Below are 202,851 nucleotides of genomic sequence, written 5' to 3' on the forward strand. Positions count from 1 at the left end.
ATTTAATAGAGGCTTATTTAATATTTAATAGCTGAGCATGGTACTAGATTTTTCAGAAAACAAACTTAACTTTTCCCCTCTCTATAAAAATATATTTACCGTTTCAATTGACATTCACATGACAGCATGAATTTTATTAACCAAGATTTAAAAATTTGTAATATTTAATTTAATATTACTTTTGATTACTTTAAATAAGGAAAATTTAAATGTTTTACAAATGCAGTAAATAATGTTATTAGTGGCAAGCATAAAATAATAATAGTACTGTATATATCTTTGAAGATGATAAATATAAGACAGATTTTTCATTTGTTACTGATGAAAAGATTACTAAGCATTATCAAAAAGCTTTTAGTATTCTTACTCAAATTAATAGCAAAATAAACTTCTTTGTTTTAATTTTTCAATTACAGTTAAATTTTATTATACATTATATGTAAATATTATAGAAAACCATTACTCCTTTAAAATTCAAGTGAAAACTGTCAGTTCTGAATTTAAAAAATGTATATATCCAACTCATAACTTAAGAAGAAATGTTCAGTACTAGTGGATTTTACATTGCAAAAAAATATATTAGGTTTGATGTATATATTTTTAAATGCTCTTATAAACAAACTGTACTTTTTATGTTCTAAGAGATGCATTTATTAGTTATTACTCAGCCTTACATGTAAATATGATAAATTTATAATGCAATATAAAGGAATTTCTAATTTCATTATTCATCCAAGATTCCTGTACAGAAAATACAACTCAGAATACAGGCACTTCATTCATAGAATAATCTGAAAAAAAAAAAAAAAATATATATATATATATATATTAAAAGCCAAATTTGAAATAAAAGGCAGTTTTTAAACATAAAACATAAAATCTCATTATTACAAATCACCTAAAACTGTACACATGCACATGCATTTAATATCTTGAATTATTTAAATTATCATTGCTTAACTGATTATTTAACTGTAATTTTATTACTACTATAAAAACTAAAAACAGGACATTTATGTGTTATGTTGGTTTATAGAATGACAAATGTATATTATGGGTTGTTAAAGATTTTGATAAAAGATGTCCAGATGTTTTAAAATTATTGTTTTCTTAATTGCTACAACTCTTGGCTACAAATTTCCATGTACATATACCATTGACTCTTTCTTCAGCAGATAGTACCTAGTAACTTGCAAAACAAGTTAATAAATTTTATAAAGTATTGTTAACAGAAATAATATTACAGGCTTTTTTCTCTTAGCCATTCATCAATTATATTATACTCATAAATAACATTTTCAAATAAAAATTTGTAACTATGGTTGATTAAATAAATACCTGATCAGATTTCACATAGTTCGCATAAAAGTCATTTTTTGATAAAGTAACCCCATTCCTGCTAAAAATTTAGTAAATGACATTTTATGAGTATTCATGCAAAATATTTCACCTATATATACTTTGCACATTGCCTTATATTATATCCATATTTTTATTGCATTTCTGCGATTTCTTTAATTTAGTAAAAATGAATAAATATTTATTATTATTTTTTTTAAATCCTTGTATTTCAATGCTTCAAAATTTTAACTTCAATGTCTCAAAATAAAATATAAACTGTAATGCTCGAGATGCTAACTTCCACTTCAGCATCAAATAAAAGTTAGCCATTGCGTAGCATTAAGAGAAACAGTGCATTTCGAAACAAAATCTTACACAGGTCTTTTTCTTCAAGATGTATACACACATAAATTATTGCTAAAATATTAATTTTACCATAATATTGTAAATTTATCATTTCTTTATGTTTGTGCTATGAGATTTATACAAAATATCTGCTTCTGAAAAATGTACTTTTACAAAAACCTTACAAATGTACAAAGTATCTCTGGTAATCTGTGTACTTAGATTTGCATGAAATATGTTAGAAAAATACTAAAAAACTTAAATCCATATTTTGCTGGTGATAGTTTTCATATACATACTGTATATACACCACCACCTAAGTAAATCTGATTGGTCAATTATTAATTAATACATAGCAATTGAAAAATTATAATTTTATGCTATCGCAGTCTCTATGGAAGAAAACTATCAAGCAGCGTGAAAATATTTCCCCATACAAGAAAATACACATACATAACAAAAACTGCCGCAGAACAATGCAAAATGTAACAAAATTACACTTACATTTACTTTTTGTACATAATTCCTTACTTATTGCTTTTATAATTTAACCCAGGTGCAGAGCTGATATAAACAATGTGGCTGCACCAGGTGGCAAATTTTTAGAATTTAGAGATTTTATGCATCAGAATTTAGGGGTGGTAAATTGTTTTGAATTAAGTCAGCAGAATGCAAGATTTATAGATATTGTGTGGAACAGCAAAAGTGCTTTATACCAGCCTCACCCAGGACATGCAAATACTTTTAACCACAGGTAAAAAACGGGGATAAATAAAAGGGCTAGTTCATTCCTTTGTTCAACTCCTTGGTAGTGCGAACCTAATAGGAGAAGTTAAATGATGCCATTGTGCTGCACCTGTTCTGATTTTATGCATTTAAAACTGTAGTTTCATTGAGCTACGAGGCGATTTTTTGGATGTCACATATCCCAAATTAACTTTTATCATATATATTTATTTTCTAACTATGTAAATACTAAAAATAATTTGTATATACAGTCAAAAGTCGTTAAACTGGACTTGTTGGAACTTCGTCGATTCCGGATTACAGATCATCAGTTTAAATCTGGTAAGATGGCATGCAGAAATTACAAAATTAAAAATATGAAACCGTAATTTATGAAATAAAGAGCAATTATGATTTAAAAAGCATCAAAATAAAAAAAAAAAAAAAAAAAAAAAAAAAAAAAAAAAAAAAAAAAGCTTAATATTTATTTGTTTACTTTATTAAACATTTCTTTCAATGTGCGCATGCGTAAAGCATACATTACGCATAGTCGAAATTACAAAATTGCAACCAGAAAACTATTTGATGTGTATTCGTGATATTTATAATGACGAGGAATTTGATTTAAATCATATCAAAGATGGAGTACATAGCGATGAAATCATAGAGATGAAATACTACATTTAGTCAGGAATTACAAGCCGAATAAAATAAAAACATCTGCCCTGGAGATAAGGATAGTGCTGACAGATCAACTTCCAGTTCATTGCGCGCCGCTTCGTTTCCTTCCCCCCCCCCCCACAGAGCAGCGTGAAATGGATAAACAGATTTCGGAATGGTTAAGAAACAAAGGATATGCCTTTATCCATTTTTTGCAGCAATTCCACTTTTTGTTTAATGGACTTCGAAACATACTTTCGCTTTGTAGATCCTTTACATATTAGTAAATATATATCGGAAATTCTATTTGACATAATCAAAAGTTCAAGCTTACTTTTACAAAATTGCTCTAACAGTCTGCAAAAAATAATAAGCCAGATCCAATTCGAAGATTAAGGAAGAACGCAATCAGCAACATTAACCGAATTAGATAATTTTAGCTTAGATTATACTATTATAGATATAATAGTTAGCTTAGATTATACCATCCGTTATACATTAAACGCGCATGCGTAAACGTATTATGTGCATGCGCACAAGCAAATTCGCAGCCGTAAAGGTCTTACACACATGCGTAAACACGACGTGTGCACAGAAAGTTTGTAGCTTTGAGGTTCGGATTATGGGTGTATATATCCGGTATACATTGGCGACCGAAGTTTGTCGCCAAATCAAAAAATCGCCAGAAGTACCAATACTAAAGCTGGGGTTTTCATCCGCAGAGAACCCGTTGGCGCGTCGGGAAAGAACCCGTTGGCGCCGTTGCATTTTTACTCGCCAAGCTCGCTGTTCATTGACGATGAGCCGATCCGTAAACATGATATTTTGTAAACGTGATTTTTAGTGCATGTAAATTCAAATTAGCAGACAAAACAATATATTAAGCATATGGTAGTAAAAATTCACAGATAATAAGCATGTAGATGTAAAACTAACCGGTTAAACGTGATATACGAAAATAAATGTGTATTAAATTCAAGTTAGCACAGAAAAGAATATATTAAGCATAAGACAATATATAAGGATTTATAACGGAAATAAAATTATTTAAAATTTTATTAATTAAATATTATTTAAAAATATAAATTAGTATTAATATACTGAAATTAACCGGTTAAGCGTGATATACGAAAAAAATTTGTCGTAAATTCCAGTTAACACAGAAAACAATATATTCCTTACACCAGCAGTGGTTTGCTAATTTTGATGACCATGGTGATGCATCAAACTATTCTGACATCTTAGATAATCAATATTTTTTATTTCAATTTAATCATCTATTTATGTCACACCTGCCATCCTCTGAAAGGTTATTGTTAGAAAAGCATTAACAATATGTTATGTTGTTAAAATTTTACTCCATAAAAATTGATTTATTCTCATAATTTTAGATGACAATAACCAATAATAAAAATAAAAGCATTACTTAATTATTTAAAATGCACATGCACATTTTTTCGGTCTACGAAATCAAATTATTTTAGACTTTGGAAACCTCATGGTTCTTAGAGCTGTTAATAATTAAGAATACAACGTGAACAGCCGTGTTACAAATTAGCAATTACCTCTCCTTTCATCCCGAACCGAGAACCGGCATCTATCTACGAAAATATTTCTATCTATTCGTTGTTAAAAATTCAGAAAAAATAATAATAAATAAGAGAAGAATAATATAAATCTGCAAATGCGAACAACGACAGTGTTAATTCAACAAAATAAACGCAAGAGAATGGTTGCAAACTTCGAACAAGCGAATAGGATAAACCCGATGGGTTACCAAGTTTAAACTATTATCGCCATTGTTGGCGATGTTTACATTTACCGGGTTCTCTGCGGAAGTGCTTCCCTAAAGCTGTTCCAAAAATGCCTCTGTTGTTTCATTAATAACAGTAGAACAAATCGAAAAGTCTTGTCTTTCCTTCTTTCTTTACATTCCAGTCTTAAAAGAAAATGAAATTAACGTAGGGATTCTTTTCATGTGATTGAGCAACAGTTATAGCTATTCTGGGAATAACTAAGTAAATCCAAATGCATAGTTTGGGAAGACATTATATGTGGGTACATCTGGACAAAACCTTAAACTGTTATGTTCGTCCAATGGCAAACTTTATCAATAATTAACAGGCGCTATATCGCATTTGGGCAATAGTTCTACGATTTCTAATGGGAACGTATTCGTTAAAAAAGAATTCAACTTTTTAACACTATGAAATAAAATATCTTACTTTAACTTTCTTTAGGTTTGTCTATTCCTCTATATTCTTTAATATGAGACAAAACCCAGCAAGGTGTAAACAATATACCACCAACTATTAATAGGCCATGGACCCATGTTTCCATTATAGATAACTGCTCTCTAGGGCCTCCATAATATCCATAATAACTTCTCCTTGGTGTGACGCTGAAACGTACAGCTGACTGTAAGTTTCTTAACACAGGAAACATTATTATTTTAAGAAATCAACGAGTAAATTCTTGAAGCGCTTTAATAAAGGTGACCTTCGTTCTTTACAGTTACAGTCAATCTAAATTATCAAATGTGCTTGAAAATCCCTCACAAAATTTATTATGTAATATTTAAATTAATATTGCGAAAGAGAAAATTTTTCTGTTCAAATTATTCTTCAGTAGCAGAAATATAAATAATTTAATAATGAGCAATGTCTGTTACAAAGAAATAATGGGAAGAATTCGATGGAAAGTTAAGCTGGCAATGCTTCGATAACTTTTGGTTTATCCAGGCCATCCGGAGTTTGACTGAATGTGGCACTGCATAGGTTTATGTCTGAAAAGAAAATTGTATTTAATAAATTAGTTAACCAGGTTTTTCGAAACGGGTGTGTAAGCTATCATAATCGTAGGAAAGTAAGTATTCCGCTGACTTTTACCTAATTACTTCCCCTTCCTTGTCAAAACTGGTTTATGTACGAGAATTTGTAGTTTAATAATATTAATTTCGTGAAGTGTTTAGGTATTATTATCTGCCTAGAAATTTGATCTGTTAAGAATGTGAATATTCTGACCATAATTTAATAAAATCAGAAATAAAACTATTATAATTATATTTACTACGTAATTTTTTTTTTTTTTTTTTTTTTTAAATATGGACATAATTGCTGTAAACTTAGAAAATTACGTTTGCATACTTGCAGAAAGTTAAATATAGTGAATCGAATTTTAAGCAAATATTCTAATATACAGTGTTGGTTATTTATTAACCGATGCGAAGAAATAAACTCTTTTGGTTACCTAGTTATGTATAATATAAAATCGAACACAGTAATTTAGAGGATTTAGGATTAAGTACTTAAGTAGCATGCTTAATTGCTATGACTAAATCTCACTGTTTAATGAGTAACTGACTTTTCTGTCAGCAACTCATATTTATCAAAGAGCACGATTCAGTTTTGATAGTTTATGGTGGTTTATAATTAATTTTTGATTTTTTCTTCTGCTTTGGGAAGGTGCGTTCATTTCTTAATTGGCAGCCATTAGTGTGAGGTAAAACTGTAATACAAGATATGTTTCCAAAGTTCTAGAAATTTATTTTTTTTTATTTCATCAATATTACAATGCATTTTTTCAACATAATTCTCATTTAATTGAATACACTTATTCAAATGAAAAACTTAATTTTTTTAAGCCATCAGAGACTGTTTTTGGTATCTCATCAATCCACCTATTTATAAGCATGGTTAAACTCTCAAACTGGACATTCTGTAAAGGTTTTTCCAAATCTAGGAGCAGAATACTCCTCACAAATATTAAACATTTTCTTAAGTTTTGACACCCTCTTTCCACCAAAAGAAAATAATTGCTCTTCCCATTTTCCATAGTTTCAAAAACAGTGTGATAAAAATGCACCTGTATTCAAACAACTGGCTCAGACTAAATAGTATTACACGGGATAGCCTCATAAACATATCAAGACTTGTTTCTGGCTGATTAGCTTTACCTATAGCTTCTAGGAATTGAGCTTTAGTTCAATACCCGACATATTATCTTCTCCTTTGAAAAAAGCACTGCTAAAGAATTCTCAGCTATGTAATCGTAATTCAAAAGGATTTTATTCATATATACAAATAGTATCAGTTTTCAGAAGTTCAGGGAACTGGATCAGTTCCTTTTCATAATCATTTCCCCACATTTTTGTCTGTTGTTTCAGCTCCTGAAATAAATATTAGTAGGTGCTCCAGAATGTTTCTTGGTTTAATCTATGCTTTCAGTTGTTTTTATTTTGACAGAGTAGCAATTATAATTTTCACAATAACCTATTAAGTTCCAAACCAGAATATTTCAGAGGGCTGTATAGTCTGCACAGTGGTGTCATCTGAAATAAATCTATGAAACTGATCAAATTTGTGATTTTTTTTTTTTTTAATGCAAGTTATGGTGCTGGTGACTCCTTGTGAAAATTTTAGCCTTTTTCTCAATATTAATAAAGGCAGCCAGCCCTTCATTATATCCATGTTTACGTACACACAAGATTCATTATATCCAATTTTACATACGTTTACAGTGCCATTCAACACATATGCTGAAATTGGCTCTTGATCTGACTACTGTAATGAAACACCAATTTTTTCCAGCCTCTGAATAATTAAATCCGTAACCAGAGCTGTTGTCTGCAAGGCTTACATGGTTGACAGATGTTCCAATAACTTGTTCTATCCAATTAGAATTAATGTCATTATCAGCAGCCAACTTATTATCAGATGTTTGTTTTCCTAGATGGTGAATGTAACAGTTATTATTGCTAGCAGTTGTAAAAATACGGCAAAAAAAATTCACCTTCATATTATTCCTTTTTATGATAATAGTTAACTGCAGAATTCTTCCGGGGTTTTTTCATCTTTCTTTGTAAGTACATAGGTAAGTTGAAAAATAAGTTTCCCCTGTCGACTGTGGTCAGAGTTGTGTATGAAAGTCAAAAAATAGAATGAGACATTAAAGATATGACATACCTTTATTTTTCCACATAGGTACCAAGTACATTGAGACATTTGTCATATCGCTTGATAAGCTTCAAAAAGCCCTCCAGGAAAAAATCAGGGTTTTGCATATGCAAGAAGCATTGAACGGCTTGTTTCACTTCCGCTATGAATCCGCATTCATCCGCTATGAATGGGAACGTGGAGTATCAAGAACAGAAATTCATAACCGCCTCGTGGAAGTCTATGGGCCAGGTGTGATGTCGAAGCAGATGGTGTCGCACATTCAGTGATGGACGTCAGCAAGTGGAGGACATACCGAGAGCTGGACGGACGCGCACGGCCACTACATATGCAAATGTCAGGAAGGTGGATGACATGATTAGAGCGAACCGGCGTATCACCATCGATGAAGTAGCAGAAGAACTTGGAATCTCACATGAGCGAGCTCAAAACATCATCCACGACATTCTTCGATACAGAAAAGTGTCAGCACGATGGGTGCCCCGACAATTGACCTCGATACACAAGGAACAACGCATGGGGGTCGGCCTGGAACATCTCGTGCGTTACCATAAAGATGGCAATGACTTTCTGTTTCGGATTGTGACGGGGGATGAAACGTGTGTCCACCATTTCACGCCAGAATCGAAAGCCGCATCTATGGAGTGAAAACATCCGTCATCACCTGTCCGAAAGAAGTTCAAGACAACTCCCTCTGCAGGTAGAGTGCTCCTCACAGTTTTCTGGGGCGCCCAAGGAGTTTTGTTGCTGGACTTTTTGGAGGTTGGAACCATCAATGCTACGCGCTAATATGACACCCTGTCGAAATTAAAAGAGGCGATTCGGAAAAAGCGGCCTGGCCTTCTCACATCTGGCGTTGGATGACAATGCCAGACCACATTCGGCAACGCAAAACCGTATTGCAACTCTTGGTTGCGAGCGCCTACACCATCCGCCATACAGTCCTGATCTCGCACCAAGTGACTTCCATCTGTTTCCGGCTTTGAAGAAAAATCTCGGGGGAAGGCGCTTTGGAAGCAATACTGAAGTGAAACAAGCCGTTCAACGCTTCTTCCATATGCAAAGCCCTGATTTTTTCCTGGAGGGCTTTTTGAAGCTTATCAAGCGATATGACAAATGTCTCAATGTACTTGGTACCTATGTGGAAAAATAAAGGTATGTCATATCTTTAATGTCTCATTCTATTTTTTGACTTTCATACACAACTCTGACCACAGTCGACAGGGTAAACTTATTTTTCAATTTACCCTCGTACATATGTAAAATCATTAGAATTTTTGATGCAGAAAACATGAAAAATGCACAATGACTATAGTGGCGTCCAACACTGGCACCCGAACTAAGATGGTGGACAATAATTCATCACCATTAGGATTTTTGGCGATTGGGTTCCCTAATCTCCAGTCGCCTTTTAAAAGGGGGAATGTTTTCTCTCATCTTCCAGCATAGTATAATGGTATCACATTGCATGTCTATTCGAGAGGTCCAGGTTCGAGTCCCATCAAGGGCACTGCGTATTTTTCACATCTCTTTCTTAAAACAACCTAATGACTCTACACATAAACCAGATATTAATGGATGTATACACATGCTGGGAGATGCATTTACACCTCCCTGTAATCATAAATTACAATAAATGCAATTTTTTTAGCCCAAAGGGGCAATTTCATCAGAAGGGCTGTTAATTTCATTTTGGCATTTTGCGTTGATTCACTATAAAAGGATAATGACTTCTTGAATTGTTGCCACCAAATATTAGAGCTCAGTACTGGAAATTCTAAAGATATGCTCTTTTAAATATTTTGTGGTATTGCTGAATTGAATTTTATGGTTTAAATGCAAAGAACAAGATTTTTAATAAATAAAGGTAACGTACGAAATTAAAAAAAATCTGAAAGCTTTCAGGTTTTATTTATTTATTTATTTGTCCAAAGGGACAATTTTCCCAGAAGGACTATTAATTTCATTTTGGCATTTTGCGTTGTTTCACTTTTAAAATTGTTGCCACCAAATATTATCGCCCTGTGTTATATTAAAAGAAATTAAATAATGAAGAATCTGCATAAATGTATGTATGTTTCTTGCATTGTGCAACAACAGTACTTAGAGCCATCAAATTTTGAATAACTTAATCCTCCTGTGAATATGGGCATCTGGAAGCCCAAATTTGGAATTTGTTTTTTATCAGTTTCATATTTTGTAAAACTTTAACGAGTTTTTGATTAAAAAATCAAGGATTTTAAAGCGAGCAATGGCAACGTTGTACAGAAAAAGCATTTTGTTCTCCATCGCGTGAGACTGTGTATCAGAAATTCTAAAGATATGCTCATTTAAAAATTATTTTGTGATATTGCTCTTGAACTGTATTTTATGGTTTAAGTGCAAAGAATATATGATGTTTAATTAATAACGGTAGCAACAAAATATTAAAAAAATGGGAAAACCTTTCAGATTTTTAATCCTAAGAGGCAATTTGCACAGAAGGACTATTAATTTCGTTTTGGCATTCTGTGTCGATTCACGATAAGCGTTGTTTCACTTTTCAAATTGTCGCCACCAAATATTATCGCCCTGTACGGTCAAAAGTCATTAATCTGGACTCGTCGGGACTTCGGCGATTCCGGATTATTGATCATCAGTTTAAATCTGGTAAGATGGCATGCAGAAATTATAAAATTAAAAATATGAAACCGTAATTTATGAAATAAAGAACAATTATGATTTAAAGGGTATCAAAATTTACAAAAAAAAGCTTAATTTTTATTTGTTTACTTTATTAAACATTTCTTTCAATGTAAGTTGTTTAAGTTGCTTCGTTTTATGTGATAATACTTTCTCTTTAATTCTATAAACAGACATAATTTCTTGTTCAGTTACAAAGTTCCGCTGTTCAAGTCCTATAATTGCTGTGTCGAGAATACCGACTAATTCGTCAACCAAAATTTTTTCGTATTCAATAAATAACCTCTGTGTAACTTTCTTCGCTATCGGAAGCGAATTATAATGACCAGGAATTTGATTTAAATTATATCAAAGACGGAGTACATCGAGATGAAATACTATTTTTAGTAAGGAATTATAAGCCAAATAAAATAAAAACATCTGCCCTGAAGATAAGGATAGTGCTGACAGATCAACTTCCAATTCATCGCGTGCCGCGGCGTCCCCCCTCCCCAAAAAAATGGATAAAGGATATGCCTTTATCCATTTTTTGCAGCAATTCCACTTTTTGTTTGATGGACATCGGAACATACTTTTGCTTTGTAGATCCTTTGGGAGCTCCAGCATCGGAAATTCTATTTGACATAACCGAAAGTTAAAGCTTACTTTTATAAAATTGCTCTAACAGTCTGCAAAAAATAATAAGCCGGACCCAATCCGAAGATTGATGAACAACGCAATCTGCAACATTAACTGAAATAGATAATTAGATAATTTTAGCTTATACCATCCGTTATACATTAAACGCGCATGCACACACGCATATGCGCAGCCGTAAAGGTCTTATGCGCATGTGTCAAAGCGACGTATGCGCAGAAAGTTTAAAATTTGAGTAACATAATCCTCCATTTGATCAACATAATCCTAATTTGAATATGAAATTTGTTTTATTATCGATTTGATATTTTGTAATGAATTTTTGAATAGCAATCTAAATGATTTCAAAGCAAGCAATGGCAACATTGTAAGGAGGAAAAAAAAAAAAAAAAAAAAAAATTGACATTTTTTTCTCCAGTGCACGAGACTCTGTATTGGAAATTCTAAAGATATGCTCATTTTAAAATTGTTCTCGATATTGCTGTTGAACTGAATTTTATGGTTTGAGTACGTAGAACATGATATTTGATAAATAAAGGTAACACACCAAACATTTAAAAAACATCCTTTGGCTGTAATTTAAAATTTGAAACATTTCAGAATTTGTCGCAGTAGTTTTATGACCAGCAAACTTTAAAACGAAATTTATTAATAGTTTTTGAGCATTTAAACCTTCTACATCTGCATGTAAAGATATTAAGAGTTCTCACTTAAACAGGTTTAGAGTAAATCTAAAATTACATGAGAAGCAGTTTAATAATCATCAGTAATATGAATTTGTAAAAGTAAGTCACATAAATATATAAAAAAAGTTTCTGCCTTAAAATTGCTTGGCAATAAATTCTTGCAAATATGTATCAGGATTACATAATGAATAAATTTTAAAGCTTCGTTAGAGAAATCGTACACGATCTTTTTTGACTGTTTACTGAATGAAGTTATGTGATAGTTTGTTCTGAAATGTTTGAAACTGAGTATTATTCTGTGATTAAATTTTAATCCCAAAGAAATAAAAATTACGCTTGGATCACATATATGCTGATTCGTCTTCTTTCTATTTATTCTACAATGGGTAAAATAATTTCGCATGAGCCGAGAATCCGTAGATGACTTTTGTGAAGGTCGACGACCATTGAAGGCATCAGAAAATATTGCTTAAGTTTTTTTTATTATTTATTTTACTGAAATATTAACATGCAAGTTCTGATGAAAATGTGGCTTCATTTCTTATTAACTTTTAAGACATTCCTTTCCTGTACAAAATCTATGACAAGCGAAGACCTAGGGTGAATTAGAAAGGATGACGTGGTACAGAGTTCATCATCAAAATTTTAGATTTGTATCTGGTAAAAAAATCATTAAAATAAATTCAAAAAAAGGGAAAACTTAAGTAAGTCCAGTTGGGAAGTGGGGATAAAGTTTCTGGTTAACATTTTCTTAATGCTTAAAAGTAAATTTCATTAAAAGCAGTGCATGTAGCTGAGAAAGAGACACTATAGTTGGCTCTTTTGGATGAGGCATGTCATGATGTATAGCGGATTGTAATGAAACACTGATTTTTTTCTACCCTCTGAATAATCAAATCCTAATTGTAAATCATAATATGGCACGTCTACTAAGACCTTTAATTTTTCGGAGCTGAACAGTGCAGATAATCATCATGCCTTGGGGACCTTCAAAACACATTTTCTCTTGGAGCTTTGAAAATGAGCCTACACTAGTCACATAAATGTAGATAGATACACAGATATAAGCATGGAGAGTATATATTATTTGGTAGAATTAAGTAGGTGTATGTCTTCTGCTCTACAAGCTAGTAAATGCAATACTGTGCACTAAGGACCCTGGGGATTTACCTACCTCTGAAATTCATATCAACCATATTCATGAATTTGAAAAGAGGTACTTTTATGCTCCATCGTTACTTTTTATTATTGGCCTGTATTTTTCTTTTCAAGTTTAGACCATGTCTTGTTAGCACTTGATATTAATTTGTTGAAATTTACAACATTTGTCTGCTGCAATGCTCATTAATGCCAGTGCAGTATCATATTTTTATAAGTGTTATCTAACGAACTGATATGCAGTTTTATAGAATGCAGTTCAGCACATTCCTTTTGCTATATTATGAAACAGAAAAGATCTGGCTGTGCAATGTTATTTTTGTATGAAGTCCAGATATAACACTACTCTATCCTATTTAATTATTATTATATTAACACTTGATATTAATTTGCTAAAATTTGCAACATTTGTTGTAGTTCTTATTAATGGCTAGTGCAATAATATATTTTTTAAAGTATTTTCTAATGATCTGATATGCAATATTGTAGAATGTGGTTCAGCACATTCCTTGCGCTATATTATGAAACAGAAAAGATCTGGTTGTGCAGTGTTATTTTAGTATGAAGACAAGATATAATACTGCCCTATCCTATTCAATTATTATTATTCCCTTCCCCATACACACAATTTGATTATTCACACTTGATTTCGCTAAGAATTGGGAGGACATTTGCTGTTGCATTTGAAAATAAACGTATTAAAATGATATTGAAAATACTTTATTTCTTTTCTGCATATATTTAAAGCATACATTGAAAGAATGAAAGTGAGTAAAGTGTCAATTTCATTGAAAAAGGACTTCTGCCATTAATTAATTAGAATAATAGTTGAAGAAAAAATGTTATCATATTATATATTTTATGGTCATCTTGATCTCTGCTTAGGATGTAAATGTATGAAACAGAAAGGCAATTTTCAGGACTTAATTTGGTACTTTTCCGTTTTGCCGGCGCAAACGCTAAAGCCGCCAATAATAGTACAATTGATGCCAAAAGGAATACCTTTGCTGGTAACCTTTTACCCTTCATTTTCAAAATAAGTCACAGCCATTTCTTATCAGATTGATTGTTTCTTTCAATACTGGCATACGATTATATAGAATTTTTACTAGTTAAATTTTATGCCCTAAGACCATTCACGGTGATTACCGTATTTGACGGCATATAAGATGCGCCCTTATTTAGAAGGCCACACACAAGGAAAAAAAAGTTTCAATAGTCCGTGCGATAGCGCGGTACCACAATAACTTAAAATGTGGTTTCTTTTAGTTCTCACATTTCATAAAAGCCAAATAAACAATCATTGAATGCAATTACCAAACATATTTTTACTAAGGAAAATTAACAAACGGCAAGCTATTCTGAACATGATATGTAAATTTCAATAATGAATAAATGAATGAACGGCAAGCAATCAAACATAATACAAAACAAAACAGAAGCAACAAAAAACACAGATTCAAGGAAAACGTTGCCTATCATGAAATTAGACTTTAATCACTTTCAAAACCATAAAAATCCTTTTCACTATCATCATCATCGAAAAGCCAACCTGTGGACCGAAATGCCTTACTGCTGTTTCCATGCACTTTGGTGTAGTTTAACACTCTTAGTTTATACTGAATTGTATAGCTTAATCTCTTGCTTCCTGTAGTCATAGTTTCCAGGGTATTTTTTTTAAACAAATAGTTTTAAGCACCGATACCATGTAGAAAAAGTTATGCGTGTCTAGACCTTTATCCGGGCTAAAAATAGCATTCAATATTGAAAGTTAACTTGTATCCTTCACGTATAAGACGCAGGTAACTTTTTTTTAGACCAAATTTAGGAAAAAAAGTACGTCTTGTATGCCGTCAAATACTGTAATTAAGATGCGATCACACCACTCACCCGAAGGCAAAAATATAGAAAAGGCAATATCAAGGGTTAAATTCATCAAATCTAATGAGAATGCAGTAGCGAAGTAAAGCAATGGGGTTTTACATAATTTCTGAGTAAGCTATTCAAATGAATTGGAATAATTCTTGCATTTAAACTTGTATTTCATAAGATTTAATTTAAGATTTAACTTGAAATTAATGTAGATAATTACTGAGAGAATTAGATTTTTGTAGCGTAGTTAATGCCAGATAAGATCACTTGGGGTCACGTGATACAAACCGGCAAATCAGGATGTTGAACCATGAAAGCATAGTAAATTCTTAAATTAATGTCTTTTTACAAATTTATTGGCTTTTTACAAAATTTTAAACCATATTAAAATGTTTATGCCTTCAAAATAAAAAATTCTTAGAACTAACATTTGTTAGCATTTTTTATGTGTATGCTGTCACCAACACAGTCTGCTTGGCCAGATTTGCGCTGGCAAAATGGAAAAGTACCTTAATTTTTTTAAGAATCAAAGCGAGTGATGTAGTAATGAAGGATTAAGTGCAGAATTGCTCACCTCTATGGCCCGTATGGATGTGTACATGGACAAAAGGAGTGCACAGTGCCAAGTTTGTGCCATTCTCTGATAAGTGAAAATAGGTCGATGAATACATGGATACAGAGTTTGTGCAATTCTTTAACTTATTGCAATGTCAAGTTTGTGCAATGCTCTGATTTTTTTAAGTGAAAATAGATCAATGTGTAAATTGATACCGAGTTTATGCAATTTTTTGACTAGTTATTTTCAAGTTGGCGATTTTGAGAAACGTGCAAAGCAGTGGGTGATTCTGCACTTTCCCCGTAATGAAAATACATCTAGAGAAGGATATCAGAAATGCTACTTGCATTGACTCATAGATAAAATCAAACTCTTTTAGCTTTTTAAAATAACATCAAAAATTCAAAATGCATTATACTAAAACTATAAAATGTAGTTTTGTTTAAAATATGCATTTACTTTTTCTTTTTATACTAAAATATCTGTTTCCAAAAATTAATTGTTGACCTTATAAATTAATATCTCATTTTCTGACTTAAAAAATCCTGTCATAAAACTAGGCATGTATTATTCTATCAGATAAAATTTTAAATTATTATTAAAATTTTTATAAAATTATTTTGTTTTATTATTTGCTTTAAAACATTTTTTTCAATGTTTATTATATAGTCTCAAATTAACTTTTATTATTTCACATGCAGTTTCCTTCCACTCATTTTGTATTACTAATTTCATTTATAGTTTCAAAGAAACATTTTATTCCCAAATTTTACACTTCATTTTTTGCCAAAACATGCTCAATATGCACACTGAAAAATAATTCTGTATTTTAGGAAAATAAAAGCAATGTGAGTTGAATATTAAGAATCATGCATGTGGTTTATTATTGGCAGAATATGGAATTTTGTTTAGGTCACACTTTATTCTTTATTAAAAAAATTATTCTAGAATTGCCAGTGTATTTATACTGGTGTATTACACCATCTATAAAATTTAAATTATGGTTTCAAAGAATAACATATGCCATAACTCTTCTTTTGCCACATTCTGTTGTTGGAACTAAACTCCATTTCTAAAGTTCTTTGTATGTTTGCCAGAATAAAAACTGATCATCTTAATTAAATATCTGTAATGCTGAGCTGTCAGTAAATATTTCATTACAGTATTCATAATCCTTATTTCTTATTGATTTTGAGAATGAAAGCTTATTTTTTCTATTTTCGTCCCTCAGAAATTGTATTTTTTCCCTCCTTTTTCCCAGAATATTATGCCCAACATATTAGACTATTATTTTAAAAGGGTTAGGATAGCAAATTTACATGATTTATAAAGTTCTGTTGTACATTAAAATCACCCATTGCTCAATTTTAATATTTTTGAAAAGGCTGCATTTTTCTGCAGAATAGTTGTATTCTTCTAAAACATACTTTTAGTAAATTTTTTAATAGATTTTTTTTCCCAGTTCCAAATTAAGAGACAGGTCATGAATCAGTATGCTATATAGTTTTTTGAATTTTTTTATTATTTCTAAATTTTGTTAAGAGTTTCAGTGTTTTAAGCAGAACTGAAAATGCAAGAGTCCAAATAATGACTTAGCACCCAGAAGTGGTTATAACATATTATATGTATTACTTTGATAATTCGGTAATAATAAGATAGATAATAGGACTGCCCTTAAAATTGAAAGATTTTTCATTGTTCCTGTACTGGTCTGGTATCAAAGAAGTTGTTTGATTATCTGCATCATCATGAAATTTCAGCAGCTTATTGGTGATTTTCTGAGTTGATGAAAAGCATTTGTTTGGCTAGCTTTATGGCTTATAGGTGTAGTTCTGCTTATAAATAACAATAAAAAGAAGCATTTTAGGAGCAGAAAATTATATAGTCAGTATTTTTACAACCAGTGGATACTATTTACCAAAATGATTGTTAAATATAAAATGGGTAAATCTGCTTTTACTCAAACATGTGCATGTGTTGGTTATTTACTTGTATTATTGTATACATACTTAAAATTTGCCTAAATGGGAGTCCTAACAAAAATTGGAATCAAGGGTGCAGGTAACCAGACAGTTCCTCAAAGCAGTGTACCAGATTAACAGGGGCGTAGCTAGGGTTTCCAGCACCTGGAGACAATTGAAGAATTTGCGCCCCTTTCTGTGTGCCAAGAATGGAAAACATTTCATTAGAAAATTTCATAGCATCAATTTGGCACCCCTTGGATGCTGCGCCCGGGGACAGATGTCCACCCCTTGCCCCACCCTAGCTACGCCACTGCAGATTAGTACTGAAGTAATAACAAATCTATTAATTCAAATTAAAATAGCTGTATTGGCATCTCTAATGTATAACGATATGTCATTAAGCTCGATGGGACTTGTTTAACTGGTAAAATTTTGATTTTTCTTATTTTTTTTAATCTTAAAAACATCTATAGCTTAAATCTTTTAATTTTTTATAATTGTTACATTATAATAGGCCAGTGGTCGGCAAACACATTACTCAAAAGAGTGAAAGATCAGCAGTATAGCAGTTAAGATTTCTTTTGAAAGCCAAATTATTTTTGAAAATTGGTAATTTTTCTCCAGTTTTTCTATATCAGCATAAAGGCATTCAAATTCGGAGCTCTATAATTCTTTGTTTTTTAATTCCAGTAATTGCATTTCAAAAGAATACACTGAAGAACCAAAACATTATGACCAGCTACTCAGTAATGCATTGCACAACCTTTGGCCTGCAAAACAGCTGCATCTCATCTTGAGATGGATGTCTCAAGTTCTTGGTAGATCCCTGGGGACAGGCTGTACCAAATGTCTAAGTAGCAGTGACGCAAAGTCGAGATATTCTGACATGGTGGTGTTTGAGTTTTGAACTCCAAACCGAAAGGACTTTCAGCTCGCCGCATATATAGAGTGCCGCTATGCTGCACTGACACATATATAAAGTGCCACCATACATTTACAAACATCCATGCCTTCTCCAAGAGTCGAACCCGGGCCCTTCGGCACATCAGTCAGGGATTCTAACTACTATACCGGTTGGGTGGCGCAGAAGACAAGTACTGACATGTGTTGACCAAATACCATACCGTCTATTGCAACGATAATTTAGTTCAAATTTGAAATTAGTATGCAGATAACATCTGTAAGTGTATATATATTTTTCTGAGAGATCCTGTATGTAAGTACTTATGCATTTAATTTATGATGTTGTTATTTTCATCTTGTGGTTTCTCAACATTGTCTGTAGGTTAGTTTAACCCTCAGCTTTTTGGATCTGCTCATGAAGAGCTGTATTAAACAGCTTCTATTAACTAAATTTTTATATTTACTTATTTTAGTCTTTGTTTTCATAAGCTTCCATTCATTAAGATGATATTTTCATTATTAAAGAAAATAAAATTTTAAATTATAATTTAATATATATCAAATGACAAAATATTTCATGATTGGATAAAGAAGGTCATGCCACTCAGAGGCTAAAAATGACAACTGTAATTTTAAAAAATATTTTTAAATTAGAGAAGTGTGTTATTTCCTTTTTATGTTGAAAGCAAGTAATTTAAAAGAGAAATTTTAGAGTTTATGCAAAATGTATTTAAAAATTTGTTGTCAAAAATAATGCATATAAAAATGATATATACAAAACATTCATATAAAAAATGAACCTTTTCATTTTTTGTGGAAAAAAGAGCCTGAGAATGAGTGTAAAATAACTGTGCTTCAATATGATGTAAATTAATTTGTGGGGATTTTATACTATGTATAAGTGAGTCTTGTTAAGTATATTTTTACATGATTTTTAGTATACTAAAAAAATAGTGCATATTGTCTATAAAAAAGTAGTCATTGCACTCTCACTTATCTTTTTTTTTTTTTTTTTTTTTTTTTAATTTAGATTACTTTTGTATTACATTAAAAATGCTATGTCTAAAAGATACATTTCAGTTACTATTTTAAGGTGCCTTTTATTATTTCAGATGTCAAATGTAACCTTAAAATTTAGCAGCCAGTTGGCTGAATCTGATCCTCAGAAAAATCCTGTGCTCATCATTGGACGGAAACAATTACTTACCCATTTGAAATATTGTGATATTAAGTACAAACTACATCCAAGAGTTACCGAAGAGGTAAAGTATGTCACTTATTCAGTTGTTCAAGTACTGATGAAAGATTTTTCTTAGTCCTTGTAAGCAGAATAAAATATTTTTGACATGATCAGTGTTCATGATATGTATATTCATCTGAAAATAATTTTTAGAAAAAAGTTGCTTAGGTTTGCATTTTAAAAAATATAATAAATTATACCAAAACTTTGTTTATAAATTTTTCTTCCATTAAATTTCATAATTCTTGTACTTTTTTACTATAATTTTCAACCAAAATGGGGTGGGATTTAAGTAAGAAAAAGATTATGGTGTTATGTTAAAATTTTAAAGATTTTTGTAAATATCTTTTCCATTATAGAACAATGCTCACCAAACATTTTTCTGTGGTATAATATATATGGGCTAGTGTTGCTTATTGGCTAGGCTGGTGACAGAGATGGTTTGACTGCTTCATGTGGCTGAATTTAGGAGCAGAAAATTTTTATAATTTAGAGATGCACCTAACATCCAAAATTTAGGGATGGCAAAATTATTAGAATTTATGAAGACAGTGGGCAATAGAATTTAGGAGTGACAAAATTTTTAGAATTTAGGGACATGCTGGGAAGCTAAATTAAAAGTATAGGATCTACAGTGATTACAAGATTACATAGTGGGGGCAGGGGGGGGGCAAAATACCTACTGCCACTCTTGCTTATTGGCCTTAGTTAAACTTGATTAAACTCTCATCTGTTATAACAGTAGTGTTCCAAAGTAAATGTTGTCAATAAAAAGTTTTAAAAGCGTATTGTTTTATTTCACTCTTTGTTTATTGAAATAAACCAATCTAAAAGGTGTATTTCTTTAAGAAATTTTACCACAATCAAAATGAGATGTATGTTTCTCATTTAAGTATGTCTTTACTAGAAGTACCAAGTTGATGCATATATCTTTCTAGAGAAAGTTGTTTGGTGTGTATTGTCCTTTTATAGAAAAGATTAGATTTTTTTTGGTATTTTTCCAGTAAGCTTCTATGAGGTATTTTGATGAGTTTTTCAATTGTAAACAGTTGTTGGCTGCCAGTTTATAGATGGCAAAAAGTTTAATAGTTTGGCCAAAGCAATCAATGGCAAAAATGCATGCACCGTGTGGGAGTTGGGGGAAGAGATAATCACCTGACATGCTTGTGCCAAAAAGCATGGTAGGTGTGTAATAGAAAAGTACCAATTTTTTTAATATTTACGTTTTAATCAGGTGCAGATCTTTTATGTGCATTTATCTCAAGGTATTGGCAAGGGATCAAAAGTTCCTAACTTAATCAGGGTTCAGAATTCAAACAACAAAAATCAGCGTTAATTTACAAAATTTTCACAGGACTAGTTTCGATGGTTTTACCGAACCATCATCTTCAGCTGCAAAACCGCAAATGAACAAGATAGGAAATAATGTTTAGATAAGATAAGAAAGCCTGGACAAGAATAAGCAAGTGGCGCCATCTGTTGGCGAAACCAGAACTAAAACATAATTTCTCTAAAAGCCGAAGGCAAATTTGGATTGGAATTAGGATCGTTAACTAGAACAGAAAGATTTTTATGAATGTGAAATGCCTCTAGAAAATCCAGTTCTCCAATAGAAGATGTTTTTTGAATAATTTTGGCAGCAGAAAAATTGAAAGTGTGATTTTCGGACCAACAATGTTCAGCAACAGAAGACTTCTGTGTTTCCTTTTTTCTAACATATGCCTCATGTTCTTTGACGCGAAATTTTAAGGCTCTCTTAGTTTGGCCAATGTAAATTAAACCGCACTGGCAAGGAATCCTATAAATACCCCAGGAATTCATATCCGGAATGGGGTCTTTGAGTATAGAAGTTGGAATTTTATTGATGGGAGAGTAAACAACCCGAAAGTTAAATTTCTGCAAAATATGTGCAACTTTATAGCTAATTGATGGAAAGAAGGGAATGACAACAGAATTTTTATAATCTCCTAAAATAAGAGTGTGGCTTTTAGTGTGTCGAGATGAGAATTTTTTAACTGCTTGATTAATAATGTTGGGTGAAAAGCCCCTGTCAATAGCTATTGCTTTTAAATAATTTAGTTCTTCATCAAGGGCTAGTTTGGAGGAGCAAACTTGAAGAGCACGGAAAACATAGGAATAAAATGAAGCTAACTTTTGTTTAGTCGGATGACATGATTTAAAGTGTGGTGGAAGGCAAACCGATGAAGGTTTACGGTAAACTGTAGTACTGAAGTTGGATGTGTTACGTGTGACCAGAATCTCGAGAAACGGAAGAGAATTGCAAGTCTCAAGTTCAAAAGTGAACTGAATAGCAGGATCAATAGGATTTTTCTGCTATTTTGTGTGTACTTTATTATTGCTCAGTTAATTTAGTTTGATTTTCTGCATTGTTTATCATGCCTTCATCCGTTAATCGTTTCACTAAATTACGCCTGAAACGGCAAAAATTCCTGAATCATCTTGACTTTTTACTTAAATGTAAATGTAAAAAATTGATCCCCAATTTTATTCAAATCAAATCTAATCAAAAACCTTCGAGTCGCGTTTCAAGAATTCTGTTAAATTGCAAACTTGCCTTACTTCGGTCCGTGATAAGGGATACACGTCAACAATTGTCCAAAATTGAACATGAACTCTATAAGCTTCATCTGGAACTCGCTAAAACATATCCAAAATTCACTGCCCTTGAACAAAAGTCTTGGTCTAGAACGGAGAATGCAGTTAACCGTCATAAAAACAGCCTTGCAGTTAAATTCGAAAAACTTCTTTTACAGTCTTCCAGTCCAAGTAGTTCAAAAAATCTTCCCATTGTAAACATCAAGCCAATAGTTAATATTTCTAATGTTAGTCTTTCAGAAGAACAAGAGAGAATTCTAAAATATAATTTTAACTTCTCACAAACCTGTAAACCCTCGATTCCAAAGATTTTGGCTCCTATCGAAAAAGCTTTCAAGTTCAGTAAAGTTTCAGATTCACAGAAAGAAATGATTAGGCATCTTATCGCTCATAATGTGAAATTCAATAATAAACCTTTGAAACCAAATCTAACTGCGAGAGAAAGAGCTACAATGCGCGAGATTCATTCTAACCCGGATATTGTCATTTCAAAGGCCGACAAAGGTGGCCAGATAGTCGTCATGGATAAGAACACTTACATCGATGGTGTCACTAAACTCTTAAACGAAGGACCATATAATCCGATCCCTAAAGATCCTTCACCTTCGGACTTATCCAAAATAAAAACTGCGATGAAATCTTCGCAAATCATTTCAAGCAACTTAAAACATTCGCTTATCCCATCTGTTGCGAATTGTGCCAGATTATATGCTCTTCCCAAAATTCATAAAAGTGGTATTCCTTTCCGCCCTATTGTATCAAATTTAGGTACTGCCTCGTATCCATTAGCTAAATATTTAGTTTCTAGATTTTCCACTCTATTAGACAATAACATTTACACCATAAAAAATTCAATAGAGTTTGTAAAAAAGGTTAAAAAAATTTCTCCTCGTAATTTACTCATGGTTTCTTTTGATGTAAAATCATTATTCACCAATGTCCCAGTGGAGGGTGCATTAAGATGTCTAGAAACCAGACTTCGCGAATTTCATTTCTCTTGCATCGAAATTGATGAGCTAATTTCTCTCACTCAACTCTGTTTGAAACAAACACATTTTGTTTTCCAAAATAAATATTACAAGCAAACTGAGGGATTAGCCATGGGAAGCCCCCTCAGTCCCATCCTGGCTGATATCTACATGCATTATTATGAATCAAAATTGTTTGAAACTTTAAACTTCCCGGCATGGTTCCGCTACGTAGACGATACTTTTACCCTGTTTGAAGGTAATAAAGATGATTTAAATAGAGTTCTTTCAACAATGAATTCTATTGATCCTGCTATTCAGTTCACTTTTGAACTTGAGACTTGCAATTCTCTTCCGTTTCTCGAGATTCTGGTCACACGTAACACATCCAACTTCAGTACTACAGTTTACCGTAAACCTTCATCGGTTTGCCTTCCACCACACTTTAAATCATGTCATCCGACTAAACAAAAGTTAGCTTCATTTTATTCCTATGTTTTCCGTGCTCTTCAAGTTTGCTCCTCCAAACTAGCCCTTGATGAAGAACTAAATTATTTAAAAGCAATAGCTATTGACAGGGGCTTTTCACCCAACATTATTAATCAAGCAGTTAAAAAATTCTCATCTCGACACACTAAAAGCCACACTCTTATTTTAGGAGATTATAAAAATTCTGTTGTCATTCCCTTCTTTCCATCAATTAGCTATAAAGTTGCACATATTTTGCAGAAATTTAACTTTCGGGTTGTTTACTCTCCCATCAATAAAATTCCAACTTCTATACTCAAAGACCCCATTCCGGATATGAATTCCTGGGGTATTTATAGGATTCCTTGCCAGTGCGGTTTAATTTACATTGGCCAAACTAAGAGAGCCTTAAAATTTCGCGTCAAAGAACATGAGGCATATGTTAGAAAAAAGGAAACACAGAAGTCTTCTGTTGCTGAACATTGTTGGTCCGAAAATCACACTTTCAATTTTTCTGCTGCCAAAATTATTCAAAAAACATCTTCTATTGGAGAACTGGATTTTCTAGAGGCATTTCACATTCATAAAAATCTTTCTGTTCTAGTTAACGATCCTAATTCCAATCCAAATTTGCCTTCGGCTTTTAGAGAAATTATGTTTTAGTTCTGGTTTCGCCAACAGATGGCGCCACTTGCTTATTCTTGTCCAGGCTTTCTTATCTTATCTAAACATTATTTCCTATCTTGTTCATTTGCGGTTTTGCAGCTGAAGATGATGGTTCGGTAAAACCATCGAAACTAGTCCTGTGAAAATTTTGTAAATTAACGCTGATTTTTGTTGTTTGAATTCTGAATTAATATTTATTCGGCGTGTTATTGTGTCTTAATTAATCAGGGTTGTAAACATAGGTGATAAAAAGCAGTAGCCTAGAATGGATTTTTGGAGGACATCAGTTAAGTTACTTGTGCAGATGACAATTAAATAAATGTACATTTTGCTTCAAATTATTAATATGCTTAAATTTTAAGAAGCCCCCACCTATATTGATTGCTTTGGCCATTCAAAATGCTACAGCTGGCCTGAACTTGTTATTGTGTGAGGTTAGCAACTAGTCTTTTCTTCAGATACCTAGATTGTTCAATGGAAGATTTATAATACATTCAGATCCATAGAAATCTGTTCAACAGGGTTAGAAGAACGGCTAAGTGTGAAAACTGAGAAGTTGGTCATAAATGCAGTTTTGTCATTCATTAAACTGGCAGCCAACTGAATAATATGGTACATGAATTTATTGCTACATTTAATGAGGATGCCATGCTGACCCGATCAATACAAAAGTTAGTGTTGCTAGCTACCTTATCAATAAGTCCAGCTTCAAATCTCAGAAAAGGCTGGTGTGTTTATGGATATATATTTTTTTTGTGTGTGGTGTTTGTGGACATTTAAAATACCATCGAGCCTAAAAGTCACCTGAGGATATTGATGGTTGGGGAAGAGGATTAGTAAACCCTTGGAATCCATCTCCCAAAGTGATATTAAAATTAGAACAGAGCTATGCAAGCTCTTATTGTCACCTGTAAGATGCTGAAGGCCCTGACTGACAACCTTTTCCTCTTTGCAATAATAAAGTTCCTAGATCTGATCTGAAATCGGAATTAAGATTGAGTAGAAACAACAACAAAATTTCTTTGTAAGTACTTTTCGATACCATCGCTCTAAAAATTATATTGAATATACAGATGTCAGTACAGCATTTAATATTTCCCAATGCATTTATTCTAATAAGTAACTTTTCAATTAAAAAAAAAGATCTTTGTACTGATATTTTTTATTATTTTGCTGTTTGAATTAATTTATTCCAAAATCATCATGGATAATTTTTATATCACATTATTATATTATTATTTAACAGCTTTATATGAAAGTGGTTAAACTAATTTTTTTTTAAACGTAAATTATTTAACTTTGAAAATAAAAACGTAAGCTCACAATATACATTTTGTAATCTATATGATATTTTGAAACTGTTCAGAAATTTCTATGTAGTCACCTGAGGATATTGATGGTTGGGGAAGAGGATTACTTTAAAACTTTAGGAGGAAAAATACCGCAAATTCAAACACAAGGTTCAAAATTTAAAAATGTCTGTTGAAATGCTTTAAACAATCATCTATGTAATAAAGCAGAAACGTGGTGCTTTCTGAATGGGATAACTAGTATATCTTTTATAATTATCCAATTGATTTGTATAGTAGGTGTTATGTCGTTATAGCAAAAACAATTTTACTTTACACCTGACTGCCACTGGCTCCGACATAGCAATGTGAATACTCTACATCTAAAATTTTCAACACCATTCCAGAATTTTAAATGTTTATTTAATAGAATTCTATTCATATATTTGCAAGTTATACACTATAAACACAATAACAAAAATTTAAACTTATCTGCACCAGCATGAATAAGCCTGGCATAATATTCTGAACTCAACGCAACTTTAGGAGGAAAAATACCACAAATTCAAACACAAGGTTTCATCCTTTCCAACGCAGCTAATTTTCTAAATATATTTTACTAATATCCGCAGCGGGACAGCGGATTCTATTTCATTCACCCAAAACTCAAATGTTATAACGCAATAGTATCGCAAAAGACGCAAAAAAACCTCGACTCAAAATCAAAATTAAAATCTATAGAATATCATCCGCTGTTGCCATTCCAGCACTGCCAAGTTTTTCTTCCTGCAGCTGTTGCCAGACTTATCCTCGCTGTATGTGAGAGGTACAACATCCTCCCATCCTGATTTTCTCAAAATCAGACATTGCACAAAATTTTCTAACATTACAAATAAAACAAAACAGTACTATGTATTAGTTTAGAAAACACATAAAAGAAACTCGGTTAACATACAATATATATGACAGATCATACTAAAATGAGATCAATAAAGAATAAACTTCTAATTAAAGTCATTGCTAAACAAAAGAGGATATAAGTCCAAAGCGTTTATATTGTACATTATGTCTAAGAGCATGTCCTTGGTTTTAAGAGAGTCTACCGTATCTAGATCTGTTTTCATTTGCCAGAGTTAGCACAGGATCACTCGTAGTTGAAACTTCTAGTGGGTATAGTTTTTTGATTGTTCTTACCAAATATTAACTGCTTGTTCTTACCTGTACCACTCTGGGCCCCCATCTCTACTACTGAATATTTTTACAATTTTGCCCATTGGCCACATTACACGTTTTTTATTGTCTAGTTCTATGAGGACTACGTCCCCCACCTTTATGTTTTGACATGAAGCGTTTGCGTTCTGCACCAGTTGAGCCAGATATTCCTTGTGGAAGCGACTTCTCAGTTCTTGTCTCAACGTATTGCAGTAATTTACACGCACATTCAGTTTCTAGGAATCGATGTAATCCAGATCTGGTACCCCCACTTGTTTTATGTCTTGCAAAAACAGGGAAGGTGTCAGAGGTACGAGCTCTTCCGAATCATCATAGATGTATGTTAAAGGATGGTTGTTTAATGTGGATTCATCATCACACAGGGCAGTCAGTAACTCCTCGAAATTCACCGACGATCCCCCTAGAATTCGCACGAGAAGAGTCTTGGTGGAACGAACTAAGCGCTCCCACCATCCCCCCACCACCACACAGCCATAGGGGGGATGAATTTCCATTTTATTGGAAGACACTCGTTTTCTGTGATTTTTCTCCAATCCAGGCATCTCAGAGCATTGTCTGCTCTGGTAAAATTGGTTCTGTTATCTGAATACACTATCGCAGGACGGCCTCGTCTGGCAATGAACAGTCTCAGAGCCTGTAGAAACGTTTCGGTACTCAGAGAGGTGACAGGCTCCAGGTGAATTGCCCGGTATACGGCGCAGGTGAACAAGACGATCCAAGCTTTACTCTTTGGTCTCGGAAGTAAAGGTCCACAAAGATCGACTCCAGTTGTTTCAAAGACTGCCAAATCTCTTATTCTGTCAAGAGGTAACTGGATCGGAGGGGTAGATAAAGCCTTAGTGGTAAATCTCCTACATACTACACATCAACTTACGCAAGATCTTATATTATGCTTAGACAGTATTGCTCTCTTAACTTAGCAGCTAATATCTGCACTCCCACATGACAGTTCTTTTCATGATACTCTCTTATGAGGCATTCAGTTAAAAAATGCTTGGATGGAAGCAACAGGGGATAAAGAAAGCAGAATTCATCATCACGTTCAATGATTTTAGTTTTAACTCTGAGGACTCCGTCGTTGTCTCTCACTACCAATAATCCATGGATGGAATCTCCTTTCTCTTGAAAGTACTTACTTTGCTCTAAACTCCACAAAAATGTTTCGGCGTTAGTTTTTTCTTGTACTGTTAAGGTATCCGAAGAATACGAGGGCTTCTTTAGGAGTTTATTAGTAAAGCGTAGAATCCAGCAGAATACTCTTAACTATTTTAGAAAAACTCGAAAAACGTTTGTACCACTCAGAATCTTCTAATTTTATACTCAAATTTGACAATCACTCTCTTCTTAATTTCTGCTGCAACAGAATTTTCGTCTGCAGTAAACTCAAAGCCTGGCCATTCTTTCGGAGAGCTTTTCAGAAATTCGGGGCCCTCCCACCAATTGCATTGCCGCAAATGTTCAGGCGTACAGCCAAGAGATGCCACATCTGCTGGATTCAATTTCCCAGGGATATGTCTCCAACATTCCTGCTTCGAGAGTTTCCGAACCCCCTTTACTCTATTATTCACAAATACTCCCCAGTTTTCCTCTCGTTGTATCCAGCTAAGAGCCACAGTAGCATCTGTCCAGTAATATATTGGGACATCGACTAAGCACAGGGTTTCAACAGTATACCTTGCCAAGCATGCACCTAGAACACAGGCTAGCAACTCCAAACGCAGAATAGTTTTTTTCTTTAAGGGCGATACATGTGATTTTGCTATGACGAATTTCACGAAAACCTCGTCTTCTTCCTTACTTCGTAAGTAAATGACAGTTGCATAAGCGGCTTGACTGGCATCACAAAAGACGTGTAGAGTCCATGAATCCTTAATTCCATGATCCATGCGGAGGTAATTTAAGGCTGGAAAGACTAGGCAACCTTTCGTACCATCTCTCAAATCTTGTTTGAAGTTCATCTGGTAATGGCTTATCCCAGGTCGATTTTGTTGCCCAAGCCTCTTGAAGAATTAATTTCGCAGGTAATATGACGGGCACAAAGAAACCTAGAGGGTCAAAAACAGCATGGATTAGAGACAATAGTCTCCTTTTTGATAAGTCTCTTTTAACGATTTCTCTTTGGACAGATATTGTAAGGCTGTCATCTCGTCGGTCCCACTGCAAGCCTGTGGAGACTGGATTACTATCTTCAGCTGCTAGCTCTTGACCACCATATTGATTAAAAGTCCACATTCGAAGATCCATTTTGGCTTCTGCCATAATAGTAATCGACTGGCTCATAAAAACCTTTAGCTCTTTGTTATCGTCGACTCACGTGACACAATTGTCAACATAAAATGATTTGGCAAGTTTATTCGCAACAGCTTTGAATTCAGGTGAAACGTGGGACAAATGAAATGAAATCACAGCTGCCAATAAATAGGGGCTACTAGTTAACCCAAAAACAACCCTCTTGTGACAAAACACTTCAATTCTATTATTTACCCACCACAAAAACTTTAAGTAATTTTGATCCTCACGCTCTACCTCAATCTGTAAAAAGGCCCACCTGATATCGGATGTTACACCAATTGCCTTTTCCCTAAACCGCATTAGAATGGCTGAGATTTCTTCTACAAAGTTTGGACCTTTTATCAAGCAATCATTTAGTGAAAGCGAACCAACGACTTTGCTCGACGCATCAAATACAGGCCTAATCTTGGTAGTGAGGCTACCTAATTTTATTACTGGATAGTGTGGTAAATAATGCCCTCTGCCATTCTTTACTGATTTTGGGACAATTTCTATGACATCTTCCGCTAGCCAATTGTTAAATACTGTACTATACTCATCAAATTTATTTAATTTTCTCAATTTTCTCTAGTAGCAAAGAGCCTCTTTTCTGCAATATGCCAGTTAGAGGGAATATAGAGCCCAAGGTAAACTCATGCAATATCTACCATCTCCGGTTCTGCGAAGGCCCCTAAGAAACTGCTCTTTCGCTGCTTGATCTTCTGCGACCCCGAAAATGCTTTGCGCATCATCTGCAATGCCGATAGTTTCTAATTTCCACATAAAGGAAGGTTCTCTGACTTGAATAAGAGGATTAGTTACTAGCATAGATAGGGTACCCTCAAAACTTTGGATAATCGTTCCTTTCGATTCCCCACACAGCGTCCATCCCAGTTTAGTATTTATGGCTCTCAAACCACCCTCAAGCTGAATTACTTCACCAGTAAGTATTTGCCCATAAATATCACTCCCTATGAGGATTTCTATTTCCAGGTGACCCTCGCCGACATCTGAAATCCAAATTCTGTGTCTTTTTAATTCCTTCAATAACGGTCCTTTAGGTATGCCTCCACAAATGGTATTTTGATCCAGAAAACTAAATTGGTACACTTTGTTTTTCCCAACCGGGCTTAGACCTATAGAATATCTCTTGTGAATTTTTGACTCAGTCCTTGTTCCGCCAAATAACGCATGAGTTAAAGTCTCCAAGGAAGTGCTTTTCAGATTTAAAGCTTCAACTGTGGATTGTAAAATGTAAGATCGTTGGGATCCACAATCCAAGAGGCACCTGACCACCTTCTTTACAGTGCCTACAACTATTTCAACCATTAACGTCATAAGAGTGACTTCATTTATACATAAGGGAGAGGACATTGTACTTTGTACCATTACTGACTCGTTTCGTATTTCTTTATTGTCAGCATTGTTTTCTGATACCTCCGGGCATAAAATTATAGGGTGAGATCGCCTACACAAATAGCATTGAATAAACTGTGGACATTTCTTCGCAAAATGCCCTGGTTTAAGACAGCGGAGGCAGCATTTTAATTCTCTTAATTTGTCTAATCTTTCCTTTAAGCTCATCGATCGAGCTGTAAAACATTCTTTGCTTTCGTGAAATTTTCCGCAAAAAACACATTTTTGTGCTTTGACAGAAACTAGACTTGCTGCACTAGCGATTGGTTTTTTGGTCTTAACCTTTACAATTTTAGAATGTTCATTGCGCAAAGTAGAAGAAATTTCAAATCCAGATCTGGCTAGTTTAACTCTCTGCTCTCCTTCGACCTCTTTACGCAAAAATTCCAGGAGATTTGTGATATGTGATCCTTCTTTACTGAACAAAACGCTTCTCTGCCATACTCGAAGCATCTCAGCAGACAGACAAGACTCGACCATGGGATATAACCAGGAAACATTAGAATCCAGGGCTAAGCCTAAAGACTCTAGAGATCTGAGATGGGATTCGATTTTGTCAAACAGTGACACTAGCGGCAACCGATCCTTTCCTTGTGAGCGTACATTTTGGATAATTAATTTTAACAATTCCCTCACATATATTTCAGTTAAAATTTCCTTGTTTCCAAAACGCTCCTCAAACGCAGAAATGGCTTTCGGGTAATTTTCAGCTGTTAAAGGATAACTATCTATCAACTCACTAGCCCGAGTTCCGAGTAACATTGATTGAGCTAAATAATGGAATTTGTCAATGTCATTAAGCTCCTTATCCTCATGGATCCTTTTAAATTGACCCCAAAATGTAAGGTAACTTAATAATTGTCCATCGAATTTTTTAATTTGAATTTTCGGCAACTTGTACCGTTTTCCATCAGAAGCACTTATGTAACTATCCGTGTTAGAACTCGTATTGACACTACGGTCAACTGCATTATCTAGATTCTCTTTCACCCGACGATTAAGCGTGATAAACTCATCTGAATATTCTTCTGTTCCCAGATCATCTTTAGCGACTTTTCCCTTAATCATTGAATCTAGTATTTCTGAATCACAAGATCTCAACTCAGCAATTATCATCTGCAACTTCAAAATTTTGTCTTTCAATATATCTCTATCCGCTTGAACATCTTTACAAAGTTCGGTTTTTAGAATCTTAGCTGTCCTAGTAAAGGCACTGCATGTCGTTGTACGCCTTTTCTTCAACATATCAACATCCATTTTATCTTTAAATGCAGACCCACTTAAAACTCAAAATCTGTAATTTAATCATCAATCCGACAAATCCTCAAAAAATGTCTTTACTCAGCAATTCCAAAAATATAACTCAATATAATAAAAATGAATACAATATGTCATAACATTCATAATACAGCAAAACAAAATTATTTTGAATATCACAGTAGAAGATTTAACGCATAACCTTTTCTACGTTTACACTGCAGATGATTTAACGCATAGCATTTTGACTGAAGATTGAAACTAATTCAAATACAAATACGAAATTCAACATTGCAGACGGTAAAACGCATTACGTTTCCAAATAACACTTAAATTAATATTTACTACTACAATAATATAATATAGCAGACACAATACTTTCTTAACTATATTAATATAATAATCCCAACACATTCGAATCAGGATCGCAATCCTGACTGGCTCGCCAATTTGTTATGTCGTGGAGCAAAAACAATTTTACTTTACACCTGACTGCCACTGGCTCCAACATAGCAATGTGAATACTCTACATCTAAAATTTTCAACACCATTCCAGAATTTTAAATGTTTATTTAATAGAATTCTATTCAGATATTTGCAAGTTATATACAATAAACACAATAACAAAAATTTAAACTTATCTGCAGCAGCGTGAATAAGGCTGGCATAATATTCTGAACTCGACGCAACTTTAGGAGGAAAAGTACCGCAAATTCAAACACAAGGTTTCATCCTTTCCAACGCAGCTAATTTTCTAAATATATTTTACTAATATTCGCAGCGGGACAGCGGATTCCATTTCATTCACCCAAAACTCAAATGTTCTAACGCAATAGTATTGCAAAAGATGCAAAAAACTTCGACTCAAAATCAAAATTAAAGTCTATAGAATATCATCCACTGTTGCCATTCCAGCACTGTTAAGTTTTTCTTCCTGCAGCTGTTGCCAGACTTATCCTTGCTGTATGTGAGAGGTACAACAGTAGGTATAAATTGGTTTTGTATATGCATGGCTGCAGCTACTATATTAATACAGAATGGGATCATTTTGGCAGATATATTGTAGTTACTGCATCCAATATTAATATAATAGTACATATGTAATATTTTAAAGCTGTTTAGAAAGTTTAAGATAGTATTTGTCAGCTTAAAACTTTAAAGAATCTCCTGAATGACGGTTAACAGCCATACTTCTAAGGCAGAAGCTTATTGGATAGAGTAACTATAGTAGATGTAAATAAAGACAGCATCCTTAAAATTGGGAAAAATTTCTTTTAAATTAGGATTTATTTTGAATAAAACCTTATATGATCTATGGTGTCAAAAAAACTCTTGTCTGTTTTTAATATCATTTTATAATTTTGCTTCTATACAGTGAAAATTATGGTATTTATATCGAAATATGTGAAATTAAATTGTTTCTATTTTATTATTAAACCTTTTACTCTGCACAAAACTTAGCTTAACATTATATAGAGAGTTCAAGTAACAGAAAACTGGCACTCATTTTATGTAGTGTATGTTTGTAATAATGTTTCTGTTATGTGAAATGAGCAATTCGCTTTGCATATATGTTCTTAGTTTTATCTTTTGTTATTAACTACTGAATTTTCTTATTCTATTTTTATGTTTACGAAGCAGTTTTATTTAACAGGAAGTATAGTTTTTTAAATTGCATCTTAATGAATAAAGGAAAAAAAAAATTACAAATGTGTAATACATGCTACTTAAAAGTTGGTTCTGGTTATTATATATTGTATTTTTGCAGGTGTATAAACAAGCTATAGAAAGTTTACGACCTTCATCTACTGACACATGGCCATTATACTTAAATCATGCTTCTCTTGCATGTCTTCCAAATTCTTGCTCAAGGCATAATACACCATCTCAGGCTCATGCTCTTACCAAACTTGTGAAAGGTTTTTCATCAGGCAGCGATGAATACATTGTGGTAATAACCTACACTTGTTCTGTATTTTAGATGTTATTTACAGTAAATGCTTTTGTTTGGGGAGAAAATTTGTTTTGTATAAATTTTGGGAAACACAAAATTTTAATATTTTGTTTGTTGAATGAAGGGTTCTGTGATGATGAACTTTATTTTTTTTCCATCATATAAAGTTTATCATTGTAATAGATGTTCAGTGTGCTTCCCAAATGGGAATTCTGTCCATGAAAATGTGCTTGATTTATTAATAACACAACAATGTGACCATTCTAGATGCTCAGTGTAGCAACCGTCACAATCAAACTCTCTCTAAAAATAATCATCAACATCACAGGCAGCACGAAACTGTCTTTCTTAAAAATTATCGATAAAGCCATCTGACAGAGTGACTCTAACCACTGAAGACCATCCATATAGTTAAATAAGCAATATTTCCTGTCTCAAAGGATAATTTTTATAAAAGATGCAGGATGATCTCTGTATAAGCATGACTTCAAGTAGTCTTATAACCAAAATTTACAGACTCTGGAAACTTGGGTGGCTGCTCATGCTAAAAGTAACAACTTATTGCCCAAATATCGAAGAAGTGAATTTTGATGTACCCATGGGCCTGTTAAAAGGGATAAATTTACTATTTACAGTTTAACTTATTTGAAAATATATGTTTTCAGATTTTTTTAAAGTTATTTTTATTTTGAAGGAAACTTGCTTAATATTTGTGAAGATTAAGTGCCAGAAATGGGCAGTTTAAATTTTGAAGTATATCTGTATCTTTTTCATGAAACTGAGATGCATATCAGAATTTTTCCAAACAATATATGTCTGTTATTATTAAATTTATATCAATCACATAATATTTTTTACTTCTCATATATGTACAGTGAAATACGTTTAATGCGAAAACGCTTAAAAAGAATTATCGGTTAACACAAAATAATACAGCGATTCCTACAAACTATTGTATATTTTCATGCATTTTGTTTCTCTTAACGCGAAATAAAAATCGCTTAATATGAAAAGATATCCTTTCTGGACATGAACAAAATACGGAAAACACCGGCCTTGCAGGCGAGATTCAAGATGTGTGTGAAATGAAAGAGAGGTGGTTTCACATGTTTCATAGAAAGAAAGCTAACTTAGCTTTGAAATACCGTAGGAATAGCCTGCGATACGAGCCAGTTTTGTTTATCTAAGCTATTTTCCCCTTCCACCCCTACGAACGCCACACATACATCTCATTTCTCATCAGTTGCCTCTAGAATTCGATGAAGAATACATAGCAGTCTGAGTAAAAATCTGTGAGTTTAGTTCATATGCTGTACTCTGTATGTCTCTGTCTCTTCATATATGGCGTCAAAAGAAATGGAGAAGGAGGATATTGAAACTCAGCCGACGCTTAATGAAATGTTTGAGAAAGTCTTTGTATGTAAAGTTCTAGACTGTCCTACTGTATTATCAGAAGAATTTGTTACAATAGTTGGTGATAATATGTGTCCAGCCCTAATTATGGCAGACAAAGACATTTTGGAGTTCGTTGAATTCTAAAAATGCAGATTCTGACGACGAAAATAAAATGAATAATGTAGCTCCTGTTCGCACATTCACCCGAAATGAGGAAAATCATGAAAATTATGTGCAGTTATTTAGATGCACATTCTAAGGGTGAAATGAATAAGAAAATTGACAACATTGAATAATTTGTTAGCAATTTGACTAATTTTCATCAAGTTCTTGTGGATATTTTTTTCATTGGTTTTTATTAAATACATGCATATATGCATATCTATGTAAATAAAATGTACTCTAATAAACTTAATTTTGTTAAATATATATATATATATATTCCTTAACATTCTTTAACACAAAAAAATATTTCAATCCCCTCAGTTTCGTGTTAAACGTTTTTCGCTGTATATTGGAATCAGCTACGTGCATACTTAGCAGATTGTCATTAACAGTTTTAACAAACCTTCTGAAGAAAAAAGCCAAAATACCGGTGTTCAGCGACTTTGCCACTTGGTAGCTGGTGAGCCTTTTTAAATTATCGCATTAACTATGAAACAGAGAGAAATCAAGGTGGATACCTTTAAAGTAACGAATATTAAAAAATGGCCTCCGAACCACTATACTGGTAAGCGTTGCTGACTGCTGTGCTGAAGGGTCCGGGTTCAAATCCCGGAGAAGGCTTGGATGTTTGTAAATGTATATTGTCCATGTGGCATGAGAGCACTCTAAATATGCGGCGAGACAAAAGTCCTCTCGAGAGGTTGATGGTAGGGAAAGAGGGGTAGGAGACATTCGGACCCGTCCCCTCATGATGTTCTCAATCAAAATTGGTAACAGAACTGAGCTTAAATCGCACTGTCACCTGTAAGAAGCTCAAGGCTGTTGCTAACAATAGGCGTAAACTTGCACTTCTTGCCGTGAGGAATTTCGTGGGCTTGGGCTGACTATAGATCAGACAAGTGAGCATTAGCAACAACAACATATTTAAAAACGTGTACTTTTTAAGAATATCCTAATTCTGGTATATTTCCTTATTACTATAATTACAACTACAAAATAACTAATTATATTAATAGTTCTGTTATAAATGTGTTTATTTAGATAGAGGTTTCTATTTAGATTATTAGACATTTATTTAGGTCTATTTTAGAAAGAGTTCAATGTGAATAATGAAATCAGTTTGAATTAAATCTAATGATGCTGACACCCGAAAGAAAATATATAAGAAAGACAACACCCATAATTTTTCTTTATGATTTCAGTCCACAAGCTGCAAAATCTGTTTCTCACAAATACTAACAAATCCAGCTACGTAAATTTCAACATAAGGAATTTAAGCATAGTTTTGAATTCATTTAACTAAATTTTTTTAATTCCCATGAGAAAGATTTTTTTGCATCAAAAGACAAAAATGTGTTTTTATATATATATATATATATAGCTCAGAAGGAAGGACTATTAATTTTGTTTTGCCATTTTACATCGAAAACTTTAAATGTCCGTTTCATTTTTCAAATTGTTGCCACTAAATATTATCATCCTGTATTATATTTAAAGATATTAAAAAATGAAGAATCTGCGTAAATGTATGTATGTTTTTCACATTGTGATAAAACAACGGTACTTAGAGCCATCAAATTTTGAATAACGTAATCCTCCACCGAATATGGGCATCAAGAAGCTCTAACTTGGAATTTGTTTTATTATCAATTTCATATCTTGTAGCACTTTAAAAAATTTTTCATTAACTCGATTTCAAAGCGAGCAGTGGCAACACTGTATGGGGGTGGAATTATCTCCAGTGCGTGACACTGTGTATTGGAAATTCTAAAGTTATGCTTATTTAAAAATTATTTTGCGATATTGCTGTTGAATTGAATTTTATGGTTTCAGTGCAAAGAACATGATATTTAATAAATAAAAGTAACACACAAAATGTTTAAAAAATGACCCTTTGGGCATAATGTAAAATCTGAAAGCTTCAGATTTTTTTTTAACATACACACACACACATATATATATATATACTTCTTTTTTCTTCTTCTTTTAAAGAACTTTTTCTGCATACTGTACACTGTCTTCTTGACTTTCCATCGAAATATGAACAAAAACCTACTGCAGGCATATAGAGCTTCGTGGAACATCATTCAGAAATATAAAATGAGCTTCAACTACCATATAGTGTCATTTAAAACTTAACATTTGAATTTGAAATCACACTGCTGTGATTATGGGCCACAAGACTCGGAAAGGATGGTCAAGTACTATATATCATACCATAGGGAAAATCATGTGATACCGTATATATGAACACTGTCTTGAAAAGGTTAAAATTACTATTAACATATTGCTAATCACTCTTTCTGTGTGATTTATCAAACAATTTTTTTACTATTTTTAGCCCAAAGGAAGCATTAACCCAGAAGGGCTCGAAACGGCATTATGTTTTGGTTCACTATAAACGGTGAATCACTTTTTAAATTGTTGCTGCCAAATACTATTGCCTTATATTATATTTAACTAAATTAAATCATGAAGAATCCGCATGAATTTATATATGTTTCTCGCATTGTGAAAACACAACGGTACCTAGAGCAATTAAATTTTGAATAATGTAATTCTCCACCCAAACATGCGCATCTGGAAGCCGAATATTGAATTTATCATCTGTCTCATATTTTGTAAAATTTTAATGAATTTTTGATTAACAAAATCATTTTATCTGTAAGCAGTGGCAACACTGTATGGAAAAAAACATTTTTATCTGCAGTATGAGACTGTCTGTCCGAAATTCTAAAGATATCCTATGTTTAAATATTTTGTGATATTGCTGTTGAATTGAATTTTATGTCGTTTAAGTGAAAAGAACATGCTATTTAATAAATAAAAGTAACACAGAAAATGTTTTTAAAAAGAGGCCCCCTTGGGCATAATATAAAGTCTGAAAGTTTTCAGTTTCTTTCTCTCTCTATTTATTTATTTATTTATTTATTTTTTAAGATCATCTATTTTTTTTCCCATACTACATCAGATATACCAAACCAAATTTTTGGTTCCCTTGAAGTTCTTTAAAGCAGGGTTCTCTATAGCAAAAAACTGAGTATGTAAAAACGCGTACTCTTAGTATGTACTCTTGCCCCGAGTACATAAAAATATATGCAAACATAACATATGCATTACCAAAGAAACATTATTGTAATCTATTTGAATACAAAATCCCTAGCATTGCCCCTTTTCCAAGGACTGCATGTCCTAGACAGGAACACATACTTAAAACTAAAGTATCGATGCAATAATTAACATTGCAATGCAAATAACAAACAACATAAACAATAATTGCAATAAGTAATTTAAAACAAATCAAATACTAAATCAATAAATGAGTGCACAGGTTTAGAAACAAATGGACCATGGTCTTACACTATTTACATTATATACACTACGTACTGTAATCATAGTAATGAGATAGCCTGTAGTAAGGAGAGAATATTTTTTGTCAAATCGGACTCCACAACCACACCTTATCACCTTTGTTGAATCGATGTCCTGTAGCTCTCATGTCATATCAGGTCTTCATCTTTTCTGCCACCAAGTTGACTCGCTCTCGTACAAAACAAAATTGTGCATCACTTCTGATCATGCTTAGAGTTCTTGTATGCACTCTCATGCAATGAAAGCTCATCCAGAGGTTGACCAAACAAGAGATCACAAAGCAAACAAAGTTCATGACCAAAAAACATTGGAGATGGGGAACAGCCGGAAGTCTTGTGGATAGCATTTCGATAAGCCATTAAAAATAGAGGTAACTTCTTGTCCCAGTCCTGTTGGTTTCTGGAAACCACCAACGAGAGGTTATTAAGGATGGTTTGATTAAACCTCTACGCCATTTTGTCTGACTGGGTATATAAAGGTGTCGTTTGGGTTTTGTCAGTGTTGAGTATGTTGCATTGTTCTTTAATTACAGCTGATGCAAAATTTCTTCCTTGATCAGAATGTAACTGAAGAGTCACTCCGAACCTGGAAATCCAATGCTGTCTCATTACCTCTGATACTGTGACAGCCTCTTGATAGGAAAGGATAGCATTCAGGGAGGAACGAGCAGGCATGGTTAAAAATTTAAAACCATCAGAATTGCTCCCTGCTGTCGCTATGCACTTCTTTAAGTTGTCAATTTCTTTGGCAACAGCAAAACTGCTTTCATCTTTTCTTTAACAGATTCTTGACCAGCTTCCATCTTTCTTGAAACAGCAACTGCCTTAATTGTTCCCCTCGCTCTTGTCACTGCCGTTCAACCCTACTCCTGACACCAAAGAGTGTTGTGTGCATATGTGTTCGTAATAGATTGAGTGCATAAGTCCGATAATTGGTTACAAAAATTTCATTTTTATCAAAGGAATATTTCAGAACTCTGGAGTTTTCCACAAAAATAGTCATACAGGTGTTCACAGTATCACACAGTGCAATGCAAAGTGTATCAAAAGAGAAAGCTAATCCGATATCACGTTGAACTCTCAACAGTAATACTAGTAGCTAACTAAACAACAGGGAGCAAATGCTCTCTCTTCGGCCTTAAGTAGTTTTCAACCGGCCGCGAGATATTTCTAGTACTTTCTGCTTCTCAGAATTATCAGAAAGCAATAATACTGTGGGATTATGGTTACAGCTAACATAGCGGTCTATTACAGTTATTCAGTTTCAATACATATTACCAAGATACCCATTTACTCAATGTTAAATGCATGTACCCTGTATTCTTACTTTTCTGGCATAGCTTTCTCTTAAAATTTGTCTTCTGCTACATTACACAGAAAAATACAATTTTAGTTACAATTCTACTTAAATTATCTATTTAAATACAAAATCCATAAAAATATATATAATCTTTAACATAAACATATAAATATTTAAATGTTTATATTACGTACTGTAATCATAGTAATTACTGGTCTTGACTGACTGTTGGAAAATAGAAATATATGTATACATTGTATATGCTTTCTATTTTTCAATGGTCATTCAAGACGAGTAAGTTCATAAATAATGTTGAATTTTGCAAGGATATCTGTGAAGCACTAGTATTGATATCCACTGTCTAATCCTGTTATAGAATGCAAGTTTAGTGTGAAACTTTTGCTCCACAAAAAGCTGTAAAATGTCCAGTTCTTCATAATTGCAAAGTCAATAGAAACATATTGTTGGTCTTAGTCTGTGTGGAAGATTTCTCAAAGAACCAGTTAACTTAAATTTCTAATCGTCACTTAAGTCCTACAATAGCCATTAGTTCTTTGCTATATAAGGTATTTCTCTCACTTTCCTAGTATGCCTTCATGGTGTAATGGTTCTGCATGCTGGGCCAGTATTCCAGAGGTCCATGGTACGATTCCCGGCAAAGGCAGTTGCTATTTTTCATCTTTCCTGCTTCCAAAAATGTACCTAATGTCTCTACAACTACATCCTCATTATTTGAGCTAATGTAATGGTTATTAAGTTCTAGTTTCTGTTTACCTTTTAAGGTAATAGTTTCATCAAGATTACTTTGTCATAATATTGATCGTAAATTTATTATGCTCTATATTGAATTGTATTGTTATACAGAAAATACCATGCTTTTAGTTAATAATTATATGCATAAATTTAGTTTCACTGGAATTCTTGATCTGTTTCTGTCTGTTGTTTCCTAAGATTGTTTTATATTTGCATAATTTAGTTTGAACTGTGTAATCACATTTGGATGTATGATAAAAACTTTGATAACACATATTGCTGTTAAGAACTGGAGAATCAGTTCTTGGTTTGAAGATTCAGTTCTTGGTTAAAACTGAAAAATTGGTGTCACAGTGAATAAAAAGTGAAATGAGTATAAAATTAATTAGTGTAAAACAAAATTTATAGCAGTAACTAGTAGAGTACAATAATCCCCTTTCACTGCAAATAAATTCTTATGCTTTTCGAGGGCATTTCTCGGTTTACGTATCTCTGTATTATCATCTCTAATGATAGCAGTATTAAACTTGAAATTGATGATAGATTATTTAGAGCTAATAGATGTCATGGCTTAAAGAATGTGTTATGTCTAAATTCAAAAATAAATCTTTGTGCAACTCTCATTAGACCTATCATATTGCATGGTAGTGAATACTGGCCATTAACAAAAACAGATAAAGAAAGACTTTAATCTTTGAAAGAAAAATACATGGCCCTGTTAGAAAAAATAATAGATGGAGAATTTAGTTTAACCATGAAATGTATACAAGATACAAACAACCTAATATTGTCCGAGTTATCAAATCATATCAGTAATCAGTCGTAATCAGGTGGCTTGGGCATATTTTCAGATGTGACAGCTTAAACCTTGTTAAAAAAGGTAACTTTTGCAAGTGTATTAGGAAAAAACTGTGATCTTTGGAGATTTTGATGGATAGTCTACTTGGAAGCAGATCTCAAGACTTTAAAAATCAATTGTTGGTGGACTGTAGCAACTAATCAGATAGATTGGAGGAAGCTTATTGAAATGGCCTTGGTCTGTAATAGACTGTAGTACAATCGAAGAAGAATACATTGAAAACTTAAGTTTTTTTAAGAAATTTTGCAATAAGAATTTTTTTAAATCCTAAAATCTCATTTTGGATTGCTATTGTTTTCTTTCATTTCTTTAATTCGAACAGAAATATATGAAGCTAATATATGATATTATTGGTACTTTTCCGTTTCGCCGACGCAAACCTCGCCATTTCCCTTTCTCCGGCGCAAGTCTCACCAAGCAGACTTTATTGCCAACAACACACAGTATACACATAAAAAAATGTTAACAAATGTTAATTCTAAGAATTTTTTTTTTTTTTTTTTTTTTTTTTTTTTTTTTTTTTTTTATTTATTTTGGAGGCATAAATATTTTAATATCATTTAAAAATTTTTTCAAATGGGTCTTTTGTGTCCTTTCGCCACATAAATTCGGCGAGGTAACTTTCCAGATGATGACGTGCCGTTCTTCTGTGTTTCTTATTCCGCCATTTTGTGCTACCCATAGTCTTTCCATTTTTTGCGTGTGCGTTCCAGTTTCCGGATTTACAAAATTGTATTTATGGTTCACTTTGAAATCTTCGAAACTTTCCTCTTCCAGTTTTTCATTGCAATATGATTTCCATGAATCAGAATATATTGTAGTTCCTTTTTCGATGTTTTCATTTATTGCCTCTAATATAATAGTCATGGATCGGTTTGGCATCTTCACAAGGAAACATTCGTTTGTTTCACGACAAACTCCACCAAAGATCCACTGTTGTGATAAAATCCGTCCCACGTTGTTTTTGCGCTTTCATCCATTTCAACGATCGTACCAGGTCCTCCTATTTTGCGTTGATGACATTTAAGTAAAGAATCCACACAAACCTCTTCCAATCCACAACTGTTCCGTGATTGATTTCCAACTGCTTTTCACACCATTTAACTTAAGTTAATTCTTCACTCCAACCATAAATAAATCTTACACACTTCAAGAAACTCAGTCTTGATGAGTCAAACCATGTGCCTTTACGTATACTTCTTTTACTGCAGCAAGTTGAAAGGTTGCAACGCCATCAAATTTCGTCTCCGAAATATAATTTCATTTTATGATTATTTTCACAAATAGCAATGTTAGGCAACAACAACAAAAAAAAAAAAAAAAAAAAAACCCACTTTTTTGCGTGAAAGAATCTGACAGATTCTTCCTCTGTCCTGGGCAAATCCCAAATTTTCTTTGGTTCATCATCCATTTTTCACATACTTGTAAAAAGACACTAATTTAAGAATTTACTATGCTTTCATGGTATAAGCTTTTGGTTCGCCGGTTAATATCACGTAATCCCAAACGATCTCATCTCAGATAAACTACACTACAAAAATCTGGTTCTCTCAGGAATTATCTACATTAATTTCAAGTTAAATCTTAGTATGGAATATGAGTTTAAATGCAAGAATTATTTCAATATTATAATTTAAAAAATTCTATGTAACTGTATGCCAATATTGAAAAAAACGATCAATCTGATAAGAAATCTCAGCGACTTGTTTTGAAAAAGTGCCGTGAAAGGTTATCAGCGAAGATATTCGGTTTGGCATTGGTTGTACCATTCTCAGCGACTTTATTGCTTGCACCGGCCAAACGGAAAAGTACCATATAGCTATTTTTGACTGTTTGATCGAGGGAACATTTTGGTTATATGAACAGCCAAATGGGTTGGCATGTGCCATTTTATTTGTGATTATCATATCCAAAATGTTCATATGTAAGTAATATGAAGTTTTGTTGCTATACTCAATGAATAAAAATAATAGAGTAAAAACATTGTGATGTTTCAGATTCTAGGTATTAAGACATTGATATGCTGCAACTAATTTGAAAATTAACAAAGTTTCTGAACGTAATTATGTAAGAATATAATGTTTAAGCTTATTAAATATAATAAAATGTATAGACATAACATCTCTCTTTAGTCCCCCCCCCCTTTTTTTTTTTTTTACAATGCACAAATGTAATGTTACATCTTGATGAAAAAGTGTTTTCCTTCATTTAAACATGCTTATTTTACAGTAAAAAGCTGTACTGTAAAAACTGCTTCATAGCTGCAGGCAGTTAGAATTTTCTGTTTTAAATAGTTTTGGTTGTCAGTATTTAGAATTTATTTCTGTACAAAATGAAAAATTATGGATTTGAGTAAAAAGTTATCAGAGGTTTGCAAATTATTTGGGTTGCTTAGAATATTTTTTATTTATATTTGTATAATTGTTTTTGCTCAGTCCTTATGCTTCTATTTTATTATTATTGCAATGTTTTCTCTTATCTGCAGATTGTTTGTGAGTACAAAGATGCTTTTGCCTCTGCTTGTGCTGTAGCACGTGCCTTCCCCCTTTATAACAGAAAAGCTAAATATTCTGGAAGTGGTCACACAGTAACTGTTGAGTTTGTTCTTCTCAATGCTGATGGTCATAAAACTACTGCACTAAGAGATTCTGATGTTGAGTGCTTGACGGTTGCTGCTGAGGGGATACGATTAGCCGCCAAAATAGTGGATATGCCATGCAGTGAGATGAATACTGATGCTTTTCTTCAAGTAATATGTTTTGAATAATGTATATTATATATGAAAAAAGATTTTATACAATACATATTATTTAAATGTTTTGGTGTTTTAAAAAATTTTATCTCTTTAAACCTTTTTAAGTATTTCTGTTCTATTCTAATGAAATATTTTTTTTATTTAAAGTAACATACTTTTTTGAGAATTCAAAATTAATATAGTTAACTTTCATGCATGTTGAAATCTTTAATGAATCTAAACACCTTAAGAGAAGTTTTTTTAAATTTCAGCCAAAAAAAATCTGTAATAGTTTAAGCACTTCTTAAATCAGTGAAATTTAAAGAATTTACTTTAAGGCAATATATATTTAAAAAATAATTTATGAAAATAAAATACACAGAAATATAAGAAGTATTATTTGCCCTTTAAATAGGCTTTTTTCAAATTTTTACAAAATTTGTACACATAAATAATCTGAGTGAAATTATATGTGAAATCATATTTTTTTCTATATAATGTAACATGAAAATCTAAATAGATGATGATCTGCCAGAATGATAAGAATAGAGGGGCAAGTTTATTTTTTAACATTGAGTAAATGGTTATCTCACTAAACTGGCGATATCTCCACAAGTTGGCAATGGCTTTGCAACTAATTTTTGTCACCAAATTTGGCGAAAAGTTTCCAAATTCAGCGACCATTTGGCAACACTTTGGTCCAGTCCCTGTATCACTGTAATAGGCATTGCAATTGAATAACTATAATAAATTTCATCTGCAACTGTAACTGTATCTATCCATCCCTCATATGCTTTCCAGTAATTTAAAGAAATACTAGACATTCCTCGGCAGCTTTGTGAAAACTGTATAGACCAGAGAGAGCATCTGCTGTCAGTTTTAGTTGTTGGTTCGGAGTGACTCTGGAGTATTGAGATATCCTTAATACCTCTGCCTTTTAGATGCGCTTTACATTATGTTGTGTTTAACATTCTTGGTAATTTGAAGTGTAACTACTGACTGTGTTTTGAAAAGTTACAGAACTGGGAAGTGTGCCATTGGATAAAATAAATCTTATCAAACTGTCATCGGTTCTGTGTGCATTCAGTCTATTGCAAACCTGTGCACATGCAAAAATATACATGTTAGTATGAGTAGTACACTCGTTTCAAGTAACATATCTTTATATTTCTAGGTGGAAGTTAATAATTCGCTTCAATTTGCTTTACTGAGAGCATCAGTCCTAGTTCCCCCTCCACAATGCCTTGTATTGTGGCCAGCATGGGAAAAGAATTTCATTTGGTTTCCTGAATTTCCAGCACTTTCAGTGCAAATATGGTGTAGAGACCATTAGTAGTTTTTCAGAGCAGAAAACATATTTGGCATAAGTTGAATAGTTAGAACATTTAGACAAAATTCTGATACCTGTGATGTAGCAAGGTCTGGTTGCCTAGTAACAAAGTTCGCCTTATGCCTTTTGTGGCCAGAAAGCCCTCATGTGAATACTCCATTAAGGATGACTGGCAAGAGGCACATGACCGATTCAACCAAACTATGAGTGGAAGATTGAGCTCATCTGGGATCTTTTTGGAACAAGATACATAAAAGTCAGTTGTATACTCATCAGGATTCAAGCATGGATTTTATTGTAACTGTCTGAATATATTAAGTGTACTATGAAGGCATGCTCGGAGGAATGTGTAATTCCTTATTGAATGTAAGCTATTTCCCTGGTATGATTGCTTAGCATATTAATTTGTTTCCTACATTTCTATATTTAATTTAATTATAAATTTATAATAATGCATAAATACTAATAATATTATCATTAAAAATTATTTGAAATGCCATAAAATTCATATATTGTGAGTGATGTTCATGTGAACAGATAGAATGTTGAGAAATGTAAAATCTTGGTAGAATAAGTGGGAGGATATTTTTACACCAGAACAGCCTTTGAAATCATCATAAGATTTTATTCATCATTAGATGATCTGTTAAAGTCAAAGAGTTTCTATTACTTAGTAACTTTTTGCTTTTGCTAAAGTCAGACATTTTACAATCACTGCTATTATTTTCAGAATCATGTATATTTAATGCATAAAAAATAATAATAATTGTGTAAATATTATTAAACAAAACTGAAAAACTGTAATTTGCTTTTAAATATATATTGATAAAAGTTCAATAATTTTCACCTAAAATTTCATCTAAATAAAATATTCAGGAAATATAGTACACATCATTAAACCTCCCCTTTTTTGAAGCACTAAAACTTTTTGTTAGTTGTTTTGATTAACTTTTGCCATCTGCTACTAAGTGTTTTCAGAGCTGTGGAGTCGGCAGGAAAAATTATTGACTCTGACTCCTGGAATTTTAAGGATTACGACTCTGACTCGAACTTTGACTCCGTTATAAATATATATGTAAATATATACACATATGCAGCTTATTTTTTTAATATAAAAGAAGTAACAGATGCTACAAAAAATTGATACCACAGCAAATTATTTATATTAATTAGCATTTATTATGGAAAACTGGCATTATTTATTTCTAAGAAGCAGTATTCTTTGTTGGAGGACCATAGATCCGATTTTATAAACTTCATAGCTAGAAGAGTCTTTCTATACTGGCTTGAGTAGGAGGAAGAGATGTTACTGTTAGAGCTACTTCTTTTAACTCTTGAGGATAGATTTTTAGAAGTTTTAAAAGAAGTGTCTTGCAAAAGCAATCATATTTCTCTATTTCTTCAAAGGCCATGTAGAAATCTTGTTTGTATTTTTTCATTTTTATATCTAAAGGCTCTTGATTCGTTATTTTCATTCGCTTTACCTTAGCCTTTTTCAATATTATCCAAAAATATTTCTCAAAATCTAATTCATTACTGGAAGAGGATGATAGAGACACAGTTGCAATGTCTGCAGTTTGATTGTCCTGATTTGAATACTTCAATTGTTCTAAAAATAATTTCATTCTTACTGAAAATTCATAGATGGCTTTCTTTGCCTTCTTAATTTGTTCATTATCCAATAAAAGTCTGTGTTTTGGATCTACATATATTGAACCCAGCTAGATCTCGTTGTCTAGAAAACTAGTTTCTCTTTTGTTTATTGAAGAAATGATTCTTTCTGCAATAAACCCTCCATTTCAGAAAGAACAAACATCACATTCTTCCATCCTCACCTTCTGTTAATTCATCAGAATGTAGCTTTTTTGTGGCTATATATGGTCTAGAAAAAAAGTTTCCAATTTTGAAAGATCATTCCACAGTCTTTCTGTTGTGAAACATTAGGGTTATCTACATCTTCTAAAAAAGTTCTTAATTCTAACAACCTCTATATAATCAAATATGTACTTCTCCATCACGTTGCTTCATCAATAATTGCTCCTTTCCTTGCTCGCTTCCTAAGAGTAGCATCAATTTTGGGAGTTCTGCTATTCCTACTTACCTAAATTTATCAGTGAGATTTGTAACTAAATGAATCAGTTTAATCACTAATGGCAAATATCACATCCATCCTCCTCCCTTATATTTATTTATTAATATGTCAATAAAATAGAAAATAACTGTTTATTAATGTATGTAATCCATAAATAAAAATAAATCAGTGTGTTATTAACTTTTTTAATGAATGAAATGAAATTAATTTAATGAAATGAAATTAATTTCATTTCAAGTTCAAACTGTCCAACAAAAACTGGAGTTGGAGTCGACCTGTTCTTAGCGACTCCAGCTCAGACTACTTTTACCCAAAATCCTTTTAACCTTTTTAATTGGAATCCATGACCTGACTCCAAGTCTACAGCCCTGCTTATAATTACAAATTAATAATGTGAAAAACTTGTTTATTTTGACTATTCATACTTTTCAACAATGTTCTTTTTCACTTCTTTTAGTTTCATTGTGAGAATGTATACAGAATGCAGTTGCTTTCAGTTCACAAAAAACATTCTTGATACTTGAACGGTTGTTTATTTCAAATGATTTGCTGGAATTCTTAATATTTTTTGACTTTAAATTCTTAATATTTTTGGAGGGATTCATTAGACAAGGAAGTTTTTATTGTTTATGTTCTAGGTTCTTTCTCCTCCTCCACCTCATAATTTTAAAGTCTTTCAGCTTTGGCAGGGAATGGCATATTTCTATAATTATATATAAAGTGTTCGTTTGTCTAATTGCTTAAACTATTATATTGAACTATTATAACTTAAATTATTATAATTTTAAGTGATTTCTCTCTCTTTGCTTGTTATTTTTATCATTAATATAGTAAATGGATCAAATTAGTAAGTTTTTTACACTTGCATACTATTCCGTCAACTATGAAGAGTTGGCTACCATCAAACCATGAAAATTGACAGAGTTCACCAAAGTTGCACAAAACATTCCTGTGTAATTCTGAGTTGCACTTTTATCTGCTATTTTTACAATAAAACATTCATCATTTTCTTGGCTCAGTCCATCAAATAGCCACTGCTGCGTAATTATTTAGCCTTGCTTTGTTTTGGAACTCCGTAAAAGGGCTTTTATCAGTTTCTAGCTCTGTTCAGAGCAATATGACTACAAACTTTCCACGGGTAACTGTTCTGATCTCCTACTGTTTTATCAGCCATATTCGGTTGTTCTTTTCCTAGTTCAACAACTTTTAATTCTCTAGATCAGCTGTAAATGAACTCAAGTGCAGGTGCTACACCCCTTGAACTCATTGTTAAAAATGCAAGGAGGGGAAATACAGCAATAGCAGTCAGTTTATATCATTGTTCATAAAAACAAGAGGTTGCTTACTGAGAATCAGTGGAGGTTACATCAGATGAAAGTGCAGATGTTATGAATATGTTGTGATATCACTCTTATCCATAAGTGGTGCTGAATCATGATGCTTAGATAATGGTTTCATGGATAATGCATAAATACCAAATTTTATTATTCATTCAATAAAAATTCTTTGAGTTTGCAAACATATACAAATATAAAGTTTACAAAATTTTTAATATCACTGCAAATGCTAATGGAAGAAATTAATTTTTTTTTTCATTTCAGGAAATTCATAAAGTTGGTGATGCTTTGGGTATTAAACCAGAAGTAATACGAGGACAAGATTTAGCCAAAAGGGGCTTTGGTGGTAATAAATTTCATTATATGTTTAAAAAAAATTGATGATTAAATTACAAGGTTTGTAAAATAATCTATGTCCAGTTATTTTTTAATTAGATTCATCTGTACTTTAACATGAAAAAAATAATAAATGAGTATTTTAATATCTATATAAGAGATTATAATCAGTGTTAGTTTTATTTAATCTGTTAAATGATATTTTGATTCTCTAGGGAATGAGAAAACATAAATCTTCATAATAATTCTTTGCTTATATAGTAACTACTGTCTAAAGCTTCACATTATGAAATATACACTCTTTTTCAAAATAAAGGAAGCATTGTTAAGGAAGTGACTGTTGAATTGAAATTAAATGTGTAAAGTGCATACACAGGTAATGAAATGAATAAAAATTCTAGGCCAGTAACACCCATCAGTGGCTAGCAATAGCACATTGAATGTTCAAATCAGTAACTGGTTAAACCCCTTGGCAGTGATGCATGGTTGTAAACATTGAGGTAAAGAGTGATGATGATTCCTAATCTCATCCTGTACACTTTGCAAGGCTTTCCTCGAATGATGCTCTACATCTGTGATACTGTGGGGTGCCCTAATTTGGTGGCCTACTATATCCCATACATCTTAGACTGTTGAAATTTCTGGTGATCTTGCTGGCCAAGGAAGAGTATCAAAAAGCTCAGAGACACTCCAGAAATATATGAGTCCTATGGATCTAGCATTATCCTGCTGGAAAATGGCTTCAGGATGGCATGCCATCTAACAGCAACTGGATGTCATCAACATATCATTGAGCTTTTAAAGTTGTATGCAAGATGACTGGGGTTTACCTGCTGTAGTAAGAGATAAAACCCCACACCATCACACTAGAGGTAGTGGCTGTGTGCCTGTATAAAACAAAGGCTGATTGGAACTGCTGGCCCTGGCACATCCACACATGGACCTGATGGTCATATGCTCCAAGACTGAAGCAAGTTTCATTATTGAACACTATGCAGTGTTACTCTCCTGGCAGCCATGATGATTGGCTATGATGCCACCCCAGATGACTGTCAATGTTGTGGGGTTGAAGGTAGATGATACAACACTTTGAAGACAGCGTGTACCACTGGTGGCTCACAACGCATGGTTTATCTGGCAGCATGGACCACCAGTGCCTCACACATGAATGGTTTATCTGGTGATGTGTACCACTGGTGGCTGTCACATGAATGGTGTATCTGGCAGCATGTACCACCAGTGGCTCACATGTGAATAGTTCATCTGGTGGTGTGTACCACTGCTGTCTCACATCAGCTATAGTTTTATAACACAGTTTTGTTAGATGAAAAAAACTTCATGTATATATTTATGTATGTAATATATTTAACTACTATATCATATTACACTACTTTGCTAAACCCATAAATAATGACTATTACTTTGCTAGACCCATAATAATCAAAAAGTTTATTGGCATAATAATAAGTATGCCAATAAACTTTTTGATTTCTCCTATCGTAACAGGCATCCAAGATTGTTTTTGTTTTCTGGTGGTGAATAAACAACTATTTTCAACACCAACGTTGGATTGTTCAGCATATCTATTTGTTTCATTCACTATTACTTCTAGAACATTGTATGACAAAAATAACTGGTACAATGAAAAAGGATCATCACAATTTACATTTTCATGTAAAAATTCCTTATCTTCCATATACTGACATATCACACTCCTTCATCCTGTGACCTGCTGCCATTCTGTCTCCTCATCACTTTCTTCCGAATCAGCTTCAAAAAACTCTGATGTCATAGTATATTTATCAGATGTCCTAAACGAGTCACTTTCCTCCAAATCATAAGTGTCATTGTTACTCTCCTCTGAAGAAGATGAAAGCATCATCTGCCTTGGTCTTTGTCTGTGGAACAGAATCGTAGATTCATCTCATGAGTCATCTATTATTGTAAAATCCATTTCCTCCATTTTCTAGGGGCTGAAAATTGTAATATATTACAAATTTTACCGTGTATGTCTTATAATTCTGCTTACCATAAGAAATCAACTTCTAATTTTTTTAAATTTCAAATTCTTGTATGCAAAATGAAAAACAAAGGTACACGCCAACAGCAGTTCACTATCTATTAGTAATCCGTAAAGAGTGAAGAATTATTCATGAACACTCAACTTTGTATTTACGAAACCAATTAAGTGCAAATGCTTACCAAACATAGAATAACAGGAAAAAGAAACTCCTCTTGTAAAGAATACTGCATATACTAAACATGTAGTAACACTGCGCTTTTGTGTCTGAAGTTTTGCTACACAACATTGTGTGCAAGGTGCCAGCAGGTAAAACATAGTATGATTTTTACTGCCGTCCGATGGCCCAATATAGCAAAATCTGCGCCATTGTTAGTGTGTTAAAAGACCCTTTGTGCACAACCCCACCTCAGCTAAGGGCGTTAGACAGTGGAAGGTGCATGGGTGGTATGGAAGAGGCTGTAGAACATTGGATAGTGGACAGTGATGCCATTTAGAGAAGTTCAAGCTTGTTACACAATCAACTGATCTTCCCTCACATTTGTGCACCTTTTCCTTCCAGAATCTTGATTTTGACAATGAGTAATTTGCAGCAACCATTGTTGCAACTACAGCCATGTACATCCAGTGCAGGTGGTGACTATTTTGTTTGGTATGACCAGCCCACTTCATACGTTCCTACTTTGCGAATGTGGTTGATGTCATTTAGTTGTCTACAGTCAAAAGTCGTTAATCCGGACTCGTCGGGACTTCAGCGATTCCGGATTATCGATTTTTCCGGATTGTAGATCATCAGTTTAAATCTAAGATGGCATGCAGAAATTATAAAATTAAAAATATGAAACCATAATTTATGAAATAAAGAACAATTATGATCTAAAGGGTATCAAAATTTACAAAAAAAAAAAAAAAAAAAAAAAGCTTAATATTTATTTGTTTACTTTATTAAGCATTTCTTTCAATGTAAGTTGTTTAAGTTGCTTCATTTTTTATGTGATAATACATTCTCTTTAATTCTATAAACAGACATAATTTCTTGTTCAGTTACAAAGTTCCGCTATTCAAGTCCTAGAATTGCTGTGTCGAGAATACCGACTAAATTTGTCAATCGAAATTTTTCCGTTTTCAATAACCTCTGTTATTTTCTTCGCTATCGGAAGCGAATTATAATGACGAGGAATTTGATTTAAATCATATCAAAGACGGAAATACTACATTTAGTAAGGAATTATAAGCCAAATAAAATAAAAACATCTGCCCTGAAGATAAGGATAGTGCTGACAGATCAACTTCCAATTCATTGTGCACCGCAGCATTAAAGATAAACAAAGTTTAGATAAACAAAGGATATGCCTTTATCCATTTTTTGCAGCAATTCCACTTTTTGTTTAATGGACTTCTAAAAATACTTTCGCTTTGTAGATCCTTTACATATTAGTAAATATATATCAGAAATTCTATTTGACATAAGTGAAAGTTCAAGCTTACTTTTATAAAATTGCTCTAACAGTCTGCAAAAAATAATAAGCTGAATCCAATTCGAAGATTAAGGAACAACACAATCTGCAACATTAACTGAATTAGATAATTTTAGCTTAGCTTTTATCGTCTGTTGTACATTAAACACGCATTCGTAAACGTATTTTGCGCATGCGCACACGCTTATTCGCAGCCGTAAAGGTCTTACGCACATGTGCAGAAAGTTTGTAGCTTTGAGGTCCGGATTATAGATCATTCCGGATTATGGGTGTCCGAATTAACGACTTTTGACTGTATATAAAGTCTTTGGCAACATCATAATGACATTATTGTTTATGTCTCCAGAGGACTGCAATGTTGACAAGGAAAGATAAATCATCCACAGTTGTTACCTGTTTTATGTGATGCTAGTTGTACAGTAGAAACGAATGCTATGACCAAAGTTAGCACTCATTGGCCTTGAAATTTAATCATTTGCATACTTGGTATGAGGGAACTTGTATACAAAATTTCAAGATGATTGGATTATTTTTTAAGGGTGCTCCATTCCCTCCTCTAAAAGGGTATGTTATTAGATAAACTATAATTCAGAAGAAAATGTGCTAATATTTTATTTTCACTCTTTTATTTAGATTTTAAAATGAACACGTTTTACTTAATTCGTGACTTCAGTTTTTGTGGTATTATCTCCCTGTCATATAAAAATTTTCATTTATATTTATAGCAATTTTTAAGTAATATCTTATTTTTTAAAAACAGTTATTTCATAAAATTGTATTTATCTTAAATTTAATCTTAAAGTTTAATGTTTCTATTACAAAATATTGTATGAAGAAATTATTAGTTGATCAGTTGTGGTAATTTTTTCCCTGTTTTGGTTTTCCTTTATAGCATTTAAAATTTTATGATTTTTAATAAAAATTTCTAAAAAAGGTCATAGTAAAAGAAAATGACTGTTATTATTGTATTCAGTTATAAGAAATTTACCAGTAACAATGAAAATATAGTAAATGTACTTCTGAAGGGGAAAAAAAATTGAATTTTCTACATATTAATAGTCAACATTGAATATTATTTTAATTTATTATATTTTGGTTCATTTCTATTAATTTTTTTCATTACTATTATGTATGCTAGGCATCTATTCAGTGGGTCAAGCAGCTGAACATCCTCCAGCCCTTGCTATTTTAAGTCATACTGATCCTGATGCAGAAGAAACTATAGCTTGGGTTGGGAAGGGAATTGTGTATGACACAGGTGGATTATGCATTAAATCAAAGGTACTAAGATTCATATTTTAACTTTCATTATCGTTAAGGTTTGTGTTTTGCAGCATATTCTTAGTATTCTTAATAATGGTTCTTTGAATAAATGAACCCTAAATCAATATATCTGTATATAGCTTTAATTCCATAATATTTAATTATTTAAGATTCAGAGCGCTGAATTATTTTGCTAAAGCTAAGTTATTTTGTAAAATGTTTTTACCATGAAATGCTGACTATTTAGTTACATATATTGTTCCTCTAGTGTTTTTCATTTTGCATTTAGAAGGAGAAAAGCCTTTCAAACTGAAAATCAGATTGTAATTAGTGGTCACTAAAAATATATTTGATCTTTTATATAAATTGAACAGCTATATTAAACAACTTTTATATTTCTGATTGTCATGTTTTATATCTTGGATGCTGAGCAACTGTAGGGTGTAAAATGCACCTGATAGCAAACCAAAGTGCATTTCCAGCTAAATGCATTAATAAAAAGCTGAAACACAATTCTGTTAATAAAAAGTGTGCTTGAAAAGATAGTTAAAAATTAGAAATAAGTACTCAATATGTTACTTGTACTGAAAAATATATTATGTAAAGACATATAGAGGAAAATACTTCTTTTAATAAACTAATTTATAATGTATTATTGTTATATATTGTTTATTATAAAGATTTTAATAGCATATTATTCTGTGATTTGTACAAAATTCTGTTTAAAGTACAATACAAAGTCGTTTTATTTCTGGATTAATAGAATTCTGTTTTATAAGTATTAGGGTTTCCTTTGTTACATGAAAGATTAATTTCTCACTCTTAAATTCCCCCCCCCCCCATTTATGCTGCACTTTATCGGCACATTTCAGCTTTCTCATTAGTTTAAAGTTCCAAGATCATATAGTCACAAGCAATTGCACTGAAAGGAACCAGTTTTAGAAAATAATTCCTGAAAACATTTTTAACATCCAAGCTTTCAGCTTGAAATTTCTCGAGTTCTTAGTTTGAAAATTGAAGGACTTGCAGCAAGAAGGGCCCAGCTCCACTTTGGTAGATTTTCTGTTCATGGGTCTTTTTTGTTTAAAAAAAAAAAAAAAAAAAATCATTCTTTGCATTGGATAAAAATCCATTGGAGTAGCCATAAAAAATCATTTTTACTAGCTCTTTTAATGAGGAAAAATGTTTGGAACATAAGTTAAAAAATAAATTTTAAATTTTTTTTTTTAACTTTCCAAAAATTTCAAAATGTGGAGCTTGGCACTTCTTGTTCCAAGCCTTTCAATTCTTTTCATATCAGTTATTGATCAACATATATTTATGCTATTTAAATTTTTCCTGTTCACTTTTTATTTAATGCTCATTGTAGTAGCGATCATTTCTTTTAATAAATTATTACTGTTTGGCTAACTTTATAAACTTTGTTGTGCATTTTATTTTTTACATTGAATTCAAAATATCATGTTTTACTATTTGTTATTAAATGTATTATTATATTACTTGTGTAGAACATAATGGAATCTTTTATGCTACTTTAAGACTTCTATGGCTGGTATGAAAAGAGATTGTGGTGGAGCAGCTGCTATACTTGGAGCATTTTATGTTGCTGTGAAACTGGTAAGTGTAATTAATTTATAGGCCAATGTTAAGTTTCAAAACTAAACAGATACAGAATTTGTAGCTCTTGTTGAGAACATAATACATTTAAATGCCCTTTTTATATTATGTGGTTTCAGTAATGGAAACTGGGATTTATATATTGTTCATTTTTATTTTATTTATATGTCAATTTTTGAGGAAAGTCGCATATAAAATTTGCTTTGTATGTTGAAATTTTAACTCGGGAGCACGTGTGCTGAGTTATAGTAGCAGCACACACACACTGGGGCCAAAAGACCTGGTTTATGTTTTTGTAAGAAAAAATTGTAAAACTTCAGAAAAAGTGTTATAAATATGCCAATAATAAATTTTATGATCAAACTTAAAAAATATGCACGTTAAATATTTTTGATTTCTCCAAATGGTTTTATGAAATAAAATTTATTAAAGGAATAGAAAATTGTAGTGTATATTAGCATAGGGAAAAAATAGTGTACCTTTATTCTGTATTGATTCTTTAATAGCAATATAGACACAAAGAAAAAATGTAGCCACAAACGTTAGCAGCACATTAAGCAACGTGTTGTTGTGTGTTTGAAATACAAATATTTTTCACATTTGACACAGCACATACTTGTTTCCTCTGCTTTTTCGCTGGACAACACTGCATCTTCTTTCTTTTTTTTAACAATTTTTTCCCCATTAAAGCAATTTATGTCATTCTCACTCTCGTTTTCAGAATCTGTATCAGTTTCAGAATTTGTATCATGTGAACTAATGATTCATGATCACTTCAGACCTTCTGTTCTTCAACTGATTCTTCACCAGTTGATATATCTAAGAACTTTTCCAACATTTCTTCCTTATAAGATAAATTATGCAATATATTTGTTGCTTTCTATGTTATCACAAATCGACTATGTAATAGTAATACGAATAGACTCTGGGTCTAAAAGACTGTATCCGATCAAAATCAAGGTTCCTAATTTAGACCCCAGCGAAAAACTCTGGAAACATAAAGAGGTCGACCTCAGATACAGTTACACAGGACCTGAACAACTTGCCTGAAATAGGCATACTTTGAGAAAGGTTTGTTTAATCACCTGTGTCCGTTGGACCTAGTGCAGGCACTTGCAGGTTAAAGTAAGTGTCAGTATATAGCATTTTTGCATATTCAAAATGCTTTCTGAAAGTATATGATGTACCTTTAAAAGTATGTGTAATTTGCATTATACTTCATATCTGTCTGTTGTGTTTGAAAAAGTCATCAATAAAGCTTTCAGTACTTCCTGAAATTCTGTACTAAATCTCTTTCCCTTCAGCTGCATTTCTGCATTTTTATTTTAGTTTAGAGGGAGAAATTCCTAGGAGTTAAATCTGATGTATAGAAAAGATGAGGGCAGGTCTGTTACTGAATGCTACAACTGCTACATAGCAAATTCAGTTACTGCTAGTTTAGGTATCATCCATCTCATGTTCAGTTCATTTAATTAAATTCAGAGATCTGTAATTTGTCAGTTATCACAGGTCATCTTCCTGCGATTTTCTAATGTTATCAATCATTTTGCTAGTCAGGGGAAGTCTAGAATTAATTCTATATGACTTTTAGCTGTTATTTTAAACCTTTAATAACTAACCATCTAATTAAACTTTGTCATCAAAGCTTGCTAAAGCATTTTTTGAGTTTCTATATTACTATCACCAAGTTTGCAAAATGATTTAACACACATTCAATTTTTCCGTGTTTTTTATTTGTATATGTGGTAAAATTGCAAAATATACTAAACGTGGTATTAAAAAGTACTTCCATCACCCCTTCTGAAAATGAGTTTACTGAGATGAACATTACTTTGACAATCTAATTTAGAAAGCATGTATTCAATCATCTATCTGTGTAAATATAGTGCTTGTCAAATTTTTCTCACATTTTCAAGAATGTTTAGGTTACATCTCGTATTTTATGCATTCAGTGATATTTTATGTATTATTATTAGTATTGTATGAAAATTATTTTTGTTTTCAGATATTTGTGGGAAACATTTATAAGTAATGGAATTTATTAAAATTAAATTGAAAAATTCATTTTAACATGCAATAAGCTTGGAAGCAAAAATAAATGCTAAAGTATTTTAAGTTGCTGAATTGTTAAAGAGTAAAATTATTCTTGTAATATTTTATTTTTTAATCCTATGCAACATAATGAATGTATACTGTGTATATTCCAGCCAAAGATTGTGATGGTCTAATGATTTAGCAGGTCTTATATTGTACAGTTATATTATATTAAGTTTATTTAACCTTTTCTTTATAATTATTAATTTAATATTGTGAAATTAATAGCATAGATTATGATGCTAAGTCATTTTATTTTTCTTTTAAGGGTTTCCAAGAAAATCTTCATGCCATTTTTTGTCTTGCAGAAAATGCTGTTGGCCCGAAAGCTGTGAGACCAGATGATATTATTACAATGTATTCAGGAAGGTAGGTTTTAATATGTATAATTCTTGAATAATATTTTTATATTTCATTTGTTATTATCTTTTAGTTATATTTTGTGAAATATTTATGTGTTTCTCCTATATTTAGGACAGTGGAAATCAATAACACTGATGCAGAAGGCCGTCTTGTTTTAGGAGATGGTGTAAGTTTAATTTTTAGATGTATGGTTATATAATGCAATAGCATATGCTCTTGAATAATTCAGAATTCAAAGATTTTGAACATTTAATGTGTGTTAGGTATATGCTTGATTTCTGAATTATCTTTATATCATCCTTCTTTTTAATAAGTGCTACAACAGAATATGTTTTTTCTCTGAAAATATTGTATGTTTATTTATTTGATGTTATATATGCTAGTGATTACTTAAGATAAAAGTATTCTTCAAATATACTGAGAGAAAATGGTCATATTAATAAAAGAAAGTTGAAATGCTAATTTTATGCATTTTAAGAGCATAAGATTCCCTTTCTGAATAATATTTTGAATAAAATGTTCAGTTCTTAGAGGAAATGTGGAAGATGTGGTCTGATAGACCATAATGCTCTTTACATTTAAATAATAGTATATATATTAAATTATATATGTTGTATTATTTGCATTTAAGTAACTGTGTATGTGTAAATTAATGAAACTACAGAGAGGAAGAGGTTTAAATCAAAATAGATTTTGGACTTTCAGATTAACTTGTATACAAAGTAAAAAAAAAAAAAAAACCTTCTGTAAAATTTTGTTCAGTATAATCAGAAACTTGATGTAGTAGCTGAGAGAAAATTTAATTTCAGCAGTGATAGTGTGTAAAATGTAGGATGTTACTCTAATATAGCTGGAAATATTCAATAGAGAGTTCTTTGTCAGCTGTTTGATTTAGAAGGGTATTCAGAAAACAAATTCAGAATCTCTCTGTAAAAGTTAGTTTAGCATAATCATTTCATATACTAACACATTTATACCAGCATATATCACTAGTGCTTGGATACCAACATCATAAAAAGATTTCAGAATGTACTAGACCTTAAGTTAATTACTTGCTTCATTTCATTATCACTGCTTAAATAATGGCTTCCAGAAAGTTCCCTTAAAATTCAAATAACTGAAAATTATTTAGAGTGAGGTGCAGACTGTAAGGAGTTTGTGATAGTAATTGCTGCTCAAGAACTTAAGGTGAAGGTATGGTAGATTGTATGTATGCATAAGTTGTCCTAAACAAAAAAAAACCACCTTTAGTAATTAAATAAAAAGGACTCTTCCCCACATCTCTACTATGAGCATGTTATATTTATCTTGAGTACTTGACAGTAATTGATGATGACACTTTTACTGGTGAAGTCACAGAATAAAAATTTCATGTAAATGATAATTGTATCCTCAAAAGTGTTGACTATGACTTAGCTTGTAAACATACATGATCAAAATTGTTAGGAAGGTAGCGAGTTCAAATACTTCTATTTTTCGCTGCACATTTTAAAAGTGTGAAATGAATCAGATTGAGAAAACATTCCAAACCTACAACACATTAACCCTTTCCGGCACACTACCTTTTAAAGTCAGAATTTTTATTTAAAAAAAAAAAAGTAGGCAGTCTAATTAGACCTAGAGGAGTACACAAGTAAAATTTTGTGACACTTATTGTTTTAATTCTGTGGGTGTGCCCAAAGTGGCACACTGATTGAATAGAGCTTCGAAAAGAATGCTGAAACGAGCATTGTTGTCAATGACCTGACCGATGAGATGCAGAGAAACAAAGAATACAGACGGAGCCTAGTCTGGGCACACCTAGGGTTCGCCGTTTGATTTTAGGCAAGATTTTGAGGTAAAAATTTTAAAAAACTAATATAGAATAATGAGATTACCATACAGCCAAAAAAATAACAGAAATTTCTTTTCAAACAATTCCTTTTATACCCTAAAAAAATCTGGAAGATTTCTTTGAAAAACGAGGGTCTTGAAAAAACTAAACATGGCTAAAATATATGGACTTTTATGTTGAGCTGCCATCTACTATAAATAAAGAAGGTTCAGAGTAACCTATAAATCCTTTTTCGTTCAATATTTCGGTGCATACAGAAGGAAATTTTTAGGTGTGTTGCAAAGGGTTAAAAGAAGAATATGATATGAAAGGGCAGTCTTTGCTGGTAGACAGCAGACTGATGTAAATTAAACTGCTGGAACTATAAATGTTTATGAAAGGGTGTATTCACATTTCCCACAAAAAGCTACATTTGTTCCACAAATTGTTGACAGGTTATATGTCAATTTTCAAGGATCAGGCATTCCACGTGCTAATGTACATAGAAACTGTAGTACTCTCTGAGCCATCTTGACTGGGATTATCTGGCATTGGCATATGATGGAGTTATCACTAACAACATGCGAGGCTAGAAGAAACTTCTCTGAAAAACTAGCTAGTTCATAGCCCAAATATTTGTTGTAGCTAGGTAGGAGAGACCTTTTGAAACTGAAGTGAAAATGTTTTACTTGAAACTTTGTTCCTCGTATGATTTCTCCAAAGAACTGGTTTTGTCATAAGTCAGCCAATCAAAGAGCCCCAAAACAAAAATTCTGGGAAATGTTTTTCGACATGCTGTTGAGGGTAGCAGATGCGATATTGGTTTAAGTAAATTGCATTTGCAAACTTGAACGCTATTTTATCTTACTTTTGTTGCTTCCTGCCATTAGTACACCATATAGTATCTTTATATCGAACTAATATGTATTGTTATTTCTCTGTATGCTCATAAAGTATGTTTAGTTTGAATAGAACCTTCTTATTATATTGTAAAGCATCTACTGGCTATCTTTAAAGAAGAAGAGGTCATAGAAGGCATTATAAGGAAAGTGCCTGTATATACTTAGGGGGAAAATTATATATATATTCCTTATAGTCTGTTTTACTTATACAAACTAACCTAGAGTGAATTACCTGTGTTTCAGCTTTAGTTGTTTAATTTGGTTGGCATGTGATTCTATACGAGATTCTTTTCTGGGGAAGTTGAATGATTTAAATTTTATGACTTTTCTGTTGACTCGAGTTTTAGGAAGCTGCAAGGGAAATCTTAGCAGTCTATTTAGACCGAGTATCAAAAAATATATAATGAAATTCATTTCTGTAGATAATTGGTTTCAAAATATTTAGTATGAAAAGACACGAGAAAAAGGATTTTACCATCTTAAGTATACTTTTTATGTGCAGCAGACATATTAAGAATTCTATCAGAAAGGCTCATTCAGCAGTGAAATGCGTGTCTTAATATTGAAAACACTTTTTGCCCACTATAGTTATCCACTGTCTTTATTATACTCCCTGTAATGTATTTATTTTACCATCTTAGATGAAAATTCTGTCTTACATTATTATTAAGTTGATTCAGCTAAAATTAAAATTTTAAATTTGTTTTACAGGTTGCATATGCTGAAAAGGATTTAAATGCTACCACCATATTAGATATGGCTACCCTTACAGGTGCTCAGGGAACTGCTACAGGTAGATACCATGCTGCTCTTCTCACAAACAGTGAAGAATGGGAAAAAGCTGCTGTGAAAGCAGGACAAATTTCTGGAGATCTGGTCCATCCTGTACCATATACACCTGAAATTCATTTTAATGAATTCGCAAGCAACATTGCTGATATGAAGAATTCAGTTGCAGTAAGCTTTGATTCTGTATACATATATAATTAATATGAAACTTTTACTGAATTTTTTTACAAATAGTCCTTTTAATTTTTTTTTTTTTTTTAAATGTTATTTGAACATTTCTGAACCTAAAATGAAATAATCTGGGGAACAGATATGTATAAAACAAATGAAACATTTATTATAATTAACATAATACAATGTGAAATAAAGGAAAGTGGTCAGCCACTGATGTGCGAATCACAGCAAGCCAGTACTGATCTTTCTGGGACAAGAGCAGTACCACTGTAACAACATGAAAAAAAATTGGTTTAAAATCAAGATACTGTTGACCTTTTTTTTTTTTTTTTTTTTTTTTAATTATCATAGCACTGTGCATTATGAACTTCTGCTTACTGGCCAAATTATTAAAGAAATGTGGAGTGTTTTACATAAAACAATTTTATAATAAACAATTTGAATTCCTCACAGTACTCTTGTTGTTAATGAATATTTGGTCAAAAAATCAGGAAATATGATTCTGCAAACTGTTTTCACATATGATACAGTGTAACTGTTTGGTTAAAATTTCCACAAGTCCATCAACTTTAAAACATTTGTTGGAGGATTGGGAAAAAAAAGTGTAGCACGAGTACACTGTAATCAGAGAAAATTATTTTCAAGTAGGTGTGATAAACATTAACCAAAAATTTTAAATCTTGTGTTTTAGGAAATCATTTTTAATACAGTCAAAAGTCTTTAATCCGGACGTCCATAATCCAGAATGATCTATAATCCGGACCTCAAAGCTACAAACTTTCTGCGCATGCGTAAACGCATTATGCGTTTATGCATGCGCATATGCATTTACGAATGCGCATAATACCTTTACGCATGCACGTTTAATGTATAACAAATGGTATAAGCTAAAATTATCTAATTATCTATTTCAGTTAATGTTGCAGATTGCATTGTTCCTCAATCTTCCAATTGGGTCTGGCGTATTATTTTTTGCAGACTGTTAGAGCAAGTTTATAAAAAGTAAGCTTGAACTTTCTATCATGTCAAAAAGAATTTCCGATTCTGGAGCTGCTAAAGGATCTACAAAGCAAAAGCATGTTTCGATATCCATCAAACAAAAAGTGGAATTGCTGCAAAAAATGAAAAGGCATATCCTTTGTTTCTCTAATCATTCTGAAATTTGTTTATCAATTTCACACTGCTCTGGGGGGGGGGCGTCGCGGCGTGCAATGAACTGGAAGTTGATCTGTCAACACTATCCTTATCTTCAGAGCAGATGTTTTTATTTTATTCGGCTTATAATTCCTTAATAAATGCAGTATTTCATCTCTATGTACTCAGTCTTTGATATGATTTAAATCAAATTCCTCGTCATTATAAATATCACGAATACACATCAAATAGTTTTCTGGTTGCAATTTTCTAATTTCGACTATGTGTAATGTATGCCTTACGCATGCGCGCGTTGAAAGAAATGTTGAATAAAGTAAACAAATAAATATTAAGCTTTTTTGTAAATTTTGATATCCTTTAGATCATAATTGCTCTTTATTTCATAAATTACAGTTTCATATTTTTAATTTTATAATTTCTGCATGCCGTCTTACCAGATTTAAACTGATGATCTATAATCCGGAATCGCCGAAGTCCCAATGAGTCCGGATTAAAGACTTTTGACTGTATTTCTTTATTATAATATGTATTGTTTATGCATAATTTAATTTTATTCTTATCGACATGTGATTCTAAATTATTCATTTTTTTTAATTTTAGGATCGCTCCAATGCTCAGCCATCATGCGCAGGATTGTTCGTTGGAGCTCAGATTGGTTTCGATTATGAAGGCTATTGGATTCATGTAGATATGGCAAGTCCTGTACATTGTGTAAGTTTTAATGCCTTTTTTTCTTATCTCTATAATTTTGCTCAATAAGCTTTGACTGAGTGTTTTGTTATGCAAGCCATTCATTTTTCGACATTAGAAAAGAATTGTGAGCCATTTTAACTCTTTGAAGACAGATTTTTATTTTTCTGCCTTGGAACATATAAATATCTTTAGTCTTGAAAGAATTAATGAAATTGCCTTTTTAACCTTTCAATGTACATATAATTATTAAAATATACCTTTGTTGAAGCTAAAATTATTTGGAATTAAAATATTTAAATGCACAATTTTTTTTAGTGTTTATATATATTTTCATCTAAAAGTGTAATAACCGAAACTAATAATTAAATGTTTATATTTTTGTGGTAGTTTTCTTCAGTGTTTCAAGTATGCTTGCAGTATTTTCATGTGTAATAAATTTAAGATCTATGTGGTTAATTAAAGTTACAAATTCTGTACACTTCAGATTTATTCCCCCCCTAACAGTCAGTCATATCTAGAATATATAGTTTGATAAAGTGAAACAATTTCAGGTTCAACATGAAGGGCAATGATTTTTAGTTACAGTAATATACCATTCTGAATTCATCCTCTTTATCCATCAAATTAATTTATTCAGGAAGATTTAAATTTAAATAACTAAAAGCTACTGACGCCAGTTTCCTGAAGAATGTAATTTGGTTTTTGGCTTAATCTCAAGGCATTATGGACATAAGAACTGATACGAGGGCTATCCAGAAAGTAGATTACGTTTTGGAATAAAAAAATAAACAAAGTATAGGAAACAAATTTTATTATATACAGATGAAAGCCACACTCAAATACTACTTTTCTACATAGTCACCATACAAATTAAGGCATTTATCGTAGCGATGTACGAGCTTGGAAATTCCTTCGTCGAAAAATTCGGCCGCCTGCGCCTTCAACCACTTCGTTACCTCTTCTTGCAGCTGTGCGTCGTCATCAAAACGCTGCATAGCCAGCCACTTCTTCATTGCTGGGAATAGGTGGAAGTCGCTCGGTGCCAGGTCGGGACTGTACGGCGGATGAGGAAACAACTCCCACTTAAAAGATTCAAGAACTTTACGAGTGACATTTGCCATGTGGGGCCGGGCGTTGTCGTGAATCAACAAGATCTTAGAGCTCAACATTCCTCTGCGCTTGTTTTGAATTGCTCTTCTGAGTTTTTGGAGAGTTTGGCAATACCTTTGAGAGTTTATTGTAGTGCCTCTTTCCAGGAAGTCCACCAAAATTACACCTTTTCTGTCCCAAAAAACAGTCGCCATCATCTTCCTTGCCGACATTGTTTGCATGCATTTCTTGGGTTTTTGGGGAGAACTTGTGTGCCCCCACTGCATTGATTGCAATTTCGTTTCACAGTTCACATGTTTCACCCATGTTTCGTCACCAGTAACGATGCGATCGAGTAAAGAGTCACCATCCTTATGGTAAGCGTCCAAAAAGTTCAACGCTGCAGCCATTCGCTGATTTTTGTGGTCCTCTGTCAAGATTTTTGGAATCCATCTTGCTCAAAACTTGTGGTAACCAAGCTTTTCGCTGATGATTTCGTGCAACAAACTTCGCGAAATTTGTGGAAAACTCAAAGAAAGTTCCGTTATTGTGAAATTTCGATTTTCACGGACTTTAGCATCGACTTTTTCGAGAAGTTCGGCGGTCACTATGCTGGGTCTCCCACTTCGATCTTCGTCGTGAACATTGGTTCGGCCATTTTGAAATCTTATGACCCACTGACGCACTCCACCTTCAGTGATAATGTTGTCCCCATACACTTCACGAAGCTGCCGATAGATTTCTATCGGTTTACAGTTTTTTGCAGTCAGAAACCTTATTACTGAGCGCAGCTCGCGGGATTTTCAATTAACGCAGACATTTCAAACCGTCACAGTATCTGAACGGAGCACAGCACGAACCTCTCACTAGCACGGCTAGATGCAGACTGAGCTGCGCAACGCTCTGACCCCAAGATGGCCGCGCTAGCCCCACCCCTAGCGGACACAGACGGAAACGTAATCTACTTCCTGGATGGCCCTCGTATATACTTCAAATAAACTTTTAAGGCAAATTAAGTAAAAGAAAGTTATTATATACTAGTTACATTTTTAACATTGTAATGGCTTGATAAAATAATACAATTGATTGTAAGTAAAATCTGGCAATATTTTCAAACAGCTGGAAAGCAGTTGAATTTTTTTTTTTTTTTAAGTACTTCAATACTTTGTTTTTATTGATACTAAAGATGTGTGGGAAAGATATCAAAAGCAATTAATTTTTTAGGGGAAGAAGAAACTTCATATAAAGGAACTAAAAAAAATTGTGTGTGTGTAAATCAGTTGGCACCTTCTTGCTCATAGTAACCTTTTACACTTTTGTTCATTATGCAGTTTCATTTATGCTCCACTTCCATCACTTTTCAAAAAAAGGAAAAAACCTTAATATTTTGAAAGATATTGCGAGGTTTGAATCCCTTGAACAGACTGGCTGCATGGACAGTTTCGTGGCTTTCCCCGTGTGTAACGTGTATATGAGCCAGTTTCGTTTAAAAGTTTAAAGCATCCCTCCCCTTTGGCATATAGTTCTTGAGGCCTTGCAGTAATTACATTAACCAAACCTAACCTGAAAAATATTACTGGTTCTCATGGTTATTCATCTATCTTGACATGAAGAAACTTTCTAGATTTGAACTTCTTCCAAAATCTTCAAATTAAGGACATTTAATTTTCTGCCATTAATGTCATTTATTATCAAACTCAATCCTCTCCTATCTAAATGCTTAAAACAGTTCATTTTTCTGCTTACTGTGTACAAAATAAAGCTCAGCTGTAAAAGGCAGAAAACCTTACAGAAATAAAAAAGACTGAAGATACCTTTAATTCAAAATAAGTGGCATACTATCAAGTGCAGGATTCATGCGCAGGATTGTTCGTTGGAAAGCAGAAAGAAGTTGTTTAAGCAGAAAAAAGTGAAATTGTTTGCCATAGCTTTTCTACCGGTTGGATAAAAACATAACTTTCAAGTTACTGCTTTTAATAATTTGCCTCTCTCAATTTGGATTTCTCAAAAGCTTCCAAAATTTATCAAATCTTATGAACACAGTTTCTACTCCATTTTTGTTAATGGTTTAAAAAAAAAAAAAAAAAAAAAAAAAAAAAAAAAAAAATATTCTACACCCCCACCTCTCTTTTGACCAAGCACTCTTAACTTCCACATGAAATACAATTTTTACAGTATTCACCGTAAGAACAGCAACTGATTAATTTCCATTCATATTTGTGTTAATCTTTGCATTGAACTTCATTTATTAACTATTAAACAGCATAAATTATCTAATATTTTAATGGCAATTATATCACCGAGTAAAAAAGGTTATGAAATGTACACTGCCCAAAAAAGGGGGGACAGTTCTATATCTCCTGCTCTACTGGACCGATTGATGAAATTCAGATTGCGTTTTCCATGTCTCAGAAGTGTGACTTAGGATATATATTAGATCTATATATAGCTTTGTTCTAACATAGGTATTTTGACACAAAATCGGATTTTAATTGAAATAATATACTAATTTGTTTTCAATATTTCGATTCTAAGACTTAATTTTTGATGAAAAATTTGTGGAGAAGTTAAAAAATTTGTCTTGGCAAATTTTTTTCAGTTTGTGCCAAGAATAATTCACTCACTTGGCGAACTTCTTAATTTATAGCAACCTATTTACTTTTTCTTCATTGTTCAGGAGTGGGAAAAAAGTCATCTTTCATACTTTCAAATAATCATAACAAAGTGCATAAACCACACTTTTGTTATTATATTATCACTTATGATAAATATGCCAAATTTCAAAACATGCCAAAATGTTAATTCACATATGTCTCAGGAAATTTTGAATAAAAAACTATATTTTTGCAAGTGTTGCTTAGAACTACTACTTTAAGATGATGGCAAAACTTTTATAAGTTATAATTCAAAAATTTTTTGAAAAATTTACAGAAATTATTTTAAAATACAAATTTTAAAAATAAATCACAAAAATAGGCGAATTTTATTTGGAATGAACATAAATTTCAAAATATGAAAGGAAGAATCAGATAAGTTTAATAAAGAAATATTAATAAATATATATCAAATTCAATTAAACATTGAGGAGCTAAAATTTTGCAAGCTAATTTTTTAAAATCTACTCGCATGATTTTTACAAAACTTGGCATTCTGGCATAATTTGAGTCGTAGAATCGAAACATGGAAAAAAATTGGCATGTCATTTCAGAAAAAGTCTGATTTTGTGTCAAAATATCTATATTAGAATAATGCTATATATAAATCTAATAAACATCTTAAGTTGCACTTTCGAGATATAAAAAACACAATTTGAATTTCGTAAATCAGCCCAGTAGAACAGAAGATATAAGACTGTCCCCTAGTACCTTTTTTTTTTTTGCACAGTATACATTTTAAATTATGCGATTTAATCAGTTTTTATTCTGAAGAATTTGAAAGAAATTAGAACACTTAAAGATTTTAACATTTAAGGGATTCATAAATGGTAGTTGCAGAAAGTTACAGCGGAAAAATCTTTAAATTTTAAAAATTTTCAGAAATTCTAAGTATATTGCAATTTTAGGCCATTGCATTTGCTTAGTTAATTAAAAAAATTTTTAATAAGTGATTAAGAACTATTTGCATTTTTATTAAAAAAAAAAAAAAGTCTACTTTGATAACATTTTCACCTTGCTGTAAAATACATGGTTTATAAAAACATAAGAAATCAATTTAGAAAAGCAAGAGACTATAGGTTTAACTATTTTATTCTGCAATATTTGAAGGAAATAATTTGCTAAAAGTGGATGTTTATTTACCCTTTTTAAAACTAATTAGATTTAACTGAATAATTTAAAGTGTACCAAGGGTTGTGTTTGTAAATCTTGGTGAAAATTTCCATTACAAATGAGTTTTGTTTTATATCCAAGACATTATTTCTCATACATAATATAATTTTTATTTGCCTAGTGCAGTGTTTCTTAACCTTTCTAGCCAGTCGCACCCCATTGAATCTGAAAAGATATCTCCGCACCACATTGAAAAATGTGTTATCTTTTTAGTCTAGAAAAATACATTTTTTGCAAAACTTATTGTTTATTGAAAAACGTACATTTTATATAAATACAAAACAATATTTTTATTAATGACTAGTCTGTTTAGACTAGAAGAGAAACACGCTAATGTGACAATCAAAATCGTAAAAACAACCTTGTATTTAGCGTAGGTATAATGTATACAAGGTTGTTTTATGCTAAATACAAGGTTGTTTTTACAATTTTGATAGTCTGTTGTTTGTTCATTATTATACTGGCGAAGTGAGGTTCCTTTTTTGAAAGACATACGCACAAGTCATCACTTGCACTTAAGCGATTTCTCGCTTTTGTTTTTATATACAAAAGCGATGAAAATCCCATTTCGCACAAGTAGGTGGTAGCAAAGGGTAAGAGTAACTGCAGTGCTCTGTTTGCCAACTCTAGATAACGTTTTAACTGTGAACACCAGAATTGTTGCAATTCTAATTGTTCGAATTCCATTTGAACATGTCCACTTGCTCGCATTTCAACAAGTTGATCTTTTTTCAGATCACTATCATCCATTAAATTTAAGTCAAATAGAAATGGATCCAGTATCCATCTCAGAGTTTTGGTAACATTTCCGATAGAAAAATATCTATTGAATGATTCACTCAATCGTCTATGTCAGGTATAATTGTATTTTCATTTTTCGCAATAACAGAATCAAGCAAGGGAAAGTTTGCGAAATTCCCCTTTTCTACTCAACGTATCCAAATTTCTAATTTTGCAATAAATGAAGATAATTTTTCATTAGATATGCTTCCTCTCGTATTCACCTCCAGTGGCTCACAAAATAGAAATTCTTCTATCACCTCTTTTTCCTTCACAATACCTAACAAATATCAAAAGTTGGCTACAATTATCAACATCAGTTGACTCATCCAGTTGCATGCTTATTTTTAGTGGACTGATTTTTATGTCTTCAATTACTTGCAATAAAATATCTTCACTGAGATCTTGTATTCGCGATCGTATCATTCGATAATGGAAGCTTCCGAATCTAAAACTGTTTTAGCAATAATTAAAGCAGAAGGTTTAATCAACTCTTCAGCGATCGTGTGAGGTTTCTTTCTTTTTTTCACACAAATATGCCACTTGATATGACGCTTCTAATAAAGGTTTTTGAATTGCTGGTCCGCACAATTTTAGGATAGTTCCACTGGTATGAAACCGAGCCTTCTTTGACTTCAAGCCGTATATGCTATGTGCTTTTTCGCCACCATGCAGATTGTTGAAATGCCCTAATAACTTTGATGGTTTGAGATTGCTGTTTGAAAATTTCTTGGAACGCAAGATGCATTGTGGTCATTGCGTGCCATCTTTTTCGGTTGTGCAGATAAATCCATAACAAACATACTTATCGTTCCATTGTAGTTTTTTTTTTTTTTTTTTTTTTTTTTTCATAGTGGGGTTAACTATAATCAATTTAATTATTTAGAAATAATGTAATATATATAATGTTCTTACGTTTGTAATATCACTGAATCCTATTTGGCTTGAATGGCAATTAAGAATGTATTAGTCTCAAGAGGTTTCTGGACAAGTCAGAATACGGAAGTCACAGACACAATAGTTGACTGAACTTAACTCAACCTAACATAGGTGCAGTAGATGCAGATACAAATCTGTGAATCCGTAGATTCCATTGGAGTAGCACGTATTGAACTCAGCACATGCGCAAGCTGGGATTAACGTTCTACGGTTGTATTTCCACAAAGTTTTTTTTCTTTTCTCCGTCACCTAGCTGCCTGCTCGCATTTGTTTATAGCGTAGTGTATATGCCCATCGGCACTGGCTCTTTCCTGTGTCTTCTGCCGATAAGTAAGCTAGGTGCTACCAAATTTTATGAGCTTTAATATTGAGGACACTATTGCAAATTTCAAATATTTTATTATAAGATATTAATAAATGATATTTAATAATTTTTATGGATAGGTAGGGGCTTTTTCCACACCCCCAAAAATACATTCCCGCACCCCTAAAGTACCACTGGCCTATTGTATCGTACTTGCATGTTTAGTATTACCTGAAAACTTAAATTCTATGAAATTTTAGAATATTTCAAGAACTTTTTTATTTATCTCAAGTGCAGTCTTAATTTAATATTTATTTTTTCACATAATATATCTTTATTATTATTATTATGTAATTTGCTAGCTATTCTTAAAAAGTATTGTCCCAAATAAAGCCAGCCCCTTTTCAATTTAGAAAGCTCCTCAAAAACCAATGCTAGGCATGTAGCTTAAAATACATTTCTTATTTCAGTTCATTTCCTAATATAAACATATATTTAATTTAGGTTGAATTGCCATAATTTTTAATTTACAACAAGCATTTTCCAATCTGAATTTTACATTCAAAAACTTACACAGAAACATCAGTACTCCCAGTCACATTGTATTGCAGTAGTCCAACAAATTTATTGAGCATTATTTGAATTAACTGTATAGTGGGAATGTCATCAATTATTTCTGTTAAAGTATAATTTTTAAAAAAAATTTTATAGCTAGCAAAAACTTTCTAAAAGTTGCGGCATTGTTATTTTAATAGGGTGATAGAGCTACAGGCTATGGAGTTGCTTTGCTGACTACTCTGTTTGGCCATGCTTCTGATAATTCTCTTCTGCAAATGCTTTCACCTCACATGGAAGCAGAAGGAAATGGAATGGAAAGTGCAAGTAAAAAAATAAGACTAGAGTGATAAATCTTCTGTATTTGTCAAGCTATGCAAAATATATAAATCATCGAACTACTCCACAATATGCAAAATCTCATTCAGGAACTCTAATTTCAATTAAACTTTTTACCTCAAAGAAATAGTTCTTTCATTGCTGTCTCATTTCTTTTACATATAACAAAGTCTGCATTTATTAAAAATTTGAAAATCTTAAAAACTATTGCATATTTAGTAGTGTGTAAACAAGAAAAACTAATATACTGGGTTGGAGAAAACTGAATATGTATTTTTTAAAAAATTCCACCATGAAATAAACTAGATTTGTATCCAAGCTGTCAACTTTTGAAATGATATTCAGAAAGGCAGAATATTTCCTTTGCTGGTAAGATTTGTTTTATATCATTAACATAAAAATAGACATTCTCAATATTTTTGACTCAAAATGTACAATTTTGAGATAAATGTGTGTAGAAGCATTTTGAAATTGTTGGATTTTAAGATTTAACTAGTATCTTAAAAAAATTATATAATGACTCAATATTAAAAACTTAGCAGTATTCAGATTAATACTAATTTTGAATTTTTTTAAATACACTGTCTCCCAAATAAATTTAACAGTATTGAATAAATATATGTCACTGAGGATCCAGCTTCTGTAAGCATTGCTTATAGATTGAAAATACAAATGTTTAAATGAAATTTGATCTTTTTTCATAACAAGCACATTCAAAGATCCTTTTAAATAAAGTGTTGCAGAGAAAATGAGTTTTTAAAAGCATGTTGAATCAGAATATACAGATTTATAACTTCAGATTTCAAAAAGCTCTTAATTCTGCAACTTTAAACAATCCATTATAGGTTATGAAATTTTTTACTGTAACTGCCATATTACCTTAAAAACAAGATTAGAAAACTTATGTGTGCAATTATGTTCCATTCATGCTAGAACTCATGACAAAGGTTTTAAATAAAATCTGTTAGGAAGAAATAATAAAATTATATATCATAAACATCAATTTGCTTCTACTAAATTTCCAATCTATAAAAAGAGTAAAAAGATGTAAAGTAAGAAACATTCCTTGTTGAACATTCCTTATATTTATTAAAAGATTATTTATTGGGCATATAAATTTAAGCTTTATCTTAATCCATTGATTAATATCTTATTTCTACAACTAATACCTAACCTGCTGATGAAAAATTAGATATGAATATGTATTATCTTTTGCTCCATACACTGTATCTGTACTTGTTACAGTTTGATCATGCTGAATTTTTATGTTGAAACCCAAAAGAATTTAATGTAGTGATAATTACTAATTATTAATATAGCAGTAATTACTGTTGGGAACTGTGCAAGTTAATCTTTAGGAGTAAAATTATAAGAAAAGTAGTACATGTGTTTTGTTTGAAGTTAGGAATTCTATTGGCGAGTGACTTTGGAAAAATTTGAAGCTAACTAAATTCTTTAAAAAAAATTTTCTTTCTGGCTTTACCATCAAATATTTCTATAATTCACATTTATAGCTTATGAAAAATGAAATCAAAATCTAAAGCAAATCCCAAATCTTCTTCAGCTCACATGATGAACAGATGTACCTCTGATGACAATGTAATAAATGTGATAAAACTAAATGTGTTGAATAATATATAGCATGAACATCTATACTAGTCAGTCCCTTTATTATGTGTTGATAATCTAACAGCTGTTCAGAATGTTCATAAGATTTTAGAACCATAGCATTCCCCTTTACAGCTAGTATAAGTAGTGCTGTATTTTATAAAGAAATACACCCCCACATTCAACAGATGTTCATTTTAAATTTTCAGCCTATAAGTAAATATGCTACCTATAATTTAACTGTTTCATCTTCAAAAATAAAATGAATTTTATTATAATATATGAAGAGTATTCATAATAAAACTATTTATGAAGTTGATTCATTCTTATAAACTGTAGCAATGACAGACAACTGATTTAAAATTATTTCTGAAAAATTTGTATCCCCTCCAAATCTCAATTTAAGTCAGTACTATAATATGAATGCGAATGTTTCATGTTTATGTACAAAAGCTTGTAATATTTAAGTATAAACCGCTTTATTTCAGAAAGCTAACACTTTGTTTGCAGAATAGAAACAATAGAGTTAAAAAGAAATACATATATAAATGGTAACAAAAAATATCTTCATTATGATACTGTAAATACAAAAGGCCCAGCCTTAACTTCTCATTCCTGTTCCATAATTTGCTCCTCCTACTTTATCCACGTGATCACGCAAGAACTCTTCTGTTAGCTCATCTGGACTTTCAAGTTGAAGTTCTACTGCAAAATTCTATTAAAAAGTATTGAAAACTATTAGGTAAAAATTTTATTGAAAACTATTAGGTAAAAATTTTAGAATTTATGCTTATATACATTAAATGAAATTAAAACACCTAGAACCGTTTGTTGAAAAAGATTGCAAATTTGTATATATGAAAGTCAGTGATATATGCAAGTGATAAAAATTACAAATGGGTAGTAAATTCTATATTTTCTATAGCTGATATAAACATGTGATTCAGTAGATACATGTGGTAACATCACATGTATCTAAAATAAATTAATTTTACAAATCAAATCAAATATTGCTTTAAAAGTGAATTATATCATGAAAAATACTCATAATTTATATTTGAAAGCAATACATAGTTTTACAGACTTTGGAAAAAGGGAACAATCAGTTTACATGAAGCCGATTCGTCAATTAGACAGGTAAGACTGTGTATTCATTGCCAGTTAAAAGGTGTTCATATTGGATATAGGCTATAAGGAGATGGTTGTTGAATATCATTATCTTTTCATTAAGTGCCAAACCCTAGTTACTTCTACAGCCACTTTATCAACTGTTAAGCAGAGGGTGATTCTATCATTACTTAACTCACCTTCCGACAAATTTTTAATTGCCTTGTGGCAATAAGCTTGTACACGCATTTTCCAATTTGCCGTTTATCGCTGACTGCAAATGAATATCCATTGTTTAAAATACCATCTTTGAATAAATCAATATGAAATGGTGTCTTCTTTGGCAACAAATCCCACATTTGCTTTAACTTACATGATGAACAGTTATGCATATGATGACAATGTGATAGACAAGATAAAGTTAAATGTGTCGAATAATATATAGTTTTGAACAGCTGTACTAGCCAGTCCGCTTTAGTTGATAATTTAACAGCTGTTCAGTAGGTTCATAAAATTTTAAATCTATAGCATTCCTTTTTATAGCTAGTCTTAAGCTGTGCATATTTTATAAAGAAATGCACACCTACATTCAACAGACATCTCATAAGAATGCTTATATGATATTATAATATTATGCTGTATCCCCAGATTTATGATCAATGGAAAATATCTAGATTCTAGATCATCAGATGAAATCTACGAGTTCTATCAGAACCTCTTTAAGTGACGTATCTCTTCTACAGCTTGAGCAAGTGTACTGAACAATAACCTAAGATACTATATAATATTTTTATATTTAAGTTACATGGAGGGTAAGAAAATGCATCACAAGCTGCTTTATACTGATCAATTTACATTTTTAATGTGTAATAAATTTATTATGCTCTGAAATGTTTTCAAATTATTTATTGGCTAAACTAATGATTCATTATATTTCAAGTAAACTGCACTACTCTTTAATTGGTGTTGCAATGTCAGTTTTACATTTTAAAATGCATGAAATTGAAATACAACTGAATTCCAAACATCTGGAGTTGCGGTTATTCAGATTTCTCATTTTGTCCAAGTCAATGTTAACTTAACATATTCATATGATTTCAATTTATTGACCAAGTAATATAAAAAGATAAAACTACTTTAAAAAAATGAAACCAATTTAGATGAATGTGTGATGTGAAAATTGACTTGTAATATTGGACAGCCATGGAGCAACTTGTAAATATTAATGCAAAAATACTTATATTCTGTATACAGGATGTTTTAACACTTTGGCGGGTGGTGGGATGTCAGGCGTCCCACCTTTATCAGTTTTTATCTCCCAGATGAAAGCTGCAAAATTCAATTTAAAATACATACAATTACGCCTTTCAGTTCTCTAAATCTATAACAAGATGGTAGCACTAGTATTCATTCATGGAAACAAAGTAAAATAAAATAAAAATTCTTTGCAGGTCTAATTTTGAAGCAGTTTTTTTATTTCTAATGCAATTTAAATCATCTGAACAACTTTTGGTATGAATATTTAGAATGAATATTTTTATGCGAAAGTTTCCTTTTCTAATAAAAATTATTATTTGAATTCATATATATTAATTAAGAATGGTTGGAATTAAAAGGTGGGACCAAATACGTCCCTCCGCACATGTAGGAATTGCTGCTACTAGATGGCAGCCCCGTTCAAATATTTTAAAATTCAAATATCATGTTGATAATGCAAATTAATATTTTTTAATAAATTGCAATAATGTTAAAACGTGAAAAATATTTATTATTTTTTCCAAATGAGATGAAAATATAACTAACATGAAATGTCATTGAATACTGAATGGATATGCGAGTGTGATTCACCATAGAAAAAAATACTAAGCAGAGGAAAGAGGTGAAATGTAAATAATACATATAAATATCTTCCTTTTCAAATCTGTAACAAATAAAGTACTGGAATGAAAATCTTCTGTTTCAAATCTATTACAAAATCATTAAACAATATCTAAAAAGTCAAACAGAGGAATTTTTTTTAAAATTTGCAAATATGATCAATATTTTCTAGATAATTATTTCAAACACTTTTTTTTTATCTTGTATTTTCATTTTGTTGCTAAAACTAGCACTTTAGATAAGCATGTTAGGAGAATTTACACTGAGGCAAAGATGCCATTTTACTGCTCTAGATGTGCGGTGGGACAAGTGGTATCCCACCACATCATGAATTACCTTAAAAGTGTACCTTTGTTTTTGCAGGAAATAACATTGAATTAGGAGCTAATGTGTAAAGTTATTTTTTTTTTTATGCACCGAACCTCAAAGGGTTAAAGGATTGAAATATTTCATGAATGTGTGGCTGTAGATACCATAAACATCATAAGAACTAGTAACATGATAGAATTTTAATTTTCTTAAGATTTATTATAATACAGTATTTACAGAAGCAATTATTTGTTAAGGATTCTTTAAAAGAGCACCTTTTGCTTTGTAATGACTTTTCACAGTTCCTCTAGAATATTTGGTTTCTCTGGCATGAAGATCATTTGTTCAGTAACAAGAAATTTTACCATACCCCATTTGGGGTCTCAGCCCATAGTTTAAGAAACTTTGTTCTAAACTATAGCTAGTTTTCGAGAATGAACCTGGGAATTCTTCATTGATGAAGAAATTTTCCTGCCTAATATTACAATTGTCACTGCATTGGTCTCTTTCTCTGTGTGGATTTCATTCCAAAACCTTCCGTGATGACAAATGGAAAATTAATGTAATTCTACCTTTAAATGACTGATAGATTAAGCTTGAGATTTCCTTTAGTTAGAATAGTATTCACCAAAATTTAGAGAATTCCTTTAGGTAAACTTGTACATGCAAATTAATAGAATTTCAAAATGTCATATGTTGCAGTTTTATAGTGGAAAACCTATATTGTCATCTCTAAATTTATTACCAGAAGTACCCAGTGATCTATTTATAGATCACCTATTATCTGAATTGATATTAACAGTAAGTGAATAAAACTTCATAATTGCTTTTATGACATATGAAATGTAATTTTAAAATATTTTTCAAAAATTCTCATTTAAAAATAATTTGGTCATTAATGGGTTTATGTGACCTATTCAGAGGATTAAAAGGAAACGATACACTCATTGTATAGACTTGACATATATAGAAGTAAGAATGGTAGTCGAAATGAATTTGGTGGCATAATCAAAGATTTTTAATAAATCAATCATGCAATCCTAACAATAATTTTGGGAACTTTTTCTAGATAATGAACATAACCTTAATGAAAAACAGTGAGATACTTCAGGTGCTTTATCCATAGCTAAACTTTTAATAACCAATGCTATCAAAAGAATCTTAAAATTACTTATTATCTTAAGGTGATACTACAGTGATTTTGCAAGGAAAACAATCATATTATTAAATTCTTTAAAACTATTTCAAATTTTTGTGTTATCCCGAATGTAAACAAAAACTTGTAAATATACTTAAATGAAATACCTATTTCAACTTTAAGTACAGAATTTTTAAATTGTATATTGAATATTTTAAGTCTGTAAACTAAATTTCAGAGTATTAAAACTGCTTTTGCTTTTCTGTATTATGATAGAATTTTATAATTAGGTTCTAAATTTGCCCTTCCAACTAGGTCACACTGTAGATTTACTGTAGCCAGTTCATAGGGTAACCCTATAATGACATCTGTATTTATTCATGGGATCTTTATATTCACCTTTTCACCAACTGAAAAATCCATATATGATTGGCAATTATCTGAAAAACCCATTTTAAAATATTTTAATTTTATAATATTTCGGTTTTGCTAATAGAACAATAAAAAAATTAATAGTCTATGAAGAGTTATGTACCTGTATAACTTGTTTTACATCAGCTTTGTCAACAGAAACTTTAGCCCTTTTCAATGTACCAACTTTGGGACCAATCCATGTGAGAAGGACAAATTTTTTCCTTTTGCTCATTTCATCTCCAGCAAGAACACGAACAAATGCGAATGCACGATCTTCATCTGAAATACATCAGAAATCTTGTTTTAATGAGATGCGACTACATTTTTATATGCAGGAAAGTATTCATGTTCTAAATAGATTTATTTAAATGTGGTATATATTTGAATTATTAAATGGCAAAACTGCATACTGTAAAATAAGAAGTATATTCCAGCATCTATAATTTCAAACTACATTTTTTAATTTTTAAATATTTTTGCCATATAACTCTCATCCTTTTCTTTACGAAGAAACCTGAATATAAATGTGCAATGTTCTTATCTTTTAGAAGTCAGTCATTGAAGATTTTTCTCAGGCTTTCGAACGATAGTATATTGATTTGATAAGCAATAAAGGGAAGAATATGTGGGGGAGAGCAAATGCTTGAAGGAGTAAATAATTCTGCAAAGAGGATGCGTTGTATTCAATGCAGATGTGTATAAGAATGTTATTCTAGATTTTGAGATAATGGAGACATAATTTGGAGCAAGAATGCACTTCCGACCCAAATAAATTCACGGAATTATGAATCAGATGTTTTCTCTTTCTGTAGTCATCTGAAGCAGTGATTTTGAAGTGAACATCGAAGGCTTTGGTAACTCGCATTTCCTTTATTTGAGATACAGTTTGTCTAGTGTTCCTCTTTAGTAGTAAATATGGCTCCAGCTAAACTAAATGAACACAGAACTGGTTTCAAATGTAAAGTTATTCAATTTGTGAAAGAACATGGAAATTGTGCTGCAGCAAGTGTTTGGTGCTGTTAAAAGCTTCGTACGCGTGTGGAAGAAAATAATTAATATGCCAAAGAAAAAATGTGCTTTATGTAAAGAAGTAACGCAATGGCTTATCCCAGAAGGTATTACGAACTGGATCCTAGAAAATCGCAAGAATGGATTAATTGTAATAAGAAACGGTATGCATTTATTTACCGTAAAATGGTCAAAAAGAAATAAAATTGAAAATTTTAAAGCAACTTTGAGTTGATGTAATTGATTTATGGCATGGAATAATTTAATTCTATTAGAGAAAGCGAAAGTTTCCTAAAGATTTGGACAACAAATTGACAAATTTCCAGAAGCATGCTATCTACTTATGAAGGCAAAAAAATTGTTTACTGTCACAGATTGGCAATATAGATGAAATCCTGTAATGTGTGATATGATAGGAAATAAAATGGTTCACATAAAATCAACAGAAAAATTTACTTCACAGTAGTGCTTTCGTGCTTAGTGGACGGTACAAAATTAAAACCCATAGTTATTTTTAAAAGGAAGAGATGCCAATTTGTAATTTTCCAAATGGTGTTTTCATTCTTTCTTCACGAGAATGGTTGGATGGACGAAAACGGTGTGAAATTGTGAATAAACAGTGTTTGGTGAAAGCGTTTTGTTGCCGTTAAAAGAACCCAGAAAATCTTTTTTAGTTTAGGACATGTTCAGATTGTATTTAAAGGATAATTTGCAGAAATTATTGAAAGAGTAATAAAGATATGGCAGTTATCCCAGGCGGATTAACGCCGTTAGTTCAATCTTTAGATGTGTGTATCAAAAAACCATTCAAAGAAAATTTTAAAGTACAGTGGAATATATGGATGTTAGAAGGTGAAAAAACATTTATATAAAAGGAGGCCAAATGCTTCATATGCCAGTCTAGAAATAGTGCGTGAGTGGATAATAAAAGCAAAATTAAACCCAACATAATCCAAAAGTCATTAAAAAATATAGTATATCTAACAAACAAGATAGAACGGAGGATAATTATTTATGAATTAGAATAATAACGATGGTGAAGACTAAATCTGATGATGTGTCTGAAGATGTAACAGAAGACAAATATGAAAACTTCATGTTATCAGATAATGAAAATTTTTTAATTCGTAAGGTATGTAATTTTAAATACACAGCATTTAGGTACATATAGAAATTTAATTTTTATATTATTATTTTTTTAATTTTAAATCTATTGTTTTTATATCCGACGTACTACGTGCACCCCTAAAATTTGATCTGATTTTTTTTTTTTTTTTAAATTGCGCTGGAATATACTGTTTATAAGAATAAGTGAGTCGAAAGCTTTCTCCCAGCTTCATCGACATCATTAAAATTGCAAAGAATGGCAAAATAAGATCTAAATGTGAATATTTGACACATCTGTTGGATTAAACTTGTGATTTCAAATGAAATTCAATCAATTATGAAAATATTTGATATTGTACATTGAATATTTACTTTAACGGTTAGTGTATCGCATGTTTCTTTAAAGTTGGCTATGTTTTCAATATATTTTTTAAAGCTTTAAATATGCAAGGAATAAAATCAGCATAATAATTCATACATTTGAAATTTTAATTATTCTTTATTTACTTTAAAATTTGTCAACTCTTAGACGATGATGCTAAGTTGTTTTTGGTGACATTCTGAACAGATATTTATCCAATTCTCCCACTTTTTTAAAATTCATTTAAAACTGCCTTGCATTTTCTTCTCATTGAAATAAACTTCCAAAAACTTTAATTGCATCACTTATCGATATTCATGGCTCTTTATGTACTAAAAACTACCAGCGAAAAAAAAAATCACTTGCCATGATGTACTGCGAATTGTCGAATTTTCAATTAAATTATCTTTGAACATTCGACTTTATGAGTATTTATCATACAGAATGTAATGCTTAAACTTCTGGAATATTTTTGTTAATTTTTTCATATTTTTCCCTTAGTATGAATGAGCTCAGAGATGACTACTGGTGTTCAATCAATATCAGGAAATTTTTAAAATAGATTTTTGACTGATAAATCCTACATAATGAAGTCATTGTAATGTGGCATCTTTATCCCAAATGCTTTACATTAAAGGGAGAACAAATTGCATATTTATTTTACATATATCTTTTAAGGTTTAAAAGATTAAGCCTACTAAAATTTTGTCACACACAGTTTTTCAATGTCTTAGGAATCTCTAAATTAATTTTAAGCTCGCTAAATTCCTCGTACGGGGAAAGGAATTTAGCTTTTACAAATTTTAATTTTTCTCTTTCAAGCAGTTGCAGGGTAGTTATCGAAGAGCAATAGAAAGCATTCCTTTGATGTTATTTTATAGATTAAATTATTTGATTATGGCAAAATATCCTAGATGTATTTGCCGAGGATTTAAATTTCCAAGGAAAAGTGACTCATATTCACATGGGTTTCCTTATGTGAATAAACGCCCATGCAGACAGCTCACTCACTGAGATTTAAACCCAAGTCGATTTGTCAATGATCATTGATTTTTTTTTTTTTTTTTCCCATCAGTTGTTGTATCATTGATGTTACTGCAAATGTTGCATCAGTTTTAAGATACTACAATTTATTTCTGCGTTTCTTTGTATTGCAAATTTTGGCCCCAAACATTTGAAGGTTATTTGCGGCAAACCAATGTTTGAAGTGACTATTAAAAAGTACGTTAAAAAACTGCATGCATGTAATGACAATATAGTTTAGGCTGTATAAAATTGAATATAAAAGCAGATTACAATTTATAGTAAAAACCAATATCTTAAAAAATGGAACATTTTATGATGAGATTGTTTCCCTATTAAGTTTACTAAATTCAATTTAAAACAAAATGCTTTAGGCGAAAATATTTAAAACTATGGCATTCCATTAAAATATGACAAACTATCAAACTTCATCGCAGTTGACGCAAAGTAGATTTATCTTGCCTTTCAAAAGATGCTCGAGTCAGGCGACAGTGACCAGTTGTCAAATGAGTTGAGAGAACTTCCCTTCTATTTAGCATAGACGGCCAGCACTCGGTAGTGAGTTTAACACTTCTCAGCTTATTGTTTACTTGGTCATCCCAATGCATCTGTCATTTATTGAGAATTTTATGTTTGATGAAAGTCCTGATTCTGTGGGTAGGATCTGAAACTTAGACATTGTAAAAGCAGCCTCAGCTATAATATCTGGCAGTTCATTCCCTTTTTTTGCCAGGGATCCAGGAGTAGAGAATCTGGTATCCCCGACATTTTAGCGTGGGATTATAAACTTCAGAATTCCGGTAATGATGGGATGAGAACTATAAGTAGGATCTTTCAGTGACGTTAAGGCACTCAAAGAATCTGTGTAGATAATGAAATTCCTGCAACGTTGTTTCGTGAGGAAGATTAAAGCCTGATAAACAAAAATGAAAACCGAGCAGCTGAGTGTAACCGAAACCCAACAATTGATTTTTCCACTACAAAAAGCTGTACCAACATTACCTCAGGATTTTGATCCATCTTTATAGAGAGGGATATAATTTCTATAGTTATGCCTATATTCTGCAAAGATCTGGTCGTAAATTATATCGTTAGTTATACTTATCTCAATGTTTGAATGTATCCAGAAGCTGAATTTTCCAGTCCTTTTTAAAGAAATTCTTCAGTTTTTTAAATGTAAACGGATGGAATTTTAGGTCTGAGACATGATTTTAAAACAGTGCTTTAAACAAAGATGATCTATTCTTAAACGCAGGGTAGTCTTGTTGCATTTCATATTCAGGCTTTCCACTAGAGATGTTTTAAAAGCACCAATACACATTCGTACCAATGTTCTGTGGCTTTAGCCACTTGACTATTATTGAAGGGCTTAAGATGCGGATTTTTTAATTAAGCACAAAACACGCGAATTAAGATTCATTATTTTGAACAGGAATAACTCAAGATAACTTTCGGATCGATTAATTTTAGATACCACATTCCACACTTTATCATCAGATTAAACTTTGTAGATTAAAGTATTAAGTGTCATTATCATCAGATTCAAAGTGTTCACTTTGTGCTCCAATACGTCGACCCAGCGTTCCTGTACTACCGATAGATTACGGCCTCTAAGGCTGCGTTCAGACAGCGACGTAAATGTCACCGAGGCATAGTCGCAAGGAATAAAATGAGAGAATTCCGTTCATACCTGCGACACAGGGTCTATACCGCACTTACTTAGAGAAGCTAAATTTGCGCATGCGTGGACTGTTTACAGCTTTCCCTCTCTGTTTACCCATTCAGCTTTCGCGCATTCGTTGTGATTGGTCAATGCCTATCCCAAGTCGGCATAAAGTTGAAAACTTTGAACTTTATGCCAAGACCAGGTTCACAACCAGGTTTTGTGATGTAGCACAGACTGGCTGCCTGGCAGCACAGGTCGGCTTAAACCATTTATGCCCTTTAAACCGTCATCCGAAAGCAGCTTAAGTCGTTTTGCGCAAGCAAGTCCTATGGGGATTCCCACTAGATTTCATCAAATATAATTATCCTGGAGATGAAGGATAGATCACCGTCGGCACGATCACAGAGATCTTGGCACACTGCGAGACGATGTTCGTTCTGCTCAAAGGTCAACAGATGGAGGAAAAACTCGACAGCAAAATTCTATATGTGCAATCTCGACGTTAGGATTGTTATTGGCATCCTAAATGAATCCGTTTAAGATACCAAGAATGTATACAGTATCACTGATCCTCCTTCGACGAACCGCATGAAAGAATTCTTGATTTCATTCCGCATTTTTGAGGGTTATACACATGGAAAGTCTTGATAGTTTATTATCTTCAATAAACGCTCTTTAAATTGCCTCGAGACACTGTATATGCCATTCGAAACATTGTATAAGATTTATTGCCTCCTTGTTTACTGGCTTTCCTCTCAGATTTAGTGCTTTAAGCTTGCCAAGTGGCCGATTTACTCTATTTTAAGAGTTTAAATAACGCATTGGTCAGTTCTATCTATAATGTGCCCATAGTGTAATCGCATAACTACGTGTACATGTGATCATAAAAATATCACGGTAATATCTTCCTATGTTAACACAGTAATATCTTTTCGCAAACAGCTTTATGAAGATCGACGGTCACTATAAACGTGTGCGCAATTCCATATTGCAATTTTACAGCTCGCTACAGAGCTATCCGGGAATATTTTCACACAGTCGTGCATGTAGATACTGCTATAACAAGCATATGCGCTTATATTCTGTAATCAAAATTTCAGTATGAATCTAATGATATATAAATCAGCTTCTAAGATTCACTATAATTCAGATCGTCAGTAAGTTTAAACTCTTTATGTCCCAAAGTACTTTATTTTTTTTAAAAAGAGTTTGTAACGTTTTTATTATATTTCTTTATGCATGAGAAACATCTCGCATTAAACTTACAAAAATGTTATAAGTTTTTCATTGCTTTTTTTAAAATTTAAACTTGGGGCTTAAAAGTCGAGTTGGGGCACAATTGAGCGATTTTATTGATGGGACTTAAGTCCCGTCAGGAAATAAAGGGATAAGGAATTTCAGTTACGGAAGCTGAAGTTTATAATGCATTTTTCTGTAATTTTTCTGGAAAATGTATTCATATTTTCAATATGATATTGTATTTGTTACACATAAAAAATTACCAGCAATTATCTCGTAAATTTTAAACCGCATAGTAATACCACGCAAACCCCATAGTTTCTCTATTCAAATTGTTCCAACAAAAAACTTCAGTTAATGAACTCGGTGATTGCAATTAAGTGTCTAACTTCAAATTCTCATCTGTATTTCGGTCATATTACATGGAATCGAAATTTTTCAGCAGAAAGATTGCTGAAGTAACGATTTATATTGTGCTTCTTCATTGGTCGAACCATTTAAACTATGCTAACATTACCTGAAATCGGCATATTTTTTATTAGAATAACTTCCTTCACACTCACTAACCTGACTTTCACCTTTTAGCCTAAAAATTGTGTTTTATCTTTTTCCTTCTAGAATTCTTTTCACATTCTAAAACTTGTTAATCAAGAAGTTAACAAGTTTTAAAAATGACAAATTTTTTTTTGATTGAAATTCAAATTTAGTATGTCATTTCTGCTCATTGATACTTACATGACCAACTAGCAAAATTATTTTGTAATTAATAAAGGAACGTTACAAAGCAGTTAATAAAGAAATATTCAAGACAAGATCCAACCTACACTATTGAGATTGGGCATTTAATTAAATTTCTTGTTTTGAACTTTGTTTCGCTGCATCACGTAACTATGTTATTTTTAATTCGTCTTTCACATTATAATGTGCGTACTATACAACGAAATAAAGAAAATATTAAAAACTTACTTAAACCTTTTTCCTTTTACCTACATGTTGGCTCATTTACAGAAATTATGTCTAATTCATTCTAAATTTAATTCAGAAAATTGTCTTGGAAATTTATAATGATGCATCTCTATTTTTTACGAAATGAAATTTAAAAAATATTCTGGCAGAAAAATATGTTATAGAATTATTATTTGATGCATCATTAATTATTAAACAAATGCTAAGACATTGACCATCAGGTTATTAGGCAACGAGCTCTCCAATAATTTTTAACACAATCTAAATCATTTAGTGCAAAACACTCGTCCAAATAAGCAGCAGTCACGCCTTCTCCGGAGTCACACTAATTCACAGGAATGTGACAGGCTCACATTCGTGTGCATTAGTTAAAAGAAACAAATAGGCACTAAAGTAATCTTGCCCAGTTTAAACTTGGCCACTGCAGCAGCACAGGATACCGAGTATCACAAAGCACATTCCAGGACTTAACACCAACAGCGTGGGAAGTCGCACAATGAAAAGATTGCTTGAAAATTCTCTTTATTTATAATTTAGCAAAGTGAAGCGGAAGGTCTGAAAAAACTTGGGAGTTATCAGTTCCCCGTTTTTTCCAAAAGGTCCGTCATCTCCTTTTCATAGAGACCACAATGTGATGTCACCCACTCCTTTTATCTTTTAAGAGTTCCCTGCAACTCTGTATACGAAAACCCCCATTCTCTTGGTTGCTTGTCAAAGCATGAAGAGCAGAGATAGCATCTGAAAAAAATTACAACCTTCCCAAGAGGGGAAAGACGAACAGCAAGTTGTTGTAGAGCTATATAAGTAGCTTCGAATTCTCCATCCAATGGAGTTGTAAATGAGCCAACATGTATGTAAAAGGAAAAAGGTCACTAAAATCACAAGCACCGGGCACTCTGACCAAAATCCAAAAGAGACCCATCAGTGTACATGTGAAGCCACTCCTGAGAAAGAAAACGAATATTTATAGTTTCTAAGGCAATAGTAGGAAGTGCAATAGGACTAAGGTCACGTTTTTTCACATTTAGAACCAAGTGCAATCTGACATCGAGTACGATGTATTCCAATCGACTTACACATGATGATCATAGGGCACATCATTAATAACGTTGTAATGAGAGTTTTCACGAACGCATCGGATGAAACCCCTCTAAATCTTTAAAAGTGTTATCACTGCCGTATTCATGCCAGAAAGAATTATTTAGTCTGTTAAAAAGAATAGCTGCATTCTTTTGAAATGAATTCGTCGTTGGCTGTTGGTCACAAAGTAATTGCATTAAAACCACAGGAATAGTGATTATTTTATGTTGTCAATATAAATTTTTAAATTGTCTCTTAAATTATGGCAACTAGAATAATTTTCGCGCCTTTTTAAAGAAATGCAAAACGAAATTTTGAAGTTAATTAAGCAGTTGTCTTATAATATTACAATTATCATAAGAATGAAATAAAAAGGAAGTTTAAGTTGAATGAACCAGCTTAATATTTTAAAAAGACCTATATAAATTGCTTAGGAATTTCATGCTTAATAGTTAAATATTTTAAATTTTAATTTCTAAAACATGGTTACAGGAATAAATGATTAAGTAATAAATGATGCCCGATTAATAAATTATTAACGCACTGTTAATAATATTCATACATTAATTCCCAACTCTCTGAATGCGTGATCATGAATAAGGCGTTTACCCGTTATCCTGAATATACGTGGGGAACGTTGTTATCACCGAGTTCGAATCCCTAAGAAGGAATAGATGTTTGTAAATGTATAGTGTCCGTGCGGCATGGGGGCAATCTTAATATGCGGAGAGCAGAAAATCATCGAGAAGTTGGTGGTAGGGGAAGAGAAGTGGGAAACCTACGGACCCATCCCCCTTGCAGTACTCTACATCAAAATTGGGGGCGGAACTATGCTAAGTCACACTGTCACCTGTAAGGTGCTCAAGGCTGTTGCCATCATAGGCGTAACTGCCACGAGGAAATTCGTGGGCTTAAGCTGACTATTGGTCAGACAAGTGAGATTAGCAGCAACAACGTTCTTATCTCATCGGCAGACACTGGGATCTCAAATGTGACCAGTTTTGCAAGAAGTAAAGTTTATTTTTTTACCCTTTTATGAATTTTATACTCTTGGTCAGACAAAGGGGTTTTAGAGACTTTAGGTTATTTCGAAAGCAGGAGCGATGTGAAAAATGAGCAATACCTTTGCCGGGACTCGAACCTCTCGAATACATGCCGAATGTGCTGACCATGACACCACGAAGGCAGGAGAATTACCTTATAGGGAAAGTTTCCACAATCCTAACGGCTGCTTACCCTCAACCACCAACCGACGCTATTGATAGAAACTTAAATATTGATTTGAGATTAGAATTTCTCCCTTTTGAGATTTCTTCTCAGTTTGCCTTTTACACAAAGTTATTGAAAAATATTTGGCAAAAATGCACAGGCAAGTAGAAGGGGCCGAAATAAGCAGACTTTATAATCCCGGCCCAAACAGCGCGTCGAAGTGGTACAGGGTGCTGTTGAACAGCAGGTAAAAGCATTCTGTTGACGTACATTGTCATTCCTCATTCGGATTTTGAGCAGTGTGCATCAATACACATGTGCAGGGCTTATCGGCATGAATTTTATCTGTTTGACTGAAACTTAAAATGAAGCAGCTACTCAGAAAAAGTACAAAGAATGGTTCTCGAATATCTCCCTTGAGTAGTGCTCCATTTCCGTTCGCAGCTCTATAAATAAAAAAAAAAATGCATGTCTGGTTAGCTGCGTGTTCAATGTAGCGATGCATACCGCTAAAAATGAAAGAAATGGCACCGCGAATGAAAATTTATGCCACTACAATGCTTTCTTTTCACTGAATAGAGAGTATACTATTTGAGCTCACATATTCCCTTATGAAATCGGTTTATTTCCCCCTCTCTACATGCCATTAGATTAGTATAAGATTAAATCGGCCTATATATATTACAATTTCTTTCTTCTAAATTCCCAGTTACTACTGGGTTTTTATATTTCTTGAGAACATAATATAAGCAAAACTGCTGACCAAGAAAGGAAAAGGAAATTGAAACGTTTAACCAATGAGAGATGCATTTATTCAATTTAATTGTATCATTCGTATCCTTTAGGAGAATTTACTTTAAATAAAAAGGAAATCACATCACTTTTAATTTAGTTCATAAAAATTCAGTTCAAATCTACTTCTGTTAATAAAAGTCAAATACGTTTTTACCCAAGTATTAAGAATACTATATTAAAATATTGTATGGGCAGGGATAGAACTTTTGAAATACAGACTGTCCAAACAAATACAGATACGTGACGACCCCAATAATGAATGCTTTTTTGTAATCAACTCCTGATTGCTTTCCTAATTATTTGCAACTTAGTAACTCAATATAACTGCTGCTAAAATAATTAATTTCCACTACTGAAATTCCAAAAGAAAATCTAATAACATGACCTCGTGAGATGGTCACATTATTAAATTAGCGTCTTTTTGTGTTATGGTGTTCTAGATGTCGCGTCAATGGGGAGCAGCGTAGAGGTTCATAATCTTTGATAAAGTAGACAACTTCCATATTATGGCGATGAGTTAACTGAAAACAATTTACACATTAAATACTCAATAAATTCATTTTCTCGAATAATTATTCCAGTTAATCTAAAATATCACTTTTCTGCATTTATAATGAAGCTTCTTTCATAGCTACTTTTAACAGAGTAACAAAAATATAAAAAATACAATATATACATATATATAGAGAGAGAGAGAGTGTGTGTTACTTGTAGTTTGGTGTAACAGGAAAAAGAGAAATTAAAAATTAATTGTACATCATACCCGTGAATTTTTGACGTAGCTCGTCTATATCTACACCAGAGCAGTCGTGAATAATCTGTTCTCCTTTATACCTGAAGAGAGCCCTAGAAAAAAACAAGCAAAATTAGGGCAAATGCAGCATAATTAAAATACAATAAACATTTAAGTGTAGCTTTGCAGAGGAAAAGATTTCTTCCATGCGAATATATTTTAGATAAATCAAGGATATCATGAAATGTGCACAACACATATGCCATTTTCTGGCTCATTTAGCACATAGAACTTTAATTCTAGATATTTTAAAAGCTTAAAAACTGATACTGTTCGCTTACATTCATGCATAGCGGAATATTGATGCTTCGCAAGATAATAAATGCTCTTGGCATAAAATGATAAAAACATCAATTCTTTTTTCACTAATAATTTATATTTTGTTTTGTGTATAACAATCCGTAGATAGTCAGAAAAACAAAACAAAAATAGAAAGCGAAGCAGCAATCTATTTCGAATGAGCAATCATTACATTACCTAAGCCTAGTTATTTCCTAATTTCAAAAAGGCACGAGCTCCTATTTTAGGAGGACCAGTCTGCACATTTTCATAAATGTTTTATTCTCATAGAAACACGGAAAGGGGGCATTAAAGCCTCCTGAAAGAAAGCAATGCTAACGGCCGTAGACTGGTTTGGTTAACTGATTAGCGCAAAATAATTTGAGGGCTTTGTCTGCCTAAGGGAAGGGATGCCTTTGTGAAAGGCTTTCTAAGGAAAATTGTCTTATATCCAACATTGCACATCTGCAACACCACGAAAACTAAATATGTAGCCAGCCCGTTCGCCTACGTTCGAACCCGGCACGAGCTATCAGTATTCGGTAGTCTTTAACCGGTCGTCTCATGCTGGGGTGACTTATACCAGCTTAAGCGGCCCCCTATTTCATAACTTATCGGAGCTGACTCATCTTCATATAATTACTTCAACATATTTCACCGTTTTGATTTACGTTAGCTTATTATTTATGCAGATTTAAACATGCCAGACGATAGGTCTCGAGAAAAAGCAGTTGAAATTCAAGATTTTGTAACACGTTTACCAAGTAGAATTTACGAATTCAGTTTATAAAATAGCTTGGTTAAATGCGGAAGGGAAATTCATTTCATTAAGCTTGAAAATAAATCTACTGGGTCATTTTGTTAGACTTGTTTAATTATGTTAAAAGCGAGAGTTATCTATCTAAGGGGAGGGAAGTACATTTTTAAAGGAATATGGTTCGTATTCACCTTACAACTGTAGAAAAGTCAAACACTTTCATGCAGCCACCTCTTTCGCTGGCTTTCTAACCAGGATCGAATTACCTGGGCTCAGCGGTTTTAACCACTGGAGGCATTTTGTCGTAAACTTGTGAAGAAACGTATCAATCAAGAAAGCCTGGCTTAGTAAGAAAGGTGGCGAAAATTATTTTAATGACGACTTTTGAGCTTACATAATTAAAGATGGATGACATTTACTAACTTGATTAGTATTCTCTCCTCAAAGACTTTTATCTACGTTAAAAGTAAAAAAAACGGCATCCCATAGCCAACAATCGGATGAGAGTAGAATAGCATCTTGAAGTGCTACTTGTCTTAATTATTGAGCGATTTTTTTTTATTTTAGACACAATGTAATTAGCATGGACTGAAATAATTTTACCGCTTAATAAGACAATCAATTAGTCCTTCCCCCATAAGTCAGCATAACCGGGATTATATCCTTAGGTTTCGAACCTAGGAAAAGTCGTTCAAGGAGCATCGAGTAGCCGCTTGACAGCTTGCCATTTTTTTTATGTAAAACTTTTTCTATAATGCTGCTCCTCAGTACATGAAAGAAAGGATTTCTTTGTCGTTTTTAGGCTAATCTTGCCGTCATCATATATATAAGTAATCGTAATAGGAACATCTGTTGGATTTGTGTTTTGTAAATAAGGAAAATCTTTTTAAAGGGATTTTACAAACCCATCTATGATATTGGACATCTTGTAATACCGCTTTAGCATCTCTCAAATCCTGCCTAGATGCGAGCTAATGAGAGCTGTTGTAGAATGCTCGCTTGCCACGCGACCATATGAAATACTAATCCAAACTTGTAATTATCATCAACGTCAATTTAACTTCTTTCGGTGGTTCAGGTTTATGTAACAGACGATAAATGGCTCGATCTAAAGCACAACAAACTAATTTATTTACAAGTTACTGAAATACAGTATAATATTTTTTGCCGCTAATTGTTAGGGCCGGCGACTCTCTTTCAAAACATTATAACTCATAGTTAAGCACATCTCGTAGAGTTTCAAATTCTAATCCTACCTTAAAGAGACAAGCGAGGTAGAGCGGCGGCTATACGAGTTTCGTAACAAATGCTGAACATAACTATTTAACGATGAGTAAATACGCCTTGCATCAGAATAAAGCAGTTCTTAGGACAAGCTCCAAATGCAAGAATCATAGGCCTAAGGCTCCCATTTTCAGAAAGCGTCAGAAATTGATCTCATAAAGGGACATGTAAATAAAGGCATATTTCATTTTGAATTATTAATGCTTAATTTTCATGCCACAATAACCGTACTGATCGCCCCTAAAGGGCTAAAAGTTCTGCTCTCGGTATACTGAAAGCGCCTTTCATGTGCGCACTTTAAAAATACCTAACCATTAACTGCATGATATTTTCTACTGTATTTTTTCAAAATGAAATTAAATAAAGAAAATTTTAGTTTCAAAAACCAATTAAAAAACCAATCATGTGCCCAGAATTCCATATCCATTAACTATCGGACTTCTGCCGGCGAGATAATGAATGTGGATAATAACTTCTTGTTACTGTCGTGTTAGTATTAGTGAAAATACATACATTATATATATATCCTTCGAAATTAAATTTCAAAATTATTTTATATACCTGTCCAAGTTACTTTTAAGACTTAGTTGTAGTGCATATACGAAAATGTTCTCCTTTCTGTAGTGCTTTTTTCGAAACCTTTAAATTTACTCATTTTTGTAGATATGACTCAGAAGCGAAGATTCAGTCATTAAGTTCGGAATTTTGATAGTGGTCGCGCATCGCAATGAAGCAGTTTACTTAAAAACATCGCCAGTAAAGTTTTATTGACAAAAGGATAACTTCTGCAGAATTTTCATTGATATAGGATGCTCAATAAACTGCAAAGGCTACCAAAAATTGTTTATTGAAAGAAGGAGAGGATTTAAACAATTTTGATTGGATTATTTATGTATAGAAAAAAACGCACTAGGACAATCAGTATTTCGTCTTTTCTGCAGGTAAAAGACTACTACAGGTAAAAGATCGAAGTAAACCAAAAAAAAAAGAGAAAAATCTGAAATATTTCAGATTTTAATGATTGCCAGAAGGATTTTTTCAGTTTTTTCCTTGTTCTCGCTGAGCTCGCGGTCTACCAGTCTTCTCTAGCAGTCACTCCTGTTAACCCTCCTTTTGTTTCCTTTCTTTTTAGCTTTACTATTAAGCATCGTTTTCGTTGCACTTACGTCATATAAATTCAACAGCAAAATCACAAAAACTTTAAAAGCTGCATATGTTTAGAATTCTCAATGCAGTGTTATATAATGGCATACATTTTTATATTTTTTCTTTCAGTTTTTTTCAATTCATATTAATGGTCAGTTTTCTTAGCGAGATGGCTCACGGTTTGGTTTATGCAATTACGGTAAGGCCTCGAGGGCTATCTGCATAAGGAGGATGCTTTCTTGGAGAACTTTATAAGGAAAATTGGCTCGTATACACGTTATACATGGGGAAAACCACGAAAACGCCCATGCAGCCAGCCCATTCGTGGGATTCGAACCTCGGATCGAAATACCAGTGTTCAGCGACTTTAGCGCTCGGCCGCTGTTGAGTGCATGATGGCTCAAAACCTTTTTTTTTTTTTTCCTTAGTCTTTTTATTAACGTTTTGCGTGTTAACTTCATTAAATATCACACTATTTGCATTTACGCCACATAAAATTCAGTTCTACAACAAAATTAGTAAAAAATTAAGAACATACTGGCTTTAGAATTTCTGATAGAGAGTCTTCCACGCTAGAAATAAAAATTTGTTATTTCGTGTACTGTTGCCACAGCTCGCTTTCGAATCGCTGAGGTTTTTAATGAAAAATTTATTAAAGTTGTACAACATATGACACATAAAATTAAAAATTCGAAATTCAGGCTTCCGGGTCCACATGTTCGGGTGGAGGACTGCGTAATTAAAAACTGGATGTCTCTAGTTACCGTCTTTTTTTCACTGTGTGAGGAACATACAAATATGCAGATTCTTCATTATTTAACCCCTTTCGAAATAATACGGGGCGATAATATTTGGTGGCAGCAATTTGAAAAGTGATACAGACGTTTATAATAGACGAGCAAAATCCCATTTCGAGACTAATCAACCATTCGGGCTAACGCCTTTTTGGGTTAATAACTACATAAAATTTCAAGAGAATTTCAGCATCTGATATTATAAGCAAATGCGAAATGAAACTTCGTCGAGGCTAAGAGTTTAATTTTTCATAGGTAAAACTGTGATAACACGAGTTTAGGGAATGTAGACGAGCAACAGTGAATTATCCTTATGCACGACAGTTTAGATTAAAATTTTTGGTTACTAGGTCGTACAATATTACATAACATATCAATCAATTTCATTTTCGAAACATAAATATACCTCAAGTTTCGTACACCAATCAATGAGCGACCGGAAGAGACCGTTGAACACTATAGTTTTTCGATCAAAATTCAAATTTCGGCAAACAGGCCTTTCTCCAAGGGACGATGTCGTGGTTTTCCCTTGAGTAACTTAAATAGAGCTAGTTTCCATTAGAATTCTACAAAAGCAGCCTTTCTCTGAAGCAAATAGTCCTAGTACGCTTTGCCTTTGTAATTTAATAAACCAGTCGAACGCTTATTTCCAATTATGCGACCAGATAAAAGCATGATTTGATACAAAGCTTTTCTGCAGAACTACTACAAATATTTGCAGAATATGTATAATTTCATCAACATTGAAACTAACATAAATTGTTTCCAAAATCGGCCGAAGAATTTACTAAATAGAATGCCGATTCCAGTAGCAACAATCAAGATTTACACTCTGCTGCGCAAATCGAAACCCATCACCCCATCTCTCTTTACAATAGAATCGGCGAACTGTGAAATATTAACTCATCCGCGAAGTTGTTGATTTACGCCATCACCCCATTCAATTCAGTTTCACTGCAGAAGTGGTTTAATTTTTCAGGCATTTCGAAATCCTAAAAGAGCCGTTAGTCAATAAAAAGAAGGCAATGGTTTTGTGATTATTCTTCAAATTAATCTTAAATGTATGAAGGGTGAAGTGTTTGAGAAAAGGTTAACGTCCGGTGACGCCCTAAAATGAATTTAATACTGAAATTGTACCAAATGTATTTGATTTGTGCATTAACCTTCTTAAGTCTTACAAGCTCGAACGTCAAGTTTTACTCAATGACTTTTTATTATTATTATTATTATTTGCCCAGAAATACCCGTATCTTTATACCGCTTTTTTCAGTTTTCAGTAAAGCTAATGAACTTGCATCTCAAAATGAAACAGAATCAGGCAGGTAGAGAGAACCGAAATAAGCAGATTTTATAATGGAATGTATATACGAAAATGCGTTGAAGTGAACAGGGCGCTATAGAGGCGCTAGATAATATCGTTTTGTAGGCTAAAACGTCATTCTCCATGCAGTACTATCGCAATGCTGTCCGGCTTATGACGGACAGCATTGCGGAGGACGGAAACTGAGCACTATTCGAAGGAGATATTCCTGAATCGTTCTCTGTATTTGCTTTAAGTAACTGTTCCGCCTTGCCCGCAGCTCCATAACTAAAATACAAGTCGGCGTGTAACACCGCATACCGTTCGAAAACCGCACGGGAAATGAAGATTTACGCGAGCAAAGAGCACAACAGCGCCCTATATCATCTCAGCACACCGTTAGCTCACACACATTCCGTTACAAAATCTGCTTATTTTAATCCTCTTCTAACAGCCTTTGTATTTTGGACAGATATTTATGAATCCCCTTGCATCAAAACATCATCCGATTAAGCGCTTAACTTAATCTAAAATAATGATATTGAATATGTTTCTAGTTCAGATTTACAAATATGAATTTCAAGGAAAAATATACCGTATAATATTTATTACGTAACATTCTGTTCGGATATTTTTCCATTTCTGGCATACCCCTCTCTCCCTAAAATGTCAATCCTAGACCATGTAATTTGTAACGAAATTATTTTCCCGATAAAATTATTATTTTAGTCATCATTCATAAATAAAGTAATGTAATATATGTGGCTTTCAAGTGTTTTTGAATTTATAAGATAAATGAAAACACTTTAGTAAAATAAATATATACTTAAATTAACACAAATACGTTACTTGGCCCCAGCACACCCCCAAAATATATATATACACAGAATTAATCGTTGCATCTTAAGAATTCTAAATTTTCGTCTATGCTGTATGAAGAAGGCCTTGTTGGAAAAATATAGACTGCTTTCATTTATTGGCAGACGATTAGTTAAATATTATATTTTGTTTCTATGTAAGTTTTGTATAATTATGAGCAACCTATAAATAAAATTATCTTAATAGTTACGTTCAAACATTTGTACATAACAGTTAAAGATTAATTTTAACTATTAATTAAAATTGTAAGAGTTTTAGAATATTCATTCTTTCGTAGTTGATCAGTTTTAACGATATGTTACCTCAAGGAAAGGCAAGTAATTAAATCACTCGAGCAAACAATTTGTAATTTGCAGTGAGTGACAGAGTATGAAGAAGAAAGAAAGGTTTCCCCAAAACTTCAAAACGATGCTTATTTATTGTTGACAAAGAATAAAATAAAATGTATTTAATAGCTAGTCTTTGGCATACGTATGCCTAGCAAAGTTATGCTTATCAGCTTATCGAATACTTAATTTTAGAGATACTGAGAATCGGTCAAACACAATTTGGACGTCTTATATATTCTGTAAAATATAAATATTCTTTAATACAGTGTCATATCCAGTAACGAATAATCTGCAATTACTACGTTTGTCCCCGCATAAAAAATTTGCGTTCGAAACCAATTTTAGATATTTTTCCAAATTCTTACTTTACTTTCTAGTAAGTGTAGCATATGACTGATTTTAGGCATCGCAAGTAGAGTATGTCTATAAAATCATCAATCATTGCTGAAGTTTAGTTCCTCAGACAAAAAATTTGCGCACTTAAGAACACTTCGTGACAGGAAAATTAAATGTAAATCGTACTCACGAATAGACACATGACCCTGAAAAGTAGCAACAAATGCAGACAGCAAAGTATGCGCACCAATGAGCACTTGTAACAAAAGCAATTGCTCACTGGTGCGCATAACTATCTTTAAAGTTAGGCTAGATGACCACCACCGAGCATTTAACATGCAGCATGTGAAATAGATTTTGAAACACTGATTAATTGTTGTGAATGGTTTCTGGTTTATTAGGAGCACTATTCATCAGAATCTAAATATTAAGTCTATTGATCACGAATTCTCGTCTGCCGTCCCCCGTCCCAAAATTTTCCGAAAAATGCGAGATTTAAAGTTGTAACTTCAGTGGTATAGATGAAAGATTAGGATTTCATGACTGAACAACAGTATAACAGTGGTTTAAACAGCCTAGGACTATTCATTACAGTATGAAGTGGCAAAAGACTTCTTCGCAAATTAACAGATTTCTGTCAAGATCATATGAACGGCCAATCTGTCGGCAAAATGCTAGTTAATAAAACCCGCTCTTCTGAAAAATCTGTTACTGAAAATTTGCCTTCTGATCGAAAGCAAATTCAAGTAGGCCTTTAAAGGGTCTAAATTTTAGATTCAGATTTTAAAAACAAGGCATGATTTATAAGAGGTATTTATATTTTGCAGATCCCAGAAGTTTTATGCTTTTGTTTCGTTATTAAGTTACTTAGCCAATTCGAGATTTTCTTCCTTTGCTGTATGAATAAGATGAGAAGGGGAAAATTTCTAATTTTTATCTTTAAAGGGAGCAGATAATTTTTTTCTTTCGCGAATTCCAAATTTGGATTGGAATAAATTCTAGAAAATAAGTTTTAAAATATTAAAATTAAACGGATGCATCAAATTTTTAACATATATCAAATTTTAAGGGTAAAAAAATCTGATGTGTACACCACATGACTTCCTTGTACGGAATATTAAATTATACGCATTTTTTCTTGCATTTCATTTAAACTTATTGGATTCAATTAAATCTACTTCGCCGACAGCACATAAACCACAATAGAATAAATGCATTCTTTAAAATTCACTCTAGTATTTGCTTACCATAGCGACACTCTGGCGCTAGATTCACTTAACAGTATTAATAATTATATAACCAGTTAACTTATATAATAATTATATAACGGTAACTAAGTTAACTGTTATATAATCCAATAATTATATAAGAGTTAACTTATATATTTCGTTCATATTATAACTCATAATGCTCAAAATTTATATCATTTAAAGAATAGAATCATCTAATCGTTACCACATGTTCTATTCAAATACTATAATAAAGCTAGAATGATCTATAAAAGAAATTAAGCAAACAAAACAGAACAGAAACAGTTTTTCACAGACGATTGAGTATTTCTCATTTAATTAATTCAGTTCTCACTTCGCGAGAAGGCAAAAATACATAAAAACTCAAAATATCTATATTAAAAATTACGAAGTAAATCTCAAACACTCAAAGTAAATCTCAACCAGAAAGAATTAAGCATGATTTAATTGGCAATAATAAATGAATGCGTTATCTTTGTTGTTGCGAAGCTAAGTTTCTCTAGATTGGCAACAAATCCACCAGTCTCCTGTTTCAAATGTAAACATCAATGGCCGCAATAAAAAAAAAAAAAAAAAAAAAAAGGCTTAGCGGCACTTAAACAACTTTAAAATTGTTGATAATTCTAAAAATATTGCACAGATTTACTAAAGGCATGAAAACCTTAACCAGAAGATAAAATCAACATAATACAATCATTTTTAAAGCAAAAAATGTTCAATTTACAAACATATAAGGGTAAAGAAACTGAGATCACTGAGCCGGGTAACAGAGTGGATATATATATAAATATATTTATATACGTTTGGTGCGGCCGATTACGACCAAAATACGAGGTGCACATTTACATGTTATAGCAGTCCTATATACAAAATTTCAACGTTCTGAGGCTACTCGTTTTTGAGTTATGCGAGATACATACGTTCGTACAGACGCCACGAAAAATTCTCTTCAGAATTAATTTTAAAGCAGTTTTATAATTTTTTTTGGAGGAAACGAGTCTTTTATTCTGTTCTTACGTACAGATATCACGCAAAAACATCGTTAAATTGCATTCGATAGCGGTCAAAATGCATATTTTCGTTCAAATATTCTGCTTGAAACTTTTCGCGATTACAATACTTCCTTTTTACTTCGTACAAGGAAGTAAAAAGACAAGTTTTTGCCATTAAATCTGTGAACTGTGTGTAAAGAAATTTTTTCCCAACTCTACCAGTTGTCAATTTAAAAAATATCACCCAATAGCACCAATCACTTATTGGTTTATTATTGGGCTTATTGGTTTATTAATTGAATAAATGGCTGTACACGGCAGAAATACGTAAGTCTCAGTACAACATGTTATCAACGGTAACAAGCAAATAAAAAGAGGCGGTTTATGAAATGGGGTTTATGTGGCGTATAAGGTTGGAAGCACTCCAAGGTTCTACTCGAAGGGAAAGATTGACTAAAGCTGCATTTATACTATGGTAGTATCGTATGATGTAAGTACTAATGTTATACACGTATCGCAAAGTGGTGTGAGCACTTTTACCGTTGCTAGGCAATGACACGATGCTAAGCAATTTAAGGTACTGCGAGAGTGGCATAGAAGATCACGCATTTAAATTTAGGCTTTTTTTATACCAACAAAGGATGATGAACCGAGATCTCTATGTTGGTTCATCATAACGATGTTTTCTTCAGATCAGGACAAATGTTTTCACATAGATCACTTTTGCACCACTTTTAAAGGAGGAAACTTTTGGTACATTACTTTGATTTTACATAAACTACGAAAACATTGTTCTGCAAATTCTGGAACAGTTAAATGTTTAGATTTCAGTTTTAACTGCAGATAATGCTCAAAGTAAACAAGCTGAATTCTAGTTCTTGCAGAAGGTAAATAGTGCTGGAAATTTCCAAAAATATTTGAACCAATTTGGCTGCATTTTTGTAACACTGGGAGTTTTTACTTCTTTGCACGAAGTAAAAAAGTTATGGTAATAGAGAAAAAATTCCGGGTATATATTTCAAAGGATATATTCATTTTAACCGTTCCTGAAACACAATTTGGACGATTTTCTTGCCTGACGTCTGTAAGCCTGGATAGAATAAAAAAACTATTTTCCCAAAACGGGATCGTAAACCGGATTTAAAATGGACTTTCGTTACGAGTGTAGGTACGTACATACTTACGCACGTATGTATCTCTCATAACTAAAAACGACTAACCGTAGAACGTTGAAATTGTATACATGTAACTGAACTGCTATCACAACTATTTTGTGCCTCTTCCCTTTCGTATTTGAATCTGCAGTTCCGAACGTGTATATTATACCTACCTCTTTACCCGGCTTAAAAAAACTTACTCAGCCTTTATTTTTGCGATCGTTGGTCGTAGTCATATACTTCAAGTTACAGAAGCGTTTTAAATGGCGAAAATTTCCATTTTTGTCAATGTCAAATTAAAAAAAAAAAAAATTTAATTTTCGACAAATAACGAAATGGAACTTTTAATGAAGTCTCAAGGTTCCTATACTTATTTTGGAAGAGTTTTATACTCATTAGGAAAAAAATAAAATTATAAGATGCTTGACTCCTGTACAACAAAAATTGAACCAGATATTTAATTTCAAAATTTGAAGCTTTTGATGTAATTTTCAACTTGCCTTGAAGGATCCGTTAATTGAGTTATACTCGTAATAATTCGAGAAAATAAAATTAAATGAAATACAGGAAAAAAACGTGTAAAATTTAATAGGTCATACAAGTAAGTCATGTAGTGTCCGCACCAAATTTGTTGTTTAATTCTGGCATTTAGGCAGTAAATTTTAAGCGTATTTCTGAGTAATTTTTGGTCATGTATTTTAGATATAAATGCTTATTTCGCGAATAAAACTGTAGATCTTGTGACAATGAATCCACGCTTTAATTGTGGTAACAGCTCGACCAGAAATCAGGATATCGGTAAAAATTCTCCTGACAGGCTTGGCGATAATTTTTATCACCAAGTTGGTGACATTTGACGATTTCTTGCCAACTTTGCAACTTTTTGAAAGCTTTGGGAAAACACATTCTTAAAGTTAGAGAATGATTCTTTCCGAAGCTTTCCAGAAGCCAGAGTAACTTCATACAAATAGCCAACGAAATGTCAGCTGTTAGGTCGGACGGATTTAGAAAAAGATTGCGATTCAAAACTACCACCATATCTCTAGAGAGGGCTTTCGGCTTGCCAGTATTTTAAGCGCCGCATGCAGAACAGATACTATACACTTAGAAACATCCAAGCCGCCTCGAGGTTCGAAGCCGGGCCTACGTTGCAATAGCCAACATCACTAAACATGGCACCGAACAAGAAGGCGTTTACGATATTTCTTGTATGAGTGTTTCTCATACCTGCGTACTCCGAGTTTTTTCATAACCATTTATTTTGCTGTAGGATTTAACTAATTTGTCAAATACGTCTTCCTACTCATTTACAGGCAGTAGTTTTCAAACCATGGGTAGCGACCCTATTTGGAGTCACAAAAAGTTAGTGGGGTCGCAATGTGCATAGAAATACTAAAATGTCTGAATTGGCGGTATATAACTAAGATCGACGCTCTCATTTGAGTTGTGAAAATTTTGTTGGTGTAATCTGAATCCACTGATCTAGAGTGATTATTTAAATTGACATTCACAAAACCACAACGAGATGATAACGCTAGAAGTTAAAAGTCTAGCCAAGATTAATGATTACCTGACTGGTTCTGGCTTAACGTAAATACCTGAAGCTCTTATTAGTGTGAACACTATGTGATGTTTAAAAAATGCTCCTATGACAACCGAAATGTTTGAGCCCACTAGTGGCCATGCGCCAAAAGTCGTTGAATACTGTCAACTCGACCGCCGCTCAAAACCCTGCGAATGGGCTTACTGCACGGGGTTCGCGGTTTTTATCGTGTGCAGCGTGGATACGAACCAATTTCTCTTGGAACGTCCTCCACAATGCATCCCTTCCCTTAGGCAGATAGTTCTCGTGTGTTTTGTTATATTCCAATAAATCCAAATCTGAGATACTTAAGCTACGAGGTGCTTAGGTTAGATCAGACGATTTAAGAATTACATTTGAGAGCTATCTGCCATTAAAGGCATGGGATATTTTAGAGGAAAAGTGGTTCATATTTTACATCACATTAAGGAAAACTATAGAAAATTAATCAGCCAACCACTTTAGGGGATGAGAATCAAATCAGAGAAGAAATGAATACACTAGCATGCAGCCAACTGGCAAATATTTCTAGTTTAGCGAACTTTCCGTATGATTATTAGATTGATTCTGAAGTAATAGAACAAGGGGCTTAATAAGGTACTTATAGCGTTTGACAGCTTATGAATAACTTGCCCAAATCTTCAAGCATACAAATTGTAATAAAATCACAAAAGAGTTATTTAATGTCGTTTAAGAGCCTATGAACCTGTAATTATTCTAATTTATTAACGGATCTCTCAAGGGAAGTTGACATCAAATAGCATACTCCATTTTGAAATGAAATATGTCGTTCAATTTTTGCTGGAGTTGAAACTTTGATTTTGATTTTTCATAATGAGTAGAAAATGTTTCTAAATATGAGTATAGGAACCGGGGGAGGATGTATAAAATGTCAGACTTCATAATTTTTTCATAATTAATTTTTTTAATTGAAAATGCCGAAAATAGAATATGTGTATCATTTAAAATACTTTTATAATTAGAAATATATCTAAGGTCAACCATGGACTTTAGTAGATTAGACACATATTATCAAAAATTAAACATTCTTTATCATTCCATCGCGTAGTAATTGCTGTGAGAATTCATTTCAAAATTTGTGACAAAAGCCATTTTGCTTTTGAAAATAAAGCTTATAAAAAATAGTGAGAAATTTGCACAAATCCGTTAAAATTACCTCAATCTGCTGAGCATTGAGCTTGATATTTCGCGAAACTTGGTAGATATAATTCGATTTCGCATCTTCTGAGTGTCAAAAAGTTTTCTATAGAGATTGCATAGTTAAAAGAATAAATTAGAAATAAATGACTGTCCAAATATTTTATTTTCATCACTGAAATATCGATATCTATCGATATATTGCTACAATTACTGCTATGGCGCATCTAGCCGTCGGGGCGAACGCAATTTTTTATTCTCAACTTAACACGGAAGTAGCACAAAAACCAATTTAAAAAAGCTCTGCAATATTCTTTAATTACAAGCAAAGTTCAGAACCATTTAAAAAGAAAAGATTTATTGCTCAAAAAGAAGTTGCAAGAAGAATTAGAAATTATGTTACTTGCAAGAAACGGATGTATCTTTCCGGTTCTACATAGACCCAACGGAAATAAGAAGAAAGCTTTTTTTCGCTAGAATTTTCTGTTCCGAACGTTCACTCTGCACAAAGAAAAAAAAAAAAAAAAAAAAAACAGTTCTATATCTCTCGTTCTACTGGGCCGATTGACGAAATTCAAATTGCGATCTTCATGTGTCGAAAGCGTGCCTTAATAAAAGATATATTAGATTCATATATGTAGTATTGTTCTAATATTGATTTTGACACAAAATCGGACTTTTTCTGAAATAACATACCAATTTTTTACGTATTTTTGATTTTCATATATATTCATTATATCTTTCTATTAAACTTACTTGATTCCTTCTTCCAAATTTAGGCTGAATCCAAATATAATTCGCATATTTTTTATGATTTATTTTTAAAATTTATATTTTAAATTATTTTTTATAAATTTTTCGAAAACATTTTGTATTATAACATGTAATCTAACATCACCTTAACGTAGATGTATTTCTAGGCATACCTGCGAAACAGTTTTTTTTTTTATTATTCAAAATTTCCTACGATACACATGAATTTACGTTTTGAAATTTAGTGTATTTATTATAAGCGATAATAACGAAAATGTGACTTACGAACTTTGTTAAAATTATTTGAAAGTATGAACGATGACTTTTTTCCCGCTCGTGTACAAAGGAAATAGTTTGCTATAAATTAAGAAGTTCGCCAAGTATTATTGGCGTAAACTGATAAAAATGCGCCAAGATAAAGTTTTGAATTTCCCCCTAAATTTCGCACCAAATTTTACAAAATTTAATATTTAGGCGTAGATTGAGTCTTAGAATCAAAATATGGAAAAAATTGGCATGTCATTTCAAAAAAGTCAGATTTTGTGTCAAAATACGTACAGTAGAACAATGTATATATGAATCAAATGCATATATATCCTAAAACCGCGCTTTCGAGATATAAAAAACGCAATTTGAATTTTGTCAATCAGCCCAGTAAAAAGGGAGATATGGAACAGTCCTTTTTTTTGCGCAGTGTACTTTTTTTTGCGTTCGTACACAATAAAAGAGAGGGAAAAGCAGATTACCATAAATTAAGAATTTTGGCAAAGTGAATTATTCTTGGCGCAAACTGAAAAAAGTGCGACAAGATAAATTTTTAAATTTCTAGGAAAGTTATTCATCAAATTTGACAAAATTTAAGATTTAAGCATAATTTGAGTCGTAGAATAGAAATGTGGGAAAAAAATCATTATGCTATTTCAGGTTGGTTTATTTGATTAAGGGAAATCAAACTTGAGGTCTATCAGCTTATGGAGAGGGATGCCTGCGTGGAGGACTTTCTGAGGGATATTAGCTCGTATACAGAGACTGTTCGCACATTTTTTAGACGATTTTGGTAAGTGGTAATAAAGAATCGTTTGCTGCAAAAGAAGTAATTGCAATTGTACTATGTTTTTAAAAGTCAAAATTATCATTTGTGGCTTGAAAGTTTTGTTTTTATTCAAAATGGCGAATTTAGCAAAGCAGTGGTTCGAAGGCTACATTTACGCTCTTTCCGAAGAGAACTATGCATACTCCGTTATTCAGAAACGATGCGAGAGTCATGGTTTTGTGATATCTAAAGCGTCGATAGGTAATATCATCAACAAGAGAGGAAAAAAACGTCAAGTTGGATCCTCAAGTGAGACAAAAATTCCAAACACGTATCCAAGTAAAAAACGGACATCTTCGACTATTGCAAAGGTACGTTGTTTAATGTTAAAAGAAAATCATCTAGTCAAAGGACAGTTGCAAAATCATTAAAATGCTCGGTGTCCACTGTAAGCAAAATGATAAACGTTGATTTAAATCTTAAGAAAGCGAAAAAACGCAATGTGCATCGTCTTCTTCCAAAGCATATCGCTCAACGCAGGACACGCTGCAGAATTCTATAAAAACGGACATCTTCGACTATTGCAAAGGTACGTTGTTTAATGTTAAAAGAAAATCCCCCTAGTCAAAGGACAGTTGCAAAATCATTAAAATGCTCGGTGTCCACTGTAAACAAAATGATAAACGTTGATTTAAATCTTAAGAAAGCGAAAAAACGCAATGCACATCTTCTTCTTCCAAAGCATATCGCTCAACGCAGGACACGCTGCAGAATTCTATATGCAAAACACTTATCCAAGAAAAATGGAACACAATTGTTACAATAGATGAAGCATGGGTGTATTTAAATGATTGTAACGAAAAAGAGCCATTTATTATCATAAAAGGGGGAGAAAATTAAGTACATGGTTCAAAGAATCGAAAGAAAGTTTTTCTAAGGGATTCATGATCGTTGCCGGTTTTTCTTATAATGGCAAGTTAAAAATAAACAGAGTGCAAAAAAATGTCAGGTATCAGGAACATATTTTATTGCCAATTTTTCTGAATGAAATACCATCGCTTTACCTTCAGTGCCATCAATCTGGGAGACTCCATCAGGATAAAGCTAGCAGTCACACATCAAAATCCACTGTAAATTTCCTAAAAGAAATGGAACAAAAAACTGGTATCAAGGCCATACTCTTCACCGATATCCCTATTAAATCTCCCGATGTGTCACCTATGGATTTTTGTGCTTTCGGACTTTTAAAAACTGCATTATCCAAACGTTGTCGCAAAACCCTAACAGGACTCTGGAAAGCTGTTCGGGAGGAATGGAATAGAATACCTCTTCTGCCACTTCAAAAGGCATTATTATCCTAGAAATTGCGGTGTCGAAAGATAGTTCAGAATAAGGGATGTCAAATAGAACATTTAAAACACAAGAATTTTATGTAATTTAGTTTTGTGAATACAATATACATCGTCTAAAAAATGTGTGAACAGCCTCTGTACACGTTACACATGGGAAAAACATCGAAAACGCCATGCAGCCAGCCCGTTTGCGGGATTCGAGCCTCGGACCGAACTACCAGTGTTTAGAGATTTAACCGCTTGGCCGCTGGGTAGGCTGTGTTATTTCAGAGAAAGTCCGATTTTGTTTCAAAATACCTATGTTAGAATAATATTATATACAAATGTAATATATCCCAAGCCGGGATTTTGCGACATGACAAACGCAAATTAAATTTCTTCAGTCCGCCCGGAAAAACGGGAGACTCCCCCTTTTTTGGGGCAGAGTTTACATATTAAGAAGCGTGTGATACTTTCGAATGTTACTAGCCTCAGTTAAACAATTACTATTTTTCGAAGAGTTAAAAATTAATCGACCGTTCTATGAGTCGGTAAAATATACCTCTTCACTTCTTATTTTTGATTTAATTAAAAGATAGTGACTATGGGGTAAGTAACTAATATTTATTATCTTTATATCACAAGGTCGTCTGTTGCCATGTTCAATCTTGTTCAGTTAACTGCTTTAGTTTTGATATAATTACGTTTTTAACTTCTCGGTAATTATTAACCAACAGGCTCTAGAACTTTTATCCCTCTACGTATTCCTTTAACTATATATTGGTGAAATTTGCAAGAAAAGTTAAACACTTATTATTTCAGGTTAGCAAAAGAACTATTGCCAAACTAGATATCAAATTTCTGATCTACATGATCCACAGGATAGAAATGATTTTTAAAAATTTGAATGAAAATTTTTGAGGGACGGAATATCCGATAGCGGTGATTTACGTGATATTGATATATATGTATTATGCGATTTTTAATAAACGTAATAATAACTCAGTAAATGATACTACAGAAAAAAAAAAAGGTCCCAAAATTAAATATTTGAATGAGAGGGCTGTAAAATTCTATTTGAACAAAGAAAAACGTTACAGAAGGATTATTCTGTAGACTGCATTTTTGCAGTTTACAGGTAAAAAAAAAGATTTCTAAGGATTATATATGTATTATCATTGCTTTATGTATATTAGCATAATTTTGAAGAATTCAGAAACAAAACAGGATTTATTTTCTAGCAACTCGCAATGAACTTCAAAGCAAAATACTATGTTTTCACCAAATTACTCAGTAAAGGATAATATTGCACACGGAAACCAGAACGAATTGCCAGTGAAAGAAAAGGGTAAAAAATGTATGTATCTAACGAAGATAGAAAAGACATGTACATAAATAACGGTGTACCGTACGTAAGGAGTTTTACGACAGCTTTAAGTTAGGTCGCATCTAAATTTCCACATGTAGTGTTTCAGTCGTAAGTCAGTCTTCAAAAATACTCAATCTAGTTTTAAAAACAAATTTATGGGAATATCAAAACAATATAAGCTAACATCTCATCACTAGCATTCAAGCTGCATCGATACAAATCGAAAGAGTTCTATTTTACACTGTACTACTTACATTCTAAATCAATGTGGTTGTACTATTTTTCGAGTTGCCACTGAATGATAGAGAAAATGTTTATTCGAACCGGAGCAGTATGCTTAGACAAAATATCATATGCTTGCAATACTGTGATAAAATGTGCAATTGCATCGAGGAAAACGTATAAGAATGATTTGGAATATTTTAAGTACATAAAATTGTTTGAAATATACAAGTTATTTTGCATTAGAAATTTCGCTTCTTATCAAATTCTATATTTTTCGCTGACTTTTTACTCTATTTGCTTACAAATGTGAAATTTAAATTTAAAAATCTTAGAACACGGCACAATACAAAAGAAAGGTGAATAACTGTGACAGTGAACTTCGTTATAGCTTTGAAGTTTAGTCAGAGTAGTTTTGAAGGAAAAAAAATCTGATGTGTACACCACATGACTTCCTTGTACGGAATATTAAATTATACGCATTTTTTGAATTTCATTTAAATTGATTGGATTGAATAAAATCTACTTCGTCGACAGCGCATAAACCACAGTAGAATAAATGCACTCTTAAAAATTCACTATATTTGTTTATTATAACGACATTAGACTTAGACTCTATAATTGACCGAACTATTGCGAAGAGCAATGTTGCCGGTTCCAAAATTAAAGCCCAAGGGCACTTGACATAAATAAATCCGGACGTGGAGAAAATCTCAGATGAGAAAACGGAAATAAGGGGAAGAAGAGAAGTGCCGAAAGGAGCAAGACAATCCAATCGGACAAATTCGCAAAAGGTGACGAGCGATCATAGCTTTCAAGGAGACAATGGAAATCAATGACAACAATACGAGAAGATACACTACAGCAATAGTTCCAATGACAAATTCAAATATAATTAAACAACATCAATCAGTAGTGCTAAATACCACACAATACAAAACAACTATACAACACAATTTAAATACAATTATTCAACGAAGCAACAGAAGAACTTCAATCAAAATCAGATGCATTGGAAGTGTAAATAGCTAACAATTGAGGATCTAAGTGAAAAAGTTGTCGTCTCCTCCCATGAAGGTGTGGGCTGCAAGTGGTCTGACGCTTCTATCTTCGAAGAGAATTTCATAATTAAAAACTTGGGAGTAATTAACAAAGTCACATTGCACAGCTTTGTTGAAGAATTTTTCATTAGATCTTCTGATGTAATCTGGAATCGTCTCAAGGTTTAAGTCTCTGTGTAAAAGTTTATTGCGGATAAGATAGTGAGAATCAGTAATAATGCGCAGAAATTTGTTTTGCACTACTTGTAATTGATGCAGTTGAGTTTGAGTGACCGTGTTCCAAGCAGGAGCAGCATAGCAAAGTATCGGTCGAATGCAAGTGGTATATATATGTTTTTTGGTACGCAAGCTAAGATTTGAATATTTTCCAATGACCGGGAGAAATCTGCATATTATGCCCATGGCTTTGCTCTTGACACTATTAATGTGATTAGACCATGTGAGCCTTTGGTTCAAAATAATTAAAGAAAAAAAAAAAAAAAAAAAAAAAACAGTTTTTCACAGACGATTTAGTATTTCTCATTCAATTAATTCAGTTCTCACTTCGCGACAAGGCAAAAATACATAAAAAGTCAAAATATCTGTATTAAAAATTACGAAGTAAATCTTAAACACTTATTTCCTCGAAAACATTCCAGTTTTTCCAGTTATTTCCTCGAAAACATTAAGCATGATTTAATTCGCAATAATAAATGAAGGCGTTATTTTTGTTGTTGCGAGGCTTAGTCTCTCTAGATTGGCAACAAATCTACAATTCTGCTGTTTCAAATGTAAACAAATATGTCCGCCATGTTATTTAAAACTTAACCGCACTTAAACAGCTTTTAAATTGTTGATAATTGTACAAATATTGCTTCCAGAATTACGAAAGGCATAAAAACCTTAACCGGAAGATAAAAACAACATAATTCAATCATTTTTAAAGCAAAAAATGTACAATTTACAAACATATAAGAGTAAAGAAACTGAGATCACTGAGCCGGGTAACAGAGTGGATATATATATAAATATATTTATATACGTTTGGTGCGGCGGATTGCAACCAAAATACGAGGTGCACATCTACATGTTATAGCAGTCCTATATACAAAATTTCAACGTTCTGAGGCTACTCGTTTTCGAGTTATGCGAGATACGTACGTACATACGTTCGTACCTACATACGTTCGTACAGACGCCAAGAAAAATTCTCTTCAGAATTAATTTTAAAGCAGTTTTTTTAGTTTTTTTGGAGGAAAAGAGTCTTTTATTCTGTCCTTACGTATAGATATCACGCAAAAACATCGGTAAATTGCATTCGAAAGCGGTCAAAGTGGATATTTTCGTTGAAATATGCTGCCTGAAGCTTTTCGCGATTACAATACTTCCTTTTTACTTCGTACAAGGAAGTAAAAAAGGATCTGAAAGCTTTCAGATTTTACATTACGCCCAAAGAGGCGTTTTTTTAACGTTTTGCGTGTTACCTTTATTTATTAAATGTCATGTTCTTTGCACTTAAACCATAAAATTCAATTCCACAGCAATATCGTAAAATAACTTTAAAATGAGCATATCTTTAAAATTTCCGATACACAGTCTCGCACGTTGCGGATAATTTTTTCATACAGTAATCCATACATGAGTAATGATGATACAGAAATAAATACTTTTTACGGCAGCATGAAAATGAAAGATAACGAAAAATACCAAAGATGCATTCTTCGGTTAATGTACAAGATTAGAGATCACACCTTTGCCAAAAATCGGAAGTCACGGCAATACAATAGCTTTTCTCGTGGCTTGCTAATGTACTTTTTTGCACCTTAATAAATTGCATATCGCTTGAAAAAACCTACAAAAGTTTAAACCTCCCCCTTCCCATATAGTGAAAAAATATATTCGTAGCTTTTTTTTTAATGTTAACTACTTGCATGGCCAGCCTTATAAAATAGGTACGAAAAATCTGATGTGGATATCGCACGACTTCTTTGTACAGCCTATTAAATTCTACATACTTTTTTGCTGCACTTTATTTAACCTTATATCCTCGAACTTTTCTAACTTAATTAGCCGGTCCTTCAAGGTAAGTTGCAAATGACATTAAAACTGCAAATTTTGGAATTAAATATCCCGGTAAAATTTTTATCGTATGGGAGTCAAACATCTTGTATAATTTTTTCATAACAAAAATGAAACTTTCCCAAATATTAAGAGTTGGATTTCGTTATTTATCGAAAATTAATTTTAAAATCTGAGATTGACAATGCATGAATACTTTTGTCATTTAAAAAACATCTGTAATTCGAAGTATGTAACTACGACCAACGATTGCAAAAATAAAGTCTTGGTAAGGAGGGGTATGTGTGTGTGTGTATATATAATTATAAGAATAACGGGAATACTCTTATAACGTGATATATATGTATACACGCATATATCACGTTTGATATTGCGGATTTCAATAAAAAAGGGAGATGAACAGTTAGATGTTATAGTAGTTCTATATGCAAAATTTCAACGTTCTACGGCAGATCGTTTTTGAGTTACTTAAGATAAGTGCGCTTATAAAGACATCACGAAAAATCTATTTCGAATCCATTTAAAAAATCCTTTATTTTACCTGCGCGTAGAGACATCAAACAAACAAAAAAATTGCCAAAATGGATACGGGAATGGTCAAAATGGATATTTTCGCTGAAATGTGATACGCAAAATTTTTCGCGATTACAATGTTTTCTTTACTTCATATAAAGAAGTAAACGAAAAATACATGATTTTAATGAATCCTCCTATTCTCTTACTAATAATAGACGAACTGCGTTAATTGCATTTAGATTGCTCATTTTTTATTCCATAACAGATAGATTAAATCTGAAACAAAATTAAATCCATGATGCCTTACCGAATAGTAACAAACCTGCGCGTGTAAGACAAAAATATTTTATTTCGGGTAGTAGCAATATTTCTTTTAAGTCGATGAAACTTTTAAAAGCAAATATCTTACGCTTTTAGTGAGTGGCAACACATTTCTTTCAAATCGCCGAGTTTTCTGACTAAATTTGAACCATTAATATCTTAAGTTTTTCCAGCAGCAACACATGGCTTTTAAATTGAGTTAAAAAAATGATTAAATTTGAAGAAAATACGAAATAAAAACAAATCTGAAATTTAAAATTCGGGCAACGAGGTGAGCTTGATCGAGCAAAAGCCTAGGTGTTTTAAAAAACTTTTGAACTTTTGCGAAATTTTGGGAAGTGGTATTTTAAAAGAATATAGGTAAAAATAGTAGTTACCTAGTACTAACTTCATATATTTTGCAATATTCCAGTTCCACTAAATGTTTTCATTTCATTCAGCAATTTCCTTTTGATTCATTTTGCACTGTTTTGTACGAGTATAATCTTCAACTTTCATTCTTTCTCTTGGAAATAACCTCAATGGACGATCGCAGAAAGAACTAAATAAACCAAACGATCCAACACACGCATCTTTAAATAAATAGTTACGAATTTTGAAATATATATAAATAATAGTGTTTTGTGTAATTTAACATGAAATGCTGAAAGAGATACAGTTCTGCCGGAAAAATAAGATTACAGGGGCCGGTTTTTCTAAGTCTCTAACATGGGACGTCAAGCGGCAATAGTTTTTTTGGTCATTAATTTTTGTCTCGAAATCGCCAAAAGTCGCCACACTTAGTTCATTTGGCGACATTTTGGTCCGATCCCTATATAACTGTAGTTGATTCCTGTGTGTAAATATAAGCGTATCCGACCCTTGTGTGTTAAGCTGTATATGCCTTCCAGTAATTTCGAGAAATGAAAGGTACTAGAGGTTTTTCTGCTGCCGGGGGAAAACTGAATAAGACCGAGGACAGCATCAGCTCTCAGTTTTTAGTTCAGAGTTGGATCTGTGCGAGCTTCGCTATTTACATGCGCTTTGCATTGCGTTCTGTTTAACGTTGTTAGTAGTTTGGAGAAGTAATTATTGATTGTGCTCTGGCCTATTGAGAAGAACTGTTCGAATACTTTTGTGGGAAGTTCTAGAACTGTAAAGTGTTTCATTTGGGAAAATAAATTCAATCCATTACGAACCCGTGCGCACGCAACAATATAATTTGATTCCAGTTGTGTACATTCTTGCTTAACCTTGGCCTGGAAACATGACCAGAGAATTCGCATGAGGAACCCATACTTCATATGCATGAGATTTGACAACTGAAACGGCAGACCTGACCTTTAAAAAGCGAGGAACGTTTGTAATCTTGATACCTTAGTCACATATTATCAGTTGCTTGTTTTTCTACTGCAAAACATTCGCCGTTATATTACAATATTTATGTTTCTAGACTTAGGAAGAACCTTTTTATTCCTAGATATGTCTAAAAACATAAAGCGTTATTTTGTTTGCTCTTCGTCCTAGGAAATATCTATTGTAGACCAACAGTTACCGTCTTCTGTTTAAATAGTATCTGATTATAAGCCATGAAGTTTCCGATGCCTAAGTAAACTTCCTTTTAAGAAATCAAATGGAAAACCATAAAAATATTAAACTTTCAGCATTGATAAATCTAGTTTTTAACTTGGAACGTCCGAAATTTGATCAAAACCTTACATATGAATGCATTTTCATTTGAACGTTCATGCTTTTATTAAAAGATTTTTCAAGATTATGATCCGTAGGTAATTTATACAGAAAAAGCGCAGAGAAAAAAAGTGTGTGCCGTGGACGCACTCAGCAGATCAGTGTTTGTGCTTACGAAGTGTTTAGTGTTGCCATACTTTTTTAATATTCGCTGCACTGTTTATAATTTGAATGTAAACTGATAAAGATATCCGGAGTTGCTCCACATATCTTCACCCGTAAAAGCCGTTACTGCTTAGAATTGTAAACGCAATTTTTGGTTAAATTTTTTGCTCTTTTCGCATGTTTATTAACCTCTTCGTCGTCCGTAACGCGTCTAGCACGTTCAAGTGAAACTTCCTCAGGGCGGCCGTAACGCACTACAAGCGTTCTTCTACATTTTAAAACGCTTTCTAAATGTTTACGTGTTTGAGTTTTTATTTTTGTTTGTTCTAATACCTCCTAGAGGGCAGCCCTAATCAGGCATTCTATTTCTAATTGAATTTGCCCCAGGTTTTATGAATATTCGCGCCATTTTACATAAGATACAAGACCGTGAGAGATTGTTTCAACGTCTACTCAGCAGAAAAAGAGAAAAAAAAAATGAGGTTGTGAGTTGGAAATACAAGAATGATATACGTTTGATGAGTACAGTCCCCAATAACTCAATGACTGATGTTAGAACACGGAAAAGAACTGTAAAAAACCAATAATTGTAAAAGATTACAACAAAAATTGGGAGGAGTGGACCGTCTGGAACAGATGGTCCCAAATTATCCTGCAGTTAGAAGTAAGAGATATTATTTTTCCATTATGCTTTATTTCCTTATAATTTTACTGATGTACAGAGAAAACAACATTACACGCTACGAAAAACAGACGGCGCTGGGGAGAAACTTTCACGGACAAGAGAGGACCGCGAAAGGGTTAACAAAGTTTATACAAACTATTAACGCACAAAAATACTCAGTACTTGAAAATATAAAAATGTTAAATTATTTTTTTTGTTTTAAATCTGAGAATGACAAAGATTTGTAAAGCAATTTAAAATGGTGAAACAGGTAAACTTATTTTAATATATTTAAAATTGTGATTTTTAAGATTCCTCCTATAAATTCCATAGGAGTCATAAGTCTTTTGCATTCTGTGAACTATTTTGATACTTTTTCTATTCTGATTATTTTAATTTTAAGATGGTAAGGGATGAATGAGATTTAAAGAAAGTGATCTGAAACTCAAATTGCATGCGGGCCGAATGAGTGCTTTTTTAATTCTGATTATCTGAATACAAATTATATCTGCTATAACTTTAGAGAAGTTAATATTTCGATTTTATAAGTTTAATAGATGAAAAACTGAATAAGACCGTGTTCAGCATCAGCTCTCAGTTTTTAAGTTCAGACTTAGATTTCCGTAAGAGCTTCGTTATTTAATGCACTTTGCATTGCGTTCTGTTTAATGTTGTTAGTGATTTTAAAAGTGGTAACTATTGATTGTGTACTCGTTATAAAAGGTAAAACACAAAATGTTTGACTCTCGTGCTAGAAAAGTTGACAGAGATATTTGATATTAAAGTCGGGAATCGTATTCAGAAGCAGTAGATAAATTGAGGATAAAAATAGTTGCATTTGTACTCAATTAAAGTAAAATATTTACAAAAATATTTGTGATGTTTAGATATTACGCGACGAGCATTTCTATGCAGATTATGGTAAACATTGATCAATATATTTTTTTTTCAAAGTGGAGATCTTATTCTAACAATCCTGCAGAGTTCTTCTAGAAAACAGTACCAGGTAGCCAACTATTTGCATTAAATAAAAAAGAAAACTTTGTATTTTAATGAATTTTTTCCTCTTACCAGATTACGATTCTTAAATAATGAGAGGTCTGGAAGTTCTTCATAATAATATTAATACAATATTATTTTTAGACTTATAAATTACTCGTGTGAAAATTCTTTCGACATACCAATGTAACAAAATTATAAAGACATTAGTAAATCACAAAAGAATATTACTCAATGGAATTAAACAGAGAAAATAATCAACCTCGAACTTTATGTTTAATTAACCGACCCTCTAATGCAAATTGAATATAGCATCAAATACCGAAAATTTCGAAATCAAATATGTCGGGCAATTTTTGTCGCACGCAAGTCAAACTGTTTCATTTTGCATAACAAATATCGTTTTTAAATATGAACACAAGGAACGGAGAAATGTGGCTCCGAAAATATTTTCTCCCTTCCCCACATAGTCCATGCGTGTTACTGATTGCTCACAAATCCTGCTCAGTCACTGGCTCTGAATAAAGCGACTCTGCCACAAACTTTCACTGAAGTTCTCTAGCACACTTTTATGGGAAGTTTCTGCACTATGATATGTGTATAATGATATATCATATTTTGATAGTCAGGGATAGAGCTTCGTCCAAGAAACACTTTTAGCATGACCTGTGGCCACTTACGGAAAACGATCTTACCTTTTACAGAATGGCAACAGAAGCTGGATATGAAAATGCTTTATTTCGAGTAGTGTTGTCTGAGCACGCTTTTAAATAGCTAAGTTCGCTGCTCAAAATGTCATTAAATTTGTGAAAAATGTGGAATAAATCAAAAATTAATTCGAAATTAAAAATTCTGCTTTCGAGGTCCACAAGTTCGGATGAAGGACTGCGTGTTGGAAATCTGATCGCAGTAGATACTTCCGATGTTTTCAAGAATTAGCTTCTGAAAAAATAAAAAATTTCATTTACGTGTAAATACTTCGAAAAATAGGATTTCAATTATATTTTTTCCTCCTTTTGAATATTTTTAAAATTCATCCTTGTTTTTATTAAGTATATAATAATGAAAATGTAGTAGAAATATTAAATAATTTAGTCCATATCTGTATGTGTTTTAGAACATTAAATAAAAGGATTTATCGAACAATGCAAATTGAGAATGCGCAGTTTAAAGGACGTAAACTGGTTATCAGAAAAAATTTAAAATGGTTATTAAAGCCTTTCTAATTTTTAAATATTTTTCTTACTGAATTTCAATGTAATTTTTAATTAAAGAGTAATACTTGTTCCAGCACGATTTTTAATGATACTACTGTCGGGAACTTGATCACTTTCATCGTGCCACCTCCTTCTGCTCATGTATGTCGCAAATAATTTCCGTTTCTGAAGAGGCATAACAAAATTGACCGATAACACAGAAATATTTGCTGAGCTGTTGGGGGGAGGGGGAAGAAAGAAAATCTGAAAGGATTTAGATTTTAACGTTGCACTAGAGGATTTGTTGAGGTTTTTATGTTCTCGCTGAGTATCGAAGGTTACCAACTGCTCTTGGACTGACTCACTCCTGCAAATATAGTTTGTCTTTTTTATTTTTAAACATCGCTTTCTTCTCGTTACGCCACACAAAATTCAAGAGCAAAATCACAAATGTTTAAAAATGGGATATGTTTAGAATTCTCTCAATTGTTAGGAATTGCCATGCTTTTTTTTAAACTTTATATTATTTCTTTAAAAGCTATAGCTGCTCGAGTGGCCAACCGCTTAAAAGAGTTATTATAAAAAAGGAAAAATATGCAATGATTTTAATCAGTCCAGCTTGTGTCATTTCATAAAAATATTTGATAATTTTAATTAGGGCCAGAAACATACACATAGATTCTTCGTTACTTAATAATTGAGATGACAGAAACTGCTAAATAATCTTTTGATTTATAAAATTCCAAAGTCTTTATAAAAACTCATAAAAATGTTATTTTTTGTTTCGAAAATACCTAAAATTAGCATCTTAGCTTTTTTCTATCTAGTTTACGAATGAAAATTCGGTAAAGTTTTGCAAATTCTAATCATTTAAAATTGCTCATCAGAAACTTTCATTGAAAAGTTATTTCAAAGAATATAAGATATATATAAAAAAAAGATTAATAGATATTACAGATGTAGAAAAGTGGCCTATGTTCAACTGTTCTGCACGCATAAAATTCAAAAAAAGAATGACAAATACAACTGTAAATGCTTATAATTGCCACAGTCATCCACGTCAACATGTAGCTGCTTTATGAGCACGTAGGAAGAAATTGTGATTTACAGTTCTCGGTAGGAAATGGGTTTGCCGCTTTTCCGTTCCTGTAAATGAAAAAATTTTCTTTTCTCCTTTTAGTAATAATCATGCACGAACATTTTCAAATTAGAATCAGGACCGTTGAAGTATTTCAAATGCAATGCTCTAAAATAGCATGCATTTATATTTCTAAAATTAGTTTTACCATTACATGGACTTTTATTTAATTTCTGCATATAATAAAAGAAAGAGTGTCTTTCGTTCGTGCTGCGCGTAAGCTAATAGACCCAGAGCTACGAAATTTGGTATATAGGTGCATTTAGACAACAGCCAGTGCACCTCGAAGCGATTTTTTCAAAATTCGAATCAGATTTTTTTTAATTTTATCTTTTCGATTTTATTGCATCATTTTCAATAGTTTCACTCTTTTAGAAATGTGGTTTTGGCAATAGGTTTTCATTCAATTCATTACTGGACTGCTGACGGCTGAAAGTCAGCACTGTTGCCACTGGGAAAAATGACGGCGATTAATTCTGTGCAGTTTTTAAATTTAATGTTTCTCTTGGATACTCGACGTTTGTTGAGAGAAGGCAACGGGAAGTTGATTAATTTATTAGGATAATTAATATTTGTATTAAGGGATATTGCTTATTTAATTGTAATTTTGTTATATATAATACACTTTTTTATGAAGTTGTGTTGCAGGGTAAAATTCGGAGCAGTTTTTAAATTTAACGTTTGGTGTTCTCTTCAGGCATTTTCCCGGTATATTCAAAAAGCCAGACGAAGGCTGTCAGCGTTACATAAGAAAAACTGTAAAAAAAAAACGCTGTTGAAACAAATTGTAGAAGCAGTAATATCAGTTGCAAAATTCAACGTTGGTATAAACTCTTATGGGTGTTAAGTTTCGAAATTTACTATTCAACACACTTATACATAAGTGTTAAAGGATCAACAAAAGTAATTTTGTGCGATATTTTTCTTTGCATTTGAATTAAATAGGTTAAACAAATTACAGGAAATTTCATACTTTAATAGAAATCAATAATATGTTTTGAGGTTTGATCTCTGGCAATTGGTAGGCTTGAATATAACAGGAATCTCATTTGGCTTTAAAATTTAAAGTATTCCACCCTCCCCCAGCATTTTTAAAAAATAAAATTCCGCTTCTGAAAATTTTAAAAATATTCGCGTAATTTTAACTTTTTTCCAAGCTTTCAGAGAAAGAGCTCCTCTAAATTTTAAAATGAATTCGTCCCGTAGTGATTGTTTCGTCTTACTAACTGAGACAAACCCTCGTAAAAAACTACCTACAAATTTTGTCAACCCAAACCTTTTCCTTGAAACTGTTGAACATTTAGCCAGCCTATAACACAAGAATCGAGCTCCCTGGCGATAAAAGCCGCTGAACACTGATAGTTCGGTTCGGGGTTCGAGTTCCGGCGAGCGAGCTAACTGCATGGACGTTTTCAAGTTTTGCCATTGTATAACGTGGATACGAGCCAGTTTTCCTTAAAAAGACCTCCACGGGGCATCCCTCCCTTTCCGTGTAGTGCCTAAGGGTGGAGCACGTAAAAAAAAGAATCGATCAGATACAGCGAAGCAAATACGAACTGACATTCAGTCTATGATTTCGATGAGTCAGCTGCACATTCACTTTTCCTGATTGCTTAACGACGATAGGAGTACCAGAGACGGTAAGAAAGGTTAGATTCAAGTTACAGAAAAGTAGAAATTTATCAGATATTGATTAGAAAGTTGAAGTGAAAGAAATTAGTAGAAATTTATTAGATACTGATTAATAATTACTGTGTATTCTTTTTAAAATATAGGTTTCCTTTAATGAAACAATATTGCAATAGTTGCCTGTATTTTATCCATGACTTTCGTTTGTTATGCTCTTAGTGTAACTGCGTCCTTCGGAGATGAAATATCGGTAAGCATTTACTGTGTGTAAATGCATCCAAGTTTTAAGACACTGGACCTAAAAATAAGTAGCATATGATAAAATAAATAAACCCAATTCCAGTGTTATTTTATCAGTTTTAGCGATATTATTTCTTTCTATGAAGTAAAAGTAGCACTATGTTCGCGAAAAATGTCAGGCATCATATTTCAACGGAAATTATTTGGTTTTGCGTTACGTCTGCACGTACGGACAGAAGAAAGGGCTCCTTTTTTTTTTCAAAACGCATTGGAAAATGGATTTAAAATGGTTTTCAAAAGGATTTTTTTGTGATGTCTGTACGTATGTATATCGGTATTTCGCATATAACCCAAAAAACGATTAGCCGCAGTACGTTGAAATTTTGCGTGTGGAATTGCAATGCCATCTTAGTTGTACAACTTTTTTATTGAAATCGGCGGAACGTGTGTATATGTATATATATACCCACTCCCGTATCCGACTTAAAAGTTACCCGGCCTTTATTTTCGCAATCGTTGGTCATAGCTATATACTTCCACTAACACAAGTGTTTTAAATGACTAAATTTTAATGCGGTCTCCCAGGTTCTAACGCTTATATCTGGGAAAGTTTTATACACACTATGATAAAATAAGAAGTTTGACGCCCGTACAATAAAAAATTGACCGGTATATTTAATTTCAAAATTTGCAACTTTTAATGTCATTTTCAACTTGCCTGGAGGGATGGGTTAATTAAGTTAGAATAAGTCGAAAAAATAAGTTTAAATGAAGTGTGACAAAAAATGTGTGTAATTTAATAGGCTGTACAAGGAAGTCATGTGGTGTCCGCACCAGATTTTTTAAAATTTTAGTACAGGTATACAGTCACACAAAAAGCAAAGCAATTGAAAAAAAAAAAGACTTGTATGACATTTAGTTTTGAAAGTTCACATAGACATAATGGATTTGTTTTCTTACGGAAAATTGCTAGCGAGGCTATGCGGGTAAGGGTAGATATACACTGCCCTCCAAAAGTTAAGGAACAGCATGTTTCTTGAGTCGAATTTAAGAATGAAGCAACATAAAAACGAGAAATTAACAGGACATGTCCACTAAAATTGTTAACAGGACATGTTAACTAAAATTGTTCTTTAATGAATGCGATATAGTAGAATGTTTGTAAAGTTCAACACAAACAGGAATTACAACAAAAAATTGCACTCTTTGCAGAGAAATCGAGTCTCGGAAAAACAGCATATCACAATGTTTTGAGGAAAAATGGGGTTGTAGCATTACGAAAATGGATACTATTAACGAAAGTGTCCACCACTAATTGCAATACATTGGCGGCAACGACGTTCCATGCTGTCACTTAAGTTGTCGGTTGGTGAAATGGAAAGCAACGCCTAGACTGAGTAATCCTTGCTCAAGCTCATCTAACGACCTTGGAGAAGGGCTTAAAGCAGCAACTTGTCTCCCATGGTAGTCCCAAAGATGCTCTAACGGATTCGTGTCTGGGGATTGAGTTAGCAATTTTATTCACTCCATACTGTGACTCAAAATTTTCTACGGCAACCCGAGCTCGTTGATCGGGTTGAGATAGCGCATTATCGTCCATCAGGAGAAATTCAGGACCAAAGCAGCGACATATGGGCGGACATATTGATCAAGTATCTCGTCTCGATATCTCACACTGGCCAAAGTTCCTCTACGGAATATATGCAGGTCAATGTGACCACCGAGAGAGATCCCAGCCCAAACATTATTCCACCACCTCTGTAACTGTGTCTTTCCACAATATGGAATTGGTTGTATCTGGTGCGTTGTTCCTCCGGATCAGCGAACTACCTGAATCACTCTCCAATATGAACCTGGTTTCGTCTGTGAAGAGAATAGACGCCCATTGTTCACTGGTCCAGGAAACGTTCTCTTGACCAACATAAACGGGCACATCTGTGTCCTCGGGTCAAGAGGACGCAAACAACTGGTCGTCTTGCGTACGGACCTGTACTGTGCAGGCGTCTGCGCACTGTCGTAGCTGAGATTCTTGTTCGCGTTGCCACTAAATGATCTGCTATGAGCTGAAGCAGAGTAATGTTACTTCTCCTTCAGGCCGAAAGAGCTAAATAACGGTCTCCCGCAGGTGTTGTAACTCTAGGTCTGCCTGGAACATGTCTTCTAGATACAAAATTCTAAAATTCAGACTGATTCCATCGTCGGTGGCCCACACGAGAGACACTGAGAAGTCTAGCAGCATCGGCTTGCGACATCCCCATCCCGATCACCCGCCACCTCAACGAATCGGGCAAGCGACTTCTCCTGGACATGATAGACTACTCGATTATTGTCCACGAAACTGTAATAACTGAAAATCAATACTCGTGAATAAAAATTACAATTTTGCATTTTTTCTCCAACTCCTATATAAGTATTCATTTCTACAAAATAAAAGTGGTAGCTATTGTTTTTGTATATATATTATCCTCTATTTCATTACTGTCATGTGAACTGGGAATTAAAACGTTACTGACATTTTGCTAATGCTGGAGCTTTGAAAAACATGCTGTTCCTTAAATTTTGGAGGGCAGTGTACTTTCGTGGACGATTTATTAAGAGAATTTCGTTTATTTCGAAAAAGCGCATTATGGTTATTTGCCTCATGACAAATGCTTCTGTGAACTTTCGAAATAAAAAGGTCTCTTAAATATGAGATACAAGAAGCTATTAATTTAAATGCAGCCAGCCTGTTCAACTGCCGGCAACTGACCAAAAAGAAAAAGCCTGAAAGGTTTCGGTTTTTAGCGGTCGCCTAAGAGGGTTTCGTTAAGGTTTTATACGTTTTCACTGAGCTCGCAGTCTACCAGCCAGCTGATGCATTCACTCCTGCCAAGCCCCTCTTTTTTCTTCGCCTTTTTAGCATCATTATTACGCATCGTTTTCTTCGCACTTAGGTCACATAGAGCTTGACAAAAATCGAGATTTTTTTTTAAACCTGCATAGTGGTATATGTTTAGAATTTCCTGTGGAGTATGAAGTGTTGGCATACATTTTAATACATTTTTCAGTCTTTTTCAGTTTATCATATCCAGTTTCTTTAGTAAGATTGCTAATGAAAATTGTCTTTTATTAACCTTTTGTCAACTTTCTTAAATGTCCCGTTCTTCGCACTTACGGCGCATAAAATTCAACAGCAAAATCAGAAAATTTTTAAAAGCAGTATATCTTCGGAATTCCCGATAGAGTTTTACAAGTTGCCATATATATTTTTATATACGTATATTATTTTAAAAAATAAAAAAAACAACCGCCGCCTAAAATAGTTATAGTCAAAAAGAAAAAGTATATAATGATTTTAATGAATCCAGCAGTGTAACTTCATAGAAATATTGGATATTTCTAATTAGATATCTCCTGATTTTAATAAATGCTTATTTAAATTAATGGCATTAAAAAGTATAAAAAATATTCTTAAGAATCTTGCTTTTAATCGCTTAGTTCATTACTCAGTAATTTTACATATAAATTTTGAATGTATCTTATCTTAGGCCTTACTGAAAGATAACATGCTGCATAAATCTGCTACATAAATTTGCTTAACCACGAATCTAAGTGGAATCGCCCTGTTCAGTTGTAAAAAGTATCCTCTGCTGTTCGGTTGTGAGAAGACCATGGTATGATCATCAAAAAATACTTCATTTCTTGCTGTTCTGTAGGAAGTCCGCCACAAATTGGTTATTTTTCAAGATACAAGAGAAAAAAATAGGGATAGCAGTTACAAAAACTGAATAAGCGAATAAAAAAAATATGTGTCACACACTGTAAAAAAAATCTGTAAGGTTACTAAGAAAACTCATGGAAACTGGGATGCCATGGGTTATTTGAGTAACAGAAACAGGTGTTTTCTTTGTAACATTAGCTCGTATGATGAAGAGAAACCAGAGCATCTTTGTAACATTACAAGAGTTTTGCCTGTAATGGTTACAGATCTTTTTCTTGTAATATCACAGCATATAGTTATGTAAGTAGAACATATTTTTCTCATGTAAAATCCCAAACGATATATCTGTAATGGTTACAGATTATTTGCGTGTAATATTACAGCAAATAATTATGTAAAAAGAACATGTTTTTCTCCTGTAAAATCCCAAACGATATATCTGTAATGGTTACAGATTATTTGCATGTAATACGAGGGCTATCCAGAAAGTAGATTACGTTTTGGAATAAAAAAATAAACAAAGTATAGGAAAAAAATTTTATTATATACAGATGAAAGCCACACTCAAATACTACTTTTCTACATAGTCACCATACAAATTAAGGCATTTATCGTAGCGATGTACGAGCTTGGAAATTCCTTCGTCGAAAAATTCGGCCGCCTGCGCCTTCAACCACTTCGTTACCTCTTCTTGCCTTCCATCTTGCACAAAACTTGTGGTAACCAAGCTTTTCGCTGATGATTTCGTGCAACAAACTTCGCGAAATTTGTGGAAAACTCAAAGAAAGTTCCGTTATTGTGAAATTTCGATTTTCACGGACTTTAGCATCGACTTTTTCGAGAAGTTCGGCGGTCACTATGCTGGGTCTCCCACTTCGATCTTCGCCGTGAACATTGGTTCGGCCATTTTGAAATCTTATGACCCACTGACGCACTCCACCTTCAGTGATAATGTTGTCCCCATACACTTCACGAAGCTGCCGATAGATTTCTATCGGTTTACAGTTTTTTGCAGTCAGAAACCTTATTACTGAGCGCACCTCGCAGCTCGCGGGATTTTCAATTAACGCAGACATTTCAAACCGTCACAGTATCTGAACGGAGCACAGCACGAACCTCTCACTAGCACGGCTAGATGCAGACTGAGCTGCGCAACGCTCTGACCCCAAGATGGCCGCGCTAGCCCCGCCCCTAGCGGACACAGACGGAAACGTAATCTACTTCCTGGATGGCCCTCGTATTACAGCAAATAATTATGTAAAAAGAACATGCTTTTCTCATGTAAAATCTCAACAGATATATCTGTAACCGTTACAGGTTATTTGCTTGTATTATTATAGCAAGTTATTATGTGAGTAGAAGATACTTTTCTTACGTAAAATTCCAATAGTTGTATCTGTAAAGGTTTCAGATTATTTCTTTCTAATATCCCACTAAGTAATTATGTGCGTAGAATATATTTTTCATAGATAATAATACTAAAGGATATGTCTATAAAAGTAATAGATTTTTTTGTCTAAAATGATGCTTATTATAATAAAATATATTGAAATCAAGATGTTTTGAGTAAAACAATATCTGCATGTGTATATCATTATACAGATATATGCAAGTGAAGCATAATAGTTTGGCTTTTTAAATTAGTCAATTTGACCTCAGAATAGCATTAATTTAAAAGATGCGCTTTCAACAGCAATATTCTTTTTTTCAAAAAGTAACATTAGTCTGTTGCAGAGTATTTTTGTTTTATGAAGAGAAACTTATGTCTGATATTATTGAAAGGCCTTTCATATTATCATTTTGATTAATTTAAAAGTTCAAATTGATATGCTACTCCTTATATTTGCCCTGTAAAATAGCTGAAAAAAATAGTATGTTTTATTTGCATGTTTTAGTGTCAGTTAATAAGATATGTTCTAGAACTTTCTTTTCAGTAAAATTAGCTAAAATAGACACATGTTGCTTTAGATTTAACTTATATGAGTAAACGTGTTGCATGTTGATATGATCATATTATTACAGTAAAAGACATTTTGTGAAATATTTCTATGAAGAACTCAGAACAGCTGTTCTTCATATTTCAAAAATATATTATCTCCTTCTAAAAAATGACATTTTCAGTAAATTAAAGAATTCAACATAGCAATGAACTTCATTTTGTTACTACAAGGAATTCAAAATTTTGTTCATACGCTCTAATTAGAATGTCTAATTTTTTTTTATTCTTATCTGCACTCAGTGCTTGTCAACAGTCTGCTATTGATTGAAATAATGCATAACTTTTTTACTTACCTTCAAATAATTTCCTTTGAATTAACAGATAGAAGTCTTTCATTAAAAACCTAATGTCATGCTTTTTGAATAAGCATAAAACTTTGCCAACTGACCTTAATTTTTAAAGCCTTGTTTCCTTTAAAATTCTTAATACAATTATGCCTTTAAGAAATTTATTTCTAAAATTAATACTTCAGTTTAGCTTAAAATTTAATGCATTTTAATTTTACCTATAATTTTTTACGAACATAATATGTAATAAATCTAAGCTTAATATTTACCATTTCGAAAGTGATACTAAAAAAGTATTCCTAGTTATTATAAATTTCGAGATTCGCATACAAAATTGTGAAATAAACATGTGACAACAGAAAACAAACTTTATGCTCTCTATATTACAGTATGTTAATTAAGAAGTTTATTGAATTTATAATTTTATTGTGAAACACTATGAAGCAAATAATATGCTAATTAAAATAAATAAGTAAAAATAATTTATTACTTAATTCATAAACTTTACATAAAAAAAGAATTAAAAAATAACATAATATAATTTAATAAACATTTCATAAAAATTCGTTTCGACTGCTTGGAAAAAATGAATGGTTTTTCCCCTCTTTGTAAACCATGTCTCCTAAATAAAGAAAAACATTTCTTTTAAAATCATAATCATGCTCTTAAAAAGCTTATAAAAATTATTTTAATAGATGTTTTAAACATGTGCTTATATAACACTTTTAATCATATTTCTTTATAATATCTTAATTAAGAACAGCTTAAATTCTTTAAAAAAATGGATTACAGTGAACCGTCTCATTACGACAAGCTACCTCAGTCAATCACTTTTTAAATTTAACCAGAATTCCTCATAAAATAACTAATCAGTAAACATAACTTCTCTAGGATGCCCACTATAATTTAAAGATCAAAATTTTCAGGAATCACGTATAGCTAGCTTAGAGAAGGTTCATTGTACAAAAACAGCCAATATTCAAATATTTTCATAAATGAAGCCAACATAGTTATTAAATATAATATACAGTATACTTATATTCAGAATTCAGAACTTGAATAAATTTCTCGAACTGTTTTAGCATTCGAAAAATATATTTATTACGTTAAATTTCTAAAACAATATTACATATTCGTCCAAAGGAATCACTGGGACTCGGACAACATTTTCCCACTAGCTTTCTTTTAGCACAGGATTCTGAATATGTTTTAATCATTTAGGTAATGTTTGTCTTCCTTAAGACGCTCACAAAACAAGTTACCCTAAATGTTTTGTCCGCATAGTGGTCATTTTCATCTTACTAACTGATTTGCTAGTGGATTTTAGGTGCATGGCCTATCATTGATGAAACAATAATAGTGAACAGCTTCAAGAAAATGGGGATATCTAATGCTCTTGATGCCATATTCCCACTTATTTTTACTAATTTTATCTTCCGAAAATTAAGAGGGAAAAATTAAACGAATAATTTAATTTCCAAACACAGTCACAGTACGAATATAACAAATGAAAAGTAATCATGGATAAACTACTACTATCACAATATTATTTATTTAAAAGAAACCTCTATTTCAATAAGAATACACATACTTGCAACATCTAATAAGTTATCTCATTTCTTCTTTATAATTTGAACTTCTGTCATTCTCATTGTTGTTCTTGCAAATCCTTAGGCCTCAGATCATACATAAATAATTAGAGAAGGTTGTGGTCCGATGCTTGCTAGGGTGAACATTCAGCTGATATGGCAAAATTGCACAGTGAATGGCAGTTGGTATTTGCTTTCACTATCATAGATCATTGTTTGTATTAGGCTGACATAATATTCAACAGTTAGAAGAGAAAGATTCAACGGGGCCTTAAGTGTGCAAAAGTTTGCCTTTGTTAGTATGACGAAAACAATTATTATGTTGATAAATCCATTTTAAAATCTTGGGATATTCATTCTCTGAATGCATTAAAAGGGGGAAAATTATGTAAATATTTTTTTACTTTTCAGAATCTGGTTCTAAAGCTGGGTGGGGTGGAATATGCAACGCAATACGGTAATTCTGAAGATCATTGCTCGTGGCAGTACAAACTAAACGGTGATAACTTGCATGCTGTAGAAGAAGACACAAATTTCAGTTCCAGATGCATTAAATGCTTTGAGGTCTAGGAAGTAGCAGTGGACAATACTAAGAGTGAAATTCAAGGTATAAGGAAGTAGGAATGAAAATTACTTCTATCAGATAACTTAAATGGTTATGTTACTAAGCGTTCTTATTGGCATGTAGGTTTCTTTTAAATAATAATACTATGATAGTTACCAGTAGTTCATTCATGAATATTTTTGATTGGTTATGATCTTATTGTAATCACATCCTTCAAAATTAAATTGATTGCTTAATTTCCCCCTTGATTTTCATACTATAATATAGAAGGAGGAAAAAAGTCTGCAAGTAAACATAACTCCTCTTTCTCTCTCTATATATAGACATGTATCTTCGTGTGCAACTAAGCAAAACAAATGTGACTTTCTTCTTTAAAAAAATTGTGTAAATAAATAGGATGAGAATTAAGTTCATTTCAAAGACTTATGACACATGAAATATACATGATCAAAATAAATTAGAAAATTAAGTTCAAATAAATTTTAAGCTAAATTACGTGTTGCAATAATTCAGTTGTAATAATTAATACTAACAAAACCAAACATCATATTCCCATTCTGCAAAGTATAAAAATTCTTCTGCAAAACTGAAAAAATGACCAACACTTTGGCTTATTTGATAACTTTCAAATTCACTCCTTTGTTTGCATTTAGAATTTATAACTTTAATTTTCCACAGAAATTTGTTTTTGATTTTAAAAAATTTCACTGGCATAATTTCATTCACTTCAGCGTATATTAATAGATGCAGAAGGTTTTTGTACCTTACATAATTTTAAATCTTATGTAAACTAACGTAATTAGTAACAAAATCAAAACATAGATCAGAAACTGCATAAAATTTAATTAATAATTACTACTAGTGTCACACGAAATGCTATGAAATTAATAAAATAAGAATGAGATAAAATATATAGAATTAATATTCACATGTGTGAAGTTTGGAAGTTTTACGTTAAATATTTTTTTTAATTAAGTATTTTTAAAAATGACCCTTTAAAGCATGGGACCTTTCGTAATTAGAACTTGCAAATACACTTCGCTAGTCTTTCATAACATTGCTTTTCTTTTATTAACAAGAAATATTGCATTCAGTTATTTAATTTAAGATATCAAAAATAATGCTACTGAAAGGCATGAATACTTACTTAAATTTGAAATTAATTTGGTTGACTTAAATATTTAAAAAAATAAATCTTCATATATACGTCTAAAAATGAGACCTTATTAATTTTCTTTTATTTGAACGATATCTGAATTCTGCCTTAGTTTGGACTAGTAAATCATTGGGCAATTAAATGCCAAGCTATAAGAGAACTAATGTAGTTTACAAATGCACTGAATTTTATTTCCGGTATTAACTTTCAAAGAAAGTAAAATTTTCTGCATATTTGCATCATTTGGATTGATAGAATATGGCAAAGCATGCAAAGGCTATCAGCCTAAAGGGAAGTATATATTCATGGGCGGTTTTGTAAGGAAACGTAGCTTGCATTTCCATTTATTCATGTGTGTATATATATATATATTTACATTGTTAATGCTAAAATCAATGCTTCATTAAAAATTCATTATTATTTTATTTTTAATACAACATACAGATACAGAATTGTTTTAAATTCCAATAAACAATAATAATTTATTTTTAAGAAAACTTATTTTATGATTTATATATTATATTACATGAATAAGAGAAACATTTGTTAAGAAATGTATTAAACTTGTATTAGCAGATTCATGCTATCCTAGTAACAAGACTATCATACTTCAAAACTGTATTAAAACTGGGCAAAATAAAATCAATATAAATTCTACATTAAATGTTTAAAAACTTATAAATATGCAATGGTAGTTATATATACAATATAATATATGTTGTCATTTATAAAATATTAATGAAATGATATTTTTGGAAATAATGCACAAAATTTTAGTTTTGTAATTAATTTAACGAATTGTTAGAAAAATATTTTAGGTCATTTCCATTTTTCCCTTGTTGATATTGGTATATTAAAATATATGGAATAATTAAGTTGCATCTAGTTAGTAAAACAAAACATTACGAAAAGTATGATACGGCATATTTTTTATTAATATAATTACTTCATTTTGGAATTATAATATTTTCGTAAGAAATTAATACCACTGAAAAAAATATTATTACACTAAGGAATAAACGAAATTCTCGACCGCGTTGTTCAAGTTTTTGTAATTTTACTTCATAACACACTCGTACATAAACATATTAAACTGAATTATAAACCAGGTATAACTAATTAGGTAATCCTAGAAAAAGAATAAACTAAACCTAGTAAGCAAAAAATATATACATTACATTCAGAATTCTAAATGTATAATATAAACGTTTCTCGCAAGGCCTGCCGGGAAAAAGATGTCAAACGTTCTTTGGTCAGAAGATTGGAAAAGAACGCTAACATGATTAGTTTTGTTTTCAACAACCACATTACCATTTCAATTAAATACCACAAACAGTGATTAAATTTTGGAATAATTAGTTTTAAATAATAATACGGGCAATTTAAGGCGTAATTTATCGGATGCACAATGACAAAATACTACTATTAGATCTGCATTTGGAATAAATATTTTGCACTCTTTCAACTCATTAGACATTACGAACACTGATATTAATTAATCGCAAAGCTTAAACGTTTAAATACTTACTCACTACATATAACAGTGCAAAGTGCATGAGAATAATCTGCATAAAATGAACAAAAAATATTTCAAGCAGTAATTGTAAACATTTTCTTACTTACCTGCGCTATACAACCAACATGCATTCAGCCATGTTTTTTTCCTGCAACTAGGTTTCAAACACTTTTCTCCTGATTGGCTAATTTCCAGTCAGTCACGTGATTCTTCCGCGCGGCTATTGAAACATCTGTAATGCTACAAGCAAATCAGCTGTTACCGCTACAGTTTGCTTTCAACCTGTTACCATTACAGGAAATTCTTCTGTAATTTTTTGATTTCTGTAACTTTACAAAACTTTTGCCTGTAAAGAGCGAACTTTTTTTTTACCGTGCACAAAAACAGTGATCTTGAGAGTATTGTGACATCACCCCTATTACTGGCGATAAATCATACTGTATAGAAACCTTTGTTTGTCGAAAATGGTCGACGAGAAAATACGTAAGTACCGATTCACTTATATTCAAAATGTTAGTACAAAATGCTTGCAGATTCCTTCTTTTTGAAATTTAAAAAATATGGCACGTTATCAGGACCGGGTTATGTATGTGTGTAAACATATACTACAAACACGTTCATGCAATTTTAAAATTCGGTCCCGATAACAGAACAGTAGTAAAGTTATTGTTTAGTCACTTTCCAAACGACATATGTCGGAACATACACTTATTCCAGCATTCCTGACATATTATGGTAAACCTAACAGATAGTCTTTAGGGCTACTTATCAAAGAATAGTTCTCACATCATCTGTGATAATTCTATAAAAATGTTGAGCTCCTAGAACTATCATGATAAGAAAGCATAACGGAATTAGCCAGTGAGAAGTATGGCGAATAATCATTGCGACATGACATGAATCTGACTGATCAAAGAAATCCGAGCTTTTGAGTCTTCCTCAAAAGGTGACACGGCGCTCCAAATGATCGAAAGATGCTTTAATTCTATCTCAACTATAACACGAACCACATTATCATGGATGATGTCAATTTCTTCTACAGCTGTTGATCTCTGACAGAGTAATTCGATTATTGCTCATTTCACGCATGTGACATGAAATTTTAAGGAACTTTCGGAGTAAAATCAGATTTTTCAGCAGCTCGGAATATTTATATAATTATTTTTACCGACATATATTTATGTGATAATTTCCACCCTAAAACTAATCCATAAATCGGAATGAATTAGATTAACCTGTTACAAGCGCAGAAGATAAAAGAAAATCAAAAAGACAGATGACTTGAAAATCCATATTCAAAGAAATGCATTTCATAATTCCATCCGCACTTCTTGAAACTTTGTAAGTGCGAACTAAAAATCGTTCATGCATATCCAAATGAATCGACTCAAACTTTCGACCTATAATGCATCGGTTAACAACCTATGTTCATAATACATAACCAACAAGAAATACACGCATCAAAACAATAGCTAAACTTGCTCGATTTGCGATTAAAAAACCAAACAGAACAAATAGTGAAACCGTTCCTATAACTAACTCTTTCCAACACTGGCGAAAACCAAACCTTTCACGAAAGGTTATTGCCACGTCTGCCTTTTTAAAATTGCAACCTTAATGTCATCTTCTGAGGAGGAATCTTTATTTTTTCTTTCTTCGAACCTTCTCTCTTCTTCGAAGAACTTGCTGACGAATTTTAACAAGTCTGCGGAGTCGTCTGCGCGGTTTGTTTCCGCCATTTTTTTTTTTTTGAAAAACTTCTTTCAAGCTACGGCATTGGGTAAATGCGGTTGCGTGAATAACTACAGAGGAATGTTCAAATATTAAGGCAGCGTGCGATTTTAATAAAGCGGAGCTGAAAAAGCCAAGACAGCTGTTAATGCTCATTGCGGCTTTTATTGAAACCAAATCGCGATAGCACTAACAGCAAGATATCAGGACCGCTTCGTTACACATACACAGTTATTATCGCAAGAATATCAGGTAATCGTTTAGACGAATCCAAGGTAATTTAAATCGGCCTTCAAGGAAGGGGAAAATGCAAGAACATTTCAAAAGTTGTTAACGTTTTTCACAATAATGAACAATAGATAAATTAAAGCTTTTTTCTCAAGAAGTATTTCTTACTTATACAGATTTTATCAGTATGGGGAGAAATAGCCAATTAAATAAAAACCAATAAAATAAAACTGCAATAAATGTAGCCAAGTTACATGTGTAATTATTGGCCGGGGCATATAATATTTTTCGCAGATTATAATCTACAGGATTATCTATTCAGCCAATGAGTGCCTAGCAGTGGCCGAGCAAATGAACACTGGCAGTTCAGTCCGGTTCAGATATCAGCAAACGAGTCTTGCTTCAGGGTGTAGTTTTTCCCGTGTGTAATGTAAATACGAATCAGTTACCCTTCTCTTTATTTGATAAATCTCATATGCTTTGTCATATTAAAAACAAACACATGCTGGTTGCCCAAGTGTGAATCTTGGCCAAATGTTACATAGGTAAATACAAACTAGTTTCTGTTTGCTTCTCCACCAACTTCTACGATGCATTCTTTTATTTAGGTGTCGCTGATTCTTCCACAATGGAATAATGAAACAAATGACCCATTGAGTTATAGAAATCGAGGGGCAACAGCAATGAACAGGTAAGCAAATGACAATTACGATTAAGTCAACAAAGTGCGCATTATTGGCCAAAATTCTTGGGCACTAACAACAAAAAGCTGATCCTGCAGTTCCATTCCAGTTTTGATAGAGAGTAGCACAAGGTTTGGAATCGGAAGATCTTGTACTCCTCTTTCACTTCAACTTCTCGAATTCATTTTCAGATCGATACATTTTAAGTGTCCCCATTGCGGAAGAATATTTTATATACTTAAAAGTTTATTCCTCATTCGGAATTAGAACTCAAAATAACACATAGCAGCCAAGGTTTTACTAACCATTATAATCCTTTTGGTAATGTGCCCACTAGTGGTCGAGTTTCAAAACTGCTGAATACTGGCAGTTTGACCAGATTTAATTCTTGAAGAGAGGAGGTTTTATGGGCAATTTTATGGTTTACGACATGGAACATGAATACGAACTACTTGTCTGAAGAGTTCCTCACGAAGACTTTCCTCTGCTCCACCTGTAACAAAGTGGTTACCCAGACGAAAGGGCTGCCTGCATGTAAAGTGACTACCAGATAGTTTTCAAAGAAATTCCCTCTCCTGCATGTAAAATGACTACCAGAAAGTTTCCAAAGAAAGAACTTTGGAAAAGAAAGTTCCAAAGAATATCCTTCTCCTTAAGTAGATAGCCCTCGCGCGCAAGCCCTGGTGTGCTTTGCCGCAATCTAGACAATCCAATCTGATTTTGGTAACTGCACTTTGTAACCCAACGGCTTTCAAGTGCGTGATCACGGCAAGATAGAGTTCAGAAAACAGAAACGGCAACATTAAGAAAAAGTTTAAAAAAGAAAATGATTTTTTAGAAAAATGGTAACTGACAAAATATAGAAGGTGAAACGATTTAAAAGATGTTGAAGAGGGCAGACAGTGAAGGCACTGTGTCAACAATAGGGCAGGAGTTCTGTGGATTTTTTATCTAACTTTATGCTTTTGCATGACTGATAATTCTTTTTTTATGAGGTTAGTAATAAAATGTGAAGCATTTAACAATAAAGTTTTCCATTAAATGCCAACACACATACCTTCAGTGTAATGTCAGTTTTAAAGAAGAAAATATTTAAGAAACTAGCAACGCTTAGATTTTTGGCATTTTGGTTATAACTTTAAATAACTAAATTTAGTTGCAGGAGGTAAATTTTGCAGTTTATGAATCTAGGTATGAAAACATGTACAGAATAACTCAGTTCATTATGATTTTATTCAATTGAATATGCGAATAATAGGGTTTTAATTATATGTTAAAGAAATAAATGAAAATATGTGATCATATGTTAAAGAACATGGAATGGAATGGAGTAATTGCGATTTTCTTCCTTATAATTCTCGACAGGGATTTGTATAATAAAAGCACATTATAAGTAATAAAATTTACAGAGTTACTTCGCAAGCACAGAACGATAACGTTACTGCACGGAATTAAGGGCAAAATTTGTTAATATACTGCCTGCCCAATTACTCTTATTATTCATTATAATTTTCACCATACAATTCATTATAGGTTTCGAATATCTGGAAAGATTTTGTTTTAAGCTATGCTTTTGTTCTGCATATATAATTTTCTTCAAATAAAATGCTACTTTTGCATGCGTACGGCTTCGTAAAGTTTGAATACACACAGAACCGATACTAGTTCACAGTTCTGGAACTTTCCACAAAAACAGTCGTACAATTCTTCACAATAGCACAAAGTACAATCAGTTACACTTCCAACTACTAAGAACGTTTAACACGACGCATTGCGAAGCGCATCTAAAGAGCGAAGTTAACCTGGAGCTACCACAATTCTCCGAACTCATGCTGAACTAAGACTAAAACGGATGATCTTTCTCTGATTTTACATAGTTTTCACCCGACCGGAGAGATATTTCCAGTGCTTTCTGCTTCTCGAAGTCACAAAGGCAGGATACACTTATATATGAAATCAGTTACAGATATTAAACTATAATGAATATTACGGGGATACAAAGACCGGACAAAATGTCGCCAAACGGTCGTAACATTTGGCGACTTTCGCGATTTTTTGTCAAATTTAGGGATGAAAATTAGTCGCCGAACCCTTTGCTAGTTTGGCAATATCTCGCCATATCAGCGAGCTAGCCTTTCACTCAACGTAAAACAGGCTTGCCTCTGTATTCTCACTTTACCGGCAAGCTTTATTTCTTTAGATTTTCATTGTACATTATAGGAAAGAAATACACTTTCACATATGATTTCGCTAAAATTATCTAGCTATCAGTTGCAAAATATCGAGTTTTTATTTATTTATTTTTTTTTAATCTTACGCTTTAATACCATTGTTGCCAGATTTTAAACACCCAGATAAATTTCCTCAAACAAAGCAAAACGAGTGGAAAAATACAATCAAGCATATCGAGATAAAATTCTTCACGAGGTACTTCACTCGTTTATTCTTTCCCGCCTTCCCTTACGCGAAGAATTCGACTGATACTGAGAATTGTAAACCGCTATATATCTAACTGGACCATGACATTTTTCCAGAAAGATTCGGAGCACAACCATTTCTCGTTTCCTTCAAATGGATAATAAATGAAGGCGACATCTTCTTGAACTTCTGTTCACACGCTTGCTTTCGAGTTGGCGATATTGTGCAAAAATTCACAATACATCAAAGATTATTTTTCCACGGTATGTGAAAAATTGATGGAATCGGGGTTTCGCGTGTCAGTTTTCTTGGAGCATGACGAGATTAAGTTCTTTTAATATCAGCCATAAAATTTATTGGAAATATTTTCACAGATATTTAGAAGCTGCAAAAAACTTCAAAACAATGTGTGATACGAAGTTCTGGTTATTGGCCGGGTATTTTTTCTCACTGGAGCTTTACTCATAGACAAACTGTTTAATAAAAAATTATAAAGATAATTCTCCTTAATTCTGCGAATGCTATTTATCGATCATTAAAGACTTCAAAGCTTTTTAAATATTCTTTCTTGTTTCTAGCTGTTGCCAGATTTCTGTTAAATCTCGTGTTGCGAATAAATACTAGTGTTTTTATTTACTACCAATCTATGATGAAAATTTAGAAAGTACTTTTTAGATCATACGCATTAAAAATAGAAAAATTGTAGAAACATTTCATAAATTTTTAAAGCATGCAAAACCGAAACAAGATTTAGGCTTCATATTTAAATATCTAATTTTAGTATACTATGCAAAGTTTGTTTTTAAAAATAATAGCACATTCTTGTAATTCTTTTATTTATTTTCTATTTTTTCGGTTGGCCGTCACTAGAATGCAGACTTAGCTTAAAGAGCAGGAGAATGTTTTAGTTCAGGCAAATGCTGTGGCAACCAGCCAGTGCAGTTATTTATCCCGAGATTCCTACATAGCCGTCTTATTCATTTGTTGAGCGAAATGTTTTGCATCTCTCAGCTCATAAGGTTAAATATTTATCCTACCTATTTCCTAAATCGAATTTATAAGCCATGTTTTAATTTTTTAGTTTTCTGCTTTGAGGAATCAGATACCTTTAAATTGGCAACATCCGAAAACATCGCAGACGAAAACGTCGCGGATAAAACAACGCAAGGCGAAAGCGTCGTGGTACAAAAACATCGTGGGAGAAAAAAGCAAAGAGAAAACGCCGCAGTTCTAAAAAATCGTGGTCGAAAATAAAGCGGCTAAAAAACTTCGTTTCAAAACATTGTCACCGAAAATATCGTGGTAAAAAATAAAGTACCTACAAATCATCGTACGAAGACAACATCGCAGACTTTTTTTTTTTTTTTTTTTCAGGTTTTAAAAGTTGTAAATGCATTTTCGCCTAATGATTTGGAAGCGAAAGTGTGAAAATGCTAACGACACTTAAAATAAACGGAAATAAAATTAGATACAATTTTCACTAAAACAATATCAGATTAAGAAGCGTGAAAGAAAATTTGATAATTAAGCAAACTGTATAGAGGTAACCTCATGCGGTTATTTATCTTCCTTTTTCTGGAAACTTTTAGACTATTTTTCATAAAAAATGATCAGTAAAACTTTATAAAAAAGATTAACTTGTTAATAACCTTTGTTAATTAACTATATAAATTCAAAATTAGGTGCTATAAGTTGCATTAATTTTCTTTTCATTTTCAATAACTTAAGTTTCCTTCTTACTTTTTCAGCAAAAAATTAGTTCATTCAAAAATATGAAATATAGAAGTAAAAATATCCCTCTTTTTTGGGGGGGGGGCTCCTAAATCATTATGTCAAAATGTACGTACTTTTAAAACCTGAAAAACGCATGTGTGCGATGTTATTGTCATACCATGATTTGTAGGTACTTTATTTTTTACCACGATATTTTCGACGACTATGTTTTTAAACCGCTTTATTTTCGACCACCACATTTTGTGCCAATGTTTTCTCCTTGCTGTCTTTTCTACACGATGTTTTGTAACTACGACGTTTTCGCCTTGCGTTGTTTTCTCCGCGACGTTTTTGACGGACACCCTTTATAATTTTAAAAAATCGAAAATTCTGTAATGATACAAGAAAATTCGATTTCTTACAAATATTTTAAAATAAACCCTATATAAAAATTCGCTGTAGAATTAAAATACAGTAAAAAATAGTTCCAAGTTTCTGCCATTTAAATGGTCAGATTGTTTACGTTTGCTTCTGAAAGACATCAAAAATATTTGTATTGCCTCCTCTGAACTATCATAAAATGCTTCTGTATACAATTTTATACAACTTGTTATTTATATTAATTAATGATAGAAAGGTTACTTATCGACATATTTATCAATTTTAAGAAATCCCAAGGTATAATTTCTGGTATTAACGGAAAAGAGCTGACTGAACTGGCGGTAATTTGATAGTTATTCTTTATTTCGAGTGAAAATGTTTAGCGATAGCTTCTAAAATAGCTTAACAACCCTGGACTTCTGGCGCTGCAAAAGGCTCACCAAGTTCGACTTAAAATGGTGTCTTGCTGTTGCAACATCGCCATCCGCTCTTCGATTGACTTGAATGAAACTTCATTTTGTACAAGATAGAGCACTGGTGGTTACTCGATAATACGTTATAATTTTGAAGAAACTAATGGCATCACCTTCATCGTCTCGCAGATCCCATAGACCCATGCTTGAACTCCAGGAAAGAAACTCGTGTCTTAAAACTGAGGCTTATAGATGTTCTTAAAATTTATCGACACCATATGCTTGTAATAGGGAGTAATTTCTGTTACGGTACCAAAGTTGGTACTATTCGCTCTTTTTTTTTATGAATGTTGGCATTTTTTCCGTTAACATACAAGTACACTGTGCGAAAAAAAAAAAAAGTTTTATATCTCATGTTTTACACGGCCAATTGACGAAATTTAACTTATGTTTTTCATGTCTCAAAAGCGCGATTTAGGATATGTGTTAGATTTATATATGGCATTGTTCTAACATAAGCATTTTGACGCAAAAAACGGACTTTCTGAAATTATATACTTTTTTTCTCTACTTTTGTAAAAACCGCACCAGTAGTTTTTAAAAAATTAGCACTAAAAATTTTAGCTCCTCGATGTAAACTGAAGTTGGTATATATTTATAAAAATCTTATTAAATTTACTTTATGAATTCTTTCACAGTTGGAAATTAAAGTGCAATCCAAATATAAAATCAGATATTTTCCGATTTATTTTTAAAATTTGTATTTAATTTTTTTTTTTTGGGGGGGGGAATTTTTCAATTACACCCTATAAAATTTTTGCCATCGCTCTAAATTAGATGTACTTTTAGGCATAACTGAAAAAAGAAGTCTTTTTATTCAAAATTTTCGAAGATATACGCAATTTTATGTATTGGAGAGTTTTGAAATTAGGCATATTTGTTATAAGCGATAAAAACCTTAAATGTGGTTTATGCACTTTGTTAAAATTATTTTAAAGAATGAACGACGCACCTTTTTTCATTTCACGCACAATGAAAGGTAAAAAAAATACGATTACTATAAATTAGGAATTAAGCGAATAATTCCGAAGTGAATTATTCTTGGCTCAAATTGCGCCAAGATTATGTTTTAAATGTCTCAGTAAGTTTATCATATTTGACAAAATTTAATATTTAGGGTTAATTTTATGGTGATTATAGCGCGATAAATGTTTGAATATTGCATACATTAATATTGCATACATAATATTGCATACATTAATTTATAAATATATTTTCACATTTCTTTTTTAGTATTAAAGAAATGTGCATTTAGAGAATCCGAATGTATTCAAAATTAAAATTTCTCAAAAGTATGATTTTCCTGCTTCCACGATTTCTCTGAATCTGTTCGTCAGAATTTCGGGAAATTTTGATATAATCCTACATGGATAAAGAATTACCAACTGTTACGCTTCTCGTATAAAAATTTCATAAATTTTTACCTTTAATTTATGTTAAAATTAGTCGATTTGGAGTCTCAAAAATAAATGCTTTTAACATAAGTCATTTATTTTTCTAATTTGGAACAATCAGCTAAAAATAGTGATTTTTTTATCCATAATATGTTTATCCACACATTACATATAATTTTTAGTCGATGACGAAGAAGGTAGTTTATTTTTATTTATTGGTTTTTTAAATATTTTAACATCTGGCATATTAAAGAAAAAGAGCGAATACAATATTAAAGACATCGAAATAAATACACCAAAATTTTACGATTATTAACTACCTAAATCTACTTAAACTTTGAAATGCATTATATTTTTGACATATTTCGCATTTTAAAGGTACTTTTAATAATCGAGTTGCTGGAATCTCTCAAGAAGCATTAGTAATTGTTAATTTTTAACTGTACTAAAACATGGTAGCTTTAATAATAAGTGTTTTAGCTGACTTGTATTTGTGTTACAGTTTAATTAAACAACTCTCTAGCGCGATTACAAAAATTAGTCAGAGCAAGGGAAAGTTAAATCGGGTGCAATTTGCTAGTTAATTTTAACTTTATTACTCAAGCTACGTCTTTTATTAAAGCAGTCAGTGCAGACAGAGGCGTCTTAAAAAATTACGGATCTCGGGGATTTTGTAGTGTTCTAGAAATCTTCATTTTTTAAGGAATAGTAATAAATTTTCTTAAATATAACGCACTGTACTTGAACGGATCCCGTACGTTGTCTCTAATACTTCTACAAAAAGATGGAATTGAGCATTGCATTATTTCTCTTTTTAAATGGCTAAAAGGCAAAAACTAATTTCTGGAAACTACTAGCTAATTACCTGCGTTTCCCAGTTCAGCATATTTCGGTACTTGCTGATCAAAGTGGCTTTTAAAATGGAGTTTTAACGGAAATATTAAACATTTTAAAAATGTTGATTGCTATTTTTGAAAAGCGAACCAGTTACCAATGCGAAGGTCTTTTATGACTAATTTTTCACATTGCATCTCCGTACAAGTTCCATGGTGGCGGGTGATTTCAATTCATCCCTGTTTTCGTTAATTCCGATAGATAGCAAAATACCCCTTTCTTAGAAGCACGCAATAGCTTCATTTTGACTTAATAGTAAATTGAAAATTGTCCTCATTTCGCGATCCTTATTGCATAATTTTTGGGTTTACTATATCATTCGATGACAAACATAGCCAAACTTCGCGATCGAACTTCGCCAATATTGATACTTATCGTTTTTACTGGTCACCGGTAAAAACGATAAGTATCAACACTTCTTTAAAATTAACATTAACCTAATATTAAATTCTGTCTCACTTAAGAATATGCCTTTTATTTCTATTACAGGGTTTCATAAGTTTTTTTATACCGTAGAAAAAGAATAGTGTTATACCTCGCTTGAAGTATTACACTTTTTAGTATGACGATCTATACACCCAAAAAAAAAAGCATGTTATAGTTGTGCGACCAACTGAAATTCCTTTATAACTTAATGATCATAAGTCTAGGTTTAAAATTCATAAAGTTAAAAGATTTACAATCGTTTTCAATCTTGACTTTCCAGATGAAGGTTCAAACTAGACTTATCCATTATATTCATACGCAAGCAATAGAGAGGAGGGGAACATCAATGTATGACGTCATGTCAGTCACTGAAGAATCCGAAACCCTGCATCATCGAAGAGATCCCGCTTTCACATATATCGATAAACATTAGGAAGAGCTATGCAGGAAACGGAAGATCCGCTGATGCGAAAGCAGATCCCTCAGGGATTTGAATTTTCCTTAGTCGCGATTTGTGTAAGGAGAGGGAGGAACGGGAAAGATGATAATGTAGTCGCTTAAACACCGGATCTGGTAACAGAATGTGTAACTCCAAGTTTAGGGATAAAATATACGCCCCCACAGCTATTCCCATTGTTCTGTATCATCGATTGCGTCACATTATAAGCTTTCCACACTCCAACACCAAACTGCATTTACAGAAAGTAAATTAGTTAAGCAGGTAAAAAAGTATGCGTAAATTGAAAATTATTAAAATTAACTAAACTATTGTAATTAAATAAAAACATCCTTCGAGAATAAAAATTGAAAAATATTTATTTTCAAAGTCTTCAGAGAAATCCTGGAAATGGATCCTGGGTCAGGATGAAAGCATCCTGACCATTCTGCAATAATACAATTTATTAGGACAAATTAATCCCGACAAAATATACAGTTTTAAAAAGAAAATTACTCATGCAGTAGAGAATAATATTCGATTTCAAATTTGTATTTTGCATCAGTTTATTCAAATGGATTCCTTAGATGAGATAAGTCACAAGCGAAAGCATGCCACTGTAGCGGTTTAACAGACTCGTATTAACGTTTCAAAAGGAGAAAACAATGAAAACGTCCATGCATCCAGACTGTTTACTGGAATTCAGCTCAGGATTGAAATACTCATACTCAGCAGTTTTAACCTCTTAGCTGCTGGGTAATTCCGATTATTCAAATGTTGATTGTATAGTTATTAGTTACTGAAATATTAGCACACGATTGCTACTTTCCTAAGGGGAGAGAAGCCTTTATGGAGCACGTTCTAAGAGAAACTAATTCGTATTCATGCTGCACATAGGGGAAGACAATATAGCAAGGCCATTCGCTTAAGATCGAATCTGGGTCGAACTCCCAGTACTCAGCAGCCTGCTTTAATAAGCGATTTATTAGTAGGATTTGAGCTGAGGTTCGAACCAAGGATCTTCCAGTTGACTAGGCGAACGAGTTAACCATTTATACCACGAGAACATGCATAGAGAAGTGCAATTTTTTTATTAGATCCCGTCAGCATATAAGCAAAATGTACACTGCTAGGACAACGCCTTGAGTTTGGCCAATGACAATCCAGATAAGGGTCACCATTAACTCCGCTCACATGAGTGATGTCACATTTCTGACGTTTGTTTACATTCTGCTGCTCGGCGTTACGAAGTGCGTTCTTTCAATGAAAAACATTTTTAATCTGCAATGTAAATTTGCTCTAGTGATGCTATATTTTTAATTGTTCTTTAAACTATTATTTCTTACTGTTCCAGAAGAAATATAAATTTATGTCACAAACTTTACAAAATTTCTTTCTATATGCGTGTGTGTGTGTATATATATATATCTATATAAGCGTATGTATACACACACATATATTTTCAATATATACTCGTATGTGAATTATATGTATCATATGTGTGTGTATGCATAAAAATATGAGTGAGTGTGTGTATGCATGTATTCATTTTTCAGGATGTCAGATTTCTAGCGAATAATGTAGAAAGCTTTTTTCTCTTAATTTTTCACATCTTTACATTTAGTTTTTTAAAATAATTAAGATGAATGTATTCATATTTAATATTTATTCACAACTTGAATTATCCCTTAAAAATACATTTATTTAATTTTGGATAAGGTGGGATGTGAATTCCAGCAGCATTTTTAATAGTAGAATAATTTCTCTAAAGAAGCTTTTGTTTGTTTTTATTTTTTAATTCCTTTAAAAAAATTACTTATTATTAGAAATAATTAATCTATTACTCCTTACACACGTCTTAAATATGTTAATGGAAATTTTCACTCAATAGCTTTATAAATTTATTTTATGCAGTATTTTAATTTAATAAGAACTAGTATTGATAAATGAATTTCCATTGCTTTCCTTATACATTTAGTTTAGAATTCAGTTTTCAGTGCATGTAATTATTCTCCTTTATGGCCCTCCACGCACAGCCCAAAAGCGGCTGACTGGAACTCTGATAATTCAATCTGAGTTTGCTTCCAGGTGGATAGGCTAGCTGCATGAACACTTACCTTGTTTTCCACATGTGTAAACATGGATATGAGTGTTTTTCTTTTTTCCTTAGAAAATCCTCCACAAAGACATCCCTCCCACAGAGACCCTTGCATGCTTTCAGTAATCAAATAAAAATTGTCATCATACACACTAAATCAAACTCGAAAGTTTTATTAATTATGCTTACAGAAACGAAGTACTTAATACCAGATTTTGTTGATTAATTTGCATTTTTAGAAATAGTTGAATAAATTTCTTACCTTTAATAAATAGAGCGAACCCTCTCTAAAATGACCACCAGCAGTTCTATATGGTTTTAATTTTGTGTAGAGCTTGTCATCTCAAAGAAAAGATGCTCAGTACCAGAACTTTTTGTATATTGAGGAGAAGTGTCAGTTTCAGAGGTGATCACAAAGAAGAAATTTGCCATATTAAAATGATAATCTGTTCCTAACTTTTTCACAGGGTTTGGTTTATGTGATTATGGCGACGCCTCGAGGGCTACCTGCCTAAGGAGAGGGATGCCTTTGTGGAGGACTTTCTAAGGGAAACTTGTTTGTATACACGTTACACATGAGGAAAACCATGAAAACGTCCATGCAGCCAGCCTGTTCGCTGGATTCGAACCTCAGACCGAACTACCAGTGTTCACGCCGCTGGTCGGCACCTTTTTTTGCAGGGAAGGAAGTATTTTCTAAGTGTAGGACATAACATTTGCAGTGTAGGACATTTTTTTGCAGGGAAGGAAGTATTTTCTAAGTGTAGGACATAACATAATGGTCCCCATTAAGATTTGATCTAGGAAATGAATAATGTTGAAGCTGAAATTAAAATTATATAAATTTGAATGCCATGCATGTAATGCGAATCTCAAATTTAGTTCCCTGCGATGTTATTTTTTTAATGTAAAGATCAGGCTTTGAACATTCTTTACTATGTATTTACTTTTGGTTGACTTTTACCCTTGCCTGCATGAATGACGAATTGAATGATTGTGGAGTTAGGTTTGGAGGCAACTTCCCCTTAATAAGTCTGTCTCCTGCCTGCTCAACAGTCATTCACTTATGCATTTTTAAAAAAAAAATTTAGACTAATTTTAATTTGCTAAATTGGTGAATTTATTTTCATGGTTTGGTTTTGCACTTGATTTACTTATGCTATTTGAATTTAAATGATATTGTAGATTAGTTCGAAAATTAAATCTTCTATATGTTTGCACTTTTTTTTAATTATTTTAACTTTAAATTTGCTTTTTACGTATATACATGAATTTTAAATATAGCATGGAGTTTTATATTTAAGTATAATACTGAAAAATGTTAGACATATGAGAAAATAAATATATGTTTTCTTCACATATTATGGAATATTCATTCCTGACTTAAGGGAATACGAAGTTACACAATTTCAAATCCACTAGAAAAATGTATGATAGTCACAAGTTTCACAAAAGATTCTTTGCTCAAATGATAAAAGGCTTTGGATAACATAGATGCTAATTAGAAATGTGTGCTAAATATGAGGCCATTGCCATCCACATAAATGCACTGCATTAATTTTAATACTGTTTAGGTTCTTGCGCATGATCCCTTTGACTGGCCAAGTAGCATGATTTAGTGCCAATTATGGATTACTGTGCCCTTTATTAATTCCATAGAAATAATTGGCGCTTGGTTACCATAGCCCAAATTTCCACAAACGATCGGTGAGATAATACATAAGTATCCTATTTTATACTGACATGAATGAAAACTAAATTTTTTATCATATATCTTTCGACTAAAAAAAATTTTGGTCCTTGGTTTGGTTTGGTTTATTTAATTATGCTATCTGCTTAAAAGGAGGGATGCTTTCGTGGAGGACTTTCAAAGGGAAACTGGCTCTTATACTCATTACACCTGAGGAAAACCATGCAGCCAGCGTATTTGGCAGGGTTTGAAACCTGGACTGAATTGCTAGTCAGAAATTCAGCGACTTTACCACTCGGGTGCTGGTTGTCTGGCCATTGGTGCTATTAAACTAAAATTCTTCTATATTTGTAAAGGGCCCATCAGAAAAATGCACACACTTTAATTAATAAAAGAAAATTCTTGTGCTTTAGTATTGAACTTAATTAGAAGTTAATTAAATCATACAAAGATTAGCCTAGGTTTAATATAATATTCCTGAATATGTACCTATACAATTACTTAGATTGCTCAAAGTTTGGTTTCATTTTAGTTTAGTATGGCAAAGCACACTAGGGCTATCTGCCTGTGGAAAGTGATGCCTTTGTGGAGGACTTTCTAAAGGAAACTGGCTGGTATACACATTACAAATGAGGAAAAACACGAAAACGCCTATTAAGCCAGACAATTTGCCTGGATTCGAACTCAGTGTTCAAAGATTTTGACACTCTGCCAATGATGGGCCTATGCACGTGTGTATATACACACATGTACATGAATACATACATACATTTCTGAATCTGGTCCCGAAAATAGAATAGTACCTTTTAACTTTAGTTTAATCTTCTAGTGTTTTGATTAATTTTACGTACTGCCATCAATAATACATCAGCAATGCATCTTATTATCATTAATTTCTTACTAACAATTCAATTTCAATTGCCATGTGTTGATTCCCGACTCATACATATATATATATACATATATACATATATACATATATATATATATATATATATATTAGTTGTTTCAATACAAAGATCACAATATAAGTTGCATAGCATATTTACAATAATTATTTATTACTCATATATATAATGTATAAAATCAAGCAGTAAATTGTAAAAAAATACTTTTAATGAATTTGGAAATAAATGAAAATATAATAATCTGCATCTCAGATTTTTTAAATGCACAAACTTCACAGTCAAAAATACATATTAATGTAAGAAAATCAATATTAAATGCTTTTTCTCAAAAAAAATGTCGGTACAAGACATATTTTATCGAGTCCAATCATCAGTGGAACTGCAGGTAATCAGTCTTATGTCAAAATGTAAAATTTGAAATGTTACTTTAAATTTTTTTTTAATCCATTCAGTTTTGGCTTATATAAGTTTTACTGTATTTAACTAGATGTAAAGAACTATAAACACACATTCAAGCAATTCCCTTGAAGGTATTTTTCCTGGAAATAAAAGTATACTTATTGGATTCAATTCAGCATTATACCTTAGAACTTTAGAACAGGTGTGATTCAGCATTATACCTCATTGTTAAGCATTTTCGATAGTCTTGAAATATCATAACTGGTAACATATCTTACTAAATTCAATTCTTGCTATGTTCAGTATTATTTAGCATTTGCAGCTTAGATTTCAGTAGGTCTATTACACTAAGCACTTGCAGTTATTCAGTATTATTTTCTTTGCATTTCAGCAAAACAATGAACTTCCTTTCTAAGAATGCATACTGAGCAATGAAAATTCCAAATATGGTATATTCTTTACCAGAACCAGAACCCCGTCAGTTAATAGTGATTTAATCTTCACAGATAAGCATATACAGTAGTCTTGAAATATCAGAGCTGGTAGCATATATTAAATATATTCAGTTCTTATTAAATAACGTGTTCTTCATTTAACTTCAGTAGTTTCACAGCTAAATTACACTTCAATATCTTCATTAGAGTGAACCCACTTTTTCATCTTTATACTCTTTACGTTCTAATAATAAAATGAAGTTTATTTCTAAGAAAGCATACTGAATCCAGTAAAGAAATCAAATCACAGTTAATAATGCTGTAAATATTCGGATAGATATATATAAAGTGTATTTTAAGGATTTCTTGACACACACTATGTTAATTCATTGCAATGGTAGTTGGTGGCATTTTGATTCAAAATATTTACTACATTAATTACTGACACAAATTAGCATTTGGTTTCACTAACTTAACATTAACTTTACTTGGTTTAATTCACGCAGGTACATTTTATATATCAGATGATTTAAGTCATTATCACTTAAAAGTTTCTGATTATCAATATGCAGAATAATTTGTAAACCACACTTTACATGCATCTTCCAGCCATCAGTAACTTCCATTTGACTAGATCTAATTTTCTATTGGAACAGTAGAGTAATCCTTAATATTCCAAAACAAACATTAAATCATTATATACAGATATATACGCATATATATAAACACTTTCATTACGAAAAACCAAATGTACATTCAAAGAACACACTGCGTAACTCCGATGAGCGGAATGTAAACAAATGTCAGAAATGTGACATCACTCATGTGGGCGGAGTTAATGGTGACCCTCATATGTACTGTCATTGGCCAAATTCAAGCCGTTGTCCTAGCAGTGTACATTTTGCTTATATGCATCCCGTCAAAACTGCTTATTACTATGACAAGATACTCAGATTTATTTTGATATTCCTAACGTTTAATGTAACGGTTGAATCGATCTTCTTAGTATCATTCTAATAGAATTTATACCATTATATATGCATTTATAGAAAAAGCACACTCATGCTTGAAAAAATATCAATAGATCTGAATTGGGAAAACTAAACTTTTTACAAACGAAATGACGGAAAAGAAAGAATCAAACAAGTATCGAAATGTGAATGTTTCTACACTTTTACCAAATGCTAGAACACATTGCAAATTAACACTTGATAAAAAATAATACATCGTAGATCACATAACATTAAAATTTTACACGCAAGTTAATTTGTGCAAGTAAAATATACATAACGAAAAATTCTTCAATTTATATAAAGTAATGACTGCCACAAGATAACCTAAAATAAGACTGCATATAAACACATGCAAAGAAATCATGTTAAAAATAGCATAGTTTAGTCTGAATATATTTTCGGATGCACCACATCTTTTCACAGTTTCAAAAGAAAATCAGCAAGAGTGGGCGTTGCAGAGAAGACGAAAAGAAAAAGATATCGAACGCAGAGGTAGTTCATGAGAATCACTAAATCTTTAAAAAAAATAAATCAACCCTGGAGGAACTAAGGAAACTAAAGTGCATGTTTTAAAATGTTCCATTTCTTCATGTCTTCCAAACATGAATATCGTTAGGAGTCTAAACACCGTAGCAACGGAACTTGAAAGTAAAAAGTTGGAGATTAGTCATCAGAAATGGAAAGTGTTAATAGAAAAAACTTCGAGATTGAAAATTTTGAATATTTTTAAGATTTAAAAATACGAGAAGTAAACAGTGAACTTCTATTCGTAAAAATTTTGCTACAAGGCATCATTTAATGTCCCATTTAGATACAATTCAGGGTAATGGTACCAATCCCTTGGGACTAAATTGCACACACAGTATTCTAATTATAAAGTCTGAATCCAATTCTTTTTCTATTCAATAAACTTTGGGTAAAGATATTTGCAGCTATTTTCTGTTTTGACGCCCTGAACGGTGTGATGGTTAGTGGCGCTGAATGCCATATCGTTGCGCTCGGGTTCGAATCCCAAAGACTTAAAAGAGAATGATTGTAAAAGCATGATGTCTTTGCGACATGGGGCCACTTAGAATACAACCGAACGTCTATATACTAAAGGTTGGTGAGGTAAAAAAGATGAACACTTAAATACATCCCATCCCTGAATGTTCTCTATCAAAATTGGGCAAAGCTGTACCGTTGCCTATAATACATTGTTACGAACTTTGTATACTATGTATAAATAATTTTAGTGAAATCATATGTGAATTGCAGTTCTTTTCGTACAATGAAACATGAAATGCTTGAAAAACGAAGTTCTGCCAGAAAAATAAGGTTACAGGAGTAATTCTATTTAACATTGAGGTAAATGGCTATCTCACTAAATTGGCGAGTTGTCGTCAAGATAGCATGGTTTTGGCGACAAATTTTGTTGCCACATTTGGTGAGAAATCGCAAAACTTGGCGACATTTTGATCCGGTACCTGTATAACTCTAATTCGTATTTTAATTGAATAACTAATTCATCCCTACATGTAACTGTATCGGGACCTTATCTGTAACTTTAGCTGCATATCCTTCCAGTCATTTAAAGAAATGAAACGTATTAGAGATTTTTCGGCTTCCGGGAGAGGTTGTATAAGACAAGGCAGAGCATCAGCTTTCAGGTTTTTAGTTCGCAGATCTCTGTGCGAGCTTCGCTGTTTACATACGCTTTGGATTTCGTTCTGTTTAACGTTCTTCATAGTGTAACTATTCATAAGTGGTAACTATTGATTATTCTCTGTCCTATTGTGAAGAGCTGCACGAATACTTTTGTGCAAAGTTCTAGAACTGTAGTGTTTCTTTAGGCAAAATAAATTTTATCAAGCTATCATCGGCTGTGTGCGCATTCAAATCCATTAGGAACCCAATATCCAAAGCCTTGGCTACAACAGACATTTCTTTCCTTTTGGCTACGAATTCATGAACCTGATCTAGATTCTCTCAGATCAAGAGGATAATTAACAGCAGTAAATCTAATTTAACTGCTAATTTGCATGCCAACAGCTTACCTGATTGCAGATTTTCAACAGCCATACAATTTTTCATGGATTGCAAGTTCTTTCAGAATAATATTCAAGTAAACAATATAGATGTAATGAAGCTCCCGGCAGATACCTGTCTTGGTACATATGCATTTGTGAAGAATGTTTTGATAAAAACTTACTTGTATTTACGTTACAATGGGGGGGGGGCACTACAGAAACCTCATGAAGACCGCCAGTTTAATTTTCAGGAACCGAATCCCAGCTACATTAATAATATTCAGGGCACTAAAGATATGGAATATCCTCTTCTTGAACGAAAATATTTGACGGCGATACGAACCCGAAACTGTCTCACAGAAGTGAATAAATAGAGGTGAAGTGCACAAGTTATGATAAAAGATTTGGGTGGACTTTTTCGATTTCTGCCATACCCACAAAAGAATGTAAGAGGTTACTCGTACAATATTCCGCATCCCGCATTCATAAGGATAATGTTATCGATCGTGGATCTGTCTTTCCGGGAAGTCAATGATTTAAATAAATACCGCGGTTAATCCTCGGATTATGGTAACTTGGCGATTTTTTGGCGACCAACCCTGCTACAGCAACCTGCTAGTTTTTTTTTTTTTTGGACGCCATTTTGTTTTCACGAAGTAAAGGCATTTTTTTTTTACTCAACATTTTTTTCCCACAATCTGCTAGCCGAATTACGCTTATGCTAGAACTTCTATGGAACAAAAGTGCTTAATCATGACGAAGATTAGGTGCGAAATTGGGAGAAAGTGCAGAATCGCCCACTGCTTGCCGCGTTTTTAAGAAATGCACATACACGGTATCATCCATGTACACGTCGACCTATTTTCACTTAAAAAAACATCCCAGAATTGCACAAAAATGGCATTGCGCACACTCTTGACTTTATCCATGTACACTGCTAAAGTACCTTTATCGCCTTACCAAAATGTCGTCAAACTACCTGTTACCATATTCCAAAGATTAGCCAATACCGCGTTAATTATAACCATTTTAACCATAGCCCATGTTACCCACAGCAATAACAATTTTAATGTCAATTTCTGCAACATTAATTTTGACGTCTTCGAAGAATAAAAAGATTATTCTTACGAAAGACATTCAGCATCATCATTTCTAAAAATACCGTTATAAATGGTGGATCTGCTCTTTCAGAAGCCACTATGACATGGACACAAATGACAATTTTTCTCTAAGAAATGGATAAGGTGACATTTTGCCATGTTTTCAAGAATTATGCAAACTAGGCAGCGTAATAGAGTAATAACTGGAGGGGTTCTTTGAATCTTGCCTGGTTTAGTTAAGGAAATACTAGCTATAACTTTCCTCCAGGCATTTTAGAAAGGCTGCTGCTTCTGCATTTATATTCTACAACATGTTACCTAATGCCCCTAAAACATTATATTTTACAACTAAATATTATTTTACAGACAACTTTCGATTTAGTGGGATAACAGAGACGAAGTCGACGTTCAACTCAAAATCACAGTTAATCCCAAGGGCGGTTAAAATACAACTGTTTTGTTTGGTTTGTTTTATTTGATTATGCAAAGCATTCAAAGACTACCTGACCGAGGAGAGGGATGCCGTTGTGGAGGATTTTCTGAGGGAAACTGGCTCGAATACATGTTACACCTGGGGAAAACCATGAAAACGCTCATACAGCCAGCTTGTTTGAGGAATTTGAACCTTAAACCAAACTACCAATGTTCAACGACTTAACCGCTCGGCCGTTAATGGGCCATAACACAACAAAAAAATCCTATGATAATTAACAGAAAAATATTGTTCATAATTTAACTATATTTGCATGCAGTTTGAACTGCAGAATAGTTGGACAATTGTTACCTGAATTAAATCAGGGTTAAGAATAAAGATAATAAAAGAAGATTATTTTACTGTTGTATTTCCGTAGAAGTTGATGTGAAGCAAAAGATAATTTATTTCTACAATCGAACAATTCAATTTCAAAGACTGATAACAACAAGTAGTTATATAATCCAGATTACGTACAATTACGTAGTGTCGTATGTAACAACAACGCCCTAATACTATGACATCTGCTGTCACTGTCGTTATGTTCCCCACCGTTTTGTAATTTTTCGTAGGTAATTTTATTTTACGCTAATGGTTTGAGATAGTAATTTTTTTATTGTTTCGTAAATAATACAACTTTATCAGTTTCGACCCCTTTAATCAACCACCGGTAAAATGGGATTTAACTATACTTTCTATTATGTTATTTGAGTTACCTCACGCATCTAAGGTACATTCACCAAATTTTCCCAGTTTTCATTTTTCAAATAGTCGATTAAGAAGCCAATAAATAGCTGCAACTGAGAAACTGGAGCGTATGATATGATGGCAATAAATCAGCTCAAATTCATTCGTTCAGAATAAAACCGGGAAAAGCCGGCGTATTTATTATTATGCACGCTTATCCAAGCATGAAATCTACGAGCAAATTTCACAGATTACAACAGCCTCAGAACTAGGTTCCGGTGTAGCGTTTCCTTTTGATGGCTTAGCTTTCACAGTGAATCCAACCGAAAATATCGATGTTCTCAAAATATTAACTCAGTAATCCATTGTAATATTTCACAATAATTAATCCGAACTGTTGACAGCAAATCTAACAGCTTAAACACTGATTTAGTACCATATGACAAAAGTAAATTTGAAGATTACTACATTGCAAATTTTTTATATATATTTTAAGATTAAACAGTCATTGTGTATGCTTTCTTGACATCTAATGCGGTGAAGGATGTGAAATGAGCTAATATAATAATTACTATTATTCATCATTATATTAATGAGTAAGTATTATTATTACACTCATGATTAAGCGGTCTGCACCAGCAGTAGAATGGTTCAAATGAAACACTGTAGTTCTTCCTACTTCCATTGTGAGCAGTAGAAGAGACTGGTTGCATGAGAATATTTTTTTTTTATTTTTTTAATTTTAATTTTATTTTTTTACTTTCTTCCCTTCCCTATATATAAATACTAGACACCTGGGCTTAAGGCTTAATTTGATTCACAAATACCTCTCAAGTGACCTCCCGTTCCTTCACAAATACTTCTCAAGTGACCAGACATACAGTAAACCTTTGAAAAACGCGCGGGGGGGAGAGGTATGCCAGTAATACATTGTACGCTGGGCAAAATCGTGTTTTTAAACTTTCTGCAGGGAAAACGTACGTTAGTTAGAACTCAAAGTAAGAAAACATACTGTTGCGTGCGTACGGGTTCGTAATGGATTGAATGCGCACAGTACCGATAATAACTTGATAACATTTATTTTCACAAAAGAAACACTTTGCAGTTCTGAAACTGTCCACAAAAGCACTCGTACAGCTCTTCTAAGTATCACACTACACAATGAGTCGTTACCACTTTAAACTACTGAGAATGTTAAACAGAACGCAATGCAAATCCCAGGTAAACAGCGAAGCTCGCACAGATATGTGTGAACTAAAAACAGAGCTGATGCTGTTCCCGGTCTTAGTTTTCTTACGGCTGCCGGAAAATATCCAATACTTTTTATTTCTCGAAATTACTAGAAGGCATATACGGTTAAAGTTACATATAAGGGCTAGATGCTGTCACAGTTACACATAGGGTTAAATTAACATTTATAGTTATACGGGACCGGATGAAAATGTCGCAAAACTCACTAAATTTGGCCATAACGTTAGTCGCCAAAACCTTCGCCAGCTTGGTGATATCTCGCCAATTTAGTGAGATAGCCATTTAACTCAGTGTTAAATAGACTTGCCTTTGTAATCTTATTTTTCAGGCACAGCTTTCTCTTTCAATCATTTCGTGTTACGTTATGCGAACATTACTAACATTTTGCAAATAATTACACTAAAATTATTTACATAGATGCAAAATTCGTAACAACGTGTAATATAAACAGTTCTAAATATATTATAATTGAAATAAAAATGAAATAAATGTTAACCGAAAGAATGGTTATTACCGCTTAATAAGTAGGTACATGACACGGTTACTTTTTTAAAAAGCTTGCTTTTTTTGCTTGGGACAAAGATTGAAGAAACGCTTTAAAAAAGTTTCGCGATTAGGGGCGCAGAGTTTTAAATCGCTCTCATAAAGTGTCCTCTTTCTGCATTTGGGTTAGTCTTCACTGCAAAATAAGGCAGTTCCTGTGCCATCGTCAGGGTAGGTATTTTGCCGCCCAGTGCGATATCTGCTGGTAGCAAATTATGCCGCCCACCTCCTGTCTAAATTATAAAAATTTTACCGCCCTTAAATTCCGCCGCCCGGTGGGGTTGCACAGATTGCATCGGCTCTAGCGTTGGCCATGTCCTTTTTATTCTTCATTATTGCTACTATTTTCTGTTCTTTATTATTGCTAGTTTCATTGTCGGCTGGTGTTATAAGATCATTCAGTTCTTCATTCGTCATTTCTCGACAAATTCTTTGACTTCCATATTTGAATTCATTCTTCCATACACCGCTTTAGATAAATGTAAACAACGCATGACTGCAAAATCATGCGCCGTAAATTGGCGTTCGACAAAAGTTTACTGTAATTACATAATTCCTAATTCAAAAGCTACTTAACCTGAAATTTTAAAATTTTGGATTTATTATTCAACAATCATTAATTTATTGTTTGTTATCAGACTGAATAATTTATGAAATGATTATTACATATATAAAAGTTATTTAATTTAAATTTTAAAATGAAAATTAGAGCATTCAAAGCTAAAATTAAGCGCAAAAGCAGTTATGTAAACAATGCAATTAAGAGAAGAAACTACTCACATGGATATTGTTTTTAATTTCTCAAAATCAGGCATATACTCATACAAGACAAAATTCTAGTTTTAGTTTCTGATAGTCCGTCAAATATTTTAACTAGGTTATTAATATAATAGGGCATATAATTATTAATATAATAGGCATGTTAAAATGCTTCATTTCTAAATTAATCCCCGTCATAGGATGTGACTCCACGAATGCAATTACTACACGCAAAAGGAATACCTAGGTGTTTATTCAGTCATACGTAAAACAAAAATCAATAGCATACAAGTTCTCAACCAGGGAGGGGGAATTCCCCCTAGGAGGGGAAATTTCATAGTTTCTCAGCTTTTTTTTTTACCTGTTAAGCATTTAGTTTTAGCTTATGAGCATAAAAACTACTTTGTTAAAGTTTTGGTATTTATCAGCATTTCATATACTTTTCTTGTTAATTTGGAAAACAATCTAAATATAAATAAATGTATGTCATAATTTAATGCGTAGAAGAAAACACTAGAACTTTTAACAGCTTTTGATATCCGTCGTGGCTGGCGGGTTGAATGCGTACTGATGATAACAAAACTGGATTTCGACAAATCAGCGATCTTTATTTTTGCACGTATCAAATCATTTCTTAATAGATAAGATACTTCTAGATCATAAGCAATTACAATACTTTTTATATAGACAGGTTAAGGGATACGACGTCATTTTAAGCAAGTGGGCATAGCAGCGTGCAGATGTTGGAAGACGGAAGCTAGAGAAAAGAGTGACAATTGTTTTGCAAAAGCAGTATTTATAACGAATAGATGCAGAAAGTACTCTAAGCGATTGGTTAATTTAGTTTTAGTTACCTTTTTCAAGCAGCGTTATGTAACATGAAATGATCTCGAATTTGGGGAACGGGTTAATTTAGGGGGAGAGCATAAAACCTAGAACCGTTAATTTTTAGGTCGCCAATTATTTCTTGAAACAGCCATCGTATTTTGTTATATCTTGCATATATGTGTCAGATAAAAAATATGAAGGCAAACTTATAATTTTAATTTGCTATAATCTCTTATTTTTTATTTAATTTGGGGACTTCCTCTCAGTCTTAAAAATAACGCTTTATAAGTCTAAACTTCGTCAAATTAATCATGCGATCCTACGTAACGCTTAACGCAGACACCTCTTTTCCCAATCAAATAATTGTAAACCAAAACTTTTTTAAGTCGAACTGAAACGTTTGACTCCCTCCCTTCTTCCTCTGAAATGCTGCGACACTTTGCCTTACGCTCTCATCCTGGCTAGACGCTTTACGGCTACCTTCTTTTTTCATGGAATTTGTAGTTAGTTAAAAAAAATATAGGGCGCATAAGACGCCCGTCCGTATGTGAACGAAATATTGCGAATCCCAACTTGCTTTTCTCAATAGTGGTGTGGTGTATTTAATTATGGCAAAGCACACAGGGCTATCTGCTTAAGAGGAGGGATGCCTTTCGTGGAGGACTTTCTAAGGGAAACTGGCTCGTATACACGTTACACATGGGGAAAACCACGAAAACACCCATGCAGCCAGCCCGTTCGCGGGATTCGAACCTCGGACCGAACTACCAGTGTTCAGCGACTTTACCGCTCGGCCGCTGGTGGGCCTTTTCTCAATAGTAAAGTTATTTTGAATCAGACCATGTCTACCTTGCCAAGTTTCTTCGCTACGCATTTGTTAAGACACCAAGTCCCAAATCATTCATATCATGTCATATATATAGTTTTCGAGTTTGGGAAAGGAGGAAAGGAATGATGATGTAGATGAAAGGGATGCATGGGAGGAGGAAAGGAATGATGATGTAGCAATGGTGAAAGGGATGCATGGGACAAAAAAGATGAGAAAACCTACAATAGCGATATTGTGTCCCTCTGTGGGGAAATAATATATTCATCATTGTTAATCCAGTATTAGTAAGAGAATCTTCAAGATTCTAACGCTTCCATTCAGTCCAGCTAACATGCAATCTGTTGCTTCTCTTCATCACCAGTTGTAATGCTATGAATACGTAAATGGACGCTTATAATTACAGAATAACCAAAGCAGCCCTTGCACCAATTTAGATATTTTTATGTGTGTGCATTTATAGTGCTATGCCATAAAATAAAAACTGTGCAGCAACCAGCTTAGTCTTTTTTGAAATATCCCGCTTTAATTTTCGATGACTAATCCAAAATATAGTAGATAGCATTTTATTGTGCGTTGCTTTTGTTTTATAAACTCAGGAATGAAACAGATTTTAAAAGTGAACTAGCGGGCAAGCCCACTGTTATTGGCCTTTATTCGAAAGTTGGACAGCCCGTTCGCCGGGATCGAAAGTTGGAGCGAACTACCAGTGTTCAGCGGTTTTGCGCTTGCTGCGCCCGCTTTATTCACGCATGCATCCTGAAGACACTGCATACACGATCGATACACATGCGGAAAATCACGAAAACACCCATGCCATCATTCTGCTCACCGGGATTCGAAAGTTGGACCGAACTACCAGTGTTCAGCGGATTTGGGCGGGCTGCGCCCGCTTTATTCACGTATGCGACCACAATATACTGCATACACGATACACATGCCTAAAATCACAAAACCATCCATGCAGCCAGCCCATTCGCGGGTATACGAAAGTTAGACCGAACTACCAGTGTTCAGCGGGCTGCGCCCGCTTTATTCATCTATGAATCCATAAAATACTGCATAACACTACACACATTCGGAAAATCAACATGCAGCCAGCCCGCTCACCGGGATTTGAAAGTTGGACCGAACTACCGGTGTACATCGATTTTACCTGGGCTGATCACGCTTTATTAAGGTATGCAGGGATACACGTTACACATGCGGAAAATCACGAAAGCACTCATGCAGCCAGCTCGTTCGCCGGAATTCGAAAGTTGGACCAAACTACCAGTGTTCAGCGGTTTTGCGCGGGCTGCGCCCGCTTTGTCACGTATGCATTCAGAAGATACTGTTTACACAATACACATGCGGAAAATCACGAAAAAACCCATGGAGCCAGCCCGTACGATTGTATTCGAAATTTGGTCCGAACTACCAGTGTTCTCCACCCGCTTTATTCACGTAAGCATCCACAAGATACTTCATAAACGTTACACCTGCGGAAAATCACGAAAACATTCATGCAGGCAGCCCATTCGCTGGTAATCAAAAGTTTGACCAAACTTTACCAGTGTTCAACGGTTTTGTGCGGGCTGCGTTTAAGCTTAACTTGAATCGTCTCTCATCGTGAAAAATAAAATATATTAACCTTTTTAAACACAATATCCACATTTCGAATTGTAACGAATTTCCAGATTCCTTCGATTTAAGATAATAGTAGCTTATGATAGAAAATATACTTTACGTAATCTTTAACCAACTTAATAACTCATTATACTAAAAGAACTAAAATAACTCATTAGAAATACTTCGAATTTTCTGACGTTAAAAAGAACTGAAGATGCAGCAAATGGAAACTAAAACCACTGTTTAAACTGCACGTAATTGAATATCTTAGTAATCCAATAAACTCCAAATGCAGGCAAGTCAGTAATAAGAAAATGAATTTTAACTCTGCAAGCAGATCGTATGCCTACTTAGTTATTCATTTAACCTTAAAGATTTCCTCTCTCATTTAAGAAAATGATCAGGTCGGAAAATACATTAACGGAAGATTGTCCCACTGAAACTTTTTATCCACATTTTGTGCATGAAATCTAAAATTTTCAAGAACTGAGTTAAGTCAAGCTATCGATTTCTTGGGTAGAAAGTTAAAAACTTTGAGATGAAATAAAGATCATGCTGATTAATTTTGAATTTCTTTCATTCGTAATGTCACATTAATCGAAGCGAATATTTTTTAGATTAAAACACTTGACCGTAAATAAGAGCTTTTATATCCTCAAGAATAAAAGTCATGCTGTGTTAAAGAAATCATGTTTAAAAATTTAATAGGCAAAATAAAAGTGCAGTGCACTGTCGTAGGCCGAATGTCATATTTCATGTAGAATTACCATCTTTGTTTTATTAACGAAATATTTTTATGCGCGAAAAAGAGCAAATCAGATAAAATTTTAAATTATCTTCATACAATTTTCATAGATAATTAACTAAAAAGATTTATAATAAATATCTCCATATAAAATACTAAAAACAAACACTTTCAGAGATTTATCTCGGATTTGCTGTAGTGCTAATTAGATGGAAACTTGCAGCTTTTCTGAATAGTGTTCATAGGTTATTTGTATATAACAAAGCACGAGACTATCTACTGAAGAGGAGGATCTTTCGTAGAGGACTTTCTCAGAGAAAGTGGCTCGTACTGATGTTATACGTAGGGGTAAACTATCAAAACTCAACCATGCAGACCAGTCTTTTGCCTAGGATCGAACTTCCAGTATTCAGCAGTCTTAACCACTGTCCTAAATGGTGGCGTGAATATGATCACTAAAACACTGAACTAAATTAACTTTATGTTTCTACATCATTTATTATTAAAACTTGCATTTATAAATACTTTTAAAAGGTATTTCCTTGTACTATTTTTTCAAAAACACTGGGTTTTGACACCCAAACACCGAAGCATGATTTTGTTCCATAAGTTAGCCGTCTTTTGCATACTGTATAAAGTGTAATATGGGAAATTAATTTTTCAGCTAATATTAAACTGAATTTTCTACCGAGTATTTTGCCATTACAAACAATTCAAGCTATTTATCTTTCAAATTTAATATGAATGTTATGGATTAACAAACTAAGCTATTTGAAAGCAACATATATTAAGATTTTTTTTACTTTTGAATTGGATTAGTTTAAATAAAAATGCATTTAAATCAATGATATATGTAAATGAAAACATTGAATATTTTTACATGACTATATCAGATTTTTCACTTTTCATGTATACAGATTATAAGCGTTCTCATGTATTATAAATGTTAATTCATCTACAATCCTATAAAATATATCTATTTCATCTGATTTATTGATAAGTTATCATATTTATTGATAAGTTATACTGATAAAACCATAAGTTTTAAGCCCGTTTGGGCAACTTAAAATCTTTTAGATTTTTTCTTTTAGTTTTATATTTTTAACGTTTTTAAATCGTTCCTCTGCTGATATATGATACCAGAAATAGTTTTTGTAAAAATTTAAAAATATCGGATATTAGCTGTATTTTGATGCTATGCAAATTTTTGTTATTTATGAAGGACTTTCTAATTAAGCGAACAACCATAGGCTATCTCTGAAGATAAAAGATGGCTTTTTGAGGAACTGACCAATATTTTAGGATACATAAGAACTACGCAGTCAGTCCATTCTATTAGAGTCAAAACTGGATAACTGCTAGTATTTTGGTGCTTTATCCACTTTATCATTACTAATCCTTTGTCAAAATTAAATTCTTTTTTGCAGTATGAATTAGCAGTACTTACCAACGTATGGATTATAGCTATAGTTAATACTAATTAAGAAAAAGGGGTATTTAATTTGCGAGACTGGTACTAAACGGAGTAGGTTAAATGTCATCTTGTATGATAGAGATAATCTCATGTACAGAATTTTAAATATCTCGAATAAATATTGTTTTCAATTTGGAATTATTTGTTGCCCTGGCAAAACAAAGTATTGCTGCTTGAAGGAAATATTCGTTCCAAGCCTGGCACACAAGCGATCCAGTGAAATAAATGTACAGCTACATCCTGAATAATGAAATCTTTTCTTCATTAAGTTCACGAGTCTGCACAGTATGTTAATTTATAATGAAATATTGTATTATAAATATGAAATAATATAAATTTCAAATATTTTTCTACATTGGGTTTCGTTTTTTTGAACAACTAAATTTAAAAATACAAAGTTTTATATTTTGTCATAATGTTTTACATCAGAGACAACTGAACTTCATGCCAGTAAGAGCCGCATGTTGGAATTCAGGAAAGTTTCTAGAGCCACAACTAAATTTTCCAAAAGCGACCAAGAACATATTTATCATTTTTAATAGTACATAGGTTTAAAATGAAAACGTCTAATTCCAAACTATCGTTCAATAAGTGCGTGTGTGTGATTATGGCAAAGCCTCGAGGGCTATCTGCCTAAGGGAAGGGATGCCTTCGTGGAGGGCTTTCTAAGGGAAACTGGCTCGTATACACGTTACACATTGGGAAAACCACGAAATTGCCCATGCAGCCAGCCCGTCCGCGGGATTCGAACCTCGGACCGAACTACCAGTGTTCAGCGACTTTACCGCTCGGCCGCTTGTGGGCCCTATCATTCAATAAGAGTTTGCCTTCAGTATGTGATGATGCCTCAAAGACAATGCAAAGTTTTGTGGTGTCCGTTTTCTCTAGTTACAGTGTGATGAGGTAAAAAGTACTCATTTTCAGCTTTTAAATACTCCCATTCTTCCGCAATACTTTTCTTGTAAATGTTGGATCTATCGCAGCCTCGTAATGATCATGAAACTACGGATTCTTCTTAAATCTAAGCCACAGCAACTCAAATCGTTTTCCTGCTACCTAAAAATTATATCGCTGCATGTTCGCTGTACGATATGCAGCTCCGCGACATTAGGATTCTTGAAATTTCTCAAAGTTAACATCGTCTTCTAAGCTGTGACTGTCATTAGATTTATTAGAAATTCTCAAAACTTCCAACTGCTATAAATTTATCATCAATTCGGAAATTTAATCAGCTTTAAATTATTTTTAACTTGCATCGGATTTTGTATTTTCATAAATGTGCCTTGTGCACTAGATGCGTTCCTTCTGTTCCGCGCACGAACCACCCCAATTTTATTTTCGACCGCTACTAATAAATCAGAAATTAGGCAGATCCTTTCTGTAAAGCATCCATCCATCCTTTCGTAAAGCCTCAACAAGCTGATCTAACTTTTAAAGATTTTGTTTACAAAACTGAAAGAATCGGTACAATATTTTTTTAATGTTTTTGAGTTTTTAAATAACATTAAGTCATAAGAAATTAAATAATTACGTTTGGACATTGACACGTTTACTGATAACTTGCTAAAAAAATGATTTTTTTTTTAAACATTCAAGTATTTTTAGTTTACCATATTTCATACCTACATTTTATTCGCAGAAGAGCCGCGTCACTCGCTTGCTAGAGCCGTTATTGCCACTCCTGTTCTGTCTTTACTATCTAGGAAATCAATATTTTTTTGAATTAGTGGACCTGCCGTTGAAGGTTTAACTTAAAAACTTTTCCAGGTATCAAAACTAAAATCTGCATCTGATCATACTACAGCTTCTTAATCTAATGATTTTTTATATTATTCAAAATTTTTAAATTAACATGCAGCTAAAAGAAACATTTTCAACAGCTGTTCTTGGCAATAATTGCAAATATATCTCCTTCAACATATTTCTTCATAAGCTTCTTCTGAATAAGTTTCAGTTCATCTCGAATTACTTCAAGGAGTTTTAAAAAAGTTTGTTTTTAACATTCGGATTTTCTTCCTTTTAGCATATTAAAAAAATTTGCAATTTCATGAAGCACTATATTCATTGTATTAAGATTTATAAAAGAAGTTTATAGTTGATCAAAATGTTCATTGTTTTCAGACACAAAAGGATAGACTAGAAGAATGCAAATATTGTCAAATTATCTCACTAAGGCGCCTCTCCGATTTTAAATTTTCGACTGCATTACGAAACAAAAGAATAGTTTCTTTAAAAACAATCCGTTGCTTTTAGCTCCATAAGATAAAAGACACTAAGATAAGAATTCAAAGAACAAGGTCGAAACCAAGGTGCAAACGATTTTAATAATCAAAAGACATTATTGAAAAGACTGGGAATAGTAGTAAGCATTTGAAGCATCTCTTATCTTCAAAATAACTGATAAGTTAAAATTTTACGGGTTATTTTAACACTGCCTGATTTCATCCAAGATCTTTCTATTATTTTATTTTGGATACTGAGATAACTAAGTAACAAAACGCGCGCAATAAATGTGCTACAAGTGAAGATTTATCTTTGACTTAACTTCAGAGAATATATATTTTCAGATGCGATAATCAGATGTCCATTTCATACACTTATTAACATTACTTTTACACTATTTTACTACATTCTTTGCACAAAATTGTTTAGGAGATTAATAAACTCGCTCCTATCTTAAAGTACTAAATTTAAGATTTTTAAGAGTTTTCTCTTAAATTACAACATCTCAATTTTTAAAGAGGAAGTATATGCAATTTTTTATGATCTATTTCTTTTTTAGATCCTCTTCATTTAGATCATACAAGTCTAGCTCATTAAGTTAATTTTGATAATGCATAAAAGGTGATAGAAGATTAGATGTTTGCTCTCGAGAAATCGGGGAAAAAATATTTCTCAGTTCTCCCTCGAAATTTTCCGAAAATTAGTTTATAAAATTTGTTAAAATTCGGGTTGTATTTTTACAAATTATTAGTAGTATTTTATACATAAACACAATAGTAATAAAATTGTTTTCGAAATGGAGAAATTCTAACATAAAAGATGACTGCTTTCAATAAAGAAATTAGAGGAGACTAGGAAAAAGATATACAAAAAATAAGCAAGTAGCTTTTAAACCTAAAAAGAATTTTAATATTACCAGTTTTTGCATCAATTTACGTTGTAATTAATATTTCTTTTCTATCGTCAGATTCTCAACGAAAAGAGAAAGTTGCTGATTATTTGCGTCAAACAGTGAAGAGTTGGATTTTCCGGTAAAAAAAAAAAAAAATGCCAGTGTTCTTTCTATTAGTGCCATTGTATTATTAAAAAATACTTTTTGTAAATTTTAATTTATTGATCAAGTTGCGTCAATTTTTTTCCAGACTTTCAGGGCTAAGTTTAAAGCAAAAAAAATGTTTACATGTCCGTCTTCTAGTTATAATTAAAAATTATGAATTATAATTATATATTTTTAAGTCATAAATATAACTTTCATTGGAAAGATGTATTCCCAATGAAAGGATCAAGTATCTTTTGATATAGGGATATATGATCCCTTCTCTGAGAAGACAAATTTTCAGTTTATGAAAACATGTTTTTGATTAAAATACATCTCATTCTATAGGGAAAAAATATTTCAGCATCTTTGTTAAGCAAGTCTTTAAAATGTCAATTTGAGCAGAGAAAAAATGTTTAAAACTGAAAAGAAACTGCAGTATCCAATCTCTTAACAAACCATTAAATAATACTAAGAGACTGTTTTGGAAGGATCAGAAAGAATTATGATTCTGATAGTAATGAAACTATTATTTGGCATGTTCCATTTTGAACAACTAAAGAACTGTCTCTTCAGGATCAGTTAACACGTTGAGCCCGGCGCCGAATTTGCTGTCCTTTCCGCTGCCGGCTGGTTTCGGTTCAGCCGGTTATCTTGGTAACAAAATGTAAAAAATGTTGTTACGTATTGTAATATGTGTAAAGCTAAGCCGTACTTTTGTTTAGAATGTTTCAATAAATTTCATTAAAACTACGTTTGATCACATTTCATTGAGACTATTTTTTAACTTTAATACTGTCGCCACACGGAAAGTTCACTGCCGGGCTCAACGTGTTAAATTTGTATATAAAAACTGGGATTTGAAATCTGATGATAAACATTCTCAAACTCAGCATCTTCGAAATAATTGGAGGAGCAATAAACATAGCCAAAGAAAACAGAGTTCGATTTCTCGGTTATTTTCTTTGCCAGAAAATTAACTCGAATGAACCCTTCCTCTCGAAATTTTTTAACTGGTTGAAAGCAAATATATAGGCAATTTTAGACATTAAGTAGTTCTGTAGGTATAAATTTGGCAGTGCGAATGCTTAAAAACGTTATATAAAACATTTAAAGCAGACTATTCTACTGAAATTTTTTAAACTAACAGTTTCACTTCAGTACATCCATAATTTGAAATTAAAAAAACTTCAGTCTCTACTTGCAAGTAATTGTCTTCCTTACACAAATAAATGCATAATATTTCATTTAAATAAGAAGTTGAAGCACAGAAAGCAATAAGAAAATTATGTTTTATTATTGAAATGCCCATTTGCAAAAGAATCAGAATGAAAATATTAAATTTCTTGGAAAATCTTTATGAACGCAAAATAAAGTTTATTTTCTTATGAAATAAAACATTACAGAGCAGATATGATAAATCTTACGTAAAGTGCAAAACAGATTCTCTGTCGGATGCATTAAACTAGTAATATTCTTGACATAAATCCAGTGATCTCGCGGATAAATAAATGACTTAAATCTAGAAATTTAAGTGATCTCATCTTTAGACTTGAAACAGTTAAATGTTTCAAGTCTAAAGATTCATATTATTCCACAGATGCTTCGGGTCCTAATTTCGAGTTGGCTTCGTAATAGTGACCATGTCATGTCAAATGAATCACAGGTAGTGAATAAAAATTTTCAGAAAGATGTCTAACTAAAAAGTTCTAACTTTTCCGAAGATCAGTTTTAAACTTTAAAGAAATACTCTTCATTAAGTTCATCATACCCTTTCTTTGTATGCCAAGTACTGCTATTCAAATAAGATTTTCTGCTGCGATTTGAGAAAGATCCTACTTGCATAGTTGTGCCCCAGCAAAAAGGTCCTCAGAGATTACTTTCCTTAAAATTAAATTTCTTTAAGTTTAAAAATGAGTTCCTAGCGCAACAATCTTTGTAAAATAGTAATTTTCAATCTTATAAACTTTGGTAAATCTTGTGCTTAATATTTCTTCAAACAACCACACGCATGGCAATTCTTCAGTTTTATCAAACTAAACCTCCATCTTTTTATGCGTTCTGCTTTGTTGCATTCCAAGCGCCCACAACTTATGGGTAGATAGTGATAGATATGTATATGTGTGTGTTTGTGTTTAAATTCGATTTTGAAATGTGTGCTCTTGAGATTTGCCTGCCTCGGAAGAAAGTGCATTAAAATTTCTACAACAATACATTATTTTGCTATAAAATCGCTGAAGAGAAAAACTGCTTTGAATTTTTTCTTAAAATGATTGTCACGAAATTTTCACGAGAACAAAAGAAAAACTTCCGAGAAAAATATCTAATTAACACAAAGTATGTAATAAATAATATTTTGCACTGCCATTCATTCTCTGCAAAAACCTGCCAAAGTGGTTCTCTACGTAACGTAAACTATAAATACGTAATGTAAATACGTAAACTTTAGCTTCAAAAGGGTGCTGGCACTTCTATGCCGAGTCATATTCGTGAAGGTGTATGTATGTCTTGACCAGCAAAGGGAAATGTGTATGACGGCACAGGCACTTTTACGACGGGGTGCCGTTAAGACCGTCCTTTTCCTTCGGCGATTTATCCGATGAAACTCGAAAGCCTTATGATGCTGGATTTAAAACACTTATTGCTCAATAACGAGACTAGAAGTCTGATGTGAAGTTATTCGAACAATCATGAAGCTGAAAAAGAAAATTTTTAGAGCTACAGTAAATTAATTCTAAAAGGCTCAAGGGAAAAAGAAATACATTCAATAACCGAAAGACTAATACTGTGGAATCGGCACTAAACACAAACTAAAAATTCATAAATTCGAAGAATTGCTTAACCCGATCGAATAGGCTAAGCAGACGGAAAAATGACGCAGTTTCCTTGACAACGGCTCATGAGCAGGCAAACTGGCTTTTAAAGTAGCTGGCAATAATTCGCTTCCGCTCGCATTTCTAGCTTATAACGAGCGTACCGAGTGCCGAGTTCGTCGAAAGCCGCGTTCAGTAAACAGAATTGAAATTGATTTTTTTTTTTTTTTCTTCCTGAAGGATTCATTGTCCGCGAGGTGGCTGAACTCCCGTCGCACATTTTCAGAAAAGGGGAAATCAGTTTCATTTTAAAAAATATTCACAACGTAGAATTTTTTACTCCAATATTAATGAAAGTAGGCAGTCAAAAATGAAAACTGATTAACGGAAGCATTAAAAATTGAGTCGCTGGAAATGAAAAATTGAGCAAAATTCTCTGGAGATTTCTTACTTATTAACACTTGTTGCTCGCGCCTTTTTATACCGATGTCTTTAATCGGTACCTCTGAGAAAAATATTTTAGTTCTTGTAGTTAATATCAAAATTAGTTATGGGAAGGCGCAACAAAAGAATTGCAGAACGAAAACAATTATTGAATACACGCGAAAGAAAGCAATGACAGGATCGTAGATCTCAGAAAAATATAAAGACAGATTAAAGAAATGAGCAATGTCTGTTTTCGTGTCGGAATCTAGATTGAAGGAAAGTACTTTTTGAATATTTTTAAATATTTTTTTTTAAAAAAGTATTAATTATTTGAACTTAATGACTAATTTAAATTACCAAGAATGCAAAGAGTCTTCTTGGCAATTAAATTACACACATCGTGGTATTTCAATTTTCATGTAAATGTTATTCTAGACAAAATATTTGAAATATTGAAAGAAGTAATATAATTTAATAAACTGTGAATTGAAATATTTTAAATATAATATTTGTCCGGTTCGACTGTAAAAATATGAAGACTGGCAGGAAACTTTGTGGCTTATGTAGTTTTTACTGAAGACACACAGTGAGTAAACTTTCGGGTTACAGAAGGAAAATCAGTTTCGAATACTTAAATTTTCTCGTCTACTAAATGGTTGGTTGGTTGAATAAAACTCAAACGAATGGTGAATAAAATCCAAAATGCACAAGCACACTGTATCAGATGAATTGTTGAAATGAACCTGTAATGCTGATGAAGACATGGAGAAACTTACTAAATGGATAGCAGTGCCAAGCTGTACATTCTAGGTATGCTCCTGGTAACCGGATGGGTTGGATACATCGGGTTTTGGTATTCCGGCTCGTCACGAAAACGTCCATCCAGCCAAACCATCTTCGGGAATTCAAATCCCAGTCGAATTATTGTTCAGGCTCTTACTCATTTACACACTATTTGCCGATAATTAAAAGTAGGATTTTAAAAGGAAGCAAAATAATTGATAGTGCTTTTGCGTTAAGCAGTTATTTGTTTCAAAAACTTTCAGTGCATATAAAAATGGAATTCGCAGTATATATTCTAACGCACTGAAGACAAGTAAAACGAAAACCAGCAAATATTTACTACTAAACGTAGGAACAAAGAAAAAAATATCCATGCAGCTACCCCGTTCAGTTGCCGAGAATAGAAGTTTCACTAAACGATGAGCTGATAAGACCGCTGAAAACTGGTGTTATGACAAGGATTCAAATTTTGGCGAATGTGCTGACAGTATGATTGCGATTTTTTCATATTTAATGAGAATGCGAGTTAATTATTTCAGGAGGTCCTACCCTTAAGAGATAGCTATTGTATGCTTTACTATGAAATACATTCAGTCGGAAACAGAACACGAAAACGCTGCTATTATTCAATGATCTGATACACTCGATCATTAATAAGCCTGACATTAATAAACCAGTCATTAAAATAAGAAAATATCCCTTCCGATACGTAAGGAAATAAAAATTATTTGCTAAAATTTTTTAAAAATTTCGGAATTTATCTTTCTTTCAGAGGGAAGAAAATGTTTTATAGAGTTTTCATCCCCCAGTTTTCAAAATTACTCAAAATATCTGCAGCTATTACAAAGTAAAGTTTATTTTAAATTTTAATCTGTGTGGCAAGAATGAGAACAAGCTTTAAGTTCTGCTAGATGCAATAGTATCATTTTCCCCCCATTTTATACCAAGATAAAATTTATCTTTCCGCACGTTATTGAAATAAGTAAAATTTGGTTCTTAAAAAAAATCAGTCCTTGATAACATCAATAAAGTTTAGACTTTTCAAAGCAGAACTATTCTCTTTTCTAAACAAAACCACAAATATAATTTTTATATCAAAATCATTAAAACTCTTTTGTGAAGTTGCGATTCCAGTAATGCACAACTGTTTCCTTTATTTGTGGCTAACGATCTTTATTTTCATACATAGTCTGCGAAAATTATTTTAATTTCACAAGTCACAGAACTGTATTGCATCTGATTTCAACATTTTATGCTTTTAATTTTTGACAGTAAGTACGTACTAAATAACTTCTTGCTTATAAGTTTCGATATTTCATTGAAACTAATATTCTACTGATATCTATCCAATTCCATTAAAAAATAACGATATTCGGTATTTTTAGGCATTTAAGAAAGCGATTTTTCAAGAAGTTCTTTACTTTTATAGCAGCAATTCCTTAAACTGCGGTCTCCTTATCGCCTAGGAATAACTTTAAAAAGTATGTTTATTAAGTGTTAGCGTTCCGGCTAAATCCTCGAATTAAAGTTTAAAAGTAGCTGCTCTAGGGCATTTTCTATCTTGAATAAGAAGTACATGTATCAATTAAATTAATAATTCAGTCTTACGATTCAGGTTTTTTGACTTCACGGCGTAGTCAAGAAATTTATTTTTATCGACACTTCTACAGTTTAAAATACTACTTCGCGTTGATTTGTCGCTGCACGCTCGTTTTTGCACGCGAGGGTAAATTAAACCGGTATCTGCAGCTTGTAGTTCTAACCAAAACTAATGCAACCAATCTCGGAAATCAGCGCACCGGACAGATAACTAATGTGTAGTCGTAAAGAACTCCATTGTTCTTATCTGCGTAACCTCGTTAGGGATAACTTAAACATCTTCATTCAATTATACCATGGAAGAGTAACTTCTTCACAGTCAGACGCATAGAATGAAATTTCAGCAAAATTTTAAAGGATTAACTTTCTTATTTGCATAAAATTATAAGAACTGATGCAACAGTTGCACACGCAGTGATTCTTTACGCAACGACTCTCACAAAATAGTCAATTCAAAAGCAAGATTATTAAAATTTCATACACACACATAAATGGCTTTCATTTCTGTGCCAAAATCTTTAAGATTCGTTCAGACTTCAGGTTTTTAATACCGATTCTGTTAGATTTATTAAATAACGGGAAGGATGCCTTAATGGAAGCTCAAATTTATGTTACGCATGAATAGGTTATCTGAAGATGCTTATTTGAATATGGCATAGAGCGCAAGGGCTATAGCTGCCTAACGGGAAGGATGCTTTCATGAAGAATTTTTTAAGAGAAACTAGCTAGTATTTACGATACACATGGAGAAAAACACCAAAACAAACTATACAGCCAGCCCGTTCGCATGGATTACTGGATGAACTGGGGTTTATCCGAGTTAATGGAATCGGTTCCATGTGCCGACTCCGCTATATATGAAGTTGATTTTTCAGCTGAAGAAAAACTAGTTTTCTCGACACCGTGAAGCACTGTCGGTTGTGCCAGATGTCCCCGTTACCTCAGATAAATCTTATAGTGTGAACGGCATTTTACATATAAGGTAAATCACTAAAGCGGCCATGCAGCCAGTCCGTTTACGGGATTTGAAATCAGGTCGAAATACATCCTGTTCGCTCAGCGTTGGCGAGGGGGGCATTTAATGCACAGGAAAAAAGTATCAGTCTCATTATGCCTAAGAAGTCTTACTTTTCTTGAATAGTGTTAGGTCTTGTTTGATTTGCTTTGTCTGATTATGACAAAGCACGCAAAAGCTATCTACCTCAGGGTACTGATGCCTTCTTGGAGAATTTCTAACGGAAACTGGTTCGTATCCACATTATACATAGGAAAAATCGCAAATAAGTCTATGTTACCAGCCCGTTAGCCGGGATATGATCCTGGGTCGAATTACAAGTGTTCAGAAACTTTACAGCTTAGAAAGCTATAGTACCGGTCAGTTTCATTATTTTTCCCCGTTTTGTGTTGTTCGGAGTTCGAACTCAGGTTCATAGTCCGGCGAACGTTACCGTACTGATTGTAAGGTAGTTTTCGTGGTTTCCATGCTAGGCACAATACCAAATAATTTCGTACCAAATAATTTCGTGGTTTCCCTGCTAGGCACAATATGAATACAACTCAGTTTGGCTCAAAACAACTTACTTTGACTCAAAGTTCTCCACATAAAGGCATATCTCCTAAGCAGATAGCCCTAGTGTTTTGTAATAATTCTAATGAATTCAAATTCCAGTGAACTATAAGGAGATATTTAAAAAATATTTTTACACAAAAATGCTGTTCTTTACATTAACTACTTAAAAATATAAAAATATTTACAATAGTCATGATACATTTCCTTTTGCTCGCAATTCATTATTCGTTACTTCAAGTTACTTGCTATTTTGCTTTAAGGAACATTGGAAGTATTTTTTAATGAGCATAAAGTAATATATCTTGCCACCCACAGAATAATTGACGAGTTTTGTATATGATCTACGACAGTTACGTAGAACTTGCACTTTTCTGTGCAAGAAACATTCAAATAAGCCACCAAATAATTCCACTGGTTTCAGATTTCCTTTCAAAAAAGGTCTACTTCTAAGACTGTCTAAAATAAACTTTTGCTATCATTGATTAAGAATGCGCGCAACACTTGTGGTAAGGGAATTGAAATATAGCGAATTTTTAACCGCAAAGATGAAAAATAAATCAGCTACAGTAAACTAACAGCGGGAAACCTCAGCTATTGTATTAGTCTTAAAAATCTGGTTTTTACTTTCATATTTTACCACAATTCGAGATGGCAGTACAACAACAATTCAAACTGCAAAGCTCTGAAGCTGGAAAAAAAAAAGGAAACCTATTGCGGTGATTACAAAAACATGTGTTCAACCTTTTGTGGAACTGCTGTGTTTTTGGCGCATTTTCGAACATACGCGACAATAGCCAACTCAAACATTGTGTTATACACGCGTTTGAGTACATCTATATTTACCATGCTTTATAGTTAACCAGATACCCATTAGCTATAAATATGTAATGGCCTCGTAGACATTTACATATAACTTGTTTCTTAAAAAATGCTCCTTTTTGCTACTATTTAACAGTAAAGTTAGCCTACACAAATGTTTTTTTGTCAATTTGCTAATGATGTGGAGATTTTGCACGGGAGGTGCGGATAAGCAGAAATTACCAAAGAGGCAAATGTAGGAAAACCTCCTTAATACTACTCCCCAGTTTTCTGATGAATTTGATCTTGTGTAGAGATAACCGACTTATCGTATTTGATTATCCACTATGTTCAATGCAAAAGTAGAATCTGTTCATGAGGATCACTTTCCCTAGACAACCATTTTAAAACTTCAGAAATACTGCCTTTTTTTTTTCTAAACACCATTGGCAGTCATGAACTTTATATGTTGTCCACCTTCACAGAAAATTAGAATCTGGAATCGTGGATTAGACAGGATTTCTTCGGTTATGAAGCATGAGAAGGGTTTAAATTTAAGGATGCCTTCATGAAGGGCTTTTTTGAAGGAAAACAACTCCTACTCATCTCTTACTACTACATGGGAAAAATACTGGAAACTGCCATGCCACCAACCCGTTCATCGAAATTTGGGCCCGGAACGAAATGCTAGTATTCAACAATCTTACCACTCAGTCACCTGATGGATGTGGTCATCTAAGAGACGTTTAACTATAATTATGTTCCTTGAAAATCTAGTCATTTAAACGAGGCGGACATCTTTGAGAGTTGGTTAGCCTGAGAATTTTTTCACAGTTTTCTCATGGACTGCATATATTCGTATTTATGAGGTTTATCCAACAGCATCATTAATCAGTCATCTCTTATGTCGATTACAAATGAAATAATCTTACAGCTAACATCTTTCGTAAACGTTGATTATTATTGCTCGTTATCACGGCTCATGTTTCATAATAATGCATCCTTAAGTATTACCAAGTCCAAGTAGGAGAAAGAGAAATCTAAAATTTCAATCATATATGCTGATAAAAATTAAAGGATTACCAAGTCTTGTTTAATATTATATATCATTGACACATACACACAGAGAAAAAGGTGTATGTAGATACCTGCACTTATATATAGCACTTTTTTTTCTGCGGAATGAACCTAATTGGTCTACTGTTTTCTGAATTAACTCCTTTCAATACTTGTTCTGAAACACTTCGCATCAAATCATTCAGAATTAAATAGGATAAATAATTTCTATGCAACGCTCTGTTTAGATTAACAAACTAGAAATTAAATCAAGAATTCCAAGGATGCAGTTGCGTATTACCAAAACAATTATATTTATTGTTTTGAGTGAAATTATTTTTTTAAGTTGCTTACTTTATTAAAAGAAAGCCCCTATTTATGATTATAAATTCATTCTCCCACTTTTTTATAACTCTAGAAGCGCCATGGCTGATTGTTTAATCGGGTAACGGCAAAGCATGCGAAAGTTATCAAAATGGCTCATTCACGGATTGAGAGTTTTTATAAGGAACATCTTCATAAATTCGATACTTATGTGTATAGAATCTTAAATTGCTATGTGGGTGTTATTGTGTGAGTATTGTATTAGACTTAACTTCCCTGAATAAAAGTCCAAATTACAAAAGCAAGTAGAATAATTTCTAAATACTAAAAATCTTTCGTATTATTTGGTTTTATAAATTGCGTTTTTTAACCGCTTAAATATGATTCCGTTATTCCTTATGAAAAGTCTAACGCAAATAGTTATTAATAAATTGCTAATAATTTTTTTAGCTATTTCCGAAGTAAAATAAACATTTTGTGCATTTAATATAAACTTCAGGAATGAATAATACTTTCTTATGTATTATACACAGATAAAGAACAACTATCAAGATTATTCCTTTTTATACTTTTGCAACATAAGGTTAAGATTTTAAGTGGCGGAATCTGACTTTAATAATAAAGTTTGAAGTAGCGAAAACTGACTTCGGTATTTAAATTTACTTTGTTATATATTTTTACGAGTAATTTTATAATGGTTAAGGATTTTTTATTACTGGAAACCGTAAAACCAAGTATAAATTGGATTAATTGTTTGGGTTAGGTAAAATACGCGAGGTCTATCTGAATAAAAAAAATGGCTTCTTAAGGAAAACCGGGTCAGATTCACCTCACACATGGGTCAAAATCTCGAAAAAGCCCATTCGCCGGCATTTTAACTCTCGTCGAACTACTAGTGATCATCGATTGTACTATTGGACCTCTAGTGGGCGAAACCAAGCGTAGTTTAATATTTGAAACTTATGTTTAAATGTAGCCATATGCTTTCGAAAATTCACTCACTCCTACTAATTTTTTGTTTATTTTATTTATTTATTTTGTCTATTTAGCTTTATTATAAAGCATCATTTTCTTTGCACTTACGCTATATACAATTCAACAGCAAATTTACAAAAATTTTAAAAGCAGCATAATAGAATCCCTAATCCAGAGTTAAAGTGTTGGTATACATTTTTTTTTTTTTTTTTTTTTTTCAGTTTTTCTTTCAGTTCATCATATCAAAGTTCAGTTTTCTTACTAAGATGGCTTTACAAAGCACTCTTTTGCCTTTTTATTATTAAAGTTTTGTGCGTTTTATCAAATATCACGCTCTTGGCACATAAATTCACATAAAATTGGATTCAACAACAAAATATTTAAAAACAGCATATCTTTAGAATGCCCAATGAACAGTCTTGCGCTCTGGAGATAATTTTTTTTCGTACAGTTTTGCCTCTGTTCACTTTGAAATAATTGAGTTTTTCAATTAAAAATTCGTTAAAATTTTAGAGTATGAAATAGATAAAAAAAAAAAAAAAAAAAAAAATTCGAAATTCAAGTATCCAAGTACCCATGTTCTGTTGGAAGATTACGTTATTCAAAATTTGATGGCTCTAATACCGTTGTTTTTTCACAATACGGGGGAACATTCATAGATTCAATGCAGATTCTCCACTATTTAATTTCTTTAAGTATAATACAGGGCGATAGTATTTGGTGGGAACAATTTGAAAGTGATACTGCGTTTACAGCGATTCAACACAAAATTCCGTTTCGAGACTAATATCCCATTCGGGATCCCTTTTGCGCTGAAAACGGTTATGCAGAGAATGATGACTCAAGCCTTTTCAGATGAGATGGAAACAGCCAAGTATCAAATTTCCCGCCAAACATTAGTATTTTAGTCAAATAATCATAATGGCCACCTTAACAAAATAATCGATAACGATACGAATACACACACGAGTCCGTAACCAAGATTTTCAGTTTTCTATTAAGCTTCAAGTATAAACTGAGCATTGACTTTAATAAAGAACTTATTGACAGCACATTCTTAATTACTTTGCCCGTTCACACCTAAAGCGCATGTTCAAAACCAGGTATGGGTGTGGCAAGATAGTTTAATTGGTAATTTGGGAATTCAGATTGCATGAACATTTTACTACAGTTCAATTTTGCGTTGGCCACTACTGTATATTTTCCATTCTGATATGCAAACAGCTGCAATAAAAGAATTAGTGCAGTTTAAGGAAACTTACATGTTTTAAAAGATTACATCCCCAAAACAGATCTTCAATTATTATAGTCTCAGAAATATGAAATTTGAGTAGCATACTGGGAAGCGATGTTGCATTACCGTCTCATCAATGCATGTCTTTCCAAACAAAAAAAAAAAAAAAAAAAAAAAAAAAGATGATTTAATACATTTCCGAATTCTATACAATAAATAAAATTTTGCTCTTCAAATATTCTATAGTAAAAACACTGGAATAGGATAATGAAGTTCTACATTTCTTTATTATTTAATGCTATACAAACATTATCTTACAATTAAAATGTTTAGCGACCAAACTTTAGAGCAGGACATTATAACAAAATTTGAAAATGTAGACGGGTAACAATGCTTTACTGAAATTCCGTTCCTTAATGTTAAGTACGGAAATATAACTCGAAATTAAAATAATATCAATCGCACTTAAATTCTACATTTTAAAAGTTTATTACATAAATCGTCATGAAAAAATATGTAACTACTTACCTCTCCAAGCCATTTAAGAAAAAGTTTTAAAACCCAATAGCAAAATGACCTTATTCTTACCAGTTTGCAATTCATACACAATAATAAAATAATTCTATTCTTACCAATTTGTATCCGACGTATCGTCTCTCACATCTTGGTACGCGTCTCGCAGACCGTCCTTATCAATTGTGCACATGATCTTTTGGTTTTACCCACCACGATAGTCGGAATATACTAAGAGCTGGTTTTTTGAGGAAGAACGGTGTGCGAGTTGTCGAACCAGGCTCTGCCCCTTCACGGTGTTACGTCACGCGTCACGTGCAACCAATCACACATTTGAGAGCAGCCGTGAAGCATGGTTGCCAGGCAGGGAAAATAATTTCACCACACGCGCGTTTAAAGCCATGCCACACTGACGATCAATATTTGATATTATAGCAGCAACAAGTCTAAGTGAATCGGATTGAAATTAACGTCAGTGATTGAAATTAAAACTTCTGAGCCACTACCAGTACTTTACACAAGTAAAATTCAAAGCAAAGTTCAGAAAGAAAGAAAAGGGAAAAAGTATTATACATATTTGCAATTTTAATTTTAGAAAAGTGATGAGATATAAGAGCAGTATAATGAATGCAGACCAAACTGTAATCGCTGAGCTAGAAGTGGCTATTATAATTAGTGGTAGTTAAGCAGTTTTTAATATTCTCTTAAGCTTAAATAGTGCCATTATTCTAGATTGTACATTAATTAAACTCCCTTCTCTTGTTTTGCAATTTCACTTATCAAAACACCCGTTTATAAATCTACCAGATTTTTAAAACAAAGATAAGCCAAAAAAGGGGGGGTTATATTCGAGTAAATATGGTAGATAATGATTTAATTCTAAAATTAAAAAATTGCAAGATGTATGAAAAATCGTCAAGAAAGATGAATAAAATAGATAAATAGATTTTTATATGATGCTTCAAGTTTTCAGTTTGACAGCTTAAGATGGTTGCACTGTAAACTATGCAAATTTTAATGGAGTCATTAAAAAATGCATTATTCATTATTCCATCTATTAAATCCATTAAAAATTTTTCAAAAAAATCATGAAAATTTAAAATTTTAATACGTTTAAAGGTTTTAATGCATTTTTTGATGGATAAGATATTAAAAAATGTTGTTGAATTAATTAAAAATTAATTTTAATTACTTAAAAAGTTTAGGTTTCTTCTGTCAAGAGAAATTATGCAGTTATATGCATTTAGTTATGATATAAACTAAAGGGGAATTAATTATTAGACGTGAAAAATCGACCATCATTATTTATTGTCCCTTTATTAAAGACAGTATTGTAGTCTGTCAAGAGGGTAAACTTTACTCCTTAAATATTAAAGTGTCTATTATTTATGAAAGCGAATGTTACAAGTACTTTCATTTATGTACATTTATCACACTGTGGAAAAAGTAGTGTCCTAGAGCCACCGAATGTTAGGTACACAATAATGCTTCCCTCGAACACGTTCATCTCAAAGCCCCAATTTTGAGATTTAACATATTTGTACATTTAATATTTTACATTTTCCGTGAATTTAATAAAATTTTGATTAATAAACTTATTGGTTTAAAAGGAATAAGTTGCCACTTTTTTTTTTTTTTTTTTTTTTTCAAATTTAATCTGTCTGTTTTTGGTTAACAAACAAGAAATTGAAATCATTATACAGATTTTTCTCTTTTTTAATAAGCCTTCTACTGGTCGCTAACAATTGCTAAACAATGGTATTTCACTCTGGGGATTGAGTCCCCACGAACGGCCTGGCTGCGTAGGCGCTTGCGTGGCTTTTCCCACGTGTAACATGTGTACGAGTTAGTTTTACTTAGCATGTCCTCCACGAAGGCATCCGTCCTAGGCAGATAGCCTTCGAGTGCTTTGCTATAATCAGATATTTTTAAATAATATTTTAACAAAAATTCTTGATGGCTTTAATTAGAAATACAAAATAAATGTCTGATCGCCCTCGAAAGCGATAGAGGTTTATTCGAAAACTGCTAGGGAAAGAGACGCCCTCCTAAGATAAGATCTTCATTGTATTTTCGGATAATGAAAATAAAAATGTAGGTGAATATATGACTGTACTTTTTGCCTAAGTTAAAATTATCTATCGTTGTGTATGGGTTCCAAATCAGCAAATAAATACTTCCTATGAAAGGCAGCACCTTTTTACTTTAACGGAAAACATAATTCGCTTGCTGAATACAATATACACCTTTTGAGGTGTTTGAAAATCTGTATATTTTATCACTTTAAACAATATTACATAGTTTATTAAACTGATTAACCCCTCTTTGGGATTCACTTTCAACAATATTTCCACAACAAGAACTAGTTTATTAAACTGATTAATCATTGCCTGGGATTCACTTTCATCAATATTGTATAGTATACCTTAAGTTGGGTAATCACTCTTTGGGTTTCACTTTCAACAGTATTACAAAGAAGTACGTTAAACTGATTAATTACTCTTTGGGATAAGTTTCATTTGTTCCATTTGGGACAGAACTCGTAACTAAATACCCTTTTCCCCAAATCAATATCGAATGCCTCATACGTTACCAAGCATTTCTAATTCTCATACTCAAAATAATAAAAAAATTCAAGTTACCTTTTGTCCTATGCTTGCCGAGCGTATAAATATACAGATATCTTTATCTTTGTTTCAGCTTCCTGCATCATGGGCCGTGAAGAGTGCTTCCTGCTGTGTGGGGCTACAGATCAGAGTTTCTCAACCTTTTTACCTCAAAGAAGCCTTTGAAATAGTATTGACATCTTAGGGAATCCCTAAACAAAAATTATTTCGTATCATTTTTTAATAATTTTATTTCATGCATGTAAAATTTAAAAAGAAAAACACAAAATACAGCTATTTTAATCACCACCAATTTACCAGCAACCTCTCGAGATGACTTTCGGCTCGCTGTGTATTTTCAATGCCCTCTCGTCGCGCAGATACTACGCGCTAACAAGAGCCCATCCCTTCTCCGGGATTCGAGCCCGGGCTTTTCAGGAGTACGCCGGTCAGCGTCTCTCACCACTATACCGGCTGGGGACCTGACTGATTAATCATCAAGTCTCAAATGAGGCGGAGAAAATAAGTGCTCGGCTGGTACTGATGACATGCTTTACGATCACAAATGGAGAGGGCTGCTAATGGCCTTGAAGTAGTAGACTACAATAATCAACAATAATACGCATAAAGAAGTACACTTTTTCTTTCAAATCATTTGGTTTGCTTATAGGGTCTCGTTCTTTTTGGCAATATAAACTGTGAGAACTCTACCTAAAACGTAAGTAATTGATCGTCATGTCTTGGAAATTACAACAGAAGCTCTGATGGGTGTAAAAGAAACTCAGATAAAAGTTAACAGAAGAACACTTCTTGTGCTTACAGAATCAGCCAGCATTTGTGATCAAAAATAAATCAAAAGTAAGAGAACTGAAATTAAAATAAATTAATTCATAAGTTAGCCGAAAAGAATGCACAGACCAGATGCGTGCAAGTTGGCTCAAAAACCTAATGTCCATATGACAAACCTAATGGCGGGAATAACGCTCTCAAAAGAATCAAGTAGGAAACATGGCCTTCAGCAGGCGGAACACGCTCTGCTTCTACTATTTAAACTTTCCTTTAAATACTATCTCTTTTAACCTCATTTAAATACGCGTGAAGTAGGAAACTAGCATTCTGCCAGGAAAATGGAAAGTGAAAAAGACAGAAAAGCTTATTAACATAATAATTGGTTAGTAAAATTAAATGTGTACTCTACATGCTGATAAATAACAGATGGAAAAAATCTGAAAGAAATCTGAAAGAAAAAATTTAAAACCTTAAGCTTGGACAAATGGCAACAAACTGGGGTGTGGAAAATACAACTACTTTATGTCGAGTAGTGGCAACACATTTTTCTTTTTCAGTCACAGAGGTCTTTTACTGAACTGAAGGAATTCACGTCTTTTAAATAATAGTCTTACCATGACCTTCTCTCATGCTTTGTCAAAATAGCATTTTTGATTCTATAAAACGCCTACTTATTATATACGCGCTCCCATAGTATATGCAGTGGCTACCATTTGTTTTCGGACACTTGCGTTTTTTCAGTTTTATTTGTAGATTTTAGTTACTAAATATTAGTAAAACGACTATTTTCTTACACATGTTTTACTGATCATCTATTTCAAAACATACTTGTTTTGATAAAAGTTATTCAAAACGTTTATGGTTAAAAAAAAACATTCAAGATGTTCTGAAATTGAACTCACGTAAGTATTCAGACACTTAGTTTATTAAATAAACAGTTTATATTTAATAAAACAAGAAAATAATAAAACATTGAATACTTTGTTGCATATCCTTTAGAGAAAGTTAAACTTTTCATGCGCTTTGGCATGGATTCACCTAATATTTTCGTGTATGAATGTTCCATTTGTCCCCTTCCTACTTAACAATTGCTTTTAGTAGAGCTTTCGAAGTTCCTCATTCTTTTCTCTAACTTACTCCATGCATGTTTCATAAGATTTAAGTCTGAAGAATATGAAGGAGTTTTGATAACTTCCGGAAAGTTGTACAAGCGAATATTCAGGGCTGCATGTATAGGGTCGTTATCCTGATCGGTCTTGAATGTACATTCGTGAGCAAAATTCCGAGAATTTGCACGTTATGTCAAATATCTGTAAAACTAATGGATAGCCTTTAATGAAATTTGGTAGGAATGTACATTTATAACAGAGAAAGAGAAATACCATTAAAAATCATTTTATGCACTGAGGATTGTCAGCAAAGCTCACAGTGAAGGGATGTCCAAAATCCATGATGTGATATGGAACTGAAAATGAGACTGGTATGGGGTACGGTCCCATCTCACAGCCCTACAGGTCGCGCAGTGTGACCTCATTCTGGATAGGAGGCAGCTAAGGTGTCTCTGTGACAGTCGATCCGATTCCTTGTAGGAAAACAATTTTAATCTCCAGGGAGATAAAATTGCTCTTCCAAAAGCGTCCTAGACATGCTTTATAGGGTTAAGGTCAGCAAACACGGCTAGCCAATACTTTACTTTCCAGATAATCGTCGTTCAGCTGACCTTATTAGGACGCACGTTGTTGTCCATTAGCAAGAACCCAGGACTAACTGCGCCCCTGAAAAGTCGAACATACGGTTCTAAAGTCTCATCTCTATACCTCGTAGCAGTCAAGGAGCTTTTGTCAAACACAAGCGGAGGGTGCGGCCATTCAGCCTAATGCCTGTCCAAACCTTTACACTTCCACAACCGTAATAATCCTTTTCCCTGATATACGCCTAAAATCAGTGTCCAGGCTGAATCTGGACTCATCTGTAAAAAGCAGGGTGCTTCACTGAAGTCTGATTCAAGAGGTCTGTTGCTGCACCTTGCAAAACCTGTTTTCTCGTGTGCTGCACTGAGCTTGACGCAAACAAGTGAGTCTTATGACATACAAGCCCTATCGCATTCCTTCCGGCAACTGTAGACCCTGAAACTCGGGTTCCAATGGAAGCATGTAGCTCACGTGAGAACTGTGAAACTGTAGCAGTCCGCCATGCTGTGTTGCCTCAATGGAAGTGCCAAATAAAGATCCTTATTCGCTGTTGTGGAATCTTGATCTACCTTGTCCGGGACTTCTCGATATGGATCCAGTGTCCTGAAACAGTTTCCATTGACTGGGCGTTACACTGAACTCTGTAGCCACCTACGCTTGTGACTGGCCTGCCACCAATCTACCGAGAATTGTCCATCTCATTCCGCCATTCATACATTCGTGACTACTCATTTTATCTGATGTCTTATAATTTTTTTAGACCAGGTGGATCGGGTCGTATTCCTCTCATTTGCAACCTTATAAAATTTACCCAACTCTTGTGAGAAACACAGTGAATGTCATGCACACGAATCGCTGAATCTCGTGCGCATTTATTCCCTGCACAATCAAAGCTCCGCAGGTACGCACGTGTCCGTTTGCGTATTTGACTCAATATTTGCATAATTCTTCGGCGGCATAATTTAATGCCTTTGGTTCAATACGTTTAATAAAAATAGACATAATTTCAAATTCTCTTAATTTTACACATTATTTCGAATTCCAATTTTTCTTGTAGACACTATCAGATGTTTATTAAGAGTATTTATATATTTATACTAATCAATATTATTTTCGATAAAGACTAATAAATTTCTCACTTCAAAAATAGCGAAACACTCCCGGACCCATTATGCCTCAGCCCCGTACGTAAAACTAGGCAGTAAGATTTTCGAATGTAATATTTCACTGGGCTTTCGCCACATATTAATTCATCTCTCCAACCCAAATATATTAAATTTCGACATTTCTGCAAATATCACATTATTTCAATACGATAATATTTTGCTTTATGCATTTTGCGAACGCTAGGCGTATTTTCCTTGTTTTCTTGTGGACGAAGAATTTTCTACTTGCTGATCGCTCGTTGTATCTATGTACCCTAAATGACTTTTCTAAAAACTGTAGAATTAACTTTTATTGCAAATTGTTCTTCTAAATCTGTTGAACGTTTTACAGTACTAATTTTTGGGTCTTATTTCATTTTCCGTAGAGTTAAGTCTGCGATTCCCTGGTGTTAGCTCGGGATGTGGTCCATATTTCCGTGCATTTCCAACAGTTCCAATTTCCATCACTTTATAGCATAAAAAGTTAAACGCTTTATATCAAGAATTCTTTATGTGTTTAGAATACTTTTATCATTTTTATAAAGATGAAATTTTAAATTTTCTAACAGAATTTGTCGTTAATTTCTAGCGTTTTACCATGTTTAAGTAATATGAAAGTGTTTAGTATATTTTTCTAAAAAAATAATAATTTCCAAACGCAAACAATAATCTTGTGATGCATTTCCAATTATAACAAAAAAAAATATTAGAAGTAACATTGTCTACCAAAATATCTCAAGAAAAGTTTGGAGTGTCCGAATTATTATGTGAGTTACTTATTAACACTTTTTGAACAAATTATTTTACTACAAAAAGCGTTTTGATGATATTAATTTTTACAAAAAGCAAGCCTTAACGTAGTAAACTTGTTTTTGCAGTTTTGACCTGTGGCAATTTACGTCTACATCTAAACAAGTATAAATATTCAACGCACTCCAATTCGAACAATTTGGAAATGTTTATAAAGTGGCTGATTTTGTAGAAATTCTAAGCAAGCATTGACAGCACACTTCCTTACTAGGATACTCCGATAAACTGATTTATGTACCAAGCATTTCTTTATGTTAGCGTTGAATTATTTTCCCAACTATTGCATGCTCTTCCGCTCGTAATCGACGAATTTGGATGAATGGCAAACGAGGCGCTATCAAGCCTTCACTTACTGGGTCAAGCTGTGGTAAATCTCGCGATCCGGATATGTGAAACCATGACTCTTCGATAACGCTGGTATTTTACTGTTGTACAACAATCACTTGCCAGGACCACACAACTGGAATCCTTGTACATCTTTGTCTGAAAACTCTTCGAGCAATACAGCAATGATTTTATCATCCTTACTTGAAGTTATTCATTGTGGTGACATCTTTCATAAACCATAGCCTATCTCAAATACTGCAAAACGCATCCGAGCTCATTGTCCGTAAAATATTTAGTATGTTGTTCATCTAAATACTTCCATCATTGTTTGCGAAAATATTCTCCTGTGTGATCAATGTGAGGATGCCTAAATTTGATAAAAATGTACTGGACGAATCTGAAGTTGAGGTTCCTTTATGTATTTGAAAATAGGCTAGAATGTTGAACTTTTTTTGCTTTTTCTTTTCATAGCAGCGTTTTGTCCGTTTTTTGCGCAACTTATTTGCTCGCTCTTTCTTTTCTATTTCAGCTCTCTTCTCCGAACGGCTTTCTTCGCCTTTCAACAATTTTTTACGTTGTTTTATTTCAAAATTTTATTAATTTCAGTAAAACAAAATTTATAAACTGTACAACCATTCACGACAGCATCCAAAAGCAACTAAGCAGTAGCCGCCCACCAGACGAGAATGCGCGGGAGTGGGGATGCACGCCCACTTATTGTGCATGCGTACAACATATGACGTCATTAAAATTCCTGTGATTTTCGCTAACTTTGTCACTCAGCTGCGGCTAAGTTGTATTTCCAAAGTCCAAAATTATTTTGGTATTTTGTGGTGTATACCTTCGTTATCAAACGAAACATAAGCCAACCCTCTATGTTTTCTAGTTGCGGAGATCTAAACCTTTCCGTAGCCCGCAAAAGCGTCCTAATTTTTCCCTATCCACAGATCATGGTGGAAAAACGTCTAGTCAAATTTACGTTAAGATATTACATCAGAAAAACATTTGAAGTATGTATTTGAATATTTAATATAAGATCTATGCAAATAAATTTCAAAAATACCATTGTTCGAAACCAAGTACGAGCCACTGTATAATAATTCTTATATTTCATGATTTGCCTAAAAACCCCAGGTATTCTATACAAATGCCGGTGTTTCATGCAATGGCGGTAAAGGATACATTTTAAGATGCAGGATTTCGAAAATCACGCCTCATTCGGCAGAAAGGCTGAAGTTTATGAAACGGATTCTTAAACAACCACAGCAGTGGTATATAGTTAACTAAAAGTATAGACCACAACAGTGGTATATAATTAGAAAATTTATAGTTCAGATATAATTATCAATTTGAATTGTCTACTCAAAACCATTTATTGAGTAATTACTGCTTATTATTTTAATGTACAGCGTAGTGTAGTAGATACGCATGCAGTTTGATTAATCACCTAAATTTATTTTAATTAGAATGGAGAAAAATGAACAATTTCGAAAGCATACCATGTCGGAATTCATCATCAAAGATGCGTGCAAAATGTTGGATTTTCCGCACGATTATTCGAAAAACGTATTTTTTTAAAAAGAATGAAAATTAAGAGCAGAACAACAACAAAATCTTAACTGTAGGATTTTTTTTCTTTTTTTTTTTTCCCCGTTTTTGTTGTTCTCGTGTGTTAATATATAAGTATTTAATAATTAGACATTTTCACGTAATGCTATTTGTCATCAATTACAGGAATGTGATTCTTTCAGACGCTACGACAACATGGAAGAAATCTGCATATTAGGTTAAATCTGTTCTAAGGAAACATATCAGTCACGCTTCCCGCTCATGGTTATTGTAATACATCGTTCTGTAGAAACACCTGGTATCTCTTTGACATTTTCCCGTTATTCTCGTGCACGTCTCCCATTCAAATCTTGCTAACATTCACTATCCCCTTTTGAATACTTTAGAAAGCTGTGTTAAAGTTTTAATTAAAAAATAACTAACTATGAGCATTAAAAACTTTTTCACTAACATAATAGTGCTGCTATTATGCTAGTGGAAATGCTCATTATTTTTGCCCTTTAACTATTAGAATTCATATTAAGTACCGCTGAGTAAACTTTCTTCTTTCATGCATTATATTCCACACTGAAATTAATTTTTTTCACACTTTATTGAATTTTAATTAATAATGGTTATTAAAATAAAAAAAATCTTATGTGTACACCACATGACTTCCTTGTACGGAATATTAATATATTATTATAATATATTATTATACGCATTTTTACTGCATTTCGTTTAAACTTATTTCCTCGAATTTCATTAAAGATATATTTCTCATTCAATTAATTCAGTTCTCCCTTCGCGGTAAGGCAGAAATACATAAAAGTTCAAAATATCTTCATTAAAAATTGAAAGATGTAGAAAAAATAAAACACAAAATACAGTTAAAGCAATTAAAGGAACAATTTTTATAATTAAAATTAGAGTTTCTACGCAAAAACAAGAAGTTGTGTCAGAGAGCAAGAAGGCAGATTTTTCTGTGCACAAAACTGATAGTTTAGGTCTTACTTGGCAAAACGACACTGAAGGTGCAGAAAGACTTGATTCACTATTCTGTCAAGTTTCAAATGTAAACAAATATGGTAAGAAAAATTAGGCTTAGCCGCCCCTTAAACACCTTTTAAATTGTTCATTATTCTACAACTACTGCATGCACATTATCTAAAGGCATAAAAACCTTAATCAGAAGATAAGAAAAACATAGTTCTATCATTTTTAAAGCAAAAAATGCGCAGTTTACCAACATATAGTAATAAAAAAAAAAAAAAAAAAAAACTGAGCTCACGGAGCCGAGTAACAAGGTGGATATATATATACATTTATATACTTTTGGTCCGGCCAATTGCAACTACAAAGGAAGGTACACAACTAAAGGTTATAAACCTATATACAAAATTTGAACGTTCTGAGGCTATTCGTTTTGAGTACGCGAGATACATGCATACATACGTACGTACTTACAGCCGCCACAAAAAAAAATCTCATCTGAATCCATTTTAAATCAGTTTTATAATTCGCTTGGGAAAAGAAGAGTCCTTTATTCTCTCCTTACGTACAGATGTCGCGCAAAAACGTCGTTAAATTGCATTCGATACCGGTCAAAATGGGTATTTTAGTTTAAATACGATAACCAGAATTTTTTGTGAATACAACACTCCCTTTACTTCGTACAAGGAAGTAAAAAACTACATTTTAAAAAGTAAATAGTCTATTTTGACAATGGTAACGGTTTGACTTCTAAATTAATAATGTTTGATGTTTGACTTTTAAATTGATAATGTTACCTGTTTTAAAATTCAAGTTTTTAAAAACCACAAAACTGCAAACTAGTTCGTTTTAAACATTTTTATAATAGCTCAATTTTGTACATCCAGTCTTTGGAATATAATTCTGATGTTGCTATTCCGATAAAGCACAACTATTTTTCTTTTATTCATGGCTCGTGGTTTTTATTTTAATTGTTTATTTTTTATTGTCTACAAAAATCATTTACATTTAAATTTTACAAAATTGTAAAATTAATTTAATCGATTTTAAAATCTCTAAAAAGAAACCAGAACTCTAAATATGACCTAAAATATGCAGACATGTTTTAATCACATTTCATTTTGTACATAATTATAGCATTTTTCCCTACGTGCTCTCGTGGCATAAGTGTAGTTAGCACGCCTAGTTAGCAATAGAATAGTGCTAGCTGGAAGTGTTAAAAACTTATACTATGATAACATGCAAGACGGATGCGATAATTCCTTAATTTCTCTTTCATTTAAATCACAGGGCGACGGGACAGTGGTATGATAAACTCTAAATGGTGACGAGTAATTGTCTAATCACATTTTAGGTCAAGTCCCACTTCAGAGTGCAGGTTTTTGAAATCAGAAATCATGAGAAATCAAAGCTTCCTGACCCAGGATTCGAACTCCGAATCTTTTGGAACCTTGCCTAGCGAAAAAAATCCTTTCAAGTGCTGACTGAGGGAAGAATCGCCCGTCTTATTGGCATCTTATGTTGTCCATATTTTTGTAAGTTTTTGTAAATATTTGTACATATGTATTTATAACTTGGAGTTTTGTGTAGTTTTGTCTTGCTACTTATTCTTTTTATTTACTTATTTATTTAGATAGTTCATTTTATATCACGTCATTTTATATTTAATAAGCTTGCATTTTTATTTAGTCTTAATTTTTTTCCACTTATGTTTACATATACTTATTTTATGCATTAATACTTTGAAAAGTTTTTAACTCTGAATCGATTGACGATGGAACTGAAAGGTTAGTTTAAGTTCAAATGCAGGAAGCATGTGCCCAAAGGCCTTTTACGCTAGATAAAAACGATGACGTACAAGCTCAAAAGTGAGATGCAACGCAAAATACTTACATAAAATACCAAAATTAGGTACAAAGGCAAAAGTTATTTCAAAATTTTTAAGTATTTATAGATTATATTTCTCAAGCAGAATCCTAAATATGGACAGAGACCCTCCTATCGGCCCATGCTTATAATTTTTATCAAAAAGTCGGCGAAATTCTGGAAGTTTCTGGAAAACGGATTTTCGAATCCCTAGAACGATTTTTCTGGAACACTTCAGAAGCGCTTACTCTTCCTTTTCGAAGAAAGCTATAAATATGAAATTGCACTGGAGCCTGCAGTTAGTTTAATTCGCTTTAGAGATGTGAGTCACGCGACTGTTTTCCTATTGAACATCTCACTTTATTATTATTGCTACTTTTAATATAACAGTAACATTAACTTTGAACCTTACTCTTATTCAGTGAATGAGTCTGATTATCTGCGATGTTCCTCACATCTTAAAGAGAATTCCTCCTTACTTCCGTTCTTATTATTTACAGCTGTCGTTACACACGTACGGGTTCGTAATGGATTGAATGCACACAGAATCGATGAAAGCTTGACGAAATTTATTTTCTCTAAAAACATTTTGCAGTTCTGGAGCCTTTCTCACAAAAGTATTTGTACATTTCTTTTCAGTACGAAAAACCACAATCAATAGTCACAGTCTCAAACTACTAAGAACATTCAATAACAGACTATAAGATCTTATGATGCTATCATACAAGTGACTCGATCTTAATAGTAAACTTAGCGGCTTCTCGCACAGGCGTGAAGAATAATAAGACAGAAGAAAGGGTGTAAATAGCCATTCTTCTAAAAGAAAGGGTGTAAATAGCCATTCTTCTAAAAGATTCTCAAACTCTTTAACAAAAAGACACGTATTTCGTGCTCACTATAACACCGACTACTTGCGATGGGAACTTAAGGATAACTTAACAATAAATTTAAAAAGGTAAATAGTAATGCTTGGGTACAAAATTTATTTAAAACTAACAGGCTGACTCAACACTTTACACCGGCAATAGACTTAAAAATGTTCAGAATGCCTAGCCGTAAATAAGTTTAACTGCTGGCGGACAAAATAGCAAAAGTACGCTACACTAACGGAATCACGCTCTGTCTAACCTTCTCGTTTCGTCTAACTTAATTTGCATCCTAGCCAGGAAATGTGAAAAGAAATAAAAAATTCAAGAAAGCTAAGGAAAAAAAAAAAAAAAAAAAATCTGAAAGGTTTCAGATTTTTAATTACGTCCAAAGGGGCGTTCTTTCTTTAACGTTTTATGTGTTACCTTTATTTATTAAATATCATGTTCTTCGAACTTAAGCCATAAAATTCAGTTTGCCGCGCGCTGGAGACAAAAAAGGTTTCCCCCCCCCCGTAGAGTGTCGCCATTCCTGCTTTGAAATCCCTGAGTTTGTTAATCAAAAATTCGTTAAAGTTTTACTAAATATGAAATCAATAATAAAACAAATTCCAAATTTAAAATTTGGTCTTCCACATGCCCATATTCGTAGGACGATTACGTCATTCAAAATTCAATGTCTCTAGCTACCGTTATTTTATGACAATGCGAGAAATATACATACATTTATGCAGATTTTTCATTATTTAATTTCTTCAAATATAAAGCAGGACTCTAACATTTGGTGACAACAGTTTGAAAAGTGAAACGGACATTTATAGTGAACCAACGCAAAATCGCAAAACGAAAACAATAGTCCTTCAGGAACAAATCCCTTTTGGACTACTAAGAGAAACTCTACAAGACAATAGAAAAGGCCTCTAATAGTAAGCTCTCAGAGTAATCTATCAGTTCTCTCAATACTCTGAGCTAAGGTCTGAATTCAAATCTGAACTAAATTAAAAACCGATGCTCAGTCCGGTCTTAATAGTTTTCCCCTGTCCACCGAGAAATTGCCTTCTTTGTCCCGAAATTGTTGGAAGGCATACGCAGTTACAGTTACGTAGAGACAAGGCCACTTTCAGTTACACAACAATCGAACCAATAATCGACAAGTTTGGCGACTTTTGGCGATGTATCGCCAAATTTGGCTACAAAAATTAGCCACCAAAATCTTTGCACTTTTGGAGCTATCTCTCCAAATACCTCTATGCTAAATGAACGTACACCTGTAACCCTGTTTTTCCGACGACGCTTTGCGTTCTTGGGGTCTTGTATCTTGGATCATACCTTCACTGCTGGCTTTAGCTACTAGGAGCTCTTACCAGTATATTATCATTATACCATAGGCCATAAAGTTAAAAATTTAAGAGGTGTATTTAAAAATACACCACGCCCGAAAGCGAGATCAATAAATGAGAGAACTCATAAAATAAGTTTTGCTAAATTGCATATCATGGCATATCATGGGTGATTATATCAATGGCGGCGAGAGGCGAAAGGAAAGTCTAAGCTTCTGATTGAGTCTAGAAGAGCAGAAACACGTGATCAGCGTCCGGCATTAAGATTGGTTGAGGAGTCAGAGTTCGAAAAATGAAGTTTTTTGTAATTTTTGGAAATAAATAAAGTTCGAACATAGTAAAAGCAACATCTGTCTGTGAATTTAAGAGTCCTATGTCTTTTCGCGTTCTTGAGGTCTTTCGTAATCTTTATGTATATAAGCGGCTAAAGTGTGTGCCGCCGATGGTTTATGGTTGCCACTCGGAAAAATGAGAGCGGAAATTATCGTTTCCACAGTTTTTAATTAATACCTCGGCCGATTAAAGTCGTACGAAGATGGCAACGGTATGGATGGATTCGGAGAATTTTTTGGAATCCGAGGATACGCGTCTCGAATTTCAACTCGGCGCCGTTCCGTAGATATTCGAGAAAAAAGAATTTGGCACGTAGCCAAATCCGTCTAATAGGGAAAACCCAAGAAAGAAAGTGGAAAATGTAGGGAAAACGTAGGGGAAAATTAGTTTTTAATTTATATCTCGGCTAATTAAAGTCCCAAAAATGGTCAAAATGGCGTGCTACGGACCTGCGAAATCCAACGGTGTGCTTCGCTAAGACCGGAAGCCAGCCGTTTCGGAGATGATGTTACTTCACACCATATATATTTGCGGCTTAAGTATCTGTTTGTCGCCGATAGTTTATGCGTAACTGTTGCTTGCGTAACTGTACTAGCCAATGGGGTGAAGGTGCCACGGCACAGGGTTGCCGTTTCAATTGATACGTAGACAATTTCCTGTAAAACTTGCCTTTGCTATGACCATCATTAAGTCTCAGGGTCAAACGCTTAAGCGTGTTGGCATTTTTTTACCTCAGCCTGCATTTGGACACGGTCAACTTTATGTTGCCTGTTCAAGAGTTCGTGAAAGAACGGACGTAAAATTAAAAATAATGGATGGTCCTCAGCAAGGCGAGCTTAAAAATGATGAAAAGATCTACACAAGAAATGTTGTGTACAAACAGATCTCTGACATGTGAATTAACATTTTATTATTTAAATCACCTTTATTTTCTGAGCTAGCGGTGGCTCTTAAGAAATGTACCGCCAGTGGTTTCTTTCATTGCACTCTACTTTAAGCAATTAAGCAAGTAGAAGGGGGAAACCCCGTGTGGCAGTAAGCCATGGAGGTAGGAAGTAAGAAGGAGTCGCCCTAAACAAGTTTCTCCGTACCCTGCTCTGAAGCACCGGCGATCCCTACGTGGTGACCAAAACATTGGGTCATTTACCATTGAGTTCTATGGGATTTGACGCGTTCGCGTGTAAATATTTTGTAATTACGTCGCAAATATACATATAAATGTATATATTTTCTTTTTCTACAACACTTCAGAGTCCTAAGTATGTGAAAACAACATATTCTTAAACAACATTTCATTCTGAACGGAATTAAATGCTATACTTTTCACAGGACAGTTTTCTCAGAATGGTTTAATTTGAATGAAATATTTTCACAAGTTTTCGTTAATTACATTAGAAAAAAAAATTAAGGTAGTTCGATTTTATTCGGTTAAGGTACAAAAATTAAGATCAAAGTTTATTGTATTATCAATATTAAAATTATGCATTATTTCTTTTCTATTTATAGAGCTTCTTCCTAAAATACTTTCTTAAATATGACATGATTTTTTGGCTTCTTTTAAATCGAAAAATGTAAGTCAATTTATAATTAATGCTCTATTCGGTTCATTTTAAAGTAGAGAATTATTATGAAAATAGTATTTGACTTTCTCTGAACATTTCTGAAAGGGAATAAAATAATTTTTTTTTTTTTTTGTATTATTTAAAACTTGTAACTGAGTTATTATAAAATGTAAAGGGAATAATTCTTTTAATTATACTTATCAGATTTTTTTTTTTTTACCCTTCATTTCAACAATACATATTCCAAAACTCTTTATTACGTTCTTAAGTGCGCATCTCATAGCATTTGCTTTACAATACCTTTTAACAGATTGCTTTCCAATACGAACAATTCTTGCTTAAATAGTTTTATAACGTATTTGTCAACAGGATTTCAATTTATGTTTACAATTCAATATTAAGGTTATTATATATTTAGATAACATTTATAATCATTATAAATTAGATACATTTAATCATTAGATTTCTTCACAGTACTATCACAGTTGTTTATAAGTGAATAAATTCTTCATTTCAAATACATTTATAAATAATTTAATGAATATTTAAGTATTTTGTCAAAGGCAGATACATGCTTTTTCAAGCACATGCATAAATACCCATACATATTTCCTATTTATCATTTCCGGCATGTGCAAATCTTTAATTTCTGTGCATTCATTATATTTTTCGTGTAAAGTAATTTACACTAATTTAGCATACACCCGAAAGTTTTACATAAAAAATATATATGAATATAATTTGAATGAAAATTATAAGTATTATTTTTAATACCCACTCAAAGGTCAGTTTTTCTTCAAAATTCCCCCACGATGGCATCTCTCTCTTTAGGCAGATAGCCCTTGCATGCGTTACTCTATTTAATAAAAACTTAATCTGACCTATGTGCCTAATTACAAATATTTTAACATACATAATTTTATATTTACATTTAGCCATCAAGTTTCAAACTTTTCAAATCTTCTAGAAAATAAATTTTGGCAGATCTCTTTTAGCAATTTTCTTAAAATCTATATTTTTGTAGTGCAACAGCTTAGAATTTTATAAAACAAATTCATAATCAAAATCGCTGTTGTTAGTTATCGAAAAATAACCAAGATGTGATTTTTGCGTAAATGTCAGTAAACTATACAAATTGCTATTATCCATCACACTATGAATGTTTCTTTCATGCGAGAGTGTCCCTTTTTCGATTTCTATGGAACTGTCGTGTGTCGAAATACTATCAGAATTTTGTCAAGCGAGCTTCTGAATGTAAACAAAAAACACCCCGTCTGGTGACCCAAGCTTCAAAGCAGTGCTTCACTTCTAGCGCGAATGGCCCCTCCTCCCTTTCCTACCTCCATGCAGTAAGCAAAGGGGCGTCCTCGCCGCCTGCCCTGGGTAGTTCAGTTTAAATTAGCAGACACCTTTGCACAAATCATTTTAATTACAATTTATAATATCTAGAACACCGGTCATTTCGTATGACCGCCGGGCTTTCTAGTATATTATACAAGAAATATTACAATTTACATATAATTTCATTAAAATTATTAATATATATACAAAATTCGTAACTCTGTTTACTTTGTTGTATGAATTTACTCATTTGAATGAAGTTTCAATGTTTTCTTGTTTATCATTCCTAGTTATTTGCAAATCAGTAGCAAGTAAAAATATCCACATTAAGCAAGACTTAAGTCTGGCAACATTCTTAGTTAATTTATATTAATGATAACTACAGCCGTATCATCATCGTAAGTGCAGCAAAAACTCTCATTTGATCGAAATTTTTTCAGGCACCGTATAATAATTTGTGTTCTTGTAAAAATGCAATTTATTAGAGACATGGTCTTCTCTGTCTGATCACGTGTATTTACTGCACAAATAAAATAAAACTAGTTATTCGCATATGAAATGATTTAATTAATGCTCTAAATTCTGCCACATTCTTAATTTGCCAGTTATTTTGTGACATTCTGGCTTCTCCCATAATACAAAGAATCCTGTGGATGTCCTACTTAAGTCGCAATGTCTTGGCACAGGCTGAGAATGTTTTAAGAATCCTGATTCTCATGTGTCCTGCGAGAGACGCAGCCGGGAATCGAACCACGGACCTCTGGAATACGTGCCCACCGTGCAGACCACTACGTTGCGAAGGCATGCTAAGAAGGCGGGGAAAATACCTTACATACTCCCCCTTTTAAAGGGCGACTGTGGTTTTTTTAGGAGACCCAATCGCCAAATCCTGGGTGTGGAGAATCATCATCCACCACCCTTTTAGTTCGGGCACCACTGTAAAGACATTAGGCATTTTTGGAAGCAGGCAAGATGAAAAATGAGCAACGCTTTCGCCGGGAATCGAACTACGGACCTCTGAAATACGCGCCCAGCGTGCAGACGACTGTACTACGAAGGCATGCTAAGAAGCGGGAGAAATACCTTATAAAGTGATCATTCTAATTAAATTTTGAATTGCTAAATTTCTAACATAGTCAGATGTAACTCGATAATGAAACTTTTAATAAATATACCGTAACTCCTGGTTTGTGAAGTCGGAATAAAAACAATTGTCGCTTTTCGTTTACCTTCTATCATCCCATTTTTATTGTCTATCTACTGATATAATTAAACAGACCAGAAGATGCAATTCCTATATATAAATATGCTGAAGCTACTAATGCACTGGCAGACATTCGTGAAATTAAGAATTAATAAAATCTGAATATCGTAAAGAGCTTATTAAAGACGAATGTTAAAAATAAACAGTAATTTTCCTTTTAAAAAACAGGTAAACTACACATCGCGACCATTTTCTAAGACAGCCACATCTGAAAGTGATAAGCACATGATTAAAATAACAGCAGTGGACATCCTGATTGTCACATTCTTTAAGGCGGTCACATCCACAAAAGACAAAAATTAACAATCACTAGCATTTCAGGGAAGTTTCGTTGCATCATTATTCTTTTTCGCTTAAAATGTTACTTTCCTATTATGCAATAAGTTTCCTTCACTAACCTTAGCTTCGCAGGAGAAAGCGTTTTTCTTTTTGAGGTAGCTTACAGTCACTTGATAATTTAAGCGTGAGCATGTCGATGTCGTAACATATATTGAAAAGAATCGGCAAAAATGAAATTCCATGCTGATGTATTGAAACAAATCAGTAAATACTATGTATTTAATTCAAGGAAGAACGTTCCATCGGGTTGATGATTATTGATTTGAATGGTATTACATACCTCTGATATCTTCAAAATGATTTAATGTTAATTTGGTCTCTGTAAGGATATTTTTTCTTAAAATAAATTCGAAGGCATTAATTATATCGGATGTTTAGAGAAGAGTGCTTAGCCAAATATTTTTAAAATGGTATAAAGTATTACCGCATTTCCATATGAGTACTCTTTTAATGTAAGAGGTTATCATATCCACTTGGAAATATAAAATTTCGAAGTTTATATTCTGACGACATCGCAGTTGATTTTTCATATTTATCACTCCAAAAAAAATCTATTGGCTCCAGTGGCTATTATCGCTTCTAAATGGCTACAATGGTTTCCAAACTAAAATTTGGTTGGCGATAACTGGTCACCGTTTTGTCAACTGGGTCTAGTGTTTCTCCCCAACTGCTCTTTAAATGGCAGCAGGATTGTAAGGAATTATCCCATACCCTCAAATGTACTGTCCTGATTCCAATGGTTATCACGTTCAGCTGCAACTGGAAGAGCCGTTTTTCGAAGCAAGGCAAAAACATAGTTTACGTTTCTTGTTTCCCAACTCCATTAAAATTTGTTATCTTTAAAATGACACTCGAATTTAACAAATGAGATATGCCATTGACTTCCGTAAATTAAATAGTATCACAAAACATCCAGTATATCCCCTGCCAATTATAGACAAAATTATTCAAAAAAGACATATTCTACTAGACAGACAAGACATATTCTACTAAGCTCGACCTGACGTCAGATTATTTTCAAATTGTCGTAAAGCCCGAAGATGTCGAAAAAACTGCTTGTATAACGAACTCAGGAGTATATACTTTAAGAATGCCGCTTAGCTCACGCGGAGCTCCGGAAAAATTTCAGCGTATGTTGGACATAGCCCTAAGACCCGTTCTAGGGAAGAGACCCAAACGGCTACATACACTATAGTCAAACTGCTAGTTGTTCGTCAAAACCTTCCCCCCCCGAACTGCTTACAATTTTAATCATTTTGTCTTCATGCTCTACTGTTCACGTACAATAAATATCTATTTTGTATTTGCTTTCCTTCATGGTGTTGCAATTTTAATGGCCAGCAGTGTAGAAAACACGGTTGAACATACTACTACCTGTAACCGAGTTCAAATCCCAACATATGAGTTGATTTACTTCCTATATATTTTTGCTTAGAATATCGAGTTAAATGTACTTAAGGTCCTCCGTGAAGAATTCTCTCCATTAGGCAAATAGCCCTCGTGCGCTGTATCGTAATCTATTAACTTAATTTGCAAATAAAAGTGTCTTTAGAAAGTTTCTTTGCGAAATTCTCTTAAGTGTGGGAAAGTTGTAGTAATACAAATAATAATTTCATCAAATATACAAAGTGGTCCCCAGTCCGAAAAGATTTTTAAAATTTATAAAAAGGAAACAAATGAATATAATAGAATGTAATTTGCGCAAAAATGAATAACAAGGAACCGGATTGTTACAAATAGCAGGTAATAATCAGTTAACTGAATTGTTTCAAATAGCAGGTAATAATCAGTTTTTATACTAGAGAGCGATGTACGAAATCGACATAAACAATCACAGCCACCAATAGTATTATAAAGGGTAAGGTGATTGTTCAGGGTTATCTACTAATAGAAGAAACTATTGGCATTGTTATTCTGAACAAGTTGCATTAAAAAAAAAAAAAAAAAAAAAAAAAAAAAAAAAAAAAAAAAAAAAAACTGTCTGGTACAGGTATAATTAACTGTTATGATAGTAAGAGGCTTCATTTAAGTGAGATATAGCTACATGAAACCACGTGATGCAATGCTTTTATAAATATAAAAATATTCAGTACTTTTCAGTTTTGACGGCGCAGGCGATAAAGTCGCCAATAATGGTACAAATGATGCCTAACGGAATATTCCCTCTGGTAACCTTTTACGCATCATTTTCAAAACAAATCGCAGCCATTTCTTATCAGATTGATTATTTCTTTCAATACTGGCATACAGTTACATAGAATTTCTATCAGATAGTTCAGTTTTATGCCCTAAGGCCATTCGCTTTAATTAAGTCAATTCAGGGCCGGATTAAGGGTGTCGTAGGCCCTAGGCACTCCAGCAGCGTAGGCCCCGAAATAATAAACATTTTTTAACTGAAATTGACCGCTAATATTAAGTAATAATTTTGTTGTAGATATAAATCCGAAAATGTGATGATGCGGTAAAATAACATTATTTTATTTTGGGATTTTAATGTTTTTATTTTTCATAGAGCCATTTTCAATAGCCATAATTCCAGAATTGAGTTTATCTGCAACAATGCAACTTTTATATCTACCAAATTCCATGCAGAATTCGAGGGTTTTAGTACATGAACATGACAAGACATTAGCCGCCGGGAAAAACCTCTCGGACGGGCACATGCGTTTGACACAGTTGGCCACGTTTCCATGCCCACTACCAAACGCTTGCGCGCGATCGAGAGGTTTTCCCTGCTGCTAAGGTCTTTTGTTTTAGTAGCTCAGTTGTGTAATAAGTTAATATGTAAACACTACGATAGAGCGTGTATGCCTGTGCTTGTATTTAATCACGCTCAACCCCAAGTCAATCTTTAGTTTAAAAACTGGAAGCTAAATTTATTATAAGTAAGGTAAGTAAAGGAAAGTTGTTTTTATACTCTACTTATTTCAACCTAGTTTTTGATTCTGGAATATTGCTTCATTCCATTATAAATAATAGAATTTTCATTTTATCACTTATTAGTATAATAGTCCGCCGTAGAATGCAGCACAATGCAAAGAACTTTGAGTAGGCCTACTATGGGGTGGTTTGGCCATACTATTGTAAAAAATCTCCAGTAGTAGTCGTAGAAATAGTACAGTCCAAATCACCTTTGGAATAGCTTAATTTTAATCCATACTCGTAAATCCGGGTTTCGTTTTTACAAGTTTAAAATGCATTACTTAACAAATTTAAAATAACTTTTTAGCTTTCTGATAGCATAATAAAAGCGACGGGCGCAAACTAAAATGTATATTTAAAGGTGACGAGAAGAAGGAGAAAACAAGTTTAAATTTTAGTTTGTGAGTACCCATCGCTTTTATTATGGTATATCAGAAAGTTAAAAAATTATTTTAAACTTTTAAGCGCAATTTATAAAAGCTTTTTTTAAATATTTTTTTTTTAGCGAAAAATGTCTGATGGATATAAAAGAAAACACCAAAGTGGACATGAAAAACGCAAAAAGAAAGAGAAAGTGAGTGAGTCGCTTAGTAAAATTAAAGGTTCTTTATTGAAATATGTTAACATTTCTAAGGAGACAGAAGATAATGCAGATGCGGTAGATATTTCCTCGATCGAGGTTAGACCTAAAGAAGCTGAGGCTTGTTGGGACTCGCAAGAATGTTCAACCAATAAAACTGAGAATGTCACAGAAGACGAGGCTGACGGGGTTTACGAAATTTTAACGACGCTTCCAAGCAGGTGGTGCCTGAATCACTACCAACAACATCAGCCTCAAGTATTTTCAGTTCTGATCCAGCACGGTGGACAACCATAAGCGCAGATCTTATCGATTACTTCTCTCGTAATCACCCTGTGCAGAAATTGGATATAAATTTTAAGTTAGACGCCACTAAATTTGGCGAAATAATGAGATGTCCATCACAAGATTATTTTTTCAGAAAACTGAACAACAATGATATTATAAAAAGGGACTGGTTGATATTTTCCGAATCTACTGGCAAGTTTTTTTGTTATAAATGTATTTTGTTCAAATCGGACCTACCTGGAAATCCAAACCTGTGTAACCAATTCCTTACAGGCTTTAATGACTGGAAAAACGCACATTCGAGAATTTCAAGTCATGAAGTGTCAAAAGAACATTTTGCATCTATTTCTGCTTTAGTGAACTACCAACAAACTAGAAAAATTGATGAGACGTTTGATATTGTCAAGGAAAAAGAAAGCACATATTGGACAACGGTTTTAAGAAGAGTAGTGGAAGTAATTAAGTTTTTGGCCGAAAGGGGACTAGCGTTTAGAGGCGATAATGAAATACATGGTGATCCTAGTAATGGCAATTTTCTTGGGTGTATCGATCTCTTAGCCAAATTTGATCCGTTTCTAGAAGAACATGTAAGAAGATACGGTAATCCAGGCCGCGGAAAAGTATCATATTTATCCTCCACAACGTATGAAGAACTAATAATTTTACTGGGGTCAAAAGTATTGGAAAAAATAGTTACAGAAATCAAAGAAGCCAAGTATTATGGAATCACTGTGGATTCTACACCTGACGTTAGCCATACGGATCAACTCTCCATAGTTATTAGATATGTCTCAAAAACTGGAGATATATATGAAAGATTTTTGATGTTTGTTAAAATAGAAAAACATGATGCCAAGTATCTTTTTGACACTCTAATTTCAGTTTTAGAAAATCAGGGAATAGACCCAAAATTTTGCAGATGTCAGTCTTATGACAATGCGGCTAATATGAGCGGAGTGTATTCGGGAGTACAAACTAGATTTAGGGAAATCAACAGCGCAGCCACTTGGGTACCATGTGGAGCTCATAGTCTTAATCTAGTTGGCACAGCGGCGGCAGAAAGCTGCTTAGAAGCTGTAAAATTTTTTGAAATTTTGCAATCGCTCTACAATTTCTTTGCAGCGTCCCTTCAAAGATGGTCTAAACTAAGGTCTTTGGGAAGTAAAATTTCTGTAAAAAGACTTTCAGAGACCAGATGGTCAGCACGTTATGAGGCTGTAAAAACATTATGTGCCCATTATGATGATATACGTGGTATTCTTACAAATATTTCAACTAGTGAAGGTATGAAACCTACAACAGTGATTGAGGCACAAACCTTAATCCATCAAATGAATACTTTGGAGATGGTATTACTCACAGTTATTTGGGAAGATCTACTAAAACACGTCGATATTGTAAATAAATCTCTTCAAGAACCTGGCATCGAGTTTAACACGATGGTGCGACTTTACGACAGTTTAATTCAATATTTATCTCACTGCAGAACTGAGGACACGTATAATAGCTATTATCTTAAGGCAAAAGCCCTTGCACCAGATTCAGAATTTAAAGAATCCGAAACTAGAGTTCGTAAGAGAAAACGACAGTTCGATGAAGGGCCAGATGAGACTCCCTCTCGCAGTGCCAAAGATTCCTTTAAGATTAATGTTTTTTTTATTGTTCTGGATGTGCTTTGCGCTGAAATGACAAAGAGACGCACTGCGTACCATTATGTACCAAATGTGCCTTTATGACACATTTAGTTTTCTTACGGATAATACACTGACCGAGGACATTATCAAGGTTAAGGCTCAAGCTCTGGTAAAAATGTATCCGTCTGACTTAGAAGAAAACTTTGTTGATGAGTATTTGATTTTTTCAAATTTGTACCCCAAAACCACCTCTATAACGGATCTCATCAAATTACAAATAAAGGATAAACTTGTGTCAAGTTTCCCAAATGTTAATATTGCATTGCGCATATACCTTTCGATATTGGGTTCGAATGCAGAAGGAGAAAGATCATTCTCCAAGTTGAAGCTTATAAAAAATTTTATGCGTTCAACTATGGGTCAAGAGAGAACTTCGTCACTGGGCCTTCTGTGTATTGAAAGTGATGTCGCTCGCGGCATTAATTTTGAAGATATAATACACGAATTCGATGTGTCAAAATCCCGAAAAAAGGAGTTATTTTAGGATCTACTTAGTAAACCAAACGTTTTGTATTCGTATTTTTTGTGTATTTGTATTTACATATATTATTTTGACCTTCACTATATAATAATATAAAAATGTTTATAAGTTTTTGGGGTATTTTTATTTCAATATATTTTTTTTTCAAAGCCCTAAGACCTTTGGCCTTCGTAGGCCCTTTGGCCTTCGTAGGCCCTTTGGTCTTCGTAGGCCCTAGGCACGTGCCTACTGTGCCTAATTGGTAATCTGGCCCTGAGTCAATTAGGATGCAATCACACCGCTCACCCTAACGCGAAAATATAGAAAAGTGAAGGGTTAAATTCATCACTTCTAATGAAAATGCTCTAGCGAAGTAAAGCACTACGGTTTTACATAATTTTCGAGTAAGCTATTCGTACGAATTGAAATAATTCTTGCAGTTAAAATTGCATCCCAAATTAAGTTTTAGCTTGAAATTAATGTAGATAATTACTAAGAGAATTAGATTTTTGTAGCGTAGTTTACGCGAGATGAGATCACTTGAGGTCACGTGATATGAGCCGGCGAATCAGGATGTTGAACCATGAAAGTATAGTAAATTCTTAAATTAATGTCTTTTTTTCAAATTTATTGTCTTTATTTATTGGCATTTTTTTTCAAATTAATTTATTAATTAATTAATTCCAAATTATTGGCAAAATTTTTCAAAATTTTAAACAATATTAAAATGTTTATGCCTTCAAAATAAAAAATTCTTAGAACTAAAATTTTTCATGCGTATACTGTATGTTGTCGCCAATAAAGTCTGCTTGGCAACGAAAAAGTACCAAATATTCTACTGAATGATTATTTATGTTAGAATTTGAGTTAATATCTTTATATAAATTAAGGATTAATAGGAGGACTTTCTTAATAATAAGAAGAAACAATGCTTGACACTTGTTAAGTTAATATTTAGAAGGATTTTTACACATCTTTTTTAACTATCGCATTTTAACGGATATAGTTTAGACCATTAGCACGATTAGAATTATTCAATTATCTACTCATTTAAGAAAAATAAAATAATTTTTTGTTGCCAAAAAACAGATCTACAATACACCACTGCCATTTCAGTTTTCGTTTAACAAGTATTATGCCGATAAATAATTTATTTGATAAGATAAATATTTTGGCAACAAATATTAGGAAATATACATTTTAGATTACTTTGCAATTAAGCTGTTGGTAGAAGAATTTTATCAGCCGATATTCAAACTGATCAAAATTTTTATAAGTTGTCGACATTTCCATTTTATTGATCTGCTGCATCTGGAGGAATGTCTACTCAACAGATTGCGAGAGTCCTGCTGAAGTACTCCTGAAGTACAAGTAAGTTAGAATACCAATTCACGAAGGTAACTTAAGTGAAAGGAAAACTTTTTATGAGAGTATCAAAGACAAGATGTTTGAGTTGATTCTGGAGACAGGAGGAAGTAATCAATTTCTTTATTTTTTACTTGTTAGGGAGGTTTAAAGACGCATGTTGAATATTTTCACATTCCAAAGCCTATTAAAGTCACCAGGGGCGATTTCTTTTTTTTTTTTTTATTAGACAGAGTTATCTTTTTTTCGATTATTTCTTCTTTAAAACTCTGGTTTTTAAACGTAAAGATTTTCGGAAGAAATAATGCAAGAAGCTTCTCATTCTCGTATCTTGATAAAAGGGGAAAAAGTTGTCAACGATGACATAATGTTTGACGCAGACGTCTATATAGAAGATGGCATTATTAAACAAATTGATAAAAATATCTTTATTCCTGGGGATGTAAAACTTCTTGATGCAAAAGGAAAGCTAGTAATACCTGGAGGAATTGATACCCATACCCATTTTCAGTTCCCATTAATGGGAACAAAATCCATTGATGATTTCTACTATGGAAGCAAAGCTGCGCTTGCTGGAGGAACTACAATGATTATGGACTTTGTTATTGATCAAGAATGCTGCTTACTGAATGCTTACGAGAAATGGCGGAAATGGGCTGATGAGAAAGTCTGCTGTGATTACAGCCTTCATATCGGTATTACATCGTGGAATGCAGAAGTAGAATCAGACATGGAAATTCTTGCCAAAGAGAAAGGCGTGAATTCCTTTAAAGTTTTTATGGCTTACAATGATTTCCAAATGTCAGATAGAACTTTACTCAGAGTTTTTGAACACTGTGCAAAACTTGGAGCGTTGGCTCAAGTTCATGCCGAAAATGGGGATATTATTGCAATGAACCAACGAAAGCTTCTAAAAATGGGAATTGCGGGACCTGAAGGGCATTTGTATAGCAGACCTGAAGATGTAGAAGCTGAAGCAACCCACAGAGCTATAATTCTTGCTGAAAGTGTTAAATGCCCTCTGTATGTAGTTCATGTAATGAGTAAGAGTGCAGGAGAAGTCATTGCTAAAATGAGACAGAAATGATATCAAGTATATGGAGAAGCTATTGCAGCAGCTTTAGGAGTAAATGGCTTACATTACTTCAATAAATGTTGGACACATGCTGCTGCGTATGTGATGTCTCCTCCTCTTCGACCTAATCGTGAAACTCCAACAGTTTTGATGAAATTACTGTCTAGTGGTGTGTTGCAAACTACTGGATCAGATAACTGTACCTTCAACATGATCCAAAAAGAAATGGGGGTAAAAGATTTTACTAAAATCCCTAATGGTGTCAATGGTGTAGAAGACAGAATGTCAATTATATGGGACAAAGGTGTAACGACCGGCTTACTTGATCCTTGTCGCTTTGTTGCTGTTACTAGTACAAACGCTGCCAAAATATTTAATATTTATCCCCAGAAGGGCAGAATTCAAATTTCCTCCGACGCAGATGTCGTTGTATGGGGTCCACACGCAACACGCATAATTTCTTCTAAAACACACCAGCAACGTGTTGATTTTAATATATTTGAAGGTATGAAGGTTAGCGGAGTTCCTGACTATGTTATTTCAAAAGGAAATGTTGCTGTTGAATATGGCAAATTACACGTTACTCAGGGTACTGGACAATTTATTCCAACGGAACCATTTTCGCCTTTTGTATATGCTCGTTTACAACAGAAAGAGATACCTCCAACTCCCATTCTTCGTGATACGCCTACTGATAGAGTTTTTAGCACTTTTGTAGGTGTTTCATCTTCAGAACAATAGAAGTAAGCAATGTAGTATAGAATTTCATTTCTATAAAGCACCTTAGTGGAAGCAGAAATCTACAAGATTTTACTTTCAATATCTA

At 32.9% G+C, this 202,851-nt stretch overlaps 4 protein-coding genes, 1 long non-coding RNA gene and 1 pseudogene across 6 annotated transcripts in view; 4 read left to right on the forward strand and 2 right to left on the reverse strand.

The window, feature by feature from the left end:
* Positions 1-627: 627 nt before the first annotated feature.
* LOC146997562 (uncharacterized) lies at positions 628-5,566 on the reverse strand. The gene is made up of 2 exons (XR_015040683.1): positions 5,298-5,566; positions 628-791 (listed from the first exon to the last, which is right to left on the reverse strand). It is a non-coding gene; the product is annotated as an uncharacterized LOC146997562 (long non-coding RNA).
* A 146-nt stretch (positions 5,567-5,712) lies between these two features.
* grsm (probable aminopeptidase NPEPL1 granny smith protein) lies at positions 5,713-71,855 on the forward strand. The gene is made up of 12 exons (XM_085815011.1): positions 5,713-5,937; positions 19,597-19,746; positions 33,677-33,859; positions 44,191-44,454; positions 49,463-49,544; positions 54,171-54,313; positions 55,835-55,912; positions 58,275-58,375; positions 58,481-58,535; positions 61,796-62,041; positions 63,803-63,913; positions 71,590-71,855. Exons 1-12 carry the CDS (start codon positions 5,854-5,856, stop codon positions 71,737-71,739), a joined length of 1,647 nt encoding a protein of 548 aa, XP_085671137.1. The 5' UTR covers positions 5,713-5,853; the 3' UTR covers positions 71,740-71,855.
* Positions 71,856-73,798: 1,943 nt separating this feature from the next.
* On the reverse strand, positions 73,799-175,097 carry LOC118181256 (coactosin-like protein). 2 transcript variants are annotated; one of them, XM_085815012.1, is made up of 4 exons: positions 174,941-175,097; positions 89,400-89,482; positions 78,304-78,461; positions 73,799-74,051 (listed from the first exon to the last, which is right to left on the reverse strand). In XM_085815012.1, the coding sequence occupies exons 1-4, from the start codon at positions 175,012-175,014 to the stop codon at positions 73,938-73,940; spliced, it is 429 nt and encodes a 142-aa protein (XP_085671138.1). In that variant the 5' UTR covers positions 175,015-175,097; the 3' UTR covers positions 73,799-73,937. The 2 variants fall into 2 exon arrangements, with proteins under 2 accessions (XP_085671138.1, XP_085671139.1); XM_085815013.1 differs by lacking the exon at positions 174,941-175,097 and adding an exon at positions 174,337-174,357.
* Positions 175,098-197,532: 22,435 nt separating this feature from the next.
* On the forward strand, positions 197,533-199,167 carry LOC146997563 (zinc finger MYM-type protein 1-like). The gene has a single exon (XM_085814347.1). It carries the CDS (start codon positions 197,533-197,535, stop codon positions 199,165-199,167), a length of 1,635 nt encoding a protein of 544 aa, XP_085670473.1.
* A 1,669-nt stretch (positions 199,168-200,836) lies between these two features.
* LOC118205028 (dihydropyrimidinase-related protein 3-like) overlaps positions 200,837-202,851 on the forward strand; it is a 2,238-nt gene continuing 223 nt past the window's right edge. Inside the window, exon 1 of the mRNA XM_035377313.2 lies at positions 200,837-202,851. This exon is cut by the window's right edge and continues 223 nt beyond it. Coding sequence (XP_035233204.1) covers positions 201,255-202,037 — 783 coding nt within the window. The 5' untranslated portion in view covers positions 200,837-201,254 and the 3' untranslated portion in view covers positions 202,038-202,851.
* On the forward strand, positions 202,131-202,766 carry LOC118205027 (dihydropyrimidinase pseudogene; annotated as a pseudogene).

This window comes from Stegodyphus dumicola, chromosome 4 (assembly GCF_044657685.1).
Source record: "Stegodyphus dumicola isolate Sdum_Otavi_A_Nest chromosome 4, ASM4465768v1".
Taxonomy (NCBI): domain Eukaryota; kingdom Metazoa; phylum Arthropoda; class Arachnida; order Araneae; family Eresidae; genus Stegodyphus; species Stegodyphus dumicola.

What these genes read in the sequence shown, in the direction of transcription:
- grsm (XM_085815011.1), top strand. Translation starts at nt 5,854, where the DNA reads ATGTCTGAAAAGAAAATTGTATTTAATAAATTAGTTAACCAGGTTTTT. An exon ending in GCTATCATAATCGTAGGAAA is followed by an intron (nt 5,938 to 19,596) that starts GTAAGTATTCCG and finishes TTATTATTTCAG; the next exon opens with ATGTCAAATGTAACCTTAAA. An exon ending in GCAGCGATGAATACATTGTG is followed by an intron (nt 33,860 to 44,190) that starts GTAATAACCTAC and finishes TCTTATCTGCAG; the next exon opens with ATTGTTTGTGAGTACAAAGA.
- LOC146997563 (XM_085814347.1), top strand. Translation starts at nt 197,533, where the DNA reads ATGAGATGTCCATCACAAGATTATTTTTTCAGAAAACTGAACAACAAT.
- LOC118181256 (XM_085815012.1), bottom strand. Translation starts at nt 175,014, where the DNA reads ATGTGCACAATTGATAAGGACGGTCTGCGAGACGCGTACCAAGATGTG. An exon ending in GATACGTCGGATACAAATTG is followed by an intron (nt 89,483 to 174,940) that starts GTAAGAATAGAA and finishes GTTTTTTTCTAG; the next exon opens with GGCTCTCTTCAGGTATAAAG. An exon ending in ATGTAAAACAAGTTATACAG is followed by an intron (nt 74,052 to 78,303) that starts GTACATAACTCT and finishes ACTTTTTAATAG; the next exon opens with AATTTTGCAGTAGAACTTCA.